We start from the raw sequence: 288,358 nt of genomic DNA, 5'->3' as shown, positions 1-288,358 counted from the left end.
ATGACTTGTACTTGTTAACATGTTTATTTCCCCTAGTAGACTCTGAGCTCCTGGAAAGAATGTACATTATCCTCTACATTTTTGCATCTCCATACCCAGGAGAACCCTGGCATATCCAGTAGGGGCTCAATAAATACTGTGGCAGTAAACAGAGCTGATTCCAGTTGTCATTATCATGGTCATCATCCCATGGTTAGTGGGCGCCCACAGGAGTATAACTTGTTGGTAGGTGTTACATTTGGTGTTTAGAGTGGTTGAAGGAGAGACAGCCAGACTCTTTGCTGTTTCTGATGAAAAGGAACGAGGGTCTCTCTAAAACGGGAAGGAAAGAAGAAAAGCTAGAGGAGCCTGAAATGTGTTCATTTTGTCACTTTTGGATGCCAGAGATTGGGATTTTAGTGCAGGCCAAGCCACTTATCTTAGAAGGTTCTGACAAATTTTCTGGGAAAAATAAAAGAAATGAATAAAATTAAAAGCTGTGGTCAGAAGGTTACAGAAAGGAATGGCACACATTTCTGCTGGGGAATAGGAAGTGGTCTTGTCTTCCGCAGCAGGGCTGTCTAATAAATCTGGAGAGTTTTACTGACTTCATAGGCGCAAAAATAACCACCCGGAGAAGACATCGGGTTTCACTTATTTTTTTGGAAAGTAATTTTTCACAGACGCAAGGTTAAAAGAAAGTGGTTGCACGGGCTTCGGCTGTGGTGGTGTGTCTTCTGGTATGCGTAATGCAACTGGATCTCAATTCTGGGACGATGCCCAGTTTCAGAGGTCTAAAGCCTCTGTTGAAAGCCATGAGGACAGAGTGTTGCCAGAGTTTTATGTATGCAACTGTAGACCGGTTGTCTTAGTGCAAGGAGGGCCTTTGATCAAGAGCGTCTGGAGGGAGGGGTTTCATTAAACGCTGTTTTCAACCCTTAATTCTACAGCTTTTATGTCTACTTGTTCCTAAGTCTAGCACAGACCCCAAACGGCCCTGACACAGAGAAGCCCCTCCCCAAACCCACGTCTGGCTCTCCGGCAGCAGCAGTGATGGGCATGGAAGGAGTTCTTGGGTAGAAAAGATACACGGTTTGGAAGGTTTTGCTCCTTACTCCCTGGATTTTGGTCTCATGTTGGACCATTCAAAGAGGAAAATGCTGGAAGCTCTCCCCCTCCAGCCTTATGTCTGTGATTCATTAGGAAAACTTCCCCTACATAGAGACAAGCTTTCCTGAGAAAAGGCTTGATAAGAGTGTATGTTTGTTGGATGAATTCTTCCTTTTAAAAACATCTGGCCAAGAAGAGAAAATGCAGCCAGTCTTAGAAGGTTTAAGTGTCCCTTTCTGAACTCCTTTCAATTGTCCTCACAATAATGGATGAGATGGCAACTAGGTAATCTTTTTAACATTTTGTAACTTCCATGTTCAATTCTCATGGTGAACCTGCAGGGACCTTCTCCCACAGGGCAAGGGAAACTTTTTTTTCGTACGTTGATATGTCTTCCATAAATCAATGGGAATGCAGACAGAGGAGCTGTGATCTTGGCCACATTGTTGGGGAGTGGAGCCACCTGGTGTGTGGGAGGCCGATTATCCTCAGAGCCCCCAGCAGTCTCCATGAAACTGGACTGGGGTCTCAGAGTAAGATCATTGGATTGGGAAGCAGGAAATAAAATCTAACACCACTCCATCTGAAAGAACCACCTTATTTGCAAGATGACAAAAATAAATGGGTGGTTTTCAAGTGTATGTTTTAGCGGCAGAATCCGTTTCCAAAGGAAAATCGTAAATAATACATTAGTAAACATTCACTGAGTCCTTGGCATGTGCAGGGTATTTGGCTAAGCCCTTGACATGTACAGCATTATTGAATTTAATCTTCACTACTCTTAACAGGCACTGTTATCATGTCTATTTTATAGACGAGGAAAGTAAGGGATCAACTTGCTCCAGATAAGGCACTGTACCACCCACCATATGAAGCAGATCCCAGTGGGGCTCTTGTGGAATTAGGGTTAGAATACCATGTGCCTTTAACCCCTGCTGCCTTACTCCTCTGTCGACTTCTTCTGTCTCCCTAAAGCAACCCCAAATCTTCATGGAGCAGAGGTTCAAAATCTTTTGACTGGATAACTCCTAAAGTTTCTTCTCAGTCTAATGCCCATTCATCCTGATTCTGGAGACATAAACCATGGTAATCCTCCGAATGAGCGCCTTCAGACTGGATGTTGGCAAACGTCGCTCTTCTTAAATGGCCTGACTCAAAGTCACTTTTCACATACCTTTAAAGAATAGATTTTCAAATGACTTTGCTCCACTAAACATAGGGGTGAATTCCGGGAATTGCACAGATGTAAATATTTTGATGCTACGAGATCAAATGTGCTGTTTACGTTAAAACTGAGGTGCCCAAGTCAGGACTGTTTTATATTTCTTTCGTAATTAAGTTATTAAGTATTCTATAACTCACACATTTGCTTATGCATTCACTGGCCAATTGTCTCTAATCCAGCTAGGCGCAAGCATTAGGTGTTAGAATTTTCACCTCTCACATTAGCTAGATGTCTGTCTGGGTATTGGCTCACTCAGAGCAGAGGGTTCATCAAGGAAAGGGGGAGACTTTTGATGTCTTTGTTAGCTGTTCACAAAGGGAAAAAGCTCCACAGGCTGAATCTCTTAACTCCTAACTCACATCAGACATCCCCAAATTGCATGATCTTAGTGTTGCTAAGGTGGGGTGGGGAAACAGCCTCCTTCTTACAGTGTGGTTGGGGGTATAAATCGGTATAAAATTATTGGAGGGCAATTTGGCACTAGCTATTAAAAACGAAGTGCTCATACCCTTTGACCCGATAATAAGCCACCTTCTGGGAATTCATCATAGAGAACTACTCCTACAACTGCTCAAAGATGTAAGTGTAAAATGATGTTTGCGAGAATCTGTGTTACGGGGAAAACTGGAAAGGCCCCAAATGTGCACTAACAGGCAATTGGTTAAGAAAAGTTTGGTTCGGCCATGGAATATAATACCATGGAGCCGTTAAAAAGAAGATTAAAAGGAAGATCATTTTTTACAGACTGGCATGGAAATATGTGTAAGACATGTTGCTAGGTGGAAAATAGCACACTTCGAAGTTGAGAATATAATCCCATTTTTGTAAAATAATAAATAAATTTTAATATATGCCTTGAAAAAATGTTAACTGGTTTTCTCAGCTGTGTGGGATTATGAAAGATTTTCACTTTCTGTGCTATATATTATAATGTTTCAAGTTATTTATGGATATATACTATATACATGCTGTTACTTTTGTAATCAGAAAAAAAATAGATGATGCTGTGACTTGGCCCCTCGAGAGCCCTGTTAAGAAAGTGTAGAAGCCTACTCCAAATCCGTCAACTTGAGTAGAAAACAAAACTTAGCCAATGTGGAGCAGTGATGCCACTTAACCAAAAGGAGGACCACACATGGAAATTCTTCTGGCCTTTAGAGTCCGTAAGCCGTTGTAATAGTTAGCCCACAATGGAGTATTCTTTCCACTAGGAGCTAAGGAGAATACATTTAAACGGCAGCCAGTTTTTGAACCACTGCTCTAGTTGAGAGGACAGCTGAGGACCAGAGACACAAACCAAGGGGTCTCATCGTCAACAGTGACTTGCCAGGGGAGCAGGGTGTCCATAAAAGATGAATAGGAGTTTGTGTTTAATTTTCACACTCTTTTCAAGGTAAGATTTGGTGCAATTTACAGGGGCAGATCCCCATTTGGTGGGGCGGGAGGGGGTGGGATTCCATAGCTTATGCAATTAAGGGGACTCAACCAAAAGAATGCAAAATTACAAATACAAAATGAGGTATAGGGCTTTGGAAGGGGTCCCTGAGAAAGAGGGCCCTTAAGCCATCCTTTGCTAGTTTCTCAGCAATCTGGTCTGCACTGACTTAGCGTTCTTAAGCCAAGATAACACGGAGGGTAACACGCACGCTTCCTTTTAAGAATTATCCTGCCAGAGGAGCATTTCCATCTTATACCTGGTGAAAGCTAGAGGCAGCACCCTGAGCCCCGGGAGACTGTACGATCTATGTTTTGGGGGATACTTGAGTTTCTGTGGCTGGAGAAGCTCTATTTGTTGACTATGGCAGATGCCCAGTTCTTGATGCTCATAAAACTATGGCAGTCAGAGACGGAAAGATGGATTAGGTCATCAATCTAGCTTCGGGTCCAAGACAGGATGGTTCCCTATTGTAGTTGTTCCAAGCCTTCGTCCTGGCAGTTTGGAAATATTTCGGGGGCCAAACTCTTCGAAGGCTGTTCCTCTCCTCTGGTTCCTGGGCAGATGTTGAGGTGTTTAGATGGGGAAAAAAGAGCATTTTAGAGCCACACAACTACTTAATTATATCCACTCACCTAGATTCCTATCAATGTTTTCCACATGAAGAAAACAATTTAGTGTAAAGAAACTCTTGTATCTCTGGCATAAAGCTGCCATCAGGGAACAAATCACTGATTTTTTCCGGTTCCTTGTATTTCAGCTTTGGTGGTGAGTGAGTTTCTTTTTTTGCTTTAGGAGAAAAGCAAACTTGCTTGAGTTCTCCATAGCCAGCGTTATCAAGAATGAGTACTACTTAAATGCTGCTTTTGTTCATGGGAACAAAGTAGCTTTCTAAACACTTATTTTGAGTCTGTTTACCTCTGTCTTTGGTGAACTTTATGTGTTCTCAATTTTTATTTTAGGCTTCTAGGGGGCTACAAAAATGGGGATTCTGAAAGCTAAGTTTTGATTTTCCCATGTTTTCTTGCAAGTCCAAATAGATAACGACTCTAATCTCCCCCAAAATTTTGGTGGCTACCTTTTTAAAAAAAATTTATATTACTGAAGTATAGTTGATTCACAATGTTGTGTTAATTTCTGCTGTACAGCAAATGATTCAGTTATACATACATTCTTTTTTCATATTCTTTTCCAATATAGTTCCCTGTGCTATATAGGAAGATCTTGTTGTTTAGCTATATATGATAGTTTACATCTGCTATTCCCAAACTCCCAGTCCATCCCTCTCTGTTGGTGGCTACTTTTTTTTTTTTTTTTTTGGCTGCGTTGGGTCTTCATTGCTGTCCACAGGCTTTCTCTAGTTGCGGTGAGCGGGGGCTACTCTTCGTTGTGGTGCGCGGGCTTCTCATTGCGGTGGCTTCCCTTGTTGTGGAGCACGGGCTCTAGGCGTGTGGGCTTCAGTAGTTGCAGCACACGGGCTCAGTAGTTGTGGCGCACAGGCTTAGTTGCTCCACGGCATGTGGGATCTTCCCAGACCAGGGGTCGAATCTGTGTCCCCTGCATTGGCAGGTGGATTCTTAACCACTGTGCCACCAGGGAAGTCCAGGTGGCTACTTTTTTGTACAGGAGGAGTACTGTTCTAGACTAAGAGAGTAGGCTTGAACATTGACCGATGAATGTATGATATATGTCCTCAGTAAAATCTTTTACTCCCTATGCTTCACATACGTGTGTGTGTGTGCCTGCATGTATGTGTGTGTGTGTGCAGTCTGCTTGCTTGTTCTTTATGTGTTTGATGGTTTATGTGGGTTTTTTGACTTGAAAATACTCCAATTCTCTTTTTTGGTAAGTAATGCTGCTGGCAAGTATAAAATACTCAGAATAATGTAATATTTGGATATTTGCATTTGAAAGTTCATCTCCTTTTTAAATCAAGACAAGTGGGCATTCGTTTATTGATGCTAGTGACATCAGTATTAGAACTTTTAGCAACAAACAACGCCCAGCAACATTTTTTTCTTAGAATTCCTAAAGATGGGTTCCCAGTTAATCAGCTATCAAGAAACTATCTGTTAATGCTATCTGAGTTAAACTTAGCCGAGTTTAATTAAATTTTAAAAGTTGACTGGGAATTCATCCAAAATGTGCTCATCAAAAAACAAAGGTACTTGAAAATAGAGGTAAGAGATAGGATTATGAGGTACAGAATTAATTTTAAACCTCCTGAACTGGAAAAATGGTTAGAGACAGAAATGCTAAAGATAAAAAGATTTTCTCTTTACTTTAAAAATAGTTCAATACAGTATGTCTGTCCTTAGGATTTTCTGAGGCATGCTCCTTTCGAAATGTGCTTGTCCACACTAACAAATTACTAAGGGGAATGGAAAATGAAAATTGCTGAAAGGTACAAAATTACCAAAGGTACAATAGTATTGAAAATCACTATATTTTCCCAACCCAAAAATTCCGAGAGATTTTTTTATTCACAGAGATCTGTGAATGTACTTAAATGTAATCTCATACACAAGTTAAAGTATTTCAGTTGTGCATTAAACAAATTCTCTTTAGGAAAAATAATGAAATTACGTGAATTTAGCACTGTCTGGAAAAATATGGACTGTGTAATGAAAAGTTAATCCTGCTGGCAACCTCATTAATGTGGGCTACACACAGCTCCTTACGGGCAAATAAATTGTAAGCTCTTAGATGGCTATCTGTCCTGAATGGAATGTTTTAGACATGGTTGGCTCAGTAATTGTGGAACAAGTGAACACGATTGAATTCAGGTAGATCTCAGATTGTTCACTGTTTGAGATAGATAGATATATATATATATATTTTTTTTTAATTTTCTTTGTTAGTTATGCTTGATTTAAATAGTAACTAATGAAATGATAGCAGTTGTTTGTATTTACAACCCTATCTGTGGTCTGAAAATTAACATGGCTTTATTGGATAAGAACTTGGTTTAGAAAGAAAAGAAATTAATTTGTTCAAAGAATTTAAAAAATGCAGTGGTAGAACAGATCTAGCTTCTCAAATGACATTTTCTGGACTCTCTCTCTCTTTCTCTTTTTCTGTCTCTACATCCCAACTTTACCACTTTCTGTGCTGTTTTCCTTGTTTGGCAAATAAATATGGTGGCAAAGATGGAACCACATAGCCACCCCTGGTAGAAGCAGAGTGTTTTGTTTACAATAGAAGCTGACCTCCCATTGTCCTAGCATGAGTCACATGCCCATCCCTGAGCCATGTATAATGCTGCGGCGTGTACATTAGTTTCCTATGGCTGCCGTAACAAATTACCACAAACTGGGTGGCTTAAAATAAGAGGAATTTACTTCCTCTTTTCTGGAGGTCAGTAATCCAAAATCAAGATGTCAGCAGGGCTATTCTCCCTCCAGAGATTCTAGGGGAGATTCTGTTTCTTATCCCTTCCAGCTTCTGGTAGCTCCAGACAATCCTTGGCTTGTGGCCGCTTCACTCAGATCTCTGCCTCTGTGGTCATATTGCCTCCGTCTCTTATCTGTGTGTCTCCTTTGTGTATTTGTGTTTAATCTCCCTCTGCCTTGATCTCATACGGACACACGTGATTGTATGCATGGCCCCCTGGGATAATCCAGGATGATCTCATCTCAAGATCCTTAATTTAATTTCACCTGCAAAGATCCTTTTTTGAAATAAGATCATATTCACAAGTTCCAGGGATTAGAGTACAGACATATCTTTTGCGGGGGACACCATTCAAGCCACTACAGCTGGTAAATGTTTAACAATCTCCTTGACAAAAAAGGGGGACCCCTCATATATAATATTTGCCTAACCTCCGTGGTTTAAATACTGCCACCATGTCCAATTTCAAGTTATCAACAGGAAGTCACTGAACTTGGAGTTGGGATAAGATGCACAGTCGCGGACCATTATATAGTACTTCCACCATCCAGACCCAATAGATGTCAGTAGCCTCAAGAGCACAGATAAGAGTATAATGTATTCAAATAATTAGAAAGTGATGAGTTTTGAGTGCCTATTAACTTTGTTTTAAATATAATTTATTTAATTATAAATATATATACTTTAAATTTTAATGGTGATAACGTTTAACAACTGGCTCACAAAATTCCTGAAAATTTACTGGTTGGTTCAGATGAGCTGGTATGAGCCAGCTCCAACACCACTGGGTAGAATTTGCTAATTGATCAGGTCGGAGTCATACAGCCTAAGGCACAGGGGCAGCAACATGCCAACCACACGGACTGAAAATGAGGTGGGTGGGTCCTTAAGAGAAAATCGGGGTGCTATTAGTTAGGAAAGGGAAAGGAATATGGAAAAGACAAAAACAACAAAGCCACTTCCGTATCATCATTCAAACAGGTATTAATGATTTCAGGCTAAGGAGAAAAATGTTCAGCAAAGTCCAAAACATTTACTGGTACAACTGAGGTGGCTACACATGGTTCTGCAAATCAGTCTCTCTACCTAGGAGAAAAATCACTGTTTCCACATTCTCATTTTACTTAGTTCATACGATCTGTTTTTAAGCCTAGACACATTTATCCCAAGGTGAGCAACTTCAGAAAAATACATAAACCAATGGTCGTTTTCAGAGTATCATTAAAAAAAGATTAACAGCTTTATTGAGACATAATTTGCACACCATGCAATTGACCCATTTAAAGTGCAAAATCCAATGGTTTCGGTACATTCACAGAGTTGTTCAACCTTCACCACAATTATTTTTAGAACATTTTCATCACCCGCCAAAAGAAACTCTGACCCACTCAACTGTCATCTTCCAATGTCTCCACCCTGACTTATAGCCCTTGGTGACCAATAGTCTACTTTTTGTCTTTATAGGTATACCGAGCCTAGGAACTTCATATAAATGGAATCATACAATAGGTGTTCCCTTGTGGCTGGCTTCTTTCACTTAGCATAATGTTTTAAGGTTCATCCATGTTGTAGCATGTGTCAATATTTCATTCCTTTTTATTGTCAAATAGCAATCCATTGTAGGGATATACCACATGTTGTTTATCCACTCATTAGCTGGTGGCCAGGCGGCCATTTGAACTGTTTCTCCTTTTCAGCTATTATGAATAATGTTGCTATGACATTTGTGGACAAGCTTTTATATGGACATAATTTTCATTTCTCTTAACCCAGTGGTCTTCTAAGTTAAAATTTTTGACGAGGTTTCTTATTTTCCACACGCTCGTTCTCCTTCCCTACCGTTTAGGAACGGAAATAGAAATGCCACATACAGAATTCCAGTTCTGTTAAATTTGGGGTCACTACCCCAACCCCTTAAGAATCCTGGGACTGGCTCAGCCCAAAGAAGGAGTCTGCTCACCAACTCTAGGGCGGGGGAGGGCGCTGTTTGTCAGGAGAACATAGGAGCTGACTTGGGGCCCACAGATCACTGAGCAGGTGTGATTGAATTTCTTGTTACACCAAGGCCTGGCCTTGCCCACAACAGGCTCATAATAACTAGTACTTCACAGTGCTGTTCAGGCAGTCTCCATATGCAAAGTATAAAGAGTAATAAAAATTAAACCTTACTCTCTGGCCTGGAAATCAGAGTCATGGGGTTTGGGAAACTTGCAGAAAAGAGAGGGGGAATTTTTAGCTTCTCTGATAAAGACCAGTGGAGAGCTTCATTTTCTCCCTTGCATGATGGGAAGTGATCTATCTTCCAAGTGTCGTGCAGACCTGGGATGAAAAAAAAAAAAAGCTCTATATTAATTTATACAGCAACTTTCTTCCAAGAAATTCAGAGGGTCTCAAACAGTCTTTCACTCATTCCCCTGAGGGAGTTTGCATAAATGTGCATAAGAAATTACTTTTTTTAAAATGTACACTCTCCAGTTAGCCAGTACCAGGCAGAAATAGAACTAGAAAAGTAGACCTCCTGACCAAACATTCCGCTATAATATTTTCAGTGAGCTTCTATAAATCAATGCAGAGCCTTAAAAACAGGATCTCTCCATAATATCCCCGGGACTCTGCTCACTGATGACTGATGTTCCTTTCACCAGGGGCAAAATTTTCCCTTCCAGATGAGAGTCAACCGACATGGCATGCACCGTGACCCTCAAGAATCTCATTCATTTACAGTGGAGCGCTCAGGCCCACCTTGAAACAGGCAGTCCAGATTTCCCTCTCGCAACTCAGCACTCCTAACCCAGCCCAACTGAAAACCTCTCCAGAATCTCGGGACTGGCTCAGCCCAAAGGAGAAAGAATCCTGCTCCCCTGCTGTGGGCAGAAAACTGGGGTCTAGCCAGTCCCTCTCACTTTGTCACTTGCTGTGTCTCCATGTTGCTTATACAGTGGGCTGTACTGCCCTGCAGAGTCCTACTGGTCATACTGGGGAACATACTCAGTTCCAGTTTCCCAAAGCCCAACTCGGTGCCCAGGTGGGTGGCTCTGGGAGAGCTTCCAGCATCAGGCATATGCAGGGCCCAACCCAGCTCTCCATCCCAAACCAAACACTTAATTCCTCGTGTTGGGCCTTTTCTCAACATACTTTTTTTTTTAATTTTTATTGGCATATAGTTGACTTACAATGTTGTATTAGTTTCAGGTGTACAGCAAAGAGAATCAGTCATACATATACATATAGCCACTCTTTTTTTTTTTTTAAGATTCTTTTCCCATACAGGCCAGTACATAGTCTCGAGTAGAGTTCCCTGTGCTATACATATATATACATATATCTATTTTATATATAGTAGTGTGTATATGTCAATCCCAGTCTCCCAATTTATCCCTCCCCTTTCTTCAGCATATTCTTTTTTTTTTTTTTAAGAAGATGTTGGGGGTAGGAGTTTATTAATTAATTAATTTATTTTTGCTGTGTTGGGTCTTCGTTTCTTTGCGAGGGCTTTCTCTAGTTGTGGCAAGTGGGGGCCACTCTTCATCACGGTGCGCGGGCCTCTCACTATCGCAGCCTCTCTTGTTGTGGAGCACAGGCTCCACACGCGCAGGCTCAGTAGTTGTGGCTCACGGGCCTAGTTGCTCTGTGGCATGTGGGATCCTCCCAGACCAGGGCTCGAACCCGTGTCCCCTGCATTAGCAGGCAGATTCTCAACCACTGCGCCACGAGGGAAGCCCCAGCATATTCTTATTGTGACGTTATTACCCATCCCTGAAAACAAGTTTCTTTTTTTTTTTTTTGGTTAGGGTTACACTAGCTCATGTAGAATCTCACACCTGGGGAATATCTGTGCCTTTCTTCCAACCCCCAGAAAGCCTCTGGGCTCTACAAATTTCTTCCCAGGGATTCTGGGGGAATGGGAAATCGTAATCCATTTAGCAAAAGAAAGTTCATACACGTGTCCCATGCTGCATCCAGCCTCAGACACATTTTGTTTCATACTCTTAGCCTTATTTAAACTTTATTTAACCTTAAACTTTATTCAAACTTCATGTTAGGACTGGCTCCATAGTTTGTGGGGTCCAGTGAAACGTGAAAATACAGGCCCCTTGTTCAAAGTTTAAGAATTTCACATTAAACCAAGCACCAAGGCCCTTCCTAGTACCAGGTCCTGTGTGACTGCACAGGTTGCATGTCTGTGAAGCCACCAGCCCTGCTGCCAAGAGTTAAAAAGCAAAAGACTCCTAACCTCTCTTGAAAACTAGAAAAATTTGGTAACTCTATGTTTGCATCCCTAAATGGAGCATAGAATTGGCTGGTGCCAAGTTGCCGTTTGTCTTAGTTCACTAGGGCTACCATAACGAAGTACCATAGACTGAGTGACTTAAATGACAGAAATTTATCTTCTCACAGTTCTGGAGGCTAGACGGCTCAGATCAAGGTGTCAGCAGGGTTGCTTTTTCTACGGCCTCGGTCTCGAGCTTGCCTTCTCACTGATGGCCACCTTCTCCCTGTGTCTTCACAGGCTCTTCCTCTGTACCTGCCTGTGTCCTAATCTCCTCTTCTTATAAGGACAGCAGTCACATTGGATGGGAGCCCACCCCACTGACCTCCTGTTACCTGAATAACATCTTTAAAGGTCCTCTCTCCAAATAGAGTCACACTCTGAGGTACTAGGGGTTGGGGCTTCATCGTATGAATTTTGGAGGGGACACAACACAATTCAGCCCAGTACACAGCTGCTCACTTCAGAGCGGGCACAGTGCTCCAAGTCACAGCACTAGCCTGGTCCTCAGCAGCTGCCATCCGCCACGTTGCATGGGCTGTTCTTTTTCCTCCTGCTTCCCCTCTCAGAGAGATGGACCTATCTCCTCCGGGGTAGCGTATGGCATGGTGACACTGTTTACCATGGGACAGTGGCTGCACACTCTCTCTACCTCGGCAAAACTAAGATTGCTACTCGGGCTTCCCTGGTGGCGCAGCGGTTGAGAGTCCGCCTGCCGATGCAGGGGACACGGGTTGGTGCCCCGGTCTGGGAAGATCCCACATGCCGTGGAGCGCTGGGCCCGTGAGCCATGGCCGCTGAGCCTGCGCGTCCGGAGCCTGTGCTCCGCAGCGGGAGAGACCACAGCAGTGAGAGGCCCACGTACAGAAGAAAAAAAAAAAAAAAAAAAAGATTGCTACTCAAGTGATCCTTTGCAGCACTATAATCAGTTTCTTAAAAACGAAAACGAAAATGTACCCATTCTATAGCGATAAGACTTCAAGTGCAGAGCAGAAATTGCCGTGGGGTATAACTGGCTACTCGGACTCGATGTGCAGGTTTCAAGCGAGGGAACTTTCAGCGATCCTACTTAAAATCACCTGACCATCTAAGGGATGGCCCCAAATTTCAATGGAAACCCAACTATACAGCTCCTTGGAGGCAGCATACTCCCAAATTGGTATTTGTACCTATTTGCAGAAATGTTAGCCAGATTATAGCTGAAAATTCTGCTAATTCTGGGGAGGTTTTTGGTCTTGTGCCTGGAACTATTGAAACATACATTCACACCTACCACATGTAACACTTAGCAGCATAATTTCCAGCACAACACTTTCCTACTTTATTTTTAAAAGAAATAGAGCAGAGACTAAAGATCTGCGCTCACCCTGCTGCTTTTTGCAAGAGGCTCCACAAAAGGTGGAGGGGATGGCTTTTGTGTGAAAAGAGGATTATTTTGCATTTTTAAAAGGAAAGGAGCCACAAAAATCTTTGCTCAGAACCAGGGAACGTATGATGCCGAAACATGTAACATTTGCACCTGTGTGTCAACAGAAAAAAGTCATGTCAAATGTGCAAGGCTCTGGGAAAAGAGTAATGATTATCTCATAAATCCCAGTATTGGAGCTTGGAAGAGACCTTCAAAACATCTTACTGTATCCCCGTTTGTGTTAAGACTAGGAAAAGGAGGTTCTTAAATTTTTAAAGACTCTCTCCAGACCAGCACTCCACCTAAAACGCAGGTCTTTTCTCCCAGCCAGGGCAGTTCCCACCCTACCAGGCTACTTCCAAACAGGCATTGTCCTGTCGGCCTAAACTGCATACCACAATCACAAAACCCTCTCTCTTTATACCAGCGTCTCTATTTAGACTGCAGAGTTGAGAAAGCAAAGGCTATTTCAACTTCAACTCCCTTAGCAAACAGAAGAAAAGGCATCTGACCCGCCGACTTTTCCAGCTGGTCCCTGGGTCTGGCCGCCCGGTCTCCGCCGTAGCGTGCGGGCGCCGGCTGCCGGTGTGCCACCAGGGGGCGCAGCATCCTTTGTCCTGACACCGGCGTTGAAGGCAAGCTCTGCAGCCCGGCTAGGCCTCCAGGAAGATCTGCCTTGCCCTCCTTTCACGGTTTCTTTCTGGAACCCGTCCACTACCCAGCTCCCTTCATTCACTTTAAAACCGTTTTCTTCTTCTTGCCTGACGCTCAGTCTCCCTCCGTCCCATCTCATATCTGTGCGTGTCACCGGGCTCTGGGCATGTTTGTAGACAGGCTTTTCAGAGCCACCAGACCCCCTCCCCAGCAGCTCTTCCTCTGCAAAGCTTAGGAGACCATGGCCGCAGCTTATCATTTGCTCTCACTTGGAGGCCCCTCAATTGAGGATATTTCTAAAGATTCTTCCAGAATGAAGGGGCCTCAATGACAGGACTAGCTCCCTGGAAAAACGATCACATCCGTCCTTTAATACCCCTCCCTTCCACTCAAAAAATAACAACAAACAAATGAAATGACTGGTTCTGGGAAGCTCATGCCCACCGGTGTTCACCCTCACCACCGCTCTGGCCCCTAAACAGTCTCAGATCAGCCTTGGGAGGTAGACATCTACCCAAAGGGACCGGCTTAAGCATCCTTTCAGCCACACCTCTTACACCCCACTGTGCAACCCAAGCAAGGTAACTGCCTCCTTCTGCCCTCACCAGCTTGGCTGTATCTGTTCTCCAGCAGAAAGAAATCCACTCAGATTCCAAAGACTCAGTGTTGCCATCTTTCAGGGATAAATGAACAGCCCCTTCTTCTCTAAGACATACTTCTAGCGCTGCCCCACAGGCACAACTCACAAAATGCCAACCCTCAAATCCCCCAAACACACCCTTTTTGCAAAGAACCCTAAAAATCCACTGTTTTGAACGAATAGGGCACAGGGTCCTATACAGGCCTTTGAAAGGCAGCTGCTCTATTTACGTGGAGAGATTTCAAGTTTACGGGGTCCTTTCCCTGCCTCTCATTGTAGCTTCGGAACAACCCGCAGAGACAGGCAGGGAAATCTCAAGCCTAAGAGGTTTGCACCAGTCCTAGAGCTAGTAGAGGGTGTGGGCAGCACTTGGGTGACAGAACTTAGGTGACAGGGGCCTCAGAAGAGCTGCTTGTCTAGTTGACATCACAGATGAGCATCAGGTTATCTGCCCTGAGAGAGCCTATGGTCTGGGCTCCTGAAAAACTGTAGCATTAGTGGGAGCCTGGATGGGGCAGGAGGAGAGGAAAGGAAGGGGTGATATTAACTCTAACCTGACCCTTCTTTTTAATCTCTGGCTTCCTTCACTTCCGTTTTCTCCCCACTCACCTTAGCTAATGCAGAAGAATGGAAGTGCTGAGCCTGGAGACAGGTAGCCCCAGCCAGTCGGCCTGATGTGAGCCCGACCTCTCGTCATTCATAAAGTAATGATAAGGTCTATCAGATATGGAGAAAGTCACTAAAGGGCAAAAAAGGTCAGTGGTATTCTGGGCAGGGGGGAAGGGCAGAGTACGAGACTTTCACTTTCATTTTATGCCCCTTTGTATAATTGGAAGTATTTTGATTTATGCATATCATTACTTTGGTAATTTTATTTTTTAATTTTTATTGGGGCTAATGATGCTCTTTAGAATCGCTGTCATGATGACTTATGTAAAGTGTCTGGCATGGCATGTAGTCTGGTATGGAGTTGATGCTTCCCGAACAGTAGTTTATTATTAGCGATAATAAATTAACTGAATTAATTTGCTCAAAACTGAGCAAATGGACTTCAAATCGAGAAACTCGGAGTCTGATGCAGACTCTGCTCTCAGCTCACTGTATGCCCTTGAGTAAGTCAAATCCTCCTCTGAGCCTTGGTTTCCACATCTGTAAAATTACAAGATACAGGCCAGTTGATTTGGAAAACTGGGGGAAGGACAGAGCAGAGCTCACCCCCAAAAGTGACTGAGGCACCTTCTAAAATTCAGCCACAGGCTTTGCAAGGAGGTCTCTCAAGCTTGACTTCATCAGGCAGAAACCCTTCCTAAAAGCTGTCAAAAGCTGTCAAAGTTGAAAGGCGGAAAGGGCCAGAGACAGTGGAACAAGTTCTAAAATAATACAGGAATTAAATTAGGAAACAAAAATGTGTGAACACTGTGAGGTCATCAGCTTGGTGCAGGGCAGGGGGAGGTGGGAAAAGACAGTTTAGGCTGTTCCTTGGGTGTAGTTGGCCTCATGATTATTTCCTGACAAAAGAGATGCCCTTGGTTGGCAGAGGGGATGAAATTCAAGGCCAGAGCCCCCTGGCCCGGCCAGAGCCAGCCCCAGTCCAATCTCCTAGGCTGAGAGTTCTGTGCGGGGCACAGGGCTGGCCTTGGTGAGACTAGACCCTCTCCTTAGCACAAGCAGAAGCAGAGCCGCCCAGTAGAACTGGATGGAGGAACCTCTTAAGTTTCTCCCAGCATTAACTGAATCACCACAACAGAAGCGGAGAGACTGGGTCATGGAGGGTGCAGATGCTCAGACACTAAAACTTCAGCAGCTGGGTTGGGGAGACCTGTTCTGGGGCAGCCCAGCTCCTGAGAATCCAATAGAGGCATGTTCCTGGAACACACACTGATTCATTTCCCACCCTGCTCAGAATCAGAGATTTTTCCTTATAGTCTCCTTCGCCAGTGCTGGGCCTTTGAGGATGGGAGGCAGGTGGTCTGGTGGGTAGGAAGGTTGAGACTCCTTTTGCCCTGTGGTCTTCTTCCTATTTAAAGCAGCACCGCCTGTCGTAGCAGCCTCTTGCCAATATTTGCAGGCAGGAAGATTTCCTGACATTGCAAGGGGGGTGTTCAGAGCAGATGGGAGGCCCTTTCTTAAGGCCATCAGGCAGAGCAGAAATTGGTTTCACCCGCTCCCCAGGAGGAATCTTCAGACCCCACTCTGGAGGTCAGAAGAAAACGTGTAATTTTTTTTTTTTTGTATCTCTGAATTATCTGGCCTCGCCTGTTACAATGACATCTCCCCCCAAAGCCCGTGTTGTCTCTGCCTGAAGGGAAAGTAGTGTTTTCAATTCTCGTGGGATCTGAAATAACGGTTCCAAAGTATGCCAACACCTGGAAGACCCTTCCCTTTTTCATGAGGCCTAGCGATCTAAGGGAGGGAGAAGAGGGAGGAGGAAGGAGGTGCCTGGTAGAGAGGCTTCGGCAGGTAGCAGCAACTCTGCCTGATTTCCAGAGAGCAAAACCAAATAAATAAAAACTGCTCCAATCATCATACTTTGATAAACCTATATTCTTCGAACTTGAGTGTTTTTAGAGAAACGCCTTCTGTTGTACGTTAGAAGTCACTTTCAAAGGCAGTTCTGAACGTCTGTCCACTTGTTAAAATGCTTTCCGCGCTTGCTTTTCCGCACGGTTCTTTTCTGTGCCCGTTTGTATCTCTAGTAAGCAGCATTGTTTACTACCCTTGGGTCCGTGCCCCTGGGACTGAACTGAAATAGAACAGGAGCGCCGAGGTTGAGTGCTGGAAAATACTCCGGGTTTCCCAGGCCCCCGAGGGGTCCCCGGGGCAGCCGAGCGGGCCGCGCGGGGAGAGCCCACCGGTGCGTGTGCGCCCTGCGAAGCGCAAGTTTGCGAGAGTTGTTCCAGACGCCCTTAGTTCTGGGCAAGGATGCCGAGATGAGTGGCCACAGGAAGAAGGCACACGGGGACGGGAAATACCACTAAGGTCTGGGACTAGAGGTGTGACTTAAGGGCCGAACAGCCCAATATTGCCAGGATCGTAAAAAGAGACTGCGGCGCGGGAAACGTTCTGAGCTGTCTTTTAGGCTCGAAGTCTCAACTCTCATCCCTGTGCAATAAATTCTCATGAATAAATTCTCGTTCTTCCGTGTAGCCCCTCAGCCTTCGCTGTCAAAACGAGTATCCTAAACAAGAAGAGGATTATCACCCCTCCTTTCCTGCAGTTGCCTAATATTTGTCCCCATTTCGTTTTCAGCCGAGTGCTTTGTGACAATGGGGGATGTAAGCGCGTGCGCCGAGAAATAAAGCGCCTCTGTACCCCTAGCTATAAAGAAAGTCTTTCCGTCCCCTCCGACCCCAAACGCGCCCCTCCGTGGGGCCTCTCCCAAATTCCACCTCTCGCAAAACGGAGTGGAATTCGCTATCAGAAAGCAGAAACCCGCGTCGGAGACACAACGCGGAGCGCCTTCAGCGTCTGGGGGAAATTTTTCCGGTTTAGCCCAGCCTGCGTCTCCACACCCACCCCAATTTAATGTCAGGGCAGGATCTGCTGGAGAGTTTGCCGGTAAGAATGTTATTAAACGCGCGAGCCAGACCCGGGCTGTGCGTTTCCCAAGTGAGATTTCCAGCCCCAGGGCCCCGGCCCGAACTGTCCTTCCCACAGGTTCCTGTGAAAGACAAGCCCCCTGTCCCCAGTCTCCGAAATTTCCTCCAACAGGCTGCAAAGATTGCTCCAATTGTCCTTCTTAGCTCCGCTCCCTCATCCAGTTAGGTTGTTTAAAAATACAGAGATTCTGTTTGCTCGCAAGAACACAGTGATTTCCCTCAAGCAACTCTTGCAAGAGCTTTAAGCAGCCTCTGGGTTGCAGCGAGTCCAAGCGTCGGAGGAGTTTTCCGAATTCCAAGATGTAGTAAGGTGAATTTTGGTACAGGGAAAAGTGCGGGGTGCTGGAGTGCAGGGTGGGAGTGGGCGCCGAGGAAGCCGCCTGGAGGCTTTTTGTCTTTTAAAGTTAGACTTGCACGGAGGTGCCAGCACAAACGGCACCGCTTCGTGGTTTCCGAATTTAGAGAATCGTGCTGAGTTTGGGCCCATCCCTGAAGTCAGGGGCCCCACTCAGCGTACTATTACCAGTTCCCCAAGAGCAAGCAGAAGCGCGGGCGCAGCTCGCTGGGCACTGCCAGGGACTTTGTCCGCTGCTCCCGGCTCTTCTGCCCTCTCCCTTCTCGTGCCAAGCCCAGAACCATCCTCATCGCTGCCAGGATTTTGCACGGGGTATAGGAGGGCTGAATGCCTAGGTTGCGGAATCTCCCAACAGGTAGTTTCACCCGGGAGCTGGCAAGGCTTAAATATCAAAGGCTGGGCCGCTCAGCCTGCGTTAAGCGGGAGCCCAGACGCAGTCGCACAGGGAGCCGGGGAAGGAAAGTCGCGTTCTGGGAGTCATCTTAAATAACCCTGTTTTCTCTCCAATCTCCAGCTTCTTTCGAAATAGCGCGAGCTGGGCCGTTTGGAATGGCACTCGATGAGCCTAAATAAACCGCTTCAGGCTGTAAATTCACATCCGATTTGAATTCTCCCTCCCCCCCCAGCAGTTACTACAGAACCCAGCTCGGCTTTAGACCCATAGGTATTTATTTGGGAATTGGGAGATTCCCCTTCGAAACGCCCTAGGCTCCAGAGCAAAAGAGGAAAAGGCCGTGTTGCACTTGGATGATATTATTGAATTATGCCTTTCCCTGGTGCGCAGTGAGGAAAAGCAGAATGCCAGGCGGTATGTGGAATGGGCGGCGGCGGCCTTGCGCTCCAGAGAGCGCACTACACTTCCTTCCCAGGGCGCAGGGAGAAGTTGGGTTGGGCCACTGCGTCCTGCCTCCAGCAAGGATGCGCAGGCCGGAACGTCGCAGAAGCCTGATCCTGGCTGCGTGGCCCCGTCCCCTTCAGGGACACTCTCCCAAATGTCCCCGCCAGAGGCCGTGGGCGCACGTGGTGCACGGAGACCCGGCGCGCGACTCGAAACTGAGCGCGTCACCCCGAAAGATCCCTGGCGCGCGCAAGGCCCTCGCCGGGTGGCAGAAGGTGGGCGACCGAGCCTTTGAGCCGGCGGATCTAATTCCCGCTTTGGCAGACAAGCCTTTCCCGCTGCTGCTCTGTGCTGTCGTGGGGTAGTGTTTTCCGCACCAACACTCACCGCGGAACCCCGGCTCTGCCTGCTCTGTCCCCTAGAGAAACGCCCTCAAACTCCCCAGGGTCACTGGCCCCTAGAAACCTCAGGGGCCGTGGGCGGACCTGATCCGGGAGACTTGGATAGTTAACCGCCTCAGGACCTGGCCTCCCAATGACACCCAGCCAGCTCGCCCACGCCTACCCTAGCTCAGCTTGCACGCCCTGCGCCTCCTCCGCTAACCGTGCTACCTAAACTTTCCAAAGTTTTCTAGCGCGTTGCCACCTCTAGTTCGCCTCGTCTGGCGCTGGCAAGAGGAGGAAAAGAACCCCCCCCCGCCCCCGCCCCTTCCACCTCTCTTTCCCTCCTCTCCCTCCCACCTTCGGCCTCCCCTGTGAGTCCAAACCTTGCGAGTGGGAGCGCGCGGTGGTGGAGCCCCCGAAGGCACCGACTCTGCAGGGGACGGAGTTCGTTCCGCATCCTCCACTCTGCGCCTCGGCCGTTCCGCCCCCTCCTCCCCCACCTCGTTTGCGGCGCAGGGACCTGTGGGCTTGTAGTTTAGTTTTGTGCAAATTTAGGGGGTTTTTTTTAAGATTTTTTTTTCTTTGAGATTATATCCTGCTGGAGCCTCAAGAGTCCGCCTGCCTTCCAGTTTCCCGGCGCTGGGCTAGGGAGACGCATCCTTCGCGCCGGGCGGGTTGTTTCCTGAGTGAGGCCAGGGGTCCCCAGGCCGCGATTTCTCCGCCTGGGCTTCGTCTCCCAAGGAGACCCTCCGTCCTGGTGTGGGGCAAATTCGTGCTGGAGCTCAGCCTCAAGGCAAGCCTCCTGTGCCTCCCCCCGGCCCTCGCCCCCAAGCCCCGCCAGAGCTGCGGATGCAGCCAGTGCGGGGGATATTTTTATACCTGTTTAGGAGACAAGAGTAGGGGGGAGACCCCGTTCTAACACCTTCCTGGGGGCTTCCTACACACGGAAAATTCGAGGTAGAGAGGTTCCCTCCCTCCAGGTTCTGCAGCAACGGGTGCCCCGCCGAGAGACACCCACAGGAAGGGCCCCGAGTTGGTTGGTTTGTGGCCTATTATGTTTTTATTTTGTCTAGGATTAGCGGAGTTGGAGATTTTTTGCGGCCAGCCTTACTACCCCGGGGCTTTAACTCTCAAACCAAGTCAACGGGAACGTTCCGGGGAAACTGGATCTCTGGGTGCGCCGCACCGAGTGCGGGGAAGTGAAACGAAATCCGCTGCGGACCCGCGCGGGGTGGACTCCCCGGCCTGGGGTCGCCCGGTGTTTCTGAATCCCACCGGCATAGGATGGGGATCGTACTTGACCCCGCCAGGGTCGGGGGCCAGCCCTCTGCCTTGATCCTTCCACGTGCCGGATGCGCTCCCCTCGTCGGTCGCTGACGACGCCTGCCCTGCGCGACGTCCGTAGGGGCTAATGGGTTCAGCCCGGCTGCGCCAGCGTCCCCGGCAACAGAATCAAGTTTGCCTGACGCTCAAGGTTAGGAGGATGTCTATTACCTCGTGTGCCCGCGGATGTGAAACGTCTACCCAAAGCAAAGGTGGCTACAAATGCCTCCCCGCGAGAGCTGCCGAGACCTGCCCCCACCGTGTCCTCCCTTTGACCTCCCTGAGCTTGGGAACACGTGCGCCACTCGCCCGGTGCTCCATCAGGCCGCGCCTCGCGCAGGCCCCACTAGGGCTGGGCCGCCTGGGACCGAGGTCCCCCCTTCTCGCCACATCGCCCCACCCCCCTCCACCACCCCCCGCCGGTCCCTGCATGCCCTGGTCCACGTTGCCACCAACGCTGTGTCGGAAAAAACCCAGCGGAGGGCAGCCTGGGAAGGCGGGAGGTATCCCCCGCCCGTTCAAATGGCCCCCCAGCAATAACAGAAAAACCACGAGGCGCCACCGTCTGCGAGATGCCTGTGGCGGCTTTTTAAAAGGCGTGGCGAGTGGGGTGAGGGGGGGAAGCGAGAGAAGAAAAATTAACGTAGAGGAGGAGGGCAGCGGCTAAAGTTGTGAGTGTAAGCAGCCCTGCTACTTAACTCCTCACCCTGCCACCCCCAAGTCTGAGCAGCTGACGAAATCGTCAGTCTCGTAAGTCCCAAACTCCTCGAGGGCGGGATGAAGGAGAAGCACCTTAACCCCCCAGAGCCAGCGATACCCAGCCACACTTCGGAGGGCAGAAGCATCCACTGTGGTCTGTGTTTACTTTGAGTATAAAGGATCCATTCACAAAGGAGCCCCCCACTTCCCTTTGCCATCCCTACCCCGCCTACCCTTCTAGAGTCCTAGGGTTGTATTTATTTTTAATCTCCAGCACCCTAGATTTCATTGGGAGTGTTTAAGGCAGGAGAGGAGAGGAGAAAGACAAGATTAAGAAAAGGGCTGGCTGTGCTTCGGGTGGGAGGATTAGAGAGAAATTGAAAACCCAACAGAGATGAATTTGGGGGTGTTTTAAAATTTCATTTCCTACAGAAGCTGCTGTAGACCAAAAGCTAGTTAAATTGCTAGGAGCACAGGAAGCAGGGAGTCTCTGTGGAAACAAAGAAGTGAAAGGCTTGCGGTACACCCCTTTCCCCTACCTCTCCTCAAATGAATAGAAAGCAACTCCGCACTCAGCGTAGTGACACTGGCACCTCGGCTCCCTGAGTGTGCAGGATGGTCATTTCCTTTCAGGAAGGCCAAGGAGGGGGTGGGGAGTGACCCAGGACAGGCTCCCAGAGCCGGTGGGCTGTGCTGTTTATCTTCTGGGATGGAGCCTGGGAAAAGCCCGGGTGTAGCTCTGAGGGAGCCGGCAGTGCCTTGGCAGAGTCAGGGGAGGGATGACCGAGCCAACCCTCTTCCTTCAAAGCCCCTCTTCTGATTATTTAAGGCTTCAAGTTTATATTTCGAATCTTGATGCTTAGGTTTAAAAAAAGTAGAGCATCTACCAATGTGTTTGGAGTTATTTATGTATGTTCCCCATTACTTTTGTTTGCAGGATTTTCTTCTCCTTTTTGTCTTTCCTCCTCCCCCCTGCAGTGTTGGCAAACCCCTAGGAAGGGGTTGAGTGGGGAGGGTGAAATTGACCAGTTCATTCCTGTTAATCAGGCACAAAAAAACAGCATAAACACTGACTCTCCATTCTTAATATGATCCTTTAGAAAAAAGAAAAAATAAAACGGTCACTTAGGCAGGAACTGGTTAGGACTGAGAAATTACTAATACTGGTAAACTAGCTAATCCTGTTTCTTTAAGAAAAATCCGTAAAGCTCTTCCATCAGCCCAGTGTCTGGGAAAGAAGCAAACTAACTGCTTGGAACAAAAGAGACAAAGAGGCCAAACAACAAAACAAACAAACAACTCCCCCTGCCCCCTCCACCCCCACCCCCCCAGACAACAATAGACGAGACACAGCAAGTGCAGTTATTGCCTCGCCTGGCTGCCGCTGTCCCACTGCCAAGTCTCCCGCATTTGGCTAGAGACTTTCCCTCTCACCCCACTCGCCCCCTGTCACTCCCCTCCCTCAGCCCTTTCTGTCTTTCTCTCTGTGGCCCTCTATGGGGTCTGGCTATGTGTGTGTGTGTGTTTTGTCCCTGTCTGTCTCTGTGCTGCTTTTGCTTTCACTTGATGTTGCTCTGTCTCAGACCTTCATAGTCTCTCTCTCTCTCTCCCTCTCCCCGCCCCACTCCCCCGTTTAAAGGCTCTCAGCATATTAGCATACTCTGCCCTTTCTATATTTACTTGCTGGGCCTTTTCTGTGGCATCTCCGAACGGCCTCCTCGGCACTTGTTCCTCTGGGTTGTCGCGGTGGCCTATTTTGTATTTTGTTGGTGGTGCTCTTTGCCGGGAGAACCCCAAGGTCCATTTGCACTTTGGTTTCTAACCGCTCCTGCTGTTCAGGTCTTTGCTCTTTTTCTATAAGGCTTCAGGCTCACTTGGTCCCCCCTGTCCCCGGCAGCCCTTTCTCCGCTTCGTGGCCGCTGCTCGGGGGCCTCTCGTGCCTGCCTGCCTGCCTTTGCTTTCTCTCGCTGTCTTCAGCAGCCAGTATCATCCCCCCCCACCCTGTGCCCTCCACCATCCAGCCTCTTCCTTCCTCTTCCCTCCTCTCCACCAAACTTTAATACAATACTCTAAACATCATTGCCGGGCGATTGTTTTTCTTTGTAAAGTGATTATAAACCCTTGGAAAGTAGGGAGTGGAGAAAGAAAGGGAAGGATCGATCAACAAAACCTGCAGACAGCAGAGGCTGAAGCATGGAACAGGCGTCCCTGCCAACAGCCCCATCCCTTTCACACTTTCTTTCCCTAATAAACCCTTTTGTGATAGCATCTCCTCCTGAAGCATCTGTGTCTGCTCCAGGGAGCCATGGGGTGGGGACTCGGGGAGAAACTGGTCACAGCTCTCCTCCCCTGGGCAGCAGGTGGCCAGTGGGAAGGGAGGTGCAGCCTCATCACTGCATTCCCACCCCCAGCCCTTCTCCACTTCCTCTCAGGAAAAAGCAAAACAAAACCAAAAAAACCAAAAACGTAGGGGCCCCTGGAAAGTGGGGCAAGGTCTTCAATGCCTCTTTAAGAGAAGTATGGAATGGCTGCTTGAAAAGAAGGCTTCTCCAAGGATGGCTATTTTGAAAGCAAAGGGAGGATTTCAGCCATCAGCAGGTCGTGGGTTAAAGAGGCTGAACTGTTTATCTAAAGGAGATCTGAGAATTCCCACAGTTGGTGGTACAGGGTGGCAAACAGTGGCATTCTCCTCCCCCCAACAATAAAAGAAAACAAACCATGCCCAGTAGGCAACAGAACCAGGACAAATGGTCTTCCTCGGCCTCCGCCCTTCCTCTTTTCCTCCTTTCTTCAATAACACACAGCAAAGTCTGATGAAAACAACATTGGAGGCGACTCTGAAGAGAGGAAAACCAACTAGCCTGAGAAGATTACAAAGAACAGAAAAATATAAAACAGAGGAAATTCACCCTCATTGTTCGGTGACAAGGGCAGTATTAAGAAACGCCGACGTGATAAAACACGCATGCACGTGCATGTATACAGGTGTATATGTATGTAGATTTAGTTCATGGAGACAAGAGGAAGAGGGAGGAATTTGGAAATCTGACAAACCTGGTTTGAACATAACCTGGCCACTCATTAGCTAGGCAAGGTAGGCACTCATTACCTACCTCACAGTGGTATTTCTAAAGATTCAGTGGAATTGCATGTATGAAAAAGCCAAGAGCCATGTCTGGCAAGCAGTCTGTACTCAATAAATGAATCCTCCCTAACTCCTTTCCTCCCTCCCTCCCTCCCTTCCTTCTCAGTCCACTGGCTTCCTCCCTGAGCTTTCTAAGGTGCGAGCAAAGGGGGAAATCATCCACATTGCCCCAATTTTCAGACCCTAATGGAAACCTGACTGCTCTCTGAGTCCCAGTATTGGAGCAGGGCAGACCACAGCATAGCCCACTCATAGTCTATGCCCAAATACCACCTGGGCTAATTTGTCCTTGGATGGCATTATTTGGCTCCAGTATTGCAGTCCCTCCCCTAGAGTTCTTTCTTTTCAATGGTTAACAGGGAGAGAACCCTTATCCAAAATCCAACCCATTTACGTGTTTTTATTAGAGACCATGTGCCCACAGAGCCTCTGTTTGGGGGCACATACTAAAAATCACACCCTGGCCAAAAAACCTAAGAAGTGAGAAGCAGACAAGCATAGGTTCTAATGAACTGTGATCCTGACCCAGAACTTCTCACTTGGGAAAGCTGTTTTCTTGATATGTTGACCTTGTCGAAATGACTGATTTTTTTCCCCTCCAGAGGACCCACTCTCTAGCTAAGCTGTTTCTCGGGCAGTGTCTTGGGAGAAAACTTCAGGGCATCTGGAAGAATTCACTGGCGGAGGCACCTGTCCTGACCCTCCACCAGGGACGGTTGCTAGGTTGCCTTCTCTTCCTTTCTATTTCCCCAAAGCTGGGCCAGGTTGTGACAGCAGCGGGCAAGCCTGTGAGCCATGCATGGCTGGGGCCCCAGCTTCAGTTGGTGAGAGAGTGAACGTGTGAAAAACGTTCCCACCTTGGACTTCCTTTTTCCGCGCGTCTTATTGTCTGTTCTACAGTTACTCCATTTCCACGTTTCACTGGCTTCCTGTACATTTTCCTGTCTCATCTCAGCCTTCACAGCCATTGAGAGGCACTGATTCGGGGCATATTCTGTGAGGGTGGGCAGTCCCTCAAGGTCCCTCTCCAACACTTTCCATCATTTCTTCTCTCTCCTTCCCTGTTTTCATCACAAGGCCCCTGCTACTTATGACCAGGATGTGGAAACCTGTTGTGTCTGTCTTTCTCCGTCTTCAGGCATCCCAATTTCCATGTGGGGCCTTTCTGCGAACTACAAATAGAACCATCTGTCCTTCCTGGAAACACCTCTTCCCGCTGCACATCTCAACCCCCATGCACCAGGCACCCTTGGACAGTGAACAACCTGTACAACCAAACACGAGTGCTCTGAATTCCCCTCTTTGAAAGGTTTGAGTATTGCGGGCACATAGTCAATGTAGGGATGTTCCCCTAAAACGGAAAAGACCACGAAGTATGATGCCAGGAGCCTAGCAGCCTCTGAAGCCTTCCAGAGCCTTGTCTTTTATTCTTCTTGGGCTCTTGTCCAGGAAGAAGCCTGAGATGATGTTTCCTTATTTTGTCTTTGACCTACATACTTCATCTGCTAAGGCTTCATTGCCGTACCAGCGGCAGGAAGGCATTTGTTACTGCAACGGGTACAATGAGTATTAATGTCTAAATAAGCAAACCCCTAAACACTGATGAGTCCTCTGTTCCTTGCTTGACTTTGCTTCGCTTCCAGTGGGCCAGCTTTTATACTAAAACAGTTACTCACTTTGGGACCACCTGAGAGGCTTAAGTTGGCACTACTGCCTACACAGTTAAGGTCTGGAAAAATTGCCAGGTGTAAATACTACCACCAGATTAATAGATTCCAAACAACATCATTCTGGGTTGGCAAGGTAATTTGCATTCTTTGCAAGGAAAAGGTTTGAAGAGCAGTCAGTTTCCTGTTTAAGAGAAAGGTTTGCTCCTAATTGCCAAGTTACAGCAGTTCTGTACTGACCCCATTCTGTAGAACAAAAAACTTCCCAATTTAGGAATCTTTGGAAAAACACTTTATCCTCGGAGGTGGCTCGCAACTCTGGCTGCATTAGAATCACCTGGGGAGCTTTAAAAAATTACCAGTGCCTGGTCTCTCCTCGATCCAATTAAATCCAGATCTCAAGGGCTGTGCTGTGGGCATCGGTATTTTTTCAAAGCTCCCTTGGGTGACGCTAATGTTTAGCCAAGGTTGAGAAGCACTAATTTATATGTTGAGAGAACAGTGCATCATGGTGAACAATGCTCATTTCTTTAATAAGTATGTAAAGAACTCCTACTATAAGGGATGATTTGCTGAGGACAACAAGATGAAGCTGATGGACACTGCTCCATGCATGTAGGATTTAGTGGGCAAATGCTAATGCGCAGGTGTCTGAGCAGAACCTCTGTAAAGCGTGATCAACTTGGCTCCTGCAAAGAGCATGAGACAGGAAATTAGAGCCCCCAGTTCCAGTTCAGGTTCTAACACGAACCAGGCAAGTGACCTTGGACAAGTCTCTTTACCTCTTTGGGTCTCAGTCCTATCATCTGTAAAAGGAAGAAGCTGAAAGCAAACTCTATAATTTGTACTAGTGTCCTCCGGCCTCACAGTGTGTTGCTAAATTATCAGACACCCATAAGTGGAGCCAGGCAGTTACCAAACTCTTTTGGAGGCTGGCTTATTTCACTCACGCATACTACTGACAACTGCCCTTCTGATGTTCCACCGAATCCCCTTCCAAAAACCCTAAGTATCAGAGTGTTAATTTTTAAATAATACTGGGCTCCCTTAATTCTCTCCCCTGGTCTCTTACAAATTAGCAGATGAAGGGAATGGAGTGGTGGTAATGTCTAGGAGCAGTGGGTAATGACTAACAGAAGTTTATCCAGTTGGATAAATGTCTAGTGGATTGCTGCTGGGGTCAGTGTTAGTTTCTGGTCTTAATTAACATCTTCATTAATAGTGTGGGAGAGGGAATAAACAATAGCTAATGATATTTGCAGATGGTAGTAAATTCAGAGGTGTTGCTACTACCAGTGAGAGCAACAAGAGCCATGGGGATATCAGAGATGTGAACAAGAAGTGATTATAATGATGTTTGTTCTGGAAAAGGCAGAATGAAACCTTCGGTGGGGGGAAATGACACAGGAGGCTGGGAAATGCTAAAAGAAACAACCATTGCTATGATTTGTAACTTGGGCAGGCAATTGGCAAACAAGGCAGCTAATGGCCTTACAACTTGGATAGCCTGTAGTGGGATGCTTGTCCTGAACAACAATAATAATCATAACAACAATAATAACAGTAATAATATCCAACACTTATGGAGTGCTGACAGTATGCCAGATAAGGTTCTAAGGGATTTACATGGAAGCAATTTTTATCCCTAAAATCATGGTGCAGCTCTCTCAGGCTCTCTAAAGATTCTGACTGCAGCCTTGCTATGGTTCTTGGATTTCTAGGTGTGAGCAGACTTATGAGTTCAAGGGAAAAGGAGGAGTATAAAGAGAAGTGGGCATTTAAAGTGTGCTCTGTGCTCTTTCCTCAGGCTGCAGAGCAAAATCTTTCACCTTTAATTTTTCCTGTCCCCAACCTGCCTATTATCCTTTTCTTTCATTAGGGAATTGCTGGATAAATGTGGTTGATGAGGTAGGTAGAAAAATCTTGCAAAAGCAAAGGGTGGAAGGGAGGGAGGGAGGGAGGAGAGAAGAAGGAAGGAGGGAGAGAGGAAGAAAACTAAAATGTATTGCCTCCCTTCCAGAAGTCCTGCAGTAGCAGAAGGTGCAGAGCTAGGTACATTTCACAGGCTCTCTTGTTTAACCTTCACACATCTAATTCTCACAGTGGTTTTCTCGCATAGTTTTCAGCCCTCACTTCCATTAACGAAAGAAAAGACTCAGAGAGGTTGGGTCACTGGCTTTGAACACACAGCTGATAAGTTGAGTGAGGTTCACACTCCGGTTGGTTTACTCCTAAATGCATGTCCTTTTCAACCATGAGTACAGATTTTTCCTTTCTTTCACTTTAGCCCTGCCCAGCTAATGACAACATACAGCCACACATAGAGAGCCAGAAGGTAGAGATATTAAAAGGGGAATAAACACTGAAGAGCAGAGGGTTAAAGGGAAAGTAGCCAGCACACACATCCACTGCCCAATTCAATCTGATTGAATTATTTATAATTATATTTTGAAATTAGGAAAAATGGAATTTGCAAACAAGAAAGGCTTCAAGACAATGGAACCCATAATAACGTGGATTTGACCTTGAGGGAATTTGGCAGACAGTATTAGTGTCTGAGACGAAAGCAAACTGAAAAGAAAAACATTTGAATGCTATAAAAGCCAAGATTCTTCTTGGCAAATGTGGAAGCCCAGGGCCAGAAGGATGCCAAAGGTCTTCAAAATTATATCAGAGGAGCTTCAGGAAGCTGGAAACATGTGGCCTGGGCATGCAGCTGCCCCCTGGGGCCCACCACAAACCTCACTATGCAATGGGGCTCCAAATGCCAACTTAGTGTTAGCGCCAGGAACTGAACTTTTAAAAATGATGAGATATACATTTCAGAGTCGATGCATAAAAGGTATAGTTCAAAGAATAAATATAAACAACAATGTAAACGTGACCCAAGTCAAGAAAGACAACATTGCCTGGACCTCAGAAGTCTCCTCCCTATCGTCTCCCTCTCCTGAGAGGTAACCAATATCCTGATGTTTCTTATGATCATTTCCTTGCTTTTAATTTTTTAATTTTGGTTTCAATGCTTATGTGGGCCTTTTTTTTTTTTTTTTTTTTTTTTTTTTTTTTGCGGTACGCGGGCCTCTCACTGCTGTGGCCTCTCCCGTTGCGGAGCACAGGCTCCGGACGCGCAGGCTCAGTGGCCATGGCTCACGGGCCCAGCCGCTCCGCGGCATGTGGGATCTTCCCGGACCGGGGCACGAACCCGCGTCCCCTGCATTGGCAGGCGGACTCTCAACCACTGCACCACCAGGGAAGCCCTGTGGGCCTATTTTTGAACTTTATATAAATAAAGTGTATACTCTTTTGTGACTTGCTTCTTTCTTTCAGTCATATGTTGTGGATAAATACACAACAGTGTATTTAACCATTCTACCTTTGTGGGGACTTTTGGTTTGTTTCCAGTTTGGAGCATTCACGAACTGTTCTGATGTGAACTTCCTGTCCACCTCGCCTACTGCACATGTGCAGGACTTTCCCCAAGGAGGGGCCAGAAATCTACCACCCACAGGCTAAGTAGAACCCACTGCTTGTTCTTGTATGGCCTTGGAGCTAAGAAAGGTTTTCACGTTTTCAAATGATTAAGAGGAAAAATCTCATGATATGTAAAAATGATACTACAATCAAATGCAGCGTTCAGAAATACAGTTTTCTTGAAGCACGGCTGGGCTCACTCTTTACATATCTATGGCTGCTTTCCTCTGACATGGACAGAGACGAGCAGGTGAGTCAGAGACTTGTACGGCCCGCAGAGCCTACAATCTGGATTGGCTACAGAGTATTTCGTTTATAATGAAAATTCAGGGCCTCGTTTAAAGAAAAAAGCTATCGAGAGTTTCAACATGGGGACAGCAGAGCATGCAACCAAGCACAGAACCTTTCTTAGCATGTGGGACTGTGCAGATGCATGGGTCCAAGCCCGGGAAGTTGGCGCCCTCTAAAACATCTGGTCCTTTACAGAAAAGGTTTTGTGACCCTGTTCTGAAGCATATGCCTAGAAGGGAAATTACAAGGATCTTAGATAAAATGAGAGGCTGTATGCAAAACAGCTGGCGCAATGCTGGGTCACTTTTAAGAATTACTATGAATCGGAGGTGCCCTTCCCGCTCACCTTCCACCTGGGCTTTCCCACCCCCTTGCTCCAAGTAAGAAGAGTGTCTGTCTGAGTGGATTCAAGGTCCCTTAGCGAAAACTTGTTAAAAAACAAGCAAAACAAAACACCAGAAGAGTACATCAAAAGAACAACAGAAGAGTTCATCAAAACACAACATTAGGGCTTCCCTGGTGGCACAGTGGTTGAGAATCCGCCTGCCGATGCAGGGGTCACGGGTTCGTGCCCCGGTCCAGGAAGATCCCACATGCCGCGGAGCGGCTGGGCCCGTGAGCCATGGCCGCTGGGCCTGTGCGTCTGGAGCCTGTGCTCCACAACGGGAGAGGCCACAACAGTGAGAGGCCCGCGTACCGCAAAAAAAAAAAAAAAAAGAACTAGAGTAACATGTTCTAGTGAAAATCCAAGAATTTAGAAAATCTTTAAAAAAAAAAATGACAACATTAACAAAGAACAAATTTAGAGAACTAACACTACTTGATTTCAAGTGTTATTATAATGCTATAGTAACTAAGACACGGTGTTACTGGCATCAAGAGAGACAAATGGATCAATGAAATAGAATAGAGAGTCCGGAAAATAGACCCCTACATATAAGGACAACTGACTTTTGACAAAAGTATAAAGGGAATTCAGTGGAGAAAAAAAATAGTCTTTTCAATAAATGGTACTGACACAATTGTATATCCATATGGGAAAAAATGAATTTCAACCCATACCTTACACAATATACAAAATTTACCTCAAAATGGACCTCAACATAAAGCATAAAACTGTAAAAATTCCAAAAGGAATAAAGAGAAAAATCTTAGTGATTTTGGATTAAGCAAAATGTCTTTGATGAAACTAAAAGCAGTATCCATAATTTTGACTTCCTCACGATTTTAACATTCTAGTCTTCAAAAGACACAGTTAAGAGACTGAAAAGCAAAGCTACGGTCTGGGAGAAAATATTGCAAATCAAATATCTGATAAAGGACTTGTATCTACAATATACAAAAAAACTTTAATAACTCAACAATAAGAAAATAAACAGGGCTTCCCTGGTGGTGCAGTGGTTAAGAATCCACCTGCCAATGCAGGGGACATGGGTTCGAGCCCTGGTCCAGGAAGATCCCACATGCCGTGGAGCAACTAAGCCCGTGTGCCACAACTACTGAACCTGTGCTCTAGAGCCCACGAGCCACAACTGCTGAGGCCCACGCGCCTAGAGCCTGTGCTCCGCAACAAGAGAAGCCACTGCAATGAGAAGCCCGTGCACCACAACAAAGAGTAGCCCCTGCTCGCCACAACTAGAGAAAGCCCATGTGCAGCAACGAAGACCAAACGCAGCCAAAAATAATTAATTGATTAAAAAAGAAAGAAAAGAAACAGCTCAGTTTTTTAAATGGGCTAAAGATTTTGAACACTTTACCAAAGAAGATTTAAGAATGGCTAATACACACATGAAAAGATGTTCAACACAATTTACCATTAGAGAAACAAATGTTCAGATGATAATGGACCACATTACGTACCTATTAGAATGGCTAAGGCGAAAAGACTTGATCATACTAAGTTGGTGAGGATGTGGAGGAACTGGAACTCTCATACGTTGCTGATGGCATTGTAAATGGTACAGCCACTGTGGATAACTGTTTGACAGTTCCTTAAAAAGTTGACCCTTTAGGGGCTTCCCTGGTGGCGCAGTGGTTGAGAGTCCGCCTGCCGATGCAGGGGACGCGGGTTTGTGTCCCGGTCTGGAAAGATCCCACATGCTGCGGAGAGGCTAGGCTCGTGAGCCATGGCCGCTGAGCCTGCGCGTCCGGAGCCTGTGCTCCGCAATGGGAGAGGCCACAACAGTGAGAGGCCCGCGTACGCAAAAAAAAAAAAAAAAGTTGACCCTTTAAAGAGATATCTACCATATGCCCGGAAATTTCATTCCTAGGTATTTACTGAGAGAAATAGAAGTCTATGTCCATACAAAGTCTAGTACACAAATGTACATAGCAGCTTTATTTGTAATAGCCCCAAACTGGAAGCATTCTAATTGCCCATCAACAGGTGATGGATAAATTGTGATATAACATACAATAGAACACCACTCAGTAATAAAAAGAGATGAACTATTGCTACACATAACAACATGCATAAATGTCAAAATATACTGAATGACAGAAGTCAGATGAAAAAGAATACAAGCTGAATAATTTCATTTACATAAAATTCTAGAACATACAAACCAAGTTATAATGACAGAAGCAGATCAGTTCTTGCAGGGGACGGGAAGCAGGAGAGAGGGGTTACCATGAGGCACAGAAAATCTTTTGGAGGTGATTGAAACGGTTTCTATCTTGAATGAGGTATAGTTTCAGGAGTTTACTCATACAGTAAAACTCAACAGGGCTTCCCTGGTGGCGCAGTGGTTGGGAGTCCGCCTGCCAATGCAGGGGACACAGGTTCGTGCCCCAGTCCGGGAAGATCCCACATGCCGCGGAGCGGCTAGGCCTGTGAGCCATGGCCGCTGAGCCTGCGCGTCCAGAGTCTGTGCTCTGCAACCGGAGAGGCCACAACAGTGAGAGGCCCGCGTACCGCAAAAAAAAAAAAAAAAACCTCAACAAATTGTACACTTCAAATATGTTCAGTTTATTATATGGAAATTATTCCTTAATACAGTTTTTTAAAAAAACTCACAAAATTTTTACAACGTTAAATGAGTGAAATTGCAAGTCACAAAATGGGAAGAGAATCTGCAACAGATAGCAGTGGCAAGAGTCTCATATCCAGAATGTGTAAAGAACTCCTACGAATCAGTAAGGGAAAAAAAAAAAAAAAAAACCCAACAGGAGAGCCCAACAGAAATGGGTAAAATGTTCGAACAGACATTTCACAAAAGAGAATATCCAAGTGGCCAATAATGGACTTTCCCAGCGGTCCAGTGGTTAAGACTATGTGCTTTCACTGCAGGGGGCATGGGTTCGATCCCTGGTCGGGGAACTAAGATCCTGCATACTGCGCGGCCAAAAAAAAAAAAAAGGCCAATAAACAGGTGAAAAGCAGCTTAACCTCATTAGTCAACTAGAAAATACAAATTAAAACCACAGTGAGATATTACTATAATCCAGAAATAAAAAAGACCGATTATACAAAGTGTTGGGGAAAATGTAGAACAACTAAATCTCTCCTACACTGCTGGTGGGAGTGTAAATTAGTACAATCACTTTGGAAATTTATCTAGCATTATCTACTAAAATTGTTCATAGGCTACTTCATAACCCAGAAATTCTTCTAGGTTTATGCCCAAGAGAATGCATACATACATACACTGGAAGACATGTAGAAGAATGCTTCTATTCCCTTTATTTGTACTGGCTCCAAACTGGAAACGACCCAGTGATTGTCAAGTATCCAATAGATAAACCGTGTTGTATGCATACAATAGAATTCCATACTGCAATGTGGAAAAACAAAACAACTTTGTTTTTTCCAACATGAGGAAGAACTCTTACATGAAATGTTGAATAAAACCGTTCAGAAGTAAAAGAGTGAATATTATATGCTTCCCTTTATATAAAGTTCAAAAACAGACAATACAATTTTGTATTGTTAGAAATCAGGTTAGTGGTTATCTTTGGGAAGGATGGTGGGAGTAGTAATTGGCAGAGAATGGAGAATGGGATGTGGTTTCTGGATTGCCAGTCATTTTCCATTTCTTAATATGGACCCTGGTGACATGGGTTATTCACCTAGCTATAAACTTATGATGTGCACTTTTCTACATGCCTATTGTAGAGAAGTTTGTGCTTTTCCTTGCTGTATAACATTCCTTCACATGAGTGGACGACAGTTTATTTTTTTAAAGCCAGGAAGAGAGACAGAGGGGGTAGTCACTTAGGTCTCCTCCCTTAGAGATCCAAAGAATGAAGCCAAGGCTGCTGAAGTGCCTCTTTTCTCTTTAGTGACTAAGTCTTGATGGCCTTTAGTGTCACTCTGTAGTTGTGCTAAGGTTGCCCACACTTACGGCTTCCTGTTTGGGAGCTGGGGGACGTAGAATGAGCCCTGCAGGAAAGGAGGAAAGATTTTAAAGTTGGGCAAAAAGCCACTCTATTGCGGGGAGGAGCATGCAGAGGAGAGGAAAAAGTTTGCATAAAATTGGTGGTTAAGAGCCAGACTACGTAAGTTCAAATCCTACCTCTGAAACTTGGAAGCTATTGACCTTGGGTAAGTTATTTACTCTCTCTCTACCCTAATTTTCTCATCTGTAAAGTGGAAACAATATTGTAGCTGTTCTTATAGGACGGTTAAGAAGATTAAATGAGTTAAGGGGCTTAATAAATGCTACAGTGGGTAAATGAACATACGTCAGCTTGAAAAGAAAAATATGACCCTAAGTATTCAGACTTGCAGGGTGCTGCAAAGGAGAGCCCAGGGTGGTTCTAGCTCAGCTGCCAAAGCTCTACAGCCCCCAGAGGCTGCTCCCATCCCCCATCTTCGCTAGATGCCCCTGATTGACTGTATGTAGCGAAAAGCTTTGCACACTTCTCTTTCTTTCTTTTGATAAACAGTTTCCTTCAAGGTTTCCAGAATTCTCAGACCCCCTCTTTGACCTTACAGGGAAGCCTAGCAGGCGTATGAATTTGGAACACCACCACACAAACTCTCTATCTCTGTTCACTCCCCTCCCCCCCCATTCCAGGTCTCTTTCCTCTATGCTAGAAAATTGTTTGGTTTGTTCACACTCTGTCTCCTGGACATAGCAGGTGCTCATTTGTTGCCTATAGAGTTACATCATCTTATTCAGTTGATGAATGACACTGTATATGTGGATGGGTTCTGGGGTATTCTCAGTTTTTATAATATGGGTAGCATCATTCTATGCCTGTCACTAAACCAGCCCTTTGGAAACTGTGACAACAGTAGTGCCCTTTGTCCCACGTTGAGCCAGGACCCGCTGTAGGGTAGGCAGTCCATAAATGTGTAGGAAGGGGCACTTGCTTAAGATGCTATTATTTTTCGCACATTTCTAGAGGGTGCCGAGGAGTAAACTTGAGATAGAAACTGCGTCCCATAAACTTCAACCCACACCACACCGTCTTTTCAATCCATCTCCCCTAGCATCAGGGAACTAGGGACATCACTCTTGATTTTTCAAGTATAATTGCAAATAAATGCTATACACGAGCCCCAGTGGCACTCAGAGGGGCGCTGGGGTCCGGTCATTGTCACAGACTCTGTTAACCCCTGTTTATCACCTCTCACCACATTGGAAGCACAAGGACAGAGACAAATAATAATCTGATAGTCAGATTCAGGAAATACTTATTGAGAAAGGACTAAATTTCAGACACTTTTCTACATATCCTGACAAAGAATATTTTTTGATCCTCAAACAACAACCCTGATGCGCGTATTATTTTCTTATGCTGTTTTTGAAGGTGAGGAAACCTTGGCTAAGAATTATTATGTGCCTTGCCCAGAAACACGTAGCTTTTAGGTGGCTAAGTCAGGATTTGAACCCAAAACCCAGGTGCCTCTAAGTCCAACTCTAAATCCTCTATTCCGTTACCTTCAGAACACTCTGGAGAATGAAAATCATCTTGTTACATTGTGTCATGCCTTGTTTTCAACCCAAACTGGTTTACCCAGCTTGATAAGTTCTTTAATCACCACAGTGTATTGAGTGAATCAAGGATACATCCAAAACTCAAATCCCACATTTAAAGGAGGAAGCTCTATCCCATCAATAATATTAAAAGAATGTACCTGGGGTTCTAAAGGCAATTTCAAAAGACCAGTGATAAAAATGCTTTAAGGAATACTTGTGAAGCCTCCCAAGGCAACACCTGTGACGGGGCCACACTCACCTAGATGGTTACACACTTGCCCTGTGCTCTTGCTGCATGTACTGGTCTGCTATCGCCACAGGCTTTGGAATTAGAAAGACTGAGATTAGGAGCACTGTGACCTTCTGTTGGTGACTTAACCTCCCCTTGCCTCAGGCTCTGCATCGTTAAAAGAGCTGAGATAGGGCTTCCCTGGTGGCGCAGTGGTTGAGAGTCCGCCTGCCGATGCAGGGGACATGGGTTCGTGCCCCGGTCTGGGAAGATCCCTCGTGCCGCGGAGCGGCTGGGCCCGTGAGCCATGGCTGCTGAGCCTGCGCATATGGAGCCTGTGCTCCGCAACGGGGGAGGCCACAACAGTGAGAGACCCGTGTACCGCAAAAAAAAAAAAAAAAGTTGATAATATATGTGACATTTAGAGCAGAGAGCAGAGCCATAGTTAGACCTCTCAGTATATGGTAAATATTAGCACTTGTCATGACACTCATTTTAACCTAACATGGAAAACCATCACCCTAAGGGAGACCTTACTTAACTTAGGTGCTGCCATTGGCCATAGTAGAGGAGAAGATCCAGTTTGTAGATACTCATTTAAAATGCTCCAGAAGAAATGTGCATATCTGGTCCTCAGGGAAAGGGAAACGGGGCACAGAGGGTCTGGGCTCCTTAGTGCTGCTCAACTAAGGTGGTGCTTTGGCCAGAATGAGAGCCATTAAGGCTGCTTCTGATTTATCCCCCGCCCCCTCCACTTTTCCCCTTTGGTATAAATTAGGAGGTTGGGATTAACATATACACACTACTAGATAGAAAATAATCAACAAGGACCTACTGTATAGCACAGGGAACTCTACTCAATACTCTGTAATAACCTGTATGGGATAAGAATCTGAAAAAGAATGGATATATGTATATGTATAACTGAGTCACTTTGCCGTACGCCTGAAACTAACACACCATTGTAAATCAACTATACTCCAATAAAAAACAGAAATTAAAAACAAAAAAGACCGCTTCTGTGAATGAGCCTAGAGCCTGATTGAATATGGACCACTTCTGTGCCTGCCAAGAGAGTAACTGTAGACTCAACGAGTACATAATGCAGGAGCTTCTCAATTATTTACTGTGTTGACTCCATGACGTGGTCTGTGTGTTCTCAGGTCCTTCTCCATTTGGGAACAGAACCTAGAGAGTAGGTGTTCCGTCTGGAGAACAAAGCACTACAAGCAAGTGCAAACTGCATGGGACACTTAATGGCAATCCAACACAGTGGTTACTGACATCAAGTCCCACTTTCTAGGCAAATTTCTAAGAATTGCCCACATAGATACAGAGACCAGGCATTCTTAGATGGTCTACATTTTTATCATTTGTCATAAAGCCCATTTATTAAACCACAGCTAACAATGAATCATTTTTTAAAACTTTTGTACAACTTTCCCAAAATCTTAAATTCATTTAAAAAAGATTCTTGTTGGCACCATGTGTCCTGGTTTAACATTCCGAAAATACAGTCTCTGTACAGATATGGGAGTTTTATATTTTCTAGGACAGTGGTTGTCTGCTAGGGTGTTGGTAGATCATCACGCCTCTATGAGGTAGGTCTGATAAGAATATCATAAAGTTTTTTATTTTACTTTTTAATTAGGTAGTTCCTTTATCAACAGCAGCAGATTGGATGTTATCTCCATAAAGTGATGAGCTTCCTTCACTTGCATTCTGATATTTTGTTTTTAATGAGAGAAAGGAGTCACTGTGAGCACGGCCAGGATTTATGGGCGTATAGGTGTCTGGCTTATGGACATCAAATGTTAATTATGACCTGGAGCAAAAAGGTCGTGGGTGGCTAACCTGGGACATTTCAGTCTGTGAAGGAGGTTGTGGTCAAGGCAGTTCTAGTGAGGTTATCGGACTGGCGCCCGGAACCTCACTTCCCCACACGCTCGGAAATAAACGTGAATACACGTGGTGCTTGTTTAGAGTCTTGTAAAAGAGTCAGCCTCTTTTACAATGTGGGCAATGCTAACATTTAGCTTAGTAGCCCTAAGTAAGTCACTTTACCCCTCTGAAACTTGTTTTCCCGTTTTCATCTACAAGAAGAGCATTTGGCGTAGATCAGGGTTGTAAACTCGGGGAAAGAAGAGGCGAGTTGGTAACCGGTGTAATGGGACAGGGAGTAATCGGGACTGTGGAGACCAAGCCCCATCTAACAGGGGCAGCAGCTGCTCTCCTCCAGCCTGTGTGCAACACTCGTCCCCAAAGTGTCTCCCCTCCCACTTTTTCAAAAGCAGCAGGATATCTGGATTTTCAAGTAAAATATCCCAATTTTAACATGTTGACAGTGAAATCCAACATTCAAAATATGACAGGGCAATACACAGGATGTTGCCAGTTTTGTTTCTTTATCTCTTGTCTAGCAGTCCCAAAGTCTCTTCTAGTTCTAACATTTTAAATTTTGTGTCCTTTCACTAATGTCAATAATGTAAATAAGTGGAAATGTACAAAACAAAATTCTATCCACCTTAAGATTTTAACCATGCAAATAGTTTATGTGTGTGTAAGTAAATACTGGATTGGAATATGTGCAAACAAAACAAATGTATAGGTGATGGGACTGTAGGTGGATGTCCTTTATATTTGTTAATTTTCACTTAAAATATCTCTGCTCTTTTTTTGTTGTTTGTATAACAGAAAAGAAAAAGATAAAAGAAATATTAAGGGCAGCTCAGAATGGTAGCAGACATGAGGAGAAAAAGGGAGAGGGATATTAGGTATGTTCTGGAAACTTCTATTTCTGTCCTGACCTCTGTATTTGCTTGTCAACCATGCTTAAACAATAATTTGTTAAAAAGCAGGCAGTATTAGTTGCACATAGGTAAACTCTTTGTGCCTGAAATTTCCCACTTCACACTGTGCTTTCTCCCCGTCGCCCCGTCATTTATAAAAATACGTCCCACCTCATGAAGTATAGTGGTATCAAAAGTTTCCCAACTTTGTTAGTTTGGCTTCTGAATATATTATAGAAGGCTTTTTTTGTTTTTTTTTTTTTTGCTTTTTCTGGGTGGTGGGGTGGGAAGGGTAACTTATTGTCCGTAATTACATTTTCCTTTGCTTTCTATCAACACTGGTTTCATTCTATAAATCCACATCAACTACCCGTAAAGTGAGCAGAAAACCGAACGTTGTTATTTAATGTATTTATCTGAAGGCTTCCAAGATACCTTGGGAAGGTTACTTTCTTATAAACAAATTTAGAGGAGAATATTAGCACAAAGGAATGGAAGGCCTTTTTATCATAAATGCAGAAATTCTTAAAAATCTACCCATCCTTGCAGCGTAGTGTCCAGCCCCATTACTAAACGTGTGATGCATGTTTGTAGAAAGATTGCATTTTTCCTCTACTCCTTGGACTGCATCTAGGCCTTCTTAGTTGGGGAATATATCCACAAAAATGTGGTTATTGATCTTCCTTAGTAGTGGGCAAATTAAAATAATACCACCATGATCTAGATATGTCAAGAAGAATCTTTGACACTGAGGACAGTCAGCCCCAGGATGTGGATGTAGGGGACTTGAGTTTCACTTTCTCATTGAAAATGGCCCACTGAGCAAAAAGCAGGATGGTCCTTTGCCAGCACTGTAGTGAAGGATCAGTAGACTGTCTAGCGCTTTCTTGCATCCTGTTGCCTCACTGATTTCTGGATTGCCAGATGCTTCTGTTTTTTGAAAATGGTTAAAAAAATACCTTAGTGATTCTGTTGTTTCAGAAACCTTACATATGGCGCAAAATATCCTGAAAAGTTTTTGAGAAAACACTTGTTTTTTCTTTGCTCAATTTAATCATCACTGCAGCTTAACTTCATTCAAACTTATTGTTTTCTTTTCATGGATATTTTGATGGTTAAAATTCGAAGGTTATATAAAAGTGAGTAAGCAAGTTATGAAGATTTAATTGCTCATAGTTTTTTGTGTCTTTTTTTTTAAACTAAGTCTTAAAAACATATGCCGGCTAAGAAAGGTTGAGAATTTAACCTTGAAATTGAGAATTCATAACAGTTGAGATAAAAATGATCTTTTTTTGAAGCTGGGAGATATCCTTGATTTATCACCATTGAATCAGAGAGCAGATTTTTCACACACTGAGTCATAACTAGAGGCTTTTTTTTTTTCCCTTGGGTAAACCACCTTAACCTGCCCTTGAAAACCTCTGGTTCATGTACAGAATGAGTCTGAGTCTGTCTCTATTTAGCCTGTGAAATTTACCAAGACCATAGCCTGGGGCTGAGGAGGCTGTGAGCCATACCACCACCTCAGATTTTTGATGACACTACAGGCCACTTGATATTTATTATGTTAGCAGATGTCATCAGATATATGTGTGCACAGGTGCAGCGTGCAGTTAGTGAAAGAAGGAACACTGCATGTGTATATTTATTTTTGTACCCATACTCTCAATGGTTAGAAAGTGACCTGGTGTGCCTGTCCTGGGCAGTGTGGAGTTTTGACCCCATTGCAAGGGCTTATCTGGTAATCTCTTGAAGTCTTTTCCACAAATATAATTCTGTGTGATGAGCAACTATGTCTCGTGGCAAAGACACTGTTTATTTTCCCAGTCAATGTCTAAAGAAGAGGCATAACGGATTATAGCTAAAGACGGCTGTAACCAATAAAAATAGTCACCAGAGGTTGTTATTTATACTTGGGTAGCCCTCTTACACAACAATATTCTAGATATCCATTCTCCTCTCCTCAATAAAACTTGTATGGAGACAGCTCTCAGCTATGGAATGCCAACAAAATGCCAGAAGTTGTCACTTTATACAATAAATGTCCTAATTTAAGCCTCTCTAAATATTTTTAAAATAATTAAGAAATAATTGAAACTATTTCCCAGGGGTAATATTTAATACGAATGTTTACACAGGTTTATATCTTACATAGTTTTAATTCTAAAACGTAATCATTCAATTGTTTTAAAAGATGGTATTGTGTTTTATTTAGTATTGAGTTCTAAATATTCCATGTTTATTACGTACACTAAGTTTGCACAAATGCTAGTACAATAATGGACTAAATAAAATAATTTAATAAATTAGTGTGTACCCTTTAATCATAAAAATAATAGAAATAAAAACACACCTCCTATATTTTTGAGAAATAGAGAAATAAGACAAAATAAAAACCTTTGGGGTAATGACTGAAAATTACTGGTTGAGATGGGGTAGAGGAATTACTTAATTATTACATAAAGGATTGTAATACTGCATGCCTTTTAGAAATATATTGTGATTATTCTCAAAGATAAACACACGCAGATGTTGCTTGTACACTAAAAAATTCTTAATTTGAAAAAAAACAGAGAAACTGCTTTGCCAGTTAATTGGCTTTAGGAAAAAAACAAAAAATCTAAAGTTTCAGTGTAGTGGAGAATCTTCTAGTTCTAAGGAATGAATTGTGCCTGTAACTAAAGGCAGAAAAAAATTAGCTTTTCTACTGGAATCACTTCAGTTAGATGTATCAGAAGGCCAAAATGCCTAAGTAACGTTAGATACTCCTTATTTTTTTAAAACGAATAATTAGTTATAATTTATAAAAAGTTGAATATAAAAAGATACTGAAATTTAAGTACATTAAGAAAGGCTTCTAACCAAGATAATTTTAATAGAAGCATCTATTTTAAAACACTCCTGAATTGAATTTCTACATATTTATTTATGTCAAAAAATGTGAAAACTGGAAAATCAACCAGTGTTGTAGACTAGAAGACCATGATCATTAGCCAATTAAAAGATTTAGGAGCAACAACCCTCTGAGGTGACTACAAATTAGTGAGACCGATTTCTATAGGACGTGTTGAAAATTAATCTCCTTATTTTATAAAATTTGGATATCATTTAATTATAATCTGTGTACGTATTTGACAGAAGAGTGATCGGTATACATACGAATGAGTACTCTTGTAAGCTTCACATGTCAAAAGAAACAAATGACACTCAAATAAAAAAAGATAATCTATGAAACGCTGAACATAACATACAATGGTACATTCTATTACTAAGTAATATACTTAGGAAGAAATTCTTTGACAGGTGACACTAAATCTAGATTCATTCAAGTCATCACCAGAAGCACAGGAAATCCTTCCCTTTCCCCTTTCCTGTTCCTTTTCCCATTTCGTGTCTTAGGATATTTCCTAAAGAAAACTGGATTCTCTCTGTAATGTCATTTCTCCTTTGCATGAAATAGATGTTGGGAAGGATTGGTAACTCTGCTATGGACTTCAAATAATTACGAGAAGAAGCTTTCTGAGGCACACTTGTAAAAGTCTTAGAATTTGATAACATTGCTCACTTAAACACTCCCTCCACCACCCTAAATAATATATTTTAGTTTAGCCATATTGAATTTTCATATTTTATATTTGATTCGTTAGTGCTAAATGTGATTTACTGAACCATGAAACTACTATTAGGAAATCCTAGAATGGAAACAGATCTGTTTGTTACCCACTTGAATTGACTGCCTGGGTATACTGAATTAGAGCTATACTAGCTGAGTGGTTAAAATTACCTAACTTGGAACAAGATAGATGTTAAAAATTAATTTTCCTTGGGAAGTTATAGCTAAATGTGGAGATACATACATACGTGTGTGTGTGTGTGTGTCCCCATCCTTCATCTCCCTCCCAAAGCTATATAGATATACACTTGTTACTTTTTTTCTGAAGGGAAATTGGGAACTGGTAATAACCCATTTTAAAGTTCGGCATTTTCTAAAGCTCACTTGGGTCAATCCAATTCTCAGTTTTGCACTTATCGTTGAAATGAGATATGTATACTATTCACAAACATCTACATAATATGTACATATTATATGTATGTAATATATGCATGTATACATGTGTGTGTGCCCACGCCGGTACAGGAGAAAAAAACTTTTTATTTTTGGATAATGAGGCCAAAATGTCTTCTTTGTTTTATAATGCGTGTTGTAGGAACAAAGAACCTGAACAATGTTGTTTAAGTTCTCTTGGACTTTGAGGGTAAATATAATTGGGATTAAAATACTGACATGCTCACATTTAGTAGAAAGATAAGAACAATTCATTGGGAGCTATTCCGGTCCCACTGGTAATCACATAATTGAACAGGGTTTTTAGAGGATATTTGAAGCTATTGTTGCCTGTTGTGCAATTACATAATTAGTCAGGATCTCTGTAATAAAATCTTTTCTAAACACATGTGGGTTAGTACTAAGTAAATTTAGGGCGAGTGCTATATTTTTACATTTAATACTTCAGTTTTAAATCAGAGCTATATAACAACTTGGTTTAAACGTTAAACATTATGTTACCACACTACAGATGCTTAAAATGCAAATGACTGGATTACTTGCAAACTAAGCGAAAAACCTACATATATTTAAGTTTAAAAAATATTAATCAAAACCGCTTTATGAACATGAGCCCGCTACCACATCTCATCTAGAGTGTTTACTTCTTGGGGACCCAGGGGTTGCATATTTCTTTGGGGCTGATTATTTCTTCCACCTACCCCTGAATTATTGACAGTCACATGCATGCCTATAAATGATAACGCTACGCAGTGAGGTACATTTCAGAACTCCTTTTACACCCAAACAAACGTGGCCTGGCGAAGGGGACCGAAAACGTGGCGGCTAGTAGGGAAGAGCACCAATCCCGTGCTCGTTATCATTTGGTGATGAGTCTCCCGCGGCTGCTCCGCCCGGCTCAGCTCTCGCGCACGCCCGCGGGGAGGCCCCCGAGCGCGGTGGCACAAAGGCGCGCGGAGCCCGGCAGCCCCGCAGGCAGGCGGCGCCGCACTCCCTCGCCGCGCTCCGGCCCCGCCCGGGCGGCACAAAGAGCTGAGCCGCCACTCGCGAGGGGCCCCCGCGCCGGGCAGCCCGCCACACCCACTCGGGCCCGCTCCCGCCTCCACCGCCTCGGGCGCCCTGATGAATATGCATCGCCGCGCTCCCGCCCCCGGCTCCTCCTTTTGGTTTCCTTCCCGCCGCCAGGCGGAAGCGAAGAGCCGCGCTTCCCGCGCGCCTGGCCGGTCGGGGCGGGGCGGGGCGGGGCGGGGCCGGGCGGGCGGTGGGCCGGAGAAAGAGAAAGCCGGGGAGGCGGCGGTGCCGGCGGCGGAGCGCGGGCGGGGCGCGGAAAGGGTGCGCGGGTGGCCGCGGTCCGGGGTAGCCTCGCCACCGGCCCGGCCGATCCCAGGGCGGGGAAGGGGCGAACGCGCGACCCTGCCTCCGCGCCGGCTGCATCTGCCTAGCCCGCTCGGAGCCCGGACGCGGGCGGGGAGGCAGCCCGCAGCCCCAGAGCAGCCCTGCTAAAACAATAAAACCCAGCAAACACACGCGCGCGCTTGCGCGCGTACACACACACACACACACACACACACACACACAGAGCACTCTGGACGGCTTTCAAGTCTACCTCGAGAAACAGTCTTCTGCAAGTGAGAGGAAGCAAAACTGGATACCCAGACAGGCTGAGGGGCTGCCTGCTTTTAGACTTGACTTTTGCCGCCTTTTCTTCTTTGGGCCAAGAACTGTGGCATTGCAGAAATAATAATTAAAAACAAAAGTAAGAGACTAACTCCTGGATTGCGCTTTAAAATAAAAACTATTAATAAATACAATAAGCGACACCAAAACAACCCTTGAGAAAGTCCACAAATCTGTACCTCAGATACGTGAAGTCAGCGGCCCAGAGTTCTGTTTACAGACTCAACATCTCTTTTATTTAACGTAATAGAATGCGGTGGTATGTGGCTTTGCAATGACTGGCTTTATTTGCTTGTCTTGTTTGTCCCTTGCATCCCCTTCCATCCCCAGACACAGATTTTTTACTGTTTGTACATTGTAAAGAGACTTTACCTAAATGTCATTTCTTCTTTACAAGTTGGGCCATAGTGTTGGATTTTCAGCCTTAATGCTTTTTTTTTTTTTTAAGCTTTGGCAACTTTAGTGTATATGTCACACTTTTATAGAGACATTGTGAGTCCAAAACAGTGTGAAATGTAGCATTTTTCCTGCTTCAACTCCCTACTCCCCCCCCTTCTCCCCCATGATGGAAAAAATTACTGTACAAATGATACTTTAGTTGTACCTTGTAGCCCATTCTCTCTTTTTGGAGCATTTTTCTTCTCTTTAAGGTGAATATGCACAGATTTGTTACATATGCTCACTTAAAAGTGTCTTTATTTAGCTCTGGTGTACTGGAGTTTTTAAAGTCAATCTTCATTTTAAAGTTTAGTTACCCCTAGCCCCTTGTTCCTGAAGTGGCAGGATAGAATTGTTAGCCCTCCTCCCACTCTCCCCCTCCCTTAAAAAAAAAAAAAAGATTATGATGGATTTCTTCCTGCTCCTGTTAATAATTTTTTTTCCTGCCCTGCTGTTTTTGCTCTAGGATTTTTTCCCTTCTGCCTAACTGTGTGTGTGTGTCTGTCTCCCTTTTTCCTTGTCCTCTCTTCGCCAGTATGTCTGGAACACATTTTAATGCACAATATCCCATCCATTAAGTTGTGGTTGAATGCGGAGTGTGTGAGGACTTGGCAGCTTTCAGGTTGAAGGGGGCGGGGAAGCCAGTTTCGACTTTGACACAAAATGCCGAAGTGGCGTGATTGGAATTATTATTAGTGCTGTGAACATGGCCTTCTTCTCCTGGAGTTAGTAGAACTGCCATTGAACTTGAGATGGGACAGACAAGATCTCCAACCCGCTCCCCCAACCAAGTACAGTAGCTGGCAGGGAAAAGGCGCCAAAATACACAAGATTAACTCTAACTTTCTTTGACAGGATCCTATAACACCATCCTTTGTAATTTTAACTTTCCAACGGGCGGGAAAAAGTTAACTAGTGAACCCATACTTGAACAGATATTTAAATCAGCCCTAAAATGGAATAAATCCAGAAAGTCATACACACATGCTTATGTGGTTAAAAAAGAATGCAAATGTAAATAAGCAGGATGAATGTGTGTATCTGACTGGGGAGTTCAAGATTTAATCAAAATGAGAATTAGTGTGACTTTTGAGTATATTTTCTGTATGGGGGAGAGCATTGTGAGGCGAAGAAGCTGACCTTTAGGCAGCCTAAGTAAAAACTGCAAAGAGTTGTGAAACACAAAACGTTGTGGTTTCCAGTTTTACATCTGAGGTTTGATGTTTTCATTTAATGGTATGAGAGATGCAGAAAGCTCCAGTGCTGAAAAGTCCCTATTAAATCATATGTGGGCAAAGGTCAATCACTCCAACTCACTGATACACTATACTGCAGATTCCTGCCTAACTGATGGGGAGCACAGGAAAAAGTGCTTGGGCAATAAAAGTATTAGAAGGGTAATTATCGTCCGTGGTTGGGACTGCATTCTTGTGCACTGGCAAAAGGTTTTTACTGGCCCTGATGAATTTTAAAGCTGAGTATTGTTGAAAGCTGTTTTAATAGGAAATTGATTAGCTGAGTGTTTCATACAATAAATGGTGACAGTTTCATTGTTTGATGTCCAAAATAAATTCCTTTTATTCTTTAGTAGACAGAGGCATCCATTTAATTTTAAGATGGTCAGACTGAGCAGCAGTATAATTATTGGTGAATGTAATGTCACGAACATCTGTAACTTTGCTTTCAGAGTTTGTGACATCACACAATTTGACAATATTATTGCTTTGGAATTTATTAACTTACTGTGTATTGTGAAATTTTTTCAGATATATTTCAGAGATAAAGTTTACTTAAATATCAATATATATTTTGTATAGGCCCAACTGTCTTCTATCTTTGTAATTATGCAATTGTTGGCTAAATTTTATTTTGAAAGTTAAAATGCACAGTCCTGTTGTTATGCATTGTTTTGGTTTTGAAACAGAAAGGCAGTTTTCAAGGAAAGAATTAGAGAAAGGGGTGCAGAAAGTTTGAGTTGGTTTGCAACGCACTTTCTACACTTAATGCAGAATGTAAAGACGACTTAGCCATTCTGGATGAAGCTTTCTAAACAGATCTTTAAAACTCATCTGTTTTCATGTCACAGAGGCACATGTAGATGGGTAACAGAAGCCAATTTACATGTAGAAATAAAATGATAGTATAGTTTTACTTTAAAGGTCAGCTATCTTGAAAAAGGACAATAGCTACAACTCTCAAGACTGTATGTGACTCAAAAGAACTCAAAAGAAGACTGTACGTGAAAGTGCCTATAACTTTTCAAGTATTGTGAGTGAAGCAAGGCAATTATTACCATGATTTTCAAAGTTTAAAATAAATCATGCAAAAATTACAGGGCAACTGCTGACATTGTAATCCCGGAAAGCAAATGTCTTCAGAAGTTGGGAATCTCTGTTGATGAACTAGCCTCATTTCTGTACAGAAGTGGAAACCAGCTAATCTTAATGCTGGCCAGTCTGTGTTCAGATTCAGTGGTGGCTTGTTAATGTGCCCGAAATGTAGGCACACTTAGTGGGATGGTATTTTTTTTAAACAGTCGAGTACAGGCATTTCAGCAGCGACATTATTAACAGCGTCATTTTTCTCATTTAGTTTTGTCCTCAGGGGACACCAAACAGCTCCCAGAGGATGGGAAGAAAGTCCACGGTTATTTATTCATTTCAGTGAAAGGCAAAGTGCTGGCAGTGGGGCTTGGGGAAGCTAACCGGTTGTGAATTTTCTAGTACGGAAAAATCACTACCCTAATTTGACAGTAGTAGTTTAAGGGCTGAGAGAGCTGGGCATGATTTTGCAATTCCCATCAAGTGCAGACAATTTCAGTACTTGTTGGTTGTTTATATATGCATTGTTGAGTGGATTTTTGATGTTCTTGCTTGTGGATATAAAATTGTGTTTTACAGGCTACACGTGTATGATTTTTATGGTTCATTTGGAAGAAGAAAAGGTCCCTGGGCATGGTGTAGTGGATACTTGCAGTCTTGCAGGCCTGTTTCCTGGGGGTCAGGAGGTCATCTGTCTCTTTTGTATTTAGTTTTAAAATATTGATACTGGCCATGCAGCCAGGGTGTGTGGAATTGTTGAGCCTCCCCTCTAATCACATGCAAGCGCTAAAAAAAAAAAAAAAGTCATCCGCCTGTATTGAAAATGACAGCTTTGTTAAGCTCCAAGAACCTTTCCTTAAACTGCTCAGGATTCACAACCTGTCACTGAATTTCTTTAGAAGGGAGAAGGTTAAAAGAAAATCAATATTAGAAGACCCTTGAGATGTTAAGCTCCTCTCTGGAGGTCAATGAAAGGCTCCAATTGGGTAATACTGCTTACTTTTTCAAATATACAATTGAGTTTTGAAAAATCCAGTCACCTGAAGCACAGACACTCCAGCACTTCTTGAAATTAATAAACTATCTGTCAGAAAAGAAACTTTTCTCTCTATAAGGTGGCAGGGAATAGGTGGTCTAGGGAGGAGGTCTTTAGGGATTCTGAAATATCAGATTTTCCTGTTGCTGCAGAAGCCTTTCACTTCTTTCTTCCAGCCAGATTTTGGGGTGAATGAAATTGACTTGCTTTAACTCTTTCAGTGAGTGAGAGAGAGAAGAAAAAAGGCAGTTTAGGAGAGGTAAGTACCAGTCTAAAAAGTGTTTGGCCCACTTTGATAGTATCAGAAGCTTTTCAGAGATACTTTAAAACCACTCTTAATTACCATGGCACAGAAATGCTGGGTAAAAGGGAAAGTGGCTAAAATACCGTATGTACTTTCTCACTTCCTTCTCTCTGCTCTTCTACCTGGAATTTAAAAGACTGGCATTTCTCAAACCACAGATAGTGAAGGGTCCTGCTGAGAGAAGACAGATGTTCCACACACCCCAATCCATCAGCTCCTCTTTCCAGAAGCCTCTCTCAGAGTTCATCCTGGGAAGACCTGCAGTGGCCTGGGCATTAGCTGTACAAGAAGTAGTGTTCTGGGGGTGGCGGGGGTGGGGGGGGTCAGCCGTCCCGCCCATGGCTCCAAGGCCTGAGAGGACAGTCAAAGCCATATCAAATGAGCACCCCATAAGCTACTCCGGATGTCTCTGTTGCCCATTCTTTCCTCCCTTTTAGTTTCCCCCTCCTCACCATTACTCCTTTCTTATTTTCCTTTTCCTCAGAAACAGATCCAAACCGCCAACTACCAAGCATCCTCCATGCTCATCCAACTGTGCCCAACCATAAGTGCCCTACAAACAGGGAGCGATTTGAACCCCTCAGTGATAGGCCTGGGAGGCCCCAGACGTCTTCACTTCTCTGGGGTCTTACCTGGGTCTGTCGCTGCTTCTTCACCCCTGGCGCTGCTGCAGCTTTTGTGGCCTCTTCTGTGTAAGAGTTGTCAATTTTTCATTTTTCTTTTTTAAGCTTGTGAGAAACTTTAGGATGCGACCTAGTTTGGGTGGCAAAAGGAAACCGTTTCTGTTGGTAAGGGAAACTAATAAGGGAGGAGGGGTAGCGTTGTCTGCAGACACTTGCCCAGGGCTCAGCACTGGGCCTCTTTTGCTAGGGGACAGCGGCTCGTTCTAGATCTCTGGCTGAACGAAGCGCTCTCTGGGTGCCAGGATTTCACTGGGGGTGGTGTGGTGAGGAGGGAGGGAAGTAGAGAGGGAGGGAGAGAAAGAGAAAGATGGGCGCTTGATTTTTAAAGAGACCTCGAAATAATGGCTTCTGTACGAGTTCAGGCATTCAAAGAGGTGTGTTCAAGGACAGGAGTGCATTCGTGCCAAGGGGAATGTCTTTTATGGTAAATTAACTCCGGTTAAATTGAATATTTGTTCAAAGGGAAACTCCAGTAGTTAAAGCTGGTATTATCAGTAGCGCTTCCCCGCCTCCCTCCCCTCAGACTCTGGTATGAGGGTGAGAAAAGGGATGCAGCATAATGTGCAATACAAAGTGATGCTTTGGGTTTGTTGTGTGTTTTTTTTTTTTTAAATCTAGCATGAGATCGCCTAAAATTTTCTGAGAGAGAAATGAGTATTTATAACGTGGACTGTCACCTCATTTCTTTCATCTATAAAGACGATCAAGTTTATCCTGGCTTTTCAAAAAAGAAGAAATGACCCACACAAAGGAAATTAAGGTTGTCAGAGACCTGACTGGAGGATTTGCCTCCGGGGGGAGCAGGGAGGCCGCTCCCGGTGGTGTGTGCCCTAAAGGGTTAACTCGGGAGAGTTCTCTAAAATTTCCCGACTTTACCTGTCTTCCCAGAACCAACGCTCCCCCCACCTCCACCCCTGGCCTTCTCAACTCCCCCTCTTTCGCCAGTGCTTTTTTTCTTTGGGCTCTTGGTTTACGGGGCCTGCAGCTGGTGGACTTGGCAGGCTCGCCTCATTAAGAGTGCTCTTTGAAAACGGACTGTGTTTGAGCATTTCCCTAATGAGGACAGGACGGGGTTAAAAAGTGACCATTTCATGGTTGACTTGAACCTGCCTACTTTTCTTGATGTGTCGTTGTGAAATGCTTGATGTGGATAACTCCCACTTGCTGAAGGAAAAAGTCACTGGTTCCTTCGGGTCCTCGGGGTGGGGTGATAAAGGGGTGGGGGGAGGTGGGCAGGAGCCGGAGAGACAGAGAGAGGAGAAAGTTGAGGGGAAAAATCGAGAGGGGGGAAGCGAGGAAAAGAGGAAAGGGAAATCAGAGCACAGCTGGAGGTGGGGGCGGCCCCGCCCCGGGGCTGGGGCCGTCGAGTCCTCTCCGCGGCCCCCGGCTAGGTAGACGCGGAGCCCCTGGCACTCACTTTTCCTCTCTCCATTGTCTGCACAGCCTTTGCTTCCACCTCTTCCCCACCCACCCCTGGCCGAAAACCGGAATTTGGGGGGCGGGGTGTGTATGTGAGAGTGTGTGTCTGTGTGTGCCAGTGCCCGTGCGCGCGCGCGCGCGCAGAAAGGGTGCAAGGCAAACCGCCGGCCTCCAAATATCCGAAATCAAGTTCATTCACTCGGGGCCCGCGGCTGGCGGCGGGGTGGGGGCGGGGCTTCGCGCGGGAGCTTGGCGGGCGCGGCCGCCTTTGCAGGGCTGGAGCGGCACACGCACCCCGCTCGCGTGCGCGCCCACCCGCCCGCCCGCCCCGCAGCCCCGGGCGCGCCGCGGCCCCACCCTGCTTGCACCCAGGCGGGGCGGGAGCCGTTTTCCGCCGGCGCCCCGGGCCCCGGGGGGGGTGGGGATTGGGGGCGAGCCAGAGGGGCTGCAGGAGGAAAAGAGCGGAGCAAGCCGCGGGAGGAGGAGGAATAGGAGGAGGAGGCGCCGGAGGCGGTGGCGGCGGCGGCAGCTCGGCCCGGTCCTCCCGCTCCGAGCGAGGCCACGTGCACCGGGCACCGCCAGGGAGGGCGGCAAACCGCGGCGAGGCGCGCCGCTTCTGCGGAGCTGCCCCGGGACGCGGGCCTGCGCAAGGGAGACCCCGGAGGGCCCCGCCCCCATCCGCGCCGGCGCGCCCCAACTACTTGAGACCAAGTTCGCTTAGGCCCCCGCCTCCCCCTCCTCCCTTCAGCCGGCGGGCATTGCGGACCGCGCCCGCCCGGGGTGCGAGAGTCGGCGCCCCAGCCTGGGCCCCGGGGCGGCCTGGGTGTGAGGGAATTTTCCATTCGTTCCTTTCTCCGGCCCAGTCCGGCTCAGTGCTTCTCCCACTCGGAGGTTCCCGCGGTTTAAAGAGTCCGCAGCGAGCACCGAAATACCTCTTCCAGGGCGGGTTTTCGAGGGGTGTGTACGTGGGGGGGGGGGATGCGGGATTTGCCCAAAGGGCGGAAAGAAGATCTATTTAAAATAATAAAAAAAAAGTCGTGGTGCTGTTGCAGTGGTATGAGAGCTTTAACAAATGAGAGAGAGAGAGAGAGAGAGAGAGAGAGAGAGAGAAGCAAGAGGAGGAGGAGGAGAAAGGTGGGGGGCGGGGGGTGTGGAGAGGCTGGTGCAAAAGGAATGCGCGTTTGCAGGAGGAGGAGTAAAGCGATGATTGTGTAATTAAATAATAAAACAATCCTTAAGTCTGATTTGGAGAGAGCTCGACCGGGGTCCAGAGGGTGGAACCGGTGAATTTTTCAACTTCCAAGTTTTGCAACGAAAGAAAGCGAGAGAGGGAGGGGAAAAAAAGAGCCCAGAGCAGAAAAGAGAGGAGTTTGGAGCCGAGCGGGAGAGCGGGATTTATCGTTTGGGATTTTTCAGGAGCGCGTTTCGATCCCTCTGGGCGGCGGCGGCAGCAGCAGCAGCCTCCTCGCTCGGCCGGGTCAGACGCGGGGCGAGGCGCGCGGGAGGGCAGCCGGGCGTGGAGGAGTCTGCGCGGGCAGCGGCGGCTGCAGCCGGGGACCGCGCACCGCGAGCCTCTTCCGCCCGGGAGACCTGCGCTCGCGCCCCCTCCCTCACCCCGGCCTCTCCCGGCTCCCCCACCCCACCCCGCCCCCACCCCGGCCCTCTCCCGCGCGCGCCCCTCCACCCGCGCGCACTCGCTCACGCTCCCCCTCGCGCACACACATGGTAGGCTCGCGGCAAAGTTTCGCCTGCGGTCGCCACTCCGGGATCCTGCCGCAGTGCTCGGGGCTGTAACCTTGAACTTTCCCAGCGCGGTGACACATTCTCCTCGCTCTCCCTCCCGCCCTCTCTCCTGCGCCCCCCTCCCCGCCTTTTTTAAAAAAGCATTTCACCACCAACCACCACCCCAATCCAACCCACACCGAATCTTCGCGCACCCCCTAGCCCCCAACAAAAACAACAACTGCAAAACAGAAAACAAATCCCCAAACCCAGGCGAAAAGCAGCCAACACCGGCGGCGGCGGCGGCGGCCTCGGCGAGCACGGCCAGCGCGGTCGGACTGCAGGAGGGTTAAAAGTGTAGATTGGATTTCACCCCGGGAAATCTAGCACGCCGAGTGAACTTGAATCTTTGGCTATTTAAGGAGGACTGGGTTTGTTGTGAAGTTGCGGTGATCCAGCGCAGAGCCCCGTCCTGATTGATCGCATCGCGGGGCTCAGATGACTGTAAAATGAATAGATGAAATTCTTGCTTCTCGAAGATTTTCTTGGGCATCTCCGGGAAAGTGCGTTTTAAGGCGAAGTCATGATGTATTCTCCCATCTGTCTCACTCAGGTACATGCCTCGGTCACTTTCTCGAGCTTTCTCTCTAGCCCGAAATGCCTTTGTTTTGTTTTGCTGCTCTCGTCTGCGGACAATTAATGGCTTTAGTTAACCTCCGCACACCCCGGTCCCCCTCAGAAGAAGTGGCCCGGAGTTGCGGCGGGGTTTGCAGGGCGGCGCGGGAGCCGGCGCGCGGCCCCTAGCCCACGGCCACCGCGAGCGCCGAGCCCAGCGCCCTGGGCACGGAGAGCGGGCGCCCGCGCCCTGCCAGGGCGGCTGGGCCGGGCGAGGCCGCAGGGGATGGGCAGGGCCCGGGCCCGCAAGCACTAGCCCGCGCGCGGCCCCAGTAGTGCCCGCTGTACCCCTGCCCAGGGTGCCCGCCGCCTCGCTTGCGCGCCGAGGCGGACTCCGGCTTTAGAGGAGCTTTAGGGGAGGACAGAGCCCTTATAAACAACCGGTGAACTTAGGCGAGGGGACTCCAGTAGGAGTCCTTGTGGGCGCCTCTGGACTCCGCTGCAGGCAGTGGGCGGGAGACGAAGCGACTCGGAGGTTGTGGTCCGGGGACCCATTCCTTTGCTTAATTTGGGGATCTGAAACTCAGGTCCATCGCGATCCGCACTTTGAGGCGTCCAGTGACCACGCCACAAAGGCGGTCTGTACGTGGACTCGAGTTAGTTGGTCGTGGTGAAAGTTAAGGACTTTTAAAACATGTTCATTTTGTGGAGACCTGTTCATTTGACGATATTTGGGCGTAGGACAGAAAGAAATGCTGGAAAGTAAGGTCATTTAAAATTTTTTCACTCTGAAAATTGTCCTAAGACTTTAGGAACAGTGTTGTGAAATAAAATAGTGGCTTTATACTTTTGCAGGAACACAACTTATATATTTTAAACCAGTCGGTCAAATGGAAAAGTGACGAGACCAAACAGACTTACCTGGGGGCATCTTTCATCGCTGCCCAGCTAACTAACCAACTGACGAGCTGACTAAATATCTTAGCCCAGAGTTGTTACTTGAAGCAGTATTTTAAACCTCTAAAGGTATGGGGCAGTTGACTTCAGCTTTTAGGAGGATATGTCACGATTAGTAATTGAGAACCATTTTCTTTGACGTTGGCTTAAAAACTAAACAGTTGAAGAAGTGTCGCCTAGTCTAAGGTGTGTTACAATTTTTTAAAAATCCAGTATCATGATGATGCATTTTTTCTGATGAACAAATGATTAAGGTTTCAATTGTATGACAATTAGAAGCCATTGTGATTCAAAAGGACTGAGGCATTCATAAATTGTGAATGAAGATGAAAACAATGATAAGGCTTATTCAGTGATTGGATACAGTCCTGTAGCTTTTTGGCTGACACATTTTTTATTGTTTATATTTTGTTTGGCATCGGAGTATGATTAACTTAGATATGGCTATTTTCAGCAAGTAAACGTGCACTTTAATTTAACAAAACTGGAAAAATGAATTGCTGAGCTATTTGTATTTTTAAGGCTGTGAATAATGGCCAATCAATATGATGAAACTGTTTCAGGTATAACGAATTGCCTTCAGCTGCAAAAGTTACCTTTCATGTTACCCATCAGCAGGATTTTTTTCCCTCTTTCTGGTAAACCACATCCATTTGACATTATTTTTACGTTATTGAAGCATAGTTCAAATAAAACAAATTAAGGTAAGGTTTTCACTTGCAAAGTGCTGTACCACTTACTCTCATGTAAAGGATTGCTTTTCTATATTAGTTCATATTTCCAGCATCGGCTTTTCAGAAACATTGCTAGCGATTACATTGCATTTTCGGTTTCCTCTAAATATGTATTGAAAAGTCACTAGCTTTATCTAAATTTGTGTAAGTTAAAAATAATATTGTAGCATCGTGACATATGGAATATTACGAGCATATACAGCATAGTCATTCAGCTATCACATTAGTATTCAAGGGTGCATGCTTACCAACACTAATTCATGATGACTGATATTCTCTACTGTTTTAATAATGTAAATCTAAGTTGACATATTGAAACTGTTTTGGGGATTTAAGGTCTAGACTAGAGAAGAAATTTTAGCTTTAGAATTCTCACTTTAATATCTGTGTGACTTTATAGGTAGTGTAAGGTGTTGCAAAAGTAGCATTAACGGTGTTACTTTGATATCAGACCAGTAGTTTAGTTTTGTCAGCAAAACATTTTTTAGGGTATGTAAATACAAAATAGAGAAACATTCTTAATTGATTGGAAACTTTACTAAGTGTTTCAGTTATCACAAAAGGATATCTAGGTTTTAGAAAGAATTTTCAGAAGGAGCTACAGTTAAAGTTGATATTTATCAAAGTGTTACTCAAAAGTATCAGTACCTGGATATAAATCTGTATTTATGTATCAGTATAAATCAGATGTTTAAAGAAAACTAAGAACCATCATGATATGATTTTGTATTTGCTTTTTCTAAAAATAATGTAAATCCTTAATAGTATAACTTTCACTTGGAATGATTGCATTGAATTTTTTTCTTCTTTCGCTGTTTCTCAAGTTCTTAAGGTACGTTTAAAAAAATGGTTTACTGTTATATAGCAGTGGTCCAAGAACATCTAGTATTTATTCTTCTGCCTCTATATTGGTCTAATTTTCCATCCCTTTCATGGAGACCGCTGTTTCTGTGAAGAAAAAGAAATATTTCCAGTAGAATTAGGACTGTTTACTTTTATATTTGAAATTTGTAACTAGGCTATTTATTTTATCAATTTAGTTCAACTAAAGGAAGTTTAAAAAGAGAAAAAATTGGCATTACTGAATGCCAATGTGTTTTAATAAAAATTCTGAGAGAGCAAGGTGGCATATTACCTTAGCATACAGCCATTAGATCTTAGATCATTTACATGCTTTGCTTTCTTAAAAAATAATTTTCATAGTTGTTTAAAGTATTATTGTGATAATCTATTAATTAGGACATCTGAATACCTTAATCACGTTTTTTTTTGATTAAGACAAATTACTATGCTCCACATTCATATCATTCAAAATCACTAAAAATATATTGTAACAGCATTAGAAAACAGTCATACTTGAGAGATGATATTTTAGTCATGGTAACACAGAAATATATGTGACTTGCTGAAAATCTCTACTTATCACTTTTTTGAGGATATGTCTCCATGTCAGAAGTAAGTGTTTTGCTTGAAAGGAATTCACATAATAGTAAAGCCCTGAAAGATATTTATAAGGCAACTGTGGACTGAGAAAGTTTGCTACTTCTATTTATCAATAGGAAAAAAGTATGTTTTAAAACATTACTTGGCAGCATTGGCAACAAACTCAAGGCAACCTTAAAAAACATTGTTTTGTGTGCATTTGCTAAGAAATTCCAAATTCAGCCCTCACATTTGCATTTTGATTGTTTAAGTTATTAAAATTTTGAGATCTGTTACATGATAGATGATTGGAAGCTCAAACAAATTTAATCAAAGTATGTTTGATGTCTTTATAGGAAAATGAAATGTTACTGAACATAGTACTTAAGGATAAAAGTACTTAGAAGTTAACACATTGCTTAATATCTGTTAAAATAATATCGTATTTTTAAAAGTATGGCAAGGGTAAAGTGAGTGAGGCAAAGCTCCTCCCGCCCCCATGTACTCTTTACATCTCAAGTTTTTAGTTCATGAGTATATATGTATGTTTTTTGATCATATCAATAAATCATAGTTAAAGTCAGAATATAGGAAGTGAGTTCCCAAAGCATGTTTGAGTCCACATCTCCTTGAGCAGGGTTTCCTTTTGCATATATTTCTAAGGGGGATAAACAAAGTTTTTGTAGTTACAGTGAATGCTGAAAGCATGGCATCAGAAAGTATATGGAGATAGGGAGGTCTTATCATGGGCTGTGGTTGCTGTGAGCAGGGCTGCCTTCCCACACAAAGAACAGATTGTGGTTTAACTCTTTCCATGGCCTAGTTTAATGTGCTCGCATAGTAACTGAATTGTTCAAATCTCTGCTGGAAACTACTGATCGGTTTAATGATTTCCTCTATGGCATTTGGTTATGCCTCATGCTGTGATGTAATCATCTACATTCTGTATTGTTATAAAATTTTGATTTAGGTTTATTCTGCTCTAGATACATTTTACAGCAATATGTTAAAACACTTGAAAACTGCATTATTGATTGGATGGGATGTACACCTCTTCCGGATCTGAACTGCAGACTGCGAACATGCTGCAGTCTTTAGCGTTGAAACTTTGAATCTGATCTTAAAAATGAGTTCATAACTCTATGGGAGTTTGGGGGTGTCTTCTTTGTTAGAGTGTCATTTGTGATACTTTCATCATTTTTACCTGATGGAATTCATCAGTCTGCTGATTAAACAGAATTTATTCCACATAGTTCAGGGTGACCAGCCCTAAGATGTCAATGTTAACTTGGGATATAAACAGTTAGAGAAAGTTATTTTGTGGTTGAGGTGACAATACAGTGACCAGAAAAGTGGCCGCAGTGGAAGTTCTCATTTGTTTCAGATCTGGCCTTATTGCCCGCATACAGTGTGCGCGACTGGATGTTAAGCTCTTTCTCGGAACAGTAAGAGGCCTGAGCTTAGGAGACAGGTTTTACCTATGGCAGGAAGTAATGAAATACTGACTGCTTTGGGAAGTAACTTGAAATAACTGGAGGTGCAAATTATCTGCCACTCGTCGCCACCTCCCTCCCTTATAAAAGGCGTACATGAAACAGGCAGGAAAAACGCAGGAGCCTAAGGTAAACCACTTAATTCACAAGACGGGATCTCTCCACGTGCAGATTCACAAGTCCATGCATACGGGCACCCACAGCCCTGTCCAAGAATTCAGAGGCGTAGCAGATGAATTGTATTGATTCCACAAAAGCAGGGAGTGACCAGCGGTGCACTCCTGGTGTCACCCTGCCACTGCATGCAGAGACACAAAGAATGTAAAGTTGGTGCCAAGTTGCCATTTTTCATTGTTCACCTCAGATTGATTTTTAAGGGGTTTAGAATAATTGCCACACTCATGTGATCGGTTAACAAATTAACTGACTCTGTGGGGCTTCAGACTCTATAGGAAAGCTGCTGGAAGAACATCCGAGTCAATTTTGTTTCAACTTTAGAAACTTTTATTTAAAAATGCAAGAGCGTGTCTGTGGGTCTGTTAGAGAGTAGCAGCGCGCGCGCGCGCGCGCGCGTGTGTGTGTGTGTGTGTGTGTGTGTGTGTTGGGGGCCAGCGTTGCTGGTAGAGGGAGGGAATGCGCTGCTCAAAGTATGGAAACCTTCTGTTCAGGACACTGATACGACAAGCTGTGTCCTTTGCCCACTTTCCCTCACTGTATACCAGTTTCTCTAGTTACCACTCTTGGAATGGTGCTGTTTCAGTGTTGGAATGTTGGACGTTTGATAAGAAAATGGATCAAGTTTAATGGCGCATGCTCTTTGTGCCACCAGCAGCCTCTTGCTGAGAGCATGCTCCAAAAGCGGGAACTGTGTGGCATTACACTGAGCATCTATATGCTTTGTGTTTCTGTGCCACAGAGAAGAGAAATGAACTGTGGCATCGCTCCTGCCTTCTGAACAGCTCTGCTCCGATTAAAAAAAAAAATCTCACTGTGTTCTTTGTAAAATGGTACTGCTTAGTGTTAGTTGGTCAATCAAATATTTAAATATTGAATTAGGTGCCAAGCATCTTGGTCGCTTACGTTTTAAAGAATGTAGGATACATGGTGGGAATGAGGGGGATGGGACCAGAGTGGAAATACAAATATAAACCTTATTTTCTTTTTTAGGAGGGAGAATCAACCTGTGAGTTTTGGTGGAAAGGGGGCAGCTTGGCATACTTTATTTTCTTCTGGTCCTGCTATTTTGATAATTTTAAATAAGAAAACAATGTTATTTTTGTGCATAACTCTTGGTACCGAATTGGGAAGGGGTTGTGGTCTGATGTTTTGGAGCCTTTAAAAAACTAAACTGACTGTGTATGTCTTCTTTTTCCTCCTCATCTTCCACAGGATGAATTTCACCCATTCATCGAGGCACTACTTCCACACGTCCGTGCAATTGCCTATACTTGGTTCAACCTGCAGGCTCGGAAACGCAAATACTTTAAAAAGCACGAGAAGCGAATGTCAAAGGATGAAGAAAGAGCAGTCAAAGATGAGCTTCTCAGCGAAAAACCTGAAATCAAACAGAAGTGGGCATCCAGGCTCCTGGCCAAACTGCGCAAAGATATCCGCCAGGAGTACCGAGAGGACTTTGTGCTCACCGTGACTGGCAAGAAGCACCCGTGCTGTGTCTTATCCAATCCCGACCAGAAGGGTAAGATTAGGAGAATCGACTGCCTGCGACAGGCAGACAAAGTCTGGCGTCTGGATCTAGTCATGGTGATCCTGTTCAAAGGCATCCCCTTGGAAAGTACCGATGGAGAGCGGCTCATGAAATCCCCACATTGCACAAACCCAGCACTTTGTGTCCAGCCACATCATATCACAGTATCAGTTAAGGAGCTTGATTTGTTTTTGGCATACTACGTGCAGGAGCAAGGTAGGAGCAGATTGTTCTTTCTTCTAGCCCGGCACACACTGCCCGCAAACCCCACACAAGGAACGCCTGGCTTGGGTTAGATGGTCCTGGAGGCGCCTAGGTCTCGTTCACCTGCTCTGGGGAGAGTGGCATGCCCTCCTCCACTTGCTTGTCCACTGCCATGCGCAAGCTATGGAAATAGACATGGAGCTTTCCTACCTGGATAGGCATGGATATTTAAAGACCACAAAGAGATGTGTTTTCAAGTGTCTTTGAAATAATACACTTTTTCAAAGACACAGAATAGTCCGAAGTGTTTATTACACTTCATTTTTTGTCCTCGGCTACATTCTTTACATCTAGTCATCTTTTCCCAGTTTGAAAATGTAACTTGATTTATGAATAGTCAAACCGTTCTTTAACACTCTTTGTATTAACCTCCTAACTAACGAGGTAGATCAACTTTTTTCACGGATCTAGTGCTATTGCCTTGAAAAAATAGAATTAACATTTCCTATTACAGAATGCTTAAGATAGCCAGTATCAGAAAGTATACCTTACGTAGACCTAGATTTATTTAATTTAAATATTTCTATCAACACCTACTTTTGATTGTGTAATATTCGCTGTAGATTAAAGGGATCATAGTTCTTATCTAAATAATTTATGTTATAATATTTTCCCAGAGTGACTTGGGAACACTTAATATTGTTCGTTTACTTGAGTGTAAATTCATAAAACTTACCGAGGAGGGAAGTCGCAGCTCTCCTTACAGAACAAAAACAGAAAGTAGACTGGTTACACTGGATTAAAATAAATCTCAAAAAGAATGCAGAAACCGCATACCGTACCTATTTTAAAAAATCCTTGATAAAGAGAGTGGTGTAAGTGTTGCCTGAATGATTCAAAAATAGGTGATATATTTTGCTGAGTGTTTTCTGGGTTCATGAAACATGTTTATTATTTTTATTTTTCTTAATATATTTTCTTTAAGGAGGTTTAAAGAAATGCTTCAAATAAATGTATCGGTATATAGATGTCCTTGTGTTAGCACAGTCCATAGGAAAACATTTTAAAAAACAACCTACCAAAAGTGGACTGTAGTTTAATGTGCCATAGGTGGTGGGTCATTTTCTAACTTGGCCTGGTGGTAGGGAAAGTGGCCTGCAGATAGCCAGGTGGCAGACGGTTATCTGATATGTGTTATATAAGTGTGGGATTTAGTAAATGGTATGAACTTCATCATCATCCCAAAATATAAAATATCAGAATTACTCTTTTGACTCAGAAATCTAGGTACTTACTATGTGCTTTTTGTCTTTGTATTTCCTTGGTATAGTTTTAGAGATATGCTTACAAGTCATTTAAAAATTTCTAGTTTGATTTTAAATAATGGTGCTTGATATCATACATTTGGAAATATTGTTTTTTTTTAATGAAAGATTGCATTTACTGTTTCTATACACTGAAAAATTAAAGTCCAAGTAATGACGGTTTGGGGAAAAAAATTTTTTTTTTCCCTGTGTGTCCCAAAATAAAAGCACGTTAACACATGACACTTAATTTGATTGACAGCTGTCTAGGAGGTGACATTTTAAGGTGGGCTGTATATATGTGTTGGATTGACTGTCAGTGTGTTGTAACTCTGTCGTGAAAGTCAAGGCTGGAAGTAAAGTTTTAGAAAGTGGGTCATGTAACTTTTTAGTGCAGGGAGGGAAGGTTTGCAAGCACTTCACTGCTGCTCGCCTTTTAACTTGCTTGAAGGCTAGTCCTTGAGGTGTGCACGCATGTACATTCACTCCTGGGGCAGGCAGCCAACTCTCTTGGTTGATGAACTGACAATAAAGAACATATCCTTTGGATTTGTGAAGATAGATTGAAGAAAGAAAAATGCATAAATGCCTTCTGCATTGCACCATCGGTCATGATAGTCATAAAGTTGTAAGCAACTCTTGCAGACCACATTTTCAGATAAAACATTGATTTTGTTGTTGTTTTTAGTCTCTCTTTTAAAAACCTTTTATTATTTTACACTGCGCACCTAATTTATATCTTCTGCTACCTGTGAGTGCACCATATCTTCTTAACATCTGTTGGCTGTTTCTTTGAAAAAGTCACATCAGGATGCTTTTGTGTTTTCCTTTTTTCAAAATTTATATCTTTTTCCTTTGGTCAAATGTAGCTAATTATGTCATTTTGCAGTGCATTTGATTAAAGAAAGAATTTTAAAATATAAGTCTGTAGTCAGTCAGAGGGCTGCATTATCTCCCATCGTGACTTTTTATTTCTCCTCTAAGTGCATGAAAACCCACTTAAGTATGTTTTATCAATCAGGTGAAAAAGTATAAAGAAAAACATGAAAGAAAAATCAGAAAAGAAAAATGTAATGTTTGCAACAGAATGAGCAACAGAATTACCTTTCCCCCCTTTTTTCTTTCTCTCCCCACTTCTAAACGACTGGGAGGAAAACATGAGAAAGAACAGAGAGAATGCCAAAGATGGTTGCCACTGGCACCAGGATTGGCATCAGACCCTCTTTGTTTAGCTCAGGATGCCTGTGATTTGTTAGTTGGCATCCGCATTGCAGTGTGGAGTGATGTTACAATATATTGACAATTTCCAGATCTAGAAATGTCAATAGTCCTCTTGGTTATTTATACAAGATCACAAACTGCATCTCTTCTGGAGGATGACATAAAGACCAACAAATAATAAAGTTCATTGTTGACCAACTTCCTATGCTTTTTCCCTCTTTCTCTTTTGGTTCAACCCACACTTTTTTTTTTTTTTCTTTCATGCCCAGCAGCCTCAGCCTCATCTTTTTTTGAAATGTGGAAAGAGTTACTAGAGCTTTGACACAAGCTCTAGTGCTACATCTGCATCTGATACAGTTTTGGGGAGAATGTATGCATTTTGAAATCAGTTTTGATATATAGTTCATTAGACTTGTGCATCCCATGGCCGCAAGGCAGAATTTCCTTTAAAGCTAAATAAATCTCTTTGTTATTCAGCCTCTTCTGTGCCTAGAGTCTGGTTGACCACAATTTAGTCCATTTTTGTATTGCTCCATGTTTAGGAAAGGGTCATGTTCAATATAGTCATTTATAAAATGATACCACCCCCCACTTTACCTAAAATATACACATCATGTGGGAGTCCCTGCGTTTAAATCCACAAAATCATTTGACGGTATTGATTCAGAGGGCTGCGCTTCGGCTGTTTCGTTGCTACAAGAACCGCCATTTTGTTTGTGAAGTGCCAGGCGAGGGGGAAAAAAAAGGCAGACACTGTGCTGGATGCCAATAATGGTTGCCAGTGGCACCGAGGTTGGCATCAGACCCTCTTTGTCTAGTTGCTGAATGCCTTTGATTCGTTGGTTGGCATCCGCATTGCAGTGGGCACACTGAAAAGTTTTTGACAATCCCTGAATGAAAGCTGCTTGCTTGTTTGCTGCAGCAAACCTTAGCTGATAGAAAACCCTTCCTTTTATCTATTTTTTTTTTTAGGTTTCTTTTTTTTTTTTTCAAAGATGGTGACAGATTAAAGGAAAAAACAGCTCTGAAGTGGCCTCCATTTTCCCCAAGATATTAAAGATGTCCAGGGATTCTTGGGCAGGTGGTACCTATTCCCCATATTGTCTTTGTTACTGCTTTCTTGAAAGCAAAGCAAAACAAAACAAAACAAAAACCAGGCAAGCCTCGCGCAGCACACCTTCCCGGGACAGAAGTACGCTGTAGGATGCTGGGTGTGCTCTGGGAAGGGTATGGAGAGCTAGCTGGCTGCAGTGACATGGAATGCACTTGCCAGGACTGACTGTGGCTTTCAGTCACATCACTGCGTATTTGTTAGGCAATTTTTAGTTCCTTCAGTTTCCATACTTCCAAATTTTACAGTAACCCACTGAGAGGACCTTTCTATTTTTTTTCTAGTTAGTAATGTGTAACAGGGTAAACGTTAAAAAAAAAAGAAATGAGAAAACCTTCATGAGGAAACCTAACGTCAGGAAGACCAACCAAAAGGCTGAAATCATTTTGGTTGAAGTTTCCTAGATGGTCTGCATTCATATTGCTTTCTGGTTAACCACCATTATCTCGTTAATTAATAAGAAGGATTAGCAGTGCTACCCAAAAGGCTACACAGAAGGAAGTCTGGCCTGTGGAGGCGTTGAGTGGCCACACTGTGTCCTGTCTGAAGAGTGGCGTGGGGTAGGGGGCTGGGCTTTCTCTGAGGCAGGAAAGGGTTTTGAAGAAAGAGATGGGTCACAACACACTAAGATGTTTCAGGATCTCAAGAGAGAGTAACTGTTGTCATGTATTTAACAGATTCGAGTTTCAACTCAGCCTGACTGATTTTTGGACTGTGTTTTGCACTCTTATTAAACATGTTTTGGAGTGCTAAAGAGGCCTGGAACCTCGTGGCTCTCACGAGAGAGGAGTTTCCCTTTTAGCCTTGTGGAATCCTTAAAATCGTGGATGGTAACTTCTGTTGTTTTATTGGTAACTGATATGATGATCAAAGTGCATTTCAACATTGTGAAAAACGTGACTTGTTTACAGGGGAAGTTGTAATCATTATTATTGTTTTTGAAATAGAATCCTTCCTGGTTGTCACATCTCATTAGGGAGGAAGCAAATGCGAAGAATTGTTTTCCTCCCTCAGTTACTGACTTTTAGAATCCTTTTGGGTAACAATTATTTTTTTTTTTTATGAAAAGCTTAAGTAGATCATTGTTTGCAAGTTGACAGCATATTTTAACCTTTTAATAAATTTCACTTCATTTGCAGATTCCCATTATGGGGAAAAGGAAGCTTTCATAATCTGTTAAAACGGATTGGTGGGCTTACATTGTGAAATGCTCAGAAAGCATGACAGTTGTATGCATGTTTGATTTAGGGGAACACTGTTAAGTTTTCCCATCTAGCGTCCTGTCCTTGACTGAACTTATGAACTCTAGTGCACACTTGTTTGCATTCTGGCTCTCGCACAATTCAGCAGATAAAGAAGGGCTCTTACTGGCCTGTCTTGCTCCTAGGCTTAATGAGACCTTTGTGGGAACATATATTGTAATATGAGATACGTAGCAATTTTCTCACTGATAAGAAGAAAACACAGGCCAGAAGTTTGCCCTCTCTGCCATGATGTTCCTGCCCTGATAGCTTTGCTGGACAATTCAAGAGTTAAACTCGGAGGCCCCAGTTGCCAGCTGGGAAAGCTTGGCATCTGTGTTCTGATATGGCAAACCAAGCTCTTGAATTGCTCTTAATATGATCTCACTTTTCAAAAGGGAAGGAGAGAGAAGGAGAGAGGGAGAGAGAGGTATATCATTTGTTATATCAATTATGATTTTCAAATATTTAAAAAGTATGTAATGATCCACTTTTTGGAGGCAGCAAAGGTTGGTGAAATGTCCTCCTGACAGCATTGGGTGTCACTCTCTGCATGATACCCTCTCGCCGTATATGCTGCACTATACATTTTGTAATGAAAAATATTCATCTAGATTACACGTTTGGATTTGCAAATTTAGTGCACTATGCCTCTTGTGTGGGAAAATAACTCCATATGCAAAAGGACCAAAATGATGTTCATTATTCAGGAATCAAGGTAATTTGGGGGAACAGTGCAATGACAGGAGATGATGCTTAGGTCTCCCAAGGGGTGCTCCCTGACAGATACAGGGTGTGTGCCTGCAGACTCAGCTGGGCAGGAGCCATTGAGGAGGCCTGTTGCCACTGCTTTAATTCTTTAAAGTTTCTGTGTTCTAAAGTGGTAACCTAAGAGGTATATCCACACATAGCTGTACTATAGATTTCGTAGGATTTTTTATTTACTTACTTGTTTTTCCCTAAATTTGGAATTTACAAGGAAACTGCCAAAAGGAAGTTAAAGTTTTAATCCTCCATTAACTTTTTTTTAAAATTAATTTATTTATTTAATTTTGGCTGTGTTGGGTCTTCAAAGCCGCACGCGGGCTTTCTCTAGTTGCGGCCAGCGGGGGCTACTCTTCATTGTGGCGTGTGGGCTTCTCATTGTGGCGGCTTCTCTTGTTGCAGACCATGGGCTCTAGGCGTGCGGGCTTGCTTCAGTAGTTGTGGCTCGCGGGCTCTAGAGCACAGGCTCAGTAGTTGTAGCGCACGGGCTTAGTTGCTCCACGGCATGTGGGATCTTCCCGGACCAAGGCTCGAACCCGTGTCCCCTGCATTGGCAGGCGGATTCTTAACCACTGTGCCCCCAGGGAAGCCCCCTCCGTTAACTTTTTACTCTTAAGTTTGGCACTATAATTTGGAACAACAATCCAACATATCTGATGAGTAAAAGTCTGTCTCATAAACTTTCATTCTGCTTGACTGAACTGAGAAACTAGACCAGTGGGCTTAAAAAAACTGTTTTGTGACACTTTTACCCCTGCCATCCCTGCCAACCAGTTGGAATTTCAGCACCTGAAGAGGGAGGGACCCAGTGGGAGGCTGCGCCAGAATTCTCTGGAATTCATAAAAGTTGAGGTAAATAGGTTTTCACGTCTGTCATCCCAGTGGCTTGCATGATAACTGACTTTATAATCAAAAGAATCATTATTGCTTTGTTGGAAGGTTAAGGTTTCAGAGAGTGGAAGTAGCCTAAGGGGCGCTCATTAAAATAGGGAATTATTAAATATCTGAAAAAGATGGGCGAAGGCAAGGGTGATCCCTGGCTCTGAAACTAGTTTTAGGTGGAAGTGTCTCTGCAGTTTGTGGAAAGGTAGCATTTCCTAGTTTGAAGTTGAGGAGAGTTGAACTTGTGACGCTTGAGGAGTTTGTCCATGTATGTGCTGTGACAGAGCAAGTGATCAGCCAACCTTATGTTCAAAGCAGTTTTACAACCTTTTTTCCCCTCCATCCTTGTGGCAGAGGAATAATTTTAGAAATCTCAAGGACTAGTGGTTATGTGATGGGAAACAGGAGTTATTACAGCAGCATGCCTCAGCGCCAAGCATAGCAAGAGGGGAGCTTCCTCTTCAAGCTCACTTTTCTGTGGCAGCGTGGTATGTCGTCTCATCTTAAAATACATTCTTGGGTCCTTGAACTCTAATTATGTGATGTGGTTAATTTCACTGAATTCCATTGTTGGGATTTGGCATAGAGAAAAAATCACCAAACTGCAGAGAACTTGCGAACTTTTAAGTGCGTGCTGTGGAGGAGGGAGTCTGCGGGATTACTTTGTATTAGACTGGATGGTATAGGATGTGAGGCTAATGGGACTTGAATGCTTGGGCTTTTGGGTTGTTATATTATTCAGAAAATTGGAAGAAATGGCCACCAATTAACCAATGAGGTGGAAAGACCTTGAGGCTGAATTGAAGGCCACACATACAAGAAAAAAATACCCTCAAAATTACATCAAGCAATGTTCTAAGAGGGGAATGCAAACTCTTCTTGTGCATAAATATATTGTTTATAATAAAACACTTAGATACACATATTCTCTCTGTTTATGATGATAGTTTAAACAGGACGGCACTGATGAATCACAGACAAATTAAAGAACTCTGAATAAGAACTATATAATTGAAAATATGGGGTGATGGATGAAGTAATTTTACTAGCTGAGAGTTGCCTGGAGGTTGTTTATTTTCAGAATCCCATTTTAAGGCAGTTCAGAGCATGTAGTAAGTTATGGATGAAGCACAAATCAGTTGAAAATGGGATTTGTTTAAACAAGCGCAAAAAAAGAAAATAAGAATCGCTTTTGAGAAAAAATTCTTTAAATATGTTGCAGTTTTAAAATTCTGGCTAGCGTCAACTCCATGTCTCAAAGTAGAAACTTTAATAAATAGTATCGAGTTGAATTGTAAAATACATGTATCTCCCACAAAACTACACAAAAGCATTTAACAAGCATCAGTTCATAATTGTGACACTAATACATATTCTGATGCAGCGTGAAGCTGAGGATTTTTTTTAAAACTTCATTTTTCAAAACTCACATTGAAAAATATACATGGGGAAATGTATTGCTGTTAACAGGGAATGGTAGAGCTTAGGACAAAGATCTGATCATCAGCACAGATGTTAAGATAGTTATTTGAAATAGGGTGTATTTTGTAATTCGTGTGAGTAGGGGATTACATTTGTGCCCATGTTAATAACCCGAGTATGTCAATATGAAGTCTATACCCCTCTATTAGTGAATTCTGAAGTGTGAAAAATGTTCCTGCTTAGGACAACTTGTATTTTATTATTCTGACATCTGCAGTTTCTGGATGGATTACCTTAAATTTGCTATGCTATGTTAAAAGCCTTGTTTTATGAGGTTGGTCTCAGCTTCTGGCCTTAGTGTCAGGAACCCTGCTACGTGATGCAACTTGCCTTGTTAGGTTTAATTGACCAAAGCTGATGTGTTAAAACAATTCATTTGTGTTGTAACTTATGCCCTGGCTAACTTGCTACCTGAATCCTTTGACCTTGACTTGTCTGGGTCATGAAATGGCTGCAAGCTGTTTGACCCTTCTATTGTGTAGTAATGTCACTGTTTCCTCTTATTCTTTTATGGTAATAGCTGACAAAAAGCCCCAGCCCTGACTTTACACCCCAGTGCATTCCAGGCGTCCCTTCGCAGTAGCGATGTCTTCTGTTTGACATGGTCTAGCCGTAGAAGTGACTTTCTTTTGTTTGCTGACAGCGATGGGGACAAATTTGCAGCTCTCCTTGCTCCAGGAGGTGGGGGGTAGTATTCTGGCATTTAGAGGGATTTGGATTTCTTCTGCTTAGATTTTCAGTTTCCGTGTTTTATGATTATTCATATCACCATTTCCTTTTCCCCTCTCTTCTGAGGTTGGCTTTTCAGCTTTTTATATTTATGATTTCCTTAATAATTGCTTTTCAACATTTTCGGCTGTTACAATAAAAATATTTTATTGTCACTATATAGGGTAAAACTGGTAAATTTAGTTATGCTTTGGATTAGCAATGCGTAAGTCCTAAAATGACTGACTTATAAACTTCACCTCTTAAACTTGTCTGGTATTGGAAAAAGCTGTATACTAAACATGTAGGATTAAAACAAAATTTTTAAGAAATGAGAGTCATGTTGTAACTTTACACAGTCCATCTTATAGTTTTAGGGGAAACCTATTCTTGCGACTTAGATAGCTAAATTTCAAAGCATAGTGAACCATTGGTAAATCTGAAGCTTTTACTTCTTTGGGGACATTTGCCAGCATGTGAAATTCAGTGCTTATTTTAACAAATATAAAAATTGTTTTTTCCCTTCTTTATGAAACCCTCCTATGCAAAACTAGAGAATTTTACCTCTGTTCTCTTCCGAAGCAGTGAAATAATTTTATTTTTAAAATATTGGAAATGCCGTCTAAAATGTTAAAACACAGATATTTTTATCCTACCAAACTTTTCTTTGCCAAATATGACATTGTAGTTCATGATTTTTCCTATATTTGCCAGATTAAATATTTAAAATCCAAGCTGTTACATTTTATTTTTAAATTATTAGAGGGAAAAAAGGAAGTTTAAGTTAGAATGCGCATTTCCTTACTTGTATGTCCCATACTGTTTATCCATGTGTGTGGATACACTGACAGATGAGAGACAATGTGGTCCAGGCACAAGAACCTTGGAAGAAAACATGCAATTTTTCTATTCCCATTTAAAAAATATCTGAAATGGCAGGTGAGAGAGTTTTTCTTTTTCTTTCTTTCTTTCTTTTTTTTTTTTTTTTGGTTGTTGCTGTTTTAAACCATTTTTCCCCCAGGAATGTTCACAAGATCAAGGAATGTAAATGCTTTTCAGCATTAATTGTGTTGATAATCCAGCATCCTGCGGATCCAAGGAAGAAAGGTAAATGAAACGTCTGGTTTTGGTCAATAGCCTCAGTGTCTCTCTCCTGTCCATAAAATCCAATCTAGACTTGAAAAAACCTCTCATGCCTTTCTGCTCACTCATTGGTGTTTTCAGTGGTGGAGTCCACCAAGAATCGAGTTTGGATGTGGTTAGTGGGCTAATGGGTCATATGCAGTGGGACTGTGATACAAGAACAGCGGCCAGCCCCCAAGGATTTAAAAAATGTCTGTGATTTCTTCCAGAAGTCTGCCTCAGTTCCTCCACCGAAATGATGTAAAACAATTCGCAGCTGCTGAGTTAAAGAGCCTAAGTTCCTGGATCATGTGTAATTGATGTGTGTGTGTGTGTGTGTGTGTGTGTGTGTGTGTGTATGTGTGTGTTGCAGAGTTGAAAAGAAGTGAAGGTAGAGAAAAAAAGAGAGAAGTAGGGCCTAGATCTTTCAGGAATGACTTAAGAAGGATGGTTCATTCATAGATTGAGGAGTAAATAACATACCATTTAAAATATTCTGTCAGCTTTGGATTTTGGATTCCTTCACAGTTGAGCACATCTCCCTTCTTCCCGCCTTTTAGTTTTTGTAGAACATAGAAGAATAAGCGCATGAATGTGACATGTCTTCGTAGTCTTGCTTCTTCTCTTTATCAGTTTTGTGACCTTGGCTACGTCACTTAAGCTCCACGTGCTTTAGTTTTCTGTCTTGTAAAATGAGGATTAGAATGCCCGCTTCGCAGGGCTGTTTTAGGATTACATGAAATAATTCATGTAAGTAAAAGCAATGATGTTATTAATAAGAGTGATTATTGCTCTTTATAAAGGAACATGGCATAATATAGACATCCAGAGGAGATGCCCAATAGTGAAGAGAATGAGTGATTAGGTGTTGCAGCGAGAGGTCATCAATTAGTTTATGTGTATCTCAGGTGATGAGACCCTCCAAAGAGAAAATGAAAAGTCCCGATCACAGTGATGTGTATAGATATTTCCTAGTAGGAACATGTTCCTAGTTGTATATGGTTTTTATATCAACTTAAAGTAGAATTACTGTACAGTTTTAGCAGTCCTCTGTATCAGACTTATCAGAGAGTTAATTTCTTGATCAATCTAGGAGTCCCTGAAAGGAAGGAGTGAAATAATTTTATTAGTTGGCTCTTTGAGTAAATAACTTTGTGTTAAGTGAAGGGTGTAGTAGGAAGTACTTGTAATTCATTGTACTCCAGTGAAAACATAGGACTTTTAGTTATAAAAACATGAAATTGCCAACATTTGGGAGAGCTACACTTATGTTTTAGATTTGGTTGGACAGAAGTGGTGATGTTGTGGACTGGATTGTTCTAGAGGAGTAGGCTGCTGGTTTTTAGACTCAAGTCTGAAAGTGTCTTATTTAAAAATGATCCCTAGTTGGGTCAAAACTCAAAATGTTTCATTAGTTACGTGAATTGTTTTCACTTTATTGCCACTGGACTCTTCCTCTTTAAGTCAGTCTTTCCCACTCGTCCTTTTTTATGGTGTTAAGAAAATGAATTAAATAATCTTTAGAGGAAAAAAGTTAATATTTCTTACTTAAAGTGATGTCACTTTTTCTAAGAACAATTGAAAGCCAAATGGGAAGTGGTTAAAACATCTTCTTCTTCTTCCCAAATTAGGTTTAGGATTAGCGCTTGAGTTTTGTGGCTCTGGTTGGTTGGATCCGGTGGTCCTGAAGCCTCTCTTGTGGGCCAGATTTTCCTTGGGGAACCAGTCATGGTGCTTCTTGCCCATGGGCGGTGGGTTGCTCCTCTCACTTACTTTGTACAGCAGATTTGCAAAGTGCACAGGTTAGCCCATACCCACAGTCTCTACTAGGGAAATATCTTAAATCACACGTCACACTGATGCAGTGCAAAAAAATTTCATATTCTTCTATGCAGCATTTTATTTATAATTATACTTAGGGTTTCTGGCCAGGAGTCAATAGGAAAAGTTATCTCACTGTTTGTCTGTTAAAGGGTAACTAGGGTGTGCAGAAAGTAGAATCAGGACATTGATTAGCTTGCTCTGATTATGGCACATAATTTTTAATAATCTGTGTCATGTCTTTTCTTTTTGAGAACACACCTGATGTTGCTATTCTGTTCAAAATCAAGAAGCATGTATTTTATTTAGTGCATAAAAAAGTACATCCAGAATTTTTTGACATGTGTAAACTGGATTGCTGTTGATGGCAGAAGGATTTAGTATTTTGTCCTTCTAATACATTTGAAAAGCTTTGTTTGCACTTAGGATTTAAAGTTGATATTGACCCGAAATGGTCAATATGCATTGACCATGTATGCAAATCGATGCATACATGATTCTTAAATACTGGTTGCCTTTCTTAGCCTCCTGGTGAAGCTAACATATTTCTTTAAATTTCCTGATGGTAAAGCATTAATATTTTTGGTTAAGACTTACAGTTATCATGTAACAGTATCTGTTCTATTTACAGTCTCCAAATAAGGGAAAAGCTGCTTATAGTAATATGAGGATCACTGGTCTTACAATAATTAAATAGACTTGTTATACTACATTAATCCCTTTTGGAACATTTGGAATGACTTCTTAGTACTAACAACACAGTATTAGGGCCTACAATTAATCTGCTTTTTGTATCCAACATTTGTATAATATAAAACGTGTATAGAGAAACATATTTCAGGTTTAAGATGAGTTCATAGGAGGACAAAATGAAATTATATTGGACTATTAAGGAAAATGAATATGATTCTAAGTACTGATAAAATATGGAATTCATTTCGAGTTAGCATAGGTAGACAAATTGTTTTTCATAAGTTTTTGTTTTTTTGGTGAAGACCTTTTTTTGGGCTCTCAGAATAACTTTTTGGGACTTCCCTGGCGGTCCAGTGGTTAAGACTTCGCCTTCCATCGCAGGGGTTGTGGGTTTGATTCCTGGTCGGGGATTCCACATGCCTCATGGCCAAAAAACCAAAACATAAAACAGAAGCAATATTGTTATAAATGCAATAAAGACTTTAAAAATGGTCCACTTAAAAAGAAAAATCTCAAAAAAAAAAAAAAAGAATCACTTTCCGCCGGAGGTCCAAGATTTGCACGTGACACACCAGATATATGCAGTATGAAATGGAAGCATTTGTTCAATCTAATATCCAGGAGGTGTGTTAACACCTTGTGAGCTGGTGTTTCTTGCCTGGTCCCTGCATTGATACAGCTATTTATTAATCCTGGAGAAAATGAAGCAGACCCAATTTCAAAGTCTGGTCCAATCTTGTTCTGTGTTTCATGGACATGGTTTAAGTTAAGGACAGACTGGGCATTCACTATTCAAACAGAATTATTACAGATTTGTTAAAGAGAGTTCTGAGTTAGGATTGTGTTTACATCTTCTGTTGTGGAAGCCCCATGAGGCATAATTTCCTCCTCTATGTGGGTTCTTTTATTTTTGTTGAGTTTTTCACACCCGGGGATGTGAATTCAACCTTGGGTATTCCAGTTACAGGGAAAAAATTTTGTGAAGGATGTAGTATTAGTTCATTTCTGGGGCAGATTGCATGCATATGTACAGAGTACCATGGAAGTGCTGGGATTATTGAGTGGTTTGCAGCCATTTTAGAGCATGTGCCTGGGACCAGCTAACACATTGTCAGGGAAAACATGATGTAGCAACAATATTAGATCATGCAAATGAGACTACTGAATAGTAATAGTTATGGGCAATATTTTGGAAAACACTGATTAGTGACAGTTTTATTACAGCAAATGTATGTATCAAGTCCCCAGATTTCATTGTAATGCACTGAAAACAGATGTCAAAGTGTCCCAAACAGAATTTCATGGTTAATCTACATATTGCATGGAAAGTACAAACAAACCATTTAGAATTCTGTTATTTAATCCTTTTAGAAGGAATGAAAATATACAATTTAGATTTACTCCATTCTTTCTTTTAATTTCAGTTTTTGTTTCCTAGGGGCTGATGATAAATTATTTTTTTTTCTTTGCTATTTTCTTAAGATGCATATGGGAGAAGACATATCTGCATATGGACATGGTTTTACTTAACATACTTTGAACTGTAAGTTTCTGAACATAAGGTCTTTGCATTAAAAAAAAAAAAAAAGGCTCTAAATTATTTAGTGACCTGGTAATGGAATTAACCTTCTTCTATTCCTTTGTTTACTGATGTAGAGTTTCACTCTATGCCACATAGTGACTGAAGCAGCGTGCTGAAGCGGAAGGGAGGAAAATTGGTAGCCCTCCCTCCTGCAAGTACCTGGGAGACTTGGGGCCTCTCAGTGACTCAGTTTCTTTATCTGTCAAGTGACAGAGTTGGCCAGAAGACTTCCACTATCCCTCTTAGCTCCAGCATCTTAGGAATTTGGCTTCTGGTTACCCTGGCAGGGGGAAGATCCCCTTCACATTAAGCAATATTTAATGAAGTTTAGCATACTCTTGTTAAATCTGGGATTTTAATACGTTTTATTTATTAAAGAGAAATAGAAAATGTGTAACCTGACTCTTGAGTAACACTTTCATGTTGCTCAATTCAAAGTCCAATAGTCAAATCATTTGGTTCAATCTAGATAAAAAGCTTGCCTTTTAAAGAAAGAGGTCTTTAACTCATAGATTTTTAGAGCTGGAAGAATCCCTAGAGACCTTCTCACTTTACAGCTGTGGGTACTGAGTCTAAGAGAGGCCCAAAGCCACTTTGGTTGTTTGCATTAGTTTTACTGCTACATGGGCATAAATAAGCATAAATAATTAAAAGTGTTATTTTGTGAACATAGCAGCAAGTTTTTTTAGGTACAAAGAGAAAAATTGTGATTAAAAGATATGTGTTATCATTTGTAATTTATTGAAACCAATTGATTCAAGAGTTCAGTTTTTTTCTTTTATAGCTTTTCATAGGATATATTCTGTTGAAGTCACCCTATAGCTATGGTCTTCATGAGGATGACTATCTTTATCTTTTTCAGTGGGTGAAAAAAACTGATTAAGTTATGGTCAACTAATATGGATTTGATCGTAGTTGGAAAACAGAAAGGATCCATTAAAAATGTACTGCCAGATTTCCAGTAACCATTAAAGGTCATGTTTGAGACTGGTTGTAAGAAAAGCTTTTTCTTGAAAGCCAGGTATTGGAAGAAAAAATGGGAGCTGGTTATGAGGAGCTGATTTAAGTTCTGCTTCCTGGATGTCTACAATTTTCAGATTAGCTTGATAATTACTATGTCTCCATTTTCCTTTGTGTGGTGCATATCTCTCATCTTAGTTTAAAAAACTGCTTTTTTTTTTCCAGTTTAAAACAAACATTCATATGCCTTCTTTTATTTGAGATGTTTCTAAGAATTTTTTCTTAGTTTAATTTTAGAAACCCAAACATGTTAAATTCACAAGAGGCATTCAATTTTAAAAGGAAACTTTCAGTGAATCCTTTTGCTAAGGTAAGAATTCTTTTATAACATGAAAGATTTGTCTGTAAATTATGAGTGTCCTGTAATGTACTTACATATATCAAGGCACCCCTGAGTATAGCAGAGATTAATAACTTTTAAAGCAGAGATATTAGCAGTATTAGAAAAAGTTTAATATCAGCTACTTTTAGCAGCTAACTTCTGGTTTGAGAGTTTATGAGGAAAGCTTGAAACCATGTTTTCAAGGCACAATTGTAGATGGAAAAATAGATGAGTAAAAGTCGGGTGTATGTAAGTGAATGACAGCAAAATCGGTAGAAATGTTGTGGGAGCACATTATAAAATAGATAATAAGTATTTATGGAATGAATGAATATAAATTACTTAAACTGAATATAGAACATTAAGGGCAAATCAGATAACTGCTACTGTGGTAGTTTAAAAGCTCCTCAAACTGGGAAGAACTGATTTTTACTGAGACTTGTTTTGTTTTCTTTTATATCTCCACTGGTGACTGGTCACTGTATAAGAAGTGTCTGTATCTTATATGTGCTTTAAGTTTCAGGAATGAGTAAAATAAAACCATATGAAGTGTAGTATCTGTATTAGCAATCGAACATATTCTGGAATCAAGCTGGGGCTTTAAATGTTTGTTTTACTGTTTTTCACTATGTGGTTAGGTAAATTGGTTATATTTTCTAAGATTCAGTTTTTTGAGCTGTGCAGTGGGCTGTGAGGGTGAAATGAGAAAATGCTTGTGACGTGCTTAACACCATGCCTGTCATATTGCAGATACTCAGTAAGATGTTTGCAATTATCGCTGTGACTTGTAATTAGCAACCGCTATGGTGCTTGCTCATAGTAGGTACTGAGTACTTATTTGTTCAATGAATGAATGCTTACCACCTATACTAAGGATTCTGGAAGACTTGATCTCCCTTTTGTGGGGCAGAGCATTAAATTAGGGACAGTACTCTGCCAAAAGTAGGAAGAAACATATTATGATAGCAAAAATTAAAATATTTTAGTTGCTATGTAATGTCTCAAAATCGATCCATAAAGAAATGAACGATATAGAAGCACAGTGAATCATAATGCTCACTTCAGTGTCTGTAGGTGACTGAACGAAATAGCCTTACCTAGGAGCATAAAGACATGCTGGATTCCTGTATAAATTTCTGCTTAGAATCCAGTATACTTTACATTATCCATTTTTCATAAGGCTTTTCATTTGGGTTATCAGGAAATCTCAGACATAAACATAATCAGAAAGAAAAAAGAACATATCTGTAACTGTTGCCTAGCAGGGAATACCTGAGGCACTGGTATTTTATGCAGGAAACCGAGACTTTAAAATCCCAAACGTTTTCATGGGCTCGAATGGGGATATATATTTTTTCTCCTTTGTGTCTCTGATAGCGCTGAATTATAGTCCCGCAAAAAGCTGAGAAGAGAGATCTTATTATTTTGTGTAAGATTATTTTCTGAAGAATAATTTTGGACTGCTTTGTCTTATTCATTAAAAATACATTACATAATTTTAAAAAATCATTTCGCTAACATATATTTTAAGTGCCTAAAAAATTTTGGTGTTGGCAACTTTTCCTCAATACTTATTCGGTAATAATCTTTATCCTGTTATTATTCATTTGACCAGTCATTATTAGGTTTTCCTGAAGACTGTGTGTGTGTGTGTGTGTGTGTGTGTGTGTGTGTGTGTGTGTGTATGTAGATATGGTACATTAATTCTTTTTATTTGGTGTGTGATTAATATGATTCTGCATATATCATATAGTCAGGAAAGTGGACACGTATGGATTTATTAAAATGTATCTTTCAAGGAAAATATAAAACACTTGATATACAGGTGAAAAACAGTTGAGAAATGCATTTATTGAGTGGGAGCTCTGTACTAAGCATTTCAATATTTTAAAGGGTTAGGAAAAAATAGTGAAAATATAGATGACCTTTCCCAAATAATTTATCAGTAGAAAAGAGAGGATAATGGTCACCTGTAGTGAGAGAAAGAAAAATGACCAAGATAGTGGAAAAAGTATACAACTAACTAATGGTCTCACCAACTACTATATATAGTTGGATTTGCCTAGCTCTCTGGGTGGAGACCCTGTGGGACTGCACTGGAAAGGTCACAGAGAGGAGGTGAATCTCAAGCAGAGTTTTCTCAGGGGTTATATAACAAAAACAAAACAAAATGAGGTAGATAACCAAGAATCTGCATCTTATATAAATGAATTCTATTTGGCAATGACATATACTATATGAGAATTATATATTTTATTATTTTGGTAGCCTAACAGATTTGGTGTTTTTAATAATTTATTAATAAGGGAAAAATCTAATAGTAAGTTGTAACCCAGATGCTAAAATACTCAATACTAAATGGCTTTGATTAATTAATCTCTTTTTTAGGGTAGATAATAATATTCTAATAATTCTAATTAAACAACATTATTCTTATATATAGCTTAGCTTCAGATTTCAGTGTAATCCTGTATACATTGTTTAAAAATGTTTTATTTAATATCTTTTGAATTTATCTAATAATTTGTTTTAGATATTTTAGAATTGACAAGATAATTCTATAGGCAGTTAAAAAATCTGGAAAGCAGAATATGCTGCAAAAATATTTTGCTTAAAATATACTCTAAAGTTAGGTGAATTCAGTTTCGTGTCCAGTTTACATCACTGTTATTATTTTAAAAACCAAGTGTGGCTCTCCAACTCACTAGAAAAAAAGACTTGTTTCAGTGTGATGAGGTATGTTTTATAGTCAGGCTGAAATATCTGATATGATGCAAACTTATACTTCTTTTACTAAGAGCAATGGATCGATACAGTGACACACCCAACAATAAAATAACCCCCAGCTTCATATATTGAATTTTCCTAATATATTTTTCTCTCTGTAAATGATAACCTATTCTAGAATATAATGTTTCCTCATAGAAAATTAGAGAAAAAATATAAATGAAAACTTTGATAATCCTTTGGCTGTAGCTATAACATAGGTAACTTCTTTAAACTAGCTTTCAAGCCTTAAAGTTTACCAGGCTTAACCCCTGAAGAAAGAATTGAATCCAGTGTGTGAAATGCTAAGTTCCTCTATGCTTCCTCACCTCCTCAGACAAATAAGATGTGAATATAAGTTCTTAGAGGGCACAGATCTTTTTTCATACTTCTCTTCCCCTTATTCCTCATGAGGGGATATACACAGTATTGACTGTATAGTTGAATGTTGATTATGATGTGCAGATACAGCGAGGTTATAAACACTGAAATTTAAAAGGAAAGGTCTCAATTTGCCATTTTATGATGGCATTTTAAAGCCATCCTCCTATCTACAAACAAGTTGCCTAGTCACTCAGCAAATATTCATTGAGTACCCACTGTGTATCAGGCACTGTGCCGGGTATGGGGATTTCAATACAGAGAAGACGAGCATTGTACTAACTTTTCAATAGGGAAAGACAACTTAAGAGGAATCATCCGATGTTTATTATTATTTTTCTTAACTGAAAAGTTGCTATTAGCTGCTTAGTAAACACTTGTGGAAAGAGTAATGTTAGTGATTATCATCTGAAGGAAATGACTTAGGTAAACTTGTGACAATTTCTGAGAAAACAGTGAGGCCATGGGAATAGATGATTTTGATGAACAAGCATGATTTTTTCATCTGGATGACAAAAAATAGTTTTGTCGGGTACACATGCTAATAACAAGCATGTTCTATGACATCTTATAGCGTGTAGTTTTTCTTGCAGGAAATTGAACACATGTTAGGATGCCTGCCTTTCTGAACTCTGGCCTTGCTCCTAACTCTGGCCTAGCCCTAGCCATTGCACTGGGCTCTGAGTGGCATCAGCGCCATTCAGAGGTGAGAGAATCAGGAACGGTAGTGAAGCTTGGAGGAAGAGTGAGTACGTGTTAGGCTTCGCGATGATGATGGCAATAAACAGAAGAAACAGAAGAATAGAAGTGTGGCATTGGAGGTACACTCAGTAATTTCTCCAGCTCCTCAGATGTCAGCAGATCTGCTGCAGATTTTGCAGCTAACATGGCAGCCTGAGAGGTGACTGTGATTTTGGAGGAAGTGACTGGAAGCACAGGGAGTTGAAATTTGCCGGAAGGAGCCATGAAAACAGTGTCATAAGTTTGGAATTGGAAGTACTGAGCCTAAAACTCTGTTTTTTTTGTTTTTGTTTTTTGCGATACGCGGGCCTCTCACTGTTGTGGCCTCTCCCGTTGCGGAGCACAGGCTCCAGACGCGCAGGCTCAGCGTCCATGGCTCACGGGCCCAGCCGCTCCGCGGCACGTGGGATCTTCCCGGACCGGGGCACGAACCCGTGTCCCCTGCATCGGCAGGCGGACTCTCAACCACTGCGCCACCAGGGAAGCCCTGTTTTTATCATTTTTAGCTGTACGACTCTCACCAAGTGTTTAAAGTTCCCGAGGCTCCATTTCTTCTGTGTAAAATGGGGATAGTAATCTTAAAAGCTTTCAGTAGGGCTAAATGAGTTAATGACTTGGAAAAGGTCTTGCCTAGCGACTTCAGCCTCAACAGATAGTTTGAGTAAAGGAAGGTAGGATTTTCTAGGCTGTGGTGATTTTCCACTCTGCTTTTTAGTATATAGTTGTTCAGCTAACACTTAGTGAGCACATACTATGTATCAGGCATTGTTTTGAGAGATTTATCTGTGTGACTTGTTTATCCCTCCTTAACCATGTGAGGTACTTTACTGTCCTTTCACAAATGAGAACCCTGTGGCCTAGTTTAGTGACTCAGAGCAAATTTAAACCCGTGTGGTTTGTCTCTGGAGCTCTTTCTTAACCCTACTTCTAGATGGTGAAGTTACTCTATTCACATCAGGGCAGAAGGAATAAAAGAGAATGTTATAGAGTGAGGAATAATCTCTGCATGTTAAAAAGATAAGCTCATTTTAACTTATTCACACATTTTAAAAAGGATTGAAATGATCATTTTTTTATCTTTGACTTGTAAGTTGTTTCTTTCAATTCTGAATAATTAATTCGGATATAGAAAGTAAAAGTTATAGTGATTTCCAAGCTAGTCTTTTCTCCTAAGCTAAGCAGTCTTTCTCATTTGTTGTTTCCTCTTATTCTAGTGTGCTTTTGTATGAGACCCTGAAATTGGATGTGTTTATTGTGTAGACCACAAAGGATACATAGGGAAGATAAAACAGCCTTAAAGAGAGGATTAAGCAAGTCAAGAGCCATACATGGTAATCCAATTCTTCAAGAATAGGCATCATGGCCTTTATGATTGGTTTATGATAAAAACCCTCCCTACTTTACTCATGCCATGCTAAACTAATGGTTTTCCTTACAAGTCTCAGAATATTTTTTCTTCTATCATTATTATTTGTTAGAAGAGCTGGGACATTTTTCTCAGGTTCATTGACGTTTGCTTACATCTGAGTAAATTTACTCTGGGTTCCTTCTGTGATGAGAGTTTTCTGAAGAAAATAGGTACGTGAACGAAGGACAGGTATTTTGATTTCCATTATAGTTTCTTTGTAGAATTTTTCTAAACAGAGACAAAACTGTGTTTGAATTTTTGGTGCCTGCTTTGTGGATTATTTAGATCAGAGGTTGTGAGATTTGTAAGTCATCCTAGGGTTTGCAGAGCAAACACTCCTCCATCCTCTATTCCTATATGTTTCATTGACCTTTTGGTTCAATGGATTCATTTCCTTTTTAGATAAGACAGTGAGACTTTGAGAAGGATAATGTGATGGAAGCATCCAGAAATGACTCTACTTTCTCTTCAGAAAAGACAGGGATCCCTCTTATTATTGCTGCTTTATTGTTACGGTAGTAATAATTGGTACTGATAGCAGCAATAACGAAAATAACTACAGTGTGTTGAGAGTGTCCTGTGTATCACATGAATTATTTAATGTAATCATTATGGTTACCCAAAGAAGTAGGTATATTATCATCATTTAATAAACGAAGAAGTTGAGGTTAAATATGTTGAAGAACTCTCCAGTCAGACAGCAAGTAAGTGACAGAGCTAAGTTTTGAACCCATGACTGTCCCCTTCACATCTCATATTCCCAACTTCACTACTACTACTTCTCCATTTAAAAAGCCTGTTCTTTAATCATCTCCAAGTAGAACAATTTCTTTTATTAAAGGGTCTTTCTTCATTTTCAAGGGATGTCAGTTGCATTTTATAATCATTACACCTGTCAGTTAAAGAGCTGTCACCAAATCTGAGTGTGGCCCTTCCTACCTAGAGTAAGAAATAATTACATATATTTTTTCTGTGCACTGTAAATATTTCTTCTTTCTAGCTGCCTAGATGTGCATTGGCTTGTTCCTCAGACACTGCTGTTCTGTCCCTCAGTGAGCAACAAGTGACAGAAATTTCTCTGGTGTTCTTAGACATTGTCTCAAAACATTTAAACATGTTGGCTTTATATATTTGCCCCCAGACATGAATGTAGATACTTTTCTCTTCCTATTCCTTTGATTTCTTTTCAGAGATACTTTATAAAGAGACCAGTGAAAGCCCAGGCTGAATCAGCTTGAGTTCGTGCAGCCCTGCACACCATTGGGATTGCTCTTGCCCTGAATGAGGAGTCCATTGTCCTCCAAGACATTATGTTAAAGCCTTAACTGTGAACTTTCAGTCAAGATGCTAGACTTGCCAGTTAGTTACACAGAAACTATTCTGTCTGGGCTGGAATGTGGCAGTTAAGACAGGGGAACTTTGATCTTCAAGATAAAGTGGGTACAGACACTAGTGCACTGTTGCCATTTCACCACAGTTTTAATTTGTATAGTTTTTTCTCACTTTAATCTAAATTCCTTAAACTTGTGTCCAGTGAATGGTGGGATGACACAATCAATGAGTATATTGTTAGAAAACCTTTAAGAGAAGCCAGTGCAGTTCATTCCCTAAGACCAGGCCCTGCCAACCCCCCAGCCTCCCCACCCCAGTCAAGAGTTACAGGGATATTTAGTTATGTCAGTTTTCTTTTAGGATGTGTGCCAAACTTTAATCTCTGGATTTGATATTTATGGGGTTATTTATTTATTTTTTTAACCCTGTCAAAGTTGTCTTAGCTGGCTCTAAGATGGCAGTAACCATAACAAGGTCACAACATTTAATATTTATTAAGCTCTTACTATATGCCAGGCACTGTGTTAAAAGGCTTTGCATAGAGTTTCTCATTTAATCCTCACCAGTACTTGACATGGAAGCCATCACTCTTAGCATCATCATCATCCTGTTAGAAGTGGAAATACTCAGACAGAAAGAGGTTCAGCCATGACCCGAGTTTGTACAACAGTGGGTAAGAGAGAGAGCAGGGATTTGAATCTGGGTATTCGGGCACTGGAGCCCTGCACACCTGGCTCCCTGGCTTCTCATTTGTCCTGTGGTTTTGGGCAAGTAAAGCCCACCTTCAGGAACCTGTTTCCTGATCTGTAATAAAAGCAAATCCTCTTGCGTTCCTGATCAGCATATTAAGGAGATCAAATAAGAAAAGCATACGGAAAAAACCCCAAACAAATCTCTGTATACTTTTAAGAAATATACAAATAGATGAGATGAGTTTAATAGCATCAACACATACTAAAGATTATGTATGTATATTACCACTTCTATAAATAATCTCTGAAAATGAATCACTTCACTTATAAGTTGGACCTCTGCAATGTGGGCCACCACATATAATATAACATTATCGTGATTTTCACACTTATGTTGTTGCTGATATTATACTTTAGAGGAAAAGTCGTTGAAAACAATACTGTATTTTATTCCCGAGTATCATGCTTAAATAATGCTTATAGAGTATTTATTGCCCTCTTGATGCCCTTTGCTACCACTTTGCTGGGGGAGGGGAAGGCTGACAATTATAAAAAGAAAAGAAATGGATGTAATAGTTCTGTCTGTAGCCAATAAAATGAGGTAAATAGTTGGATAATCATTACAGAAATGTTATAAGTGTAAGTAGATGGATTCAGCATTTAAAAATTACTCTCCAAAAAAGGCAACCTAAACCCAACTTATACAGTAGCAGAAGTTTTGATACTGAATCAAATAGCCTCAATTCTTCTTTTCCCCTGAGTCGATACAGCTGCAAAATAGAGTATTTTTTTAGAGTGAACACCTACCACAAAATGTTTCTTCTAAAATTTACGTTTGGATTTTTAAAATATAATGGTTTTGTAAAAAGTACAGATATTTGACCGATACAGTACCTATTTTGTATTCTTTTGGGTATTTCTGAACATATAATTTAGTAGTTTTTATGTTCACTTTATTTGTTTCCCTAAAAAAGACAAGTATGGGACATTCACCTGCGTGTGTGTGTGTGTGTGTATGTGTGTGTGCGTGTGCGTGCATCTGAACGTGTGAAAATGCAGTTTAGGGATTACAGCAGTTTAGTCAGGGTCATAAGTGACCTGACATGACCTTGAGCATGCTGTTTATAATTGCTGTGGTTAGTTTTTCTTCTCACTGTTTTTACCTATAATGTCAAAACACAATTATATGGAGTTGGTATGTTCACTAATAGCAGTTTATCTCTGCATGGTTTATAGACAGAGTCAAAAGCCAACAACTATAATTACATCCATGTTTCTAACGTAGCAGCAAACTAGAGAAGTGTGGTTGAAGTATGCTGTGGGTATCGTGCAGCCAGTAGGAATTATAGGGTAAAATCATTGCTTTGCATTCTTTTGGTTTTACAATAATTGTTACTTAAGTTTTGTTTTCTAGATTTTACCACTGTCTGTTGTGTTTATATGACCACATAAAGGGTGGTTGAGTTACGTGTCTCTCCACTCTATTTTTCTTCTGCTTGCCTTCCTCTATAAACCTACTGGTTCTCCTTTCACTTTCTTCTGACTCAGCAGACAGTACATTACAGTTAATGGTTTTCTGAAGCAGCCTGATATTCATGCTCTATGGAACCCATAAGACTTCTACTATTTGCATTATATGTTTAATTGGATAATTGTGGGAACCATGGTGAACTGTTAACAACTGTCAAGCCTTTGATTAATCTTTTGAATGTTCATTGGCATGGTTCAAGTTAGCAACTGCAATGCAGATTTTTGTTTTTGTTTTGTTTTTGTTGCTGTTCTCATGATTATTTGACAGGATTCATCTAGAAAAATATATGTAATTTCCCATTTTGGCTCACCTTACGTATTGCAGCAAAGAAGAAGCAATGCAATTTATGGATCACTAATTTATTTTGCGTGTGAGGTATTGCAGTCTAATAAATCTCCAGAAAAATTGCTATAAGAAAACCTTTTTATATTTTTAATGGCCTCCACGATGTAAAATACAAAAGAGAATTTTTGCTTGTGAAATAGTACTGATTTGAGTTCATAGTTTGGAAGAGGTGATTGAAAGGGAACCACCATAAATGTGAAGCATATTTGGTATTGAACCATAGAACTAGAGATTAATTTATAGAAAATCATTCTTTTAACTGTGTGTATTCACTTATGGGTCAAGTGAACACACTTACGGGTGTGTTCAGCTGTGGGTCTTATATGATATAAAATGAACATCAGAATTATTATAGCAGAAAATTCTATTCAAACATAAATAAACTCTCAGGCACCCTTACTTTTTTTGTCTTTCGCTTTAAGTGCGTGTCAGTATGCTTGTGGAACAATAAAATATTTGCTTTTCCTTTAGTAGTCTGTAGGTATTTAAGATATTTGGCCTAACAGTGCACAGTTTTGAGGCTTCGTGTGCATGTATTTTGGTACTGGATAGAGAAAACAGGTGCACAGAGGAAAAGTTAGAATGAATAAATGAATATTTACCAAAAAAACATACAGAGTTTACATGAATACCATAAAGACTTAGAGGGGCTTCATACGATATTTGACTCTTCTTTTTTTTTTTTTTCCTTACATAAGTGCTGCAACTCACTTTTATTGCAGTGTTCACTGAGAAATATCAGACTTCTTTCAATGTCACAAATTTCAGAGTAGGACTTTGGGTAGCACTATATCCAGGCTTTTAAATATCATTTTTCAGTTACACAGTGATACGTAAATAGTTTCTCATTGTAAAAGCTGCAATAAATAAAGCTAAAATTCCTCCTGGTCTATTTCTGCTCATCCTCTGAGGAAACCACTGTTGTCAGTTGGGTCTGTAACCCTTCCGGGCCTTCTCCATATCTCGAGTTACTTTGTTTTTGTTTTGCTATTTACTGAGGAGAGTGTTCCATCGGTCACAAAAGAGATGCATCCTCCAAGGAACCACAGACCCTACCTATGTGCCCACCCCGAGCTGTCTTCTGGGTCCTACCTTTTCTAACACTGGCTGATGGAGGAATGGAATTCTTTATGAACTGCCAATGAGATGCCTCATTTTCTTAAGGCATGTTACTCTTGTAAATTGAATACTGAACGTAGGAGCATTGATCTTGTGGGAAATACTCGCATCTAGTTTTAAAATCGATAAAATGGGGGTACAAGGGTAGGGAAGATTGAATTGCTAAAATTGGTGGGGATAGGTCTTACTGAGGAGGCAACATCTGAGTAAAGATTTGATGGAGTGAGTAGATACCAGCATTCTTTTTAAACACTTGAGTCTGTGAGTGTGTGTGTGGGTTTATGTGTTGAATGCACGTATGCACACACCCATAGTCAACTGTTTCTTACATCAAGCCTGTGAGGCAAGCTCTGTTATTATCTTCTTTTTACCTGTAAGGAAACCAAGGAACAGAAAGGTTAAATCAGCTGTCCAAGGTCACAGAACAAGTAAGTGGTGGAATCAGGATTTGGACATAGGCAATTTTGTTAATCTATTATTTTAGATCAGATCTTAAGCTGGCTTAGTGAAGCTAATCCAGGGTAGGAATAACCTCTTTAGCAGACTTTGTACTAAACTAGATATATAGGACTCAAGATTAATTTCTCTTCCTCAGAAATAGGATACTGGATTCTACCTGTCATTTCCAAAGTGTGTCGTTTTGAAGTACCATCTTGGATCAAGTTAATAGGGTTGGAATGGGCACTTCAGCTGATCGCAAAGCAATTCTGCTACTTATGTTGAAAGTGTATTTTGATGCTTTAGTCAAATGCACCAAAGATGTGGGGGCAGGAGGATGGTTTTAGATGAAGAATATGCAAAAGGAATCTAACTCCATTCTCACCTCTTGAGTTTGCATTATTTTTATAAGACCATTGTTTGCAGTCGGGAGCTTAATGGTAATTGTACTTTCCACGAGTCTCAAGATGGCCTCCTCAGCCAGCTCCTAATAGGATAATGAACTGGAGAGGAAGAGTGAGAAAGGAGCGTGTAGAAGGAGCAACTTCAGATTAGAAGCCACACATGGTATGGCCCATAAATATTCATCCAGGAAAACGTCTAAGGTTCATTGAGCTGTAGATGAGCAACTTACCTCAAGCTAGATTTATGTTTTGTTCGCTGAAATATGGTATTTCAATTCCTCCTGCCTCAGAACTCTTTCCCTGAAGTGTCCTTGAAGCCCTTTGACCTGCCATTTCTATGGAAACAGTCTGATCGCTGTTAGCCTCAACTTCCCTATATTTGGGTTTTCAGTAAGCTCTCAAGCTTAGCAGTCGAGTCTTAGGTAAAATGTTTGTGTGGAAGGTAATGGAAAGGGGATACAACTTTGAGAATATATTTATTAGTGTTGAAAATAGTATTCACAGTTTTCAGGCCTGATACACTTTTTTCATTCATGGGGATCGGTAGACATAATATCCTCCTATTAATATAGAAGTAAGAGCTGTGGTGGGAGACCTGGCTTCCCTTTTTGGTTCCATTATGTTACTGATACTTAAGCTTCAGTTTCACCATCTGTAAAATGGTGCTAGGGTTAACAGTCATTCAGAGGATACATTTTGATAACGTGTATGGAAGGGCTTTGTGAACTGAATTGGGCACTCTCCCCTCATATGTGTGTGTGTGTGTGTGTAAATATATATAGATGTATATATTTTTGTTGTCTACCCTCTCTCAATGCACTAAAGTGAAAAATTCCTGAGACTATGAACTTTGACTTATTCTTGATACCTTGATTAATACGTATTACTGATAATGTTTTTGTATCGAGCCTGTTTTGCATTTTTAGCCTCTCTTAGATGTTTTACTGAAAATCTAAAGTTGATTAACACATTTTTTTTCTCAGTGTGCCTATAGTTGATAGGCAGAGCAGACTTCTGCTGGAAAGTGTAAGGGACACAGGACATGGTTTTCGTCTCGTTCCCTGACTGGAGATATTTTCTTTGAGTCCTAGTTTTTCACTTTCTCCAGAGAAAGTCACCATTTATGAATCACGCTGAGCTTAAAGGTCTAAATTCCCTACTGCGCAGTCCCAACATTACACCATAGTAATGCTCCTTACAGGGTCCTGCCCCAATCCCCAGCTCACCTTTGTTTTACATGTTTTGTTCTCTAAACCCCAAATCTGAATGTTCTAGGCTGTGCTCACACAGAGGCTCACATCTCTTCTTTCCTTGGCCTCTGAGACACCCAGAGGGGATACACTGGTCTTCCTTCTCCCTAGTGTTGTTTGTTGATTTCCACATATGTTTCAGACCGTTGAACTGTCCAGGTTTAGAGGTCCCAAGTAAGACTTGGATTGAACACATTTTTCTTGTTAGCAGTGTCATGACAAAGAGCAGCAGCTGTATAAACTAATCTTTCTGTAGCTTCACACGGGGGACTCAGTTAACAATGGGCCACTGTCAGCATTTAATCTTTTTTACCTCTTGGTTCCTGTGAACTTTTCTATTAGATATCAGGATTATTCTTACGCACAAACAGAAGAAAACGTCAAATACTACAAATCAATTGAACGTCCCTTGGTGTTCTCTAAGGTGATCCGGAGGAGGGCCGACGATCCTAATGATTATTGGTCGTGGTTAGAAAGACATACTGTCATGAGGATGGTTGTGACAGAATTTGGGATTCACTTTGCTTTGGAAATGTTTCTGAATTTAGCACCGAAGTCCATCGTCTTGAGAAGCTGACCTCTGAAGTTTGGAGTGACTGTGGTGTAAATAGGGCATTAAGGACACAGCTTCTCCCAGAAACCATCATAGAGACAGACACATCTTTGTGAGCCCTTTGTCATGTAGAAGTCTACTTTTGTGTATGATAATTTGAAGACATGAGAAACAGAAATCTCAAGTGACCTTTTATCTCTTTAGGTAATTTCTGTCTTTGTTTCTTTGTCAGAAAAGAAAGAGGGCACATTGGATGTTCAAGTACAGTGGGGAATTTGAAAAAGCAGAGTTATAGCTTTAGGCTAACAATGAACAAAAGTTCAGGTTCCAGTTTAAATGTACTCGACATTTGAACCCCTGTTTGAAGCCCTTGCTTTAGGTCTATCTGCAGAGGACATCTGAAATTCCTTTGGCTTCTAATCTATGGCAAGTGAACAAGAATGGATGACAAAGGGATATAAAGGTAGAGCTCAAACAAGTTGTTGTTAATTCTTTCTTTCACCTAAGAGGACTAATGAAAAGCTTATATTACTAAATTCAGACTAGACCATTGTTGCTACTTGCCAAGCAGTACATGCTTGTGCGTCTGTCTAATCCATATTTGAAAGCCACAAACAGAAGCACATAATTTGGCAAAACACCAAAAACATGCCTCGGCACACTTCTGGAGATTCTTCCAAATGACTTATTGATTCAAAAATTTTAGTGTGTGTGTGTCTGCGTGTGTGCACGTGTGTGTGAGCGTGCGCATACATCCATATTGCCCAAAGATGCTTAAAATAAGTTATGCTAGCAAACCATATGTATTATACTTGTTTCAGGGGAGGGGTTTGAGGACTTTGTTTCAAAATCCTGAATCGTAGACAGCAAAAAGTATAGCTGATTATTGGGTAGTTACTTTCTATTTTCCTTTCAGGTTAAGTACAAACGTATTACTTAAAAAAGCTCCCCAAAACACAACATATAAAACGGTTTATCCTTTAGGAAGGTTAAAATATCCTATTTGTTTTAAAATGTGTTTTGAGGTTTTATTTTTTACAGACGGGTCACAAATAGTAACTCATTATAAGAAAACAAATTCTTCATAGCACCATAAAGAAATTTCCTAAGTTGATACTTTATTCTTTTACAGAAGTATTTTTCCTTTGCCACGTTTCTGCTTGATGTAGGAAAGATACACTTTTTAAAAGCACATAATCTGAATTTAATCCAGAATACTTGAAGATATTTAGAAGGTAACTACATGAAGTTGCATTAACAAGACAGATGTGGAAGACAAACAGTCCATAAGAACTGTTTGGTGTGGTCCACTTCCCCTTGCATGAATATTATTTTTTAAAGTCAGGGGCTGTTATGTGTAGTATTTTATTTAAACATCCCAGCTTCTTTTACAAGATAGACATTATTATTCCTCATTTAAAGAAGAGGAAATGAGAGTCCAAAGAGTTTAAAATAAGCTTCCCAAAGTCACACAGCTAGGAGGTGGCAAAGGCAGGATTAATCTGAAGCCTGTCTGACTCCACAAATTATGCCCTGGACACTACCTCTCAGCCTTCTCAGATCCATCCCTTTCAGTCATTCATCTCCTTTTATCCCTTGAATTGCAAGCCATACTGCTGTGAAGGTAATTGCATGTGGATTATGTTAATGTATTTCCTTATTAAGGGCTTAAAGTATACTTTATAAATTATTTACACTTCTGTCCTTTATTTACAGTATCTTATTTAATATTTATCTCAATTGGGTGAGATAGATATTGTCCCCATTCTACAGCTGAGAACCATTAAGTCGTCACCCAACAGGTAGTGGAGAGCTGGGCTTAAGTATGGGATCCTTCCCCAACTGTTTTTTCTATTACATTTTAAATGGCTCAAGTCCAAAGAATATCAGTGCTGGGCTCTCCATCTCATACTCAAAAGTTGAGTATGGTAAATCTAGAACTTTGGGGCTTAATTAAAAAAACAACAGAAAATGAATATGAAGTACCTGACCATGTAATTCTTTGTAAGCATCTTCTCACATTACAGATGCAAATTGGTAATAGGTTGAGCTATTGTATAGGGTTGAGGGTCTTCTCTCAGTATGAGTTCTTTTCTTTTCTTCCTAGTTTCAAGGAAGTTTGTGGTATACTGGTAGGGGTTTGAACATCAACAACTTTTAGTCTTTTGGCTTCATTAAGCATAATAGAATTAGATTAAGGTGACTGAATTCACGCAAAAGTAAAAAACAAAAGAAAGGGGGGGCATGGGGAAAGGAGGGGAAGAAGGAGTTCGTTCTCCCTGCTTTATCTATTTGTAGTGACGTTTGAAAATTGCCCCAGGAAGGTAGCCTCTTTCCCCTTTCCTGCAGGCTTAGTTTTGCATCAGTTTCTTAGCATGCAATGGTGGAGAGTTCCATACTCATGATCTTTCAGATAAATATGCACAACGAGGAAATAAAGTTGCTGAGGCCTTAATCCCCAGTGTGTAAAAGGGTTTTCACTTACATACATGTTCGTTATTCTTCGAGGCAATGCTGGTGAATAGGATGACCTCAGGAGATAGTCATGAGAGTCTTTCTGGCCTGGCAGGGTCCCCCCACCAGGGCTCCATGTATGTTGTCCTCACTGTTCACTCCAAGGGCACTGATATCCCTTTTCTGTTATCTCTTACTGTGACTTCGGGATTGACAATTACGAAGACCCTAAAACCATCGTTAACCCAAGTGTGTTCATTAAAGGAGGTGCATGCTGATTGACAAAGAAGCTAACATGAGGTAACCAGAAAGGTAATGCACTCTGGATTACTCATGTAAATATGTGACACAGATGGAGAATTTACAGACCTTGGTGCATTTAGGGAGGGGGAGGCCATCTTGGCCCAGTCCATGTAAACCCTCAGCAAAAGGACCAAAAGTGTTGTCCACCCTTGTGAACTAAGGTCCATTGGATAGACTGAGGCAGGGACAGATTAAGAACTTTAAGCGATGGTTCATCCACTGGATTTTATCATAGATTTTATCAGATTAGTGGTCTGGGACTGTTGATTTGACTTTTTCTTGAAATAAATCAACTGAAAAACAGAACTTCACTGTCTCTTACCGGTTGCCTAAACAGTGTTTCCAAAAGTTAACTGTCTCTGCGCAGCTGACTTGATTCTCTCAAGAAATCAGTTAATTTTGCTAAAAAACAAACATAACTCTGCCACCTCTCGTGGGGTGCTTCAACGATGTTTCCAAAAGATGATTATCCTTCAACATGCTATCAGAACGGAGGAGAACCATTGTTTAAAACAGATACTGCTCCCTGTTTATTTTGTGAATTTTAACCTATTTAGACTTAATTCTTATGCCTCATGTTGAATACTTGTTCTAGAGAAATGTGATCCCAGGAATGCTGGTGATTTGCTGCATTCAAATGGTGCTATGCTTTAGGTTTCTGTTCCAATCTAAGATTTCAGAAGAGTCAGTAACTGCAAATAATCTAAAAGGGGAAGAGTGAAGAATGCTTCTAACTTCCCTTTGAAATGAATAGCTCTGCCAGAGCAGCAGCTATTAGAAAAACAAAAACGACAAAGAAAAGCTGCTCAGCTCAGCACACAGAGGTAAATTTACTTACATCAGACTGAAAAATGAGGGCTGGGCTTTGAAAAGACATCCCTTCTGACTAGAGGAAAGCTTGTAATTTTGGCAAGGCTGCAGCCCTCCTAAGCCCCTGAGAAATTCTGAAAAACATTACAGAAGACTGTTCTTAATATTAATGGCTGTCTTCCTGTGTGTGTGTGTGTGTGTGTGTGTGTGTGTGTGCGCGCGTGTGTATGCACACGGGGAAGAAAAATGCCAGCCAGAGAAGGGGTAGAGAATGAGAGAAGAAAGGATTACGTAGAATGAAGAACTACCAGTGAGAATGTCTAATTTCTGAAAAATCATTTGCACCTATCATTTTCTACCCCTCAACCAAGAGTATCTCAAGATGAGATTTAGAGGAACCCCAGCCCCTTAGACACTTTAAGTTATTAGCCTTGCAAGAATGTGGCCCTCTTAAACTCTTCCTAAAATACTTTGTTTGTAGATAACATGGCTCACTGATACAATCTCAAATCATGGATTTATCTATTATATGACATCAGAGGTGAAAAAAAGACTGTTTCCCTGTGGCTAATTGTGGTGAGTGTCACATCATGTTGTACTGGAGTGAACAATTTCAGGGGCACTAAGGGCCTACAGCTCAGCCTCTTGGGAGGGGACTTTTCCTTTGCAGCTTAGCTTCAGGAAACGTGAACATTTGTGTTTTCAAGACCACATACCATTGGGAAGGAAGTAGGGGTGGAGGTGCGTGCTGAGATTAAGTGGCTACGAGAATCCCTGTACTGTGTATGATCTGGGAACCGCTGGGGTTTCTGTAGCCCTCTTTCTGGTGTGCCTTTAGAATTTGCAGAGGCCAACCGACAACAAATACTGATACTTGCTAAGGATATTTTTCACAAAATAATGTATTGACTTTTCAGGCCTGGCCAGACAGACTTCTGTACAGCATGCCTGACCAGCATGGCTGTGACTTGTGTGTGTGTGTGTGTGTGTGTGTGTGTGTGTGTGTGTGTGTGTGTGTGTCTCAGGAGACACAGACAGATCTGCTGCTGGAGAGTCCACAATCATACTTCTTTGGGATATGTAGCTGTTACCTGTCATGGTAAAGGAATTTGATAATTGTGGGAAGCAGTTGTTAAAAAGCAACTTGGAGATTATTTTCAGGAGGGAGGCATTAACTCTTCCTAGCCCTGAGTCCATCTCCACCTGGGGCACTGGCCCATGTTACCTTTAAGGACGCAAGTCCTATTTCAGCTCAGCATGTGGACAGTTATGCGGATAATAAACAGAGAGCTGAGGTTCTTTTCAGGATTGATGATGTGGAAAGAAACAGAAAATGCACCCATTCAAAAAGAGTGCCTTGATTTGCTGCGGAGTTTAAAACTCGGAACGTGTTTTCCCAGACATGCAACTGCTCTGTAGCATTGCTGATTACTTAATGAGTGATCTCCCTGGCCTGCTCTGGCTGTGCATGTTTTCTTGACTTAGGACTGACACTCTCCATATAATCTTAATTCATTTTTAGTCTAGGCTGACTAAATCTTCTGATTTGGCAAAGTAGAGTGTCAGGATTGCCATTGTTATGTTTGCTCTGGATTTATATCTTAAGTTGAGGTTAAGTAACACATTTACATAAATCAACTCAGCGCTGGACTCTGATACAAAATTGTTTTACTGAGAGAGAGAGAGAGAAGAAAACGAATTGTATTGCTTCCTGAGACTTGCTTTCATTTTATATTAAACCTCAAAGGATTTATAAATTTAATGTGTTCTGTGTTAAAATGAACTCTTCTGTGGGTTTTGCTTCTTATAAAACGGAATGAAAAGAACTTTATTTGCCAGAACTGGTTATAGCTGTTGCTATAATGGGATGACTTTCCTAGAGGTAGACTGTAAAATGTAGTAGGCTGATATCATTTAGCAAAATAGTAATATGCTTTTAAAGAAGGATTCGTGTTTTCTGATAGGCAGCGCAAGGACTCCAAAAATGTAAAAAAAGTTCTTTCAGTAGCAAAGATACCGCAGAAAGGTGGAAAGGCTTTACATTTATAGTTGCCAGTATTTAAGTGGGAGTGCTTTTTATTGTGCTTCATGCAAATGTTTTTTCAGAATTTTATTTCTTTTGAAATAATGACAAAGAATATGCCATGGCTGCATTGGTTGGGTCATCATCTATTAAATCATGTTCTATTTGAAACAATTTTACTTTTGTTAAAATTTACTTATATTCTAAATCATGATTAAAAACATTCAAAATTTGGGGATAAGATATTTTAAAAGATATGTTATCATTGCAAATGCCAGAAATATATAGAACAAATAAGAAAGAGATTGCTAGCTATTTTAAGTTTATTGAAAAAATACACTGAAAACTTGCCACTTTCAATACTATGAAATATTAGCAAAACACTCTTGACTATGAGAGATGATGTTAAATGTCTGACTTTAAATTTTAATTTTTTTTTATGGCTACTGAACAGAATTTGCCTTTTGACAATGCCAGTTCTATGCACTCATAAAACTAGGAAATGCTAAATAACTTCATGACAAGTTTTTATTTTCATCTTGAAAGTATTTTCTTCCTAGACTGTTATTAGCATTGCTAAAATATCCTTCTGTACCTAGAGGAAAGAATTCTCTCTCCTGGGTCCTTGCGAGTATACTTAAGATGGACCAAGTGACAGGGGGTCACATTCATTTTGAACAGCATAGTTTCTTTGGTGGGATGGCTTTGTATTGTGTTTTGGTTTGTTTAAAGAAATTATTATTGACTCCTTAAGTGTTCTCCTTGAGGTTCCATGTTCCCTGACTTTATCTCATGTTGCTTCATTTAACATGAGTGTGGCTGTCTGGCCAACCACTCATCCTTTTTCATCCGTTCACTTGGGAAGATAGGATCCATATTTCCAGTTTCTGCAAGGTGGAAGCATGTGTTTTGTCCAGCTGAGTCTCTTGGTCTGATTTTTTTTTTTCTGGTCCTAATACATGTTTATTCCTACATGTGACAAATCTGCAGTCGTGTTTTCTTTCTGAGTTATAATGACTCAGATGTCATAATTAATTTGATGAGCAGGTGGGGGTTATTAGCCTTGTGCTTCACTTGCTAATAGCTGCACAGTTTTTCTAAAGTACTCTTTCAACTAAGGAGGCATTTCTTCACATAGAATAAACAGTACAGCACAAAAGCCTCAGTTAGATAACTATCCGTGGGCTTGAAAAGCTGCCAAGCAGATGTTGTTATTGGAGCTGGCCCAGGCGAGATTGGGCAAGGCAGATGCTTGCGGGGAGGGGAGGGGGGAGGAGAAGGGGGAGGAGATGTAAGAGAGCAGAGGTTGGAGGGGGGGAGAGGGAGGTCCTACAGGACTCTTGCTTGCTTTACAGGGGTTGGGCCAGATTTTGTTGGGGTGGGAGTTGTCTTCTCACGAGCTACCTCCATGGTTATGGCCTCCGGTTGGTCTCTTGAAATGTACATAAATGAGGATGGGGTGGGGTTGGAGGGCACCCTCTCTAAATATCCACATGGGAATGAATCCGAGTGTTCATCCAGCAGTCTGAGACTTCTGGTTTGCATTAGTGCGGCTGTGTGCAATTTTTGAAGGGCCTACGGAGACTCTGCTTCATACCTACCCACATATGTAATGGACATGACAGCCCTGACATTTACCAGAACTCATAGGTTCTGCTTTATTGCTATAAATTAGATTGTGCAAATTTAAGACAAAATGCTGTTTTGTTTCCTGTCACCTCACCATATAATTTTTTTCTGAACCTTCCCCACTCTTTATTAAAATGTTGCAAAGTAACAGCATACTTTTAAAAATTAAAATCAATCTTGGAACGTGTCAGATTTGTATGAGGTAAACATGTGGAAGGTTTAATCTAAGCTGATCTCGGTTCTGTCTGCTCGTTTTTTCTCTTTCTTTTTTTTCTTTTTTTTTTTTTTGGTGATCTAAGGCTTTTTAAAACTCATCTCTCACTCCCCTTCACTAGATTAAATTCTGTAATCTCATTTTTCTTTGAGCTGATCTCAAGCCAATGGTCTGGGGATTTTATAGCCAAGGGATAATTTTTGATAATGGGCTATTAAAACACTTGCAGCTCCTATCCTGTCTTTCAAATTAGTGTGTGCACAGATTGTCTTTCTGGGGAAAAAGTCTTTCCCTTGGCAATAAGCAACTGATTATGTGCCACAAGCAGCATAAAAGCTTCCTGTAATGCTTATACGAAAAACATAGGTAAATAATAAATGATAAATAACAAGGGTGACTGTACAGTGGGAGCGGCAACTCTGCCCAGGATTTTTGCTTTATCCTTTGGAGAAAAAGTCTTGTTTTCCCTTATTCAGACAGATTTAGTGTGTTCTGACAACAGGGTCATCTAACAGTTTCCTTAACGATGGAAGTACAGTGGCTGGAGACAGCTGTGTAAGGTCACGTAACTTTCATTGTTGTTTATAGTGTGCTTATTAATAGGTTAAAATGAATATCTCCCTGGACAGAGGTCAGGTAACACCTGTATAAATAATGCATTGCCCTTCCAAAATATCTAATGTAAAATTAATATACATAGCTTGCCACTTTGTTTTTTTATGCAGTTCAGTTTCCTTTCCTTTCTTTAGTCTTCTGAGGTATGATTAAAGTAAAAATTAACTAGCTCTGAGAAGGCAAACAAGTCTGTTCCCAAATACTCTGTTTTAGTGTGACTGAGATTTTGTTAGCGTAAGATTAAAGCCAGTATCCTCTCTGATTAAAAAAAATACCTGATTCTATGTCTCAATCATTTGTCACAAGGAAAAATATTTTGGACATACGGGCATATGGAACATAAAGTGACATAAAGCCACCAGTTGTGAAACGGATACGACGTGAGCTGTGCTGAGAGTCGGCATGAATGCTTTTCTTCTTCATATGCAAAATTAGGCTTCAGGTGTGTCATATGTGTGAAATGCATTGCTGCACCATGTGCAGATGGTAAGAACACATATGTCTCAATACCATTCTCTCAGCCTGTATGCTTTATCGCTCAATAGCCTGACAGATGCATATGGGCGAATTCATTCATTGCCCTCTCTGTTGATTGTTAGTACTTTTGGAAATGATGTTGTAATTTGGCAGACCTCATCTTGGTGGGGGAGTAGTACTGAAAGCAATGGCACAGTTTTTTAGTTCTCAACCAAGTACTTAGAGTTATTAAACTCCTTCAAATATAAGGTTTTCAGAATTCTGTAATCTTAAAAAAGAGAGGGAAAAAAACTAGTTCTACATTTGATGCCGAATTTGAAAATTTTGTCTGTTTATCAGCAAATGCGGCTGAAAAAGTCCCTGAATCATTTTAAATCTGCACAGAATGAGATACAGTGTGATATGTGATGTCAGATTAAAAAGTAAAAGTTCGGTCTACGGACGGAGTCTCTAAAAATGTTTTTAATATAGTAGAGCACCTTGTAACATGAGTCGTTGTTAGGAAAAACTGCGTATTTGTATACTGGAACATAAATAATTTTTCTGCAACAGAACTACATGCAACTATTACTAATATGATACTGTAAGCTAGTAAAGTAGACATTCATACACTTCTAATATAGTAAATGGTTTCCCTACGCCTAGGCCTTCAACTGTTCAAAATTGAAATCCATCAGCTGATCTAGTAAATGGTGGTGCTACACCCAGGCCTTCAACTGTGTAAAACTGAAATCCAGAGCAGTCACCATTAATGCCTCTTGAGTTGTTCTAATTATGCAAATGTTAAGTTCAATGAACATTTGTTGAGTGCCTCCTATATGCCTAGCAGTCTGCTAAAGATTGGGCAACTATGAAGATCAATGAAGCGTTGTTGGTCCTTGTTCTCAGGGAGTTCATAATCTAATCTAGTTATGGAAACAGAAGCATAAAACTAACCACCTAAATCGTATAGAACAGATGGTGGACAGTGCCATACAGACAGGTAAAAAGTACTATTGGAGAAGAGAGGAGGGACTTAGTAATTCACAAGAATCCAGAGAAGGCTCTTGTGCCTTAAGAAATGAGCTAGAAAGATGAGTACAGTTTCCTCAGACAGGAATGTGAGGAGTGGGGCTCCTGGATGCTGGGCTTAGCACAAGGAAAGGTAAGTCATTGGAGATGGGTACGGGCATGTTGGTGATTTTGGGCCATGAATGACCAGGGGGACAGTGAGTAGATTTCGCTTGTGTGGGAAGAGTGAAGAGACTTGTAGAAGACTAGGCTTAAAGATGCGGGTTGCTGAGGGCTTCAGTTGCCACTATGAAGAGTTGCCAGTGGGTAGCTCTTCACAAATCTTGGAGCAGTTATAATTAGATTGTCTTATAGATGGCAGCTCTGACAGCAAAATGGAAGATGGATTGGAGAAGGGAGAAAATGGAGTCGGGGAAGAGGACCTTTTAAGCCAAGCTTTAAAATTTTCATATAAAATATTATCTTTGTCTTTTCCATATGTACGGGGTACAGCATACAAAGATTTAAAACAGAAAGCATAGACTACATCCTTATTCTTTTCAGTAATTTAAAAAGTTTTAATTGCGCACCTGCTACAAACCAGTGGTACTTCTAAGGGCTGTGGATATAATTTTGAACAAGACAAACATGAATTCTGCCCTCAGGGAGCTTACCTTCTGTTGGGGAAGAATGATCAGGTCAAATCAACAAGTTAATAAACAAGTCATTTCAGATTGTGGTAACTGCTTTGAGGAAACAAAGAGAATGATACGATGTCAGTATATAGATTAAACTGGGGTGTGGGAGGCGTCTTTGTTAGATAAGGTCCTCTGGGAAAGCTTTGCTGAGGAAGTGAAATAGGAAAAGATGAGAAGTAGTCTAGTATCCTAGTATGTTTGGTACTAATTTGTGACCTCAGTTACAAACATAGCTTTGGTTAAAAATCCCTTCGAGGCATTTGCACTTACAGAGGTGGTCTCAGGGACAGGTGAGGCTTTCATGATTGTTAGAGAGCTCTCTATAAGAAACATTTCACTGTACTCCTGTGTAGACTGAATTTGCAGAATCATGATTTAACTTTAGGTGGCTTCACTGTAAATGAAATATTTAAGAAATATTTTATATGTAAAAGATCCATATGTGGAAGATCTTTGCTTATTTTACAAAACCTGCTTTTTCCTATTACGTTGTTCTGTTTCCCTTGTTCAACGCCCTAGTATTCTATGTCTCTGAGAAATCCCTTCCAAGCAACAGATTTCTTGGCATGCCTCTTTTCATCCTGTGATGGGAATTGTGTAGTCAGTCTCATCATCTTCTTTTCCCTGTATGATAGAAAGCTCAGAGCTCAAAATTTGTGTTCATTTGTCTGTTTATCTCTGTTTGGATTCTATGATAGCAACTTCCACTTCCTGTCTGTCTTTATCTCTTGGATTTTGTGTTTTCATTCATGGATTTTTGCAGCTTTCAATTAAGTGAAGTGTCAAGTCATTATTTGTAATAATAAATCAATATAGGTTAGTCTTCAAATCTGATGCTTGGGACCTGACTGCACATTCTGGAGATATTGAGGAAAGGGAGCACGGTGATGGATGGACATGGAGGGTAAGGGGGGAGGAGGAGGAGAAGATGGCTACACTACTGGGAGAAGCCTGGGGCTATTTGCAAACATGGGCAATCCAAGAGGAACAGCAGATCTGAGGAAGGGATAAAGACTTAGATTTTAGACAAGCTATTGGTCACCTGCCCTGCTGAAATGATGATCAGTCAATTAAAAATAGTGCTAGAGGGCTTCCCTGGTGGCGCAGTGGTTGAGAGTCCGCCTGCCGATGCAGGGGACACGGGTTCATGCCCCGGTCCAGGAAGATCCCACATGCCGTGGAGCGGCTGGCCCATGAGCCATGGCCTCTGAGCCTGCGCGACCGGAGCCTGTGCTCCGCAACGGGAGAGGTCACAACAGTGAGAGGCCCGTGTACCGCAAAAATAAATAAATTAATAAATAAATAAAATAAAATAAAATAAAAATAGTGCTAGAGCACAAGAGGAGGGTTCTGGTTAGGAATTCAGATTTGAATATAATTGAAGACTTGGAAGTAAACGGAGCTATTAAGGGAGAGATTGCTTCTAGAGAAGATCTGAGGGCTGCAGATGGACCCCTGAGGGAGGTCTACAGTGAGTGACTAAGGGAGAGGAACCCACATCTCCCAGCCCACAGCATGTATGTACACTGTCATCAGACCAAAACCCCCATTCCCCAACCTTTTGCTGACTAGTTCTCATTCATCCTTCAGGGCCCATCTGAAACATTTTGTACTGTAGTAAGTCGATCCCCCTTGTCTGAGATGGTAGCTTCTCCTTTGGGCTCTTACAGCACTTTGTACTTCCCTGTCATAGGACTTATCACATAGTATTAGAATTGCTTCATTCGTTCTTTTTCTCCCCACTGCCCTGTAAACTCATTCACAAAGGTATCTCACACGGAGCTCAATGCCTGCTACATAGCTGGTGCTCGATACACATTTGGTAAATGAATGAAATAAACTAGAAGGAGTCATCCTAACTGTGAGAGGAATTCTGTCTCAGAGATGTCAGGGAAGACAAATGAGTGTCTAAAGAGAGGGACATGTCATCAACATAAGGGTGTTCATGATATGCCTCCTGTCTCAGTCACCTTGGCTGCCATTACCAAATGTGTGTGAATGAGCAACACACATTTATTTCTCACAGATCTAGAGGCCAAGATGTCTAAGTTCAAGGTGTCAGCAAGTTATTTTTCATTCTGAGGCCTCTTTTCATGGCTTGTAGGTGACTGCTTTCTCATGGTGTCCTCACAGGGCAGAGAGAGAGCAAGAAAGATCTCTGGTGTCTCTTCTTATAAGGGCACTAATCCTCTTGGATCAGGGCCCCACCCTTGTGACCTTGTTTAAGCTTAATTACCTCCGTAAAGACCTTGTCTCCAAACATAGTCACACTGGGGTTTGGGGCTTCAACATATGAATTTAGGGAAGGTGTGTACACAAATATTAAGTCCATAATACCTCCCTCATAGCTGGGTACTATTTGTGGTTTGTAGATAGATAGATAGATATTCCTAGTTGCAAATATGATATAATCTCCAATCCACAGTGGGAAGCATCTGCCTTTGCGCTGAATCCTGATCCAAAGGACTTTGTTGTGATGGCCCACATATACCTAGCCAAAATAAATCAGTTCTGATCCAGTAATTTTTATGGCTGATCTTACAGAGTTTCTCATGTTATCCACTAAATCTGTCTTCTTATTCACTTGATGGTGACTGAATGTGCTTAGGCTGTAACTTGAAAAGGAATTTCGTGAGTAGAAGGGTGTTAGGCACAGGAATGCGTTAGGGAGGGAATTTATGGAACCTGATTTATTTTTAAATTAGATTAGATGATTATCTGCTTAGGTTGCTCTAGGTGTGACTTTGCCTTAGGTGGGGGGGTAGCCCAGATTTCCTTTCAAGTTTCTTATTGGCTCTAACAACCTGTGATTGGAATTAAAAAATTCATATTTTCAGGACTGTTTGAAATTCTTTTCTTCTCCATTTCCTAGAAATACTGTCTGTCGAAAATAAGACATAGTCAGGAAAGAGTATCTCTATAGTGTTGTAGCAGAAGACAGCAGAACAGAGCCTTTGAATAATTGATGAAAATATTTGTCGTCTTATACACTGGATAATCCTGAGACACATAAAAACTCATCGCTGATTATTTTTATTTTCCTGAGAAACCATCGTAAAATGTGTTTTTCTCACCTAAATGCTCCTAGGTACACAGACATTAGGGGTTCCTCTATTTTGATAATTATTTAACCTCTTGTAGTTACTTTCTTTATTCCTAAAAACATTATTATTACACATATACTTTTTTGTGTGTGTGTGTGTGTGTGGTACACAGGCCTCTCACTGCTGTGGCCTCTCCTGGTGCGGAGCACAGGCTCCGGACACGCAGGCTCAGCGGCCACGGCTCACGGGCCCAGCCGTTCCGCGGCATGTGGGATCTTCCCGGACCGGGGCACGAACCCTTGTCCCCTGCATCGGCAGGCGGAATCTCAACCACTGTGCCACCAGGGAAGCCCAGACATATACTTTTGAATTTTGAAAAAGTGACCTAAGTATAGAAATAATCTTCCCTGGGTATAAGAATGGCTGTTGACTGGGCAGTGGTGTGTGATGGACCACCTCCCCTAGTAGCAGAGAGGGAGGAAAAAAGCATTTGACTTTTTGTAATATAACATATATCTAGTCTTAGTAGAAAGGTATATGTATATATATATATATATATATTTTTTTTTTTTTTTGGTCGCTTTTAAATGAGCATTTCTATATTTCTGTAATGTTCACTGGGAAATTTGTTTCCCTAAGGCCGGAAGTCTGGGCCAGAGGCAAACCCTCTGAAGTTTGTCTCCCTTCTTCCTTTGTACATTAAAATAAATCAAAACACAGCTCTAATCCCTTTATGATACTTGACAGCCATGGACTATTGTTCTGCCCTGCATCAGCAAAATCACTCTTTCTCACTGAACTGGGAGTTTTCTAGGATTGCCTTTTTACCTCCAGCATGTTTTAGGGGCAGAAACATGACACAGTAGCAATACTAGTTTCTAGGGGCTGGGGGATGAGTAGCTGCCAGAGCCTGAGCACAAACTCTGGTATTTGGGCTTCGTTTGCACCGTTCACTTTCACTTTCACTGAATGTGCTGCTCCATTTGTCTGGGGCTCACTTTCCCTCTTGCTTTCCCTGAGCTCTTTAATCACTGAGATCCATAATTGTTCTCCATAACGAATACATAAGGCAAATTCTTTGAGCTGTAATATGAGGAATCTAGGTGGCAAACCTGTGAATGGTCACTCAGCTCCCTTTGATGTCACCGGTGCTGAATTCCATATATATCAGGAGTTTGAGCCAGGCCACAAGGGAAGCTGCATCCCTCTTCTCTCTTTACCCCCCACCTTTTTGGAATGAGTTTATGTTTTAATATTTTAAAGTCTTTTTTCCATATACAAATACAGGTATAGAAATTGACTTAAAATCAGGGTATCTGCTCTATTTTGTCAGAGCAATGAGGGAGAATAATGGGGGAGAAAAATCCTGGAAGAGTTTTCCTGCACAGGGAAGAACTGATGGCAACCATTTCTTTATGATCATCCTTGAGTTTGCAGCTTTTGTGAAACAAACCCCCCTATGCCATTCAGAATGCCATTGAAACATTTAAATAATACATTAATGGAAAAGAAAAACAAAACCTTGTTTAACAGTAGTTTATTTAGAGGCTGCACAAGTAACAATATCATGTTATAGGTTAAAATAAAAAGCCACAGCAACCCACCCTATCAGGCCTTTCCTTTTGGGGGAAGCAGGCCAGATGTTTAAACAATATTGCGGGATGTGTGCAGGCTGCAGCACTTGGAGGCCTTGGGAAAGAAATCATGTCTGCACCCCTAGCGTCTCACAGTTTTAGACCCTTGACCTAGAAACAGTTTAAACAGATGTTTAGTTCAAGGGATTTATGTCGACATTGAATTTTTTTTTTTCCTTTGGAAGTGGCTGCCTCAAAAATTGGAGCTTTTTCCTAGAAAAAGGACCAGAGAAACAACATCTCACAACTTGGTAGTTTCTTGTTGAAAGTGTCCTGGTGCAACAGGAACAAAACCAACCAACAAACGCACAACCGGCTCCTCAGCCACTACCGTTCACGTGTATGAACATCTTTTTATCCCCCTCTCTCAGTTCTGTGTATGGTGAGTACAGACTTCCAACAGGAAGAGTTTGCAAAGGAGAAAAGTCCTCGGAAAACCCCTTTTGATTATGAACCAGCATAAATTGTGGCTTTTCTTCCTCTCCTTATCTCCAACCTTCTTTCCCCTCCTCCTGCCCTCTATCCCCTCCAAATCTCCTTCTACCCCTTCTCCCAGAAATGATTCCTCCCAACTTTGATCCTGGTGTGTGAACTTCATTCTATGACTTGGGTCAGTCAGGAACGGTACATTGCATCATAGTTGCCTTTTTGAAAGTGGTTATTTCATATCTGAAATGTTTTCATGTGCATTCGCTCTGCTTTGACTTGCAGAAGGAGAAAGAAAGTAGTTTTACTGGAGGCAAAACAGCCACCTGTGAAAACTAATTGCGTAGGTAGAGGTTTGATGGTATCTCTGGGAGGGATCCAGCAGGAAGAAAGTAAATGTTCTTAATCTACAAGGAAATCACCTGTGTGCCAAACTGACCCTCTTCATCAAAGCCAGGGTTGAAATATGCCATCAGATCGGTGGCCTGTGTTTAGGAGGCCGCGGTGGGGAGGGCGACAAGTGGGAGGAGCCCTGGAAGGCAGGTGAACTGAGTAGATACGGGGAAAAAAGACGAATGTGACCAAGTCAGCTACGCCACCTCATTAAGGGCTGACATGTGATATGAATGGTCTACAGTTACTTTCAAAGAAAAGTTTGAGATGTGGCTGCTTTTGAGTTCCTTCTTTCTTCCCCTTCATCGAGTTTTCTTTTTAGTCTTATGTTCTGCTGTCTTGGCTTTTTTTTTTTTTTCCTTTCCTCTCCTTGATCCCACCAGTCTAGTATACCCAAGTGTTCCTTGCCATTAAAAGGGCAAAATATACTGTGATAGAGAAACAGGGATCAGTGATACAGGCTCCCTTTTGTCACTATCTGGGTAGCTCTCTGAACCGATTGTCCGCAAATTTAGAAAGAGCAGGTCCCATGGGGCTATACTATGTACCCGCCTGTTACCTCTGTCTAAAGCCAATCGGTCTGTGATTGGTCTTCCAGATGGCAGGGTCTGACCTCTCTTGCCAGAGTCTATATTTTGCTGGTCACTCTAGGTGGGAATCAGCTATAGTTTTGGTACTAGATGTTGTCCACTCACACACCTACATGTGGCCTTAGCTGTGCGGCCAGAAAAGTTTGACAGCATGTATCTGCATGCTAGTGACTTCTCTAAATGGCTGTCTTCCATGGGAAATCAAAACTCTAGAGAAGAGGGGAAAGTCCCTAGTATTTGAAGCACCTTGAAATTTAGGGAGATTTGGGGAAAAGTTAGACGATCCTTTCCTTCTAGGAGCCCAATAACATTTTTTTTTTAGAAAGCGACTAGTGAGTTTTATAAAAGCTATATAAAAGGATTAAAGGACAGTTACGTGTGTTTTTGTTTTTTTTTTTTTTTTTTTTTTTTTTTTTTTGTGGTACACAGGCCTCCCACTGCTGTGGCCTCTCCCGTTGCGGAGCACAGGCTCGGGACGCGCAGGCTCAGCGGCCATGGCTCACGGGCCCAGCGGCATGTGGGATCTTCCTGGACCGGGGCACGAACCCGTGTCCCCTGCATCGGCAGGCGGACTCTCAACCACTGCGCCACCAGGGAAGCCCCAGTTACGTGATTTTTAAAAGGAAGCATTTTTGTTTGGAAGCCTTTGGACACATTTCTTAATGTGTCTTGATGTCTGGGGTGATCTGTAGTCAGCCCTCAGTTGGGCCCTCGGTGCAATCACACGGATGCTGAGCTGCCCAGGGGAGCTGTTCAGCAGGAGGCCAGCAGGCTCCATTGCCTTTAGCTTTCACTGCCTGGAAGTAACTGGATCCATGTCTCTGAAGTCCATGGGCCCTCACTTACGTCAGTGTACTTTGACTCCTCCTACCTGTGCTCCGTACCCCTGTGTCTTGTGGGTCCTCTGAGGATCCAGCAGTTCAGTCCCGCCCTTGTTCATGAGAGCGCTCCCTCGGAGCCCTCTACTTTAAACTGCCATCAGAGGCTGTTCTACAAAAACCAAACTCGAACCAGTGTGAACCAGTGTGATGTTGGATGCTCAGTTCTCAAATTCAAAATACCTGATTTCCATCCAGACAGAAGACCCTTCCAACCATGATATATCACAGTACCCCTGGGCCCCTTTTTCTAGAGCCTAAGCCAATGGACCCCCACTTGTGTGAGAAATTTCTCCTCCATCATATGTAAGATAGGATTTTGTTCAGGGCGATCTACAGTTAGGTCCAGTTTATTTCCATGATGCCTAAACACTTAGACCATTTTGATATATAATAGACTCTTGACATTTATGAGAGATTTTTCCAAGGATGATCATGAGTTTCTAAACTTACAGGTAGCTCTGTGGAATGTAATTTCTTCCCCGGGTATCTGTATTGGGGCAAGAAGCACCACTTCTGTAGGCCTTTTCACTTTCTCTTCACTTCTATTACCATCACAAGTAATTGGCTTTTCTTTCAGTGGTCTTTTATTTATTTATTTATTTTTATTTTTTTTGTGTGGTACACGGGCCTCTCACTGTTGTGGCCTCTCCCGTTGCGGAGCAACAGGCTCCGGACGCGCAGGCTCAGCGGCCATGGCTCACGGGCCCAGCCGCTCCGCGGCATGTGGGATCTTCCCGGACCGGGGCACGAACCCGTGTTCCCTGCATCGGCAGGTGGACTCTCAACCACTGCGCCATCAGGGAAGCCCCGGCCTTTTATTTTTTAAACAAAGAAACAATGTTATAGCTTCATGAGCTTTCTGTGTAACAAGGAATAGAGAGGGAACAACAAAATCACTCTGAGATATGGCTGTTGAATTGTTGGCCGGGTTCATGCAAAACCTAACTGATTCTCTTCAGTCTTGTGTGCCTGTGGTTCGAATTTGTCCTCAGCAAAATGACAAATTTGGTTATAGAATTGTCCCTCTCTCCTTATAGAACTTTTATGAATAGTTCATGCACCTTAGAACTTGGTCTGGGGCAGCACTGGTATTCTGTAGCATCCCCTGAATGAAAGCAGGTCCTAGAAAGAGGGTGTCGTAAAAAGAGCTAGGGATGGTATGTTTGTTAGTCCTGGGGTTCAATTTCAAGTGTAGCAAGTGTGTGTGTGAATGTGTACATAGACAGGTGCATGTGTGTCTATTATTGTTATAATGTTTCCATGTGATGTGCTTTAAAATGGAGTGACATCCTTACTAACCTGATTTATGAAGCCACTGTGTAACACTTTCCAAAAAGAGTACTTAGGAAATGAAGGTATAACAGAAAAGTAAACAGCTGGAATAGTGGGACTATTGCTCAAAGTAGTTTCCTATTTCGCATCACCATTCAGCAAACTCTTCATTTAGAACGGTTTCCACTGTAAGACGTCCAGGGGCAAACTCAAAAATATATTGCTGGGGTAGCAGCAGCAGAAAGAGAATTCACGAGGCATGTAGTCGTGAGACCTCCTCAGGGTTCATCCAAGAAGTATGGGCTAGTTTTATGCCAGCTCCTTGCTCTGTGGCGGAAGCGGAACAGGGCCACGTACCCCAGGTGGGTAGAATGTTCTCAGATACTTAAACGCCATCCTGTTCTCACCTACCAGCAAACGTCTTTGACTGGAAGGGCTGAATTATTCAGCATAATTCTGAAAGCATTGTTCCTTTACTAATAAGCATCCAAGGTTAACCAGCCTGTTGGTTAAATTGCATGTTGGAATCAATTGCCCTGTTAGATCAGAGCAGTTATAAAAGTAGAAGATCTGAATGAAAGTTCTCAGTAACGATAAGCGGTACCTTTGCTTCCATTGAATTTATATTCTAAAATGAGTCATCAAAGAGGTTCTTTTACAGCTTACTATGTCAATAAAAAAGCACTCAAGACGCTTGACAACAACAGCCAGCGCCACTAAAAATGTAAATGGAGGGGGGAAAAAAGCCCACACTTTTCAGACAGTTTAGTCGGTTGCATTAAACAAAACCTAATTATAGGAGATAGTGATATAATGCTCTAAAAAAGCCACTGTCCCTTTTAAAAAAAATCTTATCTTTCTCTAGCACTGTGACAAATAATTCTGCCTACGTGTATTAATAAATTCAGACAAAGACACCATAGACGGTGCTCTGTAGACGTCATCCCTGGAATTTTCTCCTTATGACTGAAAGATTTTTGAGGTTTTCTTCCTTGTTCATTTAACCCCGAGTGAGGCACTGGGCATGCTGGGTTTTGCCGGCCTGGGGCATTCACAGTCTAATATCCAGCTTGTGAGAGAGCCGCACCTCCGGTGTCTCACGCGCTTTTGCAGCTGTGCAGTAGCTGGAATAAGGCACAGCAGTCACCTCGTGTCCACGACATTCTGGGACTGGCCTCCGTTACACACGTGTATCATCTCATTTACTATTCGCAGTAACCTTGCATAGATTTCCATTGTATAGGTGAGGAACCTGAGGCTTTGTATAGAACTGACTTGCACAAGGCCAAACAACGAGTAGGTGTCCCAGTCAGGTTTAGAACCAGGTCAGTCTGGCTTTGGAGCGCTTGGTGCTTAAACCATTAGGAAAAACTGCCTCATCCCTACCAGTGACGGAGGCTTTGTTAGCAGTTGGGCTCTTCCTCTAGGTGCTCTCAGCTCTGCTCAGTTCTGATGAGGCACAGCAGAATCTCCTCAGAACTGGGGTAGAGGCAAAGCCAGGTCAAACCAAGCCGCGGGAGCTTAGTTAGTTCCTGGTTCTCTTTCGAAGGCAGGTCTGGAAGTTAGCCTGAGAATGCTGTCTGTCTCGTCAGCTTTTGAAGAGGGTCTCTGTAATGTGTACCATGTTGGAGGAAGTCACCCTCAACTCAGATCCCTCTCACCCAACTGTTCTTGTCACCTTGGGTCCAATTTATGAGCTCATGACTATTAAGTAATCTTGATTCTCGTGGTTCTGTAACTGTGGCTGCCAAACCGTCTCGTGCTTCTAAACTGTGTTCACGGTGTGGCACGTACTCTTTCTTTTTGGAAGTTAGTGGACTCCAGGCAGGAATATGAATATTATATTTCACTCATCTTTCTTTCTTTCTTTCTGTTTCTCTGTATCTTTCTATGAGTCTTTCTCTCTTCCTTCTATCCCATTCTCCTGGTATGTTTTCTTCTTTTTTTTTTTTTTTTACATCTTTATTGGAGTATAATTGCTTTACAATGGTGTGTTCGTTTCTGCTTTATAACAAAGTGAATCAGTTATACATATACGTATGTTCCCGTATCTCTTCCCTCTTGTGTCTCCCTCCTTCCCAACCTCCCTATGTTTTCTTCTTGATTTATAGCAACGAAATTGGGCGTGTGGACTAAAGAAAAGATTTTCTTTCTTAAGGAGGGAAGCTTGTCTAGTTAAAATTTTGAAGGAAATGTATTTATTTCTAAATATGCACAATGAGTATGTGGTTCATGCATTTTTTGCCACATTGTTTCCCTCTGTAACTGCGTTGTAGTGGGAGATGAAAGATGGAAACCCAGATCGTTAAGAACAGGAATTCAGTAAGAATTTTGTTACCCTCAGATTCAACCTCTCTGGAGTTTGATGGGTATTTTTGTTGGTTTGAGGCTTCTGGAAAAGGTAGTTCAAAATGAATGCTTTTGGTACAACAGAAGCTACATAACACGTTTCATTTTATTCTCACAACATCCATATAGGGCTGCAGGTACCATTATTACCATCCTTTTACGTATGAGAGAGATGTCAAGGTACTTTCCAAGATCACACAGCTGATGAGTGGTGGGTGTAGACGAGGTACTTTGATTCCGGAATCTGTGTCGTTCGCTACTTCCGTATTAGCATGACTGGGGGGTGGAGGTGGGAGGCTAAGGGGTCCCTGGAATCTGGAGCTACCTTGAACAGGATAGAGTCGAACTTGAGGTTTTGGAAAGGCAGTCAGACCATCATTTGATCATTTCTCCTGTGTGACATCCTCATAGAACATATGTAGAACATACAGGCTGTTCTCTCTTTGTACATTTCCAGCCTTCCTTGATTAAGTGCTCTACGAAGCACACCAAGGCTCATCAATGAACTGAATTGTTTAAAGTTAATTTTTAGTGACCTTGTGCAACTTCTCTATCCTCCGCTGTTTCATCAGTAAAAGTGAATCATAATTTTTGTTATCTTTCAAAGGATGTTAGGAGGGTTAATCTGTTACAACCCTTAAAGTATTTTAAAGAAATCAGAGCACATCCGTGTCCACAATAATTATATTAGATTCTTACCCCTTCTGCCTGGTCATCAGTATGCCCTGCATGTTTAGATCATGCTTGGTTAACATGAAGGTTATCGCCTCCCACCCCGACCCCAGTCACTGCCCACGTGTTCATTTCATGAGAAGAGTAAAACAAGGCAAGGTTCGTTGCTCAAAGTCATTGGTACGCATTACCATTGAGATTTAGTCCCCCTGTGGTTTTACACGAAGGATATGCCATTAATTTGTTATGGGCAGAATGGTCACCACATTCGGCAAGATTCTCTTGCAGCTGCAGAACAGAAAGTACCCGGGAGTTGACTCCTGGCTCAGCCGAGTTTATTTCATTTTCAAATTTGGAAACAAGGTCGGTCCTTTCATATGCTAATGATCTGAGGGTTGTAACTTAATGTTTTTATCTCAAGTTCACTGAATAGGGGTAAAAGATCAATGTTATCACTTAGCCCTCTACCCCCGCCTGTTAACAGACACATATACACGTACATGTCACACACCTACACACACAAACACACAGAATGCCAACCAAACAACATTAAAAAAAAACAAAAAACCTACCTTATTCCAATTCTGTTCTTGGTGAGACATTAATAAGCTTTGGATAACTCAGTTATTTAGCTCAGATAGCTGTGTGTTACTATAAACACTGGTATTTCAGCAGGTTGGCTTTTGGATGAGTGGATGGCCTTTGGGCAGCTATTAGAGAACTGATGCACTGGAGTCCAGTAAAATAAATGAGCCTCATCAGTTCACTTGCAGTCAGCAATTATTAGAGTGCAAGTCCCTGAAGGTGGACATCTCCGTGCTTATATGCTGTGTCGGGTGGAAGAGGTAGATCAGCAAGTAATGTAAACCCCTATCATGTTGGTCTTTAAGAGAAGTATAAATGTGGGAGCTACTGAGATGCAGTGAAGTCTCTGCTGGTTGTGGGGGAGAAGGGAACATCTTATGGAGAGGTGGTGTTTTTTTGTTTCTTTTCCATTATAGTTTATTACAAGATATTGAATCTAGTTCCCTGGGCGGTATAGTAGGTCCGTGTTGTTTATCTATTTTGTATATAGTAATTTGTATCTGCTAATCCCAAACTCCTAATTTATCACTCCCTCATCCCTTTCCCCTTTGGTAACCATAAATTTGTTTTCTATGTCTGTGAGTCTGTTTCTGTTTTGTAAATAAGTTCATTTGTATCATTTTTTTAGATTCTATATATAAGTGATGTCATATGATATTTGTCTTTCTCTGTCTGACTTACTTCACTTAGTATGATAATCTCTAGGTCCATCCATGTTGCTGCAAATGGCATTATGCCATTCTTTTATGGTTGAGTAGTATTCCATTGTATATATCCGTACCACATCTTCTTTATCCATTCATCTGTTGATGGACATTTAGGTTGCTTCTTTGTCTTGGCTATTGTAAATAATGCTGTTATGAACATTGGGGTGCGTGTATCTTTTCGAATTAGAGTTTTCTCCAGATATATGCCCTGGAGTGGGAATGCTGGATCATATGGTAACTCTCGTTTTTTAAGGAACCTCCATTCTGTTTTCCGTAGTGGCTGCACCAATTTACATTCCCACCAACAGTGCAAGAGGGTTCCCTTTTCTCCACACCCAGAGAGGTGGTATTTTTAATTGATCTCAAGACATGGGTTTTGTCAAGTGTGTGGGTTTTGTCAAGTGTGTGGGTTCAAAACATGGGTTTTGTCAAGCATTTAGACCAGGTGAACGGCATGAGGAAAAGTCAAAGGGCGGGAAAATGCAGGAGCAGTTATGCAGTGTGGCTGGAATACAGAACTTATACATGGGGCAGCAGGGGCCATATGGGAAAAAATACAGTGTGGTTACCTCATGGGGGGCTTTGAACTTTGGCCTGAGCTCTATGTACTTACTGTACTAACTCCTCAAAGGTATTGGAGGCAGCTCCCAGGATATTACTTATTCTCAGAAGAGAATTTCAGACAACTTGACTTAAAACATTTTATTCGTGTGTTATTTCTTCACTGTCAAAAGGATCAGAATTTCCCTTTCTGTTTTCCTTCTGGGATTTTTTTGGGCGTATTGTCCTAGTCAGAGAAAAGCACACGTGACACACATACAGGCTGTTCTCTCTTTGTACATTTCCAGCCTTCCTTGAAACAGTCATCTTGAGAACTGTCAGATTATCCAGCTATAATCTAATTGGTAGTGACTGCTTAGTCCCTTTGCACCAAAGAACTTGTATCTAGCAAGCTTCTCTCTTTCAAACATTTGTTAGTTCATTAAAGATGTTATGTTAGAGGTATACTATGATGATGCATCTGAGAAGCAAATGAAAGACCAGGACAAAAGACAAGTTGAATAGTCAAAGATGAGCTACAACCATCAGGGAGAGATAACTATAGCACCTGATTTTGATTGAATAAGTGGTGATCACATGGATTTTGAAGTTGTTGCCAATCTCCTTAAACTTTTTTCGTGGATGGAATAAATGAAAGTTATGAAGCATTGATGTAAAAATAATTTTTTGGGGGGGTCTCTTTTCCTTCCTTCTGTCCTAAGGATCTTCCTTCCCATCTCCCTCTCACCCTCCCTCTCCAGTCTTTTCTTACTGAGCAACTTCCTTGACAGATTGACGTTTGATTGTAAAGGTTTACCTGGATTTAATACAGGTGGTTGTCATGGGTGCAGTCTTTTGCTGCAAGGAGATAGATAGGCCGTCCACTGCCACCTGCCTCCACAACGAAGCTGTGGCAGAAAGGAACATGGCAGGGTCCATTAGGAAACCTTAAGACACCTTGTCTTCATAATCATCTTCTCAGTCACTTTGTTCAGAGGCTTCCCCAAGGTAATTTTTAGTAAGCATGTACCCATTAGTGAATAGTAGAGAATTCATTCACTCATTCATTCATCAAACATGGACTGTCTTTAATGCTAATAGTACAGTTAATGGAATTATTATCTTTCTTTATTTTTCTTTTGCATGTTAAAACTGAAGCAGTTTCTGTTTTGTTTTAAAAATTGTCATAATTCTTACACTAGTGCATATTTTTTCTCAGCAGTTTTACTGCTTTATGTACCAACAGGAAAGGGAAAGGATGGAAAATGCTAAATATCAAAAAAAAAAAAACCCCTAAATATCATGATAATATAGAAAATCTTTGTGTAATATTTTTAACTTTTAAAATATTTTCAAGACTTAACCTCTTTAAAAATGAGTTTTTAAAATGAATTCATCATAAATAGGTCTCACAGTGCCCTAAGAAAGAAATAATAAAGAGGGAAACTGGAAATAGTTTAAGGTACTTAAAGCATTGGGAAATAAATTCCAGACTTTGAAAGGGAAGTCCACAGGCTATACCAGCCCTTTTACTCTTCCTGACACTTATACTTTCTCCTAGAGGAAGGAAAGGTTAAAAAGTGGGTCTCATTTTTATTTCTCTGCCTTGTGTTTTGGGGAGTGAAATGGTTTCTCTTTTTGAGAGATAAGGGTAACCACAGTTTTAAAAACTGGCTACCCCTTGGATGCATGCGGTCTTGCAAATCCTGTAGCAACTGAAACATCTCCAGATAGATGTAAAAATTAATTAATGCCTTACTACCATGTAGGGAATGTGGGCACATGTGGATAAAGCTGACTAAATCCCACAGAGTTTGTGCAGCTCGCCTATTAAACCTCAAATAAATGTAAGAGGAGTGAAAGCCAAGGCCTGTTTTCTGTTGTTTTCCTACCCAGCTGGTTATTTATAAAAGTTGGACCTGTTTGTTTTTCGGCTCTAAGTGTCCCCTGTCCAGGGAGCCTGAGTCGTTCCTGGTCGTGGAGTGGACTCCGGGGCACAGGACGCTGTGCAGGATCTGGGTCGCTGGGACTGACAAACGGATCAGCTGCCCTTGCACGGGAGGCTCCGGAGGCCCCTGGGCCCTGGTGACAAGGCCCAGCACCTCCGTGTCTCCGTGACCTCTACCAGTGAAGTGCCGGCCTCGCTCACTGATACCATTCGCAGGAACCTGAATGACTGGTTAGTCTGGTCAGAAGAAAATAGCACTGACATCATGTGATTCTGGCAAAGTAAACCACATTGGAACTTGGCCTTTGAATACCCAAGGGTCTGGCAGCAATCTCAGGGGTTGGCTGGGAGCCCCATTGAGTTCACTAGTAATCAGTTGACTGCTGAGCTGGACAAGCTGCCCTAGTTTTCCTGACAAGCTCTGTCTAAAAGAATGATGGGCAGTCTGCCATTAGGATTTTTGAGCAGAGTTGCTAAAGATTAACTCTTTAGCTGCTGTCCATATATCATGGCAAGCAATTAGGTACAACTTTGGAGGGAAGGTTCCAATTCCTCATTCAGTTCTTGCACCCAGAATTCCCGTCTTGCACAACAAACACCTATAGGCAAGGAGGAGCTCTGTAAAGCCCTTTATGTGTATGTTTCAAAGGAATGCCAAGTGGATGAGTTTTCCTTGAAGTTTCTAGTTTGTTCTTTTTAAACAAAATTCCATCATTTTTAATTATGCAGAAAGTCAGATTTGCATCTCAGCCATCCCTTGGGAATAGATATTACCTAAGAGAAGCCTTTGAAAAACTATGAACATTTAATGTTTATTTAGTATGATCGATGTATCCATGCATGTTCTTTCCAATAAAACTTGATAATTCAGAGTATTCTAGAAGAAAGGAAGTATTTGCAGTCAGTGTGTCCTAGTCCAAAGAGACCCCTTTTTGGGGATAAACCTGACTTCTCAAGGTGCTTATCTGCTTATCTTTCTCTGGGAAAGGTGATACGTTAGTATCTTTTATTCCTTTTCTCACAAAGGTAAATTAAGATACAATTGATAGAGTTAAACAGGTTGATCAAATAATTCTATATGTTGTTCTCCCAGTGATGCATTTGGTATGTTTAATCTTGCTTTATACTGGTATTTCCCCTAAGGCACACTGTTTTCTGCAGATACGGTGACGGTCTCTCTTAGCCACCAAAGTTCTGTGACGGGACTTCAGTACTCCCTTATATAGTCAGATGGCAGCAGTGGTGGCCCTATCGTGGGAGTGCAGTTCCAGTGATACATTGTGTGTCTTGGTCCACATTTGGGAGTTTTAATGGCAAAAGCTGAGGTTCTGGACTTCTTTCTTCCTCTTGGGTCCAGGCTTTCATTCTGACTCCACTCTGATCTTTACTTCCAGAGAGCCATACTTGAGGAATGGTACAATGCCTCTCTCATGTTGAGGAGGTTTGTGACATTAGCCATCAGAGAATTTATATAAAGGGAACGGAAAGCTAACATATGCTCAGATGTTGTTTAATGAACTCTTCCTGGCCCCCACACCTCTTGTCTCCCTTCCGCCAGCACAATAACGCTCCATGGGCCATAGCCTCAAAAGAACCCTCCTCCACGGCGGAGCTAAACATTGAGAGCGATAGCCTCTCAGGTGCGTAGTTAACGGAACGTTTCAGTGAGGTTTTTTTTTTTTTTTTTTTTTTCTCAGTGAGTTTTTGGTTTGGCTTGTCACCCTAAGACTCACCAAGAGAAGATGAAGGCGACTCAGGGGTTTTGAATAAGGGTTTACAGATAGGTGACACCTTTGAGTGCGTTTGTTCCTACCGGGTGTGGTTTGGGGGGTGAGCCAGTGGAAATACCCACAAGACTTTGACATTCCTGATGCTATTCCTTCATGGTCCAGGGATGCGTCTGTCTAGCCCTTTGCGTGGGGACAGAATCACCACTGTTGCCAGGCCCTCATTTACCCCAAGAATGGACTTGGGGGTGGTGAAGGAGTGGTCCAGAGATGTAGGTTACCCTTCCTCCTTCCTTTCTTCTCCCACCTCCCTCTCTTTTCCCTCTCCTTTGTTTTTTAAACATTACTTACATTAGCATCTGCTTTCACCAGGCAATACCCAGTGAAGAGCAAAGCAGTGCTTGCCCAGCACTCAGGGAGTTGCTAGTCTAGTGGGAGACAAAGATGTCTCTAATCAGATGCTCACAAAACTAAACACAGAATGAAGAATTATGGTCAATAGTTTGATGGAGAGGCAAATGATGACAGAACGACACAAAGCAAGGGGATCTTATTGTATACCAGTGACATTTCTGGGTAATACCATTTCTTGGTAATACTTAAGAAAATCAAGAAGTTAGATCTGAGGTTGAATCTCAGCTCCACAACTTACTATTTCAACTTGATCAGTAGACTTAAGCTCTTTGAGTCTTAAATTTCCTTATCAGTAAAGTGAGGATAATAATATCAACTCCCCAGAGTAGATATTATACGTGATTGGAAATACTAACTTTGAAACATTTGGTTGACACAGTTGAGAATTTAACAAAATTATCTGTTATTATTAATGCTATAGTTCAGTGAACTAAATTAAAGATATCCTATGGGTTTTTTCCCCTGTCATTAAAATGCCACTGACAGCCTAGTTTAGTGCATACCCATGGTTTCCAGAACCTGTCTACTGAAACGTTATGAGAAATTAACCAATGTCTCAGGCTGTCTTGACACTAACATGGACATTCCCGTAGTTTCATCCACTAATTTAACTTAACATTTTTAGGTATGTAATAACCCATTGACATTCCCTGAAAAATGCTGCCTGTAGCTTTGTCTCTCTTTCCTAACTTTTCTCTCTGTTTACTTCCAGGGGTCCTTTTGGTCACTGAAAAGTGTCAGATTCTTGCTGGCGTTCAGGTTGTATATTAATTGTAAGTGTCAGGAACTGAAGTCGTACAAGCTGAAGCGAGAAAGGGAATTTACTGCCTGATGTTAACTGAAAAGTTCAGTGCATCCTCAGGTGTAGCTTGATTCAGGTCCTCTGAAGATGTAACAAGGAAGGTTCTCTGACTCCCTTCCGACGCTCTTGTCTTGGTTACCTTCCTTCTTGGGCAGGCTCCCCCTTCATGGTGGAGAGCTGCACGTTTACCTTCCATCAGCTGAGCGCCTCCAGTGGGAAGGAAAGTGATCCCTTCTCAACAGTTCCAGCAAAAGTTCCTGGGCTGGCTCTCATCCAGCCCCCTGAGCCAGTCACTGAATTGGTACAGCATGGTCATTGGCAAGGCCTACTCGCCTGCCTGCTCTTGGAGCTAGGGGGATGAAGACAGGACACCTAAGGGACATGATCGCAGACGGGGGGTGGGTGAGTGGCCCCCGGAGGAAAATTATTGATATTACTACCAGGAAGTCGTAAATGGTGTACAGTCAACACCCAAACCAAACAAACAAATAGGCAGAAATCCCACTATAGATAAGAAGAGGTAAATCACCTATTCTTGCTTTCAGTTTAGGTGGGAGTGAAATTGTTGATGAGGTGACAGCGAGGCTTGGTACCAGCTAAGTATTGTCTTGACTCTGTGTCAGGCAGCGGGCTGTATCCTTCTGTATCTTACTTCTGATATTCACAATAACCCTACGAGGTAAGTATTAAAATCCTCCTTTAATAAACTAGGAAACTGACATCTAGTGAGACTGTATAACTGGTTTGAAGCTAAACAGCTAGTCAGTGGTGGAGGCAGGCTTCAGCCCCCATCTTTCCTACGCCAAAGCCCATGCTTTGGAGACATCAGATCCCCGATTGTCATGTTGCCCTGCAACAGTGCCCAGGCCGTGTCAGGTAGCCCTCCGGGCCTGAGGCAGTGCAGAGCCGTGCCACTTATGCCTAGATCACTGGCACATTTTTCTGTGGACGTAGAGTAGGCTTCTCTTCCAGGGCAAGGTCTTGAAAGCCAGGACTTTAGAATTCTGTTCCAGTATGGGCACCGGCTCTCACTGGATTATTGGATGACTCATGGAAATCCTCACACCCTTAGTCTCCTCTGTCTGTAAATTGGTGACAAAACTGTTACTGTTGGGAGATTAATTGGTCTGCTTGAAAAGTTATATATACTGAGCATCACACCAGACATTTGAAAAATCAGTCCCACCATTTAATCCTGGATTGCTCAAGTTCTTTTGACCAGGGTATGTGTCTTAGGTCCTGCTGCCATAACAAAATACCAGAGCTTGAGTGGCTTAAACAACAGATACTTATTTTCTCACAGTCCTGGAGACTGGAAGTCAGAGATCAGGGTGCCTGTATGGTCGGGTTCTGGTGAGAGCTCCCTGCCTGGCTTGCAGGTGGCCGCCTTCTTGCTGTGTCCTCATGTGTCAGAGGGTGAGAGCTAGCTCTCTAGGGTCTCCTCTTAAAAGAACACTAATCCTGTCATATCAGGGCCCCACCCGTATGACGCCATTTAACCTTAATTACCTCCATAAAGGCCCTGTCTTGATATATAGCCACATCAGAGTTTAGGGCTTTAACATATGAATTTGGGGGAGACCCAGTTCAGTCCATGGCAGTAGGATATTAGTGGTTTTATATGAACCACACATCTGCATTGCTATGTCCCTCTAACCCTTTACATCTGTTAACGGCACTGAATAAGAGGGCTTGGTATGGGATATTTCCCTTTTTTTTGGCCATGCCAGGCAGCATGCAGGGCCCCCTACAGTGGAAGCATGGAGTCTTAACCATTGAACTGCCAGGGAAGTCCCTAGGGTATTTCCTGATACTCATTTATTAATTTGGGGCAAGGTGATTTTCAGTTACTCATTGAAGTTCCCAGTTAGAGCAACAGATTTTAGAAAATGATGTGACAAACATGTGGGTATTCACTCTACAAATCCAGATGTGAGATGTATAGAAATAGAGGTATTAACAAAGCGTCTGAAAACTCAGAGGAAGAAATAATCCAGGGTCAGCTGGGCAGGGAAGGCTTCAGAAAAGTGAATCTTGGTATCACAGGATAAATGGGATTTCACAAGATACAGGGCAGAGAGGCCTATCTGATGGCTGGGACACAGTCCTATATGATAGAACTTGCTGTACCCAAGGAAGGGGGTATGGAGACCAGTGGAAGCTGTCTCCCAGCTAATTGAATCAGAATTTGGAGTCCCTCAGTTACCTGCCCATCTGGATTTTATTCTAGAGTGGAAAGCCCTGGAAGGCCTTATGGAAAAGGGGAAGTATCATAGTTAGACCTGGGCTTTGGCCAGGCACAGTTTTAAAATATAGAGAGCCTAGAGAGCCTAAAGTTGGAGGTCTAGCACATGCTGTTCCTGCCACATAGAGTGCCTTTCCCTCTCTTTGTGTACCCACCAAACTCCCATTCACCCTCAAAACATTGTTCTGGAGCAGTGTCCCCGCTAAAGGTGTTCCTGACCTGTCCAAATAGAATAGTCTCTCCCTCTTGTGCCCTCCTTCTATAGTTTACGTGGGTCTGTTATTGCTTGTATAACATCATAGTATAATTATGTGTTTACAAATCTCTCCCACTACTTGACACAAAGAACCTTGACAGAAGGGCTTGCATGGGTTTTTTTTTTCCTGTTTTGTTTTGTTCTGTTCTATTTTGCATTCAAAGTGGACAGTGCTGGGCACATCGTTGGTGCTCTATTCATATTTGTTGAACACAACAACCAAGCTGCACTAGGGCTACTGTGAAAATCAGGAGAGAAGCAAGCACATGGAAAAGGCTGCATTGGTAGGACTAGAAAGGGGGGACACGCTATGGGTATAGGAAGAGGAATTGGGGATGACCCTGAGGTTTCTAACTTGGTCATCTTGGTAAATGTCAGTTCCCTCAACAGAGACAAGGAGCATGAAAGATGCAAAATTTGGAGGTGAGAGAATGAGTTTGGTGTTTTGGTTACTTAGGAACATTCCAAGTGGTGATGTCTGGTAGACAAATGAAAATACAGCTTTGTTGTTATCTCAGACCTTTGAAGCCAAGGGTTTGATTGCCACTGCAGAGGGTGAGAAAGTGGGCCAAGGATGTAGCTTTGGGGAAGGCTGACTTTTAAGGAAATGGTAGAAGCACTGGGATTAACAAAGAGAATGGAAGTAGAAGTCCCAGAAGTAGGAGGAGAATCACGACAGCTCAATGTCATAGAATCAAAGAGATGAGAGAAGGGGCACATGTTAGACCTGTCTGGCCAGTGAGTTTTATCATGAATTCTTTAATAGTAAGAAGAACAATAGTAGCAAGAATAATAATAACAGTACTTACTGTTTTCTCAGTGCTTGCTATGTTCCAGGTATTTTGCTAAATGCTTTTCCTGCATCTCATTTAATTCAGACCTTAAGCCTGTTATCCTTAAGCAGACTTGCAAATTCAAACTGAGAGGTTGGATAATTTATCCAAGGCCAAACAGCTGAGCATTGGAACTAGGCATGCTTTGCGAACTTACAAATACCGCAGAGCATACTAAGCAGTTATTTGATTTTACTTTTTGGGGGGGGGAATTCTGCAGGATAGTATAGAGATTAAAGTTTTTTGCAAAACTTAACTGTATATGGAATCTAAGGAAAAAAAAAGGTCACGAAGAACCTAGGGGCAAGACGGGAATAAAGACACAGACTTACTAGAGAATGGACTTGAGGATATGGGGAGGGGGAAGGGGAAGCTGTGGCAAAGTGTGAGAGTGGTATGGACATATATACACTACCAAACGTAAAATAGATAGCTAGTGGGAAGCAGCCGCATGGCACAGGGAGATCAGCTCGGTGCTTTGTGACCACCTAGAGGGGTGGGATAGGGAGGGTGGGAGGGACAGAGACACAAGAGGGAAGAGATATGGGAACATATGTATATGTATAACTGATTCACTTTGTTATAAAGCAGAAACTAACACACCGTTGTAAAGGAATTATACTCCAATAAGGATGTTAAAAAAAAACAAACAAAGAAACAAACTTAACTGTAGTCATCCCCATTAACTCAAAAGACATGTAATTCTTTCTCTCTTACTTGGGTGAGAAGATAAGTGGATGATTTACATTTTTTTGAACTTGTATCATTTAAATCAGCTGATTGAAAATATATCCATCCAACTGCACTAGTATATGGTATATATATATATATATATATATGTATACACACACATACACATATATGTCTACACACACATACATATTTTGAAGTATAGTTGATTTACAATGTTGTGTTAGTTTCAGGTGTACAACGAAGTGATGCAGTTATACATATGTGGTGTATATTTTAACTTTATTTTCTGTTGTAAGGTCATTTAAAAATAACCCTTTTCTACCATTTCCCCTACAACCTGACTTTTTATATAGTAAAGGGCATTGTTTAACTGGAAAGAGAAACCTGGATATTTCTAGCAGTTCTGTGGTTTAGTGATTTCATGTTGCGTTGTATGCTTAAGACACGTACACAGTAGTAATTCCTGAAAATATTGGTTCATAATTGCTGCACTCTTATTGATGTATTTTCATATATAATTCAGGAAAGAAAAATTATTGCATGTGATAGATTAGTATTACCACATAAAAGTACTGATTTGTGTATCCTATTTTAGTGCATTGCTAGTTCTCAAGAGATATCTATACAGTAATTTCTAAGAAACCAGACAGTTTAATTTTGCTCTTGGTGTCAGGTTAAAGCATTGATGTATGTTTGCAGCTGTAGCTGTGGCTTCATCTGGTCCTTGTGCAGGACACCTTTGAGCAGCAAGGATTCTGTTCTGGGCTCACCCAGACAATTACTCTCACCCGAGCCTTAGCACTTGTGGTTTCCTGGCCTTTGAGTGGGTGAGTATCTCCAGCTTTCAGGCCATCTGAGGTTAGGTTGAGATTTCTCAGAAAGAACTGTTAGAAGAAGTATGGTGAGGGAAATGAAGGACAATACGATACCATATAAAGAAATGGATGAACGCAAGTTTGTTCATTTGTTTGACTTTTGAACCTTAATTAGGTGAATCTAACCATAGATTGATTTTCTGGCTGCACTTGAAGACTCATTTATGTCCAGTTTATCTTCCCTCAAAAAAAAAAGCAACAAAGGGAAAGCCTACCCTTAATCTAGATCCTGGAAGGGGTCAGGAATTGGGGTAGAGAAGGAAGGTCAAGACAGCTGTGATTGCTGTTTTTTATCCACCTGGTGGCTTCTCTTTCTCAGTTACATTTGTTTTGGAGTCACATGCCAGATTCTGCACTTTCAAGCACCTTATAATGCAGAACATGATCTTTTTTTAAAAGGTAAGGTAAATAGTTTCTACTGCTCTTTCCAATCGTTGGCTATCCTCACTCTGTTAGAAGTCAGAAAACCTCTTGGAATTTTCATCACGTGATTGGTTTTCATAGTTTCTGTGTCTATAGAGAGAGAAAGAATGAGATTTTAAGTTTTTAAACTGTAGACTTGATGACTAAAATATTCGCAAACTTGGTTAAATCCGTGATCTCTTTATGTAAGTACTGGATTTCTTTCAAGGTGCTGTCTTCTTACCAACATACTGTGCAAATAACTGCAGTTTAATATAGAGATAACTTGATGTGGTTAGATTTGGTAAACCCTCTTATCTTTCCAACATGCATCGTTTATTTAAAATGCATAGGCATATGTTCAGAACAAAGTTATTTTCAGTGCATATATATTCATTAGCCTGTGTGTGAAAGAACATTTCAAATAACAACCATCTTGATATTTGGTTTTCTTTCAAAACTTTCTTCCCTCTCCACCTTGGTTTAATTGAACCCTAGGCCTGAACTCGTGAACGCATTCCCATGGAGCCAGGGTACATTCGAACGTCTCGGACTGATACAAAATTGCTTTGTTGATCATATACCCATGCATGATAAGATATGCATAAGAAGAAATCTGGTACAGAAGTATAAATAATACTTATCTTTAAGCCAGCATCTGTCATCTGCTTCAGCAGACAGTGCTTCCTTTCTTCCTAGAACAAAAAGGGCTGAAAGATTTATGGAGTAACTTTGTTTGTGCTCCATGATGCTTAATCAATTTTTATTAAATTCTACATTAAAACTTGGCTTTCACTACATCTCTGACGTAGAGCACAAGGGGAGAGATCATGGTGCCCTGAAAAGGTTAGGCATGGGTGATCTGAATCCTCGATCTATTTCTTCCTGCAGGACTTTTCTTAATAACTTTTATAAGTCTGACCAAATCCTTGTAGGCTTGAGTAGGAAAAGATAAATACAACACAAACTTTAGACTTTTAAGACTTCTAGAGAGAGGGGGGATTTGTAGGTTGTTTGTAATACTCTCATGCATGTTCTAATATCTGAGAAAAGAACACATAAATGATTTCAATGTGCAGGTAATGTGCTTACTTTGCATGTAGAATGGTTTGATAAGTGAAGACTCACTAGTTATGCTTACTGAGAATTCTTCAAGTTTTTGGTAATCGAGGCTTAACATGTTAAGCATCTGATGGAGACCTGGGCTTTGCAGCCTTTTTCTGCCTAGTTTACCTTGTAAGTTCTACATTTGCAATTTTCTGGTCTTTTCATACAGATGCTTTTTGTTGAATATCAGCATATGGTAGGAGGCCCACTCAGAGAAGCCAGTTTATAGATGACCATCTTATTATCTCTGTAACCTTATGTATATAGGAAACCTAGATTCATGAGTCAAATTGAATTTTTCTTTTTCAGGTAAAAGTCAAAAAAATTATACTTGTGATTGGTTTTCTTAGATTCTGTTCTTAGATCTGTTCTTAGATCTTTCTTAGATCTGTAAGGAGAGGAAGAATGAGATTTAATTAAAAATATAGTTTTCTGTTAAATACTGATATTTCTGGTTGTGAATTTGCTTTTTCTTACATCTGGTATATACCAGACTAACCTGTACATATTATTCCTTTGGAAACATATTTGTGAGCCCTGATCCAAAAGTAGTTTATGCATCTACATTTCAAAGTATAAAGTTTCTTGAAGAGAAGGGGGTAGGGGTGGACAACCGTGAAATTTGTTAATTATTGTTTATTTTCTAGGAAATATGGCAAGCTGTAAACTTAAGATCAGAATATCTGTGTTTTTGAATTATTTACTATGCTAGGAGAACAGTGAATTAAAGAAAAATTTGGAAGCCAGTCCCACCATGCCCAAAGAATATTAATAATTCATGCAGCTCTTCCTCTCCCATCACTTATCTTTTCATTGCCACGTTTGTACTTTTGTCTTATACATTGCCATGTTTTTCGTTATAAATGCCAAGTGTAGATGTAGATGCCCGTATTGACATATTCTGCTTATCGACTTACTACCTAAGTCTTGACATTTCCCTAGCCTTGGTATTGCCTGGTATGCCATGCATATATAGCTAGGGTTGCAGTCTTTGCTGATCTGGAATTATTCAGAAGCTCTGCCTGGAATGGTTAAATGGAAGGTTACTTCTGAATACATTTGCTCCTCACTTGCCTACAATATATTTGGTGCCTGAGTGTATTCTTACCATATGCCTTCTTTCTCAGCTGCTGTGATTCAGAAAGACCCTTTGGAATTACTGCGAGAGTAGGGAAGAAACCCTGGATTACCAAAAATTAAGACAGCCCAGCTCAACTTGATATGCAAATTAGCTTTGAGGATACAGTGTAGTTGGTCCTGGCTTCCTAACCTTAGCACTGCATCTTACACTGTCACTTGCCAGTGCTACCACATTGTGATACTTAGAGCCTGTATAGCTAGAGAGGTTGTCTGCTTTCTGTGTTTCTGTGGAGTAATTTTGAGTAGATGAACTGAGGCGTGGGAGAGATTGCCAAATGAGGTAGTGATGATGGCTAAAGAGACTTGGACTTAGGGAGTGCTTTCTGGCAGAAGTTCAGCTCAGACAGTATCGTGTTTTTGACCATGGTACTTTAGACACTCTGCCAAGTGTTTGTAACGAGATAGGGCTGTTACTATACTTTGCTTTTAACTTTACTTTTGCCTACAGTACGCCATTCTTGTTTTATAAACTGTGTCGCATACTTTTTGTACCTCTATAAACAAGTGAAGCTGTTGAGTTTTTGGATAAAGTTTGAAGCAGTCTTGTGTTGCTTCCTCTTTGCTTTATGCTCCAAGTTGAGAGCTGAATAGTGAGATCTTTTTTCACACCATTTATAATGCGATGCACATTTTGAAGGCAATTTAAATTCTTTTGGCTCCCCAGCCATATGCTTCAAAATGGAAGCATTATACATGTATGGATAGGGGAATAGGTAGGAAATTGGAGTGTAAAGATATATGGCTGGGTATGTAGTAGGGTAATACTATCCAGAGAGAAAGAGAGAGAGAGAAGGGAGGGGGGCATGTTTCACTCTCTAGGAATTTTTCCAAACTTTAGGCCCAATTTTGCTGAAGCAAATAATATTACACAAGAAGTTTAAAATGTTTCCACAGGCTATACAAGAACCTTTATCCATGTAATTTATATGTCTAATGAGATTTTGGAACTTTACCGGTGTATTTGAGAAATTGGCAATATAGTCAAGAGGAATGAACTTTAAGGTATAATTTTTAATGGAAGGACAAAAACTAATATAAGCTAAGACTATAGTCCTGTTTCATGATTACATTTTTCCTTTTTTTCTTTTTTTTGGGGATTTTATTTTTCTCCATTCTCACCTTTGCCCCTCAGTTTTTCTCAGTTTATTTCCACATTGGAAAAGTGAAGTGTAATATTCTCCTTAACACAGAAACCCTTTCACTCTGTCTCTCTGGAGACTCTTTTTATTGTTTTCATAATCCATTCTGCCTGACTAGAAAACACCAGATTTCTCCAATGTTATGAAAATAATTTTTACTTTGCTTAGATGGAAAGATCCTGTTTCTGAACTTTCTCGGTATAATCATGTAAGTTTCTTGTGGTTACGTCACATTGATCACAAGTATATCGTTATATATAAATTAATTTGGCTGGTCTGTGGATTGATATGCTTATAATATATTTATGTTAGACCAGGGGCCCCTTTCTCATTCTCGTTTAAACCTTGCTTCCTCATCTTATTTTCTTTCCCTTTTCCATCATAGATCATAAGTGACTTCTAATATTAGATCAGATACAGTACATAGTTCCTTCTATAACTTTCATCAGAAATAGGAGTGCTGTGTCAATCCAGGTGTTACTATAATGTACTTTTTCCTGAAGAAAATAGCCTGTAGGTTAAGTATACCTCTGAAGCTTTTTTTATTTAGAATAATATTCCTAAAATACACACACACACACACACACACACACACACACACACACACTGTTTTCTCCTTTGCTTACTTTACACTTACAATTTATATATTGTTTTCTTTGCAACCGTTCTATAAAAAATAGTTTTCAAAGTTAAATTACTGTTCTAACATTTTGAAAGTAAAATACCACAGATCTTTTGGGTTAAATCATGGGGAATCGTTTTGTTCTTTACAACAGATTTCTTAATTTTCATTCTTAGATCCCTATGTCATGGGATACATTATTGGCCACTTTTATAGAATACAAATTTCTTTTAAACTTCATGGTCTAACATAACAGCCTTTAAATAATTACCATGTGGTGTACTTTCACCATCAGTTGACTTTATGTTGTTTAGGAAACACATGGGAGAGCTGGGAATTAGGAAACAAAAGAGAGAGAGAAAGAAAAAAACAAGAAGGACCTGAATTTCGGTCATTCATTCATTTATTTTTGAGAAGGGGTGGAAAAGCCCACAGATTCGTATCTCAGTAGGGTGAAGTTGTGTTACTGTTTATCTGTACCTTTTTCCCCCTGTGGCAAGAGACGTGAAGAATAGACACTCACTCCCAAAGACACCAAGTTCCAAAGCACTGACTCATGAGCCCACAATGAAATCCTAGGATGCAGCCATTTCCTACCTTTGTTTGGAAATGAACTGATTGGACCAGGCGGATGTAAGCCCTCAGCTGCAGAGCTTTACAGAAGGAAATGCTTTGGGTCTCTCTTAGGTACTGGATGCTGTTGAGCCACTTCTTTGTATTTGATGGGATCAGCCAGCGTGAAAATGTTTCCTAGCATGTAAAAAATTCAGACCAGGGCCATTCTGTGTGTTTGTGCTTATATAGTCTCCACCTGATGGCAGAGAGAAGCATCCCCCTCCTTTTCATGCAGTGCATTTTAATTACGAGTTTATGTATCAAACTCATCACCCTGGTTCTTTCTCTCTAGCTTAGTCTCACTTGTTTGCAGTCTCCCCATCTCATGGTGACTTCCTGGGGCTGTAAGCCCTGGCCACTGCCTCCCTCTCCTGCCCAGGTCACACTCCCCCTGCTCTCTTAGCATCCGCAGCGCTGGCCTTCTCGCCACTCCTCCAGCACTTTGCTCTCCCTGTTCTTGCTGCTGGGTAAGCCTTTCTCCCCAGATCATTGCAGGGCTTGTCCCCTCACCTCATTCAGAGGTATGCTCAGAGAGGCCTTCTCCCACCACTCCATCCATTGCTCCCTCCTCCAAGCCTCTTTTCCCTTACTCTGCTTGACTGTTCACCCTATAGCTCCCTGGCATATTTTATATTCACCTGTTTCCTGGTTTACTGCTTCTCACCCCCACCAGCTGTTAGCCTCATGTGGGTTGGAACTTCCATCATTTAGCACTCTTTTGCCTGGGCCTAGAACATAATAGAACATAGGTCTAGTACCTAGCACAATGCAGAACCTGGCAGATTCACAATAATGCCTGTTGAATGAACAACGTAGACCTGATAGAGATGGCGCTTACCTCTTCTACTGGGCCGTTTGACCAGTTATATAGCTTCTGGGTGCCTTGGCTTTCCCATTGGATGAGTGGGGACAACATTTTGCATACCTCAGAGGCATCATGGGAAGTTGAAGAATGGTAAGTGAGCTTTAATCATGAGGAATAAAAGATCAAACATGAATTTTCTTTTATGAAACGGAGCTCTGAAATAATGAAAAGGGTCTGTGCCCGATGGGCAGGGATATATCTTAGATACTCAGGATTTTCCGTGTATGTGCTGTTCCTGGACACTTTTTCGGTGATATTGCTTGTAATGAGCCTCTGAGGATAGACGAGGAGAGAGCTAAGGATAAGCTTAAGGATAAACTTAAACTTGAAGGATAATTTGGCGGCTGTAGTAAAGCAAGTGAATGAGATAAATGAAAGAAGTTGGCTCTAAAGAGAGCATTTGAAATTCTAACTTATTGTCATATTTACCACCTTCAATTCTCAGACCTGATAGTTTTCAGTCAGTAGCCTTTCTGGGATTTTCTGAAGTGTGATTTTACCTTGAATGTATCAGAGCTGGAAATAATTGTTTATGTTTATGCAGTTCATAATTTTGCAGTTTAGTTTGTGTGGGTTAGTGGCCCTACTGTTCAACTGGATGGCAAATCTGTGCTAGGAGGATACCATATGTACAAGTATTTTCTTAAATAATGTTGGCGTTTGCCACTGGTGTTAGGGGAAGAAGGGAAAAAAATGAGAGTAATTCTGGAAGCCCTCCAGTAAGGGGTTAGGAAAGAACTTAGGGACAAATGCTCCTACTTGGAACACAACACCAAATAGTGGTTTTTTTGTGTTTTTTTTTTTTTTTAAGAGAAGCCAAAATTAAACACAGTAGAGTTTACTGTTTGCTAATCAGCATGTGTTTACTTTCTCTTCCAAAACTGAAGTTGCCAACCAATACATTTCCTACCCAGCGCTTGAATCTGTCCAAATAAACATGGGAAGTAGTAAAACAATGACACCACATGAAAAATATATCCTCATTCATTAAATAGAATCCAAAAAATTCTCTGGAATTTAATTCTAGCGATGAAGTGAGAATTGTTTGGTCTACTAAGAGAGGATAGTGACTTCCTGCCTCGGTTAATCCAGCCAAGAAGAATGTGTTTTTAAGTTTCCATACAACTCTACATACATTGGCCTAAACCTGGAGAAACATAAATGGACTATTTCATGGAAACCCCTCACCCACATTCCCAGAGGATGAGGGCATTTTGGGTATAACATAGTTTTATGATAATTGTGAGCATAAGCAGCTTGTAGAATTCAAATAATCAATTTTAATTTCTGTCTCCATCACTAACGATTACTGACAAGGAAGTTCTCAAGATGAAATTATGGAGTCTTCCTCTGGAGACTGCAAACATAAGGAAAAAGAGAAGTTGTAAAGAGATGGTTTTATTTTGTGGTCAGTCAGTTTTGGAAAATAAATTCAAAAGCAGTAGCTACAATCAACAGTACAGAGGACCTTACATTCATAAGGATACCAGTTTACTTTAGCTGTTAGTGAGCAGTTCCATGTAGAATTGTTATCTATAATGTATATGTATATCTTTGTGAAGAAGCTTTGTTGTAGGGATGCAAGATGGAGGTAGAGTGATTACTACGGTATTACTTTTATGGTTTAAATTTGCGTTTAAAAAATACCCAGTGTAGTCTTCATACTAGAGGCCAGACACTCACGGAGCTGACTCCTCTCTTCTATCAAAACCTGCTTTGGGGAAATTAGTCATTTACTCTTTAATTTGAGTTTAAATAAATGCATTGAGCTTTCAGTAGTAATTACATTAAAAACTCTATGAGTATTGTAGAGTTAAGTAGTTCAAGTTCAAGCCTTGGGGAGAAGCGGTGCAGTCTAGTAGGGACAGGCATTCTTTTTGACAGAACCCTTCCTGCAGAGGTGACTGATTCTTTCTCCTTGGGCAAATAAAGCCAGCCCCTTGATCTTTACTATCAGGCAGGTCCCAGTGATGCTTCCGGTGAGCGGCAAAACGAAAGGTAGGTCGGTTCTTTGAAGGGGATTTAGCACCTAATTGTTATTCAACATTACATTTTAAGTCATTCTAGCTATTGCAGTACAACAGTGCTTTTTTTTTTAATAAGAAATTAATTATCTGAACAAATTTACTTCTTGGATTTAGTTTGGTAAATGGCATATAACCAAATAATAGTTTTGAGTAAAACTGACATCACAGCACATGAAAACCCAGAGGGGTCTTTTAGGATGAGATAGCATATGTCAAAGTCATCAACTAACAGCTGTATAAATATTGGTTGTTGCCCTTGTTATCTAATCTAATCATTTACAGATAAGGAACCTGAGGCCTTTGGCACTAAAAGAATCACCTAGGCTAGGTAAGGAGCAGTCCAGAAGAACTGAGTTCCTAAATACAGAACGCATTCTACTCCATCAGGCTGCCTCCCAAGTTTTAAATGGTATCCCATGAACACCAGATCTTTTTTTTTTTTTAACTTTTCGGAGCTTGAATTTAAAGAAATAAACTGTAGAGACTTAGTGATTATTTCCTAAAAAACTAGTGTCAACAGCTGCTTTCAACGTTCAACACATACCTTAGTATATTATCAGTCAAGCTGTATAAGAAAGTTATTTGTTCTGTGTAACTTTTCATCTGACAATCATATATATTGATATGCACATAGATTTACATACCTATATACTTCCTGGTGTTAGAGAATGAATATATTGTACATGGGAGCATTCTGTGTATCCTTTAAATTGAAGAAGAAAGTGGAAAGATTTTAGAATAGTCATAGAGTTCATTCAGCCAGCCACTCAGTAGTAGTACGGATAGTGGAAATGCAAAGATGAAGAAGACTGACACAGTTCTTGACTTTATGGAAATTAGTACCTCAAGTAACTGTAGGGTACGGATATAGGGAGACAGTCAGTCAAGTCTGATGAAAGTATGGGGAAAGTTATGGTGTTGAAATATAGAATCTTACAGGGACAGAAAAGAGACAGATGCATACACCAGATCAGTGAAGGCGGCCAGAATAAAAGTTAACCAGGGGTGCTTGCTTCGGCAGCACATATACTAAAAAAATAGGAACGATACAGAGAGGATTAGCATTGCCCCTGCGCAAGGATGACATGCAAATTCGTAAAGCATTCCACATTTTTATATGACCCAGCAATCCCACTACTGCACATATACCCTGAGAAAACCATAATTCAAAAAGAGTCACGTATCACAGTGTTCATTGCAGCACTATTTGCAATAGCCAGGACATGGAAGCAACCTAAGTGTCCATCGACAGACGAATGGATAAAGAAGATGTGGCACATATATACAATGGGGTATTACTCAGCCATAAAGAGAAACGAAATTGAGTTATTTGTAGTGAGGTGGATGGACCTAGAGACTGTCGTACAGAGTGAAGTAAGTCAGAAAGAGAAAATCAAATACCGTATGCTAACACATATATATGGAATTAAAAAAAAATGGTTCTGAAGAACCTAGGGGCAGGACAGGAATAAAGACACAGACGTAGACAATGGACTTGAGGACACGGGGAGGGGGAAGGGTAAGCTGGGATGAAGTGAGAGAGTGGCATGGACATATATACACTACCAAACGTAAAATAGATAGCTAGTGGGAAGCAGCTGCATAGCACAGGGAGAACAGCTCGGTGCTTTGTGACCACCTAGAGGGGTGGGATAGGGAGGGTGGGAGGGAGATGCAAGAGGGAAGGGATATGGGGATATATGTATGTGTATAGCTGATTCATTCTGTTATAAAGCAGAAAATAACACACCATTGTAAAGGAATTATACTCCAATAAAGATGTTAAAAAAAGAAAAAAAACAAAAGTTAACCAGGGGAAGGGCAGTGGTATTCCAGGAAGAGGAAACAGCATGTATGAAGACTCAGAGAGAGCTCAGGATTGGAAAGAAGGTCAGTAAAGGTAAAGCTTCAATAGGCAAATCTGCAAAAACATTGTTTTAGGAATTTCTCAAAAGAATCAGTCTGCCAGTCTTCCTTATAAGTTTCCATTGGAGGCTCTTACACTATACGTGAGGTTGTTTTTTCTGACATAGTGTTTGTTCTTTATATTGATTTTCAAGCATCTAACATTCTCCGTAATGTCCTATTTGAGTAAAATTATCATTATCATCTATAGACATATATTTCTTAAGCTCCTACCAGTTGTGAAGGCCTGCATACTAAGACTGCCGCATCTGAACCCTGATTATAGTAGAAGATTTAAAGTTGAAAATATTAGGTTGTTCTTGGTCTGTTCAGAGAGACCAAGTGTACATCCTTGAAGCTACTTTTTTCCCTACAATTCTTTGATCCGGTGATTTCACCTCATTATTCCTATTCTAATTCCCTTGGTTCAGTTTCTTAAAAATGTATTTTGAAATATTTAAGACATACAAAAATAGAAATGTTTCAACAAACTCTTGCATGCATCACCCAGTTTAAGAAATAAAATTTTGTTTAAATTTATTTGAATAAGATTTAAAATAATTAAATAAAAATTTTAAATGAATGTATGAATAAAGAAACAAAAATTTAAAAATAGATTAATAATATCCCTGCATGCCTCTTCTCCCCAGTCTCATTCCTTCTTATCCTGCTACATCAAGCGGTAGCTTCTCTCTTACATGTTGCAGTTAATGGGTTCTTGTTCCCAGTACTTTTATTGCATGTACTTTTCTGGCACGTGCATTTTGTAATGTTTCTGATGCTGAGAACTCTAATCTCTCTGCCATCCAATCTAGAGAGTAATCCTCTGACATTTTACTGCAGGATAATTTCTCCTAGGTTTGACAGTGAGTCAGTGAGTCAAAAGACTCCAGGCTCCAGTGCTGTGTTTCCAAGGGTTACAGAAGTTCTCTAAGCATCTTTCCTTGACGTATAACATAATAAAAAAGCATTGCCCTTGACTTTTGTTTTGGTAATTATAATCAATAGATGCTTTAAATATGTAAGAAGATGTATACATTTCAGAACAATTTTCCTTTTGAGTATTGGAATGAGTGCTAATGATGACGAAAGTGTCCTCTGCTCATTATTTCGGATCAAAATTGATGGACTCTAATTAAACTGAAATATTTCAGCTCACAGTACTAGTTAATTCTGCCTGGTATATAGGCTCACTTTGCAATATATGCAGTTTGCAAACAGATATTAAAGAATAACAGCAAAAGAGCTGAATGCTGAACCTCAAACCTCTTTATGGTAAATTGTTAAATGTTTTTCATGAAAATTCTGGGGATCACTTTCTGAGAAATCCCTCCACATCTAGAAATTTCAGTTTCCAGTTACCCATGAAGGAATGGAAATGATTTACTTATTATTTGCATTTGGTAAGAGTCTTTTAAAGCTATATTTGTGTGGATATCACAATTTCAACATGATTTACTATCTTTAGGGTTAAACCACATGTGTATAAAGGATCTTTTGAAGAGCAGTAGTAATACAGTTAGTTTAGGAAATGCCACAACTTCAGCTTCCTGTTCTTTGCCTTGGCTTTCTTAAAAAGTGAAGACTTTCTGCTCTGTCCTGTCAAGAGCAAATGCAGAAGGAAGGAACCAGAGGCAGGCCTGCCCCCTTGACCTGTCCTGCTGGGCGTGTCAGTTTGCTAGAGGAGACCTGGCAGCCCTGGGCTCTGTGTCCGGGGACCCTGCAAGTAGGTGGGGGCATTCCTGACTTCTGTGATCATAGCTCCCTGTAGGTGCAGAAGACACCACAGCGGCCAATGAATCCCTCTAAATATTTAAGTAAAGTAGGACGAAGAGTTCAACTCATCTTAGGAACTTGTCAAAATTTAGGATTCTAGGAATCATTTACGAGACATAGGAGTATAAGGAGTCTGTTAAATTTCTACTTTGAAAATTTCTAAGGTGATGTCCATCTTAGAAAAGAATATAATAGTAAGACTTGATCCCTAGCCCTCTAAGACGTTCAATGGACCTCTGGGCTTCCTTCCTTTCACCTGCTAACCTTTGTCTTCCAGTCTTCCTTTTCTCAATTCCCATTATGTGGAGTAAATGTGGTGGCTTTTATTTCTTCCTTGCCTTTCCCTGAGCGGGTGAGTGATGCTAACAGCTGAGTGTCTTCTTCAGAGAGCATCTCGGACCACTGTGCATTTTGTGTGTTTGGTGGTGGGCAGGCCAGGCACGCACAGAGTTAAGCCCACGGCCGCCCTGTGTTAACTGAGCATTTCTCAGTGTAGCCAGGTCGTAATCCCTAAGCAGATGCTTTAGGGGTCTTGTTATTGTCCAGAAGTGGCTCTTGTATGAGAAAAACGCAGCCATGCAGAAATGGCACACACACTGTTGACTCGCCCACCATGGCTTAAGATTTTTCCTTTATAACATCCATGAACCCGTTTCATCTCTACCTAGCCAGAGAGTGTTGGCGCCTTCCCTGTCGCTACACCTTTAACTCGTTAAAAATAAAAAATTAAACAACAACGTCACATCATAACGTTCCCTACTGATAAGAGGTTCTGGTTTTCCTTGCGTTCTTTTCGGTTTGTCGTTGTTGGCCCAGACCTTGCCCCTTTCTCAGGTCTTTCAGCCGCATCGTGGCCTTTCAAAACTTTTAAGTCCTGTAATACTATATTTTGTGAAGAAGGGAAAAAAATGAGACTTTTTTCCTCCTTGCTTTTGTTAACCCATTCTTGTTTTAGGCTCCAACAAAAAGGGTTTTTGTTAACTGGAGCTTAAAATCGGCCAGCTTGCAAAGTATTCTCCCTTTTTATGCAGGGAGGATTAGCTTGGCATGTTATGCAGTTCCCTTGTATGAGCCATTCACGTGTCCTGTCAGAAGGTGTATAATTACTCACTTCACCATCAGCAATCATTCTTAAGTTAAAACCTGTTTTAAACCTCTCATTAATATAAATCATACCGGGAAGGTAGAAAATACACCTTCAAAAAGAACGAAGTGTTAGGGAGCTAATCTGTTCTTTTCATAATAGACCCAGAGTAAATAATTTTTACTTAGCGCTTTTCTCTCTTTGCAATCAAAATAGTTTGTGATAAAAGATCGGGTACCAGGCGTTGCATAAATGTGCAGTGTTTTATTCAGACGGGATTGGGCTTCCTGCTTGGTGCCAGCTTCGTTTTCTCTCTGTCACCCTTGAACAGTGAAGTGTGTAATCCTCCATTCTTTTAAAGTCAGCCCCCTGACAGAATTTCCTCTCTCTCCCTCTCTCTGTCTCTCTGTCTCTCTTTCTCTGCCCTTCTCTCTCTCTCCCCCCTCCCTCTCTCTCTTGCCCTCTCCCACTCGCCTTCTCCCTCTCTCTCTCTCTCTCTCTCTCACAGACACACACACACACACACACACACACACACACACACACACACACACACACACAGAGAGAGAGAGAGAGAGAGATTCAGGAGTACAATGTTTTCATTTTTCAGGTTTTTCTTTCAATGAACTATCCCAGCATGCTTGGCTAGCTAGCAAGCAGTCTGAACATATAAACAATGCCTCAAAGTATGATTTTTCTTCATGGAAGAGCCTTAGGCCAAGGACTCAAATATCCATGGTCTATTTATTCATTAGCAATGTGTTCTAGTACAGGTATGGTAGCTCTAAAGGCATAGCTCGAGTTACTCATCTTCCTAACATACAGAGGCTGCTTCTGCTCTTCCTCCATGCCTCCCACACCAGAATCTCCCTGCCACTGCATCAGACATGTTGTGGCTGTGGAACATTCAGTCCAAGTTGGGGCCTCAAGATGAGGGAGTTAGGCAGTCTCTGAAAAAATGTCTTAAATTCTTATACATCCTGAAAGGCCCAGCCAGATCTGGCATTTGCCCACCTCTCCAAATTCATTTCTTACTTTTCTCCCTAGCGCTTCTGACTCATCTTCTGACAGTCTCCTTTTTCTTCTTTAAATTTGCCAAAGAGCCCTACTCTTTTCTACCTAAGGGACTTCACTTCTACTAATCCCATGTGTCCCAGTTAAGTTTTACTCATTCGTCAGGGTCTAAATTTAAGCCAATGTGCTTTCTTTTTTCCACATTTTTTCAATTCAGTGCCAACCAGAAGTTATTCTAGGTCCTTGAGATTCAGGGTTGCTTTGAACAGATGACATCCCTGCTCTCATGGGGCTTATATCCTAGGAAAGGCCTTCAACATAGAAGTCTTCTTGGACATTCCAATCCATGTGGGCCCCCTTGAAGTTGTGTTTCCATAAAACTCTATGAGTCTTCATTGCATTTTCTTCACTCTGAAGGAATAAAGGAATGGCTGTCTCCCCGTCCCCAAACATCTTCCAATTATAGTCTTCCTGAATTCTTTTACATCACTCTTACACTGTCTGAAACATTATACTAATTAGAAATTCATTGGGATTGACAGACATTTTCTTAAAAAATAAATGTCAATTACCAAAAGCAATTGTTTTAAATTCATATCATCTGCTTTTCTTTTAGCACCTGGTGGACATTAGTGGCTGCAGGAATGAGGACAAGGTTAGGTTGAGAGGTGATGCTTTTAGTGACTGGAACAGTGGGAAATCCAAGGTGGCTGGCATGGGGCACAGTGCCTGGGAGGATGGGTGTCAGGGAGATGGGAGTGCCCACAGGGAGAGAAGAGGGTTTGGAAGTGAAGATTGGCTTTCTTTAGGAATTTAAATAGAGAAAGCTACGGCCCCCCTTTTCTTTTTTGTCTCTTGGGAAAGAAGGAAAGGAACTAAAATTAGTTCATCTTTTATGTGCCGAGGACTTTACCTATCTTATTTCTTTCTTTTTTTAAATTTCTTTTAAGGCATTATTTTATCTCCAGTTAATATTTAAAGATCAGGTCTCTTTAATTCCAGAATTAGAACATGTAAAACTGACCCTCTGTAGCCTCTGGGTACTCAATTAATGTCTGTTGAATGAATGAATTCACTGTATAGAGACTTATTCTCCACTTTGGCATGAGTCTTCAAGCCAGCTTCCCTAGACTCAAATTTCATGTTGGTACTATTGGTATCATAGCTGAAGTGCATTCAGAGTTGAGTTGGGCTTTGTGGGCTGGTATGAAAACCTAGTCACCTTGTATGATATTGTTTTGATAGGAGATTTCAATGTGAGGTCCAGACCACTGACTCGCCTATGAGCTTTTGGAGCTCTGTTCCTTAGTAAGTTGGGGGTTACCCATATGTGAATACAGAGGTGATATGAAATTAAATCTTACGTATTCTGTTTTCTTGTGATACTTAGGATACTTCTAATTGAGTTTAAGTGGTTCTCTCTCTTTCTTTTTTTTTTTCTCATAAATCTCCCCAAAGCCTTTTTATAAGTAGGTAGTATACCTAATAATGTTAGTAATAAAAGTTATCACCTAAAAAAATTTAAAAGAAGTCAAAGGAAAACAAGAATTTCTAAGATCCCCCAAATGTAAGATCTTTTGACATGTCCCTGTTTCATACTGAGTCACCAGAAACATGACATTAAGCTGATTTTGATTTGGGTTCAAGTGAGAGAGAAACCACGTTAGTGATGAATTCTAATAAGATTAAAATACAGTCACAGAGAGAGACCCCAGATGGACTGAGAGAGGCAAACCATGAGGTCCTTTCTTATGTAATGGTAAAGGCTGGCCAGAAAGGAAGCTTTTTCACTGGAATCTTTGCAAAACTGCATACACCAATTTACAGGCAGTTTGAATTTATATGTAATTGACATATTTCAAAAACATTAAATGTTGGGATTGACATATATACACTAGTATGTATAAAATAGATAACTGATAAGAACCTGCTGTATCAAAAAAAATAAATCAAATAAAATTCGAAAAAAAAAAGACATTAAGTGAAGAGCGACATGTTTGCTATTTTGACCACTAAATTTGAGTGTGTAGTGGGAGTAGGTAGGCTTTAGTACATGGGCTCAAGTAGAAGATTATTTGGTTGAGATGTGGGAAGCACTAGTAAGAAAAATAAGGTTCATATCAAGTCCAGTGCCTTTGATGTGTATGTTTCTATTCCTATATAATAACTTTTGAAGTCAGCTTCAACACAGTATATTTTTTCAGTTACTTCTACTGTTCCTATAACAATTTTTAAAAAGATACATAGAAATGCAAAGTTGGATGAGAAATCTGATTAAAGGAAGAGTAAATGAATGATTCAAAATGAGTTAAAAATGAAATTTTGTCTTTAAAAGGTATTATGTTAAAGTACACTTGGAAAGAGAAATTATGTAAAACTAAATTCATAGATATAGATTCTTCCAAAGTACCAGGAGACATGGTAGTTCAGTGGATGGAACACAGGCTCTGGAAACCTGGGAGGCTCTTCTCTGCATCTCACCAGCAGCATTAACTTGAGCAAATTACTTAACCTCTTGAGGCCTCTCTTGTTCCTCACCTGTAAGATAGGGCTGATAATAATAGTATCCACCTTGACAGTCTGTATTGAGAAAGCCAACTTTTGTGAGCTTCTTATAAATGCCTATTTATCAATGACCTCTCACACGGTGACTGTTCTCATCAACAATTATATAGCAGTAGAGGAAATAGATATTTAAAAAAAATTATTACAAGTAAGTCACAACGTATTGTTATTATCTTCCTGTTTTCATGACAGGATTCCTATTACTTAGGTTCGGGAAAATATCCAATTCATGAAAATCCAAAGCAGCTCTGCTTTTGTTCTATAGTACCTGTTATAATACATTTCAAGTTTAAAGAGGGACATTTCAGAACAATGTTCATTGATTTAAAAAATTCATCAATTTTTTGTTCATTCAATAAACAGTTTCTGAGTACCTAGTAATATTTTATGTCTTATATTAACCTCTAGGAATAAAAAGCAAAGGCTCTTTCCACAGTCATCCAAAGGGACGTCACAGTCTAAGAATAAAGTTTTACCAAGGAACTGGTAATACACTAGACAGTGGTAAGTGGCAGAAAGCTTTGAACTGAAAAATAAGGTTTTAAAATTGTAGTATTTTGGGGGCATCCTTAGGAAGGATTCTACACACACACACAGACACAAACACACCTTGAGTTTATAAGTTAGAAAGCCATTTGAAATGTAAACAAAAAAGTCATTTAAAAATTTTAGTCCATAGCAAAGACCGAATTATCTGAATAACTCTAATTGTTCATTTCTAAGGTGTCCTTGGCTGTATTAATCTAATGTTTATTTTAAAAATGTGATTAGCAATTATCTGGAATACTTTTAAAAATATATGCTTCAGTTAATAAAGGTCATGTTAAATTTTTTTTTGTTTTTTGTTGCTTTAAGACTCATAGTCTTATATATTCATTGCTGTTCTTGAGGGTGTTTTTACTGAATAGATTTTAATGAAAAATATTCTTTAAATATTGCTTATTGGCTTACTGGATGAGAGATGATTCATCTCTCAATGAATTAATATTTTCAGTTTTGTTACAAAGCCAAATTGTCATCATTAAATGATTTTAGAAAAAAATAACATGTTCTTTAAAATGTAGAGTACATACCTTCTTAATTAATTATTTTGTCAATGTTTATTGAACAATGAGAGCCAATTTAAGATTACAATAATTGAATCTTCTGAACTAGTGTTAAAAAATTTACCGGATCAATGTTCTAAGTCGTTATTTTAATCAATTTTGTTGAAATGAGATCCATTCAAAAGGAAATAACACATATTTCACCACAATGACCAAATATTATGTACAACCAATGTAAAAGAAAAATTCATTAGAAACAATTATATTGGCCTGGACCTTTAAATATTTTGTTCTGTGTTTCCAAATACTTTTTGGATCTTTTTGTAGAGAATGACAGCAACTTTGGGAGTGAATCCTGAGAGTTTGGTAGAACTAGATCTGCTTCTAAGCTTAATGCCTGCTTATTAAGCTGGAAAACATTATTATTTTTTTATATTAGACTTTAATATCATAAACAATGACAGGCTTTTCATGTTGTTTTCATAAAACAAAATTTGCTTATAAACCCAAAGCCATAAAACCACAAAAACCCCAGAAACAATCCATCACTTTGTTCCATCCCGAGTTCACTTTATTGCTTTCAAATACATAAAGTGCCCTGTACTTGAGGAAGAATATAGTGTAAGGATGAATCCAGTACCAGATAATCACTGGCCTCTCAAGGACAGCATTTATATTTATTTATTTTCTCATAGCATTCCTTAGGATTTAAATCCTTGGATATCCAAATCAAATGCGTTCAAGTAAACAAAGCTACAGGTCATATTTAAAAAATGCTTTCAGAGGAAAATTTATACAATTCAAAAACTGCTTAATGTCCTTGAAGGGAAGAAACTATATACCTACATTAGTGGTAAAGAAAATATGAAACTGGAAAATATATAATTCTGGAAAAGAACAAGACAGGGCAGATGATTAAACTGAGATCATATAAAGCTTGATTTTTGTTCAGGACAATTTCAATTATTCTCTTTGGTTCTTAGCTGTTTATTTTTAGTGGTGAGATCATAGTTTTCCATGATTAGGGAAATAGGGTCTCCATACGGAACTATGATGTGGAGTCCAGAAAATAACCATGGTATCAGTGGAACAGAGGTCTCAGCAAATGCTGGTGTAGTTTCACCCCCAACCCCAGTATTAAGAAATAATTAACATACATCACTGTATAAGTTTAAGGCGTACAGCATGATGGTTTGATGTATATTGTGAAATGATTACCACAACAGCTTTAGCTAACATCTATTTTCTCATATAAAGAAAAAAAGGAAAAAAAATTTTCCTTGTATTAAGAACTCCTAGGATTTACTCTCAACGACTTCCCTATATATCATACAGCTGTGTTAGCTATAGTTATCATGTTGTACATTACATCCCTAGTACTTATCTATCTTGTAACTGGAAGTTTGTACCTTTTGACCACCAGCCTCCAGTTCCCTCTCTGCCCACCTTCTGCCTCTGGCAATCACAAGTTTGATTTCTTTTTCTGTGAGTTTGTTTGTTTGTTTAGATCCTACATGTAAGTGAGATCATACAACATTTGTCCTTCTCTTCTGACATATTTCACTTAGCATAATGCCTTCAAGGTCTATCCATGCTGTCACAAATGGTAGGATTTCTTCTTTTTTATGACTGAATTATAGATAGATAGATAGATAGATGGATCTCACAACTTTTTAATCCATTCACCTGTTGATGAACACTTAGATTGTTTCTATGTCTTGGCTGTTGTAATTAATGTTGCTATGAATGTGAGTGCAGATATCTTCAGAGTTAGTGTTTTTGTTATCTTTGGATATATTCCCTTTTCTCCACATCCATGTCAGCATTTGTTATCTCTTGTCTTTTTGATGATGGCCATTCTAACAGGCAGGAGGTGATATCTCATTGTGGTTTTAATTTGCATTTTCCTAATGACTAGTGATGTTGAGTATCTTTTTATGTACCTGTTGGCCTTTCATACATCTTCTTTGAAGAAATGTCTATTCAGTTTCTTTGCCCATTTTTAATTATATATATTTTTTGCTACTGAATTGTATGAGTTCTTTATATGTTTTGGGTATTAACCCCTTATCAAGTAAATGGTTTTCACTTTGTTGATCGTTTCTTTTGCTGTACAGCTTTTTAGTTTGATGTAGTCCCACTTATTTATTTTTGATTTTGTTGCTTGTGCTTTAGATGTCATATCCAAAAAATCATCATCAAGGCCCATATCAAGGAGCTTTGTTTCTATATATTCTTCTAGGAGTTTCATGATTTCAGGCCTTACATTTAAGTCTTTAATTCAATTTGAGTTAATTTTGGGGAGTAGTATAAAATATGGGACCAGTTTCATTTTTTTGCATGTTAAGAGCTAATTATCTCAGCACTACTTATATTTAAAAAATATTTTATTGATGTATAATTGATTTACAATGTTATGTTAGTTTCTGCTGTACAGAGAAGTGATTCAGTTATACATATGTGTACATCCCTTTTTATATCCTTTTCCATTATAGTTTATCACAGGATATTGAATATATTGGGTTGACCAAAAAATTTGTTTGGGTTTTACAAACTTTTTGGCCAACCCAATAGTTCCCTGTGCTATACAGTAGGACCTTGTTGTTTATTCATTCTATGCATAATCATTTGCCTCTGTTAATCCCAATCTCCCAGTCAATCCCTCCCCCACCACCCCTCAGTACCACTTACTGAAGGGACTGTCTTTTTTCTATTGTGTATGCTTGGCTTTCTTGTCAAATATTAGTTAACCATATATGCTTGGGGTTATTTCTACATTCTCGATTCTGTTCCATTGGTCTGTCTGTCTCTTTTTACGCCAGTACCCTCCTGTTTTGATGACTACAGTTGTACAGTATAGCTTGAAATCAAGAAGTGTGATGCTTCCTGCTTTGTTCTTCTTTCTCAGGATGCTTTTGCTATTTAGGGTCTTTTGTGATTCCTTATAAATTTTAGGAGTGTTTCTGCTACTTCTGTAAAAAATGCATTTGGAAGCTTGCATTAATCCTCTAGATCAGAGGTCCCCAACCTTTTTGGCATCAGGGACTGGTTTTGTAGAAGACAATTTTTCCATGGGAGGGGGGAGGGGATGGTTCAGGTGGTAATGAGAGCAATGGGGAGCGGCAGATGAAGCTTCACTTGCTCACCTGTCACTCCCCTCCTGCTGTGCGGCCTGGTTCCTAACAGGCCGCAGACTGGTACTGGTCCATGGCCTGGGGGTTGGGGACCCCGCTCTAGATGATTTCGGTAGTATTGACATTTTAACCATATTAGTTCTTCCTGTCCATGAACACAAGATACCTTTCCATTTATTTGTATCTGCTTTGATTCCTTTCATCAATGTCTTATAGTTTTCAGAGTAGAGATCTTTCAACTCCTTAGTTAAATTTATTCCTAAGTATTTTATTGTTTTTGATGCCATTGTAAATGGGATTGATTTCTTTAGTTCTTTCTCAGAAAATTCATTATTAGTATATAGAAATGCTACTGATTTTGCATGTTGATTTTGTATCCTGCAACTTTACTGAATTCATTGGTTGGATCTAAGTTTTTTATTGTTGTTGTTATTATTGTTGACTTTTTAGGATTTTTTTATATATAAAATCATTTTTTATATATAAAATCTGCAAATAGAGACAATTTTACCTCTTTTTGTCCAATTCTGATACCTTGTTTTTTCTTGCCTGATTACTCTAGCTAGGACTTCTAGTACTATGTTGAATAGGTGTGGTGAGAGTGGGCATCCTTGTCTTGTTCCAGATCTTGGAGGAAAAACTTTTAACCTTTCACCAATGAGTATGATATTAGCTGTGGGCTTGTCATATATGGCCTTTATTATGTTGAGATATGTTCCTGCTATGCCTAATTTGTTCAGAACTTTTATCATAAATGGATGTTGAATTTTGTCAAATACTTTTTCTGTATTTATTGAGATGAGCATATAATTCTTTCATTTTACTGATTTGATATATCATATTGATTTATTTGCATATGTTGAACCATCCTTTCATCTCAAGGATAAATCTTACTTGAACATAGTGAATGATGCTTTTAATGTGCTGCTGCATTTGGTTTGCTAGTTTATTTAGAATTTTTGCATCTATATTCATCAGGGATATTGGCCTATAGTTTTATTTCCTAGTAGCATCCTTTTCTTGTTTTAGTATTGGGATAATGCTGGCCTCATAAAAGGAGTTTGAGAGTGTTCCCTCCTCTTCAGTTTTTTGGAAGAGTTTGAGAAGGACTGTTGTTCATTCTTCTCTAAGTATTTGGTAAAAGTCACCAGTGAAACCATCTGGTCCTGGCCTTTTCTTCATTGGGAGATTTTTTGATTGCTGATTCAATCTCCTTGGACTATTCAGATTTACTATTTTTTCCTTGATTCAGTCATGGTAAGCTTTATGTTTCTAATAATTATTCATTTCTTCTAGGTTGTCCAATTTGTTGGCATATAGCTGTTCAGTGTGGCATAGCTTTTGTAGCTTAGGACTTAAGCTACAAAAAAACAGTCCTAGCTTAGGACTGTTATGCTTGTTGAATATGGCCTTCTGAGTAGGCCAGAAAGATCTTAAAAGTTGCTCATTGTTCAGGGAATACAATAAGGGATGAGAATGGATTTAAGGAGGGACTCTTTTATTTTATTATGAGCTTATGTCTTTGAGTATTGTTTAGATTGTTTATGGGTTAGGTAGAAGCCTATTTGCTTGAAGGACAAAATCCCAGAAGATACACAGAATGCCCATCAGTGGCTTCTTGGCCAGCTGGAGTATAGTTGAGGTGCTGATAGGATACAGGGTGGCTGGGAAGGAAGCCATGGCCAGAGCCTGTGAGACCAGGTGGGTTCCTACTGCTTCACTTCTCTATCAATCACAGGCACTGCCATTTCCTTATCAGACGTAGGTGTGGAGGAATTGAGCTAGAACTAATAGGAAGGTTTTTCTGCTTTTGCGTTTCATTGAAATTAGATTGGCTCTAACCTGTTCCTTTAACACAGCTTCCTCCTTTTTTTCCTTTTTTTAACCATTGAGGTCAAATGTAATTTTTCAAAATTTTACTTCTTGATTTGTCTCTCCCGTGGAATTGCACAACAGGGGAAGAACTTGAAGTATAAAGGAAGCCAGTGTAATTATTAAATAATGAATGGTTACATTTTCATAGATAAATGTTATAAAATAAAAAATTCTGGAATGCTAATTTTTAACAATGTTCATATCTAAATGTGTTTCTTCTGGAAACTGTGGGTGGGAATTGTGCATGCTAAAATTGATGCAAATAGGTTGCAATTCAGAAAAACAATTCAACATAGGAGTTTGAACTGGAATCTAATGTAGTCACTTATCAGTAAGTGGAGGGCTTGGTTAAAGTAGATCAGCTCTGAGATCTGCTCTGCTGCTCACAGTATACAGAGTGCAGCCTGGCTTCTGTCAGGATAGACTAAGATTTTTGTCTTCAAGTCCCTGCTCTATGGTTCTATGATCTGGGCATAGTGCCTAACCTCTCTGAGCCCCTGTTTGGCTGTGTAACTCAGAAGACAGAGCTGCAGGTAACATTCCAAGGGAGCAGCAGAAAGAAGGAATGGATTAATGCTGAGTCCAAAGACTAGGAAAAGTTCTAGGACAGAAAAGGCGTTTGATCTGGTCTGCATGGAATGCGGGTTCCTAAACGCAGTGGATAAAGAGAAGGACAGACTTGTCTAGGGGAGTAGCATGGGCAAAGGTACAGTGGTCCAGCTCACTGGGGCTTGAAATGCATGACTTCCTGTCAGGGGAGCTGAACCTGGAGTTTAGGAAATGGCCTTTGAGGACCCCGAACGCTATATGAAGTGACTTTATTCAGTAGGTGTATATGTTTCTTGTGCTGTGTAACAGATTACCACCAATTTAAAGCAACACCCATTTATTTATTTATTTTCAATTTTTTTTTTTTTTTTTTGCGGTACGCGGGCCTCTCACTGTTGTGGCCTCTCCCGTTGTGGAGCACAGGCTCCGGACGCGCAGGCTCAGCGGCCATGGCTCACAGGCCCAGCCGCTCTGCGGCATGTGGGATCTTCCCGGACCGGGGCACGAACCCGTGTCCCTTGCATCTGCAGGCGGACTCTCAACCACTGTGCCACCAGGGAAGCCCAACACACATTTATTAATATGCAGTTTTGTTGGTCAGAAGTCCAGAGCAGTGTGTACAGTCTCTGTGCTATTATAAGACTGAAATCAAGGAGGCTGCTGGGGCGAGTACTCATCTGGAGGCTCCGGGGAAAAGTCTGTTTTCAGGCTCATTCTCGTTGGCAGAATTTAGCTTCTTGTGGTTGGAGGATTGAGGTCCGCATTTCTTTGCTGGCTCTCAGAGGGCCGTCCCCTATCCTTACCATGTAGCTCTCTCAATTTTCAAGCCAGCAAAGGCACATAATTCCTTCTCCTTCTTTGAATCTCTCTGACTTACCTTCTGAGATGAGCCAGAGAAAACGCTCTGCTTTTAAAGAGCTCATGTGATTAGATCAGGTTCACCTGGATTACTTCCCTAATTTAAGGTCAACTGTGTCACGTAACATAACCTAATCGTGGGATTAAAATCCATCATATTCACAGTCCCAGGGACTATGCAGAGCATGTAGACCAGGGGGCAGGAAATTTAAGGGACCATCTTAGAATTCTGCCTTCCACAGAACTGCAGGTATCTGAGCAAGAGAGTTATGTGTTCCAAGCAGTATTCTAGAAAGTTGACAATAGTGGAATGTAGAGAGTGTTTTGGAAAAAATGAGAGACTGGAAGCAATTGACACAGGAGGAAGTCTTTGCAATATCAAAGGGCTTTAGTACTGCTTATGTCCTGTTCAGTACTGATTTAGTACAGTTTAGTTTGAGAAGGGCTTCAGGGCATTGGAAATAGGGATCCAAGGATCAAAAGGACTTGACAACTTGCTACCTTCAGCTAGGAGCCAGGATAGTATTCCTTTGTGGTTTTGGAGGGAGAAATAATGGGTGGTGCTAAGCAGATGGTCTCTCTGTGCCTCCCGCTCTGAATCATGTGCTGGCGCTTCACTTTTAAATTAAATTCATGATTTCCTCTTTATTGTTGAATCCAGAAGCCAGTTTGAGGACTGCTGGACCTTTCTAACACCTTCATTTTATAAATGAGAAAACAGAGGCTCATAGAGGAGAAATGGCATCCCTGCTAGAGTTTCTTAGTTTTGCCAAGTATGTAGTTTAGTTTGAGAAGAAACAACCCATTGGTAAAGAGTGAGTAGAGGGGTAGAGGGCATAAGAAAGGGCAGCTCATGAGATTATCTCATGGATTCAAGGGAGACTGGGATTAGCTTGGTTTGGGATTCATTAGGAAAACTTCAGTCATGTAAACGGGTCTTAGCCTGGCTATTGAAGGAACTAATGGAGAGAAAAATCAGAATTGCCTCCATAAAGGTCCGCAGACAAAGCCAGTTCTGTGCAAAGTTGGGGGATAAAAGATGCTCCAGAGGCAGTGTGGTACAGTGGCATGAGCTTTGAGGTCTTAGGTATTTGAGCTGTGTGATGTTGGGGAAACTATTTGTCTCCTTGAGTGTCAGTTTTTCCTACTGTATAATGGGGCTAGTAATTTTGCACATATGAATGCATAATAACAGTTCTGTGGGTCAAAACCAGTTGAATATCTGAAACCTTATATGTTTCAACCTAATCTATTAATACCCGATAGGGTTGCTGTGAGGCCTGGCTGTGATAATGCGAGTTTAGCACAGTACCCAGCATATAATCGGTACTGAATGTATAACACCTGTTTGTAATATTATTCAAGGAAAAGGAGACTTCAGACTTTGGAATTTAGGCAGAGAGGTTAACCTTTCAAGCCAAGAGGAGCCTCTCACTTTGAGATACAGGACAGTAGCCGGGCTGCGAGGGAGAGGATTCTGGATTTCAAGTGAAATGTGAGAGTATCAACCAGAGGGTCAGGTCAGGAGGCCAGAAGGACTTCTGATGTGTCAATATTTGGCTTGACCTGGGCATACAAAGTTTAGTAATTTCACTGTGAATTGTAGTTCTAGAGAAGCTCATGGACTTGGGAGGAAGCTAGATGGGCTGTAGATAGGATAAAACCTAGTTCAGAGCAGAAAACCCTCCTTGGGAGGGACAGAGAGGGCCAGGAAGGAGGGATGGGATGTGTGTTCGTGGGCGGGGGGCGGCGAGGGAGGAAGAGCAGGGCTAGATCTCACCGGATGAAGAACAGAAGCTCTGGGTGGTGGAAACTCATCTGGACGGGCCTGAGTTTTAGTGACCAGATGGGCCAGAAGTGAGGAATTTACACTTTGTTGAAGGAGGTTTTCTAGAAGGGAAATGAGGGTTCCTTAGGGAAGAGTAAAGAGCTGAGAGAGTGGCCGGAGAAAGGGGAGGAAGCGTGGGGAGGGGTGAAATTTGTGAGTGTTAAGGACGTGGGGGTGATGGGTGCGCAGAGATGTGAGAGCTGTGGGCTGCGATCCACTGGCCAGGACACTGGGTCCCGTATCCAGAGTGACAGCAGGACAAAACCAGGGTTCCCGGGCAGGGCTCCTGATTTCTCCAGAACTCTAGGTCTGGTAGGAAGGAAGACCCCTTGTGCAGAATAATCCACCTCTTAGCCCTCCCCCCCACCCCCTTACGATATTTGAGAATACTAAGTCTCTCCCCTACTCCAATTCACAAAGCAGAATCAAAGCATCTCTGAGCCTGTGAATCACAAGGGCTTTATGACAGCTTCAGAGAGGTGCCTTGACCTTGTTTATGATGCCTGTGCTAATTAGAAAGGACTGTGTTCTTTTTGTGGCGTAAGACTTTGCGGTGGACCTACATGGTCATTATGATCAGTAATAATAAATGATAAAAATTTAGAACAGGTGTCTGATAATCCTTGGTAGAGAGGTGTCATGGGATCTTGTTCCCTGACTTTGCCTTCTCTCCACCTGGAACGGAGGCTGATGAGCCCATCAGACCCCAGCCTGCTGGGAGGAGATGCCTTGGCTCACCGTGAAGAAGGCATGATATGCTGAGATGACTGTTTATCTTGGACGAAGGGCTGCTTTGATGCTCTCCCAGGGCTGGAGATGGCGAATTAGCTTGTGTGCAGATTCATCTTCTCACAGGGAAGTTAGTCTAGTTCCCAGGCATGGAACCTTGGCCTTCAGAGTCACAGGGTGGGTTCTGACGTAACGGGTCAAGATATTGGCTTCTTCTCTTCCAGGAGAATGTTTGATATACTGTTTTATTCACCGTAGCTTTAATTCCACTGTATAAACAAGAACATGCCATTTTCTTGTCATCTGCAGAGCCCCGGATTTCTTAAATCTCATCAAAGGTAGTGTTTTTTATTCAAGCTTTCTTCCTGAATTCTGCCCTGGAGTGTTCGTAGGCAGTTTAACATTACTCACCATTTAGTAAAGGTAACAAAAACAAAACAAATCCCAGCAAACATGCCTCCTCCATAAAACGCACATAAAACAGGAATAACATGTGAATGAACAAATCCTAGCTTGAACTCGTTCTCTTGCAACAAATGTAGAGTTGTTTGTAATTTTGAGTAAGTGAGTCTGCAAACCAAAATAGTTGGTAGGTTTAATTTTAGTTTCACAGTTTTGACATGGTAACCCTAAATCACATCTTATTTGCAAAAATCTTTTCAACCCAAACTTTTTTTTAACCCAGTGCCACAAGATGACTCTATGTTAAAATTTCTCAGAAGACAATATAGCTCTATTTATTAACCTAAATTAACATATAGATAATAAATAGTAATATTTATTATCAAGATAGTAAATAATACCATTATTCGCATCTTAGATTCGCTATTCTTGTTGAAAATGTTGGTAGTACTAAACATACCACATTTTAAAAAACAAAAAAGCCTTTAAACGTGGCAGAGAGGAAGTAGTCAGAGGATGTACCAAACTCCATAGATGGAACATCTTAGGGGAGAAAAAAGGCTAAAACAATCAAAATTTCTACCAGATTGGATTCTCTGCATGAGTTTCATTAGCCACCTTTTACTGAAGAACTGGCACTTAAGAAATGTTTTTGTAGTTGGAGACTGAGGTGATAATTTAATGGTCTCCAGTCAGAGCTAGTAGGAGACTAAGAGAGGAAAGGTTTTAGGTTCCCTAGAGGATAGGAAGTGTTTCTTTCAAAATCACTCTCTGTGGTGTCTCCAAGGGCAATGTCAACAAATAGGTCCTTGATAAGTGTCTTTTATGATGGCAGTGGTTGGGTGGATGGTAGATCAATAACTGAAAAGTGTCTGAACTTACAAGATTACAGGCTTAATAGAAATCTAGGCATCAGCTATGATCAAGACCAATGCATTTAAAATAAATACTTCTCCACTCTGAGCTCATGGGAAAAAAGGGACTGTGCATGTCAGATGCCAAACCCCTGACCAAATCTGGGCAGTAGTAATAGCCTCTTTGGCCCTTGGTAAAACCTCCAGTAAACTAAATACCAAAATCAAATATAGAAATGAAGGGATCTCTGTAGACTAGCTGAGTGACATGGGTAGTTACTGGTCTCTCAGGTGGCCAGGAGTCCAACTCAGAGTTCTATAATACCTCACTCCTGCTTGCCCAGGACCTTCAAAGTCTCGGATTAATGTATGAAAAATCTTTTTCAAGAGCCTTACTGAAGCTCTGTTGCCTTGGATAGAATGCCAGTGGGTAGAATCTGGGTTTTATCAGGTGCTACTTGAGGAAAAGCATTTATGGTAATTCAAGAAAAGCACTGAAAACAGAAACACGCTTTGGAAGTTGTTATTTGGAGTCAGACTCTTGAACGTATCATGGAAACAAAACAATTGTAAATATTAAAAAAAATCATCATTTTATTTTATATCTGGCTTGAATATGGTGACCAGGTTTGTCTATATTTCCTGGACAACTGGCCTGTTCCTTCAGCAGTTTTCCTTTGGGAAAATGTATCCCTTCCAAATGCTGCCTTGTAGCTCACACCTCATCATTCTTATTCCCTTGTTAGGCTCAGCAATCCTTGCCTTCTTAAAAATGCCATTAGTTCCACAGAGTAATAGAGGGATTCTCAGCAATCACAGAAGAAGCCGAGTCTGTTTCCGAAAGTACAGTTTACTGGCAAAGTAGCAGGACCTAAAGGCTTACATTTTTGTGCCCCTCACTGCCATAGATATTTTATTTTCTTACCCTAATTTTCCCTTCACTCAGAATGACTGTCCTGTTTGTTTGATCTCAGGGGTATGTGTTTTTTGGTAAGTGTTCCAAAAATCTTTGGGGGGAATGAAGTGGTCTTAAATGAAATAATTAGTAATATGGCCAGTCAGAGCAGGATTTATGAGTCTTCCAAAATAATGTAAATTTAGTTTGCTTAGTTTGTATCTTTTTTTCTATCTCCCAGCATTATTAAATAATTAGATAATTGATATCTTATCTTTTGGTTGCTCATGCCCACTCCAGAAATAATTTGTAAGACAATCTAATTCAGATTCTGTCTGCTTTAAATAGGAATTAGTGTGGGTTGCGTGTAATATATGTAAAAGATGTAACCTGGGAAAAGTTACTGCCCAGAAGGTTTGGAAATTACTACTATTTTTCCTTTGGCCATCATAAGGCAATTGATCAAAGTGGTCAACTCAATACAAAGAATATGACTTTGGGGCATAGCATGCTTATGAATTCAAATATTAAATCATGTCACGTATATTCCACTTAATGTTATTAAGTTCTGCCCAACAGCACTTTCCAAAAATTACTCATAACTTAGGTATGCTACTATGGCAATATTTTAGAAGACAGATGGGGATAGCTGTTGTAGTGTCCAGTGTGAAGCACCATGTCCTGTACATAGGCTAGAGTAGTCCTTGTGAAATAAATGACTGTTAGTTGTGGGGTTGTCTGATACAGATTTGTACTGGAAAATTATACTTATTTTCCCTTCTTCAGCAAGACTCTAAAAGCAATTTTGGCAAATACAACATAGTCCTTAGTGTCACATGAGTATGATGGAATTGAAGTGACTGTTATGTGGCCCTGACCTTGGTGTCGTGATCTGGGTGATGTGAACCCTTTGGAGGATACAGTATCTCTCTTCTGGGGTTCACTCATTTTTGTGGAAGCTTACCTCCTCCGCAACTTTGTACACACGCGCGCGCGCGCGCGCACACACAACCTTCATTCTTACCAGTGGATACAGATGAACCTTGGCGGGACCCACCTGAATCCTGCTTTGGGCCTTTCTCATACCAGAACTTCTTTAGTTTATGCCCCGCCTTCACAGGGACTTTTTGGGGTCAGCAAAGTGACTGGATAAACTAATATATGTCTCCATGTTAGTACAGAACTTCCCTGTGGCATAAGCCCAGCTTGCTTGTCAATTGATATATTTTTGCAAATGATTGTTAATTTTAAAGATTTAGGTATTTTATTTTTTATTTAAAGTTATTTTAGAAAAATGCAAGAACAAAAATTCTTGACCAGCAGCAATTAGCTTTTCAGGTAACTTCTGCCAGGCTATCTTTTCTAAACAAAACAAATCTGTGTTATTTCTTCATATTGACCATTATATCTGACTAAATTTGAATTATACCAGCTTTATCTTCATTCCTAAGAGTGATGATAATACCTATTTTTTATTGCATACTCACCATGAACAAGGCACTGTGCTGGGAATTTACATGAAGTGTCTCAATTCTCGCTACAGTCCCGCTTGGAAGAGATTACTATTTGCCTTTTACAAGATGATTAAAGGACATTTATCCAAGTTACAAAGCAAACAAGAAGGTTGAGAATTCTTTATTAAATTTTGCTTTGATAACAAGAGTAACAGTTGCTTTTGTAGTAATATTGCAGTATTGTAGAAGTGCATAACATAGGAAGTTAGACTCCATCTCAGTACATCATACAGAGAAAACCACTGTTAACAAATGGTGCATCTTTATCTGACTCTTGAGAATAATCCCTGGAGTTCATCTGATAATTTTTAATGTAACAGTTTCTAATTCTTTTTCTTATGACTTTTTGATGATGTACTTTTTACTTTCTTTACAATTGAGTCAGGATGCATTTTAAATTTAGAATAAGCAAAAATTCTCAGGTCAATATAACTTTTTACACATTTGCTTTCTCTCATTTTTTTTACCCCCAAATACCCAAATCCTTCCTTATTTATTAGTTAACTTTTAACATTTATTCATAAAATAGCCTTCAACTAGTATGTGCAGGTGTTCAGTGCCGTCACCTCTGCTTTTCATTGGACACCATTAAATGTACACCAGAGACTGAATTTTTCAAGCTCCTTGTTTTAAGTATTTTTGTGTTCTTTTTTTGGTTACAGATATGCTAGAAAAATCTATAGAAACCTATGTGAAAGTTGGTATCTTTGGAGATTAAATAAAGACTGCTTTAGCCATTACTCTTCTATTTATTGCCTTACTAAGCACCCCATTCATGAGCTTGACATGTTATTTTTTACCCATCTATTTACTTAAAAAATTAAAATTAATACATTTACAGAAAAATCATTAAATACTGCATATGGGTAAAAATGAAAAGCAAATGTCCTTCCTCCTCTCGTTTCTCTCTCAGCCTTACACTCGTTCCTAAATTTCTTCTGTTTCCAGATTTTCTTAATGGACATATAAGCATATTTTAAGTAGTAGCATCTTTTTAAGTTTAAATTATCCAGGATGACCACCTTCACAGTGCATGCCTCCCTCACATGTTCACTGCATTGCTGAATAAGCAGGTCTCAGCAAGACTTTCATATTCAGTAAAATAAGAATACATTTCAAATGGGAAAGACAACCAGGACCAAGGAAATAGAAATGGAGAATGCAAATATGGAAAAGAGTACAAATTTGTAGTCTATAAATCTCAATAATGTTGCCTGCTACATTAACAAGTATCAAATGAACACAAGTGTTCTGGTTGTCAGTATAAAAGGAAGGGATATAATCGGTAATACTTTTTTTTTTTAATCTGAAAGACTTAAATGTGACCAGTTCTTAGAGGGAAACTTTGAGCCTGGATTTCTCAAGTTTCCATGGAGGATTTTTCTGTTAGGTTGCTTGTTGGAGCAGCACAGGTCAAAATGGTAGGTGGCGATGTGAGATGTATCCAGCTCCATACCTCACGTGGGGGCCTCCTGTTCAAAAATGAAGAATTTCAGGACAGTGATAGCAGGCATCCAATCAAGTGGCTTTGCAGGTCTGGGACATGAAGCCAGCCCAGTGTACCTGGAGGTCCTTGACCACGTGGAGGCCTCTGAGGAGTGGAACAGGCTGGTAGAGGAGTGGGGAGGTCGTGCCATATGCAGGGATGTGTTCCACTGAGTGTCCTCTTTGGGGTTTCCTGATCTTGGCCACATCTTAAGGAAGGGGCATTGATGGTGGGCTAGGATGTGGTGACTTGGGGGAGGGGGAGGGGGGAGTAATGTGGGGAAGTGTAGAGGAGGCTCTGCTAGAAACAATAGAAATGTTTGATAGCTGACGTATAGATGGAAGGTAGCGTTGGAATATTAAACAAAAGGGTGGGACATGAGGGGGCCACTGTCCCTTAAATGTTGTGGGATGAGAGTGGGGGGGATACTTACACACCAACACCAGTGCACGGAAAACAGAGATAAGTAAGTTCATGGTTCCCGTTATGTACGTGTAAGAGGAGAGAGGGAACCACGCTTCCTCACCAGACACAGCAGAGGGGCGCGAAACTCAGATTAGTGGCCTGGGATGTTGGGAAAGCCTTCCTGGATGAGGTGGCCCTGAGAGGGATCCTGAGGGAACAGCCTGGGTGGATACCAGGATGCCCAGGTCCTGTTATCCAGGAAGCACTTCAGACTCTATGTTCAGGTTTTGGGGAACCACTGAAGGCTTCAGAAGGGTACCATGGTCAGATTTACATTTTCTGAAGTGCTTTTTGTGTTAGCGTGAAGCAGTGGTTCTCAAAGTGGGGTTCCCAAACCAGAAGCATCAGATCACGCATGAGCTTCTTAGCAGGGCAGAGTCCTAGGGCCCCATTCTGACCTATGAAATCAGATCTCTGAGGATGAACCCGAACTGGGTTAGAACAAGCTCTCTAGGTGATTCTTAGGCACATTAAAGCTTGAGAACCACTACTGTGGAGAATAGATGACAGAAGGAACTTAGTGTTTATCATAAATCACTTATTTGATTAATGATGAACCTGCGGGCCGGAGTGAATAAGTAACTTATCAAAGATGAACTTAGTGGTGGGCCATAATGAAGACAGGAGTCTCCTGACTGCTCTTCCTCTCTGCTCTTTCAAACTTCCTAGGCAGTGAGAGGATTATTAGAGCATTTTTTAAAGGAAGATGTAATTATATGTTATATTACCTTTCCAAAACAGTGCCTACAAGAGTACAAATGGAAATAGGCAAATAATGTAAGTATGCAATGATTGATATATAACACTTGCTTGTATATTTCATGTGACGCATGTTATGTCTGTGTGTCTCTGAGACTGGCACGGGGAAGAAGGAAGTGACTTCTCTAAACTTTAATTACTCTCTAAGCAGTGAATTTAATAGCTCTATGACCTTGGGGAAAACATTCAGTCTCTTTGAGCCTTAATTTCCTTATCTATGAAATGGGGTTAATAATACCTACCCAACACCGTTGTTAGGATAAGGTAGCTTATGTGAAAGTGATTTGTAGGTTGTAAAGCATTATAAATGTGAGTGATATTATTTTTATCACATAGTTTCAATATAAGTCCATTTATCTAGCAAACATTTATTAAACATATATGATGGGCAATATCATAAGAGTAGACTTTTTAGAAACGTGCTTTTGTTTGGAAGAATTATAAAACTTTTCAGGTGATGTCCTAAATGATTCACATAATTACTAAGTAGGAAACCCACTCAGACTTAGTAAGGAAATTTTTGATTTGAAATTTCTAATCCTATATTTTGTATTGAATCTTACCTTAGGCTGTTAGTTCCCTTCTAACTTTTTCTTCATTCTTATTTTCATAGAGATACTTAACCAACGCATTGTCCTTTAATATTTTTAATTTTGTCCGTTAAGAAATGATTGAGTTTAAAAATTAAATGAGCGTATCATTATTTACATAACCTTCCAGAACAGCAACAAAATTGTTTAAGAAATTTCTAAGTAAAATTAAGTCAATGAGTGGTTTATGTCACTCATCCGTACCTTAAAATGAATTGGAGTAGTTTTGCTTTCATCAATTAAATATAAGTATGCTGGTTCTTAATATGAGTCTTTTGATTTGCTCATGTAAGCAGGTCATAGAAGTTCTTCATAGCTGTAGGTTAGATTCTCTCTGGGATTTTATTTACTTGTGTCTCTTTGGTGTGAGAACAGTTCATTTTTAAGGAATGCCCGTCTACCTCTAGAGGTGGCACTCATTCTTTAAGAAGCGGCACTTTATTTGCATTAACACTAAGGCAATAGTCCATTTAATACCAGCTAAATTGCAGTTATCTATAAAGCCCAGTGGTGTATTCCTTTGGTGGGGATATTCTGTTTAACTGAGAGACAATTCTTTAAATGTTTTAATCTTTTAATTATCTATTATTGATGTTGAAGATCTTTCCAACGTATATACTTCCTTTCCTTTAAGTACAATATCATTGTCACAAAAAAAGTTAATCATTTTTAATATCAATAACATGGCACCATATGGTTCAACTCACATTTCATTGTAGGGTCCAGGAGAGGCCTGACCTGGAGGGTCCCCCCTAGCCTGGGGAGGTATGAGAGGTGGAGAGACCATCAGGGCAGACGTGCAGGGTGGTTACCATCTCTGTGATAAGTGAACAAACCTCTGGCCCTCACCCTCATCACCTATTCCTTTTACCTTGCTTTGCTCCTGCCTCTGCCCTCTGTCTTCTGGACTTGAATTACAATTTGTTGGTTCCTTGCCTTGAGTAACTATCCTAGTATTTTTTTAGAGGTTGACAATGTAGTGGTCAAAGCTTTTCTCCATTTGCACTCCTTTTTATAGTAATGTCATTTTAAATGGACTAAGATTATGTTATTTTACTTTGTAAATTAACTACTGTAGACCAAATCTATATAACCCATATATTCTGTTTCTGTACATTTCTATGTAGTTTCATACGATTGCTGTAGGAAATGAAGAGTATTTCTTTTAAGAAACCTCCCAGATCCATTAATATCTGAATTCAGGTTGTTTTTTGAATGCAATTTTTGTAATTTAATTCTAATTCCAGATTGAAAAACATTAGCGCAGGTAGTATTACTATTAAACACACACAATACATATTTTTAAAATACAGTATCATGGACATGAAGCTCTAAGGGCAGTATTGTTTTTAAATGAAAGATTGCAGTTTTATCTTGGGTTTTCCCCAGGTTGGAGTGATTCCTAACATGGTAGAAATATATGTATGTAATTAATATTCTAAATTTTAGGAAATAATTATTAAGTATCTGGCTTTTAGTCTAAACAGAGACAAAATAATCATGTACATGCAGATGTACGATTTCAATACAATTTCAACCTGTTAACTAGGATTTCCTTTAGTTTTACTGAGTCAGAAATAAATTACATAATAAGTTCCTGGAAAATCTGCAGTGTACAAGAGATACAGCTATCTTGATACATATTAAAACTGACTCTGAATAAATGAAATTTGAAATGGGAATTTTTTTTAGGACTCATTCAAGAACATTTACATTTGAAAGTTAAAAATATTCTTTCTGTTTTTTTCTTACTAAAAATTTAAACAGAACAAAATTAAAATAATGAAGATGTTTTCTCTTCTACTTATTGTAATTACCTCTTCTGCTTGAAATTTTATTTTTTGGCCTCATATGAAGCAACAGATCACTACAGCCAATTTGTGGTTTTAACAATCAGAAGTTACTGACTAATGATGCTATTCATATTTGGGTTGGGAATTAAAGGAGACTGTGTGTGTGTGTGTGTGTGTGTGTGTGTGTGTGTGTTTGTGTATGCTTATATTTTAGTATTTTCTTCATCACTGAAATGCCAAAAACAATTTGCAAAGCTATTCTGAATTTTTGGCGTTCTCAAACTCAAGGTCGATAATCTCTTTTTAAGTTCTTTTTTCAATCTTGTAAATATTTCCAGTTATTTTTTGAAAAAACATTTTTTAAGAGAAAATAGGAACTTTTGTCTCTATACTGGAGCAGAAGAAAAATGTTTTAAATGCCCTCCACATTTACTACTTTACTTGTACAACTTGGATGCCTTCCTATATATTTAGTTTCATTCAAGTTTTCCGCTCTTCATTCTGAAAAGGAAGCAAAATACTGAATCCTTTTTCCAAAAGAAAATGTTTGTAGTGTCATGAAAAATGAGAACAGATGGCCCTGCAGAGCTTTGGGGAGAATGTCGCACTCCAATTCAAATCGTTAGGCAAGTCAGAGACAAACTTGAAGCTACCAATCATTGCAGTGATTTGTATGACTCAATACAAGGGTGCAAAACAAAGAGTTACAAGGTAGAATTTTGCCTCTTACATTAACTAAAAGACCTTTTACTAATTTACAGTCCAGATTTGACTAAGTGGATGCCCCAGGTTTTGTTAGGAAAAAGAATAATCAGGGAAAAGCAGTCCTCATCACTTCAAATGTATTCTATAATTTTGGGCTTCACAGTGGGCAAGATTACTCAGATGCAGTGTGACAGCGTATTAGTGAGATGAACAGATCTTCCGAACCTGGAGTCCTCTGCTCTTTTCCCTCCACTTTTAACTAGATTAGCTTTGCAGTGCATGAGGGTTTGGGTTGTGTAAGGTGCATTAACTTCTCCCCACACTGTTCTGATTGAGCAGCAAAGCATCTATTACCAATACCATATCCAAAGTGACGTTTCCATACAGGCTGCCTGCTGTTTCATTCATAACCACAAAACAGACTGAAATGACTTTACTTCTTTTTACAACTTGCAAAGAGTTAATGGACTGTGCTGGCCCCCTGCCAAAACCTTTAAGGAAGTTTATTAATGTGTTATAAGGCTGGGAGACCATAGTATGGGATTCTGTTGGTTATTCATCTTAATGAATAAAAATATGTATGCACAATTAAAGCCACGTTCTCTATCAATTGCCTTCTAATAAAGGTTGAGTCTTTGTCAGGACTCGTCATTACATCCACGGATCAATTTTGATTCTTTTTTTCCTCAAACCTAAAGTTATCAGCAGTGTAATAACGTGGACTTTGTTTAAAGAAATACCAGCTTAGTATTTGAAATGTGAATAATTATTTAATGATGAGATGAACATTCTTTAGCAAGTGGTAAAAATGACTATTTAAAAAAAGACCCATGGTGAAAAACCTAGTCATAATCTGCCGCATTTTCTCATTATTTATAAAAAAAAAATGGCCTAAGATCTATTGATTCTTCATTAGACAGAGATAACATAATTTTGTGCAGATCATGTGGGAAAGGGATATATGAATAGGCAGCATTAAATATTTTTTTTCTGTCTACTCTGTTCTGACATGTCAGTTATCAGAAAACATTTTTATTTTCATACAATTTTATTGTTCTTTCACCTCTGACATTTTCTCCCCACCGCCCTAGAGATGGAGTGTTTCAAGTAGGGAATGAGGGCAGAAATCATATATTGAAAATAAATTTTAAAACAGACTGAATGAATCAGTAGGTCTAGTCAAATTTAATGCTGTAGCTATTGGAAAAAAGGATGAATATTTTTGCATCTTTTGAAATATGTACTTTCTCCCCCAAATAGAATACTGCATACCTTCAAAAGAGTGTTGAGGGCTTCCCTGGTGGCACAGTGGTTGAGAGTCCGCCTGCCGATGCAGGGGACATGGGTTCGTGCCCCGGTCCGGGCAGATCCCACATGCCGCGGAGCGGCTGGGCCCGTGAGCCGTGGCCGCTGAGCCTGCGCGTCCGGAGCCTGTTGCTCCGCAACGGGAGAGGCCACAACAGTGAGAGGCCTGCGTACCGGGGAAAAAAAAAAAAAAAAAAAGTGTTGAATGGTCCTTTTCAGTTTGTGAAAATAACCCCAGGAACCTAAAATGAGGAAAACGTCCAGGGAATTTTTTGGCAAAATGATTTTCATATTATGGTCGGAGTGACCATAATATGGGGAAATTTTACACCATTTTATAAAAAGTAGTTGTGAAGAGTTATTTAAAACAAAACTTTGGGGCTTCCCTGGTGCCGCAGTGGTTGAGAGTCCGCCTGCCGATGCAGGGGACGCGGGTTTGTGCCCCAGTCCGGGAAGATCCCACATGGCAGAGCGCCTGGGCTTGTGAGCCATGGCCACTGAGCCTGCGCGTTCGGAGCCTGTGCTCCGCAACGGGAGAGGCCACAACAGTGAGAGGCCCGCGTACCGCAAAGAAAAAAAAAAACAAAAAAAACAACTTTGGTAAGTGAAACTACCAAGAGGATGTGAGTATATATTACACTTGCAAAGCAGCAGAATAAAAGTTTAGGCCATGTCTGTTTTTATAGATTTAAGTAAGTTAGTATGAATAAGTATGAATCTTAAGTCATACTAAAGTTTCTGAGACATAGAGTCATCTCTGGTTTTGCCTGTAGTGGAAATGAGAATAATTCAATTTTCTTGAATTAACAAATTTAGAAATACACGTAATTTATTTCTCTATTTGAGAAAAACCTTGATGTTAGAATGGGTGCCGACTGCAATGAGAATTCAAACAGCCATTGAATTTAACACCTAGTGGTTTATTCTCTTAAAGATGAGCCAGCACTTTGCCTTGAGTTTTAAAAATGACCTACCTTGAGGTCATTAAAATAAGATTACAAATATGAGAATAAAATGTGAAAGATGATTTAAAGTGACTTGGGTTGGGGGAGAATAGAGCTGTTTGGGGAATGGGAAATAATCTTTCAACTTAGATTTTGAACACTGGGTGTAGCTGGCCATATTTTCAAGTGGAGGCATCATCCTGTGGTCCTTGACCTTGTAAGTTTGATAATTCTGTGCTCTGTGTTGTAACTAACCACCTAATCTGAAGCAAAGAAGTATTTTGACCTGTACTCGTTCTTTGAATCTCATTCACCCAAGGAGGAGGACATGGTGAGAGTGGAGTTGGTGGATCTCAGGTGGCAGGGGAAGCTGGCTCTCCTCTGCAGCCGTGTTGTATCAGTAGACAAATGATCAGACCCTAAACCCTGGTTAAGTACAGCTAAGACTGCAGTAACATTCATGGGAAAAATGGCACAGGGGGAGAAATCAGGCTGTCATTTGCGAGATGTGGCTTAGAGGGGGAATTACTTGATCCTGTGGTGAAGTCTCAGGACTTTGGTGGGAGATTAGGAGGTTTGTGGGGAATGAAGAGGGCAGTGGCTTTGAAAAGGGTGTCTGGTGGTCACATGTTATCAAGGCGCTGAGCTGCTCATGCTGAGCTGGCCCTTTGCCTTTCAACTGCATGCACCGACTTAGTCCTCAATTTGTGGGCTGCCACGGGCAAAAAGGGTTTTCTGGTCTCATCCTTCTCCCAGCCTGTGCACATTACCAAACCACAACATAAACTCACCACAATCAGCAGGCTCCACTCAAGGGAGGCTTCCGCTGGGAACATTGGGATGTTATGTGTCAAAAATTAGGAAAGTTGCCCAAAGAACCTTGTAACTGTAGAGGAATAACCTCTACCTGGACTTTCTTTCTTTTTGGGTCTGATGGTGCCACTTCTAATTTGAGAAAACAGCAGATTTAGGTGGGACTCCAGAGTCAGATTTGCTTGAGCTTAATTCCTGGCTGTTTCAGTTGTTTGAAGAGTAGCCCTGCGCCAGTTTTCTTATCTGAAAATGGGGATAATAATAGTACCTGTCCCACAGTGTTTATTGCAAGGAGGAAATCCACATATGGTATCGAGAACACTCCTGGATATGTAAACAAATGCCCATTGACTGTTAGCCTTACTATTATCTTATTACTCTCTATCCACAAGGTATTTGCTGTTGAAGGAGAGGATATGAGAACGTTTAAGAACATACAGCATATGAGACACTGGTGCTTTGCATAACTAATTGCATTGATCCTCACTAGGATCCTTTCCAGTGTAGGGATCGGCTTTATAAAATGTATTTCAGTATCTTGTGTACTCAACAAGACATAAAGTGTATGATTTTCAGAAACTTATATTTTAGTTGGGGACACAGACTGTACTTGGCAATATGTATCCAAAATGACCCACATAAGAAAAAAGAAACAAACAAAACCTGAAACTGTTTTTTAGTTTTTTGTGTAAAACATGTTGTCTTAATCTCATATTTCTGTATACTATAGCAGAGTCTCTGCGTGTAGTAGGTGATAGATCAACATTATTGAATTCCTCTGTTTGTTGAACAGTTTGTCATTTTAGAATTGGGAACTCTCAAGAAAGGAAAGTTAGAAGTTAGCAGCATCAAACCATAAACTCACATGAAAGTAAAAAAAAAAAAAAAAAAAAAAAAGCTCAAGTTTTGAAAGTATTTGTAAGTTAACAGTGAATTAGAGATATTTTCTGAACACACCAACTTTGGTTCACCAGTCACTTAAGAGTGGCCTGGTGTTATACAGCTAAGTGACTTTGACTCTCCTGATAACTAATTAAACAATGGCTAAAAATTCCTATATGTCTTTTGCACAGAATTATAATAATGGTGAGAAAATCTTCTGCCTTTAAAAGGTCCAAGAAGTATGTATATGTGGGCGCCTATATATATATATGGATATATATATCCATATATATCCATATATATTTCAGGTGAGTACTGGGGAAAGGACAGCATTCAAAATATACCATTAAAGAGACGTTAGAGGTTCTTCTGTTATGATGGGGATTTTAAAAAATGAAGTAGAAATTATTGGTGTGGCTGCACTGAGTGTGTGGACTTATAATTAAAGCTAGAAAGCCTGGGCCTTTAGTGAATAAGCACTATGTGTATAATGAGTGCCACCGGTCTATGTCAGCATTATGGAATTCATCCTTCACCTCTGAATTATCTCTCGGCAGAGGCAATGTTGGATTCATTTGAAGCTTAGAATTACGGAACAGTAATCGCTGCCAGTAATGATTATAGGATAGTACACCAGGCCTACTGTGTCTCTCAAACTGAGCTTAAAATTGTGGGACACCCTAAAAGAGAAAAATCCAGTGACCTCATTATGCAATGTTTGGCAGCTGTGGACACAGCATTTTAGCTGGGACTTAAGTTTAAGAGAAAAAAACAGGACAGAGACAATACATATCTTGCGAGATCTAGCTGTACCTCGGAAGCATTTTACCTTTATTTGTAATTCAAGTGTTTTGTACATTCCTACCACGAGCAAACTGGGTGGCTGGAGTTCCATGCAGCCCCCCTCTGCCCGGCCCTCCCTCCTTTTGGTCAGCCCTTGGAACTTGCATTCACTATGGATTTGGGCTCAGTTTTTACAATTAAGTGGGTTTTGTGCTATGTACGTTTGCCATAGAAGGGTATAAAACTTTTTTCCCCCCTCAAATTTGTTACTTTAATGATATCAGAGAAGCATAGCCCCTTAACGAAAGAGAAGGAAGCAAATTAAATATTTTTTTGGTTTTCATTTTGCATACACATATGCTTTGCCAAAGACTCTAAATCCAGGTCAAAATCATGCGTTGCAAATGGGAAAATGTGGCCTTTGCTCATGCTTTTCTGTAGTATATTTCCCTACAGTGAGGTCTTCTTACTTTACTTTTTTTCCCCACAAAATTACGCGAGTTTCTCTCATGGGCAGCAATCGTTGTGGGCATAGGCGTCACTGAAAAATGGAGGCGAGCGGAATTCAGAAAAGACCCCTGTCACCACTTTTTAACTTGGAGCCTTGCAGTATTACTTTGTAGTTCGTTTTTCAAGCAGCTCTTTAAAAAAAAAACCAGTTGTGGTAGCAGGACTTCTTTCTGTGGGAAATGTGCGTCTTGGCTTCCTCAGAGGCCGCTGTGGGCCCGCCCGGCCGCCGCTGCCCTCTGCCCTTGGCGAGGCGGGCCGGGCCGGCGACATTTCAGGAGGCCGCCTGGCAGCCATTTTAGATCCTGCCCGCGCACAGGGCTCCTGGCTGCCAAGAGCTGCCGCCGCTCCGTGCCAAGACACTCTTGGCAGTGGAGATAAACTTTGTAGAGATACACAGTCCAGAAATATCTTATAATTACAAAGCACAGGGGGCAGAATGTTTTTACAATACAGCTGTGCTAATGTAAACATTTAATTTGGCAGCCTTCTCCACCCACTTTTCAATTAACCGGGTTTATGCAGATACTTTAGGTCTGTAATAAACTTTATTGCTACTTCTCTTAGAGTACAGTTTATGAAACACAGATTGGAGGGTTTTTTTTGGGGGGGGGGGGTTCCATCCATTTAGGAAAGCACATGGTGAAGTTGTGTTGCCATGAAGGGGAAGTGTAAGCTTTCTGTCTCAAAAACTGCCACAGACCTGGCTTAACTGAAACAATGGCTTTAAGGGAAAAAATGTGGAGGTGTGTCCTTTGGCTTCTGAAGGCTGCGAGAGGATATTAATAGAAAGAGGTAAAATCACTTACATGGCTACAAAAAGACACTTGTGTTGGTGATCATTAAAAAAGATAAATGTCTCCTGCAATGTATGAGACTGTTTCAGAGATAAATTCCCAGTAACAGTTCTTACAGATATAATTATAATAATTGTGTAATCGCCGTGATAATTATTCTTATAGAGTGAAAGAAATAATTTTCTATCTAAAGTAGCATTCAACTGTTCAGCTCGCAAAGCTAGTCAATAGATCCTTTTCAGCTAACCTAAAAAATGGTAGAGGTCATACAGTTTTAAAGCTAAATGTGGTTTTAATTGACATTGTGAAAAGGAAATTTTTTTCATAAGGAACATGACATCACATTTCAGGATATCTCTTTGCACAGATTTGCTTACACATTTCTCAGATAAATTAGAGAATATCATATAAGTGCCTTACATATGAATAGTTTTTTTTTAAAGACAGAAAACTATTTTCAACTTGTATTTTCATGTCTTACTATTCAGAAACTTTGCCTTGTTGTGGTTTTTCAAAATTAGCTTTTTATTTCGCGTAATGATGGATTTCCATAATAGAAAACCATTCTTATAATATTTTCCTCTCAGGACTCCTTTTGAGTCCCTCGTTTAATCTGGCTCCATCATCACTCAATCTATGGATGTGACCGTAAAGTAATTTTCAATCTGAAGTTGTATTTGACTATTCAGCATCCAAAGCTCGTCAACAGATTCCTTTCAGCTACCTGAGAGACGGTGGAGATCAGAGAATTTTAAAGCTGTGGTCTCAGTGTTTTGTCTGCTCATCACAGCTAAACAAGGCATTTAGAACAGCTCTTATTCTCTCAGATGTTTTACTCGTTAAAAACAAAAATCAAGCAAAAAAAATGTTTGTCTCACAGCTAAATCTGTGTGTCTCAGGTTAATTTTATTTTCAAAATGTGATAATTGAGGGACTTCCCTAGTGGCGCAGTGGTTAAGAATCCACCTGCCAATGCAGTGGACATGGGTTCGAGCCCTGGTCCGGGAAGATCCCACATGCTGCGGCGTAACTAAGCCCATGCGCCACAACTATTGAGCCTGCGCTCTAGAGCCTGTGAGCCACAACTATTGAGCCCGTGTGCCACAACTACTGAAGCCCGCGCACCTAGAGCCCGTGCTCCGCAACAAGAGAAGCCACCGCAGTGAGAAACCCATGCACCGCAACAAAGAGTAGCCCCTGCTCACCACAACTAGAGAAAGCCCGTACGCAGCAATGAAGACCCAACACAGACAAAAATAAAAATAAATAAGTAAATAAAATTTTTTAAAAATGTAATATTTGAGGATACTGCTTATTTATAAATTTTAAACAGAGCTCATTTTACCTACTGGTAAGTGGTAAGTGGTAATTTCATCACTGGTAAGTGATGAAATTCAGCACAATGCAGATTAAATTGTAAGCGGCATGAAGAGAAGAACAAATCATGTTTTGTTCTCTTTGTAGACTGAGCCCCAGGGATGATACATGGAACACTGTAGGCACTCAATCTTGTGTTTTGTTTTGTTTTTGTAAACAAACAGATGGGTAAATCTGGTAAGTACAAGTCAGAATCCTAAATATTGAGTTTTAATTAATTGTATAAACTGGTAGGTCATTGTGAAGCTTTTCTATAGATTGCTTCGTCTTTCTTTGGGGAATTAAAGCTCTTTGTCTCAGTTTCTTCATGGATGGTATATCCAAGATAACAGCCTTTCTGCAGCTTAAGTGAATTCCCAGAATTACACAGGGTGAATGCAATATAAGGAGGTCACAGTCTTATGCAGGGAAGCAGCATATAAGGCAACCAACCATAATTCAGTGTTCAAGTCCTATATTGGAGACATGAGCAAGCTGCTGTGGGCCCTGGGGTGGGGTGGCCTCCTTAGGAGGGAGAAAGTAAGGTTCAGAAAAGAAAGACAAAATTCAAGGGCTTTGAAAGATGAATTAAGAGTTTGTTTAGCTGTGAAGAAAGGATATTTCAGTAGTAGAAACCATATGGGCAAAGGCATAGCGACCTGCAGTTGCACCGCGTATTCTAGGAATTTCTAGAGTGTACTAGAGTTTACGTGTTGGGAAGTTGGGCATAGATGGAAGAAGGGGTGAAAGAAGAAGGTTGTCTGATGGCTGTAGTGAGCGATGAGGCTAGGCTGGGGCCAGATGATGAAGAGGTCACGGGTTGTTCTGGGCAATAAGGAGCCATCGAAGTGTTTTAAGGTTTGAAGTGATGTGATTCCTGGTGGAAGTGCAGAGGTTGGAGTCTGGCTTCATTGTGAATGATAAATGCTAATGGCCTGAGGAGGCTGAGGCTATTGTCAGAGGACACATGAAGGCTCAATGAGGGATTTTAGCAGCATTTCAGAAGGAGATGAGGGAGTGAACGTAGGAGATAGAGTCTAGGCCAACAGTTGAACGTGAGATGGGGTTTCCAGACGCCTGAGTTTTCACCCTGGGCCACTGAGTGGGTATGGGTGCCCTTAATTGGTATGGATGGGGGCACTGAGAGTGTGCCCGGATTGTGCACTAGCAACACTGGGAGAGATGTTGCCGTTAAAAAGAGAGGTTAGGGCTAGAAATTGAGATTTGGAGTCCCCTGCAAATGGGTAATATTTGTAAACATGGAGCTGGTTGAGTTTGTTCAGGGGGAACAAATGAAGACAAGATGGGGGGGCCGCTCGGTGGGTTGTCTTAGGTGTCACCAACATGTAAGAGGTCTACAGATGAGGAGATAGCCATAGAGATTGGAAAGAAGCCCCAGAAAGACAGGCTTAGAACTAGGAAGGTGGTTTCCCAAAGGAAAAAGGAAGGAGAATTTTTCAAAGTTGGGGATACTTAGTGTCCAAAGTCAATTAGGTGGAGTTTGGGAAGTTCAAGGTAAGTTGCAGCTTATAGAAATAGTAATTTTGGAGTTAGGACACATCTAGACTTACTGACTCTGAGAGCTTAGTATTGGGCATAAAGATTATTATTAATATTTGCTCATTTTAAATGGTGATCAGGGAGTATTAAGTTTTGCCCTTGTCTTTTACCCCTCAGCATGTAACTTCACCAAAACAGATTCAGTCAGACTGTGGTCCTGGGTTGCTTAAAGGATGAATGTTCTGTAGACCTTAAGAAATATCTGGCAGAAAGCAATGGATTATGTTTCTTTGTAATCTCTTCTTCTAATTCTGAGGGAAATTTGCAATTTTTCCATCTAACTTCACCATCGGCTACTCTATTGAAAGAAGCAGAAGCTACTTTGAAATTTTTGTGTGAGTTTTGGAAAAGGCATGAACAATTTCGTAGAAAATAAAAGGAAATTTTCCCAACCACTGAGCACACCCTTTTAATTGCTCTTCCCAAGCCTTCAGACATTCCCCTGGGGGGAAATTACACTCCCAGTTCCAGGTCCCAGAATTCACCGTGTTAACAGCAGCAGCGAGGAGCAATATATTTGCACAGTTCCTACTGTACCCTTTTCCCTGTGTGACTCCCCAGTTGAGCAGTAAAAGACTCCAAAAATGGTGATATTATACTAGTACATACAGATTCTACTAGAAAATGTGTTTGCGCCAACTAACATGTAAGTGAAAACAATAGCCTACTGCAAACTGGGTGCAGTTCTGTGGTCTCCTGGGATATCTTAATGGGTTTTGTTAATTCCTTTTTTTAAATGCCTCTTGCCTTCAAATGTACTGAGGTCCATCCTCAGTACTCAATGTCGACTTCAGAGTTTCCTCTGAATGAAACTAAATGAGCAAGTAGAAGGCTTGTTAGTTAAAATTGAAAGCATGAACATACATGGCCCTTTCAAAAAGCAAAATGTACTGGACTCCAGTTCATCTTTACTTGGTTTTATCTCTCCAGCCCTCAACCATCCTAAGATGCTGCTTCACCACTTCCTCAAGGAAGCACAAACAGGAGCAAATCAAGTTTCCGAAAGTAAAGTTGGATCCTGTTTAAGTAGATTAGGGTCTGGCATACCATTTAACTTTATCAGGCATTTAAAGTGGAGGATGTACACTGTAGCCGGCTGTGACTTGCCAATTAGCTGGGCTTTCCCCACTGTTTCTGGTTTGGCAGGGATGAGGGTGGTTCACCCTGCTGCACTGCTGCCTGCCAAGGACACATGGCCAGTTCCCGGCTTCCTGTCTTCCTCTTTGTGTCCTGGCCTGGCCTTCCAGGGAGCTGCCAAGACACCATTGCCAAAAATCTTCCTTCGGAAAGGTCAAGCAACCTCAAGTCACCTATGCCAATATTTGTGTTTTCTTTTAAATCCTTCTGTGCTCGACTTGGAGAAAAGCGTACAGCTGAACACGCAGAGAGTGGAACCTGGGGTCACTTTGGATCACTTGGATAAAGCAACAGAACCCAAAGAATCCCTTGGCCAGTCAGGGTATGATGTTTCTCGTAGAATTCTATTTAAAGCTCTGTGAAGTGTGATAGAGTTCAGAATGGTTCAATGTGGATTTGGATTTAGTTTGCTTTTTAGGATTCACTCTACGCATGTGATTTTTGGCTGTAGCTAACTGCTGGTGCATCCCATGGCAGGGAGAGAGAGATTAAAATGGAAATTGGTCTTGGCTTGAGGACTGCATTTTTGTTTGTTTGTTTTTGATAGGACTCTGTAGTCGCATGCTACTTTTTGCTTTCCGGTTTGTGAGAAAGCATCCTTGGAAGCGGTGTGAGAACAGTGCACAAAGGAGTTAACCTGGGGTGCCTGTTGAAAGTGCCATTTCTTGGCCCCAGCACTGCTATAGGAATCACAGCCACTGGGGGTGAGGTCCAGGAATCTGAATTTTTAACAAGCATCTCAAATGATTCTGATGCTCGCTAAAACTTGTAGACTGAAGGTGTCACTGATAGTGAAATGAAGATAAGGCAAGTAGCATTATTGTCACCAAACAGCAAATGGTCCCACATGTTTCCTTCAGTTGATCTTTTGGGAGACCTAGATCTTTTTCTTTTTTTTTTTCAACTTCTACTCTTTTTATTTATTTTTTTATACAGCAGGTTCTTATTAGTTATCCATTTTATACATATTAGTGTATATATGTCAATCCCAATCTATTGGGAGACCTAGATCTTAATTTGAATCTTTAGATTGTATGCAAACCACCGACAACAAATGCTTTTCGGAAGATTGAAATTAAAAAAAAAATACTAATAAGAAACATTAAATAAATGCCCCTTATTTGAACCTTAAATTTTAAGATTTTTAAAAAGGTTTTTCCCCATGACACATAGGGCCACCACAGGTTGTATACAGAACAAATCTAGCTGTCTTCCCCGCTGCAGTCCACACTGTGATGTTCCTTGGAGTTCTGTAGTGTGATGGGCCTTAGAGATACCTCTCATCAGAAGAAAGTTTCATGTTGCTAATATTTCAAAATACAAGGCAGTTTTTTTCTTTATTTTGAAAAGAGTCCATTGGAGGAATATGGAGAACTGAGCCACCTAGTAATTCTCATGGCTGTTGTCATTTAATAGGGGAAACACTGTATGTTCTGCCTGTAGATTCAAGGAAAGTACAACGTAGCCCCAATATTCTCTTTTGGCTTTTCATGTAAAATTGTCCATAGCATTTCTTCCCTAAGCTCAGTTTAATTTTCTTGTATCTTGTGATATGCTACCTCTGTTGGTAAGGATGGTATAGCCTTGAACCTTTTTTGGTTCTTTGTTTTATAGCACTCCTAGAGTTAGGCCCAGGTTACCTTTGTAATTTTGCCTTTTTTTCTCCTAAATTATTTCCAAAATTTGCTGAAAAGCTGCAGCCTCAGGGACACCTCTGCCTTTCTGACATGACTAACGAACGCTCCACTAATGTGGAACACATGTTCTGTCCAAGTTTACATATAGCCTTGGGCTCCACATTTGCAACTTCAGCATCTTCCATTGAAAAGAAACAGCATATTTTTCCTTAAACTCCCCCTTTGCTTCCCCTTGAACCATAGTCTTTTATAACAGTAATAAGGAAATGTGGTTATGGGTATAATTGCCATGAGGCAATTGCACCCTAGAGGACTGGCAGAATTTACTTTTCTATATCTGAGGGCTGGGCTCCATCAAGAAGCTCCATTTGCAAATAACTCAATTAGAATAATCACGACAATGTCTTTATTTTTATGGCAGCGTTCCCTATAGAGATCAAAGTGTGTTAGAGATGTCCTATCAGATTCATTGTTCCAATACCCAGTGGACTGGAATAAAAAAGTTTTATTATAGCTCATTTGAGATAGACAGTTGAGGCAGAGAGAGGGTAAGTGACATCCCAGAGGTCGCCAAGAAAGTCAGTAGGGGAACTGCAAAGAAGAATCCAGGTTTCCTTTTACTCTGCAGGTTATCAAGCTACATACATTCTTTCCTGGCCATTGGAAAGGATGAGAATAAAGCCAACCTCTTTTCAGATTGCAAAATCATGTGGGTGAAAGTGCTTTGAAAACTGTAAGGCATTGTTGCTATCTTTATGACTTCGTGCAAATGGAAGGTGAGAAAGAACCTTACTGTCAGTAGCTAGTTGTTCCAACTCATGTGTCATGGGTTTTGCAAATTCTTGATTGATGGAGCCCAGACTATCAGTCATCTTGATCAGCAGTGAAAGACCAATGAAAACTTACATTTATAATTCTGAATTTAAACAATACATTTAAGCATCTTATAGCTCTTTACAATTCTTAAACTGCAAAAGTTCCATGAGATTGACAGCAAACTTTGAACCAGTCAAGAAGCTGATGATCAAAGTTTCTGTGGTTAAATAAACTACCTAACAAAGAACTGATCTAAGTATTCTGATTTCTTTTAAGGTTTTTACTTATAGACTCTATAATTCTGAGGGTAGGTGTGAGGAACTTAGGCCCTGTTTTTTAGTGGGAATAGGAGATTTGAGAGTAAAATTGCTACTAATCTCCTAGTCTGATTTCAGAGAGCCTTGGAGGACACATCCTCTGGGGAAGAGACGCAATTAACGCAATGTTCTTAATTACTTTTGTTTGCTTGGTGGTTAAAGGTGGCGTATTTTGGTGTAAGGCTGTTGGCTCTAAAAGCCCTGTGTGCTGGCATGGGGGAGGGGAGTCGTGAGTGGTAACGTTTCCTCCCTTGAACAGGAATCCCTTTTCCCAACCAGGAGCTGAAAAATCAGAAATGCCCCAAATTATCAGACCTTGCCTTCTATTGGGAAAAATGAGAAGTTAGGCACAATAGAAATACATGAGGTTTTAAAGCTCTCTCTTTGCTTTTCAAAGGAGGTTCTAGAGTAAGTTCCTATTTCTTCCTTCTTACCCACATAAATGGAGCTGTCTTCCACTTATCATAGATCCTCCCTGTTCATCTCATGGGAAGAGTAATGGCCTTGAGACTATCTCATCATCACTGCACCTCTTGTTGTGTCTTATTGCTTAATGAATGTTAAGCTGAAAACAAATCCAGGTAAACAGGGGAGCAGAAAATAAAGTTCAGCCAATGTGAGCTTGTTTGTAAAGTAACGTAGGGAAAAAAATCCACCTTTTAGGATCATTTTTAGCATGGCGAATGGACTGAGGAGATAAGTACTGTTCTCTACCAGTTGATTGGATTATATCAGTTAATTTATTCCAGTGTTGGTAATTGCTGGATGATACTAATAGAAAACTTTCAGTAATTATTTTATTATTATTATTGGTTGGTTTATCCTTTCAAAGGAAAGTTTGAAAACCATTTTCTTAAGCACCCCCTCTTTTTTCTTCCAAATGTCCTTACTGGATTCCTGGGCTCCTTTTCCCTCTTTTGTGTTGTCTGTTGTATTTTGGTTTTCGTGGTGTGACATACACATCCGTAATACCACGAAAGATTCCTGCTCAGTGAAGAGAGAGTTGAGCAGTGTGGTCACTTTGAAAACACAAGAGTCACTGTGAGTGGGAGCCTAATGTGAGGAGGAAGCTTTGGCTTGGGGTCCAGACTGGGGTAACCTAACTTTCGTATTCAAGTTGGGTCTGGAACCCTGACTTCATTGCCATCACTAATATTGCCATTGAGTAAACAAAGCTAAATAAATGAGAATGATGCAGCAGCCCAATAAAAGTCTTCTCATTTGTAGTTTATATTTTCAGGCAAACCCCAGAAATGACCATTTTCTTAGAGATTATTTCTGCTTTATGTCCTTGCAAAATTAGCTAGACTTTTACCCCATCTTTACTTCATTAAAGTGTTCCTTAGATATAGAGTCTGCTAGAAAATCGAATATTTTGTCAACAAGATGTAAAAATGGCAAGCATCATTTTCTTTTAAGTAGCTGTTGCTCTTTCTTTCATTTCTTAACCAGTGTCACAGGAGGGAGAAGGGCTATGCTCCCCTCAGGCAGGTGACAGAGCTTCTCAGGTTCATGACAGGAAGCTGTAACATTCCAACCTTGCTGTCTTTGTTAGTTGGTTTCAGTTCTGCTTAGGTCAGTGGTACCAAAAGTCCTTCTCATCTTCCAGGAGTTGAATGGTCCTATGAAGTAAATTAATGGTTTCAGTCTAAGCCTTGGACAGAGAGACACCACAATTAGCACTCCCTGGTACCTGCGTCGGCATTCTCAGCCAACATGCCAAGACCGAAAATTTCTTTCCAGGTCAAGCATAGCACATTATAAAGAAACTTAGGGAATGTCACACTAAAAGATTTACTCTTTCCATGAGAAAGAGAGAGACCACGCTCATGCCACTGGGTTGAGGTGATACAGTCTGCCTCCAGTATTAAAAAATCATTTCTTATAAAAGTTTCAGCGTTATTTTGTTCCATTATATCTGCTGTGACGTTTGTAAGTGGATGGAGATTTTCTGTTTATTGGCTTCCAACCAGATCTTCAAATACATTGTTTGAAGGTGGAGATTACTTCTTCTTTGCTCTATCAGCCCATTTGTAGGAGGGTGCCTCTTTACACCTATCTCTGGGCCAGTTACATCTGTCATCATTTCAGTTATCTGCTTGGTATAATGTAAGCAATTCAATTTCATTTGTTTTATCTTGTCTCTGAGTTATATATTCCTATGTGATGGCTCTTAGATCACAGAATCCAGATGTAGAGTACATTGGAAGAACTGGGGATAATTTCTTATTTCTTATTGTCTTTTTTTTGGACGGCAACTTATAGCAAAAGTTTAAGTATAGAATACTGTGGGTGTAGTAAAAAAAACCTGGTTAACATTTAGATTCACTTTCTATCTGGCATTAGGCTTCCTGCCCCTTGTCCATGTTGCCAGAGAAATTCAAGGACTGTCTCTATCTCGTGGTCTCAGAATTATTCCTGTAGTTTTCAATGTCTGTGCAATATGTCTACTGTCATGTTATGAAGGTTGTCTCTTAGCTTATTCATTGCGCTATAATGTTCTCATTGGAAATAAAACGGAGGGATGGGAAAATGCAAACAGTAGAAATTATTGTTCATCTTACTTTATGCTCATTTTATGCCTATTTAGACTATAACTCATTTTCTTTTTCAATAAATATTTATTGAATTAAATTTACAAATTTTGCCTTAAGTGACAAAAATTGACTAAATAGATTTCAGGCTCAAGTTTAAAAAAAATTTAATAAACAGTGATTTTTCAGTTGACACCCTCTCCATATGATGTTTGGCGGTAACTATCACAAACCAGGGCACTAATGTTTAAGAAACATGAAAATAAAACTTTCGGGATGGGGGGGTGGGAAAGTTCAAAATGACTGAGAGGAAGCACAGGGTCGTGGTATTATAGTGCAGTGCCGGCAACTGAGTACACCCACCAAGCACTGGTGCCACCCTGTTAAAGTTTCATCAGAAAAAGGCGGCACCATGTGAATTGATGCTTTATGTTTTCTGCAATGTCACTTCCCTCTAGTGGGGTGTTATCTATCACACTGTAAAATATCGAGCACATCCATACTGCTTGCATTTGTGATGGTAAAGCTTTAGTATTGTGAGTTCACATACTTCCCTATACATACAAACATAAACATTTCTGTTGTCTCCTATTTGTGGCGTGTTCTAGTAAAGCGCCATAGATTATGCAGTTCCGGTTGAAGAAAATGCTTCTGTCTCTTCTTATTTTATGAATTTTCCAATGTGAAAATGCTAGACGTCAAGTGAGTGAACTATTTCCTAGAGAAAAAAGAGTAATGCTGAAATTATTTCTCTTTTCAAATATATATTATTCTTAGGTTGATATATGTTGGTCTATATTTAAGACAACTTTTTTATTATCTCCACACGATATTGTTAGATATTCAGATAATTGATAAGCAACTCAAAGTTGTTTATGAGATAGAAATAAATGTACAACGTTTTATAAAAATTATCAGGCTCATAACTTGATCCAGTCAAGGAGCAGACAGTCATGTTTGTGGGAAAATCACATACACAAGGAAAAACCCAGGTATCATGTGAATTGTTAGAAGTTGGATGGAAAGACTAAGTCTGAGTAGGTAAAAAGAAATAGTAAACCTGGATGGGTGGGTATGAATAGCAGAGGATCTGCTGGAAGAGATGGATTTAGAGCTTGGCATTGAAAATCTGATTAATTAAATTAATCTTTCTTAACGTTGATTATCTTTGCCAATATCGTGCATTATAAAACACATTGGGGTATAGCGTTTTGTACTGCGTACTGAGCGGTGACAGTGCTTTGTCACCTTTTTAATGAAAATCATAACAATGACTTGAAATTTATTAATATTCTACATGGATTATATTTAGTCCACTACCTCTATTACCTGACATCTATTTTAGAGTGATGAATATGTCAAAAAGTACATGTATCCATCAGGATCCAGAAAAATAGAGCTCCTACCCGAGTCCACTAGAAAGAATTACCAAGGGGAGACCAATTACAATGATGTTAGAACACGTAAAAACCCAAAGGGGCAGTGAGGCAACCCAGACATTAGCATCTGTAGGAACCCACTACTGCAAAAAGGCTGGAGGGATAAGAGGAGGAGGTGGTGTTGCCAGAGCCCTTGGAGACCACAGGGAGAGGGGCCCACCCTGTGGAAGCTAGAACACAAAGGAGACAGCCATTGCTTGGAGATACCTGTTAAAAGTAGAAAGAGAAGAAACACCTCCCTTTCTCCTGTCTTCCCACTCTCCAAGTTCCACAACTCCCACCAGAGCCTCCCATTGGATGGCTCTAATTTGAAGCCAGTTGTTAACAAGCTGGGAAATGTAGTTTGCAGGAACAGAGTGAGGGATGTCTTGGAGGACAAATTATCACTACATGACAATTCTGATTTTGGAGATGGGGTGGGGGGATGGAATTGCGGTAAGGTTCAAAGCATTAATTTTGTGGGAGGGATTAAGTTTTCAGGATATTATCCAAAGCCTTATCATACTAGTTTTTCTTACTGGCATTGAGTTACTAAATTTCTTTTTTATCCTACCGGGAAATTTAGTTTATGTTTTTTTCATCAAGAGTATTATTAGATGCTTTTGAAAATTCTCCATGAATGATCTTGTTGGTTAATTTTCAATTGTTAACATACTGTAAATGTCAGGAAGTATTCGATCTTCTCTAATTAGAGCCAGTCTTTAGAACCCCAAACAACAGGTGACAGGCTCAATTGTTCTGATGGTAATTGGTAGCTCTGACAAAAAATTATAATCACCCTCTCTTTCTCCATCTTTTGGAGGTATCAGGAATGGACCAGGAAAAGTTCAACTGCCCTTGTAATCAAGCATTGTCTACAACTTGGAAATAATGATGTGGTTTCTTGGTTCTTTTGTGATTTTGAGGGGGAGGTTGGGTATGCAGCATAGCTTGTAGTTTGTTGTTTGACTGGAAGGCAATGTCATTTTTGAAATGGCAGCATAATAATCAATTTGGAAAATTGAACATTAGCCGTGTGTAATGTCATGTGCAATGGAAATAATCTTTGTGAGCATGGGAGATGAGTCTACAGTGAAGAACTTGACGTTGGTCTGTGTTAAAATTTTGTCACATCTGGAAGGCATTTGATGTATAAAATTACATACGTTTGATACCGTTCAGGGTTAAGACATACGGATGGGGCATAATGCAGAAACTTGTTCTTTTTCATACTCTTTAGGTATAGCTTAGAGATTTTTGAATCATAAGGAGTCCATTCGAATCTCCATTAAAGATAAACTGAGTAAAATGACAAAATGGAAGGAATTTTGAGCACAAGGTTCACAGCTCCGTGCTCTTATACTCTCGATTCCCTTCTTTAAAGTGGATTAAGCAAGTGGGCATGCCTGTCATCATTTTTTCTCGTTTTCCAAATAACCAGTCGATTCCATAGTAGGCTGCTGTAATAGGCTTTTTATTATTCTTGTTTAAAGTTACCTGTATTTTTAACTTTCCTCTTAAAATGATCATTTGAAAAAATACTGCCCCATAAAACTATAACAAATCTTCATATTTCTGTTGAGTTACAAACTTTTCAGAGTTCTTTCAAACATATCATTCCACTTATTAGAATAATCCCGACCCTTCTCTTGAAAAAAAGAAGGAAAAGTCATGTTCGTTAGCCATTTTTTGGTTTTTTATTTTACCAGTAAAATTGAGTTACTTTCCTCTCATGCAGTTTTCATTTGCAGGAGGAAGTTACTATCTCCTCATTTGTTTCCTCATTTTATCCTTTAAAAAAAATTTCACATGATGTATTATTCAAGTAGTTTTATTCCTGGTAAATTAGCTTTTGTCCTGAAACCATGAGGACAGAAGTTCTTTGAACCACTTATCAAGGAACTGTTAGGACATTTAATACCGTTATCTGCCACATCAGCAAGCTTCCTGTTTCATCAAGTGACTTCTCTGATTTTTTTCCCTCCAATATTATGATAAAATTATTTTATAAACAAAAGCAGTCATGAACGTCTGACGTACAAATCTACTTGACCATGGTAGAAATATATTATCTCTATCTTACTCTGTTACTCTGCTGTGTACTGTACACCTTTGATTAAATACATACATTTATTTTTATATGAATACATCATCATAGACTTGAGAGCCGTGATTTAATAATAAAGCAAGGGCGACTTATTAATGACATACAACTAGTAGGGTACGTAAGAAACCCACCGATTTCTTTTCTCTAAGCTCATATCATGATTTCAACATTTTAATGATTTGGCGAAGTATCTTTTTACCTTAAATAATGGAGAAATCTGATGAGGTAAAACATTTCTTTTTAAGAACACATGCCAATGAATAAATGAGCACAGGAAAAAATAAGGATATGACTTTTTGGTCACTGACTGAATCAGTTGCTAAATTTATATTTGTAGAGAGCTCACAGACACTTAAAAATAGACTATATGTAGGTAATAACCAAACAAGTAAAACTTATGATTGGCATTACTGCCAATTTAATTATAATTTCAGAAAGATGAAAAGTATTTTAAGTGATATCAGCCATCAAGGTATTGTTCACTGTAAAGAGTGGTCCTTTATTCAGCAGATATAAACGCCAGGCAGTGAATAAGGCTAACATGTATCTTGACCCATGAATTTTACACTCCAACAGGAGACCTGTACACTAATGCAGAACTTTAATTACCTGCGTTGTTAGTGTTTTCAAGGGGAAGTATACAGTGAAAACGGAGGAGGACTAACTAGGAGCGTTTTTTTTTGGTGGGGGTGGGTGGGTGTGAGTGTGGGAAATTAAACCTTAAAGTCTATTAAAACAAGTCTTAGCCTTTCCGCACAAATATTTGTGCATATTTTCACTGTTGTATAAAGTTATTTGTTTCCTCTTATTCCTGTTGGAAATGACTAAGGCCAAAAACTCCTACCTTTTCTTATTCGGTTTTAAGTGATTGGGCAAGATACAAACTGATTCAGGCATGAAGTGGTTTGCTTAGGGTCAGAGCACAAGTGTTGGCAGTTACTGAATGGAACCCAGGAGTTCTGACTCTCCAGACAGTTGTGAGAAAACACGTCCTGCTCCCTGAGAAGAAAGATTGCCAACAAAATATTAGAAAGTCTTATGTCTGGTTTTAATCTAGATAAACAATATTGTATTAAGTTTTGGGGAAATACAAAAAAACCGACATAGCACAGAAGGGCCACGTACACCCAGAATGTGCTAGGTGTAGGACTTAGAATAATGCATGAAGACCCCAGGACAAAATAAAGCAGATAAGTAAGTTACTGTGCCAGGCAGTGTAATTAGTGCTGTTCAGGATTTCGGTGGTAAAAGAGCATTTATTTTCCCCTGCTTTCCTTTTAAGAGAAAATTTCAGACCGATAGGATCACAAATGTTGCATTTCGTTTATGTTGAAATTTTGCATTGATTTTTCAACTTGCCTCCACAATTATGCTCTTGAGTCTGATGACATTCTGGTTTTCATTTTCAGATTCATATTTCACCAGCATTCTCTTTGCACTACATACCTTGCTATAAAATGCAGGTTTCGTGGTTTCCAAGGGAAAAAAAAAATTATATTACATAGTATGGCTGAAATCCACAATGTCTCCCAGATGGGAAAGACAGAACATTCATCTCATCTTTTCCTCCTGGATCTGGTGGGGTTTTGGAAAGGACTTCATTGTTTTCATGTGGCAGAGTGCATTGGCAAATTGTTTTTTAAAGTACGCAGTGGCGTGTTCATCTCATATTATAAGATATGGGCAGCATTTAGGAAAGATTATAAATCTTACAACTCTCCTCAGAAACTTAAAATACAGCTGGAAATGTTTTGCTTCCAACAAACATGCAATCTTCATAAAATTGGAAAAGAAATGTTTTGAATAAATAATGTTTTGGTTTATTTCTCTCTAGTGCTAGATCTATTTTTTTAGTCAAAATCATGCCATAAAACTCCTCCTTCTTCTATGCTAACACCCTTGCCTCTGTATTTATATTTTGCTGGTGCATCTAAGTTTTTTTTCATTTTTAAAGTATGCCAGATTGCTTTGCCTTGTTTTTAAAGATAGAAAACTGGATTTGCTTCCAGGGACTCTTTCCCTAACTAGGCCAGTTTAAAAACTAAACAGGGATTGAGTCAGTTAATTAATTTAAATGAGATTACAAATCAAAAACATATTACGCAATCTTGATTTAATTACCACATTTTATTTACTTAATTGAAAACACACTCTAGAAAGTTTGCAATCTTGACAATGACCAGTATGGTATCTTTACATTCTAAAGGCTAACGGCTTCAAAAACAAGAAGTTTAGACGATCCTGGTTGTGACCTTTGGTTTACTCAATCCCTGGATCAGTAGAGAGTCATTGAACTTAATCTGAGGCCAGAAAGGTCAGATACGATTATCCCTGCTTTCATTTGCGGGGGTTTGGTGCTAGTTAATGAAGCAATACAAACCTCTGGTCAGACATGTTGGCAGGTTTCACACTTTTTGTGCAGGGGTCTTCCCATCTGCATTGGTGAATTGTCCCCTGGCATGAACAGATATGCTCTCAAATGGGTGTGGGATCTTCTTTTTTTCCCTGAAATTTCAGTGCCCTATGGGTTTTGGCTAATTCCTTGTGAACAAATTTTGGTCTTGAGCCCAAACAAATCCTTATTTTAATCCTTGTGATATGATGCTTTGAACCTAATGCTCCTGTTAAGCAGATAAAGGTGGCTCTTTAAAAGAAAGTTTAATAATAGAACTAGTAGAATGTGTAGGGAAAAGAAATAGAGGGTACAGTACCTGTCTACTCTCTTGTACTGTATTTTTCTTTGGTTAAATAAGTTACTTTATCTGTAAGGAGCCTCAGTATAGCAACCTCTTTTAAATCTCTGAGTTTTGCTGTATAGAAGATATATTTTAAAATCCATGTTAACCAATAAAAAGGGAGATCTGAAGGTATGGGTCTTCAGATGGAAAATAATATGGATTAAAAAGCATGATTGAAAATATGTAAGAAACCATGTCTCCCAGATATTATTTTGGTTCTGTCAAAAGTATTCAGAGAGGTTTAATGTGTCTTCCTGCTCAGAACCGGGTTTAGGGGAATGGATACAGACTCAGCAAAAATATGTCAAGGACTCCATTAACCAAGTGACAGAGTTAACGCTTCCCATGGGTAGCTAGTTACCCAAGTTTTGCAGAGAAGTGGATGCCATATAACGTAATCTCCTGTTGAGAAGGGACAGATAGACCGAATCAGAGAAGGAGAGAATGAGCATTTTCCCGCACATTTACATGCTTATGAGAGATAAGAATGTGCTTAATTTTCCCAGATTCTTTCTTTGTGTTATTCTCAACCATTTAAGAGTGGAAGAAGGAAGTATTGTAAAACTTTAGTTTTGTGGCATCCCAATTGATGAAACAGTCCTCCATTAAAACTGAAGCTGTATAGATCTTTGACGTGCTGCAGAAAAAATACGGCAAATTATGTAATCAGAATTGTGATTACATAAACCTAACTCACTATAACTCCCAGGGAAATCAGTCCTTGTAGAAAGTAAACTGCCAAGAAGGAGGCAGGACATTTTGCACAGACGGAGAGGGAGATTCGTCTGAGAAGAATAGTTTTCTCCTCTCTCCTTGAAAAAGGTGGATGTTTTTGTCTTAACTTTGTGTTTCCCTGTTATAAAGTGCATGGGTTTGTATCCCTTCTTTCAGGTGTTTGTTTCTTACATTGGCTTTTCTCTTTCTTTTTTTTTTTTTTTTTTTTTTTTGCGGTACACGGGCCTCCCACTGCTGTGGCCTCTCCTGTTGCGGAGCACAGGCTCCGGACGCGCAGGCTCAGCGGCCACAGCTCACGGGCCCAGCCGCTCCGCGGCATGTGGGATCTTCCCGGACCGGGGCACGAACCCGTGTCTCCTGCATCGGCAGGCGGACTCTCAACCACTGCGCCACCAGGGAAGCCCGGCTTTTCTCTTTCTTAAGTGATTCTTTCTGGCATACTATATACTTAATTTGTAAAAATATGCTATTTTAGTATGTCAGTAGTTAATAGTGTTTTGGAGAGAAAGAAGGGGACTATTCTAAGCCTCTAGAAAACTCTCATGGTATCTTTAGTTGACAATGGGCTATTTCTTTACCTGCTTAAAGCCAAAGAATATGACAAAGGGGCCCTTTATCACATGATGACTAATTTTAGTTCTAGCAAGAGGCTATCTGTAGGTTAACAGGTTACAGTGTGGGTTTCATTTACTCTTCTGATATCCCTTGATATAAAAGCTATATTGTTATAGAGTCATAGAATTTTAGAGCCAGAAGGGACCTGACAGGTTACCTTGTACAATCCCTTCTTTGCACCAGAATGATTATAAATAAAAATGATGCCTCTCAAATTTTTTTTTTTAATAAATAAAAATCATGCCTCTCAAGTCATGGTATCAGAGAAGAAAATGAATTCCTGGAATGTGTCGTTTTTGGGTAGAAAGACAGCTTATACATAAGGGTCATCAAAAGCTTCTTGGCCTCTTGCTTGCAAACTAGTGGCCTCTCCCTGGACCTCCCCCGACAAGCATCTCCTCCCTTTGTAGGAGAGAGCCAAACCTTAATTTCTGACTCAAAATAGTGCCTCTTATCTACCCCCTCCCATTTCAAAATATTCCTTCAGAAATTAAGGGAAGCAGAACTGAGCCTTACATTAGGCTGGGAGACCCACTCTGGGAATTGTGTCTCTATCCCCTTTCCTTGTCACAGAAGTTTGTCTACTTGATTTTCTTTCCCACTGGATAATTTCTTAAGGATTTATTTATTTATTTATTTAAAATTGAGGTATAGTTGATTTACAGTGTTTCAGGTATACAGCAGAATGATTCAGTTATACATATATATATGTATATATTCTTTTTCAGATTCCTTTACGTTATAGGTTATTACAAGATTTTGAATATAGTTCCCTGTGCTATACACTAGGTCCTCACTGGTTATCTATTTTATACATAGTAGTGTTTATCTGTTAATCCCAAACTCCTAATTTATCTCTCCCCCACCTTTCCCCTTTGGTAACCATAGTTTGTTTTCTATGTCTGTGAGTCTATTTCTGTTTTATAAATAAGTTCATTTTTATCATTTATTTTTAGATGTTTCTGCACAGAGGCAGCATGCCTAGTGTTTCTTCCTTTTTTTCTAGTCTTCTTTGTGCACTTCCGTAGTTTATAGACCAATTGTTTTCTATTCATTTGACTTAAACAAGTGTGTCAGGCGCTGTACCGAAGATTAGGGCCATAAGGCTAAGTAGGGCAGTATCCCTGCCCTCATATAGTTCAGAATCTAAAAGGGATGACCTCAACATGGAGGACTTTAGGGAGAAAAAAGACGGACACTGCGTGCAAAGACTCAGGGGCATCAAATGGGGGTGACACACGTGGAACTGAAAGGCTAATGTATGACCCAGGTGTTGGTAGGGGCCAGATCAAAGTGCCTTGAATGACATCCTAAAATTTTGGAGTTTTTTTCTGTATGTATTGGGACTCATGTAAGAGTTTTAGCAGGGAAGAAGCTTGATCAGTTTTAGGTTTTGAAGAAATCGCCTTGTTAGTAGAGAGGAATATGTACCAGCAAGATGTGAGATCTGTTTATTTTTCAAGACTCTGTTCCTAAGGTCACCTCCCTCTGATATCTTTTATGACATGCCCTTGCCCATCCATCATAGGAAGAACTAATTATTTCCTCTTGCTGTGTACTCATTTATAGCACCTATCACAGTGTATTTTTTTTAAATTTGTACATTTCTGTCTGAGCAAGCTCTGAGCTTCTAGATAGCATAGAAGGTATATTCTTTTTAAAACAATATGTTAAAGCTCATTATTGTAAATTACATGGAAATTTAATACACATTTATGGAGAACCTAATATGTTCCAAACATTAGTAACTGGAATACAGAATGTGCTTCATAAATCTTATTCTCACTTAATTGAAACTTACATGAATGACCTTCAAAAAACCTTTCATAGTTGTGATGATCCAACCACATCAGTTAATTGAGTTCATCCCCCTCCACCTCCCTCCCCCCAAGCATGTTAGTACTTAATACAAACATTTAACAGGTCAGTATTTATTTATTATCTTATATGTTTAACGGACAGTTCATTGGACTTCCATTAGATTATCAGTAGAACATTAGAATTTCCTCGGTCTAGCAATGAAAATCCAAACTAAAGTTTTTAGAGTTGGCCTCTTTCTAAAGCATCAATTAGTGTATAGACTTCAATGATAATAATTATTTCCAACTTCTGTTAAAAAGACTAGCTAAAGGTTTTTTTAAATTTCTGAAGGAGGTTTTGAATATATTGGTAAATGGTGGGAAGGAGGAGGGAGATTAGGGGAAGATAAAGTTCCCAGAAATCTTTAATTGAGTGAAAGGTCATTTGGATTTGCATGATTTTAAGATTGCATCATAACCACTCAAGAGGCAGTGTGTCTGAATGGGTGGCCCATGTAGAGAACACATGTTTTAATAGTTGCCTTGTAACTTTGTACAAGCCATTTAGATCACTTAAGTATCCCAGGATCTTCCATAAAATTGTGTCATTAGAGAAACTTGGTTACTTCTTAGGTAAAGTTTAGATATTAGAAGAGCCATGAAAGATTGGCTACTTTTTAAAAAGGAGTGGATGGAAAGATTGAAGGAAAGTTAATAAGGACCATATAAGGATGAGAACCTTTACTTATTCCTAGAGAATCTTTAACCTGGGGGAGGGAGGAATTGATTGAGTTTTAAAAGCATTAATTTAGAAATGCTTTCATTAACTCTTCTGTTTCCTAGAAGAAATATAATATGTTTAATTCACACTTTTAAAACACAAAGGATGGAAAATATGCAAAATGTATTTCAATCCTACTTTCTGTCCAGTCAGGTCAGAAAGAGACAGACAAAGAAATGTAGAAGTTACAGAATGAGATCAGGGAAGAGGAAATAAAATGTGGGGGGAATGACAGAGGACTGGTTTAGGTCTGCTGCCTTCAAGACCCCTTCCCCTCCTTTTTTCTCCACTGCATCAAAATCTTTCTAGCCTCAAGACTGAGTGTGCTGGGCACCTCGCAGTCCCATTCTTACCGCCCTCCTTCTTCAAAGACTTCAGTCTTCTAGAAGGTAATTTTCGTCACATGGCTGGTATCTCCTGGCTTTTGAGCATGACAGCTCCCTGAGAGCCTCGAAATGGCAGCACTGCCTTCCTCCCTTTTGGGGAGGGTGGGACTAAAGCACTTACAGAGGAATTCAAGAGGGCACACACTCGTCCGTCTTCAGTTGATTCACCACGGACAGTTTTAGATGCTTACACTGGGATGGACAAATTTAGTCATATCCCTTTTCTCCCTTTCTTCCTGAGAGTCAGTCCGTTAAAAATATTAGTCATTTTTTGAATGTGTCTTTTCTGTTTAATAATAGCTTTCATTTATTGATTGTGTAAGATGTGTCTGACCAGTACTTGAGGTTTTATATAGTAAAATCTTTGCAATGATTCTATAAGGTAGGTAGCATTACAGTTAAAGATCAGGACTCCAAGGCCCTAAGAGTTAAGTAATTTTGTATAAGATCACATTACTCGTGAGGGACAGAGCCGGGATTCACTGTAACATATGAAGTACACACACATACACATGACTTGAGCAAATGATGGAAGCAGTTAAGGAAAACCTTTGGGTATAGAGTAATTTGACCTAGGTGGTGAATTGGAAGGGTTTTAGATGTGGTCTAAGTAATTCTTTCTCTGAAGTTCACCACAATAACAGTTCATTTTTGGTTTCTCTGCCCACTGTGACTCCCTGGTTACTTCCTTTTCCAGCAGTTGGAATGAAGTGACCGATATAAGGTGACATAAGAGTTAAAAGTAGATTAGAGTGTTAGAATTTACAGTTGCAAAAGTAAGTGTTCTTTTGCTCGTTCCTTGAGGGGGCCTCTTCTGTGTTTTGGGGATCCAGTATATGCTGTTTACTGCATGAGAGGGCACAGACGTTGGACTACGAGGGAAAATCTGTCATGTGTGCCAGTAAATGCCAGATTATTTTAGAAAGTGGAATTATTATTATTAAAAGCAAGTGTATGCCTCAAATTTAGGGTCTACTTGAGCTTTCCCTCAAATGTTTGTGGGTTATTTTTCAGAAATTACATTTTTATTTCAGTTGAAGAAGTTGGTCTGCAGTTGTTGGAAATCGGGGAAAAGGGTAATTTGAAGCAGAAAAAAATTAGGGTTTTCCAAATGGGATGTTGTGGTAATGGGGTGTCCTTGTTCTAACTGAATACTTTCTCAGGAATGGAAGAGACATTTTTCTTTACTGGATCCAAATTTCAGCAACAAGATGTTGGGAAAGAATTTTGTGGTTCTGTTTTGAAGTTGATTTAACTAAAAATACTAAGGCTCACCTAGAGTGGACAGCTCATGTCCTCTGATGACAACCCTAATTTACCTCATGTTGTGTCATCGTGAAGGTGTCATTAGCCACCATGGGGGATCAATATCTAGACCTCCATAAATGTGAAGTAGCTTTACAGGGAAAAATAAAACATGGGGAGGCTCTGGTCAGTGGGTACACACTGCATAAATAGGAACTTCTCAAAATGTTAAGAGTCACTTGAGAAATTAAGCTGGAATGTCATGTCAATTCTGGGGGACATTTGTCAGAGGAACTCAAGGCAAAAATAGCTGAGGCTATAGCAAAATCATATAATTTTTCTTTTTTTATGTAACTGTCATACTCCATGCCTGGACCATCTTTTATGGGAATAAAGAAAGAGAAAGATTGATCTCCTAAGTTATAAGTCAGTGAGTCTTGCCTCAATTCCAGAAAAACTAATAGAATTCATGGGAGATGAGACAAACCTTTTGGAGAGTACCTAACTCTCTTTGACTATCTGTAGAAGACTCTAGCCAGAACTGAGATTGCAGGAGTGGTCCTGACCGGTTTCTTTTCCATTTGGGGAAATAAGAAATAAATTGGAGGATAATGTGGGAATCATTAAATATATTTACTGAGATTTTATAAAAACTGTTCTAGGACAAAAAAAAAAAAAAGGAAAGAAAAGAAAAAGAAAAAAGACAAGGAAATGGGATGAAGGGGCACAGTTCCGATCTCAGTATTAAATCTAGTTAGCAGGCATGAGGCAAAGGGCAGAAATAAATAACCAAGTTTTATACAGAAAGAAGTCAACAGAATGTCCTTGCAGTTAATAGTAGAAGCAGCAGCAGTTGCAGTATGTTAATAACTTGAGTAGAAGAGCAGAATAACTCTGCTGAAAAAACCAGCATAAGATTTTTCTGCTTAAATAAGACTGGATCCTGTCTTGGGTATAATGGCCAGGTTTCAGGAAAGAGACTTGTCTGTGGCCGCCTATGAAATTTTGTTGAAATTCACTATCAAGTTCAAAATTGCCTTTTCTAGGCAAGCAAAGAAAGCTGCTGAATCTGAACCATCCAGCCCAGTGCATTCACAGCCGTGAACAGCACACTGAGGAAAACACAAAAGAAGTAGACAGAATCTCTGCCTCTGCTTAGGAGCATGCAGTTTAGTTGAGGAGACAAAACTTAAATACTAGAACCAATAAAAGAAGATTACAAAGCAACTTGCAAGTAAGGGTATAATAATATGGCGCAAATGACACAGATAAATGCAGAGGGGACATGGAGGAAAGGGGAGTGAGCAAAACACAACAGTGTCAGGTTAGTTAGGAAAGGCATGTTTAACAGTACTGTAGCTTCCATGTTCCTTTCTGTAGCATCGATGAAGAACAATGTGGGATAGGAAATTCAGATATTCTGCATTGATCTCTTCCTCCTTATCTGCCGAGTCTGTCCGTCTATCACAGATGGAAATTAAATTGATCCAACAATTTGCTCTCCACAAAGCCGTGATGGTTTCTACCTAGTAATTTATGCTTTTCTTGGTGTTTGCAAATCGATTGCTATCATGGGATGCAGTCAAACCTGGGCCTGGATCCAGTAGGTTGGGGGATTATTGGAGTGGATATGTGTGTATGCGATTGAAATCCTGGAAAAACGGACTCTAGTTTCTATGTATTTTTACTCATTGAATAAAAACATTTTCGGGTTTTTTTTAAAAAGCATGTTTAATTACACTCAGATTGCATTTTTAGGGAATGTATCTGCTTTATTTCCTACTGCTCCTGACAGGCCCAACCTTCAAACCACCTTTAGTGGCTTCGTCGCCAGACCTTTTGTTTTAAAAAAGCCTTGCCCTACCCCACAAATATTAGAGATCGCTACTTTTTTCCTCTCGAAAAAAAAAAAAAAAAAATATATATATATAGATGTTCTTCTAGTTTAATAAATAAAACATTGCTCCTGAAAGGCTTAGGAAAGTATACTTTATTCAAACACTCGACTTCATTGTTCTACGTTAAAAAAAATTTTTTAAGTCCTTCTGAGGATTGTGAAATTCTTTCAAAACAAATTAAAAAGAAAACATTTTCTGTGATTTCTTTACAGATTCTGGACAATCAGGAAGTCCAAGCCACAATGATCCTGCCAAGAATCCTCCAGGTAAATATGTGTTCCAGGACGTTTGCAATCTGACATTGTTGGAGAACAAAGGTACCACTGTATAGATAAACACCCCGTAATTGGTCAGCTGCCTATTTTGTTCTGGCAGGCAGGTATGATCAGGACAAGATGTGATTCTTTTTAGGCCCTTCACAGTGGCACATACTTCCACATTGGCGTCATCAGTATGTACCTAATCACTAATGTTTTACTTTTTGTTGGTGTTTCTTTGAAAATGAATATGCATGTATTTTATAGCTGTATATCTTGCAGGTGCTAAAAGTCACTGTTGTTTGAAAAGCCAAAAATCCTTCTAATCTTTCTTTTAAAATGCACAAGAAAAAGTATAATTTTTCATACTCTTATTATAGTTTATCAAATCTCATTACTTTAAAAAGTAGGTTGTGGTGGTAGTGGTTATGTCTTCATGCGGGATTTTTGCAAATGAGTTTTTATTCCATAATGTTTTTAATGGGATTCCAAGAATCAGGAAATAATGAAAGTAAGACTTTTCCTTTAAGTGTAATGTATGTCAAATACTCTCTTTATTTTCAGAAGTTGTTCCAGATCTGAAAATGGCTTTTATAAGAAACCATACTGTCTTCATGGTTTTGTTTTTCCTAAAGCTGCAGATATAGAATTTTGACTGATTTAGGAGTAGTATCTCTTCTCATGAGATAAAAACTAGTGCAAAGAAGAGTTTCTAATATTTTAATCTCATAAAAATTTTAATTATATCTGTGACTTTAGTAAAAGAATGCTCTAAGAATAACCTAACAAAAACAAAACAAACAGGTAAAAAAATTCAAACTGACCACATATAACCTCCACCTCCAAAATGATCTCATTTGGCTTTTCATTGAAAATAGACCCCCAAATTTATAAAAGGGAATCATAAAAGTTTCCACAGGTAGACTTAGTTTTAGGTCCTTAATTGCTTGGTCTTCCTGTCATAATACTTTGCTAATGTGAGGCTGAAGAACCCTCAAAACTACAAGAAAATGTGTCAGAGCATTCTTGCTTTAAAAGGATGTTAGAAAGATATAACAAGTAAATATGTAAGTAAAAATGCGAAGTCAAAACAGAATATATTTTTTTCTTTCTGAGTCTTGCCTATATTTTGTTCTCTATTTTTATCTTCGAAAAAAATTTTCCAACTGCATATTAACTTATTCTGTATCGTACAAAATCAGATTGTATGACAAAAGTAGTATATCCTTCAAAGATAAAATATTCTGATTAAGTATAGATATAAAATGTATACTAAGTTGATTTTTCTTTACTTTCATCCAAGTCATTTAATATGACTAAAAATTGGTAGCAAAACATTGAAAAAACTGAAAAATTTTAAATGTAACTTCCAGTTAAATTGATTATTTTATTTTTTGTGTGGATGGGGCCAAGAAAGCGAGCTATTTAGAATATAATAAAATTTGTCAGAAATTTTCTGAAGTTGAGAAAATTTATTAGCTTGTAATGTCTTCAACTTTACTAAAATTTCTTCTTTTTAGTTATTAATGTTTTCTCTGTGTAGCATGATAACCAAAAGTGAATTGTATCCAAACATTTTTTAAAAGCTTCTTCACTCATTTTACAAAGAACTGGCAGGGAGGGGGACCTTTATTAGAAAAAGAGTTGGTAAGCATTGTTAAGTCAGACTAAACAAAGGATATGCTCTTTGCATTTGAATGACAGCTTGGTTTGAAATTAATAAAGCTGTTACTGTTTGAAATGCATTTCTGAACATGTACAGAAAGAATCATACTCACTTAAAATGTTCTCTACTTGAGCTGAATGAATAATCTCTGGATAGTTATATAATGACAGAATATGATTTTTCAATATTTGTTGAGAAGCTTGGTTAAATTGTCTTTACTACATTCAGTGTAGCACCTATTAATTTATCTGTTTACATATAATATGGGTAGCAGAAACAATCAAGATAAAGCATCTCTATTATTTTCCCTCTTAAATTTTCCTTGGAAATCAAACCTTTTGTGAACTATGTCTGAAAACTGGAACGTTGTAGGTAAATGTATATTCTGATTAGTTGAATATTATGTATATGTAAATTGTACATTGGTTACCAGTTTTTCAGAGATAGAATATAATGAAACATAAAATATCAAAATTAAGTGGAATAAAATTAGAATTTTCTTTGATGATTCAGAAGCATTCTATCGTTTTAACATGCTTTGTGTATCATTATATTATGGACTTAACCTTAGGGATTATGAAGGAATTCTGTTTGATGGAAGTAAGAGTTCTGTAATAACTTGACATAAATCAAATCACTAGAAATATTAAATAGTATCTAACTGGAAATGCGAAAAATCATAACTTATTAAGGTTTTTGTTTTGCAGTCAATTGGGATAAATTATACTTATTATTAAAAGCTCTTTTCATAAGTATAAGCATGTTTGGTATTTTTAGAGCATAATTTATCTCTTGGAGCCTCTTTTCATCTCTGTTTTCTGGCTTTGGCTGAAATGTGAAATCTCTGAATTACCGTATCAAGTAGGCATGATACATTTACAGGCAAATTCAATCTACTACCATGAGCAGTGAAACAGTCGAATCACTTTGCTGTTTGTATTGTTATAACAAAGAGAAAGTAAACTTTTGAAAAAGATTGCCTTGAGTTCCAGCTCTTTCTTGTCACTAGTAGTTTTCCACTGGGAGATGTGCAACCCCTGGACATTGCCACCATCTACTTCTGTGTTTATTTCATAACAGCTTGGGAAGAGATGGCAAAAATTCAAGCCCTTTTGGAGGTAAAGGCCCTTTGAAATCAGTTTACCACTGTTGACATGAAGGTGGGATCACATCCAGTCATTCTATAAGTACAGATGCATGGGTCTCCCACAAACTGGGCATCCCTCTGGCTTGGGTTTTCTCCAGCATCAGACATGACTGTCTGATTCAGAAGAACTTCTGAAGGGTGACCTTAAGGTTCTTCAGACTGTAGTATGGAGTCTACAGATAGGCCTTTAGTTTTTAATTTGTGTTTCCTGATTGGGATTTGTACTTAGTTAGCAAGCTAATCATATGCATTTGAACAAAAGCGACACATTTTTGGGGAGGAAGAATATTTGCTACTTATTTTTAAAAGAGCTTAAGTAGGTTTATTTTACTATTTTAAAAGCGCTTAATAGTCTTTGCAGTATTTCCTTATACTATTTCGTGATTTAATTTTTTGTATTTATTCTTTGTTACATAGTGGGGATGGGCACCATACTCTTTTCTGGGCTAAGGTGTCCAAAAGGTCTGACTTTGTCCAAGGACATGACATTGTTATTTTGGTCAAGAACCACTAGGCTACTTCATTTTTTGTATGATGCACATTTCTCTTATTTATGTTGGGGTCAAAAGTTATATTTTTATATCTAGATACTTCTTTCTGAACAGTAAATTAATCCCTTCTAAGCAGTAGAGCTGCAAGAGTCCTCTTTCAACTATAGCAAACAACTGTTGTGGAGCAAAGGAGAGCAAACCATTAATTTAAGAACTTAGACACAGACCTAATTTTATTTACAATGATTAAAACCTCTACTTTCGCTTTTAGAAGATATGTGTGATTGGATTATAATCTTTTGAAATGCACTTTGACTTGCTATATTATTTTGTGTCTCTACATCCCTTGGGCTATGAACTTTTAGACTTCCCAATCTTAATCAGTTACCTAATGCTGGAGTGGTTGATATCCAAGGAAAACAAGGCAATCTAGAAGTTTGATTTTTGCCTCTAAGCCAGCTAGAAGTGGATGCCTCTTCTTGGAGTTCAGGAAGACTGTAGGTTTGTGGGGAGCTCTCTCTTGGCTGGAAATATAACAAAGAAACATTGAATCTTAGGACACTTTGCAAATTCTGTGATGAAAACTTCTGAAGCATTCCAAGTATCATTAACCAGAGCTTTCTGACCTAGAATGACATGAACTTATCCTACTTTTCTTTTTTGCAAAATTTGTAGGATGCTTGTGCTGTTTTGTGGGGCAGCTTTTGTGTATAGTGGGGCAAAACCTCTGGGGACCATTAAGATCATATATTGGGTAAATGTCAAATAAACCACCTTATATCCTACCTGGAACAAAAATGGAATTACATAAATAATTGAATAAGTTAAATAAGGTGTATCAACTATAGCAATATGCTCATCTTACATTTAAGATATTATTTTAATTTATATTTATATATATTCCATATATAAGAGAGATCATACAGTATTTGCCTTTCTCTAACTTATTTCACTGTAGCATAATGCCCTCAAGGTCCATCCATGTTGTCACAAATGGCAAGATTTTGTTCTTTTTATTTATTTATTTATTTTCTGCTGTACACGGGCCTCTCACTGCTGTGGCCCCTCCCGTTGCAGAGCACAGGCTCCGGACGCACAGGCTCAACGGCCATGGCTCACAGGCCCAGCTGCTCCGTGGCATGTGGGATCTTCCTGGACCAGGGCACAAATCTACGTCCCCTGCATCGGCAGGCAGACTCTCAACCACTGCGCCACTAGGGAAGCCCAAGATTTTGTTCTTTTTTATGGCTGAATAATATTCCATTGTATGTATGTACCACATACATACCACAATTTCTTTATCCATTTACCCATCAGTGGACACTTAGGTTGTTTCCATTTCTTGGCTATGGTAAATAATGCTGTAAAGAACATGGGGGTGCATATATCTTTTGGAATTTGTGGTTTCATTTTCTTTGGATAAATACTCAGACGTGGAATCTGTGGATCATATGCTAGTTCTATTTTTAATTTTTTGAGTAACTTCCATTCTCTTTTCCATAGTGGCTCTACCAATTTACATTCCCACCAACAGAGCACAAGGGTTTCCTTTTCTCTGTAACCTCTCCAACACTTGTTATTTCTAGTCTTTTTGATAATAGCCATTCTAACAAGTGTGAGGTGATAGCTCATTGTGGTTTCAATTTGCATGTTTTCTTCTTTGGAAAACATCTATTCAGATCTGCCCATTTTTAAAATCAGATTGTTTGATTTTTTGCTGTTGAGTTGTATGAGTTCTTTATGTATTTTCGATATTAGCTCCTTATCTGATATATGATTTACAAATATTTTCTCCCATTCAGTAAGTTGCCTTTCATTCTGTTGATAGTTTCCTTTGTTATGCAGAGCTTTTTAGTTTGATGTAGTCCCACTTGTTTATTTTTCTTTTGTTGTTGCTTTTGGTGTCAGATTTTTAAAAATCATTACCAAGGTCTATGTCAAGGAGCTTACTGTGTTTCTCCTAGAAGGTTTATGGTTTCAGGTTTTACATTCAAGTCTTTAATCCATTTGGAGTTAATTTTTGAGTACAATAAGATAGTGGTCCAGTTTCATTTTTTTGCATCTGGCTGCTGTCCAATTTTTCCAACACCATTTATTGAAGAGACTGTCCTTTTCCCATTGTATATTCTTGGCTCCTTTGTTAAAAATTAATTGACCATATATGTGTGGGTTTATTTCTGGGTTCTCTATTCTGTTCCATTGATCTGTATGTCTGTGTTATGTTAATACCACACTCTTTTAATTACTATAGCTTTGTAATATAGTTTGAAATCAGGGAGAGATGCCTCCTGCTTTGTTCTTCTTTCTCAAGACTGCTTTGGCTATTAGGGATCTCTTTTTGTTCCATATAAATTTTATAACTTCTATTTCTGTGAAAAATGCCATTGGAGTTTTTTTTTTTTTTTTTTTTTTTTTTTTGCATTACGCAGGCCTCTCACTGTTGTGGCCTCTCCCATTGCGGAGCACAGGCTCCGGACGTGCAGGGTCAGCAGCCATGGCTCACGGGCCTAGCCACTCCGTGGCATGTGGGATCTTCCCGGACCGGGGCACGAACCCGCGTCCCCTGCATCGGCAGGTGGACTCTCAACCACTGTGCCACCAGGGAAGCCCACCATTGCAGTTTTGATAGGGATTGCATAGAATCTGTATATTGCTTTGGGTGGTATGGACATTTTAACAATATTATTTATCATAATCCATGAGCACAGAATATCTTGCCATTAATTTGTGTCTTCTTCAATTTCTTTCATTAACGTCTTGTAGTTTTCAATATACAGTTCTTTCAACTCCATAGTTAAATTTATTCCTAGATATTTTATTCTTTTTGATGTAATTGTAAATGTGATTGTTTCCTTATTTCTTTATTTCTTTATCTTTTAAGTCATTATTAATGTATGGAAATGCAACAGAGTTTTGAGTATTGATTTTATGTCCTGTAACTTATTTATTAGTTCTAACAGTTTTCTGATGGAGTTTTAGGGTTTTCTATATAAAATATCATGTTATCCGCAAATAGTGCCAGTTTTGCTTCTTCCTTTACAGTTTGGATGCCTTTTATTTCTTTTTTTTTTCTTCTTCTTCTTCTTTTCCTAATTGCTCTGGCTAGGACTTCCACTACTATGTTAAGTAAAACTGGAGAGAGTGGGTATCCTAGTCTAGTTCATGATCTTGGAGGAAAAGGTTTCAACTTTTCCATTGAGTGTGATGTTAGCTGTTGGATTGCATATATGGTCTTTATTATGTTGAGGTACATTTTCTCTGTACCCACTTTGTTGAGAGTTTTCATCATGAATGGATGTTGAATTTTGTCAAAATTTTTTTTCGCATCTATTGAGATGATCAAATAATTTTTATGCTTCATTCCTTAATGTAGTATATCATTTGTGGTTATTGAACCATCCTTGCACCACTGGAATAAATCCTACTTGATCATGGTGTATGATCCTCTTAACGTATTGTTGAATTTGCTTTGCTGATACTTTGTTGAGGATTTTTGCATCTATGTACATGAGGGATATTGGCCTATAATTTTTGTTGTTATTGCTGTTCCTGTGACATCCTTATCTGATTTTGGTACCAAGGTAATGCTAACCTCATAACGTGACTTTGGACATGCTTTTGATTTTTTTAGAAGAGTTTCAGAAGGATTGTATTGATTCTTCTTTGAATGTTTGGTAGGTTAACTGCATTCAGGTAGGAATGCTGATCATGATAGATTTGATTTTCTACAGATTCTGTTCTGGTGTCTTGTTTGGGCACTACCAAAGAAAGTCATTCGTCATTTGGGGTTGCACTTGAAATCTACACCTGTGAAGTTTCCTGCTGTTCATCTAGATCTGCACATGGGGGATGCTGGGCTGTACCTTGGGTGATCCATCACCTTGCACCCAAAGGCTGGGCTGATTGTCCCAATGTTGTGTGGATTTGCAAGAAGAGCTGACAGTCTTGCCTGTCCCCGTTTTCCAATCTAGATTCTTGTAGGCATCTTCTGACAAAGGTACTTAATGATAGCTCTGTTAGAAATTTCTTTTGTTTTTTAACATATTTTTAAAAAATTAATTAATTAATTTTTGGCTGCATTGGGTCTTCGTTGCTGTGCGTGGGCTTCTCATTGCGGTGGCTTCTCTTATTGTGGAGCATGGGCTTTAGGCATGTGGGCTTCAGTAGTTGTGGCTTGCGGGCTGTAGAACGCAGGCTCAGTAGTTGTGGCACATGGACTTCGTTGCTCCGTGGCACGTGGGATCCTCCTGTACCAGGGTTTGAACCTGTGTCTCCTGCATCGGCAGGCCGATTCTTAACCACTGCGTCACCAGGGAAGCTCTGTTAGAAATTTCTAAACAAGGAAATACATGTCCAAAAAAATTTCACTGGTGAAGCGGTCTGTTGCTGGACTTTTGTTTCTTTGGGAGGTTTTGGATTACTGATTAAATATCCTTACTAGTAATTGGTCTGTTCAGAATTTCTGTTTCATCACAATTCACTCTTGGTAGGTTGTATGTTTCTAGGAATTTGTCCATTTCTTCTAGGTTGTTCGATTTGCTAGAGTATAATTGTTCATTGTAATCTCTTATGATACTTTGTGTGGTACCAGGTGTAATGTCTCCTCTTCCATTTCTGATTTTATTTATTTAAGGCATCTATCTTTTTTTCTTGGTAAGTCTAGATAAAAGTTTATCAATTTTGTTTATCTTTTCAGAGAACCAGCTCTTAATTTTATTGATCTTTTCTATTATCATTTTAGTCTCTATTTATTTCTGCTCTAATCTTTGTTTTGTCTTCCTTCTGCTAACTTTGGGCTTTGGTTGTTGTTTTTTCTAGTTCCTTGAGTGTATATTTAGGTTATTTTAGATTTTTCTTATTTCTTGAGATAGACTTTTGTCACGATAACTTTCCTCTTAGAACTGCTTTTGCTGAATCCCATAAAATTTGGTGTGTTCCATTTCCATTTTCATTTGTCTCAAGGTATTTTTTTATTTCTCTTTTGATTTCTCCTTTGACCCGTAATAGTATCATTAACTATAATAATATGCTGATCTTGCATTTAAGAAAAATTTTAAATCAAACAAATTTGGAGGTTGATTTCTCCCCTACTCTACTTTATAGATACTGAGATTGAAGCTACCAAATGGTTGTCATGAAACTAATGAAAACCAACCAAATAATTATCAAGAAAACTAGCATCTGCAGTTGTAGTCATCATCTGCAGGGATCACTAGGGCCTACGTTTGTTTGACTTTTCACTTTGTTTTTGTCAAAATTTAGCATTTGGGACAAACAGTACTCTCTAATAGTTACAGAAATAATACAACATTTTTCTCTGCTATTTGCGTATGAAGGCAGATATATTTGCATAGGCCCTGCATGACCTCATAGAGCATGTTTTATCTGAGAATATCGTGTTCAAGGTCAGAGAAAGGGGAAAATTCACTCTGACTTTTTTTTTTATAACAGTCCATTCACTCCTCAGTTAATAAGTTCATGCCCACTCATTCTCATATCCTTATTTATCATATCCACCAGAATCAACTTTTTTTATGGGGGGTAATGCACTATTTCATGATACTTGATTCTAAATTTCGGCTCTTTACAACATGCAACAGACTATAAACAGGCTTTCTAGTCATAAAAGTATAAATAGAAAGACAGTAAAAGGATGGGTTAACTGTGGTAAGACCTGACATCATATTGGGTTGGCCCAAAAGTTCGTTTGGGTTTTTCATAAGATGTTATGGAAAAAGCCAAACAAACTTTTGGGCCAACACAATAGGTGAAGCTTTTAAGTAATTTGAGAATGAAGTCCATGGGAGTCAGTACAAAAATCAAAGGATTTTTTTCCTAATAGATTTTGTTTCAGAGACATTTTTCTTCTTTATCCTCTAACTTTTTTGAAGACATCCCATTAGTAAAGTTCTTAAATGTTCAAATTTAGGTTGGAACTCAGAGTAAAGGAGGAGAGGATAGGTAATGAGTTTTGTTAGCAGATGAATCTTAAAAGGTCCAGGAGGCAATAGTCCTCAGCTACTTATTTTTGCAGGTTGCATTATGACTGCTCATGTATAACTCACTCCTCAAAAGTTGATCTACGTCGCAGTTGGCACCATGCCCAGCCTCTACAATGGGTCCAGTCTGATCACTTGTAATATTAGTTTTGGGGGGAAAAGAAAGACAATTTAGGAATATTTTATAAGGACATGAAAGAAGCGGGTTTATCTATATCGCCCCAATTATCCACCCTGTTAGGCCATGAATACTACTAATTGAGTGCCAACTGGTTGCTGAGCTCAGAATTAAATACTACATTCCAGGAGACAGGGCGTGGATTGGTTCAGTTCTATATGAGTAGAGACAGCCATTTGTCCTCCACCATTCCACACCAAGAACAATAAACAGCCCTGAAAGAGCTGTCTGTAGGTAGATTTTTCAGCCACAGATATTTAATGGGCATCTATTTTGTTCATGGCATTAGACTAAATGCTGTGGAAGATTGAAAAGTGAGTTACACATAAAACTTGCTCTCCCCAAAGTGTCAGCCCATAAGTACATACAACATTCTATACATATTGTGGAAACCTAATATTACTTACCGCTACAACTCAAGTGTCATGGGAGTTCAAATTTGTGAAATACTGTTTCCAACCATTGTGTAAGGAGTGTGGTGAAGTGCAACGAATATGAACGTTGAAATTACAAATTTCCCCTGAATCGAGGTTCTAAGTTTTACGGTGATCATGAGGGCCATGACCAAATCAGCCCCCTTCTCTGGAACTCAGCACAGTCAATTATACCCATGCCAGTTGTAAACATTAGATGGGAGAACATACCTGGCAAGTAGCAGGTGCTTAGTAAAAGGTAAAAGGGAGGGCTCTTTCATCCTACTTTCTCTTCCAGCTGGGTTGATCAAGAAGACTTTCTGCAAGAAGTATCATTTTTTGTGAATCCCAATAGAAATGTGTTGAATTTTTACACTGCACTCCCCTAGATGACATAAACAGAGTCACAGATCATAAGATGCATAAGAATAGGATGTTAGAGGTTACATAAAAGAGACAAAAGAAACAGATATTTTCAAGTCTCACGGTGGAATAGAATTTGAGTTTTAAGGTAGTCCTTTTTTCCTAAAGTAAGCCTTTTGGCCTGCCAGGAAACGTGGAATGAAATTTTGTTACATAGTTTTTAATAATGACAAGAGAAAGAGTACAAATGTATCTTTTGAGATTGCTTTTCCCCTGGCAACACTTTATATCTTAGTCTCTTGTATTCACATTGTATAAATATTTTTCCTACTTGCCTTTCCATAGTGCTCCTTCTTTCTGAAACTACCAACTTGTCTCTCTCCATTGAAAATGTTCTCTGTCCCTTACTTTTCCTGGTCCTCTCAGTATATCTCCCTTATTCTATTAACTTCTTCCTGACAACTTCTTACTTTAAAAATAATGCATATTGGGCTTCCCTGGTGGTGCAGTGGTTGAGAGTCCGCCTGCCGATGCAGGGGACACGGGTTCGTGCCCTGGTCCGGGAAGATCCCACATGCCGCGGAGCGGCTGGGCCTGTGAGCCATGGCCGCTGAGCCTGCGCTGCGCAACGGGAGAGGCCACAACAGTGAGAGGCCCGCGTACCGCAAAATAAAAAATAAAAAAAATGCATATTTTGTCCCTCATTCAGACAACCCCCTTCAACCAAGTGACCCATCTTGCTCTTCTTTTTCATGACATAATATAAAAGACTAAAATTTCTACTTAATTTCTCCTGCAATTGGACTTCTGTCCCCACTTGAAATGATTCTCATTAAATTCACTTTTTATGACCTGAGTCCAGTGTTTCCTTTCCATTCTATTCCTGCTTCCGTATTCTTGAACATTTATTTGGTTCACCTGACCACGCTCTACTGAAACTTTATCCTTGCTTTAATTTTTTTAAAAAATTGATTGTGGCAAGAACGCTTAACATGAGATCTGCCTTCTTAAGAAATTTTTGAGTGATTCTAGTTACAGTGTTGTACAACAGATCTCTAGAGCTTATTCATCTTGATCAAACGGAAACTTTTTGCCTGTTGATTGCAATTCCCCATTTCGTCTTTGTCCCAGGCCCTAGCAACCACTGTTCTACTCTGATTCTATGATACTGACTATTTTAGGTACCTCATATAGATGGAATCATGCATTTGTTTTTCTGTGACTGGTTTATTTCACTTAGCATCATGTCCTCAAGATTCATTCATGTTGTTGCATATAGCAAAATTTCCTTTAAAAAAAGGCTAAACAGTATTTTGTTGTATGAATATACCACATTTTCTTTGTCCATTCATCTGTGGATGGACATTGAGGTTGTTTCCACATCTTCGCTATTATGAATAGCGCTGCAGTGAACGTGGGAGTGCACATATCTCTTTGAGATCTTGATTTCAGTTCTTTTCGATACATACCTGGAGGTGGGATTTCTGGATCGTATTGTAATTCTATTTTTAATTTTTTGAGGAACACCCATGTTATGTTTCATAGTGGCTGCACCATTTTGCATTTACCAACAGTGTGCAAGGGTTCCAGTTTCTCCACATTCTCCACAGCACTTACTGTCTTTTTTTGTTTTTTGATAATGCCATCCTGACAGGTATGAAGTGACATCTTATTTTAACTTTAATTTGCATTTCCTGATCATTAGTGATGTTGAGCCTTTTTCCATATGCCTGTTGGCCATTTGTATGTCTTCTTTGAAGAAGAGGCTATTCAAGTCCTTAGCCCATTTTAAACCAGGTTATTAGTCGTCTTTGTTTTGTTTTGTTTTGCTATTGTTGTAGGAGTTCCTTATATATTTTGGAGATTAACCCTTTATCAGACCTATGGTTTGCAGCTGTCTTCTCGCATTCTATAGGTTGCCTTTTCACTGTTGATTGTTCCCTTTGTTGTGCAGAAACCTTTTAGTTTGATGTAGTCCCATTTGTTTATTTTTGCTTTTGTTGCCTGTGCTCTTGAAAACAGGGCCTTTTCCTGGTAATCCAGGAACCATAATGTTTTCTTTCAGTTACTTATTAACCAGATTTCTGTCTTTAGTTTTCTGTGTGTTTTCAGTCCCCCCTGTGCCTTTTAAGTTTCATTCACCTCTTATTATTCCTAGATGCGTACCTTTGGAACAGATCTCTCTCCTAATGTTTCACGTGCCCAACTTCTTTGTGGACACGTTTCCGTATAGGTCGCATGGGTGACAACTCCAAAATTCAATTCCCTTTCTTTTCTACCAGACTTTATCTCTACAGGGCCACAGGAATCTCCCCGGACACCCTCGGGTAGAGTAGTTCATAAGTTCTTTCTCAGGATCCCCCACGTATCCATTCATCTTTTCTTTTGGAAGCTCTTTAAAATCCACCCCACCTCTCAGTTCCCGTTACCCTTATTTGGGCCCTACACATGATTTCTTGCTTCCAGTAGTGCAAAAACCTTATCTCTATTCTCTCCTTGCTCTTTCTTTTTCTAAGACTCTGTAGGAATACACTTCATAAAACACAGATCTGACTTTCTTGAAAACTGATGGTTCACTCCTTATATACCCATATTCTGTGTCATGGCTTTAAATGCTGTTCAGTATCAGATACCAAGTATACTGGGTTCCTTTCCTTTCCCTTTCATCCATGTGCTCTGCTATTTCCTCTGCCAGAACTGCCGCATCCGCCCTACAAACACTTGTTCATCTGTTATGTCCGAACTCTTCCATCTGTCTTACTGGATTCTCCCAGGCAGAGTTGGGCCTCTCTACCTGTATTATGATTGTTGCTTTATGTTATATTTATATTTTATACCCCTCCACCCCCGAGACAGTTAAAGTTTTTAAATGAGTAATTTACTACTATAATCCAGTATCTTTATTTGTTTGACACATGCTTGGAAACATTACTCAAAAAAAAAAAAATCAGGTTGTCAGTGCTTATCGACGGCTAGTCCAACTTCTCTACTTATGAAAACAACGCAGAGAGGTTAAGTGATTTGCCCAAGGTCCCAATTAGTTATTGGCAAATGTGGGTTAAAACTCATTTTTTTCGTGGGTCAAAACCTGAAGTCAGTGGTAATCCCACTGCATTATTGGCACCTTTCTCCTTGCCTCTCCTTGCCTGCCCCCGATAGATAACACAGTTTATTGTGGTGCATCGCCTTCTGAAAAATGAGAAAAGTTTGGCCTTGTCTCTGCTTGGCCTAAGTGTTGGTGAGCGTGCCACAAAGAGAAACAGAGGAGAAATCTTTTCGTTGAGATGACTTAGCAGGATAGAGTCTGGGTCCCCTGGCATTCACAGAGAGCACCACGCTTGAGTCCCTGGGGGCAGTTTTAATAGCTGTGGCTGCCGGGACAAGGGGCAGTGGACAGGGGGTGAGGAGAGGAGATGGAGCGGCCTATTGAGTGACCCTTGCCTCAGTGGGAATGAGCTTGGGGAGAGATGGCAGCTGAGTTTCTGAGGCTGTGGGATCAGGGCAGGAATGAAGGAAGAGGCTTCAGTGCCAGGTTATTGCAGTCGCGGGAGCTCAGTGGCCTCCATCTTGCTTTCCGTTCCCTTTTTTGAGGTTCATGTGCTTTACATTTGCACAGGTCAGGGGCTCACTTGGTACACAGTCACAAGTGTAATTTAAACCTAAGATATACTCTCCTTTCACAAAGCTGTGAGAGAAATGACTCGTTCTTGGGCTATAGCTAGTTATTCAAGCTTTTGTTTTTCCTGCTTCCTCACTTTGTAACTGCATAGAATGATCTTGTGCTATCTGAAATGACATCATCACGGGGTAACATAGAGTCCAAGTGAAAATTTAATACATTGATGTAGGCCCTTCATTTATACTGCCCCTAGTTCCAGAAAACTTTCAAGAGGTCTCGCAGCTAAATAAGTTGCAGTTTGTTAAATTTTGGAAGGCGTCACTGTCACGTGTTTTTCTTTTTTTGCTGAGTGCCTAAGTTGCCCACAGGGAGGGTTAGAGTCCCCGTGTGGAAAGAGGTCTCCCTCATAATTAGCCTAGGTTAGGTTATGGCTGTGCCTGCTACCCTGAGTAGTTCTTTCCCTCAAATATCTCAGGTTCCTTTTACAATGACCGCCTGCATCTGAAGTTTCTTCTCAATTTAAATTCTTTTCCCTCTCCATATTTACAAGGTCGGCTTTTGTAGCATATGGCTACAATTTAATAATGCAAAGCATTTTCCTTCTCACAGCTGGAAAGCTGGGATTGTTCGATATCACAGAGAGAGTGGACTTGCTCCAGGCTAGTTAAAATCACTGAACTCTGCAGAAGCTAAGCTTGCTGGAAGTATCGTCCTATACAAAGGCACCCAGGGGACCCCACCTTGCATATGAGAGCATCATGCTTGTAAAGAGGGATCAATTCTGTATATTGCAAGCAGAATAAAATGCTAAGTCGATACATATATATATCTAGCTACCTAGATTTTCATCTGTTTCTACCTCACAAGATTAAAAAATGTGTTTTCAACTTATTAGGCAGATCAACTAAAATCTCATTTCTTTTTTCTTTTTCTGTAACTATCAGAAAGTATCAAGGTACCAAGTAACTTAAGCAAGTACTTTTGTGTGGTAATTTGACTCATGTTGGCTTTTACCTAATAGTATCATTGGTGGTCATAGAATTTAAGAAAAAAATCAGGTTTTGGTTTTCAAAGTTGTTATAACTTTGGGTCTTTTAACTTGTGTGCTGGTCTTCAGTGGCCTTGCACTCTTTCATTTTATTTTATGTAATAGAACTAGGGACACTTCCCTGTTTGCACTGAAATATTTCTAATTCTTGACTCCAACAGAGATATCCCCTTCCCCACCGCTATTCCATACCTGAGCATGTTCATTTCCCCAAGGCATTCAGGAGGAAGAACACAGAAAAACCACTTGGCTTTCAGATTTGATCTTATCATCATTAAAATCATCATGTGCACTTGTTAATGACATGAAACAAACAGTGACATGATGTATTTTTAAAATATATACATTGTATGGTTCCATTGATATGACATGTCTGGAATAGGCAAATCCACAAAGGCAGCGGTTTGGAGATGTTGGGGGAAATGGATACATGACTGCTAATGGGTATAGCGTTTCTTTTTAAGGTGATGAAAATGATCTGGAATTAGATAGATACACGACTCTTTGAATATACTGCAGACCACTGAATTGTGCACTCTAAAAGGGTATGAGAGTTATATCTCAATAAAGCTGTAATTTTTTAATGGTTTTTTTAAAGTGCTTATGAGCCATCAGGAGAAAAGGGTTTGGGACGCAGGGCTAAGATTGAGATTTGGGGGGTTTGTCTGGGGTTTAGAGACCTCAGGAGATCAAGGAAGAGGCCCCAGGGAGCCCTGGCACAGGAAGTCACGTGGCAAATGATACGAGTTTACGTGTGCATTTCTCAACGAGCTGCAGTCTGCGTCAGTGGAGCCCCTTTTTCTGGTGAGGTACAGAGGCCACTGACGGACACCAATAGCGAGTGATGTGATTTATTGTAAGATACTGGCTCCATTGTTTATTTTGTGGCACTTTTGTAAGTGTAGTGGATTTTTAGTTTCAAAATTTCGTATTTTGGATTGTAGTCATCTTCTGAATTGAATTCTTTCAAGCCGAGCAATGTTTTCTAAATAAGTAAGTATATAATGTTGACTGGTGAACCATGGAGTGTCCATGAGTTTTTGAGAGAGCATTTAGAAAGACAAGTAGAGAGACAAGGAAAGACCACTGATGGGGTTACTCTTATAACAGATGAGGAAGGCAAAATATTTTTTTAAGTGCTGAATCTTAATGTGTTATTTTAAAAAATATTGACATGCTCTCCTTTTAACTAGAGCACCTAGATTATTTTAATAATGTTCCTAATTTCTGTGCCTGGTATTTTTGCCTTGGGTCTTTATCCCTGTGATACATCTGGTGATCTTCAGAATGTGCAAGTCTGATTATTTCATTCCCCTCCCCTATCCGTGTCAAAGGTTCCCACTCTAGGCTAAGCCTAATCTTTCCATGGCGTCTAATACAGCCCTTCACGGTGTGTTCTCTCCTTGCCCTTCCACTGCCCACGTGGACCTTGCATCCAGCCTTAGCCTTTATGTCTTTGTGTTGTTTTTCTGCCTAGAATGCATGTACCCCCCTTGACACCTCATCAGTGAAACTTCTCCAGAAGTTTCCAGAACTGTCTGTAGTACAGTTTTACAGCTTTAACGGCACCTATATCACAATTTACTTGTCTTTTTCACTTAGTGGATTCTGAACACCTTCAGGTGAGGACTGTATAACTCTATTTGTAAACCCCGTATCTAAGGCAATGCCTGGCCAGAGACGGTTCAGCAGTGTTCAAGATTTATGAAATAGAGGCTTAGACCTACAGTAGGCTACATCAATTGTAACTTGTTCTTGAGGTTACATCCCCAGCCCCAGAACCTGACCTAAGTCAGGAAAAGCAGGGTGTTTCATAGAGACAGTTATGGTGGGCTGCTTCTGCCCTGTAGGTACACCACACCCTAGATATGACTGTTTCGGAGATGTTCTGAACTCCTAACTCATGTAGCATGGTCTGATGATGCATTTTGTAGGGACGTATCAGACTGAGAATTGCAGTGCCCTGATATGATTACTGATTTAGAATACCAGTCTTAGACGGATCCAGTTCTCTTCTCCCAATCAAATGAATTATAGCGAAGTCCTGTTTGCTGTTCTATGCTTCTGTTTAGTGAGTGTACCAGAATGTTCCTAGCGTCTGCATGATTATGAATGTGGAAACAGGTAAGGTAGCTTTCTAGAAGTAGCAAAAATTGCATGTAATGGAAGTCATTATTTTCAAAACTTTTCCTGATTACATTGACTGTTCCTTATTCATTTGTGATTCTTTTTGTGATGTGGAAATACTGATTTCTGAAAATTTCGAGACTACTGTTTATAGGTTAAGGAGGTAATTTATTTATTTTTACTTTATTAAGGTATAATTGACATAGAATAAATTGCATATCTACCTATTATATATCATATATACATATCATATATGTATATACACATATATATATACACACACACACACACACACACATATATATGAAGGGAATAAACACTTACCAAATATCCATAGCCATATATTTATGTGTCTATTTCTGGTCCATCTCATTGATCTATATGTCTGTCTTTTGCAATACCAAGTTTCTTCTTGATTTCCGTAACTTATTTATAATAAGTGTTTATAATAACTTTAAAAAATTATTTTAGGTCCTTTGTATTTTCACGTAAATAGAATCAGCTTGTCAAGTTCTACCAAGAAAAAAAGGCTGCTAGAATTTTGACTTAAGAGTAGTGAGATTTAAATCCAGGTCTTTTTAGGCATACAGCAAAATAATTATCATTAGCTATCCAGTATAAAGTCCACCTTTCTGGCTTAACTTCTCATTCATATTCTCCCAACTCTTCACTAAAACTTCCATGAGTCTATGTAAAACCTTGAAAGTTTTTTCTAAGCACACTAAAACTAAGACTAAAGGAGAGCCTTTTATCAGAATCTCAGAGACTTATCCCATAACTATATGACCAGTGTAGTGGCATTTAATCTAAAACGTGGTGGTTTTCCTATCTTTTATCTCATGAAAGATAGCAGTGTTGATTCCTTGAGAAATTATAGACATTAAAGTTTGATTACACCCCATTATCATTCCCTAGGTTCAGAGCTTTTTCTATATCAATTTAAAAGGCTATAAACCCAGAGACCAACAGGGTTAGGAAATGGGTTATAGAGAGGGAGTGAAGAGTATGGGAAGACATCTAGCAGTCTGATTCCATTTCCTAACAGGAATCCTTCAAAAGTTCTCCACTCTGGGCTAGAGTCTTAATTCCGAACACCACAGATAAGGATCTCTGTAAACTTGGTTCCATCTGTCTTTCCAGAAAGTAAGGGTTTTCATGTACTTCTCGGTAGGATCTTACATATCTAGGGGTGGGGTGAGAAGAGCCCACCGCTTTATAGTAGAGGTTCATTAGATGAAAGACCCGCAGTCACTAGAAATTGGTCGGAATTGGAACTTCGACTAACACTGTTACTAGTACTACAACTACTGCCATTACCAACAATCATTTATTGAACCCTAAGCACTTCATATGAGCGTTCTTATTTAATATTCACCTCAAATCTGTGAGTTCAGTATTACGATTATTATTTCCATTTCACAAATGAGAATTGGGGGTAGAGAATTTAAGTATTTATTCAGTCATTAATAAAAAAAAGGAGCAAGTATGGAAATTGAACTGAGATAGAGTTTAAAGCGCTTATCACAGAGCCTGGCATGTAACACTGAATAAATGATAGCCACTATTATTTTATTATCATCATTATTATGGTTATTATTACTCTTTATTTATATTAAGTAATTTAATCAAAGTTATCCAGCTAGTAAATGATAAGATCCAATTATGTGAATTCTAGAGCCCTCAATCTCAACCTAAAAATACAGTACGCTTTTTTGAGGCAAAACCCTAAATTTGGATAGACTACCCTGTAAGTAAAAAGAAAACAGCCAACTGTGCCCTTGGTGAGAAAATACTGAAGAACAAGGGAAAGGGTCTGTCATTAAGATCCAGAAGAACGTATCTTTGAAAATGAAGAACTAGAAGAAATTTCAGAGAAAACATTTTGTTTGCTTAGAAAAAGGGACTTACATGAAAAATGAACAGATAAAATAATAGCTTCAGTGAACAGAGTACCATGTGAGTTAAGAAAGACTAGCAAGGGGGCTTCCCTGGTGGTTTAGTGGTTGAGAGTCCGCCTGCCGATGCAGGGGACACGGGTTCGTGCCCCGGTCCGGGAGGATCCCACATGCCGCGGAGCAGCTAGGCCCGGGGGCCATGGACGCTGGGCCTGCGCGTCCGGAGCCTGTGCTCCGCGGCGGGAGAGTCCACAGCAGTGAGAGGCCCGCGTACCACAAAAAAAAAAAAAAAAGACTAGCAAGAAAACTAAAACTGCTTTCATATAGTTAAAATCTGGATTGGAAGAATAAAAAACAGAACTGATGCTGTGGAAATAATCACTGATACAGATATTTGCTCCAAAAGCAGAGGAAAAGAACAGAGAGGTTAAAAACGGTGAGAAAAATGTTTATGATGGAAGAATAGAAAATTTAGCATTTATTTAGGTGTTCTTAGTGAGAAATCAGAGCATTTAGGAAAGAAATAGAATCAAGGACAAATGAAGAAAACTTTTATGAGCTAAACATAATCTAAATATGCTGGTTCATATGGCTAACATATCCAGCCAATAGTAATAATATCTAAATATTATCCTGTTACAGTTTTTGTATTTCATGGGTAAAAAGAAGAATCTTGTAATTATCCTAGAGGAAAAAGTTACCTGCATTTCTTTTAATGTTCAAGGAATTTTATTTCTCGTCAAAGGTGATAGAAATAGAGTCTTTACTATTTGTGGTCTTGAAAAATAGTCCCTCATTTTCTTTGTAAAAATTTTACTTGAAAACCTGTTGCAGTTGACAAAGTGATGCACCAAAATTAAAAAAGAAAAAATTTAGGTTGAGGAAAGTCCTCAGATATATACTGATCGTTATAAATATAGCAATAACGGTAGACTGATAATGAGAATAATAATTAAATAGAAAGTTATATCTAAGTAATTATTGTAAATAAGATTATAGACATAAACTCCAAAGTAAAAAGTAGTTCTTGAATATATATATATATGTGTGTGTGTGTGTGTGTATATATATATATATATATATATGCAATTAATAACAGTTTTCTGGGTCTCAAATTCCAGATCATTTTTTTTAAATTGTGGTAAAATACATATGACATAAAATTTACCATTTTAAGTGTATAGTTCAGTAGTGTTAAGTTTATTCACTTTGTTATGCAACCAATCTCTGGAACTTTTTCATCTTGTAAAACTGAAACTCTGTACCCGTTAAATAACACCTCACTCTTCCCCCTTCCCCCCAGCCCCTGGCAACCACCATTCTCCTTTGTTTCTATGAGTTTGACCCTCTAGATACCTCATCTAAGTGAAATCATACAATGTTTGCCTTTTTGTGACCAATTTATTTACAGATTACATTTTTAAGGACTGAAAAGAGGAGGAGGCTTGAAGAGGTTGGGTAACTAGGAATGGCAGACTAATTTTCTCATTTTAGTATAATTTTTTTTGGTTTTGCTAAAGAGTCTTTATTGTTTGCTTTTATCTCTATTTCTGCTTAGATTTGTTATTAGGGAAGCCTGCTTCTCTTCTTGGAGTCAAGTACATTTTCAGCCTCAATTGATATGATCATGTGTTGTTGTTTTTTGTTACTGTTGTTTGTTTGTTTTTTCTCTATTACATCGCTAGATTTCCTGATAGTGAACTGCACTCATTCCTGGAATAAACTCTAATGATAATAGTGTATCTTTTTTTGGTAACATTGTTATATTCCGTTTGAATATATGAATTGAATATATTCAATTTTATTTAGGATTCTTTTTTTTTTCCCATCCAAAATCGTTAGTTGTTAATCTCTTGAAGTTACACCATCAAACTTGATGGGAGTTATTTTAATAGGTATTCTTGTGCACATTTCTCCTTAAGTATACTTTATCTTCAATGCATAACTTTTAAACTTAAGAGAAAAAATAGCAAGCAGGAAGGATACAATGCAATATGCATTTCATTTTGTTCCAAACAAGCAGCTAAAAAAAAAGAAAAAAAAAAAGGACAGCATACATTAAACAAAGTGCATCAGTTCCAACGAGTTAGTATTAGAAAGAGGCCTAATTCGCTGAAGACAGTCAGAGGACTGCCAGGGTGAGACTTCTGACCGGTTCCAGCGCAGTGTTTAGGATTCCTGAAGTTGCATTTACATGTTTGCTTGATCTTTGGTTGGTTGGTTGCTTGCTTTGTTTTGATAAGGGACATTCCAAGTTTAGTTATTTAAGTTTTGCTGGCCTAATAAAGGCTTATGACAGCGCCTGCTTCATAAGGTAACTTACCATTTTCTACAGCCTGGGAGAGTGTAAATAGCATTGAAATTTGAAGGCAAGGTAGAGGATAGATAAAATCCAGCTGTGCACCCATCTGTACCTATGTCATTTTTAAAAGTGGTTTTAAAAATTCCTTTTTATGCTGTTGTAGGGTTTTCAAATTTTAAAGTGCATATGAACTCATTAAGCTGCAGATTCTGATTTTGAGGGTCTTGGTGGAGCCTGAGCTTCTGCATTTCCAGCAAGCTTCCAGGTTATGCCAGTGCTGTTGGTTCTGGGACCACATTTTGAATAACAAGAGACTAGCGTAGTGGTTCCCAAACTTTGCTGCACATTGGAATCACCTGGGCAACTTTTAGAACATCTTCATGTCTGGGTCATATCCATACCAGTTAAATCAGCATAGCTGGGAGTGGAAGCCACGCATAAATTGCTTTTTAAGAACCCCAGGTGGTTCGAATAATCAGCAAATTTTGGGGACCACTGCACTAGGTAAGTGTTCTATTCAGGGTCCACTTTGCACAATTGTGGTTACTTTTATTTTAGTAAGTAATTGCCCCTTTAAGTTTTGAAAGTTGCGGTCAGTAAGTTGTATGTGTTAATCTCTCATAATTCTTTTAATGCATTTGGTTTCTATGGTTATGTCTCCCTTCTATTCTTGTAGTTGTATATTTTTGCCTTCTCTTTTTTCCCTTAATGAAGCTTGCAAATGATTTTTCTGTTTTGCTTGTCTTTTCAGAGAATCATCTTTCCTTTCATTGTTTCAAATATTCCTCTTTTTTCTATTTTATTAATTTCAGCTTTTATCTTTAATTCCCTTTTGAATTTTTGTTGGATTGTTTTGCTGTTTTTCTTTTATGGTAAACAATTTTCCTTTTTCTTTTGTCTTTTTCTTTTCATTGCTTTCTAGATGGCTGACAATTTTTCTTTTGATTTTCTATTTGATTCATGGCTTATTTTCTTAATTTTCATGTAGTTCAGAAGATATGGTCACTTTTTTTTTAACTTTTAGTTTTATTTGCCAAAGATAAACAGAATGGCCTGAAAAATTCTCCACTTTTAAGAATTTGTTAACATTTTCTTTTTGGTCAAGGACATGATCAATTTTTATAAAATTTCCATGGATATACCAACAGAGTATAAGATGTATTTGAATGATATAAAATAAGTCTAATAGCCTAATAGTCATATTCAAATCTAAAAGACACATTCTAAAAAATAAGTCTAATTGTCTAATAGTCATGGTCAAATCTAAAAGATGTATTCAGAGTTCTCACTATAGTTATATTTTTATCAAGTTTCTTGTATCTTATTGGATTTTATTTTATGCATTTCTTCACAATACTGTTTGGTGATAAAAATTATATTTTTATTAAGTTTCTTGTATATTATTAGATTTTATTTTATGTATTTCTCCACAATATTGTTCGCTGCACCAGTACCTTGTTTGGTGCATGTATTGGTGCATTTCTCCACAATATTGTTTGGTGCATGTCATTCATAATGTTCTTTAACCTGTTTATTTTAATTCATCTTAAATTCCATCTTAAAACCATTGCTGATTGACACTGATTTCTTTTTGTGTGAATTTGCCTGACTTCTCTGCCTACTATTTTATTTTCAACTTTTTGTTCTTATTCTCACTTTGTCTTAAGTATGCTCCTTAAAAGTAGCTGGATTTTGTTTGCTTAAGTTAATCTAATGCTTTCTTTATGGGATAATTCAGTCCACTTACATTTGTTATAATGATTGATATATTTGATTTTATTCCTCTTGTTTTACTTTAATCACTTATTTATACCTTATGTCCTTACTTTGACTTTCTTAAGTTCCTATTCATTGTATTTTGTTTCCTAGCTGTTAATTTGGAAGTTCTATCTTCCCTTTCCCTGCTTTTAAAATGAAATGTCTCTCATTATTTGAAAATAGTATACAGCTTTCATATTGACTCACAGGTACTATGATTATCTGGTATTTTAGAGAAGAGAAATGGGGGGACGTAGAAAAATTGCTTCACTTGCCTTAAGTTTACATAGTAAGTGACAGAGCTGATTTTTTAGTATAGTTTAATGTAATTTAATATAATTATATTAATTGTAGTATATTTTAAGATGATATTATAAAATTTAATTTTATTATAATTTCAATAAAGTAAAAATAAACATAGCCCACTTAGTAAACCATAAAGTATCTGTGCTAAGAAATTTTAAAATCTGCAAGAATTGATTTTCTTGAATAATATGTAATAAAATTGTCTCAAGATCAGAAAATAGGAGTAGATTAAATTTCGTGAAACACTTGGAGTTGTCTAAGAATCTTCTCTGAAACACATTCTGGAAAGATGATTTTACCAGTGAGTTTTTCCAAACTTTCAACTTTTTTTTTTTTTTATGAAAAATAATGACTGTCATCCAAACCATTTTATGAAGCATGCATATAACCCTGGTATGAAAACTTGGCAAATAAAATACAAAGATTCCCACAAAAGTATCCCAACTACATATAGAGAATTTGGAAGAAAACTGTTAATAAATCAGTTCAACAGTAAATTTAAAAAGCTATGTTCCATGGACCAACAAAAATAATTTAATCTAAGAATTTGTAATATGTAACAACAAAAAATGCTGTAATGGAAAAAAAGGATAGTCTCACAATGCCAAAAAGACATTTAATAATAACAACGATTCTGATCAGAAAACTTTAAAAAACACTCTGAGAAAACTAGGAATAAACGAATATATCAGATGATGAGGAAAAATCAATCATCAATTAATGGCCAAAATTATTAACTGTGAAACTCTAGAAGTATTCTCATTAACATTATGAATAAAATATTCCTGCTAGCACTATTCCTATTTTACATATTTTTGAAAGTTCTCTTCAGAGAAATAATGCATATGTATATGAAAATATCTAACATTATTATAATTAAATAAATGAAAGTTATAACATTAATGTAATGATATCTTTTCTCTATCAACTTGCCACAGTTAAAAACAAATCCCATTAATATGACTAATATGTAATCCTGGCAGCAGGGTGGTGACATGGAAACGCTCATGATGTGCCTGAGGGAGTATAAATTGGCAAAAACCTTTATGGAAAGCAGCTTGACAGTTTTTACCAAGAGCTTTAAAAGAGTTTATGTCCTTTGACCCGCTAATTCCACTTCTGGGAACTCCAGCCTAAGGAAATCATAAGAATTGCTGACAAAAATTTGTGTCCTATGATGTTAATGGCAGTGCTGTTTATAATAATTTTGAAACTGGGAAATAACCTAAAATGCCAAACAATGGGAGAATGGTCACATAAAGTATGATACAGCCATGCAGTATAATATGGTGCAGGCATTAAAATCATGCTTTTGGAAAAGTATTTAATCTCAAGGGAAAGATACAATGTTACTTAGAAAAAGGCAGGATATGCATTTATTTAAATTTTAATCTCAATTTTATAAAAATCCATATTTATGTATATTATATATATGTAGGAAAAGTTTAATGGACTCAAAGGAAATACTTAAAAACATAAATAATATATTAATATACTACTATCAGAGTGTGTTAAAGTCAGAAAAATTCTGACTCTACCAGGTCATTTCAATCACCATCAGGGATTTACATTTCATGTTGAAGGACAAACTTAATTGTAAATTTATACTAAAATGTTAGCTATAGGCTGAGATTCAGTCTCTGTGCAGAGAATTGTTATCTTTGCTGTGATTAGTGTATCTATTTTATAATCACAGTTTCCATCCTTAACCATGGACAGTTCAGATCAGTTGAAAAACTGGAGAGTCCTGTCTTATAACACCCCTACCAGAAAAATCACCAATGGGTTAGTTTTGGTAGCTGAAGTTTTATGAAGATTGGCAAAGAGCTAGTATGAAATAATCTTATCTTCTCCCCCTTTACATCTATAAACAAAACAATTTAGGCATCTTTTACACTCAGTTGAAGGAAGTGAACAATTGGAATCCTAGGGCTGGAGCATGCCTGTGAGATACCCAGTGTTCTCTTCTTTCTCCAAATTGAGCAATGCAAGAAAGCTAACAGGAAAACAGCCGTGTAAAAAAGTGGAATCTGAGAGTTGCAGTGGGCTTTTGAAGTGCTCTTATCCAACTTCCTACCCAAAGTGAGAATTCTTAAATCCAGTGGAGGGGTCTTTACATCTGCTGGGAAACCCCCTATATTTGTAGACACAGGTTTCCTCATTCTGTAAAATAGTAACAACTTGAGGATAATTGTGGGCATGATGTGCATTCATGCTTTCTAAGATCTTAGTGCAGTAGCTTGGCATGTGTTGGTTATTATTACCTTTGCAAGGTCTCACATTCCTTTCTAGGACTTTTCTTATTGGATGACAAATCTGTTTACTGAGCCAAAAAAACAGTTCCTGGAACTATGCAGAATAAGTCTAATCCACCATCTACATTAACAGTCCTTCAAATACTTGAAGACAGCTTTCATGAATTTAATAACTGCTTTCTGTGTTTTTTTTTAATTTCAAGAATAGAACACAGTAGACCATAAAAATGAGCCATTATCAGTCTTCCTTTGGATTTTCTGTGTAAATGTTGTTTAACATTTAAATGGTGCTGATTATAATTTGAGATATTAACAGTTAGATATGCCATTGCATCCCTCTGTTATTGTTTGTAAAGGAGGTTAAACACTATATTAACTTCTGAGTAGTGATTTATTGTTGCTTTTGTTAGAGAAAAATAAAAACAGTAAAATAATATAATTTGATATTGCCTTTGAGAATTTTCAGTTTGCAGAGGTCTTTATTTCCTACTCAATTTTATTTTTTAAAAAGCATACATGTAGTGTAAATACAGCATCACATAAATGCTAAGTTGTTCTTTGCTTCCTGGTGTAAGCTGTTGTGTAATATTGCTCAGTAACCATTAAGCAGCTGCTCTGTCTCAGAGATGCTCATATTTCCTTTGGTAGATGAAGGGAATTTACTGTATGAATGTCTCCAAATTGCTTTAAGATCTTTGGCCTCTGTGTCAGCTATTTAGATTCACAGTGGTCTATGTAACACATGAAAACCATGTTTTTAGAAGGCCCCAGAAGCCTGGAGGTTACACATGGGGTTGTGTTAACAGCAAGCACCTGCATTTTGCTGAGTGTTACCCTCTGTATTGTATAGCAGGGCTTCTGACCCCCTGCACGATCCTCTCCAGTTATTTTGCCAGAGTCCTTAAGTACTCTCTCGTATGCTTGTGAGCAAGGACTATTAGCTGGCCAAGTACCGTGTCATCCACTGTTTCTTTTCTTTAGCCCGCCTCATCTTGGGTAATGTCTGTCCATTGTAAAGGCTGTGCTGCGTGCAAAGATGCATGAAGGGGGCAGCCATATGCTTCAGGTGCTTCTCCCAGGCTACCCAGCCGCCTGATTCCCACCCACCCCCCTCCTATAAGGTCATTGTCACCACTTAGCCTTGGGAGCCCTCCTTTTACTGAAGTCTCGCTGTGCTCCACACAGGAGTGGAGCCCAGTGGGACCTATGGTGTTGCGTTTTGGCTGGTGGGTGCGAAAGCAGTTCTGACATATTTTCAATGTCTTTCATAGTTTTAGTAAAATCTTTCAGTTTTCCTTGTAGATCCAAATTCCTTAGAACTTGGGGAATTGGGGGTAGGGAGTGGAGAAGCACTCTCAGCATTCTGAGTTGCCTTCCCTTTTCTATGAGATGGTCATTGTATTTGTGTGTGACTGCCTTGCTGTCTTCCTGCTGGTAGGATTACCTTGAGGTGGCTCTTCCCTCCCTTAGGATTCGGCTCGTGACAGGACCACACATCACTCCATCTTAATGGGCATGACTTAGAAGCAAATGGAGTCCTAACTACTCATTGGAGTGATAAGGAAATGAACTTCAGATAATATCCATGTATTGAATTGTTATTAAGTATTACACATGGAATAATTTATATAAATGAAATGTTCACTATTCATTCACTCATTCATCGATTTTTAAATATTTGTGAACTATTTGAACCCCTCTAGTCCCTTGGTAGTTATTTTGTACTACATGCCTAAAGTTGTACATTAATTACACAACAAAGTCAGAGATATAATCTGACTGTAATCATTATGCTTTCCCGTTTTGCCCAAAAGCTTAAATAAACTCCTCGGCAAACGAGTTCCAGAAAATAACAAGGGTCAGTAGAGTTATCCTTTGATCTTAAGCTATCTTTATCTTCATTGTTATAAAATTATTAAGGTGTTCATTTGTGACCATGTTTCAAAAAGCTGAACTTTACATTTGTTTTGCAAGCGTTTCGTAGTTACTGTAATGTGGGCGATGAGTTAGTTGTTAAGGGAGATATAGAGATGAACAAAACCCAGTCACTCCCCCAAATAAGAAGAAACAAAGGCTTGAAAACAGTTATCTTGGTAAACTTGAATGTGCAAAGTGATGTAAAGTAAGAACAAACTAGGTGCTATGTGAATACAGAAGAAAGAGATTATTTCTAGGTGGCACAGGGGTTGGGAGGGGAGGGTGGAAAAGCAGATTATGGAGCAGATGGTGGTTGAGCTGGACATTGAAGGCTGCGAGGTGAGCCTGTGGAAAGAGGGCCCTTCTGATCAGAGGCAGCTACGTTAGAAAGATATGAGGGCAGGCCTTTACAGAGTACGGTTGGGGAAGGACAAATAATCTTGTCTGATTGGTTAAGCACACAGGCCGTAGTCATGATAAAGAAGTTCTCTGTATTTAATGTATTTGTCATATATAAAATGTTATGTTTTCCACATGTAAAATAAAGTGTAATCTATTATGCTTAAAACAACAAAAGCAATAAAAATCTTTGTATACAATGATAACCTATCAAAATTAAAAACATAATAGATGTTTATGTAACACATGTCTCCAGCCACACAAAGGGAGTCAATGTCCTTTTTATGTCTCAGTGGCTTTTAGCACTTTGTACAATGTTGTCTACCTGGAAATTTCTCAATAATCACTGAAATGCATTCAACCTGGTGAAAAATTAATTGCCGAAGAAGTAGGCGTTTCTTAAAATAGAGCTGCATCAAGTGGGGACACTTTGTTATTATCCTCTTAAAAATGTATATCTTTTTCAGAGCAGTGACTTAACATGAGACCTGAGTTTTATCACCAACTGAGATCTCACCATTTCTTCTCATTCTTTTGCTATTTCTAAAGAAGGTAGATGGATGGATATAAAACAGTGTTCAGACGTACGCAGCACCCCTGTTTATTCACAGCAGTGAGGCATATATGCTAATTGAATGACTTTCTGTCTTTTCATGCTGTGTATGGTTAAAAAGTGGGCTGGTAGCTTTCTTTCTGGTAAAATTTCTAAATGATGATTTACAAATAACTTGAGAGTGTCTGGAATTCAGTGTGCATATTTCAGTGTATGGGTGATTGCTGACTCCATAGGCCAATCCTAACTTACTGGTAACATTTACTCAGCGCCTACTCTGGGTTTTACATTTTTATCTCACTTATTATTTGTAACAACGATGTAAGGTAGGTAATTTTATCATCTCTAATATATAAATGAGGAATCTGAAGTACAAAGAGTCTAAATGTTCCAGGACTATTATTATTATTAATTTAGAATTATTAATTATTATGATTAATTATTCCAGGATGCCACACTGGCAAACTGTAGTCAGGAGTCAAACCCCAGCTCTTTGACTTGAGTGAGCCATGTTGCTAAAACACCCAGACCTCTCTCATCCCTGCCCCGAATCTAATCTCTTGGTCAGCCCTGAAGCTTTATGGAACATCCAACCAAATTGCCGGTTCTTGGAATTTAGAGTTTTTTCCTGGAAGCATTTTAATTCTGAGGATTTTCACACTCTTATTCTCTCCCTGGGGCAGCAGAGAGTAGCCATATCCCTCCTACCTAAGGTGTTCCCTCCCTCCTTACCCTCACTACACTTCCTTCTTCTGGATGAGAACCTGGGGATAGGACTGGTGGCCCCATCTGCAGTCCTGGAAAGAGTTAGACCAGCTAGCAAGCATGTTTGACTTACTCAGGCTCCTGACCCGTGGCCCACAGCTACTGTGGGCCCTAGACCTGGAGGTCACGGAAGGGTCAGGAGGCATTCCTGGAGGTCTGGCTTCACCACATTCGCCAGAAAAAGGATCCAGTTCTTGACCTGAAGGGAGTCCTAGGGAGTGGCAGCAAGGGTGAGAAAGCAGTGAAATCATGTGAGGTATATTAATGGTGCACAGAAATAGGTCTGTGTAAAGTATTTGCTGTATGTACGAGTTCTGCTTTTGTGTGATCCATGACGGGAACAAGGGTGGGAGTGCTGGTAACAGCAACTCACTTTTTAATCGGGGAAGGATTTGTGAAAGAACAGTGGTTTCAAGAGATCTTTGGAGTAATTCCAACAAGGTGCTAATTGTGGCTGTGGTTTTCCTTTTTCTTTATTTCTTTTTTTTTTTTTAATGGATGGACTTTAGTCTACCAGGTGCTACCGATCTGAGGGCCTCTGAACCTTCATTCCCTATGCGTGGGCAGTGGCAAATAAAACCATACCAATTGCCCTGTACAATTGGAAAGTTAAAAAATTTTCCTGAGAGATTATTTAGCTTCTAAAGGTTAAACGTTTGTTTAAACGGACCCAGTTTGCATTTTACAAGAGTTTTGCTTTTACAGTTCTTCGTTGTAAGCATACTTGGGTTTTGTTCTAACCTTTGGTTTAAAACACTTGAACAAATTCTAGTGTTTAATCATTTATTTGCTTCCTGCTTATGTTGATCTCTTTCATCTCGATGTTTATTTTCAGGATACCTTGAGGATAGTTTTGTAAAATCTGGAGTCTTCAATGTATCAGAACTTGTGAGGGTATCCAGAAGTAAGTAAACTCTTTTCTTATTGTTTAACTATACAGTATGATTTAAAATATTTTACATTTGAACCTTAAATACAGTATGAAGAGAACTGTGTATTAGGAGAATTTGAGTTTTTAAATCTCTGACCTTTTGATGAAATCAGAAGTGAACATATTTTGTCTGGTTTTCTAAAATATTTGCATTTAAGTCAACACTTTCTGTAGCACAAAAACAATTTGCGGTTTGTTCTGCTTGCTGTGTTATCGGTATTCGTTTAATTCACTGTTCACTCTGTGACCATACATGGTCATTTATATCAAAGGAAGTGTGATTAATTAAATGTACTCAGTGTTGTTATGATAACCCACATAAGTTTCCTGTAGATAAGTGCTTTTTCATTTTGCTAACATTTTAGTGAGGGCTTGGAGATGTACAGGATATACACACTAACATGCAGAGTGTAGAGGGATGCAGAAATTAACTTTGCAGATTGTAGCTGGATATAGATAGAAAGCATTGTTATCCAAAACAATGTCCAATTGTTTCCATTGGGCACCTCACCTGAGACACCATTCTTGACAGGCTGGGTGAGAATTTTCTCGAGTAAGTTCACCTGGCCAGCTAACTAAGCAAGGGGGACGTTTCCTTGATCAACTCTTTTAGTTATTACTGGTGTGTGCAAATATATGTAAGATGCAGTTCTTATCTCATTGATTATGCTGAAGGGGGTGACTCATTTCTACTTGCTCTCTTCTCTGATTTAGCTTATTTATGTAACTTTGCAGGGTGTATTTTCACCTGACATTTTGATAGAGAGTGTCACAGTTTGGAATGATTTATTCAGATGATGTAGGGGCACTCTGGAGCCTGTTTAAGTTGTGTTTTTCACTTGGGTCAAATTCAGAGGTCATGAACAAGAATTATGATGATCCAAAAAGAACAAACAAGAATGAGTTACTGAGGGTAAGTATAGGTAGTGCTTTAGCATGGCGTTGAGTGAAGTAATCTCCAAGGTAGTAGGTGACTTTGTCTTTGGAACTGTAGTTTCTCAAATAGTTCAGATTTCTGAAGTGGCTAGTGCAAACAGCCTGTATTTCAGAGAGTTCTGTACATGAGCATTTAAGACTTTAGTAGCATCCTTTCTGACGTAATTCTGCAGTGGATAAATGTATGCCCCAAAGACTTCTGCCCTGGGTCTGTTGACTTGGGGGCAGTGTAGGAGACCAAATTAATATCCTGTATGCCTGTACCTATAGGGTTCATATTTGCTGGGCAAGAGGATTCTGATGGTCTACTTCATTTACTTCATTCACCAGGGCGATGAGCCTTGTTTGTTTTTCCTGATCAATATGTGTTGTGCAAAGGCCTCTGATATTTGAACTTTTTTATGTTTATTTTTAATTTGGAAAGGAACATGCCTGACTTACTTACTACTACTTTATGGCATCATGTAAGGAAGGGGGTATTTAAAGATGTGTGTATGTGTGTGTGTGTTTCCCCATACTGCTCTTTAGCAGAGAGGTTATGCTGCTACAGTTATGAGACATTATGAAATTATTTGTTTAAATTTGTACTTTTCTCAGTTTTATGATATATTTTCACCCTTCTTATGAGAAGGACAGTAGAGTCGTCTGTCAGAAAATATTACTAGTTCCTCATTATAGGTAACATTATGCTAGATGCTGTAGGAGAGCCACATGAGAACTTTTAAAAGCCCAGATTGATATTTTGAGAAATCTGAATTTGAAACATAAAAATAGATTAAAAAAATACCTTTTTAGGGACTTTCCTGGTGGTCCAGTGGTGGAGAATTCACCTTCCAAAGCGGGAGGTGCAGGTTCGATCCCTGGTTTGGGAGCTAAGATCCCACATGCCTTGTGGCCAAAAAACCAGAACATAAAACAGAAGAAATATTGTAACAAATTCAATAAAGACTTTAAAAATGGTCCACATCAAAAAAATCTTTAAAAAAAAACCCTTTCTATAATAGTGCAGAAATGAGGCAAATTTAACATATACCATTCATTCTTTCTTGATTCATATTGTCATCTCCTAGAGGTTTTTAAGTTATCTGTTATAACAAACATTACTAATTTATAATTAGTAGATTAATTATCTGTATTCATTCATTAGTTACTTTATTCAGCAAACATGTATTTTCTACTGCATATGTAAATAGGTGTCTCTGAAATGCTTGAGAAGTTATTCTCCTAAGTGTTTTAATATATCCACATTATAATCTTATTTACACAATTGAACTTCATTGTTTATGAAATAAGGGTTTGCTAAGTAAACATCAACTTCAGCACAACCCTTAAGCTGTATATCACAAATTCTGACTTCTTGAGGGTTTACGGTATGTTAATGGTTTCTGTCCTCTGGGGTTTTACTCTCACATGACCCTCTAATGTGCATGTTGACTTTAGCTAATGAAGCTATTCAGTTTTAGGATAGTGATCTTTCTGGTGAATGATATTATCACCATCTTAAAAGTTGATTTAGGATCAGCTTTTGGAGTGAGGAGAACAATAAGAGAGATTAAGGGTTGGCCTCTAACCCTTGGAGTCCGAGGTTCTTCTGAGCTTGGTTTCTAAGAGGGTATTGGCAGCCTCTTAAACATGATTTGCAGCCTTCGGGCCCCTTGCTGCTCTCTGGGAGAGGTGCTAACACTGGTCTTTGCATCTGATGTAAGTTTTTCCAGAGGCTTTTAAACAGGCACATCTGCCTGGGACTTGCTGTTCTCATGCACTTTGTCATTAGATAAATTTTGTGCCTGTGTGCTGTTTTAGAATCTGGCCATGTTCGCTATTAATCTACTTTAATACCCGTAATCTCCCGTTTAGTGTAAAAATGCACACTAAATTTTACGGTGCTCGTGTGTAAATCCGTAGACAAGGTGTTTTTGTTCTTGTTTCGCTTAAGCCATGACTAGAGCTTGATTTTCCGTCTTGTACCCCACCCCCGCAGTTTTACTGAGATTTAGTTGACATGTAGCACTGTATAATTTTAAGGTGTGTAGCATAATGACTTGACTGACGTATGTTGTGAAATGCCACAGTAAGTTTAGTCAACATCCATCATCTCATACAGATACGAGAAAGAGAGAAAACGTTATTTCCTTGTGTTGAGAACTCTTAGGATCTACTCTCTTAACAGCTTTCCTGTATATCCTACAGCGGTGTTCATTGTAGTCCTCATGTTGTACATTACATCCCCAATACCTATTTATTTTATAACTAGAAGTTTGTACGTTTTGACCACCTTCCTCCAATTCTCCCTCCCCCCCACAACACCCACCTCTGGTAACCTTTTCTCTGAGTTCAGTCTTTTGTTTGTTTGTTTGTTTAGATTCCACTATTACCTTCTTGATACTTTGGAAGAATCCTTCTGGAACAAAACTTAGAAAAAAACAAAATTTCCAAAGATTTTTAATTATCATTTTCCTATAAATTATACCTAGTATGCATACGGTCAAGCAATCTGTGTTGACTATCAAGCCATATGTTTATTAAATAGAAACTACAAATCTTTGCCTAAATATTGCATGAGCTTAATAAATTGCAAATAGTTGATATAAGATATAACCTGTAAGTTTCCCGTTGGTAACTCAGTTCTTTGAATTGTATCCATCACTGCTGTTGGAAGCCAAACAGATTGCTTACGTTCACTGAGCCCCTCAAATGCCTCCTTCCAGCACATACTCTGCTTTCCAATGTCACATAGAACATGGTTCTAATAATAAACTTTAAAGCATGTGGTTACTGCGGGATTTCTTACCTTGCATTTTTTTTTAACCTCTGGTGTACCTCAAGCCACAACAAGCAGCTACATTTTAACTGTCCAAAGAACTCGAGCCATTAGGCATAGTTGCACATTGAATACTAATATTTTCTGTGTAAAACGAGGCTGAAGCATATTATATAATATGACCAACCTAACAGAGGCAGAAACTCCAGAGTGTTAGAGCTGAGACTAATCTCGTATGTACTGATTAATTTTTAATGGGGAGAGATAATCGTTGTGTATTCCTTGATTGTTTCTCTCCAAAGCATGCACCTCCTAATCGTATTTTCTTTAAAAATACTTTGTTAGTCTCAGCCTGCCTGAGATATTGAAGTACGATTCAACAGATAGTGAACACATTTCAAATGTTTATTAAAAATTCTGAGTAAGAAAAATTCCTTGAAAATCGGCTGTCCCTTTGGAATTTTTTACTCAACGTGTGGTTAGTTTGGAGAGAGGGGAAGGTTAAGTAGACTTTGTGTTCTTAGCGTGAATTTCAAGGGCTCCAGAATTTTCCCGCCCCACATAGGATACACTTTCTCTCATCGGAGATCTTGAAGGCCTGATAAAAACAGGTGAAAAAATAGAAACTATTCTTAAGCATTGTCCTTTGACACCAACCTGGCTGGCCTCCATCTTGTATGTCATCTCTGCCCATGACCTTGCTCCTGTAGTAATTGCTGTTTAGAGTAAGCTCCCTTTACTACCTTACTCATCTTCCAAAGCCCTGGGCCAGCTGTGACTTTTCCACAGATTTCTTGGACCATTCAAGCTTGTATCAGATTCTTCTTTCCTTGAAATCCTATAGCATTTATTGATCATGTCATTCATTTGGAAGTTTCATTATAAAACGCATTATGTTTATATCTCTGTGTTTTTCATGAGTATTTTGTTTACCCAACCTGTTGCCCAGTATGTCTTATTAAGCACGGGAACTATCTTAGACTATTTTGGGTCCCTTGCAGCACCTGCCAGTAATGGGCACAATATCTTTTTTTTTTCACAATATCTTATTGAATGAACAAACCTTCAGCAAATAGGTTCATTTGTACCAGTTCACCAGCTTTGCGTGGGTTTTTGAACTGTTTCATCTTTGCTGACCACTCTAGGTTGCCAGGGAAGAATTTCAGGGAAGAAAGCAAGGAAAGAAGGGAATTCACATTTGTTGAATATCCATTATACACTAGGCATGATGCTGGACTTTTATCACTCCTTACCTCATCTCATCCTCAAAATAATCATGTTATTCTAATTTTCATTTTATTCTAATTTTATTCTAATTTTCATTTTACAGTTCAGGAAACTGAGGCACATAGCCAATAAGTGGCAGAGGGAGTTAAAACTAAAAGGCTGTCTATCTCCCAAGATCCTACTCATTCTAACACAACATGCTGTCTGACAGATTTATTCAAGATGTCTAGAAACCAATTTTAAAAATTTGAAAAGATGTAATCCATTGTACAACAACCAATATTACATTAAAATTTTCAGTTCTTAATACATCAAAAAACTCAAAAAGACTTCTTGATTTATAAAATAATACCTTAAGGTATAAAACTCCATGAGTATATTTTAAATGACTTATGAAATTGGGCATACAAACTTTTTTAAAAACAAAACATAGCTGTTGAGTAAAACTGTACTCACCATTCATATATGAAACCTGAATATGTATTTTGGAAAAAGAATCTTGACTTTTATTTCATATTTGTCAATTTTACTTATATACCTGTCCTAATACAAGAATTATTTTTATATCAAATAATTATAAATATGATTTCTAATGCATTCTAACATTAATGTTAACATTATTATAAAATAATAATCGCCTCTTGTGAAACTATTCTAATTCGATTTATTTAACAATAATTTGGTTTTTGAGATCTGACTTAGTACAGAGTGCCTTGCTTGGTGCTGAGCGATAGGCAACATATATTGTTCCCTGTGGCGCATCTAGAGACTAGTGAGGTGACAGGTGTAGTGACGACTAACACAAAGGACTGAGTGAAGAAGCTTGGGCAGTGGGAGTGGGAGAAGGGGTAACCAGTGATGATAGCGTGCCTCAAGTTTCCACACTTGAACATTGGCATCGTGAGGATGTTTGCAAGTCTTAACCAGTGAAAGGCTGGTATTAGATTCTTAAGGTAAAGAGAGTTCCCCTCCTCCTTGCCCAGAGGCATGGAAAATATTAGATTATTACATTTGAATAGAGATGACAACAGTAAATGGCATTCCCAATGTTTGTTGGTGTTGTTGTTTCATTCCTCAGCACCCATAACCCAGGGAACTGGAGTCAACTTCCCAATTGGAGAAATCCCAAGCCAACCATACTATCATGACATGAACTCGGGGGTCAATCTTCAGAGGTCGCTGTCTTCTCCACCAAGCAGGTAACTGAAAGAGGAGCTGCTTTTGTTCTCAGTCTATATGCAAATAGGTAAATAAGTAGACGTGCAGATAGATAGGTACGCAGGTAAAGAGAAGGGGGAAATAAAGCAAAGAGTTCAAGATTTTTGCTGATTTTACACAAAGTTTTCATCTTTCCTGGTTAAATTTATTTTGAAAAAGTTAAATTGTTGTTCAAAGCATTTTTTTTTTTTATTAACATCTTTATTGGGGTATAATTACTTTACAATGGTGTGTTAGTTTCTGCCTTATAACAAAGTGAATCAGTTATACATATACATATGTTCCCATATCTCTTCCCTCTTGCGTCTCCCTCCCTCCCACCCTCCCTATCCCACCCCTCCAGGCTGTCACAGAGCACCGAGCCAATATCCCCGTGCCATGCTGTTCAAAGCATTTTAAAAAGGCTTTTTGGGGAGACAAGGGAACTATGAAAATGTATTAATATTTTTATCCCCTTATATGAAGTATTATAACTCTATAAGTAATTCTTCTGGTGACTTTAAAAATGGTATTGCCATAGCAAAGATCCCTGGTTTAGGATTGATTCATCCAACTTTTACCCTAATACCATGTCCAAGCTGGGGATAATGAAACATGAAAAATAAAATGTGTCATTTACTCAACCTTAAAAGGCCTTATTCTAGGCAACAGATTTGCCAAGTTCTTCAGTTAGTTGATGTTCTTTGAATAATTTAGTTAACTCTCAGTTACCAGTGAAAGTATTACCTGCTCTGAGATTTGGCCTAACCAGCCTTTGTTGGGGAACAGCTACAGTGAGGTGACTTTGCCTTTTAGTTCTCTGCTGACATTCTCATATTTCTCTCTTGACCTTCTGATTGTAACTTTCAGTCCCACAGGAGTTTAAAAAGAGATCTCCTATTTAAGTGAGGGAAAATTAACTTGGCAAGTTGTAGTACATGGGATTTCGTATGTTCCCCTATTGTTGAATGATAAAAGAGGGCTGAGTGAATAAGACAAATATTATAGCTTTATTGGGTTTTTTTGAGTTGAATCTTCAATATAGGAAGAGCAATCTCATTTCCATGGCATTAAATATACCCACGATCAGATAGAAGATCATACGTGAGTTCCAGAGCAAAACATATATTTCACAGTATCAACTGTTAAAAAATTTAAAAATCTGGATAACTATATTCCTATGCTATTCTCAAAAACAAAAATTAATTGCATTTGAATTAATTGTGGGGCTATGCACATTTGTTTGTTTATTAACTAAGTTCAACTTGATGTCATTTATGGTCAAACTATATTTTCATATAGTTAGATTGCATAGCAAGATAATAGGGTTTATTATCATTAAAACTGTGATACGGTGAAGTGTTAAAAATGCTTTAGTTTTTCTAAATTTAAAATGCGAATAGTAATTTTTTATTTTGTCTGGTGGATTGGTATGCTGTCAACACAGATCTTTCCTCATGATCATTCAGTATCAGATACTACGTCATTCAAATAAAAAAGGTTTAAAAAAATTTCTCTATTATTTCCTTATGAAAGTCTTTTCTCCCTCATTTCAAGTTTTCCATACATATTTACCGCTGATTTACAGATGGGAGAATTAGATTAAAGGAGGCTTAAAAACTACATTCTAACTTTGGATACCCTACAAAGAAACTAAAGAAACTGTTTACTCTCACTGTGGTTTAGCATGGATAGAAATTGCCATCTTCTGCATCATGTTGATACTCCGGGAGTTGTGAGTCAAATATTAATCACAAATGTATCTATGCATATACCCAGACATGCACATGCTTCCAGGATCTGGAAACAGTGTAGTAGAAAGAGCACAGTTTCAGAAGTCAGAAGTCTTTACTTTGTGTCAGACTGCTTCCATTAACATGCCCTGGGCAATTGATTTTCTCCAAATTTGTCTTCCCACTTGTAAGAAAATGGAGGATTGGTTTATGTGTATGGCTTCTAAAGTGAATTACAACTCTGAAATCCTATGACATTAGGTTTATTTTCACTGTATAAAGTTCATTCAGAAGATATCGTTTTTAGTTTTTATTTCCATAGGTGTGAATAAGATTTTTTTTAATTTAAGGAAAAAATATCCATTTCTCTACTCATAACTTACTGTTTAATAGGGTATTGGTGAAGATGTTTGAAAGCAGTATATCAAGCAATATGGCATGTGGCATAGAATAGCTTTTTAATCTCTGCTCTAAATATTCACTTTTCTTAGTAATTGAGATAAAACTATGTTTTCTTTATTAAAATATATTATAATACTTTGAAAGTTATTTTGGTTTGAATTTGGCAATGGCCTATTTTTCATGGTTGATCTTAAGAATAAAGGATCAATAACCTAAGTTTTTAGGAAAAAAATCTAAAAACAATAAATGCTGGAAAGGGTGTGGTGAAAAGGGAACCCTCCTACACTGTTGGTGGGAATGTAAATTGATACAACCACTATGGAAAACAGTATGGAGGTTCCGTAAAAAACTACAAATAGAACTACCATATGACCCAGCAATCCCACTACTGGGCATATACCCTGAGAAAACCATAATTCAAAAAGAGACATGGACCACAATGTTCAATGCAGCACTATTTACAATAGCCGGGACATGGAACCAAGCTAAATGTCCATCGACAGATGAATGAATAAAGAAGATGTGGCACATATACACAATGGAATATTACTCAGCCATAAAAAGAAACGAAATTGAGTTATTTGTAGTGAGGTGGACAGACCTAGAGTCTGTCATACAGAGTGAAGTAAGTCAGAAAGAGAAAAGCAAATACCATGTGCTAACACATATATATGGAATCTAAAAAAAAAAAACAAAATGGTTCTAATGAACCTACTTGCAGGGCAGGAATAAAGATGTAGACAGAGAATGGACTTGAGGACACGGGGTAGGAGGGGGAAGCTGGGGCAAAGTGAGAGTAGCATTGATGTATATGCACTACCGAATGTAAAATAGTTAGCTAGTGGGAAGCAGCAGCATGATCTCCCTCTGCTTGGCGATGACCTAGAGAGGTGGGATAGGGAGGATGGGAGGGAGGCCCATAAGGGAGGGGATATGGGGACATATGTATGCATATGGCTGATTCACTTTGTTGTACAATAGAAACTAACACAGTATTGTGATGCAATTATACTCCAATAAAGATCTATTTTAAAAAAAGGATATATGAAATAATTTGTAATCAGTAAAGTACTGTAAAATTTTTAATATTATTAAATATAGGGTTGTTACTAATAATTACTATTTTATAAGTGTCTTCTAAATGCCAGCCACTAAGTGCATGAGCTTTACTTTTAATAACTCATGTAATCCTCTCAACCACTCCCCTTTTTATTATTTCCATTTTACAGATGATTAAACTGAGTTTAGGAAGGTTAAGGAGTTTACTTATCTTTGAATTGACATGAAGGGATTACATTTTTAATGGCAAGTGCCGTACCAACGAATGTTATTCATATTGATAATAATTATGAGTCAGGTACAATCGACAACAATTTTTAAATTTGTATACCTATCACATTAAGAATTCACTTTTTAGTACTGAAAATAGTGTTCTACTACTGGAAATATATTTCAACATGTAAATATAATAAACACATTTGTTAGACAGGTACAGTTCTGATATATTATAGTAAATGTTACATACAACTAGAAATGTCTGCTACTCCTATTGATGTCTTAAATACTCACCATTATTTCAAAGTGGTTCTGAGATACTGTTACTTGTGTTTGCGGAAATTTCCACAGTAAGAATATTCTCAGATTATGTATTTTCAGATGCTACACATCTTTCTGGAAATCCCATTAACATTCACTCTTGTCATATTTTAACAGCAAAAGACCCAAAACTATATCCATAGATGAAAATATGGAACCAAGTCCTACAGGAGACTTTTATCCCTCTCCGAATTCACCAGCTGCTGGAAGTCGAACATGGCATGAAAGAGATCAAGGTGAGTAATAAGGCGTTGCCTCTAGGAACAGTAGAGTAAAATGTCAGCTCCTTTCACAAATTTCATTTAGTCAAAATTTCATAATTGAATCAATATGGATTATATTTTTTTCATGAAATGATTGCAATAAAATTATTTTTAAGGTCATGTACTAGTCAAATCTTGTTAAAGTGAAGTTACAAAATTCCCATATTTTTATGTGTTTATTAAACTTTTTTTTTAGACAAAATGATCTTTTTAGAACCCTCAATGTGTCTGTGACTGATGACGACCAGGCTACATTAGTTGGCTGGATTGTAGCAGAAGCACAAGTTCTGATTCAGTCAAATCAATCCGCTCCTCTTAATGGGGTATTTTAAGGAGGAGCCAGGCTTTAAGCGGTTCGCAGGTACTAGTTACTGAAAGTTCCCATTTAACGGAAGCCATACTTCCTTTTGGAAGTAGGTACAACATGAACAATAAATAAATGTAATGTAAGACACTTGGTGTCTGAGTCAATCTAGTTATTCTATCTAGATAAAACTATAACCCAGTTCTAGGGCAGCTCTAGGGAAAAATATAACTTTAAGAAATAGGTATTATTTGGCTCTCTGAATTCATACTTTGCTCTTTTTCATTCTTAAAATCTATTGGATTAAATATACTTCATCCGACATACTCATGCCTTTTTGCCACAGAAGGAGATTATTAAACATGGAAACAAAGATTAGCTAACAATTTTTGTTGGTATGTATGCAAATATGACATATCAGCAGCACAAAATGTATTTGAAAATTCTTTTAGATAAAATTCTCCATTTTATTAAAAATGTAAAAAAAAAAAAAAATAGAGCTCATTCTCAATGTTTTTTAGCCCATGACTTGGGCGTGTGTCTCTGAGGCTTGAGGAGCTGCATGTCCAGTAATCTCAGGAGACCAAATAGCTCTGAAGCTTAGCAGTTAAAGCCAAAGTTCAGGACTCCTTTTCTGCTGCTCCATGTTTTCCTACCGAGTGCCATAGCATTTAAAGAAGGGTGAAACATCTTCATGGAGGAATTGACATTGAGTCAGATGGGTCTCCTTTAGCATGCTGAGATTTTTAACTAGTAAAGAAGGGGACAGTGTGGGCACAGACAAAAGCACAGGCAAGCATTGAGGTGGGGAAGTAAATTTCTGAATGGCCATGTATGAGCCCTGTGGTGGGAGGCTGTGTGTGTGGATGGAAATAAAGGGAGATCGTTTTAAGGAAGGATTTGAAAATCAGCTGGAGAGTTTGGGCTCTGAGATCTCACTCCACCTCCCAAATCTATTCTTTAGACAGAACCATCTTTTAAAACATAATAATGTCATATCACTCCCCTACTTCAGTCACATCCTGCTTCTCTTAGGAGAAGCTCAGAATTCCTTCCTGTGATCCACGGACCTTTATCTTGTCCTCTGGCCTCTTGACCACTGCTCCAGCCTCAGCAGGGGCCGTCTGCTTCCTTCTTGCACTTGAGCCTACTGCTTTGTTTAGATTTGGAAATGCAATACCGAAGACCTTCATATAAGCCATGCCCTCTGGAGGGCTCCTCTTCTGTCTCTTCTTCTGGCAAATTCTTGGTCAGTTTTCAGGTCCCAGCCTAAATTGAGGAATTTCAATCTAAATCAGGTCTTTACCTCTTGACACCTTGTATTGTTCCTTCATTGTGCTTATAATATAGTTCCTTCATTGTGCTTATAAAATAGTTCCGTATTTGTTTATGGGATTAATTGTCTCAATCTGTCTATACTATGAGGGCGGGGACTTTATCTGTTTGGCTACTGTGTAACCAGCTCCTGGGAACCATGCACAACACTTAGTGCTTAGTAGGGGCAAATAAATATTTGTTGGCTACATGAACCATTGATAGGCAGAACACCAGTTTCATTAGCAAAGGCAGGAAATAACAGGGACTTAACCAGACTTGCAGAAGTAAGAATAAAAACAAAACCCTCAACCCTTTATATTTTATTGCTTGTTTTACTGACATTGTCAGCTTTTTCTAAACAAAGCCATATTTTCCTCATCGGAAAATTGTTCTGGAAAAGATTCTAATGGTAATAACATTAACATTGTGAATGTGTGGCAATGGAAGTGTTGTGCAGAAGTGTAGGTGTTCTTTATTATAGAGAGTGTCACTCTGTAAGAATTGATTCCTCTTTCAGCCTATTGAATAAAGCCAATCTCAAATCGTATTATAAAACATTTTTGAAAAGTAGAAGGGAAACTGTCATTCTTTTTTTGTAAAATTGTTGTATTGTCTTGGTGATTTTCTTTTGTCAAGATGACTGTAATTATTGGAGAAGTCTGTAAAGGAATATTAAGAGTAAGAAAGAATGATCCATTTTCATGTGTGCTTAGAAAAAAATAGTCTGTCACTTGAATTCTGAAGACTGAAGATTTTGTAATGTGCACAGTAAGCCCTTGTGGGAAGAAGACTTCAACTACAATGAAAACATGAGGGCAGGACAGTACTATCTTTATAAATTTGCTAAGCCAAATGCAGTCCTTCTGTTTGATGAAAATTGCTTTCTTTAAACCTGCAAAGTAAAATGCCCTGGTTGTTCTTGTCCATCTTCAAATGTTCTTTAGACATGCTTGCCTGTCATGAAGGGAGTTTTCTAAAGGGCATATTGAGTACCACTCGATACCGTAATAGCTTTAGTACATGTCTAAAAATCCCTGCGCTAATTGTATGCAATAACTACTTACTGGTTGCTTAAAATATATTTGTGCTTATAACTGGCAGAAATGTTTAAAATTCACTGTTAATTATTTCCTGGGTCTGCCTTAGTTATTTGTGTTAACTTTGCATTAACATCTACTTTTTCCATAACCCTTAACAAAACTGAGCGAAATATGCGAATCCAAAATAACAAAATTACGGAGAGTATGTGGCATTCCACCTTCCCTTATAATCTGAACCACAAACCTAAACCTTTGAGATTTATTCCAAGTAGGCAAAAATAAAGAATATAGTGTAACTAAATGATTATACTCATTTCATTTAAAAAATTAGGCAACGTTTTAATACAAAATCTAGATTCATGCAGTGACAAATATTCCTGTATTTTAATAATTTAATGAAAAAAGTGTTTTTATTTTAGCATACTATAGACATAATTATATCTTTATGGCTTTTCAAAGCACAAAAAAGTTACAATTTCCTAGACATAAAAGAGTTGTAATTTTAATTTTGTAGAATATAGACATGAACATTTTCAAACTGAACACTGCTTAATAGGATTAAACATTTCATAGGAATCTTTATAATTTGCTTAAATTTCTTCTGATAAATAGTGATAGAAATTAAATTTGTTAGAATCTACATTACATAATGTTTATGTTTTAACTTTATATTCTTTGATACATAAAGGAAGAAAAAGAAAACTGGGCCAGTAACAAAGGGATATACAGCAGCTGTTACATTCTTTCCTAGATTCTAGAATATTTTTTTCTTGCTTAGTCTCTTTGATGAATTCCCTAGTCTTAAACCTCATGACTGGTTCTACCTCTATTGAAAACTTTGTTTTTTGGATACTGCTTTCCATCATTTTAATGGTTAAATGAATAGAACCAGGATAGCTTATCAATTTGCATGTTGAAAATTTCTTTTATTATTCTAATACTTACCCCACAAAATATTCCATCTGAGAGCTTGTCTACCTTAAATTTTTTCCCACCTGAGCCAGTTCACAGACTAAATTCCTCATTGATATAATTCTCTTGAAATCACTACAGTAGTCCTTTGTAACTTCTGATGTAAGAGGAAAAATAGAGGCAGGTCTTGGTTTTTCCTCAAAGTTACTTTCTTGGGACTAAAGCTTGTAGTATTTTTGTGGCTGGAAATTTAACAGACTAGTAATTGGTATGCTTGAACATTTGAAACAATTCTTTGTTAGTATCACTTTCTCTCTGCCATTCTAATAGTCCCCGAGCCATCTAAGCTTGAATATAAAACTCCTAAAACGCTATTTAATAGACGTTTAGTGATATGGTAAATATATTTGTAATATACAGCTGGGCTTTCTAAATGGAAAATTTAACAGCTTCTTAGTCTAATGAGTATTTAAACAACTTGTAATCTTAGATAAAATGTAAATTCAGAAAGACTTTTAATGCAGTAAAATTTTATTAGTTCCTACACATTTAGAATTGCGATAATTGAACTAAATTAACATTTATCAAATGCCTGTTATTTGCCAGGACTTTTTCTAGGCATTGGGCACATAAATATGAATACATTAAATTTCTAGCCCATGACCGGCTGAACAGAAATATAAATTTTTATTATTTATGAAAAAAGTTTCTTCACAGAAAATAAATAATGTAAATCAGGTTATGAGGGGACCGTCTCCGTGCCCAACTTACTTTTAAGCATTGTGAGAAATAAATCTTTACACAAAAATCAATAAATTGGTATGTTAGCAAAAAGTAGCACTACTTAGAGGTGTATTGGAATGTAATTACAATTTTAAGAGTAGTTTAAAAATTTATACTGGACTCTCAAATAGGCAATATTTAGGCATCGCATTCTGGTTGCTATAGGTAGCAGAAAAAAGCACTATTTAAAAAAATTTACAGTTCTGTCGTACAAATAAGTCTTCAGCTAGTTTTTCTGAAGTTTTAATATATTTCTAAGCCCTAGAGATTTATTTGTGATAAATTTGCAAATGTTCTCATTAGTAATAGATTCTTATATGTTGTGCTCAATTTTAATCTGAACTTTATAGAGTTCTGTAAGGATATGGTATTAAATAAATAATGAATTAAGCCAAAGGGCTCAAGGGGACACTGGGGGCTAAAGAGTAATAATGCCAGCTTAGTATCATGCATTTAATCAAGTATAGGAAATAAATAACAGTCAGTAGAGTGTGGTGACACTGATAGAACCGGACTCAGAGACCAGCCTTTCGTAAGTTAAAAAATGCTAGATACAAGAGCATTCAACCAAGTTTGGAAATTTTTATTTAAACAAAAATTTAAACTTTTTTATTCATAAGTGAGTTTGTAGAATATTTAATATACTACTGTGTGCTGTGAATGTGAATATCCATGAGTGGATATTGACTGAATATGTATTAAGTTTGCGACTTCAGAACCTTTTTTCCCCCATCTAAGAATCTATAGGGAGATTTAATTCTACTTTCAGACTTTGGAAAGCAGTGCTCTGTCCCAAACTACAGTCTGACAAATGATAAACTCTCAAGGTTTTTCTAGCTGTAGAAGTTGGGTGAATGAGCAGCTTTCACAAATAGTTGAGTAACTACTGACATTAAATGAAGTCCTAGAAAATGGCAAGAAAACAGCTTGGTAATCTCCTGGAAGAATGTTTAAGCTCCCTTTGGGGACCAGATAGAACACCAGCAGTTCCTTACATTCCTAGAGTTTGTATCACAAGGATTAAATATCAAATGTTCAAATATCAAATTTTGAACCAGACAGAATCAAAGATACAAGCGCTTTTGATGGATACATGTGAAGAGATGGCTTGAATTTAATGTTTAAGTACAATTAAGTTTTTTTGTTTAGCTTATTATTAAAAAATATATCAAAAATCAAGAACTTACAGTTCTTACAGAACTTGCAATGACTCTCCATATATTATGTTATCGGAGGCAAACTCTGGGGATGCCTTCATCGTAGTGTATTTCGTTCTCTTCGGCTACACTGCTGTAGTTGAAAAATCACATTATGAACATCTTTCAAACAGAAAGGAAGACAGTACGTTGTTGGTGAAGGCTTTCATCAGAATTCCTTACCTTGCCTACTAATTAACAGATGTTTGTGCTCTTTTCATGTGTTCTAATCAGGAAGAGCATTTTGGATGGGACGCAACCTGTGTACATGGCTAGAAGGGACAATGCTACTTACTAGGGGAAAGTGATACTCATATTTCTGTCCTCTGGAGGCTTAATGATTTGAAAATACAGCATTTTGTAGAAAAACCATCGTGGATAATTAGTTTGAAAAAAATAACAACTTGCTGTGTGACACTGGCTCTCTAGATGGGTAGAACACAGTCTAAATTAGGAAAGTGGAAAATCCATGGGAGACAGTGTGCTTCGTTATCATAGTGTACAATGAAAAGTTTCTTAGAGTGGTAAAAGGTTTTATTTCAAATCCATTTACACATTAATTTCCTATTTAAGTTTATTTTGAAGTAATTTGGAAAGCCAGTTTCTTTCGAGTTATTATACCACCAATATCATATACAATAAGAAGTTGATTTTTCAGGGATAGAACACAGATTATTAGAAGCCTTAGGGGAGACATAGTTCAAGCTCCTTATCTGACAGATAAGCAATCTAAGTATCAGAGAGGCTGTCTCATCCATAGCGTCCAGATAATTAAGAGCAGAGCCTAGGTCTTCTTTTTCAAAGCCTGATACATATATTTTTGTATTTTTCTGTTATCCTGCAACCCACCTAGGGGAAGCAATATATAAACTTACCTACATAGGGAGAAATGGACTAGGAGAATTTGAACACTGCTTAACAAGTCTTGGCAGGCGGACAGTTCTAGGGAGCTTCATGGAAGATTCTGTTAGACCTTGTAGAACTAGAATAAGTGTAGAGGTGAATTTATGAGTTTTCAGGTCTGGAAGAATTGTCAAAACAAAATTTTAAGATGGTAAAATTGTGTATCTTCTTTTTTAAAAAATCAACCTCTTAATATTTGTGCCATGATTAAGTTTTTGAACTAAAAAAAAGGGAGACATGAGTGCTTTTGATGGATAAATGTGGAGAAGAGCTGGTTTGGATGGAATGTTTAAGCACGATATTTAAAGTTTTAAAAAGCTTTTTGTTATAGAGAAAGTCAAAAATAGAAAGAATCATAAAGTGAACTTCCATGTACCATTTTTTAGCTTTAACTGTTATCAATATTTTGCCCATCTTGTTTTATTCAGTATCTTCCAGTTTTTTAAGTATTTTAAAGTAAATCCCAGATAATGTGTCATTTTACTTATAAATACTTAAGTTTCTAATAGACAATGATTATCATTTTTAATACAACTCAATACCATTATTAATTTAACAAATATAACAATAATTCCTTAATATATACTGTATAACCCATGTGCAAATTCCCCAGAATATCGTATAGGTTGTTTTGTTTAAATGAAGGTCCCAAACAGATCCAATACCATATTTGTATTTTCAACTTGTCTTTAACCTATAATAGTTCTATTAACTATTTTTATATTTACTCACTTTTGTATATCATTTATTTGTTGAATAAACCACATAAATTTAAATCTTTTCGTTCAACAAATACATTCAAATTGAGGAAAACCAGACCCTCCTTCCATTTGTGGCTACCATCTATTGAGCACTTACTCCCTTCCAGGATTGAGCTAAGACTTTACATATATTTTTCTTTTCAATCCTATTTAAAAACAAACAAACGTTTTACAGCTCATTAAGCTCATCACTACAGTGGTTAAGAAATTTGACATAGATACACAGATAACTAGCATTGATAGAATGGGAGCCCTTGTCTCTTCCACTCCAGAATCCACGCTCATTATTACTGTATATACTGCCTTCCAAAGAAGTCATTGTCATGCTATGTTCGTGGTTTTGCAAACTAGTTACAAAACCTCTATGACAGTTTTTTTTTTCCTAACACATATGAAACTTTACTACAAATAAATACATCTAATAGCAGAAGGGTTCACAGACTCCAGGAATTCATGAGTGCAGTTCTTGGGATGGACTCAGGTTAAGAATCTCTTTTCCTTTTAATAATAAGATGTTAATAAATAATCCTAAAGTCTAGAATGTCTTTAGTTGAGGTGTGTGATATACATTCAGTTTAAATTGAGCTATGTGTGTCAAAATATAAAAATTATATATTTATTGCTGTATATATTTTTTTCTTTTCTATTCTAATTTTTTGCCATATGCCTAGAGCACTATAATGGTGATCAGGAAACTATCAATATAAATAGTGGTATGGCCTTAGAGCACTTAATGTCAGTAAACTGAGTTTTCTCATCTGTGAGATAAAGTTGGATAGTAAGGTTCCTTTGTGTTCTAATGTTCTGGATTTTAAATTAATTGAAGTCAGAGTATTTATAGATCTTTAATACTTGAGTCTTTGAGCTTTCATTAACATGAATCTTTTTGAAGACTCTGAACATTTTCCATTTCCTGAATTATTTTTTAGATGTTTATTTTAAATGCTCTTGTTGAATAACTTGATAATTGGCTGTTTAGGTGCTCGGAGGCATCATATGTTTTGCCTTATACCTGAGGAATGTGCAGTTCTTACAAATACAAGCCCTGTCCTGCACCATTCTGGTACAACAAATGATTGAGAGAGATTGAGTTATTATAACAGAACATTGTTATGGGATCTGTGTCTCCTACTTTGAAAATAAATGACTCAGCCAGACGGCAACATTGATATTTTCTCTAAATGACTAGGGATATAGCAATAGGAGACCATTATCCTGTGACAATATTCTGTTTCATTGACATTATCTCACAAATGTAATTGGTCCATTACCAAATAGAGGTTTTGTTACTGATCAATTTCACGTGATTTCTAAAACCATTAAGATAATAAATATGCCATCATAGTAATTTCATTGACAGGATGTTCTTTTTTTCTTCATTTACATTTGTTAAAGGAGAAATATAGATTTAGACTGAACTTAAAAACTACAACTTATACCAGTTTTGACTACTTTTCCATTAAAAGAAACGGAATATTGTGCAGAGTAATCATATTTGCATTGAGCTGCCAAAGTGACGACCTTAAAATTTTTTCATGATTTTTTTTTGTCTGCTACACTAAACCACATCAAATCATAATTGTTCCTAAGCAATTAGTTTACTACCTAAGTTTAATGATTTTATTTGAAATAAGTTCCAGATCATTTCCAGGACTTTCCTGGAAATCCACTAAAGTAACACATCAGTAAAATCAACCCTAACCATTACCAGCATGTATAATAACGGCATTAGTAACAACCTAAACCTTGAGATGTCTTGTAGCATAAATGTTGCTAAATGCATGGCTTTTCCCCAAATGTTCTCTAAAAAGTCATCTGTAATCTTGTTAAATTAGAACTCTTCCAGTATCTTTCTGACTTTTACAGTTAAGGTTACGGTATTGATTTTATTTTATAGTCCATGGCTCTCAGATGCTTAACACTAATAAGCCTCTATAGCCAAGAGGTTCTCCCCAGAGGCATGGCGAATAGCAGCTATTTACCTATGCCAATATTTAATAAGTATCTAAAATATACTCCACATCTTGCATAATTGTTTGGTGCTTTTCCTCCTTTCAAATTAGATTTTCTGACATTACTCAAGATACTTTATCATCGTCTGTCTGTTGAAATGAAATTGCTTAATGCACAAAAGTATTTTGAAGTGTTTTTTAAAAATAAGTTTTCATTTATTCAGTATTCACTCTTTTAGCATTGTTCTTCATTATTCAAGGCTTTTTTTTTTTTTTTAATGTCTCAGGAAGGTGTTCGTGAACTTCAAAGGGGTTTGAGCTTTAACTTGGTATTGGGTGTTGGTGTAGCCTGGAGACTTTTTTTTTTAAATAGAGCTGTGATAAACAGAGACTTGCAGAAACATGCTACTTACAGGCTTGGGTTGGAATATACTATATGGAGAGACTTAAATTATCACAAAAGGTTTTAAATTGCTCAAGGATGTAGTAATATGCTTGTGCAGTTAAGATTAAATAACTCAAAGATTAAAGTAAGAATTTTCGTATATTTAACACGAAGACTACCATATTTTCTGTTTTTTCCTTTGAAAAAGAACTGATTTCCTTAAAAGAAAAAAAGATTGAGAAATCTAATTGAAGATGATATCTTATCTCTTCTTAATGTAGCTTGCCGATTTTCTGAAGTTATTTTAGAGTGTGATACATATATATATATGGAGATACTTTCTTAACATGGCAGCTAATTATTTTTTGAATCATCTGGCATCATCATCAAACTACTGTAGTGGGATTAAGTCCATATGTCTTGTCATACCATTCAGAGCTTTTTGTTAACTTGGAGCGTGTAGGAAGGACTTATTCACATTTGCCACAGAATCATAAAATTTTACATCTAGAAGAGTCCTTAGAAACAGATATTCAGATATTTCTTTTCAATTGTATCCTCAAAAATATTGTTTTGCCTTTAGCCAACTAAATTGCAAACGTTACATTAAAGCGTTTCATTTTACATTTTTGTAGCATCCAGTATCTAAGACCAGTGAGGCATTTCCTTCTTAAAGCATAATGTCTGGCACAGTATCAAGATCCTGTGTTGTCCACCCATCACTGGGAACTATTTATAATAGTCTATGGACCTACAGGCAGTATTTTTTTCTCCAAATATATATTTTACCATTTTTTATTATAAAAGTAAAAATTATTTGTGGGGGATTTGAAAAACAAATGGTCAAATATAAATAAGAAAATTAAAGTCACCTGTAATTCTATCACATGGAGATAACTCACGTTAATATTTGGATATATTATATGCCAGTCTATTTTCTATATATTTTTTTCTATGCATATTCTATGTATTCTATGTCAAGTAAAATTTTTGCCCTAAATTGGGCTTATACAATATATGCTATTTTGTAAATTCTTTTCTGTTTGTTTTTTTTTTTTGGTCTTTTATTTATAATATAATAGCATGTTACAATGTCATTCAATTTCCACTTTGTAATGCTGCATAGTATGCCACCCTTTGGCTATACTATACAGTTTTGAAGGTCTGCTTTACTTGTGGGTGTTTAGATAGTTTCCAAGTTTTTGTATAGTTAATAAAGATACAGTGAACATCGTTGCATACAAATCTTTGTACTTAAATCTGATCATTTTGTTCCTGTCTAGTTCTATTCATTGTCCCCGGCACTAAGTCACCAAATACATAGATGCTCAATGAAATTTTGTTAAAGGAATAAATACATTCCTACTGTAGATTTCCTGAGTTAAATATTATGTCCATTTCTAAGGCTTTTGATAAATATTGGCACAAAATCTGGAAAGGTCTTATCAATTTATCTTCTCACTAGCAGTGCCTGAGTGGTTTGTTTAACTCCACCATCATATCCATACTACTTAGACACAGCACATGGCTCTATAAGCAATTTTGAAGCATGTCCTCTGAAATATATTTAAAGAACAGTGAATCTATGGCCTTGTGACTCTACCCATGCACCTCTTTTCTGTCATTTATATTTCACTTAAACCATTGGGCATCACAGTACATCTTTTCTTGCCAGGAGCTGAGAGAGCCCCATTTTATTGTGAAGGAAATGGGGAAATGCAGAGGGTACCTCAGGGAATATGCAAAGCTTTCAAGTAAAGACACCTACTTGGTCTCTCTCCTTTCTTGTCCTACAGACTCACTCCCTCGGGGCACTTCCCCACATAGGTTCCTTTTTTTTTTTTTTTTAACATCTTTATTGGAGTATAATTGCTTTACAATGGAGTGTTAGTTTCTGCTTTATAACAAAGTGAATCAGCTATACATATACATATATCCCCATATATCCTCCCTCTTGCATCTCCCTCCCACCCTCCCTATCCCACCCTCCCTATCCCACCCTTCTAGGTGGTCACAAAGCACCAAGCTGATCTATCTGTGTTATGCAGCTGCTTCCCACTAGCTATCTATTTTACATTTGGTAGTGTATATGTCCATGCTACTCTCTCACTTCGTCCCAGCTTACCCTTCCCCGTCCCCGTGTCCTCGAGTCCATTCTCTTTGTCTGCATCTTTATTCCTGTCCTGCCCCTAGGTTCTTCAGAACCATTTTTTTTTTCAGATACCATATATATGTGTTAGCATACGGTATTTGTTTTTCTCTTTCTGACTTAATTCACTCTGTATGACAGTCTCTAGGTCCCTCCACCTCACTACAAATGACCCAATTTCATTTCTTTTTATGGCTGAGTAGTATTACATTGTATATATGTGCCACATCTTCTTTATCCATTCATCTGGCGATGGACACTTAGGTTACGTCCATGTCCTGGCTATTGTAAATAGAGCTGCAATGAACATTGTGGTCCATGACTCTTTTTCAATTATGGTTTTCTCAGGGTATATGCCCAGTAGTGGGATTGCTGGGTCATATGGTAGTTCTATTTGTAGTTTTTTAAGGAACCTCCATACTGTTCTCCACAGTGGCTGTATCCCCACATGGGTCCTTTATCTACAGGTAAAACTTAGGAAAGTAAGGATCAGTATGGTTCTCCAAAGGGAAACAATAGAAATAAATCCATCAAAGCTCTGGGCCGGGATCTTCTGCACTTGGTAATTGCAGTATTTTTCATAACACTTATACAGTTATAAATAGCGTCTCCTCTAAATTTTCCTCTCCTGCACACAATTTACTGCCAGGCAAAAGCAGAGGAGGGGAAGCCTGGGTCTCTTTCAGTGCTCAGTCAGCAGAGTCATCCTCCCTGCCTTCTCCTTGTCCTCCAGGCACAGGGCCCAAGCTGTTTCCCTGTCTCAGGACTGACTCCGGATTTATGGCCTGAAGTACAAGTATCAGATTTCCAGCTCCTGAACTCATCCCACACACCAGCTTTCGTAGCCTCTCATTTATTATCTCATGTATTATAAAGAGCATTATTATTTTATACAGATGGGTCATTCCTTTTTCATGTTGTCATCCAGCTTTCACCCCAACATTTTAATGGAAAGCAGAAATTCCCCAGTTTAGCTAACGTTCACTTGTCAGTCTGTTTTGTGTTGCTTGACAGAGTTTCAAGGGAGTAACGGGAGTGTTAACCACCTTTGCCTTCTTCCAATGAGTTTGGTCTCTGAAGAGCTTTTCTATATCCAGAGTTTTTATAAATCTATAAAGCTCTTTAACATCTAGAGAAGCCTAAAACCTGTAAAAAATAAAGAAACTTGGAAAACTGTGAGGGGTATTAAGTTAGTAAGACTTGTCAATATAATAAAATCTTGTCAAATCCTAGTCACTGGACTCCCTAAGCTAAATGTTCCCACATATGCACTTTTCTTCTTTGATCTGTATCATGCTCATACCAAAGTTTCATTGCACCTTGAGTTTTTTCTGCAAAAAAAGAATCCTGTAACATCTGCTCAGCAGTTTGATAATGTAAAAAATAAGGAAGACATTTTTAACAATGATTATAGCTTTATAAGCACCTCGTAATAAAATATACCTTAACATTAAATACTGGAAAATAAGAGAAGTCGGCAAGTGGTGATTTGTATCAAGAGGGTTCTTTTAGACTTGTTTACAAGTATGACATGTAAATAAGAAAGACAACTTAGGAAGATGTAAAAATATTGGAATTTTAAAAGATTTTGAGGCAATTTGCTTCTTTGTTAACTAGATAGAAATATGTTTTTCTAAATCATAGGAATGGCACAGTTAATATATTTTGTTAGTGTTATGCTATGCTGAAAAGAACAGCTTCATAGAAATTCAAGAATTCTTGTGTGCTCTTACATAATTGATTTCAAATAGTTGTAAACTGTAAGTGTCATGTAGGGAAGAAGAAAAGGAATTTTTTTTTTTTAAAGAAAATGATGTGTTTTCTACGTAGGCGATAGACATTTGATTTGTAACCTTAATCCACTGAAGCATATTGGAAAAGCTAACATATTGCTCTCCTATATGTGAAAAAGGAGCAGGTGCCCCAGACAGGCAGGTGTTGAGGTAGCTGTTGGAGCTTGCCCTAGATCACTAGTTGACTTCAGTGAAGTTCTACTAACAGGTGGCTAACTGATTGGAGTGTCATGTGACATTTATCCCGGGAGCGACTTGGATGACAGGTTGCTACAGACTGAGGAAGGGGTCTTTGCTTTGATGAAGAAATTGCCAAAACTCATGTCTCATTAGTGTTTCCTAAGGTTCTTTGGAAGTGAACAACAGTTTAATTAAGGGCTGACGTAAACACGTTTCTGCACACTTTCCCTGCAGCCTTTTATCACATTAGAATTGATCAAAATTGTTGCCTTGGGCTGACTTGAACAGATATACATCTGGAGCGCCATTTGTGCAAGCTGCCGCCTAGTCGAGTACATACGCTGTGTTTCACAGCAATGCTCTTCCTTTGTGGATGAAATTACGTTGTTGGGAGATGAGTTGATCTAACTCTTTATTTGCTTAAGCCTTTATCTCTTTGAAGTGTTGCGGTGGAATGAATGACACATCAGGGCTTAGGATGTATGTATGTCAGAGTGCCAAAAAAACTTAAGAGTATGGCTAGTAAAAATTATGTGATAACTTGCTTTTGCAAAATACTTATTTAAAGGCATGCGTAAGTCTAAAGGAACTGACTTATATAAGTAACCTACATGAACTTTTTCTTACATGGTAGTTTTCTATTATGTATTTAACTACGCAATTGGTTTCTAAAGCCATAGCTAATTGTCCAATTATAAATCTAAACATGGGTGTAGACACTGAAGACGAGCACCATCAATGTGAATCTCCTTTAAAAAGACAGCGTCTCTAATTTTTGGCCATTAAGAAGAATCCTTTCTATAATCCAGTATTATCACACTTGCAGTTATTTAATGAATTTTTGTATTTAATGTCTGTCCTCTCTGCTGAACCGTAAGCATCACCAGGACACGGAGCAGGTTGTCTTGTTTAACATCTTGAACTTGATGCCTTTCCTTAGTTTCTCACACTTATTAGAAGCTCCGTGACTGATTTTGTATTCTCTCTTTGCTTTACATTCAGTTCCTTCTCATCTGGTGGTATCTATTCATGCATCATACATTTTAAGATAGACTGACTGTGGTTATTTCACTCATCCTACGCTACTGGTTATCATTCCCCCAGATAGCTTCTTTCACATGCAAGAGATTCTAAAATAAACTGCCTAGACGCAGTGTCTGCTCCACTTCTTCTACCTTCTTTTAATCCTAGATTTTAAAAAATTCTTTTCCTGAGTAGCATGATCTTGTCCTCCACATTTTTTTTTGTGCCCTTGATGAAATCATCTTCTGTAGGAGGTAAGCCATTAGTCAACTTTTTAAGCATACGTATAGACATGCTACGGATATAACAAGTACAAAATAATAATGAAAAAAAATCAAATAATATAAGACACAATCATAGGATCATTAAGGAAATCTAGACCGCCAAAATTCTTTAAGAGGGATTACTTAAAGAGAAAGTAAGTCAAGTTGGTTCAGTGGATAAAATATTGTTCTATAAATGGAATAAGAGGGCAGAAAAACAATTTTCTAGCCCAAGAGACCGTCCTATGCTAGGAAAGGCACAGAGTTAGAAGCACATCCCTTCGGGCCCCCCTTCTCCTCCAGGAGGCCATAAACAAATTAGCTTAAAGTTTAAATAAAACAGAATGATAAGGAAAGATTAAAGTAAAAATGTGGTACCATGCTAGATGTTAGGATGAAGGAGGTATCATCTGAAGGAGATGATTCCAACTACTGTTTTTATGATGAACCACGACGAGGAATGTTTAAGAAAGAGAAGAGACAGGAAATTCTTGATGTAACCATTTAATCAAATGGGCCGAGTTGGGGAATGGAAAAAAATAGAGCTTTTGGAAAGTTTTCCCTTTGGGAGTCAATTCATTTATATAGTGCTGCTTTCCAAATCACATTTAAATTTCTTTGCCTGATTTCAAGCCTTCACTGTCCTCTGCTTCCCTCTCCTCCACCACCAGCAGCTCCTGCCTCCTTCCCACCAGTAAAAACACCAGCTAATCCTTTTCTTATCATCTGGCTTCTCTCTGCAACTTCTTTATTTCCTGTATTCCTCAACTTATGCATTGATAGTATGTATTATTATTCAACTTATTGTATATTTATATATTATTCAGCTTTATTATTATTCAACTTATTTTCAACGTAATCTTTTTATGTATGATTCTTCCTGCTTGAAGGACATTAGATTGTGAAAAGCATGACATTTGTTTTTCTCCACAGAAAGGTCACGTAAAAACATCTTTCCATCTATCCACTCCTCAAACATGTTTTTTCTGTAGCATACTAGAGCATTAAAAATAGCAACGATATCATTTTTCAGTTTGGCATGAGGTCTATTGGACTTCAGACATTCAAAATAAAATTAAAATAAAAACAATGCGAGCTTGATTCATGCTTAAAATGCAATAGCTAGAAACTCTACCCTTATTTCTCCCAGATAATTGACCTTTTACTTTTATTCTCTCTTCAAGCCAGAGAGTTTTTTTTGTTTTCTTTGTGAGGGGGTAGGGGGCTCATTTTGTGTCACCTTAAGTACTTAGTGCCTTGTACAGGCTGTATAGCAGTATATTTTTATTGATTAATGAGCCCAAGGTTAATTTCATTTAGTGGGAAAACAAAGGCAGTTAAGCCTACTTTTTAATACTGCCATTCTTTATCTGTTTCTTAAAAAAACTGTTTCACTATGGACAGTGGACCTTCCCATTCTTATTTTTACTTACTTTAAGCTAATTTTGTTGTTTAAAAAGAAGGCAGTTTATGGTGCCTTTTACAATTTGAAGAGTGAATTTTATTTTGTTTCTGCAGTGTTGGCCTCTATAATTCCCCTGTGTGTTTTGAACGTAAAGGTACCATTATTATTCAGTGTATGCCTAAAGAGAACTAGAAAATAAATGGACCTGTAATAATTACCCAGTAAAGCCAAGTGTATCATTTTGACTAAGAAAATGCAAAGGCTTCGTTTCTCAAAAATTACATAATCATCTATATTGTTGAATTTCTCTGTACAAACACCCCTGATTTATATGCCCTTTATGAAAAGAGACTCATGTGAATTCGCCTGGGTTTAATGAAAATTCTGAAATAGTTGTAGTAGTTGCAATAGCCTTGGTTGATCTTCTCCAGAAATGACATAACTAGAATGACACTCATTCTGCTTCCCAAACTCTGGTCATATTTAATTGTTTTTAAATGATGTATAGTATATGCTTTATTACTTATACTGTGGAGTCTTTAGGAACTCGTTTACCCATGTTAATTTAATTCAAAATTTATATTGAAGCACAAGTAAAGCATAAGAGTGTCAATAGAAACTTACCAGTTTCTAAGAGTTAATTTTAAATTAAAAATTTGGAATGGAAACTTATTACATCATCTATAAAGTGAGGGACGTTATAGAGGTTCTTTCCACCTCTGACAATCTATATGTCTGTGATTAACTTGCAGCAGGCCAAAACCTATATTTGTGTATTACCTTTTTTTAAAAAAAATTAATTTATTTTATTTGTTGCTGCATGGGCTTTCTCTAGTTGTGTCGTGTGGGCTTCTCATGGCGGTGGCTTCTCTTGTTGCTATGGGCTCTAGGCGCACGGGCTTCAGTAGTTGTGGCTCAGTGGATTAGTTGCTCCGCTGCATGTGGGATTTTCCCGCACCGGTGCTCGAACCCATGTGCCCTGCATTGGCAGGTGGATTTCTTAACCACTGCACCACCATGGAAGGCCCTGTGTATTACCTTTTAAAATCACATAGCTCTTAAGTGGAGTCAAATATTATTTTTGGCATTTTTAAGGTAACTTAGCTGAAATGAACTTCCTTTGTCTATTTTTTAAATGGTTGAAAAAGTTTCTTTTTTTTTATGTACCAGCATTAGTTGCTGTGGTTTTGTTAGTAAAAGTTTCTTTCCTTTTTTTTTTCTTTTTGAGAAAGATGTAAGGAAATGGTACACTCATCAAAGTTCTGATAGGTTAGTGAGAGCCAGTTAGTCACAAATTGTAGCTTACAGCTACAAGTACGCCTGTCATTTTTTTGTAGACTGTGATGTCTACTGTAGTTACAGTAGCATATGTATTCTTTACATGCCAGTGTGCTGAAAACATATTTAATTTTATTGGATGCCTTTACCAGAGCTTAGGTAATTTTTTAAATGGTAAAACAATGATAACTAGTTTCTTATCTTAATAGCACCATGAAGTTTTTTTTCTCATGTCAAAAAAAAGTTCTTAATTAAAAATGCAAATTGTATATATATATTTTATGTGTGATAAAGTCTTGGGTTTTTTTTCTTTTAATAAAATTTTCTCCTTTTATGAGGAGAAATATGAAAATATTTCTTAAACTGAAATATTTATAGGTGAAATTATATGATGCCTGGGATTTGCTTCAAAGTAATGCAGGGGGAGGGAGTATAGATGGGGTAAAGATGAAATAACTGAATAATTGAAGAAGCTGAGTGATGAGTACTGGAGAAGAATCCATTATTATTCTGTCTACCTGTGTATATATTTAAAGTTTCTGATAATAGAAATCTAAACTTCATGGCTCATGTGATTTTTGGAACATTTTACTATACATTTATAAACCTCTGTAAAAATCAGCATTACTCTGGGTGTTGGAAAAAGGGCACATCTCTCCTTACCAACTGGGGTTCCCTCCTGAATTCCGTATTCCAACTAGCTGTATGGTACAGTCTCGTGGTCACCCAAGATGATGACTTTCTAAATTAGTTATTTATGGAATTGGGTTAATTCTGTTGAAATATCTATTATTGCATTAGCTCTATCTCTACTCTTATTTCAAGTCTCATATCTGTCTTTTGGCAGTATTAAATATTTGTGGGATGAATGAGTGAATGAAGCCCTGAATACTTCTCCTGTCACAGCTCTTTTTATAATTCCTTTTTAACTTGTCTGTATCCCGTCTAGATTTCAGGTTTTATAGGGGCTGAAGCCAAATCTAGGTCACAGTTGTGTCCCCAGTATCTGGTGCAGAGTCTGGCTATACTAGACCTTCAGTAAATATCTATGGAATGAATGTAGTAATTAATCTATCTTCTTAAGTAGTATCCAGGATTACTGTCTTTATTTCAGCTAATTCATCCTCCATGTAGTTTCTGGAGGGATTGCTCTACACAGCAAATATGATCCTATTTTGCCCATCAATAGTGTTTTCTTATCAGGGTAAGCATTCAGACACTTATACATGAAATCTGAGACCCCTCATTGTGTGGGTCCTGCCAGCTGTTCGCTCCCTCTCTCATCTTTGTACTTCACCACTCCACAGACTATGTGTAGTACTTACATATTTTATGCCCCCCTCCTTTGGAACATTTCCTCCTTCTGGGAATGTCACCCCCATCCATGTTTTATTTATTTTTTTATTTTTTATTTTTTATTTTTTTCATGTTTTAAACATGGTGTCACTGGGGGTACCATCCTTAACCTGGGGAAGCTGAGGTGATCACTGCCCCTGTGCAGTGAGGCTGGAGAAGTAGCAGCAAACACCACAGCACCTCTGCTCTCAACACACTTTCTCCTTCTCAACTGTTGACAACCATTTTCTTCTTACCATTTTTCTCTTCGCTGACCGTGAATATCCCTACAGCAGCAATTACTTTTTTATTTTTTGTAACATCCTCCCTTTACCTGGCAAATAGAGGAACCCAATAAATATTTGCAGAATGAACATATTAAGGAATGTCTTTTTTGCCAAACAAGTAATGAGTTTTCCATAAAAGATGTTAAATCAGTGATAGATTATACTTACCAGCATACTCAAGGCTTGTTTTTCACATTTGCACCAGGTTTTCTCTATTTTTTAGGTCGGACAAAAGACAAACCCCTGAATTGTATACATTTAAGAATGAAATGCTGAGGTTAAAAAAGACCTTGATGTGAACCAAGGGACCGAGGGAAACGTGATGCTTAGTTGTTCAGAAGTTCAAAGTTTATTTAGTGGTCAGAATAATTCCGATGGTACTGTTAATGAAGCCTTGGGTTAGCTTCAGTGGAGATTGTTTCTGACAGATATTTCAAAGCTCCAACGTAGCTGGGTCTTTGACCCTCATTTTGTATTTTGTAAAAGAGCAAAAAGTACAAAAATCATAAAATGTTGGAAAATGAGATCTCTTACTAGGTTGATGTGAACCTTGTAGCTTAAGAAAGTTAAGTAAAGCTTGGGCTTTCCTCTCTTTCTCGGCAGATATGTCTTCTCCGACTACTATGAAGAAGCCTGAAAAGCCATTGTTCAGCTCTACATCTCCACAAGATTCCTCCCCAAGATTGAGCACTTTCCCCCAGCACCACCATCCCGGAATACCTGGAGTTGCACACAGTGGTAAGGAGTTTCAAGCGTAGAAGAGAAACCTCTCTCTTGTTCGCAGAGCCTAAACCCTCAAGGATGGATCAAAACTCTATCCTTATAGCTAAGGTGACCTATTTTCTCAACCAAAGAGGGAGGGTCGTAATCTGATCCAAAAAATTTTTATTAATATTTGAGGAAAGAATTTAAAGCCATACAATTAAATAGCATCTACATAATGTATTTTTAAATTGCCTGTATTGGAAAGATTACAATCACAAAAGATAAGAAAATATATAGTTATCTTAACAGTAGTTTCCAGGTTGGTCCTAATTTTATATATTTTACTAAAGAGAAAGATGGAGTTTCAAGTATGCTGCTGAGTTAGAGTATTTCCATCAGCATTGATATATAGACACTATTTCCATAGATACTATTTTCTCTACAGAAATCAATATTTTAGCTACTTATTTGGGAGTAAAATTAATCAGAAAAATAAAAGAAGTACTTTTCTTTGACAATTATTTCATATACATAAATCCTTCCTGTGGGCTAGTACATTTGATATTATGTTTAATGTCATAATTTAAATAGGAAAAAGAATCCGATATTTCACATTTATACTTTGAGGAACAATTAATGTTAAATCCTCTTTTAAAATTGAAAATGAGATATAATTCATAAGCAATACTCCATACTTTTTACCTATTGCTCTTAAACCCTAGAAAGGAGTAGTCTGAATTTTAGGTGGAGAAAGTTTATTATGTAAAAAAAATGTATGTTTATAGTGATACTCTTATTGCTTTAGATTTATGGTGAGACACTCTTTATTCTTCAAAAAAACTGAATCTAGTTTTTAAACCTTTATTCAAGGGATATGACATCTGTTTATAATAAAGTTCTTAGCTTTGGTCTATAAATATATATTGATATGTATTGTCCCTATACTTAAAAATGCATGGCCTTCAATGCTACCATTAAGACAATTATAAAATTAAGAGAAGAATATACAAGTCAGCTGTGGTATATAAAATTTTTTACATTTATTTATTGTACTGCTAAGATAGATGAAAAAAGTCAGTAACTATTTCATACATTTGTAATGTTGAGTATCTGGGCAAAATTAACTTAGAAGTCAAATCACCCATATCTGATTAAAGTGTTCATATTTCTAATATTTGGAAAAAATTCAAGAGTACATTTTTACATAATAAACTATGAGAGATCTAGATAAGCCTTCCACCTTTGTCCTTTACCATATATATGTTCAATATGTAATATATTAGGGCCTGTGGCAGACACCTTATCATGAGAAACAGTTTCTCTCCTTAAAGAGCTCATGGCATAGTGGGGAGAGAGAGGGACCCTATCATCAGCCAGGCATCGAGTATGACAGGATTACATCCTTGGAGGAGGATTAGATGCCTGGAAGAGGTGTGTTCTCAACTGAAGTTTGAAGAGTGGGTTCACCACAAGAAGGAACAAGAGGGGGGGCGGTCATTTCAGGCAGAGTGGACAGCTTGTATCAATGCAGTAGAGGTCATTGCAGCAAGGAACTGCCCTATGTTGAAGGATCCGCAAGTGTTGAAATGTGCCCTGAATAGGAGAGAGTGGCCAGAGATGAGGCCAAAGAAGTGGAGCAAGTCTGGGTCTTAAAGCACTTGAGGTCTGTACAAACCTGTGAAATTGTTGGGATTTTATTATTGAAGCAGTAGGGAGCCGTTGAAAGATTCTTAGCAGAGAAGTTCCATGATTTAAATGATACTTTAAAAAAAATTATTAATTTGAGACTATACAGGATATATCGGAAGGAGCAAGACTGGAGGAAAGAAGGCAATTAGGAAGACTTTGTAATATCTAGGCAAGGAATACATAAACGTACATGTATGCATGCATGTATGTATGAATTCTTTCATAATGAAGGGAAACATTTTTTGCCTTGTAGTTTGCTTTTCTTTCTTTAAAGGACTAGAATGACTTTTATTGAGAAAGTAGCCATTTTTACTTTCATTGGGAATTCTGCATTCTATCTAGTTTGTATCAGGCCAGCCAGAGCTTATTTGAGCATAAGTACTTGGGAGCCCAGAGATTTGAGCTCTGATTTGCTATGTGCCAGTTCAGATCAAGAGATCTCTTCCAAAACTACTGATGCCAAATGATCTTAAAGCCCAGAGGACCCATGATGGAGCTATGTATATATCCTCCAAGGGTTTGTGTACAGATACAAGTAAAGACCGTGGTTAAATTGAGCTGAGATTAAGAGCACTTCAACACTGAGTCAAAAGATGTGCAATTTAATTTAGGCGTTGGCATTTTCTTAAATTATACATTCAAGTGTGTATACTCCTTAAATAAAGTAGTATTTCAACAAGGAGTTTTGTTTTAAGAAATAGGTAATTGTTCTCTGAAATGCATCCCTTTGATGGAGGATGCTCAAACTTCAGTGTGCGCAAAGATTACGTGGGGCACTTGTTTAAAATGCACTTTCTGGTGCCTCACCCCTGGAGGTCCTCATCTAGTACGTCTGTGGTTAGGCCCAGGAACTGTAGCAACAATCCAGAGGATTCTGAGTTCCCTGGACATTCAGGGAACAGAGTTGTGACCATAAAACTGAGTTTATGATTCTTCTATGATGTACATTTTAAATTTCTTGTATCTTCTGAAAAAGCTTTCTTTGGGGAAGATAAGGAATATCCCTTAAGGGTAATTTTTTTGTACATAATTACAAAGCTGGAGATAAGTCATTCCAGATGATTTTCATTTATAGGTCATGGAAGGAATTTATTTTTCATATTGTTTGCTACATTGTCTCATAAAACACTAAACATTTATCATATAAATTTCCTATGATCTGGATCAAAATAGTAAACAGAAATAGACAGTTAATCTTCACTTCTATCTATACGGGTTGATACTCTTAAATTGTACTTATGTAAAGTACAAATTTAACATTATGGAGAGAATGATTGTGCAATTGTATTCTTTCCCCATTTTTAAACTTAAGCATCATATTTTAAAAACTAAATAATAAATTATGATCACACTAATTTTGAAAAATTACAGTAAAATTAAACATTATGTACATCACATATGTTTTGTACAGTATTTCTCTTTATAAAATATGTGATTTATGGGTAAGTTAATATGCCTATATGAAAGTTAAAATTTGCATTTCTGAGGGTTTTGTTCTTGGTCTTATCTCAATAATGTCTTTTGAGCTACATGTAGTAAAAGTTAGAGTAGGAAGAAAATAGAACTCTTTTGGTTTTAAAAGGAACCTTTTCATTTAAAAAAAGAGTTCCCAGGTTTATGTTCAAATATTCCAAAGCATTTATACAATGATCAGTTAATTATTCAAGACATTACTAATTATTGGCTTCCCTTCTAAATAATGCAAAATATTTACTTAAAATTGGAGTACACTTCTGTTTTGAATTTTGGTAGAAAATGTGTGGGTCCCCTGCCCTCTACTTAATGCTGTGACTTGGTCTGTACTTAGGAGACAAAGACTTTTTAATCAAAGAATGTGTTCTGATGGGAAATAACTTTGCTTAAAGAAATATTTTATGAATTATTGGCTTAACCTATAAAAGAGAACCTTCTTTTTTTAAAACCATTCATAGATCTAGAAAGCAAGATTGTTCGTTCCCTAGACTGGAGGTGATATCTGTGTGGGCTTAGCAGTCCTGGCATAGAGGATAATAGTAAAAAACTAGCTTATTTTAAGAGAGTTTGGTTAAATCAGAGGGAGGAAATGAAGAGCCTTCGGTTGTATAGTTTCCCAGGATTCTGTAGGATTGGGACGGAGCAGTATGGCCAACAGCTAATGAGTCCTCTCTTCTTTCCTGTCTCCTGCAGTCATCTCAACTCGGACTCCACCTCCACCCTCACCGTTGCCATTTCCAACACAAGCTATTCTCCCTCCAGCCCCATCGAGCTACTTCTCTCATCCAACAATCAGATATCCTCCCCACCTGAATCCTCAGGATACTCTGAAGAACTATGTACCTTCTTATGACCCATCCAGTCCGCAAACCAGCCAGGTAAAAATGAGAGAGAACATATGATTAAAGCACAGGTCTAACGGTAAGCCCTGAAGCTTACTTAGACAGTGTGTCTGGCAGAACAGCAAGCTTTTGAAATCCATCTTCAGGAAGTTTCTTGGTGACTCACTAAGTTTTTATTGAAAGGTGGCTGAATGACAGGTAGGAAGTGTGTTGCCCCAAAGGAAGGGGCACATTTGTGAAGATGTTCTTGGTTTGATGTTTTGGGATTTTCATTGAGTGAAGAGAAAGTTAATGCAGAAGGTCCACTGACAAAAATGTTCTGAGCTGGAGTTCACACCTCTGAAATACCTGGTTTGACACAGAGACAAAGTGCTTATTTCAGGCAGAAGCGAAGTATGAGCTAAAATAAACACACACAAAAGACCTTACAGTTGTATTTATAGACCAACTATTAGGTATTAAAATAAGCTTTGGTAATGTAAACATTTTCAGTGTTTGATGACTACTTGAATATTCTTTGCTCAGACATGACTATGTTTCATAATGAGTGACATTACCAGAAGTCTTTTTTTTTTTTTTAATTTTTATAGTGGTAAACACTGTGCAGTGGCTTTAAGGATTCTTTGTATAAGTGTAGTGACTCATGTGCCTTCCTCATTCCCTAAACATGTGGTTTCTCCTTTGGAGAGGTCACTTCATGGGGATTTGGTATAAGAGGATTTTCCACAATCAAGTAGACAGTCTGCCAAAGCTGGCTCTATCAGTCATCGTAATATCAAAAATCTGTAATGTAATTTCGATCTTATGGTCTGGTATTTGGCTCTGATGTTTTACCTCCAAGACTCCTGTCCACTTCTTCTCACATTTTTTAACGTTCTGCGGGATTTTCATAAGTGTTCTGTCATTAATGCTGTTCATTTACTAAAATGCCAGTAAACGGTATGTGCATATTAATTTAGAATTAACAAAGATCTGAAAAAAAAATTCCCTTTGGTCTTAATTTAATTGTTAACACGGAGCAAAATGGTCCCTTCTGGGTTTTTTTTGTTTTTTTTTTTTGTGAGTAACAACATGTCCAGCACTATTTGGGTTACTTAACATTAAGTTATCTGTACTTTTAGCTCCATTGACTAGTAATGCTAAACTAAGTATACTGTTCTTGAATTTTGAATTTAAAGTTAAATGATTTGTGTTTTAGAAGAAAATGTTCAAATGGTGTAGCACTTTTAATGACTGTAATAATAATTACTAAGTAAAACAGTAGGATCTTGGTATATCAATTTAGAAGTAAAATTTGCTGTCAGAGCATGGATTCAAAAGTCTCAGTTCCATAGAGCATTTTGCTAGACTCAGCTGGGAACAGTGCACACAAGGTCTGATTTTAATTTGTGTAGAATTTCCATGAATAACAAAGTCTAATTAAGACATCCATTAAAAGTCCTTAACGTTAATTCAGTGTGGAAAATCTTAGAGTTCCATTGGATTTTTTTTTTTAACTGATGTCTTAATTAGGCGCTGTTAGGGGAAAAATTATGCAAATTAAAATCAGGGCCTTAGTGTTCTGCATTTCTTTAATTATTCAGTGCTTGTTTTACGTATATTTCAATTTCTTTATAAGTTAAGAGGGCATGTTAGGTGATAATCTGCCTATATTGTTCTCAGTTTTTCTTCATATTTTCAAGGTAAAGACCGAGCTTCTGAGAAGCATCTTACTCTCATCTCAATTAAAAAAAAAAATTCCCTCTCAGGATTTTGTATAATAGGAGCAATGTACTATAAGTAGGATAATCCTTTCCTAATGCTGTTCATCTTCAGCTAAGATGTCTCTCTTTTCATATTTACAATATGAAAGTTCATCTATTAGCAACCTTAAAGGACAAGCTTTATAGTGTAGCTTCATCTGTTTTGAACCAACAGAAAACTGAAAAGAAATAACCTTTCCATTCTTCTGACCCTGAGTTTCAGGAAAGTTGTCTATATTGGCTTGGGAGTTCTTTCTTTGTCACTTTCACTTTTTTTAAATGAGAGAAACATCTGTTTGTTGGTTTATGTCGATTCAATTCCAGTAGACAAGGCTTGCAGGGTGGGCAAGGTAATATATTTGATGGCAGCATTTTCTTGACAATATTGTTATTTTTCTCTTCTATGCTCTCAGGTAGGTGCTGTCAAACTGTTTTGGTGAACACAATATACAGAAAGGCTTTTTACCATCGAATGTACCACCGATGATAAAACGTGATCACTCTTTTTTTCTTGGGGGAGATATATAAAGCAGTCTTTTGCAGTGGTCGCACAACCAAGAGTTGATGGTCTTCTTTAGAAACAAATTGCTTTTTCCCTTTGAAAGGAAAAGTGGGTCTTTATTATAAACTGCAGAGTTGTTTTTGCAGGAACATTATATCTGCTTTGATGTTTAACTTCAACTCAAAACCAGGTAATTTGCACTTCAAAATAGGGCTCTTGATATTCACCTTTTTAGCTCTAAAAATCGGGAAAAAATGAGGACTTGTTGACCTGTTGTCAACTGTTCCTTTCCAGTATCCCCCAGGGCTGCACTGATTTTGACTGTTAAGTCGAGCAACTGAGATGCTTTGTCCTCCCCACAGCAGTTTGGAGATTAATTGCATTGCTGCTACACCGATTAGAGTGAGACAGTCATGCTATTTAATGGAATATTTTAAATAAAATTAGTCTAAGATATAACTCTCTCCTAGGTCTCCATAGGGGGAAAAAATCTGGTCAGTTTTCCTGACTTAAATACTTAATTTACTCATGATGAATATGTAGGATATTCAAAAGTTCATTTTCTTTATAGAATAAATAATGTGGCCTCTGAGGCACCCAACTAAGACTTACTTCATGTCTCTAAGTTCTAATAGTGAAGTGTTCTTAGCTGTTTATCTTTTTCTTTAAAGAAACGTCTACTTGTAATTTATGTGCAGGCATTTAGATGAATATTCTGTTTCATTGCTTTTTTGACTTTAAAAGTGGTACAGATTATAAAGACTAAACATTTGTGGAGAACACCCTCATAGCAAATTGTTGTGTACGTTATGTACTGGTGAATTCCAACATGAGCATAATTAAAAATACCATTCTCTGTCTAGAAAAATACATTCCAGTATTTCTTCAAACAGTGTTCCCTTAGAATTTTGTCTCCCACTATGGACACTAGACTAAAACTCAGATAATAATATCTTTTCTATCACTGCCTAGCGGATTTTCTCTTTAATTCTCACAGATGTCAACAATCAGTGTTTTGTGTAACTCTCCATGCCCAGCAATGGAAGAGTAACTCAAAAAGTAGAGTATATTTGATTGCCCTCTGCTTCACTTCAGCACATTTTAATTTACGTTGGAAATCTTTTATTTGTAGGTGTAGGGTTGGACCTAGTTCAGCGTTTTATATCATTGTGTGGACGCTGGAATTTTAAATATTTAAAATATCATTCTACCTGCTTATATTAGTAAATCGTCACAAGTCGAGTGGAGATTCTAAGATCGAAATTGCCTGATGTGTGTTTCTGAGTGCACCTGTGTGTGAGCAAGGGCTAGCATTTTTGTATGCCAAAGAATGGGCCTTGACTATAAATGATGGGAATTGTTGAGTTTGACTCCTTTGGTCTCCTAGAAATTCTTGTCTTCCTTGTCTCAGTGATGTCATCATTTAGGTAAATCTTGTGTTCTGAAAGCCAAAAGTGACCATGAAGAGCAGATAAGAAGGTAGCACTGATTCTCATTCTCACTAGCTCAGTGAGGACTTCTGTTTTAGCCTCGGGCTCAGCATTGAAGTCTCCACTTGAGTTTTCTGTCCAACTCAGTGGAGGGATCAGTTCTACCTGGCTCTCGGGGTGTTGTAAAGATGACTAAACCTATATAAAGTGCTTTGAAGCTGAAGACTTTCTTTAAATGCTGCTGCTTCTTATGACTACTAACCACTGACGAGCCTCTCTGACTCAGATCTGAGAGAGCTTGTGTGGCGGTTGCACACAGCACGCGGGGTCCACTCAGCTGTGTGTGCTGAGTGGAGTTGTTGGACGAGACGACTGCCTTTTGGAGTGTTTCACCCGGCATTCTGTTTTTGTTTTGTAGCCTAACAGCAGTGGTCAAGTAGTAGGGAAAGTGCCTGGCCATTTCACTCCTGTCTTGGCACCCTCTCCCCATCCCAGTGCAGTGCGACCTGTGACCCTGACCATGACAGATACTAAACCCATCACTACATCCACTGAAGGTGAGGCAGCTTCACCTACAGCAACCAGTAAGTATTTCTGTAGGAAATGAGAAATGTCCATCAAAGGCGCCGTTGGATATCTGATCCAAGGTGGAAAACTCGGCAACTTTTCCAGCTACCCGACCCGATGGAGATTTCTCATTTATGTGGAACTAGCAGGCATGAATGTGGCCTGGCGCTCGCAAGCTCTCTCTTATCAAATTTCACTCAGTGCATCCTATTTGAAAAGGGAGAAGCTTATTTGTTTGAGTAAATAGCTATAACATAAATAATAAGTCATGCCTGCTTGTTCAAGGTATACATTGAAAATGCACTGAATAACATAACAGTGTACAAGGTTTTTATATCACCCGAAGAGAGATTAGGTAATTGTTAGTTATTGGAGCGTTCCTATAGAAATTAAGCCCCTTCACAAGGCAGGCTGAACCAGTACCTCTGTAAGATAATTGCATGTTTACATCACTGCAGGTTATGTCATTGTGAGAAAGTCACACAATGTTGGGTGGAGAAAACATTTCAGAGCTGAGTTTTAGGCACATGTAAGCTACCTGCACTTTCATTGTCTGCAACTTTTAAAAAAATTTTTTGATTATTTAGCCTATTATGGTGCATCAGGTATTATGATTTTTAGCGTGGCCATAACATTTTAAATGTCAGAGATTTAGCCAGTGAATTTACGTAGCACATACCAGTAACCCAAATGATTCCTTTGCTTCTTTGTATAGAGTACTCATAAGTACACAGGAGTTATTACCCAGTTTTTCATCCAAACTGCCAGCTTTTTAGAACTGGAGCTGGTGTGCACAGATTGGTAAAGTGGAATGATAAAATTCCAGTCGGGAGGCATTAGCATGCTTCTCGTCAATTTTATACGTTAAATCCAGAGCTTCTATTTTCATTTTTAGAACAAGAAAATCCCTATGCTCTGGAAATTCCTGTGTGAAATTACAGAGATTTAGAAGTACCACTGGTTCTTTCTTTCTTGGCCACTGGAAAGTGCTCTTTTTTTGTGGCCTCTGAAAGACTAGGAAGGAACCCTACAAGAAAAACGGACAATACCTGGAGTGTCCAGTGAACTCGGCATTTCTTTCTCAAAGTTCATGAGGCCCCATCAAATAATAAAACCACACAAGCTTGTAATTCCCATCAGTAATCATTAATTCTCAGTAACTGGTTTGTTGATAGAGGGTCCTACACTAGTGAACACTTCCCTGAATGCACAGATGGATGAGACCCAGTCAAGGAAGAGTAAGAATCCTTTGTGCTACAGGTTAGCTATGTACATTACAGTCACTAAAATGCTACATCCAAATTTTAAAAGTGGATGCCTTGGGCATCTTTGAGCAAACAAAGTCAACACTTTAAATAAAAGCAAATAGAAAGCAAAGCTTTTTAAGTAGTTGAAAGTTGCAGAAACTTCTGGTACCTACTCTTATACTGACATTAATAGATTACATTCAAGGGAAGATCAGACCGAAACAATCACAGCTCACCTATGGGAGTACTGTCAGCCTGTTTGTTAATGAATTGTTCTTATACTCACATACAGGTTGATCAAAAAGAGATCTTATTTGACTTATAAAATCATAAAATATTCAAAGGAATGTTTTGGTTGTATAAAGATGGCTGCATCAGTCCATTTTCCACTCCTGCACAAAAGCGATATAGTGAGTCGTTTTTCTTTCCTAGAAACAAAGTTGTCGCTGCACCTCCCCAGGCGCCACTGATGAGAAATTAGCCATTGAATTCATAAATCAGAAAAATTAAGGAAAACACAGAGGCCAAGGAAACCTCTTTCTCGTGGTTGAAAAGAAAGAATAGCACAGACTTGGTGCCCACTCTCTAAGGGTGAGGCTCTTCTTCAATGGTGTGTGTTGACTTCCAGAGGTCTGGAGATTGAATAGGGGACACTGGCTGCTTAGGGCTGCTCTTGAGTGAGCCCTTCATTCAGGAATAACTAAAAGGTGAATTGTGAGCATCTTCACTGTTTTAAAAAGTTGACCTAAAAAAGCCTCAATGGGCCAAATGAACATGGCAGAATTAATGTATTCGTTTTAAAAACGCCTTTTAAGAATTAACGTCTGGATTCCTCATTAATCTGATGGTTTTAAACCAAATATTATAGCTTTCTTCAGACCTATAGATGTAACATAAGTGATGAAAATTTACTTTTTCTGTTTATTCTGACATGGAACAATGGGATTGCTTAGCGCTGGGAAGATACATTAGTCCTTTCCTTTGTGAAAAAGAACAAACATCTTTAGGACTAGGGAGATGTTTTCTTTGAAAAATTCACTCTGCACCAAAAAGTACCTGTACAAAAAGTACTTGCAAGGTGAGACCGTAATAATTTAAGGAGTATTCACCATATGTCAACTCCCTCTCTGGACCAATCACAAAAAAATTGACTTTTTGTGCTTCTGGAAAAGAAATGATTTTTTTTCAGAAACATTTCTATCAAACTTAAGGGCATTTTCACATTAAATAAAATACTGAGCTAATTCATTCTATATGATATAATAAAATAGCCTTCTCCTTTATGTTAATAATGTTAGATATTCTTTTTAGTAAGACTTTTCAGTAAGACATTTTTCATCCTATATCATCAAGCACATCTGCTTAAATCCCATCATTTAAACCTTTCACTTTTTCCTGACAGACTTTCAGTCTGCTTTTACATTTAGCATCACAGACCATCATTGATTATCCCATTATTAGACAACCAGGATCTTGTAAAAGGTACATCTAGGAAAGGGACCCTTCTATTTAGCCAGTCCTTGGTACTCCTGCAAGACTGTAACCAGAGCATGTGTGAGATGCCCACACCAAAGGATGGGATATGGTTACTGGATAGATTTTTTGGGAGGGGGATAAACCAGTCAACTCGAGGTCAACTGTCATTTATACCAGTGGTATTCAGTCAACGCGAAAGAGGAGAGAAAGACATTGTGTTTTGTTTTTGGTTTTTTTTTTTTTGGTTGCAAGTCCCACTTCTCTGGGTTTCTTTGGCGTGGACAGGGTGTTCATTTGATAGTTCGCAATTTTTATCTTTGTTTTTGTTCTTCCTTAATCAGCCTACACAGCCTCAGGCACATCTCAAGCCAATCGATATGTGGGACTAAGCCCAAGAGACCCATCCTTCCTACATCAGCAACAGGTGGGCAAGTTTCACCCAGGTGTGATGGTGTAGCCACGCTTTTGCATTGGTGCTTTTTCTCCATGCTGCCTCTCAGATCTTGACTCAGAACGGGGCTCACGGGGCTTCTGAGAAAGAAATTGATCATTTCATTTTCCAAAATATCTTCTCATTTATCCATTGTTTCTCGCCTCTCTAAACAGGGTGTCTCAAATTGGCTCAAGACCTTTTCCTTCTCTGTAGCATATTTCATAACATCCATGAATAAACAGTGTTTCAGCCAGAGTATTTTTCTGTTTTACTGGCTATTGAGAGCTCACCAGCCTATACCTTCCAAAGACAAAAATTGTCAATTGATTTAAAAGCCGATTAAAGTAGGAGCACTACACAATTCACAATTTGTGTTTTTTTTTGAGCTCTTTCATATTTTCCAGATGTTTTACTCCTCATTTTGGTATTTTAGTCCAAGAAGATGAGTTTTGAAGCTAAAATCTCAGGCGACGCATCCTTCCTATTTTAATAGGTTTAAATCGGTTTACTGATTTCGGATGTGATAAAACACTTTTTTTTGGTTCTGCTTTCTTACCTCATTTATGTTTCAAGTAGCATTTTAAATTTCACATCTCATTAATGCTGTAAATTTAATGCAAATGAAGTGTTTACCCAAACTGTGAAAATATACAGCCAGGATTAATGGTAGCTTATAAACAAATTAGCCATAGTCAAAAGCGTGGACCATACAAATACAGAAATCCCACGATTCTAGTTACGGGATGACAGAAATCATTCTAAACGCTTCCAAATTTAAATATATTTTATGACGCATATGTTTGCTGCTCTCAAGTTTTGATAGCAGAGCAGTTTGAAATTAACAGTGTGCAAAATATTGCATAGGGAAAAATATCTATAATGAATCAGAAAGAGCTGGTATTAATGAGCTCGCTCTTCATTTATAATATAAGTTGTATGTGCAACTGAGTTTTTACAGATGTAGCGAGCCTGCGCAGGTACTCATGCCAGCTTCTTTTGTTCTAGACTTGTCCACCTAGTTTATGCTTATCATGCCTATCTGTGCCTCATGTGGAACTTTCAAGTCCTGCCCAGTTGCAGGCCAAGGTGGCAGACTGCTTATATTAAAGGTCACCACATGCAGAGTTCAGAGAAAATCGTAAAGATGATAGCTTATTCAAGATACTTGATGTTTTGCCAGGTTTAAAAAAAAGCAAAACAAAACAAAACAAAAGAGTGAGAGCTAACTGAAAACATCTGTACACAGTTATGAAAATACCAAATAATAATTAGTGGTTTTGCCAGCCATTGGCTTTTCAACATAATTTTCTGAAATGTTGCTTTTTTTCACCTCTAAAATTGCTATAATATGAAATATGCTATAATTACTGTAATATGGTTCTCTTTGACAAATGTATATGTTCCTTGTGTTTTTTAGAAACATATGCAGGATTCATAGGTTTAGAAACTTATTCTCTTACAACTCATTTCACATATTTTCAGAAATATTCTTGTCATGAGACTTGCATTCTTAATGACATGTCTCTAGTTTTCAGTTAACTTTTAATTCATAGAATCGTGCCTCTGTTATTTAAACCTTTAGCCCAAACACATTTAGAATATTATAACCACTTTCATGTATTTAGAAGCAATCTTCCCATCCTCCTGTCCTAACCTAAGGCAGCTTTAAGTTTTTAATTTATAACTTATGACTGTCATTAGAGCCTCATGTAATTATGATCACAAAAATTGATTATATAAAAGTTATTTCTTCTTTCACATGTCCAAGGATAAATCAAGAAAACTTAACAAGCATCAGGAAAATACTAGTCTTAACGTAGATAGAGTTCTGAGCACATTTTAATTGAAAAAAAAAAAAGAATATATATATATATATATATATATATATATATATATATATATATATATATATATATATATGAGTTCTGGAACTACAAACTTTTTTCATCAAAGGCTGCCACTTGTTATTTAAGTAGACAATGTCAAGTGAAGACCTCTTACAATATAAATATGATTAGATGGGTCAAATATGGTGTACACTTATGGAATATATAATGTGTATTGATCTTTGAAAGAAAAATTATATAAGCTTCATAATGAAAAATATAATGTTCAGTTTTAAGTGCCATACAGACAGATAATTTGTCCTCTGTATAGTGAAAGAATTAGTGCTACTTTTTGAATTGAAGAAGCCCTATATGCCAATTCATAATAAGCTACAGTTTGAGGCATGCAGAAAATGAGTGTATATGCGTATCATACTATACACGTAGATTACTAAACTAAGGCTCTAGTTAAAAGCTTTCAATTACTTTAATCCTTTCAAATTTTAACAGAATCCTAGAGATGAAGTTTTATGTTTACTGTCCAGGAACAGAGGGACAGGAACAGTTTAAATGACTTCAGTAGAGTAAAGGTTATTCTTTCGTACAGCAGAAATGAGATTGATTTACTGTGTCCTTTCATTACTTTCCAAAGATTTAAAAGAGACCACTCTTCTAGCAGCAGGTTTTAAATGCATTTGGTTTAAAGTACTCGGTGATGAATGGAAAGAAAAATCAAGGGGTACATGAAATAAAGGTAATCAATCATTTTATATTAGCTGGGAGAAATTCAAAATTAGAAAGGCAATGGTTTTAGTCTGAGAGAGTTCTTTTAAACATTCCCCTTAGCTTTTAATATACATGACCCCTTAAGAATAAATATTGTCACCAGGTACATTCTTCAGTTTATTGGCGACTGCTTTATAAAGATTTATCCTTTTAGGTTATGAAAAGTATTGATGTGCATTGTTGAGTGCTATTTTTTTCTTAGAAAAGAACTTTAATATAGCCTACATAAATTAGAGATAACAATAAATTTAAAATTGTTGAATAATTTTGACTGTCTTATAAATAATCCTTCCACACAATGACACTAAAGCAGAGCTTTCAATATAATTATTCCTAACACACAAGGACACTGACTTCTTAAATTAAGATGGGAAATATTAAAATTAACCCTGTACTCCACTGGTAAGAGTAATACATTCATTTTGGCAAATCTGAATACTAAAAGCATAAGCTTTTATAACCATTAACTTGGAATACATGCAGTTGTTATTAGTAATTATACATCACTGTGCTCCTTTTTATAATGGTTATTACTGATCATTACTGGTTGCTAACTGCCTTGAAATATAGTTTTTCTGACACAGGAATTCCACTACCATTCTTAATGTGATATCTCATTTGAATCTGAAAAATAAAATCACATAATCTTGAAGAATATTTCAAAAAAGATTTCTTTAAAACAATTGATTATTTTCCATTAAAAACAGTCCTCTAATTAGTCATAATAATCATATCATGCCAGCTGATCAGAACTTTAAAGTTTCCCTTTATCTCTTAACTCAATCTTGAGTGTTTTTCAAGGTCTGGAACTAGACTGTCTGAGATGATTGGCTTATTTAATGCATTCACTATTGGCATGGGGGAAATCTTAAAATCAGAACTTCAATTGGAACTTCATTCTTTAACTTTTCTGTTGGACGATGGTGTGGTGGCTTGAAGAACTTGTGGGTTTTTGGCAAACCGAACTCTTTAGTCTCTGCTGAGAAATGTCTTTTTATGATTTGGAACTTTTTCAGAAGTGTCAAGGACCTCCTCTCTGGCTTAACTTCACAGAAGTTTAGTAAAATGCAGTGTTTCCTTTCCTCCTTATACTTCCTGAACACGCTGTGCACATTCATTATGATAGGAGTGAAGAAACCACACTTCCTAAATTTCATCTCCCCGAGAATATGGGAATTATATAGCAGAGTAGTGGGTATTGCTTAGAAAATACAGAAATTTTTATATAATCCAGTCTAACAATTTTAGTATAAATGGCAAATATGAGACAGCTTACTTGAATTAGCACCAATTTCATATTGATCAGCCTCATAATGAACTTGCTAAATTGCAGGCCTTCTTTCTTTGTAGTCATAGAAAGTTTGGTAATATAAAAAGGTCTAGTTAATTTGATCACCGTTATACTAGAGTGTAAGGCCATAATAAAAGTATAAATCCTTACTGTTATACATCAGTACAACATATTTACAAAGCCCTTATTGCAAGTTGGAAAAAAAGTTTGTAGCTAATAAGCTTCTTGTTTGGAAATAAAAGATTAGTATTCGAAGTAATTCGATTACTATTCATATCAATTACTATTGATTACTATTCAAATACTATTACTATTTGAGTGTCGTGTAGGCAAGGATAATGATCCAGATCTTAGGTGTTTCCCCTTGGGCAGATTTTTGAGGGAAACTAGATGTTCCCCATGCTTGTTTTTCTGAAACTAATTGAGTTGGGCTAAGGTACATATTAACCTTTGATATGGATTTGAGATTTGAGATGGAGCAAATGGGAGGTCACTTTTGCCTTCCCTGAGACAACAAAGTCAAGCCAGCTCTAGTTTATAAAATACAAGGCTTGTTTTCATAATCTCAAAATTATAATCTCCTGACTATATATGCTACTTATCATTAGAGCTAATGAATCAGTGGGCTGATCGACTCAAGTCCTTGCATTACTTCTCACAGTTGCATGGATTTTACTGGTGCCCGGGCTTCCGCATGTTACATCTCTTGCATGATTGTATGATGCTCTTATTTCAATTTCAGTCACTGGGCTACTTTCTATGAAAATGTTTTCAACACTTTTCTTGATAAAAATTTGAAACTAGAATTTGAAAGGACTTTTCATGACACTAAAAATTTCTGTTACACCCAATGGCCTTTTTAAGACGTTGCCTCTGTACGATTTTATGTTTGTTTATCTAAGATATTCATTGAAATCCCTTTATAATATTTGTCCTGACAAATGGTAAAGCCAAAGCTAGGTACGTTAAAACCACTGGCAAGGTAGTCTTTTATTAAAGGCAAGCAATTGAAAGGCCACAAGTAGACTATCAACAAACTTTTCAATAAAGTCAGGAAGCAGGCTATCAACACTTGGGCTGTTCTTATTGTGTCTGTTATCATAATTGACAGCTTGACGTAAAACCCTATCACATGACTTCTGGGTAGGTATGTAAATGGATAAGAGGTCACCTTTCACATATGCTAGCTGGAAAGGAAACACATTTAAAGGAAGTTTCACTCAAAATAATGGCTATGCAAATGTTTAGCTTTTTGGCTAGTTCTTAAAATAAAAAAAAAATAAAATAAAAAACCTTCCAAAGTCTGTCTTTTATCATTCATTCATTCACTTACTTTTATTGGGTATCAAAGGCTAATATCCAGATAAATTATTCTAGAGAACATAAAAATAAAATCGTTTGCTCTAACCTTAGATTTCAGTCAATGCAATCACAAGGGAGACAATTTTCTTTTCTGAAATTGTTAACTTCAGAAGGTCTAAGCAGAATCAGGGAAATAAAGGAAATTATGAAGAGTTATAATTATAGACATTTTAGCCTTAAATATTCTTGAGCTGCACATGAAAAGTAGGGTAGGAAAAGAATAATGACAGGCAAACTTGTGTCGTGGCAGACAAACAGGGATTAGGAGTCAGAAGGTGTGGTTTTAGTGACATGACAGGACATGTCTAACCTTGGACAGGCCTTTAAACCTTTCTGTCCTGTTCTTATCTTGGAAAGGAAAATGAAGAGGTTGAACTACATGATCTCCAAGTTCCCCTGAAATCTTAAATTTTACAGATGAAAGTAGCCTCCATTTAAAAATTAAAAAAAAAAAAAACTTTTCATTTTCTAGTTCTTATGATTTATGGTCAGTAATGTTTATTTAGTTCATGAACTATGCATACCCATTTAACTTAATCCTACCGTGTTTATTAAATATCAAGAAGCACGGTTTTCAGAAATTGATATTAGATGTAACTTTAAGGTACCAGGATGACCTTGAATATCTTTTTCATTTTTATATGTTTACATGCTCCACCTGTATCACAATTTTATCTTGACCATTTTGTTTGTTCAGTAAAGCTACATCCTTTTCATTCAGAGGCCGTTTTATTTGCTCTCTGGTAGGTGATTAATAAAATAAAAATCAACTAATCTAAGAGTTAAGAGGAAAATATGAATTCTGAAGGATTAATCGTTTTAATCACCCCACCCCCAAAAGCACCTCCACCCCCAAAAAATCTGTTTCTTTGGGGGCTATCTGGAGAAATGAAGAAACCTAGAACATAAAACACACCTTTCAAGATATTCCCTTGAGGGTCCCTGTAAGCTTAAAAAAAAGAAAAGCAAAAAGATAAATTTACCTGTGTTGATTATTCTGTTTACAGTTTAATGGTTTATTGGTTCAACGGAAAGCTGTTGTCATCATAAGGGACTGTTAGTACTGTTTGCTGAGTCCAGCAAAGTAGAACATTTTCTTACCTTCTTTCTTTTGTTCCCAAAGCTAATTGTGAGGCATTTAACAAAAGCCCGTGTTAATAACAATGGAGGGCCGTCATGTGAATAAACAAACTCTTATTCTGAAATCACAGGCAATGTTGATTCTACCTGCATGAATATTTGAGTGTCGTGTAGGCAAGGATAATGATCCAGATCTTAGGTGTTTCCCCTTGGGCAGATTTTTGAGGGGAACTAGGTGGTCCCCATGCTTGTTTTTCTGAAACTCATTGAGTTGGGCTAAGAACAAGGTTCTCATTCCAGAGATTTTAGGGACATCATCTTACGAACATATGCAGTGAAAACTTTACCTTCACTTCTTTCTTAGTTTGGATTTTTTCAACCCCATCCCTTCACTCATAGCTTTTTTGAAGGAGAATCTTAAACTTCCTTACCTCACCTTCTGTTTGTTTTTGGAAATCTGGGCATAATTGTTTTAATATAAAATTTACCTTAATTTTCTAGACAATCTTATGTCATGTTTGTGGATGCATATAAATTAAAGAATTAAAATTATTTATATGTGTGCATTTCTGTGAGGATGTGCATATGATCAGATCTGTCAAAGAGTCTGTATTGTTACAAATGTACGAGTTGCTACAAACACAACTTTAACAAACTAAATTTCTAAACTACTTTGCCCCTGGTGTTTTAAACTTGATTACTATAGGGGGAAAAAGTATCTCCCTATTTTTTGAGGAAAAATACTTGGAAAAATCACTAGGGCGTTGTTGAAGCTTTGCAGAAAATTTTTATGTTAATGAAAGGCATGTATTTATGTACCACTTAAAATTAAAGATTTAAAATTTAATTTAAAAAAAGAATTGATAGCTAAATTACATAACACCTACCCTCTCACAGGACAGAAATTGAGGAATCACTACCCTAAACTTAAATAAGATTATCACCTATTATTTTAAACATTTAAAGTCTAAACTAAAATCCGTTTTGGTTAGGAATTCTGAATTATGCTAATACCAAGAATATTTAACATGTTCCAAAAAGAAGCTTAAAATACACTTAACCTTTCATCACCTGAGAATCTGTTCAAAATTTGCTGAGTCAGGACTATCTTATTCAAACAAGATTCTTAGGAATTGATTTCATTAGGAATTAGTATCATGGAAATTTTCAGTGAATATACAGTTTCTATTTTAATTGTTTATTGTTTCCCCTGTCCACACGATCACCTTTAAAATTTTGCTTAATCAAGAGGTTAGTTAATTATTAATTCAAAGGCTCTTGGTCAAGTAACCTGGTTAAGTAAGTTATAACATAGAAGCAGGTATAAGTACTTCTCCTCAGAAACTTTTGGAAATGTTGATAATGCCAGTCCACAATCTAAATAGCTAAATAAATTTAAATTTTATTTTACATTTTCAGTAACTGAAAGGAAATTAATTCAATACTAATTGATATCCTGCCCATTTCTTTGGCATGTAGATTGTTAAATATACTCAGTGATCATTTTTTCTGTATTTAAGCATAATTATCTGTTTGGGAGAAGATATTTTGATCATATGTACCTTAAGTATGGTTGAAAATGAATAGTTGTAGTCAGGTTTCATCCCTTTGAGACTACTGTTAGGAGAGAAAGTCCAAAAGTATGTTGATTTTAAGTGTTCAACGGGTGGCCAAAGACAGCCCTCTTGACATTTTGGAGGGATGATTAACAAAGAAACAAACAAAAAATTAGCAACATGAACAACAAAAAACTAACTGATTTACATATGCATTCTTCCAAGGAGACAACAGTGTCTCCAGTTGTCTGGGAGACAACAAGCCAATCAGTGAGTGACATTTAGGTCACCTGGCTTTGTGAAAATAGCTTTTCTTTATGAAAATTTCTCCAATATAACCTGAGAGGCTCATAGAAACTAACCTGAAATTAATTATTAGCAGAATTAACATGTGCTCTGCCTAGAGCTCTGCTCTACTCTGCCTCCCTTCTTCAGAATGTTTACTTGACTCAAAACTAGGACTAGAGCAGAATCTATGAGTAGTCCTTAAGGTAATCTTTATACGAAGCCAAGCTTCTTGAACTGTTTTTAGATTGTTTTCATAGTATTGCTTGAAAAGAATATACTTCGAAGGAGCCAACTGACTACTGTTACTGAAGAAATAATTTTTCAAATTGCCCCATCACATTGCATTTCTGATGAGATGCTCCATTTTGAGCACTTTTTTAAAATCTTGCCATAAAATTTTCTCCTTTATGCAAGGATTAAGGTCCATTTTAAGAATATTTTTCATTCTCATTTAATTTCTTTACTGACATATGGCTTATTTATGACATATATTCTAAGCAAAATCTACAGATCTTTCAACCTATCTATCTGTCTACATTAAGGGAATTTTTTCAGCTTTTTAATTAGTTAATTAATTGATTGGTTAATTAATTTTCAGTTCTTTAATTTATAACATTACTTTTACCTGAAATATCAGTATAATTAAAATACATGTTTGGGGAATTTTAGGTGGTGTTTTTGGAGCCTCATAGATCTGTAGAAAAATGAGCAAAACCAAATATTCTGAAACTCCAGAATCACTATTACCTAGAGTGTATAGAAACTAGAGTCTAAAAGGAAAAGATTCTTAATAGCCAATTTTTTTTTTAGCCATAATGTTATCAGAAAGGATTAAAATAACTTATCATGAGTTTAAAGGGACTTTGGCTCCAATCATCATCTTCTAGAAATTCTTACTGAAAAGCAGCAAACAAGGTTTAGTGGACTGCTTTGAATAAGTCATCTTTTCAATGCAAGATTCAGTTAATTTACAGCATAGCTCTCTACAGATTAAAACCCATGATTTTCTAGTGTGTTTTTTCCCCCCAAAGCCAGATAAGTTTACTTTCTTAAGGATAAAAATAAGCAATATATCTTTTCAATAAATCTGCTAGCACTGTAGGGCAGCTGTTAACCAAACAGAGCTGGATAGGGTTACTGGAACAACCTCTGAAGGGCAGAGCTGATGATTTGGAGATCTGGGAAGAATTCGTTTCAGCTTGTATTCAGCGCATTCCTCACTCTATTCAGATGTGGTAAAGTATTTCCAATGCCATTACTCCGAGTTTAAAATAAAAGTAGAAACTCTTATCAACTCTGTCTGAAAAAAAAAAAGCCACTTTGAATAAAACAAAATTAGTAAACATCTAAAACTGAATCCCTTGATGCTTCTAAACATAAGTTAGGGAGGATGTTCATAAGGTGGGACCCTTCTCCTCTAAACTGCATGTCTTCTGTGTTTTGCAAACTGCATGCTTAAAAGTTATTGATTATTTTACTCAGTGCAGATTATTTGGTATGTTACATATTTTTAAAAGCTTTAAAAATTTTTTTTCTAAAATATATCTCTCTATTGAACATTAACGTTTGCTTTTATTTCAGCACATTTTGTACTCTAATTAATGTCTAATTGTTATGTTCTAAGCACTCATTTCTCTTGTATGCTTTAATTAATAGAGAAGCATATTGCAATAGCTTTTTCTGAAAAACAGTCTAGGAATTTTGCTTTTCAGAGTAAGGTTTTCTTTTGCTCTTTTTTTTTTTTTTTAAGTTGCCTCTTGGGAAAGTAAGGTTAATGCCATGTACAGTACTAGTTTGCATGTGTTCATTTAAATACTAAAAACTGTAGTACTGCTCGATCCATATCTGACTGCTAGGTTTCAATTGACAGCTGAGGATTTGTGACTGGACCATGAATCAAAACGGCAGGCATTTATACCCCAGTACCAGTGAGGATACATTGGGAATTACTTGGCAAAGGTAACATTTTAATTATTTCCAACCCTACACTTACACCTAAAATTACATGAGCTATAGTGTGTGTTTCTAACTAGCTTTACAGAAAGTATATATATGTTAAAATTTTAGTTGTTTTGGCTATATCATCCTTCTCTCCCTACCCTCTTCCTTTATTTCTCATTTAGATGCAACTTCAAATTAATTGGAGATTAGAGCATATGCTAATTGGTGACTGGAATTCCTAAGTGCTGTCAAATGTTGTAAACGATTTATAATACTGGGGGGAGGTGGGGAGGAGGGGATTTGACACTTCCTAGATCTAGTTCCTAGATTTTAGGAACTGAAAAATGAAATCACAGTTTTAGGGAAGATTTTTTTTCAGCTGTCTGAGGAAAAAGCATGGGGTTTTCACATTATAGATTCTTCTCATTTCAGTTCTTTTTCTTTACTGTTAACTTTAAGCCATTTTACTATTCATTTACTCCCCTCTCAGAGGGAAAAAGCTAACTAAAAGAAAAATTTCAAATCAGTCAATTTAACTGTTATTAGCAACACTCATGAATTTTGGAGTGGGGGGATTGTTGGAATCAATAGCTAGAGAAGGAATTTTGTTTAAGTAAAGTTTTAACTTCTTTTTATACATTGATGTGAATCACTGAGAGCTGACTTTATTTGGTTGGCTGAGAAAATCATTCTAAAACTTCATTTTCGAAACTAGTTTTGATATTGTCTCATGTACTGGTTTTAGAAAGTAAGTAGTGCTAATTCAGCTTCTTATGAATTATTTCAATAAAGAATAAATTGTGTCAAATTGACAAATTAAATGATTAAAATTCATGGTATAATCTTATGTAATGAGATAAAAATTTACAGAAGAGAGTGAGGTAATCCCATAAGGAGTTCAACAAAAGTAGAGCCAACATAATTTTCCAACTGTGTTATGACTGTCATCCTCTCTTTACTAAGCATCCCTGTGTTAAAAGTACATACTTGGGTATCAGTTGTAAACGTGCTGCGCATCTCCATATGCTTCATAGAAACTGCTGAAGAGTAAAGTTTCAAAGAATGAAATTAATGAAATGCCATTTTTTTCTCAGGTAAAAATTAAGAAAATTAGTTGGATTCTGTTTTAAAAGCCTGTTGACTTTTTATTAATTCACTACCTGAAATGAATACCATATGACTTTTCCTCTTTTTAAAGATTAGTATAACATCCTCTTTAAAATGTGTACATTTTTACCTATTTTGATTTTTTTCCACGAAGCTTATATTATTCCTCCCTTTGGAAAAAATACAATATATACTTACAAAAAAGAAGATAAACTCAGTGAAAGAAGATAAACTATTTATTTAAATAGTCTTTATTAGTAAGTATTTTAAAATTTAATTTGATTCAACTTGATAACACAATGTTTGGATCTAATTTTATTTATCCTTATATTCCATGCTCTGTTGGTTGGCTAAATGGCCCATTTCTACATACAAGCCTTAACATATTTAGAAAAAATTGCAAGTCAGATGGAAAGAACTTGTGTTTTTAAATGTAGCTATAGCTGTGTGAACTTCCCAATCTGTGGATTACTGATTGACATTTACTTATCTAAAATTGGGTAGTATCGCTAAAGTACATTAAAGCGAAATAAGGATATAAATTATTGAAGACTTAAACTATAACTGTACCTAGTTTGTAGTGATGTTTCAACTCAAACATTGTTATCCCCAAAAGGAAAAGGTGAGTGGACAGTGAATCACCACAGAACACAGGTATTGGAGTGAATTAATATGACGACTAAACTCAGTTCTTAGGAGAGCATTGTTCATCTTACAAATCATCTTCTTGGTGAAAAAGTGGTGTGGTCATCAGTTTCAGGTCATAATCAGAAAAAAAAATTGGAATTCATGTACTTAAGATTTCTTTTATTTTCTCTCTCAAAAATAATTTTTTTGGATTAGCAGATCATGATATGTAGAATGGCCTTAGTGCTTCAAAAAGCTTGACGAAGGTAGCTTTTGGTTTGTTTCTTCCCTTTTTATCATGATTCAGAGGGCACATAATTGATAACGGCAGGAATCACGTTCATACATTCAACAGGTATTTATTGAATCTCTGTGGTGGGCAGTCCCAGACACACTGTGACTGATACAGACCCTCACCGTTCTTAAAATCCAAGTATCATACAGTTCAGAGTAAACGTGCTCAGATGCGACAGGAATTTGCTTTGCTTTGCTATACTTACCAAAAATGGGCACACGTGGAGTCCATATTTGATCATAAAATAGGTCATGTCTGTGGCATAACATATTCGTAATTTATTCATGGTTTATAGTGTGTGTCTTATAGTTATTTAGGAAACTCAGTAGTTTTTTTTTTCCTAGAAAAGATATTGAAAAAAGAAATCACAAATGTCTGTAACACTACTACTTTTAAGGCAGATAACAGACATCTAAAATCTTCAGGGCACTGCTGCAACTTTAGAATGATCTGAATAAATTAAAAATACATGAGAAATGTCTGTCTATCCAACCAGAGAATTAAATCATTTGCCTTTGTCCTAATGGAATAAAGAAAATGTCACGTTATTTTGGTTGTGGTTGTTGCTTTTTGTTTTGAACAAAAGGCAATCCCTGGAGACTTTGTGGTAGCAAAGGACAAAGCAAAGAAGGTGTTTTGGTTTTGCTTTGTTTTGATTGTTGTTTGCTACCGTTACCTTCTTCGTATAATCACTTGTCCATGGTCGCCCCCTTTTCTGCCATGTGCCCATCCTTCTGTAGAGGTGTTTCCATGTCAAAGCAGCTCCTTCTTCAGGGCTGAAAATGGCAGTGCTGAGGGAGCTGAGTGAGTATAATCAAAACTGGAAGACTTCCTCCACCCTCCTCCCTCTCCACGCGCCCCCCACCCCCAATGTATAAACATTCTCTTCGGAACCAAAGCTGACTCCGTTGGAAAGTTTTCACAGACTTACTAAGTTGCAACCCTGAAGGTGTTCTGTTGTTTTGACCTTAGAATTTTGTGAGCCATTTGTGTGTGTGTGTGTGTGTGTGTGTGTGTGTGTGTGTGTGTGTGTGTGTTGCTTGCGTCTTGAAAATGTGAATTTTTTTCTAACCCAAAGGTCACGTACTGCAGTCAACCCAGAGTGAAATCCCTTGGTGGAGGGCTTACTTCTGCTTGAGGCTGGAGGGGCTCAGCTCTTAGCCGGGTAATAGGTGATGATGAGTTGCTTATGTTGTTCATAAGGGTACTGTTGTGTCTGTGCTTTGTCCTCTGATGTGGACAAATTACACTGCTACATATGTGAGTTACGTGGGTATAAACAAATATAGCAGTTAACTCCCTAACTGGCTTTCTTTCTTGAAACTATAGCCAGAACATAGCTTGTACTAGCAAATATGAAAGAGCAATATAATTGAATGAACAAGAAAGCCAAAGGACAATCCAAGAATAACATAAACAGAAGTTATTTAAAAACGTTGGAGGTAGTGCTTTATGCAAAAGAGAAACTGGATTTATTGTTTCATTCCCTCTTCTCCCTCTTCACCCCTTTCAAGAAAAGGCAAAGCCACAAGTGAGTGGCTGTATGTGTCTGATGGCTTCTATAAACATAGCAGCAGCCTTCAGATGGCTAAAATAAACATGTGTGTGTTACTGAAGGATATGTTTACACAAACCATTTGCTCAGCCTCTGAAATAATGAATAAATGAAGATTTTACTGAAATAATTGGAGGGATTTTTGTGTTTCTGCTGATGCCATAATTGAATGGCACCGAAGAGACTTTTATCAGCCATTTTCCATGTTACATGTGTTAGCAGTTCCTTTCTATGAGTTGAATACTTCATTCTGTAGTTACTTTACACGTGTTTTTGTAAGAAATTGTCGTTTATTACTGCAATTCTAGAGAGTTGCTTGATTTCCCAGGAGAAATTTAGCAGCCAGTAAAGATTATTTGAATCTGGTTGGTCAGGAGAAGGAGGGCAAAAAAAGAAGGAGTAATAGCGTTCATTTCATACATCTAAGCCTGTTTGCATAACCCTGTCCTCAACCATGTACCATTTTCACTGCTTTGTCCATAAAATTTCTTTGTAAGATACATGTCCTCAACGACTCAAGAATGAATATTTAAACAAAATAACTTTCAATATTGCGGTGCAAACTATGTTTGTATGTAAACATATGTATATGTGTGCCGTGTATGTGTGTACATGCATGTACACATGTGCATATGTGTGTATACATGCGGCACATGTATGATAAGGGTAATATGTAATTAAAGGGTTTTACGTAATGCTAATAGTTAACCTGTATTTCAACGTTATACCATCCTACAAATTCACTAGGTTAGCATTTCCTGCTTTCAGTTTGTTATCTTGACACATAACTACGGTACAACAGCTGGGTTGTTCCTGGAGTTCCTGGGGGGAACTTTCTTCTCAGAGTGCTGAATTTCCTTTTCAGCTGTCAGCTCTAAAGTGTGTTCAAAATGTTCAAATTTTTGCACACCATTCTGGGCCCCTAGAACCACTCTGGGACTAGGATAGAAATGCTGATAAGGTAGATGAACGGAAGAATCCCGTTCAAGGAGGGGAGTTACAAAAGCCAAAATTGCACATGACCATTGTTTGGGAACCAGGGCTGCTAAGTAGTGTTGTTCTTTGTACTTGGATATTCTATTTAAAAGAATTACTTCTCCATTTACCTAAAAATTATTTGTACCTGTTATGAAATCAAAAATTTTAATGTGATCGTTCTTAAAACTGATCTTTATCTGGTGTTTACACACACGCAGTACCTGTCATCTGGCTGTTGAAAAATACATTGGGATTTGTTGCAGTTTTGCCTAACTTTCTCCGTTTGTAAAGAAAGATTTGCACAACACAGCGTTTCCTTTTTATCTAGGAAACTCTTCAGAAGACTTCCTAAGAAATTAATTGTATTCCAGCCAGACTTGCATGCTGCCATCCCACAGGAAATGGGTCAGCAATCCATTAAGATGCCATTAGATAATCTAATTTGGAGCTTAATCTCTAAATTAACCATGCTCCATACTTGAAGCATACTTGAGAGAAAGAAAAAAAGTTTACGTTTGAATCGATAGGGGAGCCGAAGCGTGAAGAAGGCTGTTTGTTTTTTCTGTAGCCGTGGTCACGTCTCAAGCCGTCTGGTAACCAGGAGAAACCAGACATGATGTAATTCCAGATTGAACTTGAACTTCAGGGACTTAGGCTAGGGGAACAATGGACCATAGGAATCAATAATGTCCATTTTCCACATGATTATGTTTGGAGCTTTAAGTTAACCTTTATGGGAGAAGCAGCAGGATCTGCAGTGGGACCAAAATGGGATGACCCAGAGACAAGATGTTAGAGGAGAGAAAACAACTTTTTCCGCGATATTTTCTGAGCAGCGCTGCAGATTCCAGCAGGATTAGAAAAGTTCCCGCTCTGCCTGTTCAGAGCACTCTTTGTTCGCTTAGGTAGGACAAACTTAATCTTACGTTTCCTGTCAGATGATTTTTGGCTGTACTGCGGGAGAAGGAGGAACATGATGCCGAAAATTCCCAAATGTAAACCTTGCTGATTAACCCTTTGCCATGAAAGAAGTATATTAAACACCTCCTTGATTTGAAGATGTTTCATGGAAAGTACCATATTTACATATGTATTAGTTCCCTGAGAAATCAGCTCTGTCAGTGGCCAGCGCACCCTTTAGTAACTTACTTTTTGATTCTCATGTTTGCTAGTGCTGTTAGGAGGTATATAGTGAATTTTCAGTCGTATTTACTGAGATAGCAAAGCATATGAATGAGTAAACGTGATAATAAACGTAATGACAAATTACAAAAGGAGAAAAAGTTCAAGAAATTGAAGAACACAAATTTTGAATATTCAGAAATTGCAGACAGCTACAATTATTCTCTCCTCTGTTAATCTTTGTTTTATGAGAAGGAAGGTTTTTTTGCACATGTGAACAGAGTAGCAGGCATAACATAAAAACATGTTCAGTTCCTTAATCATTTTTGATTTTATGCTTAGGAATTCTGAGACAGAAAAGTTCTGTCCTTTAGAGGTGAAATTGTGCAAATAACACTGATTTTTGCTTTTCAATGAAAATCATTTGGGAAAGAATCACATTTTGCTTTTGTATAAAACTTACATTTCTATTTAATTTGGTATGCCTTGGGTGATTTTCTCTAGTGAAAGGCACTATTTGGAAGCACTATTTTTGTAGGGAATTTTGTCTGCTGTTGAAGACTCACATATGCTAATAAGGGGAGCTGTAGCACTTGTAACAATAGCACTGAAAAGGAGCCCGGGGATAGAAAGGAATACAGACTAGAGAAAGAGGATGGAAATCCACACGTAGGATTCTCCGCTGTGGTGCAGTCTGTGGGAGGAGATCAAATCGCTACTTTGAGCCTCATAATTCTATATTTTTAATTGGCTAAAACCTCACACAGCTACATAGCTTGTTAGATACATAAGCGTCTGTGTACCGTAATTTATTTACAATTAGTCGTCTTCATAGTAAATCTCTATCTTCCACTTTCAGTTCTAAAACATGAAAAATATGGAACACAGTTTTTAGGTTTTTTTTTTTTAATTTGGTCTGTTTAGGGGAAGAGTATTTTTCCTACTTATGTCTAAAGTAAACATTTTAAGGAAATAAGTTTTTATTACTTTCAAGTATATAGATTGCCTTGTTGAAGGGTCTTCTAGGATTTTGTAAGGGCTGTTTACTAAAAGAGTACAGACATTATAATGTACACATTAGGTAATTAGCTGCAGTAGCCCCATACATAAAGGCTCTTCTTGCCCTGTGCTTTTCATTGGATGACATATTTCACTGGCATATGCCATTATTTTATTTAGAAAATGCTAGTACTCACACATAGTAAAGTTAACACGCAATCCAGCATGCCCTGATAACAAAACCCACCTGAAACAACTGAATATAAATTAATGAGCTTTGATAGCCTACCGATTGGATATGTTATTTTCAAAATCGTTGGTCCCCAAGGAGTAGCTAGCAATAAAGCAGGCTATTTACCTACTTAGTTAAGAAACAGATATGTTTCTCTTTCATTACTATGAAGTGCTCTTGCTTGCAGTTAGAATAATTCCATTGAGACACCTGCAGTTTATGATATTTGGTGTTTCTCAGAGAGCCCGCAAGAGTACTTTGCAGTTAGGTAAGAGCCGGCCAGGGAGCTTTCCAATACAGATTGTTACAAATAGTAATAATCATTAGGAATCATCTTGCATGCAAATAGGATCATTCCGATGGCAATAATGATACTTAAAAATGGGGGAAATAAATTGAAGAAACCCAAGACCTGTGTAAAGCACTTTCACTTCTAGTCTAGCTGCATCAGAAGTGGAACGCAACAAGCAAGTTACTGACATACAGCCACGTCTGTATGTACATCAAAAAAGGTAAATATTGCCTTCAGCTGAAAAGGATCTGGAATTGGATAAATAAAATACAGGTATTTGTGTTGAAATTTGGACTCAAAAGTTATATTCTTTGGGAATTTCAGTGTGCCTAAATGATTTGGGCCTCAATTCATAGAATCTCTTGTATAATTCAAGGATAATATGAATTCTTGCTTAATAATATAAGTAGTGTGTTTCACAGAAGAGGGAGATTAGGTGAAGTGTAGTGGGTAAGAATGTAGGTTTTAGAACCACGCTGCTAGATTTCAAATCCTGGCTTCTACAATCTAACAGCAGCAGGGGTTGAGCAAGACACAACTTCCCAGCTTCAGTTTCCTCATCTGTAAAGTCAGAATAATAATGGTACTTTTCTCATAAGTGTGTTATGAGGATTGAAAGCTTTAAAGTAGGTCTAGCACATAGATCAGTGCCTGGCAAATGCACACACTAGGTAAGTGCTAGCAACCAGTATATTTAATAAGTACCATTTTCTTTGTTCTAATACATTAATGAATTCTTAGATCTATTCTTTATGTATAATAATTTATGTAATAATTCCTAAATATATGGGTACTTAAATACTACCCATATATTCCTTCCCCTGGTCTGATGGAGCATTTTTTCATAAGACACAGTCTGCAGCATTTGTGTTATATTGAAATAAGCCGCCAGTCCAAATGCACACATCCAGGACAGCATGGTTTCTAACTTAATACTTAATTAGCCTGCCCTTGATTGGTTTTTCCAGGTAGATTTTAGCTATTAATAGGGAAAATTTTTTATTGTGCATTTTGGGAGAGATACTAATACCTGTGTGTTCATATTATAGTAACAAAATTAGAAAGGTTTAGCCAAGGAAGTAATAAACTTTCCTTCTTGGGGGTATTTGAAACAGGTACAGTGGAATTAAGGGCAAATCCTGCTTTTAACTTAAGGTATTTATTGAATTTATTTTCCATGCTTTCTGGGCCATTGCTTACTTTTATTGCTGTCTGTAAGTAATGTGGCTACTGGTACAGTTGAGGTACGTATGAATATATACAGTTCTTGGGGCTTCATTCCCGTAATATTTTTTTAAGCTTCTTAAAAGAGTACTTACTATCTTTAAAGCAAATATGGTAGTCGTATGATTAAATCAGTATGTAAAATCTGAATGGGTGATACGATTATTCCCCTGAAAAGTATTAGTACACTGGATACTTTGACATTTCATAAAATGTTTGACAAATGGGTTGCCCAACCCATTATCAGATGCACACAGACTAGTAATAAATGAATTTTGCCATTTTTCAATTAGCTTTTATTTCAGGACAAATAGTTGAAGGAAGCCTTTGACTTTGGTTCTTTACTAAACTTATGACTCCATATATGTTTATTTGGTACGCCATGGTTCTTGCGTGGGTACCAAGTTAAAAGCTAAGGACCCAACCCTTTTTGGCCTAGAATACACAGTCACAGAATGCATAATTTTTATAAAGCACAACCAAGTCAAATGTTGACTTGTCCAGAGGAGTTTTCTCAGTTTCTTTCTTTGAAAGGTACAGAGTCTCTTTACTCCTTGTAGATACAAAGACTAGCCATTTTATCCAATTTGTCCCGGTTAAGAAATATATAAATAGTGTATCATTTTTAAAAAGAAGAAGGAGGTATCTTCTTCCTCCTTAATCCTCACCATAACGTCACTCTCAATTAGCTTTGTTTTCAAAGGAGATAGATATATCAAATTTCATATTCGCTAGATCACCCAGACCGATCACATATTCTGTGCACAAGTCTGCTGCAGCACTAGCCAGCTGTGTGGGGCATGGGAAATTCATTGTCTCCTGAAGCAAATACATTTTGCCTTCAGAAAACTCTGTTCATAAGTTCTTTTGAATGTTTGGTCAATGTCTAACTTCCCAGGGAAGCAGTATAATAGTTAAATGGCCATGGGAATCAGAACTGATTCATATCTGAGATCTAGGTGGGTAACTTTGGATGAGTTTAAGCCTCAACTTTCTCATCTGTGAAAAGGGGATAATGATGGCAATTTCAAGAGTTCATTGAGAAAATTAAGTGACATAGCATATGTAAAACGCCCAAGATAGCACCTTGTTCATAGTAGGCCCTCAGCATGGTATCTTCTGGAAGTTTCTGCCTTTACGCTAATTCTGTCTACCTGAACCGTATGGAACAAGTCTATGTTTCTTTTCAACTCAACTATCATGTCTTCCCTGTTTCCGTTTAATGTTCCTCAAATGACATGATTTGGTGAGTTTCTTCACCAAAGAAATGCCATAGAGTTTGTTTCTCTTGAAGAGCGATGCCTAGAAGAAACACAATGCTTCTGAGATCGTCTGATCAGTATAAAATGAAGCCGTCCCATCACCTACCATTAATGCATCTTAAGGTCAAAGTAATTTGTTTGTTTGTTTCTTTCCTTTGGTGGGGGGGGCGGCAGCCACATCATACATTTGATCAGAATCATATGAAAATATGATCCATGATATCAGATGTATTAATTTTTCCTGTAATTTTTATTTAACTTTATTTTATTTTTAATGAAATATCTCATTATATACTTAGAGCGTACATAGAGTAGAAGTCACTAGGGTGAATTCTGCTTTGTGTTAAAGTATTGTCAAAATATTTGGGACTTTGTTTTGTGCCTGATTTTCCACAAAGTACTTGTATTCTTTTCTCTTTTTACTAGTATGGCAGGTATATATATATATATATATATATATATATATATATATATATTTTGTTTTGTTTTTGTTGTTGTTGTTTTTGCGATACGCGGGCCTCTCACCGTTGTGGCCTCTCCCGTTGCGGAGCACAGGCTCCGGACGCGCAGGCTCAGCGGCCATGGCTCACGGGCCCAGCCGCTACGCGGCATGTGGGATCTTCCCAGACCGGGGCACGAACCCGTGTCCCCAGCATCGGCAGGCAGACTCTCAACCACTGCAACACCAGGGAAGCCCAATATTTTTTAAAGATGTGCTTTCAACTTTCAGTCATGCTCATCTTCTGTTTGCCTTAAAAAAAAAAAAAAGGTGATTTGGCAATGGAAAATGTAATGAAGACCAAGTAAATGAGTGTTTGAAGATACATTGCTGAAGTAGCTTAATTTGACTTTGAATATTTTCAAATCTTTCAGTTGAGAGACTCTCATCTCTTAATAGACAGAGACACAGATTATTGGATTGAACATAAGGTTATCCATATAATTTTCATTCTATTAGAAATTAAAACGATTAAGCATTTTACATGTAACTAGTTGTATATGTACATAAATATGAAAGTGTGTTTATTTTATCCATGCTGGCAATCACTGACATTGACTTATGTAGAGAGAGTTGATATGTAAAAAGCACTGTTAAATTTCTACCTGAAAAACTATGAGATTTGAGGCATTGTCTTTTAGAAATTAAATGATCTAAGTTATTTTGTTTGGCTAAACATTTTTCTTTGCACTGTTATCGTAATCTTTGAATTAGTTTTACCAGATTTTTTTCAACGGGACTACCAAAAAGCTCTAAAAAATGTCTGTGCCTTACAGTTCTGTATTTAACCTCCAGATTGGCAATAAGAGACTTGTAAGCTCATATATGGGGTCTGCATAGTGTTAATGTCTGAGATTTATTTTCCCCCAAGGGTTCATAAACAGTATTGACAAATATATCACACACTGCAATTTTGACGTGGTCATAATGTAGCATGGGAGGTTTGAAAGATTTAAATAAACATCTAAATTGAATTTGTTAGCTCTTCTGCAGCAAGAGTCCTGTTAGTCACTAGCATCTATGTATTTTTATCAAGGATTTTCCATAAACTAACAATACATGTCTCTTCTAAAGAACTGAGTAAGAAAGCTATTGCAAAATAAACCCTGAATTCCTGTCTTTTCTGCCATTGATCAGTAGAGTTCTCCATTTAAGGAGTCACATCTATTTTCAAGCATTAAAATACACTTTATTTTCCTAAAATATGCAGTTTCTAAATGACTTCCTAGAGCCCATTTAATTTGGGACTCGTTAATTTTGCAAAGTTATTTACTTGTCGTTGACATTTTCTTTTACTGTCAAGGATTATCAATTTGAGCTAGTCTTTTTGTTTTGTATACATGCTTCCTGCTTTAGGTTAAAAATAATGGAGATCCATTTTTGTCATTTATTTGTTGAGAAATAATTAGCATCAGCTATGGTCAGCAATAAGGATTGATAAGATAAGGTCATTTTCTTTAGAGATCTCACCTTTCAGTAAGTAAGATAATCATAGATACAGATAATTATGATATGAGATAGTGCTATATAGAAGTACTATGTAATCAAGTGCGGTAGGACAGTGGAGGGAAAATGTTTCATGATGAATCATGTAACACTCTTCCCAATCAGTGGCCCAATCAGTGGTGCAAAATGCAGAAGTAATTGTTGAAGATGTGTGTGGGAAGAGAGAAATATGTGAAAACAGTTAAGTCTCTTAGAAAAGGTTTCAATAACAACTTTTTATTCTGTAGAATTATGATTTTTTATCCTATAATGACATATCTTTTTATTTGAATTTTTTGTTTCAAGTATTATATGATTTTTCCTGCATAGTTAATTTTTGTTGATACTAAACATCTCTAATTTTAAGTTCAGAGATGCCTATTTTCTTTTTATAGGGGCCAAATTGCAATGTACTCGTGAAATTATGTGATAATAATAATTTCACATTTTTAAAAAATATATAGTTGGGTGTGATTTGGAATATTTAATTGATTTGCCTGTTAATCCAAAAATTTACTGAGCACCTACCATGTACCAGTTACTATATTAGATGGAGAACAGAAAGAGAAATGGACTTTGTTATTATGGATCTCATACTCTAATCACAAAATCCCTTTAGCATAAAAGGTCATTGTGAATATTTTTCTGTTAAAATATTAACTCAGAAATATGTACCTAGACGTAATAATGAGCCTCTTTATTTGTTTAAAAGTGTCATGAGAGTAAAAAGTTACATATCAAGTTCTTTTTTTTTTTTAATCCACGCTTTTTCTTTTTGGGGGGATAGAGGGAGTAGGTAGGAAAATTGTTCCTTCAAGGTAATATTCCATAAAGGTTTTTGTACCTTTGGAATTTAAATATGAAAAAATGAGGGTGTCTAGCTTGATACCTACCATAGTAGAATCTATCTCACCTCATGGCTCCAAAAGTAAAGAAAAGGATATAAATTAAATTTAAAGGATAAATTAAATTTAAACATTGAAGTTGTATTTCCATGCCAGACGATGACAAAACTGGGTATGGAATTGTCAGTTGGATGTTTTCTTGCTTCATGATTATTTATGCAGCTGTTGCTTAGCTGACATTAGTTCCTAGTTGAATGTTGGAACAAATAATGCATCTGATTAGGTATACCCAGAATGTATGTTATGGGGTTGTTTTGTGACACGTAGGTGTCGTGTTATTTTCCTCTGTATGATACTTGTTTAATGAGAGATTATGCCAGTAGCAATTAGAGAACTGTTTCTTGAACTGTTTTTGTTTTATACATCCCCAAATACAACATCGGTGAAATTAGAGTTGGTTGGAGAGGGGCAAGCCCCTCCTCTGCTTACTCCCTCCCTGTGGGACTTCTCCCAGGCTGCTCTCCAGACTCCCAAACTCACAGCAGCTGGGATGTGGAGACATGACTGATGCGGAGGGACAGGGGATGCCCTGGCTTCTGGTGTCAGCTTCCAACTACACATTATGCACTGGCCTTCCGAAAAATGTATTTTCTCTTATTGTGAAGGGAAAAAAAAATCTCTTTCATTACGGCTTTCAATTTTATTCAACCGATAGGCAGGTGAAAAATTGAAATACATCACAATTGCTGGTGAATTAAAACAAGATCAGAGTATTGCTTGCAAAGTATGTTGGCACTGTTGTAGATTTGCTCTTTTCTTTCTCTTTTTTTTTTTTTGACAAAAAATCATGTTATATTTACATCAAAGTAGACCAAGTATTTTAGGAAGAGTATCCTCAATCAGAGTTTAATAACTATGGATGAGTCTTACTCGAGTTTTTTTCACAATTAGTCTTACCATCCGTGAAAGAAATAGACCATGTAGCTTACATACGTATAATGTTTATAATTTAGCACATGTATCTCATATTAAACTGCAATTTGGAAAAAAGCTATTGTAGTAATTTGATGCCTATGGAATTTATATTTCTAATATTGCTGTAGAGTAACGTTGTATTTTTTCTTTTTCTCTTCCTTCCCTCCTGCCCCTCTCCTGCCAACAGTCCTGGTACCTGGGCTAGCTTGGTTCCTTTCCAAGTATCAAATAGGACACCCATCCTACCGGCAAATGTCCAAAATTACGGTTTGAACATAATCGGAGAACCTTTCCTTCAAGCAGAAACAAGCAACTGAGGGAAACATGAAATACAACACTAGTTTAAGAAATTAAAAAAAAAAAAGGAAAAGAGAAGACTGGACAAAACAAAACAAACAAAAAGGGAGAAAGGAAAGAAACTGAAGAAAGAAGATAATAGACCAGCAATCGCAGCACTTACAATCACTAATTCCCTTAAGGTTGAAACTGTAATGACATAAAAAGGGTCGATGATATTTCACTGATGGTAGATCGCAGCCCCTGCAAAGTAGCCTTTGTTACATGAAGTCCGCTGGGAAATAGATGTTCTGTCTCTATGACAATATATTTTAACTGACTTTCTAGATGCCTTAATATTTGCATGATAAGCTAGTTTTATTGGTTTAGTATTCTTGTTGTTTACGCATGGAATCACTATTCCTGGTTATCTCACCAACTAAGGCTAGGAGGCGGCATCAGAAGTGCTGGGTGACAGAGCCATGAGCCAGCCATTTTATAAGCACTCTGATTTCTAAAAGTTAAAAAAAATATATATGAAATCTCTGTAGCCTTTAGTTATCAGTACAGATTTATTAAATTTTGGCCCTTAACCCAGCCTTTTCCAGTGTGTAACCCAGTTTGAAATCTTAAAAAAAAAAAGAAAAAAAAAAGAAAAAAAGAAAAAAAAAAGAAAAAGAAAAAAGGAAAAAAAAAAACAGTTTGAACACAAAGGCTCTATGGAAGAAATGCCTCTATGTAGGTGAAGTGTTATCTCTGCATGCAACAGTAAAAATTAATATAATAGTTTCCCCACAAAAGAAACACTTAACAGAGGCAAGTGCAATTTATAAATTTATATCTAAAGGGGAATCATGATTATAAGTCCTTCAGCCCTTGGACTCTAAATTGAGGGGATTAAAAAGAATTTAAAATAATTTTGAACGAATTTATTTTCCCCTCAGTTTTTGAGGGCAGTAAAAAGGCATTAAATCAAGACAAATCATGTGCTTGAGGAAAAAAAAAAAATTAATGAAAACACAGCACTTATGTTGGTTTAGCTGCAGCCTCCTTGGAGGTAGAATTTATTTATTTAAAATTACTGGTTGCATCAAGAACCCATAGGGTGTACAAAAGGTTCTATAAAATCTGCATTCTAGAGACAAAGAGGCAGGCAAATCCATGTCACAAGGGTAAAGCTTACAGTTTACAAACTGGGAACGCCAGGGTGTAGGATATAAAAATGCACTCTTGAGAAAACAGATGTAATCAGGGTGCTGAATACTTGCATGGTGCTTTCAGACATTAGCCTTGTTCAACAAATTTCTTGTATTGACAGATCTGTGGTGTGCATGGGCAGACACATTTTTGCCTCTATGTCTCTTAAAATTTTAATTAAAAATACTCTTTCCAGTAATCCTAATTTGCACGAAGATATAATGTCCACATTACGTGCCTTGCCTTGAAATCTAAAAAACAAAAAAAAACACAAAAAAACACAAAAAAGTGACATCACTACACTTGTTTTGCTGCATTTATTATCATTTTAAATCTTTACCATTTTTATGACAAAATATTTTGTACTCCAGACGAAGAAAAATGTGTGACATCATGGATTTTTTAGACAGTTATACCTTTATCTCACATTTATAAAGCATATCATGGCTGTGTATAGTTGCCGCTTAAAAATTGTAATCGACCAGCAATATTTTCAGTATTTTGGTGTTTTTTCTATTAACCTTTCATGTTTTTCATCTTCCAATTAATATTTGGGGGGGAGGGATTTCAAATTTATACGAATTATGCAATACCAAGTTTTGCCTATGTAGGTAGTGCTTTTAGCTGTATTGGTTATTATAGGTAAGTACACAGATTTAAAAAAAAAAATAATGTATGCTTTTTTTTTGTTTGTTTGTTTTAATTGACCAAAGTGGGTACTGCTATTTTTGCAGTGTGATGAGGTCCTTTTGTGTACTGAGAGATGGACAGGGGATTTTTTTTAATATACATATATATATATTCTGGGGTGGGTGGGAGGATTTTTAACACTTTACAGTGTAGCTGTGAAGCAGTGCACCCTGAGATGGGCCTGGGCTGCACAGCGACTGTTCTGCCTACTGTGAGAAACTTCAACTTCACAGGTTTCCCTCTCAAACTCCCCACCTGGGGTGCAAGCGGAACTCCTTTCTGCTTTTCATAGCAACAGAGTAAGAGCAAGCAAACACAACCAATTCACCTGGAGGCAGACTTGGCTTAAAACAAACGGTCTTATCTTTTTTAGGGGGGGCGTGGTCGTTTTTCTTGAAAGTTCCGGATCCACAGTGGAGAGTGAGCCTGTCTCATAGTTAGCAAAGATAGTCGTTGAAAAGTACATCTAGCAGATGTTTCAACTTCGGGGCTGAGCATACTTTCTCCTCTAAACTATGCCATCCTGCTGGAGGGGGTGCTCCCGCATCCTTTCCCCACCACTTTCCTTCCCCATTTCTTCATTTCATGAATGTTAGTCTGTGATTTACCTGGGACTCACTACTTCAAACGGACGGTAGTGCGCTTGGAAATTTTTTTTAATATCCAGGAGATTGAACAGAGGGCTATTATTACATGTATTCGGACTTCTAGATTAAAATCAAAGTTCAGTTTTTAAGGAACAAAAATAATAAGTCTTGTTAAGTTTTCATTTTACCTGCCCTTTTTAAACAGAGAACCAGACTAGAAGGGAAATAGAGAATTTTTAGAAATGAATTTTCCTGTGGATGAATTAAGCCCATCAGATGCTGATGGGATTTCTTTTTTAAGGGATGGTACCTCAAGTATATATTGGATTTAATTTCCCCGGAGGGCTAGAGGGTGAATGGAGGCTGGTTCTACTTTACTCTGCCCCACTGCCTGCCCGCCCCCCCCCCCCCCGCCCCACCCAGTCCCATTGAGGGAATTCATTACCAGGGGGAAAATCTTTTAGAATTAGTGACACATGGTGGGCTGTCCTGAGGAGCCCCCGACCCCCTTCCCCCAGGCCATGGCCTAATAAAATAAACTGTCTATTGTTCTCACAGCATATCATTTAATAATGAATACTTTAGAACAATGCTTATGGGCCTGAGAATTGTGTTTGATTAGCCCATTCAGTTTGATAGCCCCAATGCTGAAAAGCACAGCAGGAGCGCAAGTTCAAAAGGAAGTCCAGTCATTTCTGTGATGACTTGCCCTGGTGGAAAACAGATCATCTCAGCCAAGCTCTTCAACCTAGTAGGTGAACAAATCAACCTCACAGGACACGCAGTATTTTTTTAAGAGCAGAGTCGCTCTCTTTTTTTTTGCCAGTGAATGAGCAGCTCTAGCTAAATAAGTTACACACTGTGGGTATTCCTGCCTGCCTCTTGAATACAAAGGCCTAGTTCAAGTGTTGCTTTTTTTTTTTTTTAATCATTTTTTTTTTCTCCTTTCCTTTTGAGATAAAACTCTTAAAAAGATACTACTCTCTATATAATCTCAAATCCATTTCGGCCTCCTCCTCTTTTTACCAGGAAGTATCTTGTGACTAAGGGCCCCCCCCCCTCTTGCAGGTCTTGCACGCCCCTCCCCTCCCCAGAACTGCAGAGCTACAGGATGGTGAAGGTCACCCAAGGGCATCAGTAGGGGGTGGCGTCTCCAGCCCCGGCTCCGCGGCACTGTTCAGCTTTCCCTGCGTTGCTTTGCAGCCCACCCCTCACAGTGCCTCTGAAGTGTTTCCTCTGGAGTGACATGAGCGTTTGAGGCTTGTCTAAGGAGAAAAAAGAAAAAAGGCAGTGAAGGAGACTGTACATAAAGACATGGCAAAAATCTTAATTATAGCAATATAGTTATGGGGTAATGTTCGGGTGGGCAGCTCCATTAAAAAAAAAATATGTGAATGAATCTGTGAAGCTGCGAGTAGCAAGAAGAGCGAAAGGTCTTCTTCATGAACCGCCTACCTTGTAGACAGTAATTTGTACACTGTATAGTTTTGTTAAGAATTTTTTTTTAAATTAAAATTCCCATGTTTGTAAAGCTAACTTTTTAACAATTATAATGGAACTATATGTTGTTTCCATTTTTAAAGTAAACAAGAATATTCCTTGTTTGGAGACTGGACTTGAGTTAAAACTCTCCAGGCTCTTAAGTTATGTATTAAAAAAAAAAAAAATCTGTCCATGTTAGGAGTTATTTCACAGATTCCTGTGCTTGAAAAGCATAGGATACTAATCCTTTAAAAAAGTGTAAATGGAGAAAAGTTATATTTTATGAAGGTTATTTTGTTGTATTTAGTATTGGAAAAGTTGGTTTTCAGAGCATTTCAGAATGTCGGAAGCACCACTGTCTTTTTATTAGTATATACGGCCTTTAGCAAAAGTTTTTGTGATTGTTACGTGATGGTATTTAAGGTTGTTTCACAGAGCATTCAGGATAGGCAGAAAATGACAAAACCGTGCTATGTCTCACATAACGTGTCCTCAGGGAGCAGAATCTTGGATTTGTGACTTGTAGCTTCATAAGGACTCAACAAAAGAGATTGCACAGGGACATCTTCAGCGGTGTGACACCAGGACATGTGTTCTTTACCTAGATTCAAACTCTATGTACCGTGTGAAACGAAGGCTGCAGAAAGTTATCCCATATTCAGTGTACAGTATTCATTTGTAATGAAACAACTCTACAATATTGCTGGCAGATAGGCCCCAAGCATGACATTCAGTATAGTTTACATGTTCCTGTCAAGGTCTTTGGTTAACATTAACCAGCTGCATGCTTCCTGGACTTTAAAAAATTGGGTTTCTATTGAAAACTTTTTTTTTCTTAAATGTGCAGGCTATTCAAGTCCAACTGTAAAAGCTCAAAATTGAATGTTCTACTCCATGCTGAAGGAGCTGAAAGCTGCCTTCTTCATATTTTGCACTTTCTGGTAGTTCCCCTGTTTTTTTCTAATTCCTTAAAAATTGTGTGGGTGGGGTGGAGCACTGCAGTTGGGGGGTAACATGGACCACTGATTTTTGCCCTTTGACCCTGCACAATGACCTTTGCATCAGCCAAACTCATTGCCATGACAACTCTTTGTACTGTGTCCGTGCCACAGATCTGTTGGTGACATTGTTCATATAGTCAAAGGGGACAAGTTGGAGACGGTCAATTTTTACATTTTTTTGTTGTTGTTGCAATTCTTTCTTCAATGGTTGTAAGTAGTTTTGTTTTTTTTGTTTTTTTTTAATAATAAAAGGGTTCACTAGTTAAGACTCTTTAGAAATATCTGTGTGTTGCAATTCAAATTGTTGAGATTGTGAAAACGCTTCAGTGCCACTAGCCTATGAGCACGCCAGCCCCAGCCTCTGATAACTTTTATTGCATGATACAGTACCAGTAACAAATGGTGGCCTACATACACACAAGGCAGTGTGAGCTGGTGACACTAAAGCCAGTCTTGTATTACTGTATTTTTGACAGAATGGTTTTGAAAACTGTGCTACAGGGACTGATGTGGCAAATATATCTCTTTATGCAGAAGGAAGTCTTTTTTTTTTTTTTAAGAAGTATGGCTTATTATGCATTCTTCATCAAGGGCATTGAAGTTGCATGGACTGAAAAAAAGTTGATGCAAAACGAGAAAGAAACAAACAAAAAAAAAAACCAGCAAAATGTTTACCAAAAAACTCAAACAAATGAGCAGTGCCTGTTCAATTTCACAGTCTCTGTTGAGTTCAGTTGTAAATATGTTTCAAATGACATTTTCTTGGAAAAAAAAAAAATCTCTACAACATTGTAGAATGTGAGGGGTAACTCCATCCCAGGCATAGGCTTCTCAAAGCTGCATTAGATTATGTCTTCATCAAGCTGTTAATTTGTGCTTATATCACATAGAACTTTTAGCATCCTGGGAAGAGGTGCCCTCACCTCAATGATATTTCTCTGAGAACAACTTTTGTAGGACTGTGTGTTTCTTTAGATACATTTAGTACAACTGTAGGTGACGAGTAGTCAGTTATTGCTTGCTAGCTACACACCAGGGTTGATCCATTTTAAAACTTTTGGCATTTTTGTCCTCATGGGCCATAAATACAGAACCTTGTATTTTAATTAAATTTTTTCAAAAAGGAGGCACATGCACAATCTCCCTGTAACAAACCTTTAGCAGTAGGATGTATTATATGACAGTTACTTAATTTCTGGCGTTCAGACCTCTGGGATCAGCCCCAGACTGGGCCAGAATGTTAGCGAAGGTTTTATTGTGCCCGGTTGGAGGATAATGTTCTTTGGGTACTTTTTGTGGGTTGCAAATGAACTCAATTGCCACAAGTTTTAAACTGGTGTAAATCAAGCTTGACTTAATGTGATTGTTACTGTTATATCCAGCCTATACTGCTAGCAGCTGCTCATACTGCAGTCAATTACTGGAAGCAGATATATTTCCTATGCAAAAACTGTTTAAACAATAAAATGAGCTATGCTACAGACTCTGGCCTCATGTTTCATTTTCCTCCTCCACCTCTTCCCGCCGCTCTTCCGACGTTAGCGTTGGGGTCAGTATATCTTGGAAGTGGATCTTGGTCCTTCCATCTGGGAATTTTGTAGCATGGGTTTAATTTCTTAGCATCTGGGATGGTTACTATTTCAGTTCGGTACTTCCAATTGCACTGGGCACGTGTGTATGTTTAAAGCCTTCTTGCAATTCCTACTACGTATCGTCCTCCCAAACTCTCTAAACAATGACAGTAGAAATGCAAGTGCAGATCTAGAATTTCAGCCCCCCACTCTCTGAGAAAGGCCTTTCAGCAATGAGG

At 39.0% G+C, this 288,358-nt stretch overlaps 1 protein-coding gene and 1 non-coding gene across 9 annotated transcripts; both read left to right on the top strand.

Annotated features, from left to right (window-relative positions):
- The first annotated feature begins 51,951 nt into the window (after positions 1–51,951).
- On the top strand, positions 51,952–282,498 carry NFIB (nuclear factor I B). 8 transcript variants are annotated; one of them, XM_060014754.2, is made up of 13 exons: positions 51,955–52,251; positions 52,919–53,109; positions 59,107–59,638; positions 186,025–186,078; positions 216,106–216,174; positions 222,204–222,324; positions 226,171–226,289; positions 246,186–246,320; positions 250,143–250,327; positions 254,384–254,549; positions 257,597–257,679; positions 267,748–267,836; positions 281,503–282,498. In XM_060014754.2, exons 2-13 carry the CDS (start codon positions 53,080–53,082, stop codon positions 281,630–281,632), a joined length of 1,713 nt encoding a protein of 570 aa, XP_059870737.1. In that variant the 5' UTR covers positions 51,955–52,251; positions 52,919–53,079; the 3' UTR covers positions 281,633–282,498. The 8 variants fall into 8 exon arrangements, with proteins under 8 accessions (XP_059870740.1, XP_059870739.1, XP_059870743.1 ...); XM_060014759.2 differs by having other exon boundaries at positions 51,955–53,109; positions 59,107–59,413; XM_060014755.2 differs by having other exon boundaries at positions 51,955–53,109; positions 254,384–254,522.
- On the top strand, positions 129,882–129,991 carry LOC132427801 (U6 spliceosomal RNA). The gene has a single exon (XR_009520006.1). It is a non-coding gene; the product is annotated as a U6 spliceosomal RNA (small nuclear RNA).
- Positions 282,499–288,358: the final 5,860 nt, after the last annotated feature.

This window comes from Delphinus delphis, chromosome 6 (genome assembly GCF_949987515.2).
Source record: "Delphinus delphis chromosome 6, mDelDel1.2, whole genome shotgun sequence".
Lineage (NCBI taxonomy): Eukaryota > Metazoa > Chordata > Mammalia > Artiodactyla > Delphinidae > Delphinus > Delphinus delphis.
This window is presented reverse-complemented; position numbering and strand designations above follow the sequence as displayed.

What these genes read in the sequence shown, in the direction of transcription:
- NFIB (XM_060014754.2), top strand. Translation starts at nt 53,080, where the DNA reads ATGATGTATTCTCCCATCTGTCTCACTCAG. An exon ending in CTCCCATCTGTCTCACTCAG is followed by an intron (nt 53,110 to 59,106) that starts GTACATGCCTCG and finishes CATCTTCCACAG; the next exon opens with GATGAATTTCACCCATTCAT. An exon ending in ATACTACGTGCAGGAGCAAG is followed by an intron (nt 59,639 to 186,024) that starts GTAGGAGCAGAT and finishes ATTTCTTTACAG; the next exon opens with ATTCTGGACAATCAGGAAGT.